The 287,251-nt window shown below is 45.7% G+C and overlaps 2 protein-coding genes across 4 annotated transcripts; one reads left to right on the top strand and one right to left on the bottom strand.

Moving 5' to 3' along the window:
• Positions 1-53,014: 53,014 nt before the first annotated feature.
• Positions 53,015-59,072, bottom strand: FZD4 (frizzled class receptor 4). Its single transcript, XM_068145839.1, has 2 exons — positions 58,738-59,072; positions 53,015-57,562 (listed from the first exon to the last, which is right to left on the bottom strand). The coding sequence occupies exons 1-2, from the start codon at positions 58,999-59,001 to the stop codon at positions 56,234-56,236; spliced, it is 1,593 nt and encodes a 530-aa protein (XP_068001940.1). The 5' UTR covers positions 59,002-59,072; the 3' UTR covers positions 53,015-56,233.
• A 19,738-nt stretch (positions 59,073-78,810) lies between these two features.
• On the top strand, positions 78,811-269,474 carry TMEM135 (transmembrane protein 135). Of its 3 annotated transcripts, none has more exons than XM_068145853.1 (15): positions 78,811-79,055; positions 95,315-95,442; positions 99,318-99,410; positions 117,401-117,434; positions 159,092-159,157; positions 197,968-198,014; positions 244,700-244,741; positions 247,265-247,411; positions 249,634-249,703; positions 256,332-256,499; positions 260,934-260,997; positions 261,677-261,753; positions 263,726-263,824; positions 265,392-265,459; positions 267,056-269,474. In XM_068145853.1, exons 1-15 carry the CDS (start codon positions 78,915-78,917, stop codon positions 267,186-267,188), a joined length of 1,377 nt encoding a protein of 458 aa, XP_068001954.1. In that variant the 5' UTR covers positions 78,811-78,914; the 3' UTR covers positions 267,189-269,474. The 3 variants fall into 3 exon arrangements, with proteins under 3 accessions (XP_068001954.1, XP_068001976.1, XP_068001965.1); XM_068145875.1 differs by lacking the exon at positions 78,811-79,055 and adding an exon at positions 79,438-80,312; XM_068145864.1 differs by lacking the exon at positions 78,811-79,055 and adding an exon at positions 91,566-91,633.
• Positions 269,475-287,251: the final 17,777 nt, after the last annotated feature.

Here is a 287,251-nt window from a genome sequence, read left to right as displayed (position 1 = left end):
ATTTCCATGGTGCATGGGAACATCTGAGCTCCCGTCTGGCAGCTTGCTTGTGAGGAAACAACAAGAAACATGCCCTGCTGCAGCACAACTAATTGGCCTAATTTTAGCTGTCTAACGTGAGATGAATCTCAACACTTTGCCCGCAGAAAGTCTAAAGGAAGCCAGAGAGTGACCAGCTTGGAAAGAGAAGCCTGGCTTTGGTCACAGGAATCCCACACATGATGGCTTTCATCTTTGGAAAAAGGAAAACATAAAGCAGCAACTGACCCCAGTTCTGTGGAAGTGTCCTTATGGGCGGCATGGGAATTAAATACTTATTGATTTACTACAAAATGAGATAAAGCAGTGCATACAAGCAGAGATCACTGTAAAACCTCAACCACCAGGGGCTGGAAATCAATTGGCAGCAATTCTGTCCCTGAGTGATAAGATGCTGTCCTCTGACCTTGATTTAGTTTAGTGAATTGAGTTGGTCTATCCTTGGCACCAATCTTTATTCTAGAGTAGAGCCAGGAGGATGATCAGAGGGCTGGAGCACCTCTGCTGTGAGGACAGACTGAAGGAGTTGGGGCTGTTCAGTCTGCAGAAGAGAAGGCTCCCAGGTGACCTCATTGTGGCCCTCCATATCTGAAGGGGGCTACAGGAAGGCTGGGGAGGGACTGCTCAGGATCTCAGGTAGTGATAGGACCAGGGGGAATGGAATGAAGCTGGAGGTGGGGAGATTCAGGCTGGACATAAGGAGGAAGTTCTTCCCCATGAGAGTGGTGAAGCCCTGGAATGGGTTGTCCAGGGAGGTGGTTGGGGCACCGTCCCTGGAGGTGTTTAAGGCCAGGCTGGCTGAGGCTCTGGCCAGGCTGATCTAGTGTGGGGTGTCCCTGCCCATGGCAGGGGGCTTGGAACTAGCTGATCCTTGTGGTCCCTTCCAACCCTGACTGATACTATGATACTTGCTAAATGCCAGCAAAATCTTCCAGCACTGTGAGCACCCAAGGTCTGTCAGATTCAATTGCTGCCAGGTGGTATAATTTAGCTGCTTTTTCTTCTTGATGATCAGTATTCATTCTCCCCCCGCAAAAATTCTGCTCAAAATCAGTGCAATTGTTCAGCAGCACAGACTACACCACTCTTGTTCACTGCATTGTCCTTCAATACCTAAATCAGTTCCAGGTACCCCGTGCTGCAGGGCTCAGTCCCTTGCCATGGTCTGCTGTTATGAGTGTGATAAGCATATTAAGCACATATGTGCTTACTGTAAAGTCCTGTGCCTGGGTTAAGAAAACAGACAGATTGCCTTAAAACCTATGCCTGAGCCTACTTTCTGTTTACCTTCCCAGTTCCTGGCTTATCAACATTCCTCTGTAACTCACCCCTACTTTATAAAGAAATTGCCCATTTGGCATTAATTTTTGCCTTGCAGAAAGAGCTCAGGCTCGAGGCAGCACTTTCAACCCTGTGCAGTAGCACATTTGAATTTTGCACAGAAGCCCATATTCTCTCAGCAGACAAAAGATGATTTGGCAAGAATAGTATAGGCCAGGCTGGAAGAGACCTTCAAGATCATCACGTCCAACCCATCAACCAATTCCAATCCACCTAAACAACTAACCATGCAACCAAGCACCCCATCAAGTCTCCTCCTGAACATCTCCAGTGATGGTGACTCCACCACCTCCCCAGGCAGCCCATTCCAATGGGCAATCACTCTCTCTGTATAGAACTTCTTCCTAATATCCAACCTGAACCTCCCCTGGCACAGCCTGAGACTGTGTCCTCTTGTTCTGGTGCTGGGTGCCTGGGAGAAGAGACCAACCTCTGCCAGTCTACAACCTCCCTTAAGGTAGTTGTAGAGAGCAATAAGGTCTCCCCTGAGCCTCCTCCTCTCCAGGCTAAGCAATCCCAGCTCCCTCAGCCTCTCCTCACAGGGCTGTGCTCCAAACCCCTCCTCAGCTTTGTTGCCCTTCTCTCGACACCTTCCAGCAAGTCAACCTCCTTCCTAAGCTGAGGGGCCCAGAACTGGACACAGTACTTGAGGTGCAGCCTAACCAGTGCAGTGTACAGGGGCAGAATGACCTCCCTGCTCCTGCTGGCCACACTGTTCCTGATGCAGGCCAGGATGCCATTGGCCTTCTTGGCTGAATCCTGCTCTCAAAGCAAGTGCAGAAACAAGACACGCACTCCATTTTTTCTGGCCACTTTTAATCATGAGCTTCTTTGGCACAGATGACATATATATAATTTATATATCTATATATTACTCTGCATACCTATGTATCTGTGCTGACTCTGTTAGCAAAACCACCACCAAGCTGTTATATTTTCCATGTGGAATTTCATCCAAGTTCAAAGTACAGCACACTGTTTTCTAAAGGAGTTATCCTTCGGTACATTTCCCAGGGGAATCTATCAAAATGAGGAAACAGGAGCTTTAAATAGGATTTCCCCTTGAAAGCTGCACTAAGCATCACCATTTTAACCAAGAGCTTTTCTTTACCAGGGGCCAGGTTCTTCCTTTGTTCATCTTGTGAGTGGAAGGGTGATTCTGATCAGCACTTTCAGAGTTCTGAAGCGTGCTGTGGCTTCATTGGTGCTTCTTATCTAAGATTTCTTTCTCCAGTGCTCAGGCTACTTCAGATGTGAGGTCTTGAAGCAGAGCCACTACTCCTACTGTGCTGATATCCCACTGATTTCAAGTCATACTAATTAAAAGCTCACCTCTGTTACGACACCAGACAAAACACACCCCAGCAGAGGCAGGCTGTGAGCATGCCAGCCTTGTTTCCTGCTACATGTGATATGTTATACCTAGCTACACTGATGATGACAAAGTAACAGGGAAGTTCTTTTCACCTATTTTAGTATTCCTTGCCCTTTGCCTTGTATATGGACCAGAACCTCTGTCATACAAGGCCCTTTAAATGGATGTTCAGTGCCTCAAAGTGAGGAAAGTTGGTCTGTGAGTGGGGCTGCTCCTGGCTCCTGCAATACAAACAAGCAATAGCCTGAACACCAAGGTCAGCCCTCAGATTCAGCTAACTGAGAAAGCAAAGTCGATGCGAATCGTGAAGCACTGCCACAGAGTTCAGATGGCAACACAAGGGTGAGTGGCATCTGTGGGTGCCATGAAGAGGTCTTCATTTCCCTTTGTACCATTTTTCAGCTGTTCCAAGTAAGAGTTCATCTTTCACCTAACCCATCTCTTTGCCTCTGCACCTCAGCAACTGTAGAGACGCATGCATGGCACCCCCTCTGAGAAAGGCAACGCGACCGCTCTGGGATGTGTGTGCCTGAGCTGCTGCTGGTACAAAACTCCTCTCTTCCAGTGAATAAACAATGTGCTAATAGCATGCAAACCCCCCTGGACAGATGCAAGAGGTGGCCAGGGCAAGTCTCTCTGCAGAGGGAGAACACAGAGGGCTGTTCAGGCTTGTCCTTTCCCTGCAGTATTGACTTCCCCTATTCGGTTACACTGCCTCCAGCTTTAACAGCAGAGAGGTCGCCAGCTTTGGTACCTGCAGTGCTGGCTCTGCTGCTCCTTGTCAGTAACTGGACTCACAAAGGAAGAGAAAAAGGTGAGTCTCACAATCAGGGATGGGGAACAAGCCCATCCAGAAGACAGAGAAGGGTTGATATCTTTGTACCTCAGCCTTCACATCAAGCTCCAGCTACGTGTCCTTACAGCCAAAGACCCTCACAGCTCTGCCCTGTCTGGCCAGCTTTTGTCCCTTGTCAGGCTGCTTCAAATACAGCCAGCTTTATTCTGTATTTGTTTGTTTCCCACAATCCTATTTACACTTCATATCTCACTCAGCCTTAAATGTTCAATATGCCTCAGTGTGAAATTCCTCTTGAAGGCCTGATGATCTCCTGTGTAAGAAAGCAGCCACCATTGCCTAGACAGAGAGGAATGCAGTCCTGCTTTGTTTGCAGGACTGGGCAACCTGGGACAGGGTCTCACTACCCTCAGCATAAAACATTTCCTTCTCTGTAGCCTAAATCTCCCTCTTTTAGTTTAAACCCCATCAAAATAGGCCCTGATAAAAAGTCTGTCCTCAGCTTTCCTTTAAGTCCTGAAGGGCCACAAGGAGGTCTCCCCAGAGCCTTCTCTTCTCCATGCTGAACAACCCCAGTTCTCTCAGCCTGTCCTTACAGCAGAGGGGTTCCAGCCCTTGGATCATGTTCATGAAAATAACACCGGTGGAAACATTTGGTTGCTTATAGTGCACAGGAAAGTCTCCCAGACAGTGGCAATTAACTCTTTGAATCTTGGGGGGCGGGGGAAATGATTCACCTGCTAGTCCAGATGTGTTGGCTTTGTGAAGGCTCAAGTCCAGAAGAGATCATTCTCAGGAAGAAAAAGCTCTGCTGAGGTTCTCCTGCCCAAACAAGTCACAGGGACACATGCACAGAAGGCAGGCTGCAAGGTTTTTTCCTTGGAGAGCTTCCTGACTGGATAAATTCAACCACTGAGCTGTTTAAAAGCCATTTATCCCAGAGCCAGGGGCAAGACCCTCACCAGCCAAGATACCACCCAGAGGAGCTCAGCCCCAGTGAGGAGCCCCAGCCAGCACCCATGGAGGATATTGGAGTAGTCATCAATCCTGGCCCTAACAACCGGGGGGCCACCAGGCCCCCCGGCCTTTGTTGTCACCACCACCATCACCCAGTGTGCACCAGGGGCACTGACCTGAGATGAGAGGAGGATCCTCAGCCCAGATGGGCTCAGCTTGGGGCATCTGCCTCTCCTGGGAGCAATTAAATAGGGGAGTGGGTGGGGAGGGCCAAGTGGCCACAGCTGGGGTGGGAGGAGACTCCAACAGAACCCAGGTGCTCTGGGTTTGAGGGGAAAAGGGGGAAAATAGGGTGGGTGAGGGACCCTTAGGGTGTTAGGTAATGAGAGGACTAGGGGGAATGGAAAAAAATTCGAAATGGGTAGATTCAGATTGATATTAGGAAGAAGTTCTTCCCCATGAGGGTGGTGACAGCCTGGCACAGGTTGCCCAGGGAGGTGGTGGAAGCCTCATCCCTGGAGGTGTTTGCAGCCAGGCTGGATGTGGCTGTGAGCAACCTGCTGTAGTGTGAGGTGTCCCTTGCCATGACAGGGGGTTGGAACTGGATGACCCTTGGGGTTCCTTCCAACCCCAACAATTCTATGATTCTAAAACAATTTTGCAGTTTAGGCTGGATGTGAGGGAGAAGTTCTTCACACAGAGAGGAATTGGCCATTAGAATGTGCTGCCCAGGGAGGTGGTGGAGTCACCATCCCTGAAGGTGTTCAAAAAAGGATTGGATGTGGCACTTGAAGCCATGGTTTAGTTAGTCCTGAGATGCTGGGTGATAGGTTGGACTTGATGATCTCTGAGGTCTTTTCCAACATTTTTGATTCTATGATTCCTTCTGTCACAAAACTACATGCCAAGAACATCTCACTAGATAAGCAATCAGCAGTAAAGTCTCCAGGTGTTCTCAGAAACTTCTGTCTGGAGTTTTCTGCAGTCCTGCCTGTTCATCAAACCCTGCACAGCAGCACACAATGGCTTCTTGACACGTGGAGATGACTGTCCTCAGCCATTAATGATTTCACAGTGCCTGAGATCTGAAAGAATGTACTACAGATGTAAACCACAGTCATTTCTAGCAGATGACCAAAAACTTCTTCATCCCACACCACTAGCAGAGGAAGGCTCTCTGTGTCTCTCTGCTGGAAGGTAACAGTTCTGCAAACATAGAGGTAGAAAAGTTAGAGGCTTCTGTCTCAGATATGAAACAGCTGGATCTGGGAAAATGCACACTGCTGGCTGGAAAGCAGGAGGTATCATCTAGTGAGACTGGAAACAAAGAAGGGGAACAAAAGTCTGGAGATAATTGAGGAAGATGTATCAAGAACTGTTTCTGGAAGAGAGATGTGTGCTCAGGCCCCATGTGCCATCATGCTGGTGATGGCAACAACATGAAAAGACCAAGAGTTTTAGCTGTGCTATGCCACAGTGAGTGATTTGTGTCTAAGCACATTACTGCAGGAGTAGGATGTGGGTTCAGACCGTGAATTAACACTGAAATGCAGATGTAGATGCCTCACTCTGCCCTGTCTACAAATCTTCAGCCTTTTACTCAAGAGATTAAAGTGTAAGCTTCCACAAAACTCATTAAAACCTCTTTCTCTTAGTGCTTGTGTTGTGTTAGAAGATCTATGAAGCATTTTTATGTTGGAGCCTGTTGGTTTGAAGAGACTTCAAGAGCTGTTCAAGAAGTAACAAAACAAAACTAGAAGCTCTTCCTTGCATGTATCTGAAGTGGTATTTAACTGCAACTCCAAATGAGCTGCTGCAGCTTTATAGCCATGAAAAGCTCTATTGCATTTTAATGGCTGGTAGGCAAACAGCAGAGGTGCCAGGACAAACACTGGGCAGCAACAGGGATTTTCCTGCCCTTTCTCTGCAGCCATTGATCCCACAAGAGCTCTCATTTCCATGGAGCTAGTCCAGGGTATCCAGAATCCCAGAAATGCATCTTAATAATTTGTTTTTCCAATCTGAACCAAGGATAATGTGAAACTTGCAGGAAGTGGCTGTGCCTCTGAATAAACCTCCATGAATTTCCTGTCATGAGGGATGACCTTCAGCTAATGAAGAAAATGACTTGATGTATCTTCAAAGCACCACTAACTTCCATGAAGTATCCCTTTAAACTCCACACTACCAGCTGGAGGAATGAATATGCTTTAAAATAACAACAACAACAAAAATCTCTTTCCAAAGGAGACCTGGACACCAAAGAAACTAACTGCCCACATACATCACATTCACTTAAGATGCTAGTCTAAGAAATCAAAAGGGAACATGAGATTCTGTAAATTCAAGGAGGATTCAGTGTATGGGGTGATATGTGAGGTTGTTGGAGCAGAGCAGTTGTCTCTGAAGACTGTGATTTAACTATGTTTTGCTTTGTTTTGGCTTCACCTTCAGGTACAAGGCCAAATGTTACTTGCAATAGGATGACTTCTACACTGAAAATGGCTGCAGCTGTAAAACAATCATTTGGAGACATAAATACCAGGATGATTTGCCAGCTCCAAAAGGCCAAGCAGCAGCAGAAGAGCCTGCCTTCTGCAAGCCCATTCAAGGGCCTGTGGATAAAGAGAAACTTGTGGGCAGAGAAAGTCAGGGCCAGAATTCCAGCATGCATGACTCCACAATTCAACTAACAGTACTAAAAAGAAAAAGAGGAATCTGTATGTGAGCCAACAAGAGCAGAACTTCATCCTGAAGTAAGAGTGAAAGAGAATACAGAATACAGGATTAACCAGGTTGGAAAAGACCTTGGAGATCATCGACCCCAACCTATCACCCAACACCATCTCATCAACTAAACCATGGCACCAGGTGCCTCAGCCAGGCTCTTTTCAAACACTTCCGGTGATGGTGACTCCACCACCTCCCAGGGCAGCACATTCCAATGGCCAATCTCTCCTTCTGGGAAGAATTTCTTCCTAACACCCAGCCTGAACCTCCCCTGGCACAGCTTGAGACTGTGTCCTCTTGTTCTGTTGGTGTATGCCTGGGAGAAGAGACCAACCCCCAGCAGGCTACAACCTCCCTTCAGGTAGTTGTAGAGAGCAATGAAGTCTCCCCTGTGCCTCCTCTTCTCCAGGCTAAGCAACCCCAGCTCCCTCAGCCTCTGTCATCTTTTAAATACCTGTTTCTCCTCAGACATTCTTGTTTTAAATTGGAGTGCACTGCATTGTGAATTTCACACTGATTGATCTTCTCATTCTCCATAAGGACTTGCTTCTGTCTTCCTTTTGGCTCTGCTAAGCTAGGATCCAAAGCAGAATCAAAACGATCAGAAAATTGTGCTCTGAATCTCATTTATTTGTCCCACAAACGCACAGACAGTGGAATGTGTTGTCTAATGTTGCCTGATTAGTGTCAATGAAAATGATTGACTTCCCTCATAAAGCTTTATGAGATCTCCACTAGGTGGATGGATTTTACTGGCTGGGCTTAAAAACTACCAAAGCAAGTTTAGCTCTTTACATTTCCTCGAGTTTAGTCGTCCAAGCTATTAAAGAGCACAGAGAGAAACCCTAGTTTTGAATGATAGTGTTTATCTTGGGGATGTCAGGGGTGATTGCAGGGTTTTCTGGAAGTTTACTGTGCTTTCTTTTGCTGCTGCTGAAGCTTTGTAGTCCAGCAGAATGGAAAGGATTTGACAAAAAATGAATGTCATGGAACTTCAATGGTCCAAATAGCACAATAATTTCCCTTGATTTGTCATCTCCTTCATTATCCCTTCTTGTAAGGCAAGTAGCAATTCTCATTCCTCCAAGTCACTGGCAAAGAATTCATCCTGAATTATGGCAAAACACAATGGTTGGAGGATTTTGAGTGATCAGGACACTTCACTTACCAGTGGTCAAAATGCCAAGAGCAGCCTTGATTCCAAGTGCACCAAGCCACAGCTCTTCCTGCACTTACTTGAGCCAGCAGAGTGCCCAGGTGGCCAAGAAGGCCAATGGCATCCTGGCCTGCATTAGGAACAGTGTGGCCAGCAGGAGCAGGGAAGTCATTGTGCCCCTGTACACTGCACTGGTTAGGTCATCGGCTCCTCAGTTTAGGAAAGATGTTGAGATGCTGGAAGGTGTCCAGAGAAGGGCAACAAGGCTGGGGAGAGGTCTGGAGCACAGCCCTATGAGGAGAGGCTGAGGGAACTGGGGTTGCTTAGCCTGGAGAAGAGGAGGCTCTGGGGCGACCTTCTTGCTCTCTACAACTGCCTGAAGCAAGGCTGTAGCCAGGTGGGGGTTGGTCTCTTCTCCCAGGCAACCAGCACCAGAACAAGAGGACACAGTCTCAAGCTGTGCCAGGGGAGGTTTAGGCTGGAGGTTAGGAAGAAGTTCTTTACAGAAAGAGAGATTGGCCATTGGAATGTGCTGCCCAGGGAGGTGGTGGAGTCACCATCACTGGAGGTGTTTGAAAAGAGCCTGGCTGAGGCACTTGGTGCCATGGTTTAGTTGATGATATGGTGCTGAGTGATAGGTTGGACTCGATGATCTCTTGGTTAATTCTGTATTCTGTACTTGGACAGCTCTTACAAAAGTTCTAGGAGCTTGCAGCTAACAGTCCTCCAGAAGACAGGAAAGAGGCTCTTGCTCCTTTTATTGCGTATCTAACAAAATAAAAGGTTTAGCTGGTAATCACAGCCTTTAGCTCTTTACCCAGGTTATAGTTATAGTCCTGGTAACTATGCTACCAAAACTTGCAAGTCACATTTCCTGGCTGCTTTGCTGAGCAGGCCTGTGGGGCTGTTCTGCATGGTCCTGTTGACCATTCTGGATGAGGCTCTGGCCAGCCTGATCTAGTGTGGGGTGTCCCTGCCCATGGCAGGGGAGGCTGGAACTAGATGATCCTTGTGGTCCCTTCCAACCCTGACTAACTCTATGATTCTCTAACCTCATTTTCACAGCCCAGTTGTAAGTTGATGTTCATTCTGCCTCTGAGAAAGGGCTTGGAAATGCAGAGTGAGAGTTAAACAAAGGTGCAGAAACCAGGAGGCAAATACAAAGCTGTAACAGTTTATTTTTTCAAAGCAGGCTCTCATGAGCCTTCTAAGCCTTTGCCTGAGCACTGCAAGTGTGAGGCAGATGATGTGGCAGCCTTGTCCTGCAGCTCACAGCATGGGCCTCTGCACCAGTTCCTCCTGTAGCACATACATTAGAACCACGCTGCAGCCCCACGGAGCAAGCGGCACAACTGTGTCATGCTGAGGGCAATCCCTGTGGAGAGCCTTGAAAACCTGCTGAAGTAAGAGCTGCAGCAGCAGCTTCCATCTCCTGCCACTACAGAGGTGGCACCTGCTGGGAAAGGCGTTTGGAGCTGAGAAGGGGTGGGGGGTGGAAATGGTGCGCTGTAGATGTGGGAGTTTAATAGGTCTGAAAGAGGTCCAGAGGTAGATGAAGTAGCCCTGCTCTAGGTACCAAGAGTGCCATCTGCATGCAAAATACACTTGGGAAAGTCTTCACAAGTTCTGTGGAACTGCTTTTCCACTCATTCCATCTACAGAATGACTCAGGGGACATTTTTCCTGCTTATTATCCCCTCTGCCCTGTTACCTGAAAAAAAAAATGCTCTGTTTTCTGTGAGTCAATATCAAAACAGAGAGGTTTAAGCACTGATAAAGCTTTTCTGCTATTTTTTTTTCATTTCCTTTCAAATGTAAAACTCTGCAGAGCCTATCCACTCCATTTCAATGAAAACTCTGCTTCTGTTTCATCTTTAATACAGTTATGAAGGAAATAAATGCCATTGGAAAGGAAAGAGAATGGCTTCATGCTGGAAGACTCAGGCAAATGGAGTCTGGGAAGGGTTACAGGTTGATCTGCACTGAATAGAATAGAATAGAATAGACCAGACCAGACCAGACCAGACCAGACCAGGTTGGAAGAGACCTTCAAGATCATCGTGTCCAACCTATCATTCAACACCATCTAATCAACTAACCCATGGCACCAAGCACCCCATCAAGTCTCCTCCTGAACACCTCCAGTGATGGTGACTCCACCACCTCCCCAGGCAGCCCATTCCAAAGGGCAATCACTCTCTCTGGGAAGAACTTCTTCCTAACCTCCAGCCTAAACCTCCCCTGGTGCAGCCTGAGACTGTGTCCTCTTGTTCTGGTGTTGGTTGCCTGGGAGAAGAGACCAACCTCTGCCTGTCTACAACCTCCCTTCAGGTAGTTGTAGAGAGCAATAAGGTCACCCTTGAGTCTCCTCTTCTCCAGGCTGAGCAACCCCAGCTCCCTCACCCTCTCCTCATAGGGCTTGTGTCCCAAACCCCTCCCCAACTTTGTTGCCCTTTTCTGGACATGTTCCAGCAAGTCAACATCTTTCTTAAGACTTAAGATGACAGACTATAGACCAACTGTGTGTTTGGCTGGTTAGAATTGCATGGATGGGTTTTTATGGCTGCTTTGTTGCAGTACTGGCTTAGTGAGCAGTCCCAGTTGCACGCTGCTCAGGTGGGTGCCAAGTGAGCAACACAAAGGCATCAAAGAGCTAGCAGGAATTCAGAGCAAACCAGCAATTAATTCCATGTTGGGGACACAACAACTATGACATCAGAAAAACTGTTTTCAAAATCCAGCCAAGTGTAACATGAGCTAATGGCAGTGGGAAGGGACAGAGGGGAGCTGTGTGTGTTACACACCAGCATATGTCATTTCAAATTTCAGAGGGGCCATGAGGTCAGACTATGACTAATAGGATGAAGTTATGTAAAGGAAACTTTAGGATGAATTACAGGAAAAAATAATTAGCTGCACTGAGGTAGTTTGAACTCATAGGTTCCCAAAGGAAGCAGGAAAATCCCAATATATTTGTCACCAAACCCCAATGTATTCTATATTGCAGCCAGTGGATGTTTGGAGGCCAGTCCCTTACTGGCTCCTGTGGATTACAATGGATATCTAACAGCACATTTTAATCAAGTCAGCTTTCAATGAGGCTGTCTCTCTAAAGGCTCAAAGACTTTCTATTGTATCTGCATGCCTAAAGAAACGTGGATTGGCTGGTTTGCCTGATGGGGGCTTAAAAAGCACCTTAAAAGAAAGATCACAGCTCCTACCTGCCTCCTCAAGCCTATAAATCTCTTTAGGCTATGATCCATAGTGCAAAGATGAAGAGTGTATGTGAGTGTCATGAAGCCAAAGTTCCAATTAATAACATTATGTTGGGGGAAAAAAACCATTAGGGAAATGATAAGCAAGACAGAATACTTCAAAGACAACGTTGGACTTTGTGGTAATGTGCTACATGGTACAGCACTGCTGTCACACACAATAGCAAACAGAACATTTCCAACTGAAAAGGCTGTTTTCTGGTTTTTCTTCTCAGCTAGGGAAGCTTCAGAAGTGGCCAATTATTGTGTGGAGGTATTTCTGGGGATGGTTTTCTTTGTGGTCTGTGAATGATGGAACAGACAACATTGTCCCCTGAGCAGGATGAGGAAAGCTGCTCTCTGTCAGAAACCAGAAAGGTTTGGGTTGGTTTTGTTTGTTTGTTTGTTTTCAGAATCAATAGAAAAAAAACTTCAATCCTGAAATGGTCATCGAAAAGCACACCTCCAGCCACTGAGAGTCTTATTTCCATAGAGGGAGTCTTATTTCCTTCCCTAGGCTGTCTGCAGAAACCATCTCCAAATTACAGCACTGTCATGAATGGCCTGAGAGAAATGAACTATCGAGACAGCCCTTCCTTTCCCACTCCAGTGCCAGGCAAAGTTGCAAGAACAGCTCCCAGTTCTTTGCAGCCCTCATTCCATGCCCCCATCTCAATGCAATCCTTTCTTCTTCCTTCTGCTTCCTCAGCAGCTGACTTCCATCATCAGGGGTATACAAACAAATTCTTCTCAGTCTCATTCATTTCTGCAGCTGTCCCTTCACCTTTGGCATGAAGCAGAAATATTTTTCTGCTGGGAAATCAGACTGCAGAGCACACCTGCAGCAGGCTTTGCAAATGGTGATGGCATTTGCATCACAAATGCCCAACTGACTTCAAAATCACAGCCTCGGAAGCATACCCATAGGAGTCAGTATATGGTCACACAGGCTTAACTAGTCATAGAAGCACAGGGTGGTTTGAGTTGGAAGGCACCACAGAGATCATGTAGTTGCAATCCCCCTGCCATGGGCAGGCACACCTTCAACTAGACCAAGTTGTTCAAACCCACATCCAACCTGCCCTTGAGCATTTTCAGGGAGGGGGCATCCACAACTTCTCTGGGCAGCCTATTCCAGTGCCTCACCACCCTCACAGTGAAGAACTTCCTTACATCTCATCTAAACCTACCTCCTTTCAGTTTAAAGGTGTTTAGCACTGTATGTCCTTGCAAAAAAGTCACTCCACAGCTTCCTTCTTTATTCTTCCTCTGGTGGTTTAAGTCACAGTGTTCAAGTGACTGGTCAAGTGCCTGGGCACTTTCTGGGCACAGCTCAGACATGGTAGATCACTGAGCAGCAGAAGCTCTTCTAGTTTCTGTCTGGTTTAGGCTCCTAGGTACTCAACCACTTTTGAGACTCTAGTTTGGAAAGTGAAGCTACTCAGTGGCTTTGAAAACTTTCCCTTGTCTCTCTGGATTTCATGGAGAGCTCAAGCTGCTCTCAAGCACTTCTGAAACTACTCTTGACATTCTAAAACTGCTGTTGAAATTCTTTGCAGGTCACATGAGCTTACAACACAGGTAAGGTTCATTAGCAAACTTCAAAGGGTTTGCATTTGGTTGAGAGACTTCTAACCATTTTAAAGTTATTTCCACCTATTTAATTACATTTTCCAAGAGCCACAGAGGATCACTAACATGTTGATCCCATCAAGCTTACTCCAGGCTGAATGCTGTCTTATTTGGATTGGGAGCCACATAGGCTGTTAATAATTGATTTTAATCCCCAAATGACAGAGAACAAAAATTACAAACAGACTCTCAAGAGCAAGTCCTCCTCCCATGCAGCTGTGCACAGCTACGCACCAGAGTTCATGTTAGGATGTCAGACTTGTGGTAGTTCTTTCTACCAACAATGGAAAGAATGGCACAGCTCCTGAAGGAGTGCTGCAGCAGTGCTGAGCACTGTTTATGTTCTGATCTCATTTCTAACTAGGAAAACAAATTGACTGTAGGTGTAGGTATGATTATACTTAGCTGGTATAAATCAACATCATTGCACTGAGTCCAGTGGAATTACATCACTTTACATCAGCTATCTGCCCCATGATTGCAGGGTGATTGAAAGCTTATGGAAATTACAATTTTATGTGTGTAAGCCCTCCCTGTGGCACCTGCCAGAAAGGTTAACAGATAGATGCACTGTGCAAGCCCCAGTGCTTGCTTTTCCTGGCATACAGAAAACATCTGGTGCAGTATGTCACTCCTGGCACCTGCCACCCATGTTTACTAAATCCCAAACAAAGATACACTTTTCCCAATAATCTCTTTTCTAAATATTTCCTTTCAGACACTTCTTCTCAACAATTCTTTCAAGGTTCAGCTCCAGACAGAAACTGGCCAAGCAGAATTAAAGCTGTGCCATGTCTAGAACAACCCCAGAAGCACCCATGCCACTGAAGGATGAACAAACCCAAAAGAAGTAGCTGGTCCCCTGGCTCCTCCAGGGAGTCTGTGGGAGTGAAATGTCTGAACAGCACCATCCTCAGAGTGTGCACTTCTAGAAACATCTGCTCTGTTGCTCATGCTGTTTTCAATGTGAGTATGGCTCTCCAGTGTCTGGAGTTTGTACAAGCCTAGGTGTCTATCTCACCCCTTCACATATGGACAGAGGGGCTCTTAGAAGGGTTGCTATGGCAGGGGCAACTATAGACCTCACAGCATGGGAAATGCTTGGAACAAAGCTCACATTCATGGATGCACAAAAAGCCAAACAGGAGATAAAAGGTCACAGGAAACCAGGCACCATCACTTCTGCTGCTTGTGGAACTACTTGTTTATATCTAGTTTCTGGATGAGGAAGTACTGAAATATCTCACAACTCTGTAGTTTTAAAAGTTCTTCCTTTGTCTTTTTAAAGTAGAAGTGGAAAAATAAGTAGCTGGAGTCCTCTGTCCTGATTGCACAGATGCCATAGCCAAAATAAGGAATAAAATGGGGAAAGATAGGGGCACCATGGAGCACAGTGCAGAGGTTCTGTGGGGACTCTATACCCTTAAGCATGCTCACATAACCTGGGACCTGTCTGCATTGCCATGCTTTTAGTTTGAGATCTGGATTTCAGCCTGCTCCAGTGCAGGGAAATCGCCTCCTTCGTTCAGGCTGAGTACAGCTAGACCCCTTCTTGTACATGTTCTTGTATGTCGTGTATGCAGCTCAGCAGACAGCTAGAGAGGAACAGCCTCAGGCACCAGTACATGCTGGGAGATGGCCAGCTGTAAAGAGCTTGGTAGAAAGGGACTGCAGGGTCCAGGGGGATACAAAGCTGAACGTGAGCAAGCAATGTGCCCTTGCTGTAAAGAAGGCAGCCAGTGCTACCCTGGACTGCATCAAGAGAAGTGTTGCCGGAAGGTTGAGCAAGGTGAGGCCTCTCTACTCGGCACTGATGAGGCCACACCTGGAGGTCTGGGTCTGGTGCTGGTCCCTCCAGTACAAGAGAGACATGGACATACCAAAGGGCCACAAGGAGGATTAAAGTTCTGGAGCATCTCTCTTGTGAGGAAAAGCTGAGAGACCTGGGACTTCAGCCTGGAGAAAAGAAGGCTCAGAGGGATTTCATCAATTTATACTAATACCTGCAGGGAGGGTTCAGAGCAAACGGAACCAGGCTCTTTCCACATGTGCTCAGTGTCAGGACCAGAGGCCATGGGCAGAAACTGAAACAGGCAGTGCCATCTGACCACCAAGAAACGTTTTCTACTGCAAGCATGACCTACTGCTGGCACAGGTTGCTGTAGGTGCTGTGAACACTACATCTTCAAAGATATTCACAAGCTGTCTGGACATGGCCCTGGGCAGTCAGCTATAGATGGCCCTGCTTGAGCAGGGAGGATGGGTGAGACGACCTCCAGCAGTCCCTTTCAAGCCCAACCAGTCTGTGATTCTGTGTCCCCAAGCTGGTTTGTACAGGAGGCAGGCAGATCCCTGAGCCTCAGATCCTGGCAAGTAGGTATTTATGAGAGAGTAGTGTGTGCCTGCAAGATTCTCACATGCAGAGCTGTGCCTCATCCGATGATTCTGGTGGAGCAGAGATTCCCAGTGGTTACATTATAAAGGCTATGAATACACAGTAAAGCAGGCTGAGGATGAGCAGAGGCTTTGCAGTTATCTCAAGTTAATCTGTGTCAATTCAGTTGTTGTAAATGTGCTTGTTCAGCTGGAGTCTCTGATGTTGTCTCATATCTATCATGCCAGGTTTCTTCCCAGCCAAGTGTGTCATCTGCTAGTATTTGACTTCCTTTATGAACTCAGCTTGGCTTGGTTTGTTTGGTTGGGTTGTTTTGTTTGGGTTGTTGTTTGGGGGTGTGTGTGTGTGTGTGTGTTTTGTGTTGGTTTTCACTTGGTTTTGTTTTTGTTCTTGGCTTTACCTAGCCCAGTATGCAGTTTGTTTGATGTTGTTTATCCAAACCCAGGTTTCTCCTACCTCCCCCATGAATGAAATGAAGATCAGATGCCTATGGCTGAGCCTGAAGTGTTGCTTTTCTTAAGAGGTCTGAGGAGCACAACAAGCACTGCACATTACTGACCTGCTTTGTGGAATGTTTAGATGGTTTCTTCTTTAACAAATGTTTCATAGGGTTTTTTTTAACTCTTGAATTTACTGCTGGCTCTACAGTAGTCATCAAAATAAACATCTCTGGGATGAAACTAAGATATCCTGGTGGAATTATTTTTCATAGTAAGTGGTATCCTAGAAGATGTCCTTCGAAAGCAGAGAAAAACCAGGGATGGAGCTACAAGCCAAGCGGCGTGGCTGCCCAAGTGTCTTGTGCTTCAGCCCAGATCCTGGTGCTCTTTTATTTATGCATCTTTTGCATCCTAAATACTCCACACAAACTTCTAGTATGACCCCAGACTGGAGAAATGGAGATACCAAGATTCTGACTCCTTGCAAGGAGTGCTGTGGGGTACAAATCACAGGTAAAAAGCTGTGACAACTGAGACGGTCTTTGCATAGGAATAGATGTCTGCCCTCTTAGCTTACTTATCTAAGAGAGAGCTCAGCTTATCAGCACTGCTTTGCATGAGTCAGATCAAGTAAGTATTGATTCAAGGTACTGCATAAAGTGCCTTGGAAACCTTAACATATATATAGTTAAAAGGCAATGAGAGATTCTTGTCTCTGAGATGCACTTCAGCAGATAGCTGCTGGATGTGAGAACCTCTGCCTTTCTGTGAGAGGTCTGCACACAGCCATGACGTGTAAGGAAAAAGCATCCTGGCTTGTATCAGAACTGCTGTGGCCAGCAGGACTAGGGAAGTGATTGCCCACCTTGTACTAAGCACTGCTGAGGTTGCACATCAAACACTGCGGTTGTTTAGTCTGGAGCAAAGGAGGCTGAGAGAAGACCTTATCGATCTCTACACCTATCTTAAAGGAGGCTGCAGTGAGGTAGAAGTTGGTCTCTCCCAAGTAGCTAGTGATAGGACAAAAGGAAAAGGCCTCGGGTTGCACTCAGGGAGATTTAGGTTGGGTATGAGGGAAAGTTTCTCCACAGAAAGTGTTGTCCAGAACTGGAACAGGCTGTCCAGAGAAATGGTGGAGTCACCACCCCTGACAGTGTTTGAAAGACATATAGATGTGGTGCTGAGGCACGTGGTTTAGTGGTGGACTTAGCAGGGCTGGGCTGGATGGTCTTAAGGGTCTAAGGCCTAAAGGATTCTGTGATTCTAAACCTCCTTTGCTTCTTTTTCTTTTTTCTTTTTCTTTATTTTTTCCTCACACAGCACTATCTGCATCCAGAATAAACTGACGAGTTCATTACACACACACACACATATATTACATAATACATGAATACATAAAGTCATTTCTATGAGTCAGTGGAGTAAACAGAAGTAAGAAGGTTTTAGATTAAAAAAACCTCTGGTTAAGAGGTTGAGCACATCAAACCTCTGTGTGTTGTGAGGGCAGTAGAGAGAAGCACTGTCCTCGTGGAGGGCAGCCTTGGCCCAGGCAGCTAAGGTCTTTCTGGAATGGCATAGTGCCATCATGGCTCAGGGCTTCCCTGGGTAGTGCAGAAATACCACTGCTTATGCTCTGTATTTCCAACTGCATCCACACCTCTGGGAAGAGTCATCCAGTTAATAAACTGGAGTACAGTCCTGCCTCCAGGGAAATCACTGAATGTGTCACCATAGGTTTAGGAAAGTATGAGAGACCAGCATGATCCAGTCCTCTCTGCTGCTGTCTTCTACATTACAGTGTCACAGTATCACAGTATCACATATCACAGTATCACCAAGGTTGGAAGAGACCTCAAAGATCACCAAGTCCAACCTGTCACCACAGACCTTATGACTAGATCATGGCACCAAGAAGCATGTCCCATCCCCTCTTGAACACCTCCAGGGATGGTGACTCCACCACCTCCCTGGGCAGCACATTCCAATGATGAATGACTCTCTCCGTGAAGAACTTTCTCCTCACCTCCAGCCTAAACCTCCCCTGGCGCAGCTTGAGACTGTGTCCTCTTGTTCTGGTGCTGGTTGCCTGGGAGAAGAGACCAACCCCTTCCTGGCTACAACCTCTTTTCAGGTAGTTGTAGAGGGCAATGAGGTCACCCCCTGAACCTCCTCTTCTCCACGCTGAGCAATCCCAGCTCCTTCAGCCTCTCCTCACAGGGCTGTGCTCAAGGCCTCTCCCCAGCCTTGTTGCCCTTCTCTGGACATGTTCAAGTGTTTCGATGTCCTTCCTAAACTGAGGGGCCCAGGACTGGACACTGGACTCAAGGTGTGGCCTAACCAGTGCAGTGTACAGGGCCACAATGACCTCCCTGCTCCTGCTGGCCACACTCTTCCTAATGCAGGCCAGGATGCCATTGGCCTTCTTGGTCACCTGGGCACACTGCTGGCTCATGTTTAGGTGGCTGTCAAACAGCAACATCCTGAACTCTAACCCTTTGCCAAATGATTGCCTATGACAGAGTAGTTTATAACAAAGTGTGTTCCTGGGATTTTTTTTGTCTTGAGCAGAAAAAGCCTTTAACCTGCTGCCAAATGAACACGTAATAACTGGGACTCCAGCTGCCTGCATGAGTGGGGCCTGGACAGCCTCCAGCTCACATTAGTTCAGAGAAGATTTATTTCAGTGAGGTAGTTTGTTTCTGTGAGTAGCACTGAACAGTGGTGCTTGCATGAATAGATGCTCTACATTTCAGCTCTCTATGATATGATACAGAGAGCACCTTGATGGTAGGCATGAGTCCCTATGGAAGCGCTCCTGGTGCACCAACAACCCTTCTGCACCTTTCCCTTGGCCAGTTCAATGATGCAAGCAGTTCACAGAGCATTAAGAAAGGACATGTGTCACTGACTGCCAGGGGGTCCCAAGGATTTGTCTCCATTAGCCACTCTCCAGAAGCACTTTCCAAAGCCTTTTACATAGAATCATAGAATGCACCAGGTTGGAAGGGACCCTCACAGCCCTTCTTGTCCAACACTCCTGCAGTGATCAGGGACATCTTTAACTAGATCAGTTTGCTCAGAACCCCATCAAGTTTGATCTTGAATGTCTCCAGCAATGGAACCTCCACCACATCCCTGGCAACCTGTTTCGGTATTTCGCTAGTCTCATTGTGAAGAACTTCTTCCTAAAGCCAGCTGATTTCTTCCTGCCCAGAGCATGACACCCTGACCAGCCTATTGATATGAAAAACACAGAGCACTTTGTTACAAGGAGCAGCAGAGAGAGTGGTAAAGGGCTAGGCTGGCCGTCCCTTCCACTAGATTTATTGGATGAATTGTGTGGCGCTGTTACCATACCCAGTGGATTTATGAGAGGTTGTAAGGTATCCTTACAGGCTGATAACTCTAGGGAATGTGCTACTGATGTCTGTATGTTGCTTACAGATCTGTTAATGACACATTTATCTTCCAGGTGACCAGCTGAAAAAACAAGTCCATAGACACACACGAGATTGGACTTTAAAGCATGAGAGATCTCCATGGCAATGTGTTTCGTGGGAATGTGTTTCTTGTGGTGTTTTCTATTCTGTTTCTCCTGTATTCCAGTATGTCACTAATGGTGGTGGGCTTCTCCTTTCCTGTGCTGTAACCCCAGGTATTTCATTCAGTAGAAACGCCTCTGATGCTCAGCCACAGCTTAAGAGGTAGCAGAAAGCACCAAGTGGGTTGTTCTCTTTTCTTGTAGTTCTCTCCTATCAGCATTAAGCCTTTTGGCAGGTTACTGAGCTTTCCTTGTAAGAGATGGGGTTTATATATCTTTGTGCTCTTTTCCAACTGGACTGGCAGCTGTAATGTCTTGTACACAGTTGGGTAGAAGTTTCAGTTTCAGGCCTCTGAAATCTTAGTCCTGTGCTAGGACTAGGGGCAGTGGAATGAAGCTGGAGGTGGGGAGATTCAGGCTAGATGTGAGGAGGAGGTTCTTCACCATGAGAGTGGTGAAACCCTGGAATGGGTTGTCCAGGGAGGTGGTCAAGGCCCCGTCCCTGAAGGTGTTTAAGCCCAGGCTGGATGAGGCTCTGGCCAGCCTGATCTAGTGTGGGGTGTCCCTGCCCATGGCAGGGGGGTTGGAACTAGATGATCCTTGTGATCCCTTCCAACCCTGAATGAAACTATGAAACTATGAAACAAGTATGTATATGGCTCTCATCTTTCTATATGCTTTCTAAATCAGAAGCAAGAATGTCTCCAGCACCCACAGCTGTAGTTCACAATCATCATGCTCTCCTTCCTGCATTTTCTAAGCTATTCATATGTATATATGTATATATGTGTGTGTGTGTGTGTGTGTGTGTGTATACACATGTATATGCAACCTAAAGCTAGTTTGGCTGTGCTCATACATCCTGTATTCATCATCCTGTTTCCATAGATGAAGAAGCCATAGGAGCTACAGGAGAGAGATCTAAAACTAAACTAGCACAGAGGCCTGTTTGGAAGATCTTGGCATTCTGAGATATGTGGTTGTGGCTCTGGGGCCACAGATGGAGAATCCTGTGGAGATCTGTGACGTTGCTCTCCTATCCTTGTGGTAGAACATGCAGAGCTGGGGCGGGGAATGCATGGTTATAGCAATGCTTTTGTCTTTTGGGAATGGCTTACAGGGACAGGCGAGGGGATGAGAATGGAGTTCATGTTTAATCTGTTTGTGCCAACTTCTCTGTATTTTCTTGCATGCAGAGAATTTCCTTCTCCACTTATAAAGGCTTAAATGGCAGCAATGGAAGGGATGGTTGCTAGAGGTGTCCTGCATCTCTGTGATGGTCTGTTAGAGCACTAATACCTCCTCCAAGGCAGGATGTGTGGATCACATCTCATGCAGAGAGCAGAGAGTCCCAAGGCCTAACACCTGCTGTGATGCTATTAAGGTGCTGGGTTTAGCCCAGGACATCGCTGGACACTGGCTTGGGGTGTTGGGGTGATTTGGAGGCCAGAGCAGCTTTACTCCATGTTGCCAGCTTCTTTTCTTGCAGCTTTTCTCCAGCAATTGCCCACACCATGGGGAATGAGGGAACAGCGAGGGAAGAGCGAGGGAAACAGGGGCTACCTGAGAGCACTGCTCTTACACTTGATGCTTTAGCTCACTGTTCAGGCACATGGTTTAGGTATGTCAGGCCCGGCCAGTAGAAAGAAATTTCATGTGAAGCACCCAGCCCCTGCCAAAGGACACACGAGCATTTCCAAACAAAACATGCAAATCCCAACCCATTTATCCCATCCAAGTTCCTCTTTCAAGCTACTCCTCCAGGAAAGGCTTCGTGTTTTACAAAACACAACAGAGACAAAGAGGAGAACCACCCCGAGCCCCCCCTCCGGTAATCGTTTTGTCCAACACTAATTTTCAGTCTCCTTTTCCCGCTGAGAACTCCCCCAGCCCCCGGCCCTTGCCTGCCCCGGCAGCGGCTCCTCTGCCCAGTGTGGCCGGTCCGAGGGGGTCCGGAGCTTGTTCCCCGCGGCCCGGGGGTGAGGCCCTGCCTCCCCTTTCCCCCTACCCCTACCTCGATCGCAGGTGGGACGTGGTCCCAGTATTCCCCCCGCACTCACCGGCCGGCGCATGGCCGGGCAGCGCCAGCAGCAGCAGCAGCAGCAGCAGTGAGGGCGGCACGGCCCCGGTCCGCCCCGCCGGCATGGCCAGCTCCGGTGCGGAGGGTGCCCGGAGGGGGAGAGGGGCCGGCGGCGGCGGGGAGAGCGGCGCGGAGCGCGGCTGAGTCCCCCTCGGGGAAGGCAAGAACGGAGGGGGCGCCGCGCCCGGGAGCGGCGGCTGACTGCGAGGGGGCGGGGGGCTGTGCGCCGTGTCCTCCCAGACACCTCACCGGCACCGGCTTGGGGGCTGTTACCTCATGTGCCCCTCAGGTGTGGGGCGTGTTGTGACTCCTGCTGCCACAGAGGGAGTGGCAGGATTGCTCCCATCCCCTGCCTCCCAGGAAGGGCGTGATGGGTGGGATGTCATCACCGGCTGCGTCCAGAGTGAGAGAGGCAGGTCCTCACCCCCACAACAGAATCATAGACTCAGGGAGTACCAGGTTGGAAGGGACCTGAAGAAGGAGCAACCAGATCTGAGCTCTGACGTTCATCACCAGGTGATAAACAAAGAGAGAGAACTGTCCACATGTGAGTTTAACAGAGTACATCTGCGGGGGTCTTAATGCCTCCTGTGCTGCAGACCTTTCATTTCCTCTTTCATCCTCTCCCTTTTAATAGCATGTACTGCACTGGGATGTCATGAATTCCTGACATGTCTTTGTGGTCACATCCTGAGAAGTTCTCCACTGTTTTGCTCGTGTATATGTTCCTCTTTCAAACAAAAGCATTGTGAGCAGTAACAAGGCACTGTTAGACAAAGTGGAGGAAAAAGAAGTCTGAGACACCGTAAGAAAGCAGCCTGCCATTTCCTAAGAATTTTGCAGCTCTCTCAATACAAGCCAAGAAGTCACTGGGGCTTGAGCCTCATGAGTCTCCTTGCACTTGGATCAAGTATTAATGCTCAAAAGCTGACCGACACTTTCCCCCCAAGAAGGGAGGGGAAAGTATGGCCCAGCCCCATCAAAAGGTATCTCTAAACCCCTTCCGCTCTTCACGTAGGGTCCAGGGCTGTGTGTTTTTTGTGGAAGAGGCTGGAGAAGAGTTTGCTTCATGCAGAGATTCGTTCCCTCCCCAGGGCCGCTCTGGATCCGCTCGGACGCGCGGGGCGCCGCGGCGCTGGCCAGGGTGCTGAACAACGTACTGCCGGGATGGGCCGGGCCGGGCCGGGGGAGACTGGGCTGGCTTGGGCTAACCTGGGCTGGGCTGAACCGAGCTGCACTGGGGCTGAGCCGAGCCGGAATGGGCTGAGCCAAGCTGGGCTGGGCTGAGCCGAGCTGGGGAACTTGGCGGGTCCTCTTGGCCCTCCACTATGCTACTGGTTATTCACAAACAAGAATGAGTTCATCTGGAATGGAGCTGGGCAATGAGTGCACTGAGAGCAGCCCTGTGGAGAAGGACGTGCAGGTGCTGGCTAACGAGAAGCTCAACATGACCTGGTAATTACAGAATCACAGAATGTTAGGAGTTGGAAGAGACCTCCAGAGATTGAGACCAACCTCTGTGCCAAAGTAGGATTGCCTGGATCAGGCTGCACAGGAACACATCCAGGTGGGTTTTGAAAGTCTCCAGAGGAGACTTCACAATCTCTCTGGGTAGCCTGTTCCAGTGCTTCATCACACACAGAATAAAGAAATACTTTCTAGTATTGAGATGGAACCTCCTGGGTTCTAGCTTGTAGCTGTGGTTCCTTGTCCTGTCACTGAGTGCCACTAAAAGAGACTGGAACCTTCATCTTGACAGCCACCCCTCAGATATTTATAGACATTGATAAGATCCCTTCTCAGCCTTCTCATCCCAAGACTAAACAGCCCCAGGTGTCTCAGTCTCTCTTCACATCAGAGATGTTCAAGTACCATGATCATCCTCACAGCTCTCTGTACATCTCCAGACCAGAAAGCTATCCATACCTTGGGCTGCATAGCAGCAGTAGAGGGATGTGATTCTGTCCCTCTACTTTGCTCTGGTGAGATCTCACCTTGAATATTGTGTTCAGGCCTAAGATCCTTTAGCATAAGACATGCACCTGCTTGAGCAGGACCATAGAAGGCCCACACATTGATTAGAGGGCTGGAGCAGCTCTCCTGTGAGAGCAGGGTAAGAGTTGGGGTTGTTGAGCCTGGAGAAGGGAAGGCTCCAGGAAGATCTTATAGCAGCATTCTAGTACATAAAGGGCTACCACAGGAAAGATGAGGATGGATTCCTTATCAGGGAGTGTAGAGATAGGATGATGAATAGTGACTTTACACTGGCCCTGAGAAGGAAGAAGTAATTTCTGTATTGCAGGCTGGGCACTGACTAGCTGAGGAAGAGCCTTGCTGGTACGTTCTGGTATGCAATAACCTGAACCAACAGTGTCTCATCAACAATGGAAATTAACAAGGTATTGTGCTGTACTAACAGGAGTGTAGTCAGGTATTAGAGGGAAGTCATTATTCCACTCTAGCCCTTGTTAGACTACATGTACAATAGTGTGATGTGCCCAGTTTGGGGGCCCTTAACAACATGGAAATAGTGGAGGGTCACAAAAATCATCAGGGACATGGAGCATGTGATGGGGAGCAGAGGAAAATGGGGCTTGATCTGCCAGAAGACAGGATTTGCACCTTGGAGTAGCCTCCTCTTCTCCATGGCAAGGTCATCAGAAAGACAGTGCAAAAATCTTCATAGTGGTTCAGGATAGGAGGGCAAGAGACATTGGAAATCAGCTGGAACAAGAGAGGGATGCTTCTAAGATAGCCAAAATATGTGGAGCTCACATATTTTGAGAGAAGGCTCTAAGGAGACCTTATTGTGGCCTTCCAGCACCTGAAGGGGGCTCCAAGAAAGCTGGGGAGGGACTTTTTAAGGTGTTAGGTAATGACAGGACTGGAGGGATTGTAAAAAATATAGAAATGAGTAGATTCAGATTGGATGTTAGGAAGAAGTTCTTCCCCATGAGGGTGGTGAGAGCCTGGCACAGGTTGCCCAGGGAGGTGGTGGAAGCCTCATCCCTGGAGGTGTTTGCAGCCAGGCTGGATGTGGCTCTGAGCAACCTGCTGTAGTGTGAGGTGTCCCTGCCCATGGCAGGGGGTTGGGACTGGCTGAGCCTTGAGGTCCCTTCCAAGCCTAACAATTCTATGATTCTACAAATTGCCTTGTCTACTGTAAGAGGATCATTTTTAGAGTTCTGGTTTTCTAGGCTGCAGACACACAATATTAACTTCACCACACAGCTTGCAACATGCATTGGATTTAATCTGGTGATTGGATTCTGCTCAGCATTCAAATGAGTTTTCCAGAAGTGCAGAAATAAGCTCTCCAGACACAGTTGGAATTTCTGGTGAGTTGCTACAGATATTTTTGTTTGTTGTACAAAGACACTTGAGATGTGACTGTGCAAAGCACTCAGCATCCTGGCCCTAGCCTGGCAAAGCGTGCAAGTATGTGTTTAGCTTCAGCCTCACAGCTCAGTGCTTTGTTGGATCAGAGCCAGAGAGGGTACTGTGATGAAAATCCATCCTGAAGGCATGCTTGCTGTGTAGCTAATCAGAAACCCCCCCAGCCTTCCCAGTGGCTCTGCTTGCCTCCACTTTCAACTGCATTTTAAAAGACATAAATGAATGCCTGGTTAAATTAATGAATAGATAAAGTTGCCCATGCCTTTGCAGCTCTATGGCAAGTAAAATCTTCAAGTGAACTGTTTTTACACCCCTGAATGAGCTTAGTTCGTTAAGTACATCAGCACATCAAAAAGCAAGAGAGCAGTAGATTTCCTCCTCCATATAGATATATAACCATATAAATGATAACTCTGCCTCTAGCCTGCCTACATCCATACTTCATTTTTGTGTGGTGCAGATATACAGCTCTGAGTTTCAAAGAGCAGGAATATGAATGCTTCCTGAAGGCAGAGAGCACTTGGCCACAACCACATTGCCCTGGGAGCCAGCACTGCCAGCACAATAATGCACAGGCTCCTGTTTACTGTTATCATTTACAGCTAAACACCACTAGATGTCCTCTGCTGCCAGCCCTGCTCTTACATGTGCCACTGAAGCGCTGCTCCCATGTATTCTCTCCTCACAGTTACACCTCCTGCATTGAAAAGCATGTGGCTACTGCCAGGTTATTACTGCCTGGAGAAGAGAAGGATCCAGGGACAACTTATTGTGGCCGTTCAACATGAAAGAGGACTTAAGAGATGAGGACCTGTGGCAACAGGACAAGGCAAAATGATGTTAAAGTAAAAAAGGGGAGACATAGGCTAAATATAAGGCAGAAATATTTAAGATCTGGTTGGACAGGGCTCTGACCAACCTGATCTAGTTGAAGATGTTCACTGCAGGGGCCTTGGACTGGATGACCTTTGAAGAACCTTTCCAAATCAAACTAAGAGGACACAGTCTCAAGCTGCACCAGGGGAGGTTTAGGCTGGATATTAGGAAGAAATTCTTCCCAGAAAGAAAGACTGGCCATTGGGATGTGCTGCCCAGGGAGGTGGTGGAATCACCATCACTGGAGGTGTTTAAGAAGAGACTGGATGGGGTGCTTGGCATCATGGGTTAGTTGATTAGATGGTGTTGGGTGATGGGTTGGACTCGACAATCTCAAAGGTCTCTTCCAACCTGGTTAATTCTATTCTATTCTATTCTATTCTATTCTATTCTATTCTATTCTATTCTATTCTATTCTTGCTTTGTTGACAAATGCCCTATGACAAGTGTAGGACAAGGTGTGCAGTGTGTCCTGGGCACCTGTATGGAGGAATTGGATGTTTTCAGCTTTCTTTACACTCTTCTACTTCACCTTCCTGTTTACTTTGTCACCATCCCTTTTTCAGGGACATGAGAAAGCAACAGATGAACGGCCTGAGATTTGGCTTTACAGCAGCAAAGGAGTGGGCAAGCTCTGGTCAAAGGAGAGCTCTTTTTCCCTGAGCTAGGTCTTTCCATACTGATTGTCATGTCTTGTCCTTGTACCCCCAGAACTGTCTGGCCTCTTTTGCAAGCTGGAACTTGGACTGGAGAGCCAAACCATGCCTGGTAATAGGATTAACATGGCCTTGTTGTTGCCTGAGCTCACAGGCCTTCTAATAATGGAATTCATGTGAGTTTAGAACAACCTGTAATGGCAGATGGGGAGGGGAGAGACACATACTGTGAAAGGATTCTCACCAGAGAGGATGAGAAAATTGTATGTGTGCAGTGAGAGTGTGTTTGTACAATGACTCACAAATGGAAGTCAATTTTTGTTCTCAACAGATGAGCAGGTTTATTATCTACAGAGCTGTCTTCCTTTCTCTAGGAATGCACATTGTGGGAGTTAGCTTGAGGAAGGCTTGTGCCTCATACCGCTTGCTGGGGGCATTGATTGCGGCTTGTACTGGAAAATGGAGCTTGGGTTTAATGATTGTTTTAACTGCTGACATCCTGGGCTCAGGGAACCCTTGAAGAAGATTTTCTCTGTATTGTCACTTATAAACCTGCTATTTCAGGGGGGAGAAGGGAAAAGATCTTCACCCTGTGAAACATCTCTTGCTAGATCATTCAGACAGTGAATTGTTTTTACATGAACTGAAGAAAGAAATTTCATTCCTTTATGGAAAGAGTTTATAACACACAATTAACTAACCCCTTGTGCTTTCAGCTTGGCAAGAGCAGCCTCATTTTGCTTGAATAAGAAGGTGATGTCCTGTTGTACAAAACCTTTCTCCTGCCCACACATTTTTATTCTCTTAGCAAAAGGTTTTGAAAATGGGAGGTCTTAGTTTATCCTGCCTGATGTCTCGAATGCTTATTTATCCTCACATTACACTTATTATTTGCACTCTGCTTGTGCCCCAATAACCTTAATCTACTGTGCTAGATACTGAAAAATAACTAATTAAAAAGTACAGTTTCTGGCCTGAATAATTGGCCTCCTGGCCAGGAATTCAGAGGCAGTCAGAGAGTGGCAGTAAAACTGTCCCAGTTCCAGCCACCTTAAAATACTTTGTACTAGCCAAAATCAAGGCAGCTTTGCCCCAGCACGACAAATTTACTACCAGAAAATCAAGGAGCCGTTTTCTCATGTTTTGTCACCATTCTTTAAGTGTCTCCTTAGCTGCATATTAAATGTATGCTTTAAGCTTCAACACAGCAAGTAAGTAAAGCAAAGAGAGGAGTTTGGCTTAACCAAGCAGCTGCTATGGGTGGAGAGGACAATATGAATTCTTATAATGGTATTGCATTATCACCTGGCTTGGTAGGAGGTGTGAATAAGCTGCAATGATGCACAGAACTGCAGAAAAAAAGGCTGAATTTTCCTCACCCCCCTTTCTCCCTAGTAGCTGAGGCTGGTAGATTCCCCTCAGATCATACTGGTTTTCCTCTTATTCCACTATTGGCTATACCATTCTGATGCTGGCAATGACTTCCCTGCTTTTGCCTCATTTTATAACCTGTTGTATCATAGTATCATAGAATCAGTCAGGGTTGGAAGGGACCACAAGGATCATCTAGTTCCACCCCCCCTGCCATGGGCAGGGACACCCCACACTAGATCAGCCTGGCCACAGCCTCATCCAGCCTGGCCTTAAACACCTCCAGGGACAGGGCCCCAACCACCTCCCTGGACAACCCATTCCAGGGCTTCACCACTCTCATGGGGAAGAACCTCCTCCTCACCTCCAGCCTGAATCTCCCCACCTCCAGCTTCATTCCATTCCCCCTAGTCCTATCACTGCCTGAGATCCTGAGCAGTCCCTCCCCAGCCTTCCTGTAGCCCCCTTCAGATCCTGGAAGGCCACAATGAGGTCACCTGGGAGCCTTCTCTTCTCCAGACTGAACAGTTCCAACTCCTTTACATCTAGCTTTTCAAGTCAGCCTTTTCATCTTCAGGAACTCCTATAATCTCACTAAAGTCAGTGATCTCCTCTTATCTGTAGTTCAATAGCCTTTGCTGTCCCCAGTTAAAGCAGCAGCAAAGCCTGGTTCATTATGTGCATGTTTCTCTGGAGACAGAATGGATCCACAAACAAACTGCAGTGGCTAGTTATGCATTCAGGCACCTGGTCATAGCAACCACACATTTAGCACTTTCCTCCACGAAGCTCCTTAACCTTTCAGACACAGTCCACATTGGAAGCTTGCATGCCCATTAGCAGCTAATAAACTCAGCTGTACCAGCTGATCTATTTTCAGTAGGTCAGAGAGTGACTGAAGGAAAAGGAGCATCTACAGCAGCATAAGATAAATGTTCCCTAGAACAGTGATCTCTGGTTTGCCTTCTTGAACAATCTCAGGATGGAAAAGTCTGCCATGACACTGTGATCCTCTTGAGAAGTGTATGCCCTGAGTGGCTACCACATGGAGGCTGGGGCTGAGGGTTTCTGTCTTACTGTTCCTCATCATTTAGACTAAATCTTGTTCTGTACATCCCTGACTTAAGAAATACCTAGCTAATGGTAAGGATTCACGGAAATCTTTTCTTGTTGATTTTGATTGAATGTCTTAAGAGGAAAGGAGGCACTGAGGGGTGCTTTAGGGACATGTATAGATGTGCAATCAGCTACATCACCATTAGCATGTCTACTGTGGAGCAGAATTTCCATTCAATCCTTCAAAAGAAAGCAAATATGTCCTGGCAGCATCAATCCTTTCAGAAGCTTCTTGCAAGGCTACTAAGAGACCAATTGCTGTCTTCAACTCCCTGAAGGGAGGTTGTAGCCAGGTGGAGGTTGGTCTCTTCTCCCAGGCAACCAGCACCAGAACAAGAGGACACAGTCTCAAGCTGTGCCAGGGGAGGTTTAGGCTGGATGTTAGGAAGAAGTTCTTCCCAGCAAGAGAGATTGGCCATTGGAATGTGCTGCCCAGGGAGGTGGTGGAGTCACTGTCCCTGGAGGTGTTCAAGAGGGGATTGGATGTGGCACTTGGAGCCATGGTTTAGTTAGTCCTGAGGTGTTGGGTGACAGGTTGGACTTGATGATCTCTGAGGTATTTTCCAACCTTATTAATTCTATGATTTTGTGAAATCACAAATGTTAAGCAGCAGCTGCTCTGAGGGCAGTAGTCTGAATTACACACAAAACACAATTGTTATACTCTTGCCATACACCTCCCAGCCTCAGAAAAACACATTAGGAGAACCAGTTTCCATAGGGTTTGCCTAAGCTGCCACTTCGGTCACAGCTTCTCCAATGAGCAACCGACTATTAAATAAAGTTTGTCACTCTGCCAACCCACTTAGAAAGGTCTTGGGCAAGAAATACAGCCAGTGGGAGACAGAAGTTGATGAGAGTTCCCAGCATTTTTCCACCTCACAGCAAACTACAGCCACCACAAAGGGGTTCTTGCCGTTTTCACTCCAAAACAGCAGTCAGTAGTCAAGCACTCAGCTCGTGACTCAGGCATGAAAAATGTAAACCATCTGGCTCAAACCGATGCCATCAACATGCTATGGAGAGATTCATGACCTTAACCTGAGGGCTCATGGGATTGGCTGTTAAAGGTGATGAGTTTTCCTTGAGAAACAACCATGCAGAATGGTTTTGAGGCATTGTAGTTGGTGGGTCTGGAGCAGTGACATTTCACTTGATCGACAGCCAATGGAGGCATAATGGAACACAGAACTACTCTGCACCAGGTGAGAATAGGTTCTGGTTTTCTCTTCCATCACATCAGGGTTATTTATTTTTTTAATAAATGCTGACAGTGTAGCAGAAATAACAACTGCATAGAACCTTGTCCTGGTTTGAGGCCAGGCAGATCCTCTCCTGCCCTTGAGAGGGGCAAAAGAATGACACTCATCACACAAATGGATTGCAAAGTGAGGGAAAGTTTAAATGGAGCAGTGTTTCACAGAAGCTACAAAGCACAGTGACAAAAGAATCCCAAAGCATACAGAATCCCCTGCAGCACACCCAAAGCCTCCCAACACTTCCCTTTTCCCCACCTGAGGGGATACCCAGGAGTCCCCAGCACCCAGGTGGGGGTTAGTCTCTTCTCCCAGGCAACCACCAACAGAACAAGAGGACACAGTCTCAAGCTGTGCCAGGAGAAGTTTAGAAAGAAAGAGAGATTGGCCGTTGGGCTGTGCTGCCCAGGGAGGTGGTGGAGTCACCATCCCTGGAGGTGTTTAGGAAGAGCCTGGATGAGGCCCTTGGTGCCATGGTTGAGTTGATCAGATGGTGTCGGGTGATAGGTTGGGGTCGATGGTCTTGAAGGTCTTTTCCAACCTGGTTAATTCTGTACTCTGTATTTCAGGCACAGCCATGCAGTGAGCCTTCCTTTATGTGGCATGTCTTTCTTTTGAATTCCACAGTCTTTAGTGTATGTCATCAAGCAATTTTCTTTCCCCTGTTCTTGCCTCCCAATAAAACCCTTTTCACAGAGGAGCTTCTCAATGGCTTTCCCAGACCTAGTGATATTATTGACTTTCTTACACTGGGCCCCTCAGCTCAAGAAGGACTGGGAACTGCTTGAAAGGGTCCAGAGCAGAGTCACAGAGATTATTAAGGGGGTGAAACATCTTCCTTCTGAAGAAAGGCTGAGAGATCTCTTTAGCTTGGAGAAGAGGAGACTGAGGGGTGACCTCATTAGTGTTTACAAACACATGAAGGGTGAGTGTCAGGAGGATGGAGACAGACTCTTCTCAGTGATGTCCAATTACAAGGGGCAATGGGTCCAAGCTGGAGTATAGGAGGTTCCACATAAACACATGGAAAAACTTTCTCATTGTGGGAGTGACAGAACACTGGAGCAGGCTGCCCAGAGAGGTTGTGGAGACTCCTCTGGAGACATTCAAAACTCACTTGGATGTGTTCCTGTGTGATCTACTCCAGGTGATCCTGCTCTGGCAGGGGGAGTGGACTAGATGATCTTTCCAGGGTCTTTCCAGCCCCTAAAATATTCTGTGATTCTGTCATTAGCTACCCTTAATTTCCTTCACATCTCAGAGCAGATCTGGAAGCTGGGGTAGGGGGGAGAATGCTCACTCAGCACCTGGCCCCGCACTGGCTAGAGGACAGTGTTCAATGCAAACATGATGGTAAATAAGACAGGCTCAGGAAGTGGGGTTTAATGTGCATATTGTTCAAGATGAAAACATTCCCATGGGAACCAGTGCACTGGCTGCTTCCAGCCTGACAGGGAAATGCAATTTGGATGGGAACAGGTGGAATTCTTCCCAGTGTGTGAGTCATTTTTTCTCTGGCTCCCCTTCCAGGCTTTGGTACAGATCCTAACGCAACACACAGCATTCTTTTTAGTTCTTTGTTTTGTTCTCAGCTCAATCAAATGAGCAACACACAGGATGACTAAGCTGATGGACAGGGCTGTAGTTTTAAAGGTTGTTGATTTTGGCTGAAAATGGATTATCTTGGGTTTGTCTCTCTGCTCAAATAAAATACAGATGCACAGCTTGGGCTGCAGATAACCTTTTTCCCTCCAGGATAAAGGAAAAAAGATGAGAGATTATTTCGTACCTCTCTGCATCAGGAGTGCTGCTCCTACAGACTGGGAGAAGGACCAAGGAAAGAGAAAGGCAAAATAGTGCTATTCAATATGTTTTGAGCAGTCAAATTGAATAGTCAAGTAATAAACACTTGAAAAATCACACTAGGGTCTGAATTCAATACATATGAGGAGTGTCTGGATGTGATTTTCATTTCAGGTGCATCCATGTATTCATAAAGCTAAAGTGAATATGTAACCACAGTTTAAAGGCATAGCCTAAAACCACCACAATGGCTTACACTCCTTTGTGGTCTCCATCACTAATCCCTTAACACCATTTCTGCCAAGGCCTCATCCTTGCTGGGCTGAAGCTGGGAATAGTAGAGATGCTATAGACGAAAAATATTGAACACCCCCAGCTAGCCTGCCTGCTGGAGCCAGCAGTCACTTTGCTGTTGACAAGCTTGAGTTTAGCCCTGTAAGAAGCTTGTTTCTTGATTGATTTTTCATACATGGGTTATTCTCCCAGGCAAGAGAAGCCAGGAACACCAAAACTTCACTTGCTTCTGAGGTAAACATAAGGAAAAGAGATGCAACGTGAAGCTCCTTATGCTTGGGGCTTCTGACTCTTGCTGCTGCTGCTGCCTGCTTCCCTCAGGATACCTGAAACAGGATAGACCAAGAATTCTGAGCCTTCCTATGGAAGGAATTTTCTTTAGGAAGGTTCTCAAGGGGACCTCAAGCATATGAATGATTTTTCTGTGCAAAACATCAGTCAAAGGAGGCTCCTCAGGAGTAGTGAACCAGCTCTTGGAGCAGCTCAGAGTGCTTCTAACGCGAAGCACCCTTGTTCTTTCCTGATGTGGAGGAGCAGGAAGCATTGCTAACTAGCTCTTCTCTTTCTGAATCCTCCAAGAGCTGAGCCACTGCTCTTAAGGAGTCTCCTTTGACTGATGTTCTTCACAGAAATTATCTTCCCGTGAGGAAGGAGTTCTCATCTGTGGTTTGTGTCATCTGCAGCACAGTTCTTTGAGGCTGTTCTTCCAGTCAAAGGTGTTCCTTTTGCCTGAATGAGAGACTGGAAACACTTGTGAACCAGGAGTATTTTCACACAGAGCAGAACAAACATTTCCTGGACAGCCCTACATATAGCCCACAGTTAGAGGTGACCTCTGACTCAAAAATCCTCTACTCTGCAAACATGAAAAATGGAGAGAAGAAGCTCTTTTGTCCCAGTTTCACAGTGACAGACAGGTGCAGGTTCTGATAAACGCTCCTGAGCTGGTGAGCCTAAGCAGCAGCTGCCAAGCACTTTTGAAAGCTGCCACAGATTGGCATGCAGAGCAGCTAGGGCATGCTGCAGCCTATGTATCTGAGGGGTTATGTACCAGTAGTGCTATGTCAGTCACTCATCCATGTGGGCAGCAGATGGGGAAACTGCTGGGTGCTTACAGCTGGGTGCTTACCTGCCCATGAAGTGTAGCATGGAGAAGAGGAGACTCAGGGGTGACCTTATCACTCTCTACAACTACCTGAAGGGAGGTTGTAGACAGGCAGAGGTTGGTCTCTTCTCCCAGGCACCCAGTACCAGAACAAGAGGACACAGTCTCAGGCTGTGCCAGGGGAGGTTCAGGTTGGATGTTAGGAAGAAGTTCTATACAGAAAGAGTGATTGCGCTATGGAATGGGCTGCCTGGGGAGGTGGTGGAGTCGCTGTCATTGAAGATGTTCAGGAGGAGACTTGATGGGGTGCTTGGTGTCATGGGTTAGCTGTTTGGGTGGGTTGGATTGGTTGATGGGCTGGACACGATGATCTTGAAGGTCTCTTCCAACCTGGTTTGGTTTATTCTAATAAAGGTTTATTCCTGTGACAGTCAGAATTCAAACTTAAATCTCACTCCAATGCCTCCCCAAGCAAACAGCCTTCACATTCCTGTGGACAGCATGAGCTGGTGCATGGAGCAAGAGCTATACAGGAGTTTTCTTCAGCTTTCAAGGAAGGTCACAATTTCACCAATGAAACTAACACTTTGAAAGTTATAATATAAATAAAGGTAGCTGCCATAGAAAGCCTTGAACCCTCTTGAGCCTTTCACTGTGTATGTGGTAAATCTTTCTTCTTTAGTTCAAAAACACATGGGGAAAATATGCACTTGCTTGTGTACATTTATATCCATATGAACAAAAGTCTAGTGAAACTCCCCTGAAAGTTCATCTGAGATTAAATTTTGTTCCAGGATCTTCCATGTTAAAAACTTTCTTCCAACACTGTTGGCTTCTGCCAAAGGCTGAAAGACAGCAATCTTGCTGTAGTGAGTGCTGCATGTGATTCTATGCTGCAATTAGAGGGAAAAATATACCTTGAACTGGGTTTGATGGCACTTGCATCTATTGTGTGACTTCCTCAGAAGCAGCCTACAGTATCTGAAGGGGGCTACAAGAAGGCTGGGGAGGGACTGCTCAGGATGTCAGGTAGTGACAGGACTAGGGGGAATGGAATGAAGCTGGAGGTGGGGAGATTCAGGCTGGATGTGAGGGGGAAGATCTTCCCCATGAGAGTGGTGAAGCCCTGGAATGGGTTGTCCAGGGAGGTGGTTGGGGCCCTGTCCCTTGAGGTGTTTAAGCCCAGGCTGGCTGAGGCTGTGGCCAGGCTGATCTAGTGTGGAGTGTCCCTGCCCATGGCAGGGGGGTTGGAACTAGCTGATCCTTGTGGTCCCTTCCAACCCTGACTGATACTGTGATGCTATGATAAACAGGAAATTAAATGAATAAAACCATCATTGCAATGGGAGGGAGCTACAACTGCTCACAAAGACTCTGCTCTTACATTTCTACTACAGCCAGGTGTGTTGCACCACCAACTGACCTTCCTGGAAGGCTGGGTTCTGTCCAGTCTTCTCCATGGCCATGGTTGCCACAGGGCAACCAAGACATTTAGGTAAAAGAATGATGGTGCATAAGTGTTGCAGGTAGTGTAGAATCTCTGTGGTTGCCTGCCTTCTTTCTCACCTGAGTCTGTCCTTCCAACTCTGACCTTGGCTATTTTCCTAAACAGGCCTTCTCCTCTGAGAAGTTCCCAAGAAGCACATCCATCTCAAGCCTTGAAACCTTGTTCCCTTGGCAAGGCTTGTCCCATCCCAGCAGTCTTACTGAAGCATCTTAAGCATGATCCACCAGGCAGTGGATCTCACAAGCAGCAGGTGCTCAAATACTAATTCTGTCATGCCTGGAGAAGAGGAGGCTCAGGGGAGACCTCATTGCGCTCTACAACTCCCTGAAGGGAGGTCATAGCCAGGAAGGGGTTGGTTTCTTCTCCCATGCAACCAGCACCAGAACAAGAGGACACAGTCTCAAGCTGTGCCAGGAGAGGTTTAGACTCAAGTGAGGAGAAAGTTCTTCCCAGAAAGAGAGATTTGCCATTGGAATGTGCTGCCCAGGGAGGTGGTGGAGTCCCCATCCCTGGAGGTGTCCAAAAAAGGACTGGATGTGGCACTTGGTGCCATGGTTTGGTTAGTCCTGAGGTGTTGGGTGATAGGTTGGACTTGATGATCTCTGAGGTCTTTTCCAACCTTGCTGATTCTATGATTCTACATAGGGTGAGGTCAATCCATGTTGCACTGGGCTGTGAGGGACACTCTCCAGATGTTTGCACCTTGTCTCCAGAGGTCCTAGCCAAACATTACACAGTTTCAGCTTTGAGAAAATATCTTGGACCTCCTTTTGTGGACAAGTTTGCTTTTCATACACTCTGGTGATCATTTATTTGGGCTGCATTGTTATGTTTCTGGGTTTAAGATTGTGGGTGGGTGTGGGTTATGACAATTTGTGTCTGGTATTTTGGCATGCCAGTGTGTTTGCTTCTATGGTGCACTGATGGGAACTAGTTGCATTTTGCAGAGCTATTTGTTGTAAAATCAGAGGGTATAAATAGGATTGAGGGAAATGCTGTGCCAGTCCTGTGCTTAAATCACCACATTGTACCACAGTGCCATGAAGGTTTCAGCATCCCTGATATGATAGCTAATGTGTAGCTGTGATGGATTGGATTGGTTCTTCAGAGTTATCTTTGAAGCTTTTTTTTTCCCCTTAAAAGCAAGTTCAGTGCTCCCAGGTGACCTAATTGTGGCCTTCCAGGATCTGAAGGAGGCTACAGGAGGGCTGGGGAGGGACTGCTCAGGATGTCAGGTAGTGATAGGACTAGGGGGAATGGAATGAAGCTGGAGGTGGGGAGATTCAGGCTGGAGGTGAGGAGGAAGTTCTTCCCCATGAGAGTGGTGAAGCCCTGGAATGGGTTGTCCAGGGAGGTGGTTGAGGCACCATCCCTGGAGGTGTTTAAGCCCAGGCTGGCTGAGGCTCTGGCCAGGCTGATCTAGTGTGGGGTGTCCCTGCCCATGGCAGGGGGGCTGGAACTAGCTGATCCTTGTGGTCCCTTCCAACCCTGACTGATACTATGATATGGTACTATGCTACCTGTTTAATTCCAATGGTATGATCTTTCCATCTCTTAGTTGATGAAACACTGACAAGGATTGGCAGATGTCTGCTGTGAGCAGGAAGCAGTATTGTGGTTGGTTTGCAGTGTGAATGGGAGCTGCCAAGCTGTGAAAGTTGCCTTTGTAGGATGTGTTTCCAGAAAACATATTTTGTTGAAAATATTTCACCATTTGAATTCAGCAGTAAAAGAATTCAGAGTCAGCATCTCAACTCAGTCCCCATCTGATGAATTCTGATGGACTGAAATGTTTTGTGATCTGTATCAGGGGTGAAAAGTCAACATTTTCTGGAGTTTGCTAGGAAAAACATGAGCTAGACCACCAGAATAATCAAGTGTTGGGGCAGGGGCACTTTCCTCAGAGTGGAAGGAGTGATCCAAATTCAAGTTCTTGGTCTGACTTTGGCAGAGTTGGAACTTCCACCATACTTTTGGTGTCCTGGAACAATGGTATGATCAATCTGATGTTCTGGGTCAAATGTCAGGAAGCTTTGACCAGTAACCCCATGCTGAAGTAGAGAAGGTCATCAAAAATGTTGAGAGGTTTTCTGAAGAGTTGGTTTGAGGAGAGGAGAGGAGAGGAGAGGAGAGGAGAGGAGAGGAGAGGAGAGGAGAGGAGAGGAGAGGAGAGGAGAGGAGAGGAGAGGAGAGGAGAGGAGAGGAGAGGAGAGGAGAGGAGAGGAGAGGAGAGGAGAGGAGAGGAGAGGAGAGGAGAGGAGAGGAGAGGAGAGGAGAGGAGAGGAGAGGAGAGGAGAGGAGAGGAGAGGAGAGGAGAGGAGAGGAGAGGAGAGGAGAGGAGAGGAGAGGAGAGGAGAGGAGAGGAGAGGAGAGGAGAGGAGAGGAGAGGAGAGGAGAGGAGAGGAGAGGAGAGGAGAGGAGAGGAGAGGAGAGGAGAGGAGAGGAGAGGAGAGGAGAGGAGAGGAGAGGAGAGGAGAGGAGAGGAGAGGAGAGGAGAGGAGAGGAGAGGAGAGGAGAGGAGAGGAGAGGTTCGGAGAGGAGAGGTTCGGAGAGGAGAGGAGAGGAGAGGAGAGGAGAGGAGAGGAGAGGAGAGGAGAGGAGAGGAGAGGAGAGGAGAGGAGAGGAGAGGAGAGGAGAGGAGAGGAGAGGAGAGGAGAGGTTCGGAGAGGAGAGGAGAGGAGAGGAGAGGTTCGGAGAGGAGAGGTTCGGAGAGGAGAGGTTCGGAGAGGAGAGGTTCGGAGAGGAGAGGAGAGGAGAGGAGAGGAGAGGAGAGGAGAATGAAAATAAAACTCTCTGTTTGCTTAGTGACAGGACCAGCTGCCTCCTGAATGTCACAACTCGTTTCTGAGGATGTAAGGCTGTTCTGTTTAAGTTACATTGTCATAAGCATGAAGTGCAGTACACATGCAGAACTCATTCCTTCCCAAAGATATTACTGGGTTTCCGTGTAGGCAGGTATGCTTAGCATCAGCAGCAGGTATGCTTAGCATCAGCAGCAGGTATGCTTAGCATCAGCAGCAGGCACACTGCTGCTTTTCACATCTTCTCATAAAGCTTCATCTCACACAGGCCAGTAAAATGGACTACTCTGACTAGGAAAAAACCAAACACAAGTACATTTACATAGCAAAGTTCAACAGACCCCAATTTCAACTGTCAAGCACTCTACATAGAAAGCAATCCTGTTCCAGAAGTCTTCCTGTCTGCAAGATTTAATTGCAGCCTCTTGGAACTGTATTCCCTAAGAGGAGTACAGCAAGTTCTCTTCACTTCTCATATTCCTTTCATGCTGGCTTGTTTGCATTTCCCAAGTGAAGCCACCCAAACTCTCTTGATTTCACACAAGGATACTGCTCTGAGATCCTGGCACCTACATGAGACAAGCATCCACCATCATTTCTGAGTCAGAGGAGCTCTCTGCACTCTCTGTCAGGTCGCTGACACACTTGGTGGCCCCAGCTGAGACTGTTCCAATGTACCAGGCACTGCACAGACAAAAAGGAAAAGAGACTATCAGACAAACACATAGTGGAAAGGAGAAGTGATTCTCAGAGGTGCAGAGAGATTCGATCCCTGGTTACCCCTGAGCAGAAGCATGAATCACAGTCAAACCTGTGCTGGGCTCTGTGATAAAGGCACCAGAGCTTCTGTCACTGGCTAGCAAAGCCCTTGACAAAATGCCACTGATGGCAGCACAAATTACTGCTGCACCAAGAAATTATCACCTCCTGTCTTGTTTTGTTCCACAGTTCCTGGTCTTGTATGCCAAGCCATGATGAAGCATAGCAGTGAGTCCCTTTTGTGACTCTGGGAGTGAAAAATTGTGTTTCATGTAATGAAATTGTCATTAGGAATGATGTGTGTAATTAACAGAGAGAAAAGCTGTTAGGATGCCCAAATGCTTTTGCTGTGGGGCACCCCACTGCACGCTCCCTGCGCTGACTTCAGTTTTCTGAACATGTCTGGCAAGTGAATGGGCTCAGGAACTCCTTCTGAAACGATGGGGAGATGGGGATGAGCGATATTCAGGCATGTCAAGCTCTGCCTGTGTAATGCTCAGCTGCTACTGTCATCACTATTTCTCTGGTGCCAAGTCTGTCTGATGTTAGACAATAGAGGCTAAACTCACCCATGACGCAATTCTGTTGAAGGCCAACAGAGTTCCATCACAGAAGGGATTAGTCCCTTCTAAATCTTTTTCAGAGTGTTGGATGTGCTGCAGCTGATGTGTTAACAACTCCTGATGTGCTGCAGGACTGTCTTTGCAGAGCTGCTCAGAGGGAATCTGCTCAATTCATATTCATTTGCACTCCTGGGAGGGGCTGTGCATTTCCCACATGTCATCTTGAAGACAGACTCCTCACAGAAACGCTGTAATAATGAAACAGATCACAATGGGAAGTGACTGATCCACACAGCCTCCCTGTGAGGGTAATCCCAGTCCCAGTGGTGAAAAAGCAAACAGAGGGGCTGGCTGGATGCAGGCATGTGGCTGATGCTAACAGAGGATGAGATCTGCAGGGTTCTTGGTAGCAAGGAACAAGATACTTCAGAGGTAGAGTAAATGTTTGAGCTGCCTCCTTTCTTGCAGGCACAATCTAGTTGCCTAGAAGTTCCAGCATAAGCCTGGCTCATGGTTTGGTGACAAACACAGTATAAAAACCCAGGATTTGATAAACCACATAGAGGAATGTTTTAGAGGAGTAGGAAGAAAGCAGGCAATTTTCTCTGAATGACTGACTGGAGGATCTGCCACTCTGCCTTTTGTGGAGAACCAGAGCTTGAAATGAACTGTGAAAACTCATCCTGGGAAAATAGACCTCAGAAAGGGAGAGGGGATGAGAACTGCCAACACCAGGGTAGGACGCCCATGCAACCTAATCTGAAGTACTGAGTACAAGGCCAATTAGCCATCTTAAAGGAGTATTAAATTATCCTGAAGCTTGTGCACAAAGACACATGGGGAATGGACCCTGTTTCATGAGACCTTTTTGTCTTATGAATAAGCTTTTGGAAGCCAATCTGAGCAACCATTTCTGCACCTCCAGTTTCCTGCCCTCAGCGTGCTGCACTGCAGACAGACTCTGGTGACACCTTGGGAACTCCTCCACCTCTAGTGCCGCACCGCGGAGGCAGGGCAGTGCAGGACACAGGCTCTGCCTCCTCCGCGCTGTTAAATCAGGACCCTGGTTCCCGGCAGCCGCCAAGGGGCAGGGACCCTCCCGCTGCTCCCAGCCTCGGGGCCACGGCGGCTTCGGCGGGACGGTTGTGCCCCCTAGTGGTCACACACGCCAGCTCGCCGCCAGCCGCTCCCGCGGCCCGGGCTGACCACCCGGAACAGCAAAAGGACACCAGGTTTCTGCAAGAGCACCTGTGGGAACATCGGAACACACGTTTGAAAGGAATTCCACATATCTGAGGAAGATTTTGCTCTGCTCAGATACCCCGCGGGTCTTGTGAGCTGTCTCCTTTCCCGATGTCACTTCCTGTGGGTCTGACTCCAACACCTGCTGTTGAGTGGGCATGTGGCAAGGATGCAGAAACTCAACCACCCACCCTGGAACGAGTTTAGACGATGCTCGTTGCTAGGTTTTGGGTATGAAATTCACCTTTGCCTCCGTGCAATAGCTTGTGGCCTTTGCCTCATTTAGAAGTGGGGTCAAAAACTTGTGCTCAGACTCGTTCTGAGCAGCAGGTTTGTTTGTGCATGTCCTGCCCAGCTCCTGTGCCCACGAGCCCTCAAGTGTCTGCAGCCTACCTGCAGCTTTTCTGGGCAATAATTGCTGTGAGAGTACATCTGACCTGTGACTTCATCCAAGGTGCAGCAGATGTGGCCAATAAAGGCCTCAGCTCTTACTGGCATGTTTGCTTTTTCCACCAGGCAAACAATTAATTTCTCACAGTAGATGATTTACTTTCCAGAGGCTTATCTCTAATATTGTACTAATCTTTCCAGCAGTGAGATGGGCTGATTAGCCTCCTAAAATACAAACCTTAAGATTCCAAATTCCACCAGAGAGTGCAGGAACAGGCATTCCTGTTGGCCACCTCATCCAAGCATTCAAATACAGGCTGGGGGCAAACCTTAAAGGATTTAGATGAAGTGGTGTGAAGTGGTGCTGAGAAGTGAGACTTTAAACTTCTAGTTTGATGGCCTCTAGTCTGGGGTCTAAACCTCTGCTCTAGGTGCAAATGCTGTGGCAATCCTGCCAGTGCTGGATGAGGCATGCATAGACAGGGCATTCTCTCTGGGGCTAGGGGTGTTTCTTACCATGGGGTCTGTTTCTAACATTGTTTTGTTTAGAATTACTTTATGTGAATGCATCTAAGATTTATATTTAAATGTTAATATTTAACATTTAATTTTATATTTATTGAATTCCCTTTTAAGACTGTCCTCTTGTTCAGGCAACCAGCACCAGAACAAGAGGACACAGTCTCAAGCTGTGCCAGGGGAGGTTCAGGCTGGATGTTAGGAAGAAGTTCTTCCCAGAAAGAGAGATTGGCCATTGGAATGTGCTGCCAGGGAGGTGGTGGAGTCACCATCACTGGAGGTGTTTAAGAAGAGACTGGCTGAGGCACTTGGTGCCATGGTTTAGTTGATTAGATGGTGCTGGGTGATAGGTTGGACTCGGTGATCTTGGAGGTCTTTTCCAACCTGGTTAATTCTATTCTATTCTATTCTATTCTATTCTATTCTATTCTATTCTATTCTATTCTATTCTATTCTATTCTATTCTATTCTATTCTATTCTATTCTATTCTATTCTATTCCATTCCATTCCATTCCATTCCATTCCATTCCATTCCACTCTACTCTACTCTACTCTATCCTATTCTATCCTATTCTACTCTATTATAAAGAATGTTCTGCTAAACTCACATGGGAGATGCAGCTGGGTGTCCCCAAATTACTGACACTTAATTCTGTATGCAAAATACATTCAGGTACTAGTAGTGCATGCAAACATTGTGACCATACACAGACACACAAACATGTGTGTGCACACTCCCAGAACTCCATGTCAGTAATCTACGCTCTTGCATCCACATGAGTTACTGCCCACTTTGCAGTTATATGCACCACAGTCCTTGTCCAGAGCCTTTTTAATGCAGCCAATTACCTGCTGTACAGAAGACGAGCTTGTAATGAGGGGCAAGGAGAACGAGAATCCTGAAAATCTGGGAAGTCTAAATCAGAGCAGGAGTCTGAGTGAGCTGTGCATGCCTCGAGGGATGCAGCTGGCACTCTGCAAGTGCTGGGTAAATCATTTACAGGCAATGGCAGGCTGATGAAGGTGTTGTGGGGGGAAAGAGACAAATGAGACCGTGGGGAATGATTGACTACTCTTAAAGGTCACAAACTTTTGTAAATACACAGTAGAAACTAAGTTAAGGTAGTGAAATATTTACAAGACCTGAGCAGACACAGGAAAAAGGCTGGGGGTGGCAAATTATGGACCAGCAGACAAGCTGACAGTTGTGTGCTGGCAAGAGATGATCCTCAGTAGAAAAGAGCAAGACCTAAGCCTCCAGTTCCAGAAGCAATTGACAACTTTGGAAGCCATAGTTGGGATGGTCTGTGGAAGTCTTCATGTCAGATTGTCACAGGCTTGAATAACCTTTAAAGGATCTTCTTTTGGCTTTCTGTTAGGACAGCCCTGTTAAGGAGGTGCATCAGAAATTCCTCCCAGAAATCCCCCCCCAGAAACTGCATAAAGTTGCATAAAAAGCATGAGGGAAAGAGGCTGGAAGAGGAACTTCCCTGTGGGAATGCTATGAAATGACAGGACTGGCTGAAGTGTATTTCACCCAGCTGAGAGCAAAATGCAATGGAAATGAGTTGTTTGTGAGCCTGGCAGCTTGCTGAAGCACACCACGTGTGGCTGACATGACAGATCCCCTATCAAAGCTGGTTTATCTGCCCAGACCCAAGGCAGACGCTGCTGCTGCAGCAGAACTGGTAGGTTCAGCTCACTCACCAGTGGGTCCCAGTTAAGTCAACAGAGTGGATGCAAGTTTTAGAGTCAAGCACACTTCTGCCTTTGATTGACCAGTAACCAGGCCAGCTTCTCTGTGTCTTGGGCAGAGTATTAGCAGCAGAAATCTACAAAGCATTCAGCCTCTGGACTTAAACCTGGACAAAGCAGTTCCGGATCAGCTCTGAATCAAGAGGCGCCAGAGGTCCTTACTCTTCAAGAACCATTTTGCCCTTAGCTCTGTCAGGAGGAATAAAAAAAGTCCTCTTGAAAACCTCTGTGATAATTGTTAAGACTTGAAAGTGACCTTTGTATGCCAGGACTTACATCCAAGTATTTTTTTCACTTCTACATCGTGTAAGCTGTATTTGTCATTTCAGAAGTGTCAAGCAAACCAGGACCCAAAGGGTAGCTGGAACAGAATAACCTGGAGCTGGGAACACAGAAAGCAAACAGGATGGCGTCTCTGCACAGCCTCTCCCTGCTGGTAGACTCCACTTGCATACCCTGAAGCCAGGTGAAATTCCAGGCATCCTTGCTCCATTTTGACAAATGCTTTCTTCCTTCAGAGCAGTCTGGCCTGTGCCTTGGGAGGAGGCTGTCCTCTCGCTCCTGAGGGTCAGCCTCTTCAGTTGCTTCAGCAGAAAAGCATTCTACACAATCTGTCAAACTGAACATGTGCAGCTTTGAATAAATGTTTGAGCACCTCAGGGCTGGGAGAATCGCACCTCTTGGTTCCCTCTGTAGCGGGGACATGGCAAGGTTGCCACGTGCCTGCCGGTGGGACAGCACTGCTTACCCTTAGATAAACTGACAGCAGATTTTGCTCATTGTTCCTCATTCCTGGACTAAAGTAAGGACAAAAAGATGATGAAGGATGCTAAGTGGAACACAGATTTGTAACTTTCTTTTTTGTTTGGCAGAGCCCCACAAAGTTTCAAGACACGGTGCAGGCTGCTGCTGTCAGCAGGGTTGCTTTCCTAGACACACTTTTACAGGCACAATGGAGGCTACACATGGGAGCCAACCAGTCTATGGCCACCAAAGGAGAGAGGCTGAGAAGTTCCTCCTCTTGAATTTGCAGCTATTGCACTTTGATTTGGTGAGCATGCTCCCTATCAGCAGGGTGACAAGAATAACTTGGGGATAGAAGGAAGGCCTTGTGTTCACCACTGGGAAATTGAGGTTTCAGGGTGTGAAGAGATCTCTCCCACTGTCAGAGCTGCAGGCTTGCCTTTGGTAGGGGTCACTGACTCACTGAATGGTTGAGGTTGCAAGAGACCTCCAGAGGTCATCTCATCCAAGCATCCTGGTCAAGGAGAGACATCTAGAGCTCGTTGCCCAGGACCATGTCCAGCTGGGTTTTGAATATCTCCAAGGATGAAGAGTCCACAGAACCCAAGGCCAACCTATCCCATTATTGGGTCACTCTTGCAGCAACTAGAAGGGGAAAAAAAGAAAGGCATTTTCTGGTGCTCAGATGGCACCTCTTGTGATTCACTTTCTGCCCATGGCCTCTGCTCCTGGCAATGGGCACCACTGAAAAGAGCCTGGCTCCATCCTCCTCACTCCCTCCCTTCAGGTATTTGTATGTATTGATGAGATTTCCCTGGACCCTGCTCTTTGCCAGGCTGAGCTGTCCCAGCTCTCTCAGTCTTTTCTCATAGATGCTCCACTTCCCTGCATCATCTTCATGGCCCTTTGCTGGACTCTCTCCCAGTACAAATGGGACATACTAGAGAGAGTACAGGGGTGGTTGGTGGCATTGGGCTGCCCTGGCTCCACTGCTGAGCAGTGACTGCAGACTGGGAGGGGAGGTATTCTCCAGGTTGTTATTCCCAGGAAGGAAAACTGCCTCCCCTTGCCTTCTCACTGCAGCTGCCTGGATGAGCGGGCCATGGCAGGTTATGGGCAGTGTGGTCTGTCAAGTCCACATGCTGGCTTCTCACATCTCAGTCAGTTATTTTCACCTCTCTGCCAAGGAAAAAGAACATGTTTCTAAGGGACTTTGAGTCTGCTGATGTGGGAAGAGCCACCTGCTAAAAAACCCTGGGGAAGGTTTCCTGTTAATTAATCTATCTGTGTGAGGAAAGGTGCCCTGGAGATCATGGAACCAACCTCCTGCTAAGGGGCTTAACATGTGGCAAAAGTTACAGGAGCAGTCAGGAAAATGTGGTGTTTATTAATGAGTGCTTGTGGCAGATCACTGGGGGCTCTGCTGAGGTCAGAGATGCTTTTCACCTCTCATTTGAAGTAAGTGACATTGTCTGTGTCAGAGAAATAAAACTTTCCCTTGTCTCTGAGATGGCTTTGGTGGAAAGGTCCAACCTCAGACAGGGCAGACTGGTATTATTTGGCCATGTAGAGTACATCAGTTGGGCAACCCAGACTGGAAAACTTTTCTTTGGGCTTTTGCTGCCTTGGGACACCCTTCTTCATCCGTGGGTAAGTGGCCAAGCAGGCAGACATCTTGGATGATGCACCCTTGTGTGGATGTGCCCTCCAGGAGCAAGTGGGAGTGTGGGTAGAGAGAGAGCCACCACAGCACAAATGTCCACTGTGTGGGACTGAGCAGCCCAGGCACATCATGCACCAGGAGAGTCTAACCCACAGCCTTCTCCAAGCAGTGAACAGTGTCAAAGTCCAGCTCCCCAAAGGAGGTCAGAGCCTCCTAATTAATTTAGTGGCAGAAGCAAGATTACCCTGCTTGTTCTCAAGTGAAGCAATGAAGAATGGGAAAGTGGCTGATCTCCAGGTAAGGCATCTAGACTATCCCAAATCTCATCCTAAGTCTGAAAGCACTTGGCTGACCCTCAAGATCTGCAAACAAGTGTTCAGGGCTCACTGTTAGAAAAGACTTTCTATTTAGAAAGAGGCAGCAATTAAGAGCACAGCTCTGAAGTTGGTTGGACATCTGTGGGGTTTCAGGTCTTAGCCTTTGTGGTGGTGATATGACATCCCCACAGGCTGGAAGATGGAGAGAGAGAGAGAGAGAGAGAGATACACACAGACACACAGACATATATGTACATACTACTCAGCACTGGTTAGGCCACAACCTGCAGCTTGAGACTGTGTCCTCTTGTTCTGGTGCTGGGTGCCTGGGAGAAGAGACCAACCCCCACCTGTCTACAACCTCCCTTCAGGGAGTTGTAGAGAGCAAGAAGGTCTCCCCTGAGCCTCCTCTTCTCCAGGCTAAGCAACCCCAGCTCCCTCAGCCTCTCCTCACAGGGCTGTGCTCCAGACCCCTCCCCAGCTTTGCTGCCCTTCTCTGGACACCTTCCAGCAACTGAGAAGAACCTTATGAGCTTGCAGAAGAGAAGCCCAGCTCATCCTGTAGCAAACTAAGGGCTGGCTTTGCTGACACTGATAGGATTGTGTTGCAGGATGAGACCTGCTTTGGTTTTCAAACCATCCTCCAGGGAAGCAGGGATGGCTCCTCACTTCTTTTGGCTCTGCTCAGGCCACAGCTGTAGAAACATGAATGTTTTGTGAGTGGAATGGTGTTGTTGTTTGTCATAACTTCCATACTCTGGGGCCCCTCTAGATGATTTCTTCCAGCATTTTATGTATGATATATTCCCTCCTCCTCTGAGGACACTTTTCCCCATTTCCAGGCCTCTACTGCAGTCTCTGCTTTTCAAAAAGATGTGACGTTTTTATTGTGGTTCTCTTGCAGATGACTTTGCAAATGCTTTGTGCTTTCTGCCTGGAGCCTGTCAGCTTCTCCCCACTGCTGCCAGCAGCAGGAAGAGGAGAGGCTGTCATCTCTGGCTGGAGGCTTTCCTTTCTGCTGTGCTAACTCAGTACTTCTTCTTTTAAACATAACTAATGTGAGGTCAAGGAAGAGATAGTGTTAAGTTTTTCAAACAACCTTTCTGGAGTACATGTGCTGCTGGCTTCTGCTTCTGGCAGCTTCCCTTACCACAGCAGGGGGCAGATGTCCCTCGGCTCTTTTGCCACACAGTGATGTTATCAGGTCTGTTTTTTTTCCTCTGTTGGCAATGTTAGCAACCTGCTAACACTACACCACACCGGCCCTGAGCCCGGGGCTGAGCAAGAATGAGAGATTAATATTAAACAGAGGGAGAGCTTGTGATTTCCTTAGCTGATGCACTTGATATAAAACGTCATGCATGGCTCAAAGCTGGCAGACAGGCTGCTGGGCAAAGCCTTTACCACCAGCAGGTGAGGTACATGCCTCGTTTTGCCCTCACCCTTCCAGATGCTGGTTTGGAGCCTTGATGGAGGGAGAGAGTGGATGGTCCTCCTGCTGCTGCACGCCATTGCCTCTGAACACTCATGTAATAGGCTCAGTTTTAGAAGCCAGGAAGAAAGCCAGGGTGGGGAAATACTGAAACAGGTTGTCGAGAGAGGTGCTAGAATTCCCAGCCCTGGAAGCATTCAAGATCAGTCTGGACAAGGTTTTGAGCAACCTGATCTAGCTGAAGATCTCATGGCAGGGTGGTTGGACTACAGGACCTTTAAAGGTCCCTTTCAACACAAACCATGCTAGGACTCTATGAAAGCCTACAGTGACTGAGGTCTTACCAAAGAGGGATCAACCCTGCTGGGTGTTGTGCAACACAGGTCAGGGTGCAGCCTGGCACGGTTAGGGAGTGGGCAGAAGTGAGGAGCCCTGGTGCAGCAGCAGCTCCTCGCATCGTATTGAAGCCCCACAGCACCAGGAAGATCAAATCTGTCCCAAGCAATCCCCGGGAACAGCCTGGACGTGGCCGGAATGCCAGCAGGGCTGGCGAGCGGCGGCGAGGGGCTGGGGCCAGGGCGCAGCTGCCGCTAGATGTCAGCCACCCCTTGTGCAAAGCGAAAGACCCGATACCGCAAGCAAAAGCCCTGAAGAGATTCAATTCCTGCCTTTCCGTGCCGCTCTGCTTATCACCCCTTACCAAGTCCCTCGGTCAGCATGACCGAGCTGCTTCAGAAGAAAATATTTCTCTTCATCCATTAAAACATTCAATGTCAGGCTGCTTCTCTGCCTAGTAACATTGGAAAGCTGAACAGTGGAGGAGCAGACTGTCAAAAGATTTGTATCTGTTTTGCAGGAAGGATGTTTTTCCCTTCCTCAGAGTAAGCTCAGGAAATGATAGAACCAGGCAGGAAACTGTCTGAATGATGATGGAAATGTAAAAGCAAGGGATTTTCCTCAGCGGTGTTCGGGCAAGCCATCAGTAATTGGGTTTTGTTTGTTTGTTTGTTTGTTTGCTTTATTGGTGGCTTTGGGGTTAATTTTGGTGATGTTTTGTGGGTTTGGTTGGTTGGTTGATTTTTGTTTGTTTGTTTGTTTTATTGGTGGCTTTGGGGTTAATTTTGGTGATGTTTTGTGGGTTTGGTTGGTTGGTTGATTTTTGGTTGGTTGGTTGGTTGATTTTTGTTTGTTTAGTTGGTTGGTTGATTTTTGGTTGGTTGGTTGGTTGGTTGATTTTTGTTTGGTTGGTTGGTTGGTTGATTTTTGTTTGTTTGGTTGGTTGGTTGATTTTTGGTTGGTTGGTTGGTTGATTTTTTTTGTTTGGTTGGTTGGTTGATTTTTGTTTGTTTAGTTGGTTGGTTGATTTTTGTTTGTTTAGTTGGTTGGTTGATTTTTGTTTGTTTAGTTGGTTGGTTGATTTTTGTTTGTTTAGTTGGTTGGTTGATTTTTGTTTGGTTGGTTGGTTGGTTGATTTTTGTTTGGTTGGTTTTGTTGGTTGATTTTTGTTTGTTTGGTTTGGTTGGTTGATTTTTGTTTGTTTGTTTGGTTGGTTGATTTTTGTTTGGTTGGTTTTGTTGGTTGATTTTTGTTTGTTTGTTTGGTTGGTTGATTTTTGTTTGTTGATTTGTTTTCAATTTTTTTTTAAACCATTGGTTTACAAATGAAGACAATTAAGCCTTCCTTCTTGGAACCCTCTGAAGTGGATCTAATTAATCATCACTTTTTGAAGCAAGCACAGCAATAAAAGCTATAAATGACAGTGAATTTCTTTGCACAATAATATTTGCATTTGGAGTTTAACCTTCTTCCCCTGGACTGTACCTAATACCTGGCACACAGGAGGCTCCTGCTGCCCCCCAAAATTAGGAAAAGAGAATGACAGTTTCTCAGAGGTACCTCAGAATGAGTTCTCACTTGCTGCTGCTCCCCTCTAAGCCACCTTTGTGCTCTTCCAGCCCCACGGTGACTGTTTGGTAGGCCTTTCCCAGAGCATAAAACAAAACATCTGGTTGTTAACAAGACAAAGCTGTTATAACAGCTGGAGCCTGCCAGGATGCACAGATTCTCTGGCCAGAAATCATTTCCCAGCTGCAGGAAACAGTGATATGGGATCTACTATACCAGCTCAGCATCAGCTGGGAGCTGCCTTATCTGCACCCATCCTCTCATCCATTCTTCTTGGAGAGCTTCAGCGGGAGAATGGCACAAAGCAGCTCCAGCCTGGACTGTGCTCTGCCTAATCACTGGTGCAGACAGTGTTGGCTTTGTAAGTGTGAAAAGCTGCTCCAGTTTGTATTCAAACTACATTAATATTTGACAAGCTGGTTGAAGCACCTTTGGCTGAAGATGAAGGCTGCAAACTCCTGGCATATATTAAGAGCAAGTAAGCCCTTGGGAGTACCAAAAAGGCCACTATGAAGCACCAGTGACACAGCTGCTATGGGGCTGTGCAATGGGCTGTCACCTACAGGTGAGCAGTTCAAAGCTGGACTCATTCATTCCAGGGAAAGCATCAAATCTAGGGAGTTACCAACACCATTGCTGAAGGATTTGTTATTTCAGCTGAGGCTGGGAAAGCTGGAAGGGGTCAGGTAGGTGCCACTTGTCTCTTGCCCATTCCTGCATCCCTGCAGGTAGACACTGCTCTGGCCTCATGAGGGTGGTGGTGCAAGAGGGCTTGGAGAGCAGCTTCACAGGATGCTGCTTTAGGGAGCCAAGGCAACATAAGTCAGACCCCTGTCACCCAGCAGCTCACCCCACCTTGTTTTTCCAGCAGAGCTCTTGGTGGGGCTGCTGCATAAAGCAAATCACTGACACGATCCAAGTTAAAAATAAGCCTCCAGAATAAAACAGAGCAAAAGCTCTGACAGTTATTTTTAACCTAGATCTTTCTGCTGATCTGCTTTGCAGCACAGCGCTGCAAATAGTTCTGCTGGCAAAAGGGAGGAAGGAGGAGCTGAAATGTTGCACAGCGATGGGAATGAGTGGCTGAGGACAGAGGAGGGTGTGGTGGAAACTCCACTGCTGAAGCCAAGGTCTTACAGTAGCATTTGCACATTATTGGAGCTTAGGATGCTTTTGCCTTCTGGCAGAAGGACTCTGGTTGCCTTTGCTACAAACTTCTTAAGATTGGCTCTGCTTAACAGCAGCTTTTAAAAACCCAAGGCAAAACCAACCAAAGAAAACCCCCAAGAAAACTCCTGAATTTTTCTGTGGTGAGTGGTGTATAGACACATCACGGGTCGAGTCGATGTGTTGGGCTGATGTGTTACATTCGCTTTCATCTGCATGGGTGGAGAGGGGCTTGTGAGCAGGCTGTGTTCACCCAGGACAACACATAATCCCCTTCATAGGCAAACTGTGGCTGATTCCTCATGCCAGTGGCTTGGGAAGGCTGTCCTCCATTCAAAGCCACTCCAGCAATCACAGTATCATAGTATCAGTCAGGGTTGGAAGGGACCAGAAGGATCAACTAGTTCCAACCCCCCTGCCATGGGCAGTGACACCCCACACCAGATCAGCCTGGCCAGAGCCTCATCCAGCCTGGGCTTAAACACCTCCAGGGACGGGGCCTTGACCACCTCCCTGGACAACCCATTCCAGGGCTTCACCACTCTCATGGGGAAGAACTTCCTCCTCACCTCCAGCCTGAATATAATCCACTGTCACTTTACAAGTGATGCTCTGGAACACCTGTGTGGGAGATGCGTGTAAGGGCAAATGGCCATCAGAGAGACCTGGAGCAGCCAACACCATCTTGGATGCTATGCCTGAAGATCTCTCTGTTAGTGTGATCAACCTCACTGGGTAAGAAGGAGATTCCACTCTTCCCCCAGAAGCTTTCTTTTGTGTTTGTTACACTTAACTGTAGCTATATGAAAGACTCCTAACTTTAAGTTTCAGAGATCTCATTAATCAGCAACCTGAGAACACTACAGTGATGAGGTGCCAAAGGCAGGAGCAAATCACTCTAATTACCAGTTTTAGATGCTGCTCTTCAGAACTTGATTAGCTACAGACACACAGGTGATCATTCCTAATGTCTTCTTTATAGCACATCCTCATCATTATCCACTCCAGTCTGATTTAAGTTCTTATGAGAATAACATTATGCTAATTAAGTAATCCTGCACACAGAATGCTTCATGATGATGATTAAGTGGCTTTAGATGATTACTAATATTGTAATATTGATGTCAGAACTGGTGAGGGATGTACACAAAAAGAAGGGATTCCTCACTGCCACCATACAGAACAAGAGGACACAGTCTCAGGCTGTGCCAGGGAAGGTTCAGGTTAGATGTTAGGAAGAAGCTCTATACAGAGAGAGTGATTGCCCATTGGAATGTGCTGCCTGGGGAGGTGGTGGAGTCACCATCACTGGAGGTGCTCAGGAGGAGACTTGATGGGGTGCTTGGTGCCATGGGTTAGTTGTTTAGGTGGGTTGGATTGGTTGATGGGTTGGACATGATGATCTTGAAGGTCTCTGGTTTGGTTTATTCTAAATAAAGTTTATACTAAATACATCCTAACTGTGAACAAAAATGACAAAAAAAGGAATGAAAAATAAGTGAGGCATTAATTAATTAAAAAAAAAGGCAAGGAAATGCAGACAATCAGTCAGCTCTGTTCCCTGATGAGCTGGAATCACCCCTAGGGTTGAGCTCATTTCAAGTGTGTTACCAAGAGCAGAATTTGCCCCTTCCAAAAGACACAAACAGTTCTCATGTACTCAACAGGCAGGTGGTGCTGCTGCCCTCGTCCACCATATGCCCTGGATCGGAATGCTCAGTGCAGCTCCAAATTCACGTACTCCACAATATGTGAAACAGAAAGGAGCCTTGCAGGAGGCTCCACTTGTCACAGTATCAGTCTCAGTGTCTCACAGTATTGCTAAGGTTGGGAGAGACCTCGAGGATCATCGAGTCCAACCTGGCACCACAGACCTCATGACCAGACCATGGCACCAAGTGCCACGTCCAGTCTCCTCTTGAACACCTCCAGTGATGGTGACTCCACCACCTCCCTGGGCAGCACATTCCAATGGCCAATGACTCTCTCTGTGAAGAACTTTCTCCTCACCTTGAGCCTAAACTTCCCCTGGTGCAGCTTGAGACTGTGTCCCCTTGTTCTGGTGCTGGTTGCCTGGGAGAAGAGACCAACCCCTTCCTGGCTACAACCTCCCTTCAGGTAGTTGTAGAGAGCAAGAAGGTCACCCCTGAGCCTCCTCTTCTCCAGGCTAAGCAATCCCAGCTCCCTCAGCCTCTCCCCATAAGGCTTGCGCTCAAGGCCTCTCCCCAGCCTTGTTGCCCTTCTCTGGACACGTTCAAGTGTCCCATCACAGCAGTGCTACAGCAGCAGATGGTTGTGTTTCCATCTTTGCACACCCGTTCAGTTTTGGGGGTGCACTCAGACAAGTTCAAAGCTCCAGCTGCACCCCCAGCCAGCCCCCAGGACTTCTGCCTTGTCTTTGAAAGGCTTTCTGTCCACCCAGTGTGCAAGACCTGAAGCACATACAGACTTTCACAGCTGCCCACTGATACATGGTTCTGTTATTTCTTGCAACCCATCTTTGGATCCATCCCATGCTGGATTAACCCACTTGGAGCATCCCTTCCCTGCAGCACAAGCATTTCAGACCTTCTTCCTTCAGAGTCAAAAAAGCACTCCCAGCCACGATGAAGCCCACTGAAGAAACAAACTCACCACAAATGTGAAGGCTGCCAGGAACTCCTGTTATCCACAGAGGTTAAAACTTTATTTTGATATAAAAATTTAAATAGCAAAGTTGCTTTGGTTTTTTTTGCTGCTATTTGTTTTTTTTTACAGTGATAAATTAGAAATTTACAGTACATACATTGAAGTAGATATATCTTCTGTACACCCCAAAATAATCAGTGTTTATTTCCTCACAATGCAGAAGAAGGAGCTAACTTTTCTCTTCAACGTGAGAGCTAAGGCTTGTACCTCTCTGGCAGATGATTCCAACAGCTGCAGTGGGAAGAGCGTGTGCTGAGGTGGGGAGAGGTGAGCAGGGCCTGCACCAGGAAGGTAACTGCTGCAAAGATTCTAGTTGTATAAGCACAGCAACTGCACTTCCGAGACAGGATTAGTCACACATTTTTTGGCCTTCAATTCATAACAATGTGGAAATGAGAGAGCATACACGTTGCAGACACCCACCCTTTGCAGTCGCTGTGTTTAAGGCATTCTGCTGTGACTTCCCACCCAAACATCCCTGAAGCAGCAAGTGCTCATGGATGAGCACATATATGGAATGATTTCATTGCTGCAGCAGCTAATTTCACTTGGGGTTGATACAGTGTCCCCTAGACTGCTTGGGAAAGATGTTCCTTTGGGAGCAGCAGCTGGTTTCTCTCCCCAGCCCCTCTCCTCCCTATAGTATTAATCCCTGACACTTCAATGGAATATTCCCCCAGGTCTCTCATAGGGCTACACATTGCTATCCTCATCCAACTCACTTCCAATGTCTCAAATGACCAGTGACATCCACCTGTCACAGTCCACAGGGTCAGAAGCAGAGATGCAGGGATCTGATAACAAGGCACTACTTAACATTTACTTCTGTGTACATAACATGGTTAAAAATGGTGTTTATTGAATCAGTCAGGTCAAACATGGGTCATATCAGCCAGGAGAGTATCCAAACCATTTCAGAGTGAAGGAGACTTAAGTGAATGTGACACCTTAGCACAACCCACTAGGTCACAAGAAAAGGTTCCTACTGTGCCCTTGCCCCTTGAAAAATCACCACAGAGCTGCTGACCTTACATCCCCCGCTGAGCCAGGAGACGGATCGCACAACGCAGAAGCATGGCCATCAGAAGATCTCTACTTGCCCAACTCTTTGTCCACAGAGGAATAATCAGATCCAAACACAACACCAACAGTGAGACTTGATGGAGAGGACGAAAAGCCTTGGCTGGTATGCAGCATTGGCCAGGACAAGGCTTGTGCATCTTGAGCAGAACGCGTCAAGTTGTCACTTGTCCTGCCGGAGATGGAGCCCAACCGCAGACTGCAATTAGGCCTTGTTGGGGTTTGGGCTTTGTGTTGCTCTCAGTTTTTCCTTTTCTCTTTTTCTTTTTTTAAGTGCTTTAGCACATGTTTCAACACTGACATTGAAACAATACACGCTTCTGGGACAGATTAGCACTCAGGGCCAGAGCTGGAATGAATTGTGGTTAGGGAAGCACATGGGGCACCTGTGTGAAAAGCAAAGGCTGTAATAAAGCAGTGCCTGTTCTCCGCTGCCCCCGAAGGTCAGGCGAGTTGGGGCACTGGGGGATGCTCTGCAGCTGACCAGGTGCCAGAAAAATAAAGTTTAAGTTCAGGGCATACAGATAAAACCAAAGGTCCTTCAAAGGGGTAAAAAGTGTTCTCAAGTGCTTCGGGGCTATTTCTATTTGCATCACCTTTCTTATTAGCCAAACGAGGTCCTGCCACAAGGTTCAAGCTCCCCATGAGCACAAGCCAATGTCTCCCCAAATACAAGGATAAGAAAACTCAACAGTTGCTATGAAACAACATCATTCACCAAGAAGTTGGATCTCTTTCCTTGAGATCCCTTCACAAAAGCTGGAGATGTCTCTTGCCATTCCTGAGGACTGAATGTCTGCTCACATTCTGCATGTAAATATGGATTTAAACCAAGAATCTCCATAGCTGTCAGCAAGCAATCGGAGCATCGTTGTGAGGGCAGTCAGCTGTCCTGTGATGTCATGGGCTGAGAATGTTCTTTTAATTGTAACTGACACACATAATTATACAACTGATCTGTGTGAACATGAGGTTGCCAAGGGACTTAACATTTCACTTCTCCCCAGACTGGCGTCTGCACAGATACCATCGCACTGAATGAAATAGATTAAGACTTAATTGCTTCTTGCAATTGGTCTCCAGAGAGAGCCAGATAAGTTTTCTTGGAGAAAACCAGCATTGTCTGAAGAGACCCTCAACTCAGTTTTCTTTTTTCCTGGAGGAAGGGACACTATAATTTAAGACTTCATTTAAAGCTATTAAATGCAGCAGAATAAAATAGTCCACTGGAAATAGGAGGACCACCTGAAGGGAGAGGAGCAGAGGCAGATGGACAACAATAACTGAGGCAGGTGACTCTACAGAACTTCCCAGCTCCCACTCGCTCCTCTGCTTCTGACAATGGCTTTGAATAAAGCTTTTTTAAAATTAGAAACATTGATTGGACCAGAGAATAATTCAGGTGGGAAGGGACCTAGGGAGGTCCAAATTCCTGCTCATCGAATCATACTCACTAATACCTCACAAAATCCTACTCATCACGGGTAACTCTCAGACCTGAAAAGCCACTTGGTGTGTGTTGGAGGACCTGGTCCTTGGCCAACTTGTGCAGCGTACGGGAGCAGCAGGATTGCCTGGGTCACAAAGACACAATACTTGTTAGACACCCTCCCCCTTGATGCTGAGCTTGGAAAGAAGACATCTAACTGAGGTCCTGGGTTATTATCTTCTGATAAGTCTTCAGACTCTAAATCAGCCTAGGATTTTTCTCTGGACTGCCTTTCCTTCATCAGGTACAAAATGATGGAAAGGAAACAGTATCTCACAGCTGTAGAGTAGAGTCTTTCAGCTTGTAAAGACTTCAGTATATTGCATCCTGCTTTCTGCTTTTAAAAGGAAGATAATGCATTTGGGTATTTCACAGCTTCTGAAGCCTCCCTGGGCTTTCCTATTTTGGGCAGCATGGTTTATGGCTATTGTATCTGCAGCATGATCTTTTTGCTGTTTATTCTTTAAGGCATTTTTTACCATTCCCCAGAGACAGGTTATGTAACAATCACCTTATTCTACACCCAACATTACATGGCAGTGCTTACACACAATCAGTCCTTCACTGAACAGAGGCCAGGCCATCGGGGTGTCATCCTTTCCTCATACCACGGTCTCGTTCCCTTTCCCAGGTTTCACCCAGCCATCTGCTCTCTTCTCCCGTTTCACTTTCCCTGAGTTCACTAGTCTGTTTGAGCACTTCTGCCACGTGTGCAGAGTTTTGGCTGACCAGATCCACATACCTGATGTAATACCCACCAGGAGGGACATGAAGATTTTGAGCATCTCCACTGCCATGTTGGAATCATCTGCAGAATAGCGGAAAATGGCCCAGTTGGAGATCTCATAGAAGTAACAGGCAATGACACATGTTGCTGGGACAGTGTACAGCACTGAAAAGACACCGATTTTGACCATCAGCCTTTCCAGCTTGTCTGTTTTAGTTCCATCTTTCTGGAGATTAGACCTGATTTTAAATAAGGCCACCAGTCCTGCTGCAATGAATAAAGTCCCAATGACCAGGTAGGTAAAAAGCGGAGCGACGACAAAGCCCGTCAGTGCATCTAGGTTCTGGTTCCCGACGTAGCACAGACCAGTGAGTTCATCTGAGTCTACCAGTCTCATAATCAAAATGACAATGGTCTTCACTGCAGGGATAGCCCAGGCTGCAATGTGGAAATAAGAGCTGTGCATTTCTATCGCCTCATGGCCCCACTTGAGTCCTGCAGCCAGAAACCACGTCAGTGTGAGAATAACCCACCAGATGGAGCTAGCCATCCCGAAAAAATACATCAGCAAGAAAATTATAGCACATCCTGTGTTCTTAAGACCTTCTTGGATAAGAACAGGTTCTGCTGCCTCTTCAAAATCACAGGATATCCTTTCCCGGCCCACAGTTAGCCTCACAATATAAGCAATGCTATAAATATTGTAGCACATGCTCAAAAATATGATTGGGCGCTCCGGGTAGGAAAATCTGGATGAATCAATCAGGAAGGTCAGGACTGTGAAGGCAGTTGAGATGAAGCAAAGGCTGGCCCACACAGCCATCCAGATATCTGTGAATTCCTTAGCTGACCTGCTGTAGAGACCAGCATCATAGCCACACTTGAGGACACAGTTCAAGCTTCTCTTCACCCAGATGTACTGCTCTGAGTTAGATCCCATGCTGTGGCACTCTTCTCCAGGCTGCAAGGAGGTCTTGCTATGAAGGGGAACCTCTTCATCTCCTGGGCCCTCCATGCACATGTGGTTGTGATCATTCTGGGGTGGGAATTTGCTGCAGTTCAGGCTGTCTGGCCAGGCAAATCCAAATTCTTTCAGGACGGGTTCGCATCTTCTTTTGACAGAGAGGCACATGCCACCACATGGACCGATGGGGATGTTAATCTTCTCCGTGCACATCGGGACGTAGACTGAACAAAGGAAGAACTGAAAGAGAGAGACAGAAATCACAAGTGTGTTAAGGACAAATGAAACAGGCCAAAAGGTAACAAGGTGAAGTGGGGTGGGGTTTTTGGTTTTGCCTTTTTTTAGCAGTAATATTTTGGTCCTTTGCCTTAAAAAACAGGAAGTAGCACAAAACAAATAAACGAAGAACAATAAAAGCAAAGGAGACAAACCCCCCCAAACCTAACAATGCTGTCTTCTTTCAGTTCAAATGTGGTCTGCAGCCAACGCCTGAACATTTTCCTCCCTAGATTAGCTCCATGTAAATTTAGCCCATCAGTTTCAATAAAGCGAGCGGGATTCAGCCAGATTCAAACCTCAAGGGTGCAATTTAGGAAAGCAAAAATACAAATTGAAGTGGTTTTAAAAAAATACATATATTTGTTCTAGGCACTGCCTGGATATTGCAGCTAGCAAAGGAACAGAAGAATAAAAGCATTTATTGAATGACTTTGGTTCACAAGGCTCGCAGAATGGTTTTCTTTTTGTTTTGTTTTACCAGAAGGTCACGCTGCCCATTTGCAGCAGCACCGAAACCTCCCCGTTTTCTCGCTTTTGGAATAACCGCGACTCCGCGACACGACAGGGTACGCGGGATTGCGTGCTAATTCGGGAACGCTGCCCCAAGAAACAAGCTGGGTTTTGTTTGATGAAATCCATGCCCGTGGGGAAGACAAGGATCCTGCCATTCGCCTGGGAAAGAAACTCTTGCGGTGGAGCTCTCGGAGGAGGTCCCGAGCAGGCAGCAGCTCCTAGGAGCCAGCTCCCTTGGCTTCCAATTTAGGACGGGCGCAGCACCTCGGGTGTAAGAGAAAGGGAAGGCAGGGAGCGGGCGAAGCCCCGGGAGCTCCAGTTTTCCCAGGCAGGAGGGAGGGAAGGACCGCTCCCGCCGGGACAACCCGCCGCCTTCCCAGAGCTGCGCTGCTCTGCCCGCACCTCCGCCCGGGACAAGCCCTGCTCTTCCCAGCCAGCCAGCCAGGAGCGGCACTGCAAGGCGGCAGGACTTTTAGGGTTTGCCTTTTTCTTGTCTTTCTTTTTCTTTCTTTTTTTTTTTAAGCTGAGGGGGAGGGGATGGGAAAGGGGGATGGCACCCGGTCAGGGCAGCGCATAGCCGTTCCGGCCACGCACAGAAGGGATCCCCGGGGTCCCGAACCCACCTGGAGCTGGCTGGAGCAGCCGTACTGGATGAGGGGCGTGAAGGTGGTGAGCTGCAGCTCCGCGTCCGCCTGCAGCTCATGTCCCACCAGGTTGGGCATCTTGGTGACATTGTAGCCCAGGTTCTGGCACATGGCGATGCGGATGGCGTCGCAACGCCGCTCCTCCTCGTCACCGAAAGCCCGCGCCCCGCCGAGCAGCCCTGCCAGCAGCACGGCCAACAGCCGGGCCCGGCCGGCCGCCCCCCAGCCGCCGCCCGCCGCCATGGCCCGAGCGACTCCCCACCTGCCCCGGCCCGGCTCCGGCCCCGGCCCCGGCCGCGCCGTGCCGCACGGGCCGGCTCCAACGGGGAGGGGCTGGGGGCGGCTCCGCTATTAAACAGCCCCGCCGAGAAACGGCCCAGGGGAGGGACGGCCCCGCCCCGCGCCCTCCCAGCGCCCCCGCCCCCGGGAGCCCGGCTCGACCGGCGCGGCGTCCGACCGGCGCGGCGTCCTACCTGCGCCCCCGAGCCCGGCTCCAAGGAATTAACCCCTGTCCCTGCTACGCCTTATGGGGAGTCCCGAATCCCACCCCCGCCCCCGGCAAGCGCTCTTCCTCCTGGTTGCATCCCACGGCTTCTTGTAAGGGCCGATCCCTCTTCTCCTTCCCAAGGACCTTCCAACTGCACTCTCCATCCTTGTCCCTCAGAAACACCCTGGGGAACACTGCCCATGCCATACTGTCTTCTGTCCCTTGCTTATGCTTGGCATTCCTGGGAGACACACCGTCACCAGTGTCCCCGCCGTTCCCTGTGTCCCCACTATGCTATACGAGCACTGGTCCCAGGGGCTCCCCGTGGCACCCAAGTTCATCTGCCCAGGGACAGAGTGGGCTGAGACACCCACACACGTATTGGGGCCCATGGTGCTCCAGCTCTGCTCTCACTGCTGGCCTGTCTTTCTTCAGGCAAGGGTGCTCAGCTTCCTCATTACTGGGTGGAAAATGTGCAGGGTGGCTTTCTGAGCTGCTGCCTTTTCTTGCTAACAACTTGAGCTGCACCTCTGGGTTACATCTGGGTTTTAGTGTTGTTTGTTTTTTCAGTGGGGCCAAGAGACCTGGAGGGTACTGCTAGGTACCTCCTGGCATTTGTATAAATCTCTGTAAAATAAATAAGTGTGGATGAAGCATTCATGGATTTGGAGAGGAGAGGTCTGGCTGATTAAGCAGACCTTTACTGCATCAGTGGGAGGAGGGATTAAGAGTAGAGAAATGAGGCTCCCACTTAAATTCTCTCAGTATTATTTACACCTGTAATAAACTCTGGTTAAGCTGGTTGTGCCTTTAGCAAAAAATATGTCATCCATTAATGAATTGTTTGTAAAGCACTTTGAAAATGTTTGTAAAGCCCCAGTTAAGTGATCCCTCACTGTGTCTGTGGTGTGTGTGGCATGTATGTGTGCTCCTGACCATGCTCCTCACAAGGAGTTGTGCCTCCATATGCACCTCGGGGCCTTTGCTTCTCCCTAAGGACTCTTGGCTGCACAACTGGGCTGAGACTAAGACTAGGAGGCTGAGGCAGCACTGAACAATGGCTCTGTTCTGGGCAAGGAGACTGCAAAGGACAGCCAACCTCACGCTATGAAGTGCCCTGTGCTCAGGCACTGAGGGTTTTCCCTCTGTGGCTCCATTGCCATCAGGGTTTTTTTAACCTTGGAGATGCAGGAAATGTGTGTTTGAGCTGCACGGTGATGTTGTAGGGACTGGTGGGCTTCAAGTGTGCTTTCCTCTACTAAGATGGATAGTATTTGAACTGAGATTTCGTGAGCATAGATATTTACACAGCTCTCATCACCATAATACTTTACAGCTATCTCAAATAAACAGTGCCTCTAACCTCCCCAAATCCTTGTGAGGCAGACATGTAATATTATCTTAACTTTTGAAACACGCAGGCAGACAGTGCTGCAGTTCCAAGGTCAGGCAAGGAGTCTATGATGGAGTCAGTAATTCAACCATATCTTGCAAGGCCCATATTTGCTCCCAGGCACTGTAACCAGCAGTGCTCAGCGGCTAATCGGGGTGGATGATAATGCTGTGAATGCACACAGTGTGCTACACGCGTCTGCTGAGCTGCTCCCAGCCCTGTTGAGTTTACCACCTACATCAGACAAGCACGAGCAAGTGATGTTGCATGCTCTCCATACAGTCAAACATCCAAAAGAAGAAGGCATAGAAGTTTCAGAAGGGTTTTTGGTCCAAATTATGTAGGAAAGAAGACTAGAGGGAGGACCACGGTGACCTTAAAAACTATGCATCTTTGTCTTACTGTATGAAAACCCTTTTCATTTGCAGTCTCCTGCTGCAGTTAGGCCCTGAAGCAGAGTTTGCTGCTGTCAAAGCATGGGACCCTTGCCTAATTTTCTCATGAAAAACTCACTACTGCATATTCAGAAATGAGGCAGCAAACCCTCCTGCCTCTGGACCTGGTCCTTGGACCCAGTAAAAGCGCAGGGTACATCTTAAAGCTACAGTTGACACAAATACCTTTTGAGAAGAACTTCCCCCCACCCCTCCAAGCCCTCCTACTGTTATTGCCTTTTCTTTGAGAACACAAAATAAATATTAGAAAGTGCTACACTGCTGTGTTTGCTTTGGAAAGTCTTTTAGATAACTGGAATTAGTTTTCAAAACAAGAGCGCTGGGAGAGGTGGTGGCAAATCATATGAGAGGCTGGAACTGGAAAAAACGGCCATTACCCTGCTTTGAACCTTATGCATACATTAACAGTGGTTAAATGTCTCCATGGTAAGCATGTACAGAAGAGTTTCTTTAAACAGATCAAAGTAAGAAACCTCTGGGAGATGGCTTCATAGATTGCTGGGTTACTGGGCAGTGTGAGAGACTGGCCTGAATCTGGCACAGCGCAAGCCGTGTTCCTTCCTCCCTTATTGCCTGGCTTACTTACTGCATATTTTTTCAATAAATCTGATGTTGAGGTTGTTTTTATTAAAGGATCAGCAGCCACCTTGATAATTAGCATTTATTGTGACCACCAACAATTACAGTTGGTTTCTACTCCGAGTTATCTTCATCTTCCAGTCACTGACTTTTGTTCTCTCTTTGCCGACCAGGTCGAGAAGTCATTACTGAGATTGTCCCTGCAGGTAATGTCAGGCTGTGATTAAGTCACCCTTTGACCTTTTTGCAGTAAGCAAAATAGGTTGAACTTCCTGAGTTTCTCACTGTAAAGCATCTTTTCCAATTCTTTAATGTTCCTTTTGATTTTTAGAGGAGCAAGATTTGACCCTGCTGTTTGAAAAGCACTTTCAGCCCAAACAATGCTTTACAGTCTAAATGGATATGTCTGAATTAGCAGCCTAATCACCCTTGCTCCCTTTAGAGTCAGCCAGAATAGGCAAACACTTGTAAAAGACAACTCATAAGAAGAATGACATAGATACAAAGAAGCTATTCATGTTTTATTGTTATTTATTATTCCCCCCTTATGCTTCTTTGTGGGTTTAGTTTTTTGTTTGGGGGTTTTTGTTTGGTTGGTTGGTTGTTTTGTTTATGTGGGTTGGTTGTTTTCCTGTTTATTAAAGCAATGGGTATATTTTTACATTACAGAAAGAAATAATGCTTACCAGCATCTATCAGGAGTCTGCCATTGTCTTGCAGGGTATCTGAGAAGGTTCATAACTCTTCTCCGAACGTTTTCAATGCATCAATGTTTGCTTGAACTGTAGTGTTAGAACATGGCTCATCATTCTTGTAGGAGTGAAGCTGATATCCAATGTACAGGTAAAATACCCTCTCCATTCCTACACAAAATCACCCTGCTTAGGCCTCAAGGACATAATCTACCCCGCAGCATCACACTGAGAAGCAGAGCTGATGGCTCGTGGGCACACCTAAGAAACCTTGGGCACCCTGCTTGATTGTTTTTTGAAGAGTGGATACCACGTTAGGGTGTGATTATTCTAACCAAATACAGATGTCAACCTCTGGTCAGAAGAGTTCTATTCTAAAAATGCCTCTACCTCTCAACTGACTGTAAAGGGAATCTGGGATGACTAGCTGAGAGGTGACAACTCCCAAAGAGCTGTCTATAACTGGATAAGAGCAATTCTCACCCTCCTGCCAGCCTCCTGAAACCTAGTGACAGAGGGCATTGACATGTCCATCCTAGAATATCTTTCACATGTTATCTAAACATGCAGAGTGTTTAAAATGTGTAACATCTAGAGGTGTTTTGGGACATGGAAACTATAAGACCTCATTGATCACTATCAGTTATCTCACTCATACAATTAATTTCATACATGTTTCTGAATATACACCAAAGACCTGTGTTGGATGCTTCTGTCCCCTGCTTTGTTGACTGACAACTCCACAGCTTCCAGCAAGCAGCCCAGCAGCACCACTGATGATTTCTCTTGGTCTCAGTTTATACAAAACACTACTGTCTTTGACCACCTGCCCTTTAGTTTCCCAGTTTTGCTTATTTCATCAAATTCTGGTAAATCTTGTCTGGATTTGTACTCACTCAAACCATGATCTGCTTTCTACTGTTTACCACTGATGCTTTTCTGAAACTTTATTAATTTAATATGTTTTTTTTTTTTTTTTTTAATTTGCTGAAGATTTTTTTCTTTATTTTTTTTTCCCCCTGTCCCTAAAGTTAGCTGAATCTTTAAATCAAGACAGATCACTGTCTTTCAGTGATGGCTTTTCAGGCATCTAGTAATGTCTTTAAAATTGATTGTTAATTACTACTGACATGCTTAATATACATTCTCTCCCCTGCTTACTTTGGTACTTGGTGAGGCTGATGCTTTTAAAGCAGGAAGTACATCTTCTGTTCCCTGGTCTGTATCCACACTGCTGCATTTATCCCTTAGAATCACCTTTTCAATTGTCCAGTAACAGTCACAAAAGAAACTGTTTGTCATGAGACTTCAAGTGACTATGGCTCTACTCGACCTCAGGAAACAAGATGGTGCAGCGAGCTGCATACATAGCACACATACATAGCATACATACAGAGAATAAACCAGGTTGGAAGAGACCTTCAAGATCATCGCATCCAACCCATCGACCAATCCAACCCACCTACACAACTAACCCATGGCACCAAGCACCCCATCAAGCCTCCTCCTGAACACCTCCAATGATGGTGACTCCACCACCTCCCCAGGCAGCCCATTCCAATGGGCAATCACTCTCTCTGTGTAGAACTTCTTCCTGACATCCAGCCTAAACCTCCCCTGGCGCAGCCTGAGACTGCATATGTATCTATGCATATATGCATACACAGAAGCAAATACATGCGTAGCTCTGTCTGGGGTTTTTTGTATGTGAAATAGTCATACATAATAGCAGTGCACAGGGTAGTGCACAGAGTGCCACTCTGCTTCAGTGACCTTGAACCAAGCAACATTGATCTCAGTGAGACAGAATGTGTCCCAGACCTTAAAAAACCAGAATATAGTATGCACAAATTTATCTGCTCGTGTGCATTGCAGCATCCTTCTGGGCCTGATTCAATGGGATTTGGCTCATAATGCTCTCAGGATGTTCTGCTTAAGTTTTTAGCTTTGGTATCTCCATGTGAGCCAGCTCACTCTGCCAAGGGAAACTCAGGCAGTACCAGCAATGGAGTCTAGAGGGCAGGTCTCCTAACACTGTTAATCTCTGCTTTCATGCAGACATGCCTGTAATTTAATGTACTTTGGTGCAGCTAAGCTGTGACACATTGATCCCATATCTAGATTCACGTGTGTAATTCCTCACATGCCAACATGGGTCAATAGTTGCTCCATGACCCCTGAAAGTCAATAGTTTGCTTTGCATAGAGACCTCAGGATTTGGTTTTGCAGCACTGTAAACAGGAAATTTCAGTGCTCCTTAATGTGCACTACTCTGAGAAATCCTTTGCATTTAGATAGCATCAAAACGTTTCACAAAGCAAAAGGATTGTTCAGATTATGTGTAGTTAGATTTGATGACACACAGAGAAAAAACTCACAACCAACTGAACAAAAAACCCCAACCCACACAAAAATACCAACCAAACAAAAAAACCCACCAAATATTTGCAGAAGCATAGAATGATAGAATCAACCAGGTTGGAAAAGACCTCAGAGATCAGCAAGTCCAACCTATCACCCAACACCTCAGGACTGACTAAACCATGGCTCCAAGTGCCATATCCCATCTCTTTTTGGACACCTCCAGGGATGGTGACTCCACCACCTCCCTGGGCAGCACGTCCCAATGGCCAATTACTCTTTCTGGGAAGAACTTTCTCCTCACCTCCAGCCTAAACTTCCCCTGGCACAGCTTGAGACTGTGTCCTCTTGTTCTGCTGCTGGTTGCCTGGGAGAAGAGACCAGCCCCTTCCTGGCTACAACCTCCCTTCAGGTAGCTGTAGAGAGCAATAAGGTCTCCTCTGAGCCTCCTCTTCTTCAGGCTGATCAACCCCATCTCCCTCAGCCTCTCCTCACAGGGCTGTGCTCCAGACCTCTCCCCAGCATCGTTGCCCTTCTCTGGACACGTTCAAGTGTCTCAATGTCCTTCTTAAACTGAGGGCCCCAGAACTGGACACAGAATGATTTTTGCAGAGTGTAGCTATATTTACAAAATGTACTAAAATATGAACCCATGTAGACCAGCCAGCCCTCCTCCCTTCCCTGCTTTTACCAGACCTCTCAGGGAAGCTCTGCTGCAGAGGTTCAGCATGCCCAGTTCCATTAACATCACATTGTTTGGGGAAAATACAGCAGACTGTTTTGAAGATCAGACCCACAGTGGAGGCAAAAGTCAGCCTGAACTTTGGAGTCAGTTCTTCTACCTCCCAAAAGGACTTTTTGGGTTGAACTGCGACTCGTCATCACTTCTGTAACCCTCAGAGATTCACATTTTGGCTTGACATTTCCCACACGTGACCTTAACCCGAGGGACTTTTTCATTATGTTTTTGTTGCCTCTGGAAAATGCTGAACAGTTTTCTTCTCAGAATGCTGCTCAGAGGTTCCCTTTATTTTTTTACTTTATTTGATTTTTTTTTCCCAAGCTCAGATAAGTCCAAAACAACTTGGTTTTATAACTGCAGATTTGGCATGTGCAGAGCACAGTCCTGAGGAGGAATGCACTTCGGTGTCTCACTTGAAGAACTTCAATTTCGCAACAGCAAAGTAGCCTGAAAGTTTTGGAAACACTAGGCCAAGGGCTCAGAAGGGCCTGGTTTGAGCATGGTCGAGAATGACAGGCTGAGTTCTCTGCTCTGAGAGGTCACGAGCCTTGCTTTAGAAATGCAGCTTAGCTTCCTTTTTGCAGAGTCATCTTTCCCACTAAATCTTTCTGTGTCCTGTTTTGTTTTAACTCGATGGCAGCGTCAGAGCTTATTTCCTGTGTATTTGCTCTCCGTAAGGAACGTTGTGCTTGGCTCTGGGTGGCATTGTGCAAGTTCTGTGAAGAAAATTTCACTGCACGTGATTTAGGAAGGACTCTTTCTGCCTTGCACGGCATGCTGAGTTAAATTACTGCTCCTTGCTCACTCACATTGCATCTAGTCCTGGTGCTCACATCCAGTTGTCACTCACAGCACACAAGCCTGCTGATGAGCTCGGGGCACATATATTTTCAAAGCATGCTATAGTGCTTTCTCCTCAAATAGTTTCATAGTTTCATAGTTTCATAGTTTCATTCAGGGTTGGAAGGGACCATAAGGATCATCTAGTTCCAACCCCCTTCCCGCGGGCAGGGACACCCCACACTAGATCAGGCTGGACAGAGCCTCAGCCAGCCTGCTCTTACACACCTCCAGGGATGGGGCCTCGACCACCTCCCTGGACAACACATTCCAGGGTTTCACCACTCTCATGGTGAAGAACCTCCTCCTCACATCCAGCCTGAATCTCCCCACCTCCAGCTTCATTCCATTCCCCCTAGTCCTATCACTACCTGAGATCTTGAGAAGTCCTTCCCCAGCCTCCTTCAGATACTGGAAGGCCACAATTAGGTCACCTCGGAGCCTTCTCTTCTGCATTACCTAAGAAGCAAATACTAAGTTTGGAAACATCCAAATTCATCAACTTATTACCCAAGATGGAAATACCAAGCTTGTAAACCTGAAAATTAATTTGATGAATTCATTTATTTTAAACACCCCAACCAACCACCCAAACTTTGGAACTTAAGTTAAGCTGAGATCCAAGTCCCTCCAAATCAGAGCTGAGAAGGTGGACAGCAGATATGCTTCGGCTGGCGTGCACAGCGATACTGTGACAAGCTGGTTTAATCAATCAGTTATTGCAGGCTTAAGGTTGTTCTGTGTCACTGGAGCAGCACAGAGCTGTCAAGCACGCTGATGAATCTGGCCACAAATCTTGAAATGCACTATTTTTCCCATTAAAAGGCCCGTGTGAGCTGATACGCTGTGTTTAATTACATAACAGTGAGTATTGACTTGCAGGGCACGGCTGGAAAAAAACCTCCTTTGTATTGTGGTAGGCAGGCGGTGGGGTCGCTCCCCTGGGAAAGAAATTTGACATCTGCCAGGAGATGAAGTTTGCTGCATTCACACTGCTTTTCTGAGCACACAAGCGGGACTGGCCGCAGCAGTGAAACCTGCCCCCTTGCTGATAAGGTCCATTGGCACGACTCGCCCAAGGAGCTGCTTCATGTGGCAGTAAAGTGGCTTCAAGTTATACACACAACTGCCTTCAGGTCCTCATGGAATCACAGAGGAGTTCAAACACGCCGCAGTTCTTGGCTCTTCCAGCTGTAGCTGGAGTGAGCAGTTTGCAGTGGCACTGCTCTTCACTTCGTGGGGCACTTAAAATATGGGGATGATTATTTACAAATCATAGAATCATGGAATCAATAAGGTTGGAAAAGACCTCAGAGACCATCAAGTCCAACCTATCACCCAACACCTCCTCACTGACTAAACCATGGCACCAAGTGCCACATCCAATCCTCTGTTGAACACCTCCAGGGATGGTGACTCCACCACCTCCCTGGGCAGCACATTCCAATGGCGAATGACTCTCTTGGTGAAGCACTTTCTCCTCACTTCCAGCCTAAACTTCCCCTGGCACAGCTTGAGACTGTGTCCTCTTGTTCTGGTGCTGGTTGCCTGGGAGAAGAGACCAGCCCCTTCCTGGCTATAACCTCCCTTCATGTAGTTGTAGAGAGCAAGAAGGTCTCCCCTGAGCCTCTTCTTCTCCAGGCTAAGCAACCCCAGCTCCCTCAGCCTCTCCTCACAGGGCTGTGCTGTGCTTGAGACCTCTCCCCAGCCTCACTGCCCTTCTCTGGACATGTTCAGGTGTCTCAATTTCACGTTCCTCTGCAATTCCTATAATCTTTGTCATTTGTTAGTGGTTGTTTCCTCTTTAAATGATCACAGTATGTACCTAGTTTGGTAGCTGACACAATTATTTCATTTCAGGAGATGAGTTTTTGCTAATGTATTCATACCCAAATCGTGGATGTGATTGCAAAAGATATCTGCTTTATTCTGCTACCTCTTTTAGGGCAGTTCATTTCCCTTTCTCACACAGACACAGCTGCCCTTCCACAAACCATCTGCATACGAGAGTCACAGTTTCCCTTTTTGCTTTATCTATTTCTATACAGTTAAAGCAGTGCCACATTCATATGGGGACAAAAACATGAGCTTCAGACCAGGCAGTAAGAAAGACTGCTTGGGCGAGTCTTTGGCAAACAGGTTTCCCAATTTCTGTCCAAACTGGCAAATTAATCATATGGATTCCTGTTACACAGACTAAAGGGCTTTCAAAACTTATCTGAGCAAAAATAATGCCATCCACTCCTATCCAGAAGGCTTTGCTGTCATTTCACACTTACCTTATGTCCCTTGCATGCATACAGGTGATTACACGAAGTGCATCCCACTGGCTCTAACTGCATACACGCTCCTCCTCTGACTCCCTGGCAGGGTAGATCCAAGTACTTACAGTGACAAAACTAACAAAGTAAAATCAATAGTGCTGTGCTGAGAACGCGGGGTCAGAAAGCAGAGCAGCTTAGATTGGCTTCAAGTGTCAGGGAACCACACCCTTGTTCTTTTGTATTGTGCCAATCAGGAGGGTATTTTAGCACTATACTGAGGTTTTGTTATCAATGGAACCAATACAGAACTTTCTTTTTATTATTGCTGGATCAAGCATCTGAGTATCTACAAATCTTTCCTATCTGCGTAGTGTAATTTTTATCTGGAGACAGACAATTCCTCTAGCTCCCCATAGACATAGAGATGAATTCAGAAAAGAACAAGAGTTTATGTGAATTCCACTTTTCTCAGGCAGTCTTATTCCTCAGAGAGGCTTCCATGGGGCCGAATTACCATGCAAACTAAATTACCATGAAAATTCAGTTCCTTATGGCAAAAGCTTATGTCATTCATTATTGTTGACACTATACATGCCTCCTTGGGGAACTATGAAAAATACATAAAGAAAACTCCTAAAAATGTGGACCAAAACCATAAGAAAGCTGCCACCTAACCCAAACACTTCCTGAACAGAACAAAACCCAGTTATTTCCCAAACAGGTAAATTTCAGGCCGTAGCTGGGCACAGTGCTGTCTGGAGAGGTAACATTATGACACCAAATCACCCCAGATACACGAAGAAATCAGTTGCTCTGAATGCAAGGTGCAAAGCAGTGAAGAGCCAGGCTCCCAAGTTAGACAAAAGCCACTGTATCTGCTCTTCCAGTGCAGCCAGTTGCTGAGGCTAAGTCCTGGACTGACCCCTCATTTTAGTCTTGCAGGAAAGGTCCTCAAAGGAGAACTTTGCCACCAGACCAAGATGACTGCAATGGAGGACAACCACTAAAAAGGCCAGTGATGCTCTCTGCACTGCCCCAAATCCTGCCTCTCCTTCCTACACATCTAATGTAGGGCTTGTGTAGCCAAGAGTGTTTTTAGATAGGCTTTGCCACTGCTGTGTTACTCTGCCAATGAATCCTTTGTAGTCAAAGCAGACAGAGAAGGTACAGAATCACAGAATGGTAGGGGTTGGAAGGGACCTCTAGATCATCCAGTCCAAGCCCACTGCTAGAGCAGGATGCCCAGAACTGTTCAGGTGTAGCCTCATAAGGGCAGAATAAAGGGGGGAGGAGAACCTCCCTTGGCCAGACCTAATGTGGCTGTACTGAAGACGCTCTACTATTCCTTGACTGTCAAAGGAGCTTAGGATGTCTATTATTCCTTAGCTGCTCTAAGTAGTTGCATAAAGTGAAGAAGAACTATGATAAGCTCATGTGTAATAAGAGGGTGGGGATCCAGGAGGAATTTATGAAATAACCTTTGGGCAACAATGCATGACTGCAGGATAAATATTCTCAATTTCAGCCTGAGTAGGGGATCATTTGAAGACCTTTATTGTAGGACTTGCACATACCATGCCATTCCAGACTTGAATTATGAAAGGATGAACTGCTTCCAAGAACATGACTTCTGTAAGCAGACAGCCAGCCATTCCAGGTTGTTAAGTAGACACATGGGTAAAGAGGATTTTTGCAAAAGCCCTCCTAGGAAGTGGTACTGGTAAAAGATGGCCTTTCAGGTGAAACAAATTGAGATGCTGGATGTCAGATGTCATTTGTTTTGAGACAATGAACTCCTGGTAAGCTGTACTGTAGACCTGGTGTAGCTCTTTTTTTGGATCATCAATAATTACAGCTCTTCCATACAGTGGTAAAGGCTGTATATTCTTTCAACCTTTGCTTTGGCATCCATCTGAAAATATGCTTGTCTGCACTATTTTTACATCAAATCTTCCTAAACAGATGGATGCAGTCCAGTGAGTGTTGGGAGGAGGTATAATTTCTTGCATACACTGTGATTTCCCAAAGTTTACTAAAATTCTGCTATGAGGGAACTTATTTGAAATGTATCATTTGGGGCAATGCTGCTTTGTGGCATTGAGACATAAAATGCACATGGGCAGCAGGTCATTAACCACCCCTAGTGCTTCATTGAAGGGGCAGGATACTATCCCGGCCAGGGCAGTATCAGTGCCCCCTGGGGTTTTGACCAAAGAAACATTATCATTATATGTCTTCTCCAAAAAACTCAAGCAAAATGATTTTGTTTTCTCTAGATAGGCTGCAGAAGGAAGGTGCTTTCCTGATGTGGGAGCAGAATGTAAAATGATGTCATATCTGAGCTCATCTCCATGCAGAGGCACATGCACACGCGTATCGAGCTCGAGCCAACACAGTAAGTTTTCTCCTCCCTGTCTTCAATATCTTCCAATGCTAAATCCCTATATAAATGTCAAGAGACATACATCAGGCTGCAAAATGACCTCTCCTAGGGAGTGGTGAAAGCCCTATCATGTCTGTTATAAACAATAGTAATTCTTAACATGATGTGCACCAAGCTGGAAAAACACTAAACTACCTGCAAAAGATGTCATTGAGATGTTACTGTTACACAGGGGCAAGGATGGGGATTTAGGCTTACAGCCCAAAGAGCAAACCTATTTCTAATAAAGAATTTACACTCAAGTTCATCTCTTCTAGCAGGGTACTTGTATACCAAGATAACCCTATGGCATGCACTTGCAACTAGATAAAACATGGGAAATGACTCTCTGGAAGACAAGAGTGGGAGGACCAAAGATCTGATGACTTTAAGGAGGGGATTTCTTTTGTTTTAGGTGTCCAACCTGAAAACCAACAGGACCCAAGCATCTAATTCCCATGGGGTTCTCTGAAAATACTGACCTTAAGATGTCAGATTTTTCTCTCAGCCACAGCAGCATTAGTATGAGGGATGCCTCTGCAGGAGACGTCTGAAAATGAGATCAGAACCTGACCATAAGCCACTGACAGAATCATCTGGAGCACACAGAGCTGTGCCCAGAGATGAGGATACCATGCCACTATTTTTGTGTTTATTACATTTTCCCCCCCAATGTGTTGGCTTTGGTTATCTGCTGGTTTTGTTTTGGTTTGTATTTGAGTGTGATTTACTTTCATTTGCTCGTTCTCAGCCTATTTGCAGAGAACAAAAGAATGTGCTATGCAGAACAGTAGAACAACAGTGTTTATTTTCACAAGTTTGGACCGATCAAATAACTCACAAGTCCCGAAGTGGAACCATGCCTGAGGTGGGTTAGGTCATCTTGAGTGTGGGGAAACAAACAGCAATATCCCATTCTTCACTCTTGTTTATTATATTTCTGCCACTTGGGAGTTTTAACAATACCACATATATAAAACATTTGTTCTTGCTTTCTGCACTAGGCAGAGTTTTCTCAAGGCTCTTTGCTGCTTTTATTTTTCACTTTTCCCCCCCCCTTCCCTAGGGACACTGCAATGTTGCCATGCTTTGCTGACTTTCTCAACTGATCTAGCAGAAATGTAAGAAATGGCCCCTAGGAATGAGCCAGGGGCTCTGAAAAGGAAGTTTTGTTCTCCGAGTGCTTCTGTTTAAAAATAGTTCTTTTGAGAGTTTTAACTCGTTTGCCTCATCTTCTGACTCTTTTTCATGTAGATTCAAAGCTCAGCCCAGCAGAGAGAAACCCAACAGCAGAGTCTGTTGTTACTATCAGTACTTTTTCAGTCCCATCAAATCCACAAGTGATTTTTATGCTCCCTTGAGTTTTGTCAGGAGGTCCAGAGGTGGATGTCTACAGACACATCTGCTCACCTAAACCCAGTATTTCAAAAGCTAGTAGTAGTCATGGGGCTTTTCTTTTCAAGTTGAAATGCTTTCAATACATTTTGCAGTGAAGGGTGGCTGCTCAGCCACCCTGCTGAAAATAAAGGCAAAAAGGGGCAGTGCTCTTCAATGAGCTTCTTCCAAGCCATTCACCCTGCTCACAGCTTTGGATGCTCATGGTCCTGCTGAAGGATCCAGAAGTGCAGGATAACCTAAAATCACTGCCAGTCTGCTTGAAAAGATGAACCTGCAAAACAGTGATTTTGCAGCTGCTACTTAAGCCTATTGAATTCTGCTGCTGTGATGTCCAAGAGCTGGCAGCAGGAATGATGAGAGTCCTGAGGCTATTTCAGTGACAGCATTTGAAAATTAAGTCACTGAAATTTACTGTTCAATTATTCCTTTAGAAAAAAATCAGGCTTAGATTGAAAGCCTTGTCTAAAGTGCTAAGTTCCTAGAGATTATCACTACCATTCAAAGGAGCCGTTGGGTGCTTGGTTGCTTTCAAATAACTCTTCTACTGGTGGCCTTAACAGTTCAACTTAATGGACTGATGGCTTTAGTACAGAAACTTAAAGTACAGTAGGAATTTCAGAGGAAAAATGGTTTCTTCTGAGTCTTTTCTTTAATTCAGTGCTAGGACAAGGCAGTAACAGTTTTAAACTGAAAAAGAGGGCAGATTTGGATTAGACATAAAGAAGAAGGGTGCTGAGGCATTGGAACACCTTGTCCAGAGAATTTGTGGATGCCCCAACCTTGAAAGTGTTAAATGCCATGTTGGATGGAACTTTGAGCAACCTGGTCTAGTGGAAGGTGTCCCTGCCCATAGCCTAGGGGGGTAGGAGCTTCCAACCCCAAACATTCTGTGATCCTATATGATTCATGAAGCTCTTTGTGACTTTGAAAAAAATGCTTCCATTTGAAGCAGAAGTAATTTCTCCCTAAAGACCAATTCAAAGTAAGATGGAAATGGGTGGAGAGGACAGGAAAAGTTTTGGAAGTGGAGACCCATCTAATGCTGCCCTCAGGGTTCCATGTGTGACGCAGTATGCAGACCCAGCTTGCTGGCATCCTTCCTGCTCCTAGTCACAGAATGGTGAACATCACCTGCACGTTTGAAGGCTGCTGCCCCCACCTGGTATGCAGAACTGAAGGATGTGGAAGCTATGTGAGACAGGCCTTTCCTGACTGCTGAGTTTGATAAACATTGAGAGGGGAGGCTGGCAGTGTCAGGACAGGAGTTCCAGAGTGTGAGCAGACATACATTTTTTGGTAGAGCACAATTTTTCCAGCAGAAAAGATCTTATTCCATCTGGGTGGTGTAAAAGTGTGTTAGAGAGGCTTCAGTCAAATTAAAGTAGGGCAAGGGAGTTTCAAGCATGAGGATAGGCTGAGGTACCCAGATGATGCAAGAATTGATTTTGCATTATTTCTAGAACTGTGGAAAGTACTTTCCTGGAAAGCAGGGAAGCAGCAGAGAAGCAGCAGGGTCACAGACGCTGTTCTGGGCTGCTCTTGGGATGTTGTCCACATTCACTACCTCTTACTTCTTTTCTAGTGAACCCAGTGGCTTAATTTAGCCTTCAACAACCAATTCTGCCACCTGATTTAGAAAGAAGAAATCACTGTCTCCAGGAATAGCAGCACCATAAGCTAAATACAGCTGAAGTACAATTCTACTGACGCCAGTCGCATGAATATGGCTCAGTGTGTCATCTCCTGGTTTGGCCTGCAGCATCAGTGTGGTGAACATAATGATTCTGTTTTCTTGATGCAATCCTTGGTAGCTCTGTGAGGAAGACAGCGACATTTATGTTTGGAAAAAGTCCAGATTTGTATGAACTGGAGGATATTATTGTGTGCATTAAAATGTTCACAGGGTATTATCCCACAGCCCATCCCGTATTTGTTTTGGAAGTGATTACATCTGGAAAATGGGAAGACTTCCAGTTAATTCCTTTACCTTGAACTATCAGCAAACACAAGGATATTTTGAGATTACTCCCTGCTACAAAATGAACAAGCAGCATTCACAGCTGCAAGCCAGAAAAGAATGACACAAATGACACAAAATGGGTTAAGTTTGAAGTGTAAGTGGTTTCAGAGACAAGGGTGAATAGCAGTTCCTAAAGAGCCCTCCTTTCCTTGGAGGAAAGTAAAACCAGTACAATTAACAGCCATTCACTCCCATTCCATCCAGCCATTGCATGCATTACTGATGTTACAAGCTTGTGGCTTATTTCTACAGAAGCAATTAAACACTGCACCCACCACTCGTCCTGGCTTTTGCAAAGAAACAGATATATATCCCTAGATACATCACTGGTGGCATGAAACTCCAGACCTTTTTTTTTCTCCACAAAGGCCTTCAGCTCTCTTCTGAAATTCACTCTTCTTTTCACAAATGTCCATATTCTGACATGTCCCTTGAGGAGAGCCAGCACAGCAGCACCTCCGAGGTCCCATGCAGTTTACTGAAGGAAGTAGACGTCTGCAGGTACTCACTGCCTCCACTGACCTGAGCAGAAGGATGAACTGGGTCTCTAGCTTTTTCAGCAGTACAGTATTTATCAGTCTGGATTTCATTAACTGTATGATGGAGGTGGGAGACAATTGCAGGTGGCAGGAGAAGAAAAATAATGAGTGCGGAAGAATTGGAAAAGAAGGAAAATAAGCAAAAAAACCCTTCTCCTGGAAACAGCAATTCCTGTCAGTTAAGAGAAGCTACTTCCAGAAGCAAAGTGCAGGCTCTAGGAACTGCAGGAATAGCAGGGAAAAGCTGGATCACCTGTCCCAAGGGAGAAAACAAAAGACATGGCAAAAAATCAGCACAAGTTGGAAAGCAGCAGGAGGAGAGGGCAAAACATCACATTTCTTCCAAGTTAACATGTTTCCAGAGTGTTCTGATAGTTAAAAATGTTTGGAAGAATGATTTCCCACATCCCTTGCAATGTGAAGCTCCCCGTTTGGATTCTGACCTCAGGTTTTTTCTTTGGTGTTTTGGTTTAGCTTTTTTTCTCCTGTCTGATTTTGCTTCGATTAGTTAAATCCTGCACCTTGAATTGCCAGCTAAACTACATCATAACACAGATACCTGCTCTTTGGAGTGCAGGACTGATTCTTCACACTTCCAGCCACTCTCATGGGCTGAAATGAGACAGTAACTTACTTGGAGACACCTGAGTTGTCAGATGCTGAAGGTATTAGTAGAGAATGTTCTTAGACTGAGACCCACTGAAACCTGGAAAGACAGGCACTACTGTTCTTCATTGAGCAACTGCAAACCAAGACAGCTGACTCCCTAATAGAATCCATGTCATCACCAGTATAAGTAACCTGGAGGATAGCAGGGCTGTCCAGTAGTTGAGGTCTTTTGCTAAATCCTGAGTCTGGCCCTGGACTTGTGCTGAAAGCTGTGTTATGCTTACCTAGCTGCAAACAGGTACACAGGCAACCAGAGGAGAGTCTAAAGGCAGTGAGATGCTGCCACGTTGCTCCTTTCTGTGGCACAGAGATCAGACTATCACAGAATGGCTTGAGCTGGAAGGGATCTTAAAGATCATCTAGCTCCAACCCCCTGTACCATGGGCAGAAACACCTTCCACTAGACCAGGTTTCTCAAAGTCCCATCCAACCTGGCCTTGAACATGTCCAGGAATGGGACATTCACAGGTTTGCTGGGCAACATGTTCCAGTGCCTCACCACCCTCACAGCAAAGAACTTCCTCCTAATACCCAATCTAAATCGACCTTCTTTCAGTGTAAACTCCTCATTCTTGTACAATCACTACGCTCCCCGATGAAGAGCCTCTCCCTATCTTTCTGGAGGTCCTTGTAAGTCCTGGAAGATGACCTATCATAGATGTCCCAGCCTACAGATGCTCATGTGCATATCTAACATTCTTAGCAGCCTACATTTTTACTCAGACACATTGGTATACCTGATACTGTCACATTAATGAGGACTAGGGATTAAGCTCAGCACTTTCAACTCTCACACCATTCATGCTGCTTAGCAGTTAGCTCACTCCCTGGCTTTGTTTTTGGGATTACTCTGAGTAACTCCCTCCAAGACACTTGGATATTACTAGGCAAGTCCAGAACAGTGTGTGCTACGTCACCTGGCTTTATGCCACAGGATTCATCACTGATGTTTAAGTAACACTGTAGAGACAGCTATTCCCAATATACAACCTGCTCATGCAACAAGGAATGCTCCTGAAACCCCCAGGTACTTACAGGGCCAAAGGTAAAGGTCTTCAATGTTTGGTTGTTTTGGTGTTGTTGGTGGTGTTTTTTTAATTCATTTGACTATAGTCAGATAGTCCAAAACTATTTTGGCCCACTTACAATCAAGGGTAAATTTCTCCCAGGACAGAGTAGTCTGGGCTGGCATCTGATACCAACTGGGCTATTAGCAGTATTCACATGCTGCTTTCCCCCCAGGGCTTTTACCCAGAATAGAGCATTGCTACTCCATGGAAAAAAGCCTGGAGCAAGGTCAGGGCTGTGCTGCCTTCTTTATTGATGCATCAAGAGAGTCTTCCTTGGCTGATGCAACAGGAGAAATGCAAAAGCCTCCAGTTCTGAGCAGGAAGCTAGTCAATAAGATCAGAGTTGGGGCACAAATGAACAGGGTATCTTCTTTCCCACTTTTCCTTGACAGCAAAAGTCCTTAAAAATTTAGGTTGGAAGGGAAAAAAAATATGTGTGTCAGATGTGAAATTACCTGCTTGTATAATTATTAGTATTGTGCATGCCATGGGTCCCTGCCTGCAGCAAGCAAGCCTTAAGCCCAGAGTGGTATCAAAGTCAAACCATGTAAACAAGAAAGTCAGAATCCATATCTTAGGCAATAATTGCTTTTTCTGCCACAAGCAGTTCTTTAACAGAGCCATACAAAAACAGCAAGGAAGGCACTAAGTCCAAGCCAAAGTCCAAACAACGTGGCAGCAACGCTATCTTGCCAACACTGCTTCCCTATGATGGCCAGTGGACAAAGATATTTGCTCCCTCAGTTAGCTGTGTGGGAGCTGCACCTCAGCCTAAAGCTAGATTTAAGGTTCTGGGGTCTTCTACTGAATCATAAATACAGACTGTCATGGAGTTCTGCCTAACAGAGGGTTGGTTGGACAAGCACACTGGACTGAAACAGCATAGTTTAACTGCTCAGGCCAAAAATCTCCTAGTGCAGATTTGCTAGGAGTCTGCAAATTGTCTCAGTGGCTCCAGGTTGTGTGAACTGTCCAGCCCATCTGTGGGCTGCTAAATTTGGAATCCAAGCATGCTCTTGCATGCATAGCAGGCTTCTTGGAGGGAAGTTCTTGCTAAGGGGTTTTGCAAAATTAATGACAAATTTGGACTATCTTGTTGGGAGTGGTAGACTGGTCTTAAGTCTAATCAATGAGGGGAAATATGCTGGCTTTGCAGGAAGACTTTGAGGCAGGATGTAAGAGGGAGGAATTTTCTTGCTGTGGATCTGTTCCAAGTCTGTATTTGCCTGCAGGTTAGTTTGCTGATCTACCTATTTGTCTCGGCTCTATCTCCCACGAGGTCTTGAAATAACTTCTGACTTCACCACTGCACAAAAGGTAGAGCCTGTATTTGAGTGTTCACAGACTGTTATTTAACAAAGACCTAAGTAAAACCCCCTGGTCCTGACACTCCCGGCTCATTTGGACCCAACACAATCAACGTTTGAAGCTGGAACGGGATGCCAGTTTCTGTAACTGAACTATAACCGTGTCATCAGGCACTGCCTTCATCACATCCCACCCGTGCTTCTTTCCAAATCACAATCAACCTCTTTTAAGCTTCTCCTCATAGCGCAGTTTCTCTCATTTCCTCAATGCCTTTAGCTGCCTTTCTCCAGCGCAGCTCCACCAGGAGCTGCGGAGCTCAAACCGCACTGGGAATGTGTGCATCAAAGCTCCGAGCACCGACATGACGCTGCTCATGTCACGTCTCCCTGCTGCTGTCCAAGGCTATCCCACCAGCTCCGTGCTTGGCAGCCGCTCAGCCTGACGGAGGGCGTTCCAGGAGGTTCCTCTCGCTGGACAAGGACACCGGCCCCGGCCCAGAGGCGGGAGACAGGTGGCGGCCGGCTCCAAGGAAGGCCAAGAGACGCGGCTGGGAGCGCAGCGCTGCCCGAGCAGCGGGGTGTCAGGGGAGGACACGGGGTACGACATGGGCGGGATGCGGGGGGAACACGGAGGGGACGCGGGGGACACCCGCGGAGAGCCGGGAAGCGCCGCTCCAACCAAAACCCCACGTGCGGCGCGCGTCCAGCTCGCGCCATCCCGCCCCCGATGCTCCCCGCCCCCCGGCGGCCGCGGATTGGCTGCGGGCCTCACGCGAGCCGCGCGGAGGGAGGAGGTGGGGGGGAAGAGGAGCGGTTGCCCGCGAGTAACCCCGCCGCCGCCAGTGCCCCGCGCGACCTTTCTCCTGCATCGGCGGTGACGCGGCGGCCGCGCGCGCCCGGGCTCCGCGCGCGGCAAAGATGGCGGCGCTGAGCAAGTCCATCCCCCACGGCTGCTATGAGATCGGGCACACCTGGCACCCCCGCTGCTCCATGGCCGTCCTGCACATCACGCAGGGGGCGCTCTCCGAGTCCCTCCGCATCTACGGCACCCTCTACCTGGTGGGTGAGCGGGGGCTGGAGGGGATCCCGGCCTAAGCGGGGGCAGAAGGGTAGTGTTTGGCCTGGGGAGGGGTCAAGGGATGACAGCAGTGTCAGGCCTGGGGGGGGGGCGTGGGTGGGAAAGGGCACGAGGGGAGCGTGTGGTCTGGGGCGGGAGGCAAGGGCAGGAGGGTAGTGTTTGGCCTGGGGATGACAGCAGTGTCAGGCCTGAGGGGGGGCGTGGGTGGGAAAGGGCAGAGGGGGGCGTGTGGTCTGGGGCAGGAGGCAAGGGCAGGAGGGTAGTGTTTGGCCTGGGGAAGGGGCAAGGGCATGAGGAGAGTGACTGCCTGGGGAGGGACAAGGGCGTGAGGGGTATGGGGACATGGGGAGGGGCTGGCCTCCACGGTGAAGGGCATGAGGGACTGGGGATCTGACCTTTGGTAGGGCAGGAGAGGAAGAGCTGAGTTGGAGTGGGCAAGGGCTTGAGGGGTATGGGGAGAGCGGGATGGCTTAGGGAAGGGACCCAAGGGCTGTCAGAGATGGGGGAGTCTGGTTTCATATTCAGATGGAAGGCCTTGAGGGATATTAGGGTGGGGGGAGCCTGACCTAGGGTGTAAGAGTGACTGTATAAGCGACATGGAAGGGAAGCCTGGCCTGGACTGAGGAGGAGAGGCATGAGGAAAGTTTAGAAGGGATATCAGAGTGTGGGGAATCTGGCCTGTGGTGGGGAGGAAGGATATGAGGGATATTTTGGGAGGACATAAGGGATACCATAGCAGAATGAGTCTGATCTACTGTGGGGGAGAGGGCATGAGGCATATCAAGGGAGGGAGGCTGGCTCTGGTGTGGAGGAAAAGGGTAGGTTGGGAGAGGAGAGGCAGGGGAGGTGTCAAGGGGCAGCCTGACCCTGGGTGAGGGGCCAGAAGAGCAAAAAGGATGTTTAGAGGGGGAGTCTGGTGTTGGGGAGGAGAGAGGTGGTGATGGGAGCAGTTGGACTTGAGGGCAGGTGGATATGCAGTGAACAGTCTGGTGCTTGGGGTAGGAGGCTGGGCCTAGGAAGGGAGAGGAAGGGTGATGGGGTCTGGTGGCATAACGTGCTGTGAGAGGGGTGAAGCTGTTGGGTTGCAAGGGCATGGGTGCAACCTGAACATTGTATTTTTGTCATTTCCCAGTACCTGTGATACCTGAATAAAAAACTTACTGTTTGCCTGTGAGACTAGCATTGTGTCTTTGGCAAGGGTGCTGCACCTGTGCGTTGCTGCTGGTGGAGACACCTTGGTAAGCAGTGCCTTAGGACCAAGGAGGTTCTGTGCTATGATTATGCAAGGCTCAGGAAATCCATTAAGGCTAAAGGAGTCTTAAATATTCAGAGAGTATCCTACACGTGAGGTGTCTTGGTTTGAGCATGCAGTCAGGCTTGGTCATAGCCCCTCAGCACCTGGCTTGTTTCCAGCAGATTACAGTGCAGGTAGAGATGCTGGGATCTGCTTCCATCTGTCTGTGTGAACATATCATGAAAGCTGACCTGAGCTGGAATTGCTGCAGGTGAGCCCTTCCTTCTGTCCTCACCTCTGTGTTCCTCCTGTGGTGGTGCTTGGAGGATTGCTGGCTGTAAGCTAAGAAAGAAAACAAGTCACTGAGTCTGTGCCTCCAGCCCTGTACCACTGCTGGTACGGCAGAATGGTCAGGCAGGGAAGGAGCAGGGCTGCAGCAGTCCTGGCATGATTGGTTTAAGCTCCTACTGAAGTGTTCCTTGAGTGCAAATTGTGATGACATCTAATTACATGATTAAAAAAAGTTAATAACTGGTAGCAAGGTGGACCTGAGGAGTTGCCCTGTCTGACAGGGACTATTTTCACTCTGAGCTGACACAAACAGAAGTGGCAGCTGTTTGTTTGGGCATGGAGTGAGCTGAAACTGGAAACTCACAGAGCATTCCCTCCCCTGCCCCTTCCCCCTCCCTGGTAACTCCTTATTTAGATCTGTTTTCTGATACAGTTTGCTGTGTGGGAGCATGAATGCTTCTAGCAACAGAGAATGGGCTGAGAGTGAGCCATGAGAGGTGTAGTGGTGATCTGTTAGGTCTGCCTAAAGATAAAGCAGCTTAAACAGCTCTGTAATTACAGTTTGCCAGCAGCCAGGCTTGGTAAGGAGATTGCTGCTGCTAGCTCTGCCAGGGTTCAGTCCCTTGTGCAGTCGTGTATTGAGGGGAAGCTGCTTTGAGAAGTCTGCAGAAGAGAAGGCTCCCAGGTGACCTCATTGTGGCCTTCCAGTATCTGAAGGGGGCTACAGGAAGGCTGGGGAGGACTGCTCAGGATCTCAGGGAGTGATAGGACTAGGGGGAATGGAATGAAGCTGGAGGTGGGGAGATTCAGGCTGGAGGTGAGGAGGAGGTTCTTCACCATGAGAGTGGTGAAGCCCTGGAATGGGTTGTCCAGGGAGGTGGTCGAGGCCCCATCCCTGGGGGTGTTTAAGCCCAGGCTGGCTGAGGCTGTGGCCAGGCTGACCTAGTGTGGGGTGTCCCTGCCCATGGCAGGGGGGTTGGAACTAGATGATCCTTGTGGTCCCTTCCAACCCTGACTGATGCTGTGATGCTATGCTATGCTATGAAAATCAGACCCCAAAATCCAAGGTGCTTTCACAATCCCATTGTGGCCCTGTGAGCAGTCATACCTTGTCACAGATCCAAGGCAGGGTGGGAACCTTCTCAACCAACATCATTGCTGTACTGCAAAACTTCTGTGTCAGTTTTACATGACCTTCTTTACAGTCTTTAATTTTCTTAGCTTTTGACAGTGTTGGCTTGTCAGAGTAATCCAAAGCTGAGCTTGCTCCCAGACACATAACTACTGCTGGGTTTGTGTGGTTTTGGACCTTATCTCTCCTTGAGCAGATTATATTCATTCACTGACTCAGAAGAGGTTACTATCCTGCTTTTAACTAGGGTTGTTTGTAGCTGCCTTAATGAACTGAATTGATCTGTGACAAGCACCAGAGGCAGCAAAAGTGAAGAGCGAAAGGCTGCTGTGGGGACTGCAGGGGAGAAAGCAGAAGCTTTGCACTTCAAGTAGCTTGGCAGGGGAAGAACAGTCCTGGGTTAAGAGAGTTATCACCAATGTCATCCTTTGCTGGATTTAAAGCTGTCCTTATAAGTCTTGCATTTATAAATGAAATATCACAGCTGGACCATATAAATATTCAGCCCTTTTCTGTATTCTGAAATCCACCCAGGAGGACAAACTGAAGCTGCTTCATCTTTCTACTTATGTCAGTGCAGCTTCACAGTGGTTTTGGTACTACTTAGTACCAGTCCTTTCTGCAGCTCAGCAACAAGAAATTGCACTTTGTTTTGCCATGTCAAACCCATAAAATAGTTTCTTCTTGCTTGTTCCTTCTGTTGCTACTAGCTAATAACTGAGACAAGTGAAAGAGTTTCCTTTAACAAGAGCTTGTATGGAAATCAATGAGAATGAATAGATGTCTGGAGCACAGCCTGTGAGGAGAGGCTGAGGGAGCTGGGGTTGCTTAGCCTGGAGAAGAGGAGGCTCAGGGGAGACCTTCTTGCTCTCTACAACTGCCTGAAGAGAGGTTGTAGCCAGGTGGGGGTTGGTCTCTTCTCCCAGGCAACCAGCACCCGAACAAGAAGACACAGTCTCAAGCTGTGCCAGGGGAGGTTTAGGCTGGATGTTAGGAAGAAGTTCTTCCCTGAGAGATTGGCCATTGGGATGTGCTGCCCAGGGAGGTGGTGGAGTCCCCATCACTGGAGGTGTTTAGGAAGAGACTGGATGAGGCACTTGGTGCCAAGGTTTAGTTGATTAGCTGGTGTTGGGTGATAGGTTGGACTTGATGATCTCAAAGGTCTTTTCCAACCTGGTTAATTCCATTCCGTTCCGTTCCATTCCATTCCATTCCATTCCATTCCATTCCATTCCATTCCATTCCATTCCATTCCATTCCAGAATTGCTAGAGGTCTTTCTGGAGGGAGGATGTCTAGAGACAGTTATAATCCAGAGTCCAAGCTCCTAATACCTGCAGCCACATCCCTTACAAGTTTTGTTGCTCTTGTGTAAGTGAGAGGCTGATGGAGTAGAACGAAGTGGTGCTGGTAGTGGATGAGTAAAATACTGGCTTTCACTAAATGGTTGCAAGGAGTATTTGCTTTAACTTAGTGTTCTACTGCTCTTTTTTTCCTTCTAGTTGTAAACAATACAATTTCAGAAGCCATACTTGCAGTCTCTTTATTTTTGCTGCAACGCAAACTGATTGCTTTAGCAGAAGTAAATTTTGTGTCCAGATTGAATTGTCCCTGCTCATATGAAGTGGCTGGCAGGAATGCCTCTCTTGTACCTAGGATGACTTGATTTTCACAACCCAAGTGTCCTCATGTGTAAGTCTTCAGAGGCTCTCTTTCTTGAAAAGCCACCCCCCCCCCCCCAGTTTAAAACCTGCCTGAAATGCCCCCAAACATCCCTTATAAATACACCTTATCAAAGCTGCCTGCCTTGCCATCTTAAGAAAGCTTTTCTGCAGAGGTCCTTCATCAGAGTTTGTTGGACTTTGTTCTGTCTGTACCTCTGCTGTAGATTAGTTGAGGCTAAGGGAATTGTGCAGGTGTTCTTTTGTACTTCCAAAACTGAAGAATTTGGAGTTCTAGAAGTTCACAGCAGTGGGGAGAAGAGAATGATTTCCCAGGGAAATTGTGTAGAGGTGAAGAAGGGGATCTGAGAAGCTGGAATATGTGATTTCAATTGTCTCAACTTCTGTTTCCTGGGATTTCTGGTGGTGTCACCTGGGAAGTCTGCCATTCATCACATGCAAAGTCCTCTGCTTCCTGAGGGCTGGTAGGGTTTAGGCACTTGTTTGGTGGTGCATGTTTTGCAGTAGATGAATATGCTCAGTCATTAGTATGAAGTTTTTGCAGTCTCTTGAGGTAATGTGATCTGGTGGGGGTAACATTTCCTTACAATCTAAATAGGTGACAAGGATGTTATCTAATGTTTTGCCAGTGGGATGAAGAGAGTCATCTGTGTCCTTCCCCTTTTCTCTCTTCTACTCTAATCATCTCTTTTCTTTACTTCAATTAAGCCAGGCTTTCTCCCTGCCTCTCTAGCCTGGCTTCTGTCCTCTTCTTCCCCTGCTCCTCGCCACCAGCATCTCTCCACCCCAGCGCTGTCTCCTTCCCACCTTACATCTGCTGCCCTTCACTCAGTGTGCCTGGGAACAGTTTGAGCACTGACCCCCTCAAGGTTCATACTGCTTGCTGTCAGGAGCCTGTAGCTGGACCTGCTTTGATGGTGGTGTGTGATTGCCTTGTATTGGGCTCTGTGTGGTGTCCTGTGTCTCTGTGCTGTGTTGTAAATGACATGCAGGTCAGTGTGTGCTTGCCTTTAGATTGTAGGGGAAGCTGGGGTAAGTATGACTAAAGTTAGCTTAAACATTACTCAAGTAAGAAGCTGGCTGTGGCATCTGCCTTCCAGGCTGCTAGCATTCTGCTTTGCTCTTGTGGCTTTTGCAGCAGACCAGGAAATGCTGAGAGGGATGCTGAGAGGTTTGAAAGAGTCAGTTCATGCATTCAGGTGGACTGAAGAATTTATGCTCAAGGATACAAGAAGTAAGCTGCAGCCTGCATCACGGTACTGGTGGAAGTGAGGGAAAGCCTCAGCCTTGCCTAACTAAGCAAAGATTTTTGGTGTAGAATCATAGAATCAATAAGGTTGGAAAAGCCCTCAAAGATCAAGTCCAACCTGTCACCCAAGTCCTCATGACCACTAGACCATGTCACTAAATGCCACATCCAATCCCCTCCTGCACACCTCCAGGGATGGTGACTCCACCACCTCCCTGGGCAGCACATTCCAGTGGCTAACAACTCTCTCTGTGAAGAGCTTTCTCCTCACCTCAAGCCTATACTTCCCCTGGTGCAGCTTGATACTGTGTCCCCTTGTTCTGGTGCTGGATGCCTGGGAGAAGAGACCAACTCTCTCCTGGCTACAACCACCCTGGGAACCAGCAAAAATCACTCAAGGGATGGCTTCTCAAGCAGGCATCAATCTGCTGTCTTGAGCTGGTACAGCTGTATAGTACAGTGCAGGAATTGTAGGCTGGAAGGAGAATCACTGACAATTTTCCTCAGTCAGATGTTTTGAGAGGAATAAAACATGGCCTTCCACTGGTTTAAGTGCAAGCAGAGCAAGTGGTGAAGATAAGTAATGGTGGAATGAGAGAGATGGCAGGGCTGAGGGCAGTGTGGGTGTCACCCAGCGTACGTGAGGGCTCTCACTGCTTTTTTTAGCTAGCTGGGTGATAGGGGACATTTTTAAACAGCCAAGCCAAAACAACCCAACCCCCTGATGGTTGTCCTCATATAACATCTCTCTAGGGAGAGAGGAAGTCAAAGGCAGGAGGCACATGCTTCTCCTCAGACTACTGCAGGAACTGACTTAGGAAATGAAAAAAACCTAGAAGCAGCTTTTGTAATCCTGAAATCAGGGAGGGACCAGCTGACTGAGAGCACCAGGTCTGAGTGTTTGAGAGGCTGACTGAGAGCACCAGGTCTGAGTGTTTGAGAGGCTGACTGAGGGCACCAGGTCTGAGTGTTTGAGAGGCTGACTGAGAGCACCAGGTCTGAGTGTGTGAGAGGCTGACTGAGAGCACCAGGTCTGAGTGTTTGAGAGGCTGACTGGAGAGCACCAGGTCTGAGTGTTTGAGAGGCTGACTGAGAGCACCAGGTCTGAGTGTTTGAGAGGCTGACTGGAGAGCACCAGGTCTGAGTGTTTGAGAGGCTGACTGAGAGCACCAGGTCTGAGTGTTTGAGAGGCTGACTGAGAGCACCAGGTCTGAGTGTTTGAGAGGCTGACTGAGAGCACCAGGTCTGAGTGTTTGAGAGGCTGACTGGAGAGCACCAGGTCTGAGTGTTTGAGAGGCTGACTGAGAGCATCAGGTCTGAGTGTTTGAGAGGCTGACTGAGAGCACCAGGTCTGGGTGTTTGAGAGGCTGACTGAGAGCACCAGGTCTGAGTGTTTGAGAGGCTGAGTGAGAGCACCAGGTCTGAGTGTTTGAGAGGCTGACTGAGAGCACCAGGTCTGAGTGTTTGAGAGGCTGAGTGGAGAGCACCAGGTCTGAGTGTTTGAGAGGCTGAGTGGAGAGCACCAGGTCTGAGTGTTTGAGAGGCTGACTGAGAGCACCAGGTCTGAGTGTTTGAGAGGCTGACTGAGAGCACCAGGTCTGAGTGTTTGAGAGGCTCATGGAGAGCACCAGGTCTGAGTGTTTGAGAGGCTGACTGAGAGCACCAGGTCTGAGTGTTTGAGAGGCTGACTGAGAGCACCAGGTCTGAGTGTTTGAGAGGCTGACTGAGAGCACCAGGTCTGAGTGTTTGAGAGGCTGACTGAGAGCACCAGGTCTGAGTGTTTGAGAGGCTGAGTGAGAGCACCAGGTCTGAGTGTTTGAGAGGCTGAGTGAGAGCACCAGGTCTGAGTGTTTGAGAGGCTGACTGAGAGCACCAGGTCTGAGTGTTTGAGAGGCTGAGTGGAGAGCACCAGGTCTGAGTGTTTGAGAGGCTGACTGAGAGCACCAGGTCTGAGTGGTTGAGAGGCTAACTGAGAGCACCAGGTCTGAGTGTTTGAGAGGCTGACTGAGAGCACCAGGTCTGAGTGGTTGAGAGGCTGAGTGGAGAGCACCAGGTCTGAGTGTTTGAGAGGCTGACTGAGAGCACCAGGTCTGAGTGGTTGAGAGGCTGACTGAGGGCACCAGGTCTGAGTGTTTGAGAGGCTGAGTGGAGAGCACCAGGTCTGAGTGTTTGAGAGGCTGACTGGAGAGCACCAGGTCTGAGTGTCTGAGAGGCTGACTGAGAGCACCAGGTCTGAGTGTTTGAGAGGCTGACTGGAGAGCACCAGGTCTGAGTGTTTGAGAGGCTGAGTGGAGAGCACCAGGTCTGAGTGTTTGAGAGGCTGACTGAGAGCACCAGGTCTGAGTGTTTGAGAGGCTGAGTGGAGAGCACCAGGTCTGAGTGTTTGAGAGGCTGAGTGGAGAGCACCAGGTCTGAGTGTTTGAGAGGCTGACTGAGGGCACCAGGTCTGAGTGTTTGAGAGGCTGACTGGAGAGCACCAGGTCTGGGTGTTTGAGAGGCTGACTGGAGAGCACCAGGTCTGAGTGTGTGAGAGGCTGACTGAGAGCACCAGGTCTGAGTGTTTGAGAGGCTGACTGAGGGCACCAGGTCTGAGTGTTTGAGAGGCTGACTGAGAGCACCAGGTCTGAGTGTTTGAGAGGCTGACTGAGAGCACCAGGTCTGAGTGTTTGAGAGGCTGAGTGGAGAGCACCAGGTCTGAGTGTCTGAGAGGCTGACTGAGAGCACCAGGTCTGAGTGTCTGAGAGGCTGACTGAGAGCACCAGGTCTGAGAGGCTGAGTGAGAGCACCAGGTCTGAGTGTTTGAGAGGCTGACTGAGAGCACCAGGTCTGAGTGTTTGAGAGGCTGAGTGAGAGCACCAGGTCTGAGTGTTTGAGAGGCTGACTGAGAGCACCAGGTCTGAGTGTTTGAGAGGCTGAGTGAGAGCACCAGGTCTGGGTGTTTGAGAGGGTGACTGAGGGCACCAGGTCTGAGTGTTTGAGAGGCTGACTGAGAGCACCAGGTCTGGGTGTTTGAGAGGCTGACTGAGAGCACCAGGTCTGAGTGTTTGAGAGGCTGACTGAGAGCACCAGGTCTGAGTGTTTGAGAGGCTGACTGAGAGCACCAGGTCTGAGTGTTTGAGAGGCTGACTGGAGAGCACCAGGTCTGAGTGTTTGAGAGGCTGACTGAGAGCACCAGGTCTGAGTGTTTGAGAGGCTGACTGAGAGCACCAGGTCTGAGTGTTTGAGAGGCTGACTGAGAGCACCAGGTCTGAGTGTTTGAGAGGCTGAGTGAGAGCACCAGGTCTGAGTGTTTGAGAGGCTGACTGGAGAGCACCAGGTCTGAGTGTTTGAGAGGCTGACTGGAGAGCACCAGGTCTGAGTGTTTGAGAGGCTGACTGAGAGCACCAGGTCTGAGTGTTTGAGAGGCTGACTGAGAGCACCAGGTCTGAGTGTTTGAGAGGCTGACTGAGAGCACCAGGTCTGAGTGTTTGAGAGGCTGACTGGAGAGCACCAGGTCTGAGTGTTTGAGAGGCTGACTGAGAGCACCAGGTCTGAGTGTTTGAGAGGCTGAGTGAGAGCACCAGGTCTGAGTGTTTGAAAGGCTGACTGAGAGCACCAGGTCTGAGTGTTTGAGAGGCTGACTGGAGAGCACCAGGTCTGAGTTTTTGAGAGGCTGAGTGAGAGCACCAGGTCTGAGTGTTTGAGAGGCTGACTGAGAGCACCAGGTCTGAGTGTTTGAGAGGCTGACTGAGAGCACCAGGTCTGAGTGTTTGAGAGGCTGACTGAGGGCACCAGGTCTGAGTGTTTGAGAGGCTGACTGAGAGCACCAGGTCTGAGTGTTTGAGAGGCTGACTGAGAGCACCAGGTCTGAGTGTTTGAGAGGCTGACTGAGAGCACCAGGTCTGAGTGTTTGAGAGGCTGAGTGGAGAGCACCAGGTCTGAGTGTCTGAGAGGCTGACTGAGAGCACCAGGTCTGAGTGTCTGAGAGGCTGAGTGAGAGCACCAGGTCTGAGTGGTTGAGAGGCTGAGTGAGAGCACCAGGTCTGAGTGGTTGAGAGGCTGACTGAGAGCACCAGGTCTGAGTGTTTGAGAGGCTAACTGAGAGCACCAGGTCTGAGTGTTTGAGAGGCTGACTGGAGAGCACCAGGTCTGAGTGTTTGAGAGGCTGACTGAGAGCACCAGGTCTGAGTGTTTGAGAGGCTGAGTGAGAGCACCAGGTCTGGGTGTTTGAGAGGCTGACTGGAGAGCACCAGGTCTGAGTGTGTGAGAGGCTGACTGAGAGCACCAGGTCTGAGTGTTTGAGAGGCTGACTGAGAGCACCGGGTCTGAGTGTTTGAGAGGCTGACTGAGAGCACCAGGTCTGAGTGTTTGAGAGGCTGACTGAGAGCACCAGGTCTGAGTGTTTGAGAGGCTGAGTGAGAGCACCAGGTCTGAGTGTTTGAGAGGCTGACTGAGAGCACCAGGTCTGAGTGTTTGAGAGGCTGACTGGAGAGCACCAGGTCTGAGTGTTTGAGAGGCTGACTGAGAGCACCTGGTCTGAGTGTTTGAGAGGCTGAGTGAGAGCACCAGGTCTGAGTGTTTGAGAGGCTGACTGAGAGCACCAGGTCTGAGTGTTTGAGAGGCTGACTGGAGAGCACCAGGTCTGAGTTTTTGAGAGGCTGAGTGAGAGCACCAGGTCTGAGTGTTTGAGAGGCTGACTGAGAGCACCAGGTCTGAGTGTTTGAGAGGCTGACTGGAGAGCACCAGGTCTGAGTGTTTGAGAGGCTGACTGAGAGCACCAGGTCTCAGTCTTTGAGAGGCTGAGTGGAGAGCACCAGGTCTGAGTGTTTGAGAGGCTGACTGAGAGCACCAGGTCTGAGTGTTTGAGAGGCTGACTGAGAGCACCAGGTCTGAGTGTTTGAGAGGCTGACTGGAGAGCACCAGGTCTGAGTGTTTGAGAGGCTGACTGGAGAGCACCAGGTCTGAGTGTCTGAGAGGCTGAGTGAGAGCACCAGGTCTGAGTGTGTGAGAGGCTGACTGAGAGCACCAGGTCTGAGTGTTTGAGAGGCTGACTGAGAGCACCAGGTCTGAGTGTCTGAGAGGCTGAGTGAGAGCACCAGGTCTGGGTGTTTGAGAGGGTGACTGAGGGCACCAGGTCTGAGTGTTTGAGAGGCTGAGTGAGAGCACCAGGTCTGAGTGTTTGAGAGGCTGACTGAGAGCACCAGGTCTGAGTGTTTGAGAGGCTGAGTGAGAGCACCAGGTCTGAGTGTTTGAGAGGCTGACTGAGAGCACCAGGTCTGAGTGTTTGAGAGGCTGACTGGAGAGCACCAGGTCTGAGTGTTTGAGAGGCTGACTGAGAGCACCAGGTCTGAGTGTTTGAGAGGCTGACTGGAGAGCACCAGGTCTGAGTGTCTGAGAGGCTGACTGAGAGCACCAGGTCTGAGTGTTTGAGAGGCTGACTGAGAGCACCAGGTCTGAGTGTTTGAGAGGCTAACTGAGAGCACCAGGTCTGAGTGTTTGAGAGGCTGAGTGAGAGCACCAGGTCTGAGTGTTTGAGAGGCTGACTGGAGAGCACCAGGTCTGAGTGTTTGAGAGGCTGACTGAGAGCACCAGGTCTGAGTGTTTGAGAGGCTGACTGGAGAGCACCAGGTCTGAGTGTTTGAGAGGCTGACTGGAGAGCACCAGGTCTGAGTGTTTGAGAGGCTGAGTGAGAGCACCAGGTCTGAGTGTTTGAGAGGCTGACTGAGGGCACCAGGTCTGAGTGTGTGAGAGGCTGACTGAGAGCACCAGGTCTGAGTGTTTGAGAGGCTGACTGAGAGCACCAGGTCTGAGTGTTTGAGAGGCTGACTGAGGGCACCAGGTCTGAGTGTGTGAGAGGCTGACTGAGAGCACCAGGTCTGAGTGTTTGAGAGGCTGACTGAGAGCACCAGGTCTGAGTGTTTGAGAGGCTGACTGAGAGCACCAGGTCTGAGTGTTTGAGAGGCTAACTGAGAGCACCAGGTCTGAGTGTTTGAGAGGCTGACTGGAGAGCACCAGGTCTGAGTGTTTGAGAGGCTGAGTGGAGAGCACCAGGTCTGAGTGTTTGAGAGGCTGACTGGAGAGCACCAGGTCTGAGTGTTTGAGAGGCTGACTGAGAGCACCAGGTCTGAGTGTTTGAGAGGCTGAGTGGAGAGCACCAGGTCTGAGTGTTTGAGAGGCTGACTGAGAGCACCAGGTCTGAGTGTTTGAGAGGCTGACTGGAGAGCACCAGGTCTGAGTGTTTGAGAGGCTGACTGGAGAGCACCAGGTCTGAGTGTTTGAGAGGCTGAGTGGAGAGCACCAGGTCTGAGTGTTTGAGAGGCTGACTGAGAGCACCAGGTCTGAGTGTTTGAGAGGCTGAGTGAGAGCACCAGGTCTGAGTGTTTGAGAGGCTGAGTGGAGAGCACCAGGTCTGAGTGTTTGAGAGGCTGACTGGAGAGCACCAGGTCTGAGTGTTTGAGAGGCTGACTGAGAGCACCAGGTCTGAGTGTTTGAGAGGCTGACTGAGGGCACCAGGTCTGAGTGTTTGAGAGGCTGACTGGAGAGCACCAGGTCTGAGTGTTTGAGAGGCTGACTGGAGAGCACCAGGTCTGAGTGTTTGAGAGGCTGACTGAGGGCACCAGGTCTGAGTGTTTGAGAGGCTGAGTGGAGAGCACCAGGTCTGAGTGTGTGAGAGGCTGACTGAGAGCACCAGGTCTGAGTGTTTGAGAGGCTGACTGAGAGCACCAGGTCTGAGTGTTTGAGAGGCTGACTGAGAGCATCAGGTCTGAGTGTTTGAGAGGCTGACTGAGAGCACCAGGTCTGAGTGTTTGAGAGGCTGACTGAGAGCACCAGGTCTGAATGACACAACTCCATGATTTGAACAAATGTCTTGTCAAACCCAAGTGTGTCCTGAGAACATTGTGATTCCTGCTCTAGGTCTGATTGAACTCTGCCTTCCTGTCGATATGGCAAGATGTCTGAGCAGTTGTGTTGGTTTTTTCCCCTTTCTCTGTTGTAAGTAAAATTAGTTGTGGTGTGCTTGATTTCGGTGGCATGTTGTGTAGGAAGGAGAGAGGGGGCAGAGCTATTTTTCAGTTTCCATCAGTCAGTGCTGTTTATGTTGGCCAGTTTCACTAAAACCTGATGAAGGGGCAGTGCTCTTCAAGATGTACAGCTTGTGCAGAGTTAGCAAAAGGTGGTTGGTGGAGGAGCAGGGAAAGTGCTGTACACATGACAGCAGAGTTGGTGCAAGCCTGTGGTTTCTTAGCCTGCTCTCTGACCTGCCAGGCTGTTTACATTGGTCAGCCAATTAGCACGTTCATTAAATCATACCACCCTTTGTGAGGGAGGCCTCCTGTGGAAGCTGTAGTTCAGGGACACAGGTGGGGTCTGGGGAAGCTGGAGGTGAGGCTGGGGTTATTGAGGTTGGGTGATGACTCCTGGCAGGCGTTGCATGACACATTGTTAACATAAGCAAGCCTGACTGGTGCCGCTGATCGTGGGAAAGATTGTTTGGGAGGGAGTCTCATGTTCCTTTTCTGCAGGAGCACACTGATGTCCTAGAAAGGCTTGCTGTTACTCTTAGCTACTAGACTGTGCAGCTGTGCTTTGAGGATGGTGTTGGGAATGAAAGTGTTCTTAACGTGGTGAAGGGAAATGAATTCTGATTTCCTAGTTCTGTAGCCCTTACCATTTGATTATGAAGACAGAAGCAAGGAAAAAAGAAAGGCCCTCAGTTATGCTCTTCCATAACCTGATGGCATCCTGGACCTGGTGGGCTGATGCAGTGTTGCATTTTCAGAGTGCAGTTGTGCCAATTAATGCCAGCAAATACTTTTCCTCTCTATTCTTCCTTTTTACTGAGTAGGCTTTTTTGTTATATACTCCAAACATAAGATGCACTTGGCCTTAGAGATCAAATCACTAACAGTGTTCATTCTTAGAGTGGCTAGTGCATTACTGACTGTGTTTGCATTTGATTTGAGGGGTGGTCTTTCATCTTCCATATAAAAGTCTAAAGCTCACATTTCTACCTTCTCCCCTCATTTTTCTTCACATGAAAACAGTGTTAGGAATGTAGCAGCCTGTCTTTAACGGGTTTTCCAGCTGTGTTAAACACAATTTCATAGCAGTCTTTTTAAGATGGGGTGCAGTTGGTCACATATATTTGTATTTTCTATCTGTTTCAAGGTGGTAGTGGCCAAAGTGTTTTCATGAGAATTAAATCACAGCTTGTTTTAAGCTGTAGGGAAAAGGAGCAATTACCATTGAAGAATACATCTTTGGTCAGATTACACTGAACTGGTAAACAGGAGGAGAAATTTTTCAGCCTGGACCAGGTGCATAAAAGATAATCAACTCTTTAGGCAATTGATCTGGTGCTTGTATGGCCAAGGATTTTGGAGGACAGGTTTGTGGTCATGACTTTTGCTGTGTTGTCTGTCATTTATTAATCCAGCTTGTTGTTCCCTTTGTTCATAAGTAATGAGGCTCTGGGGTGGCCTACAAAAGCCTTCAACACTGCCAGGTCTGCATTAAAGCATCATTGAATTTGAGGTTTCATGTATGGAATGGAATGGAATGGAATGGAATGGAATGGAATGGAATGGAATGGAATGGAATAGACCAGGTTGGAAAAGGCCTTTGAGATCATCAAGTCCAACCTATCACCCAACACCAGCTAATCAACTAAACCATGGCACCAAACACCCCATCCAGTCTCTTCCTAAACACCTCCAGTGATGGTGACTCCACCACCTCCCTGGGCAGCACATTCCAATGGCCAATAACTCTTTCTATGAAGAGCTTCTTCCTAACATCCAGCCTAAACCTCCCCTGGCACAGCTTGAGACTGTGTCCTCTTGTTCTGGTGCTGGTTGCCTGGGAGAAGAGCCCAGCCCCCTCCTGGCTACAACCTCCCTTCAGGGAGTTCTGGGCAGAAGTGAGTGAAGGGGTTGGTATTAAAAAAACAACCCAAACCCACAGCCCCACCAAGGCAGTGTCTTTTTGTTTTCAGTTTTCCCACAGGTGGTAATGGGATCCTTGGCTGTGCTGGATCCATCTTCAGGTGTGGGAAGGGAATCATCTTTCCCTCATGCTTGACTTACCTTATTCAAGAGGCTTTGCCTGACTGCATTTTTGAGGCAAGAAATATTTGCCCTGGAAGTCAGGCTGGCAGGCATTAAATTCCTTCCCTTCCTCCTGTGTGTGCCTCAGGCACAAATGTCACACAAGGACAATCAGGGTGTAGTTCATCAAATTCATTTCTCACTTGGAGGTGTTATTAAGCAGTAATGTATTTGTCTTGTCTGACTGTAGCATCCAAAAGTTTGCTCCTTTGAGGACTGCAGTGTTGTGATCTATCCAGATTGCATCCAGCTGCACATGTAGCTTACCCTTACAATGATAATACCCAGTGATACACAGACTGTTGTTTAATGCTCTCTCCTGGGTTGTATGTAGGAGAGGCTTGACATTTGTCTTATGGGTTTGCAAATCACTGAAGAGGTACTAATAGGCATTTAAAATATTGAAACATCCTTTAATGCCTCTGTTAAGGTATTTGAGTGCTTGAAATGATTCTGACTACAATAAGGTAGATTCTGACAGCAATAAGGTCTGCCCTGAGCCTCCTCTTCTCCAGGCTAAACAACCCCAGCTCCCTCAGCCTCTCCTCGTGGGGCCATAAGAGCAAACAGCTTGGAGGGACCTCAGGAGGGTGGGTTGTAAGAGCAAACAGGTTGGAGGGACTTGAGGAGAATGTTTGGTCCCAGCCTCCTGCTCAAGCAGGGCCAGTTGGATGAGATTGCTTGGGGCCTTTTCTTGTTGAGTCTTGAGTATCCCCAGTGATGGAGAGTCCACACCTGCTTTGGGCAGCCTGCTCCAACATTCAGCCACCCTCAAGTGAAATACTTTCTTCTTTGGGTCTAAGCTGAGTTTCTCATATTTGAACTTTTCAGTTGCCTCTTGTCTTACCTCTGAGGAGTGCCTGCTTCTCTGTACCTTCCCGTTCTGCCCACAGAATCTCTGGGGGCAATAAGGTTTGAGGACCTGCAGTGTCTGAGTCGTTGGATAACTGTTCTTTTGAAACCATGGGAGGTGCATTAAAGTGAGCAAGAGGAGCATCTGTGTTTCAGAGCCAGCCTGCTCTCTGCCACAGGCATTTTTTAAAGCTAAGATACCATTTCTAGAATTTGTCAGGAGCATGTTGTTCTTCCAGCAGACAGTTGGCATTTTTGTAAGCCTTGCAGTTGGTTAACTGGAGAGTAAAAGCTGTAGAAATACATTAGCTCTTCATAGAGCACAGGTTCAGCCCTGAGTTACTTCAGTGATGTTCTGACCTGAATTACAGGGCAGTGCAATTGACAGCACTCAGTGTAAATGTCTCACACTTGAAAGTTCTGGTGCCTGGCAGATCACATTTCTGACTATTCTGGCCAACAGTAACAAGGTAATAAAATTCTTCCTATACTTCCCATTTAGGATTGCTTGATGTATTTCCTGGTGTAAATATTGTAACAGCTGGAACAAGCTCAAAGGAAATCTTTGTGTATTGTCCATAAACCCAGCAGACTGAGGAGGCTTTGATTTACTGCTGAAGGGGGCATAGCTTGTTTTCCTTTTTTAACTTTTTCTTTACAATGTGCAAAAAAGATCTTTTGTTTTGTTTTGTTTCTTTCTTTCCTCCTCCTTCAGATTGCAGCAATTCTCAGGAAAAGAAAACTTGACTATTATTTGCACAAAATGCTACCTGAGATCTTGCAATCAACTTCCTTTCTGACAGCAAATGGGACCTTGTATATTGCTTGCTTTTGCATTCTAAGGTTGGTATACTGTGCTAAAAATGCAATGTAACAGGAAAGTTGTTTTTGTGCATCCTCTCCATGTATGTAATCATGAATCTGCTTTAATAATAGGCCATTTGCAGCAATGTCTGTGGGTTAAAACCACTCTTCTGTCACAGTTGGATAGAAGTAATGCACTGGGAGGGAAAATCAGCAGTCCTGTCCTTACACTGGGGTGGGCTTTAAACTGGCTACTATTAATCAGGAAGATGTAAGTTGTCCTGGACAGGTTCTTTGTATAAATCAGTTCAGTACTTGAGTGTGCTCAAGGAGCCAAGTAAGTGTTACTGGGCAAGAAAAGGAGAGCAAGCCAGAAAGCTGTGTAAATGCATGACATCTTCACAAGCACTACATGCCATTCTTCTGTCTTGTTTTAAGAGCTTCTCCTAAGATCATAATCTTGGCAAGTCCTTCACTTGGAATGTACTTAATATCAACCTTGTCTTGCAGCCTGAGATGGATAAGCTTGCTTCTGCATCCACTCCTGGGTGGGTGTGGGAGGATGGAAATCTGAGACTTCAGCCTTTTTTTGTGTATAATTTCTCTCAGGGTTTTGTATTTGTGCTTTTTAAATGTTTTGTTTGAACCTGTATGATTCCTTGAATGTATTGCTGTGTGAAACTTTCCTCCTTTCAGCAGCCCTTGGGAACACAAGTAACTGTGTGTAATTTCCCAGCACAGGATGGGGCTTCTCACTCTTTGTGTTTATCTGCCAAAGAAATATCAGTACCTGCTGTCCTGCATAGCTGTGCCCTCAGTACTTCTGCCCTTCATTAGCAACCATGCAAAGAGCTTGTTTGAGACTGGACACCTAGGTGCTCTAGATCTCATCCTAGAGAATGGTGAGGGATTGGCTATGGTAGATTTGCACGATGGGATGCATGCTGCAGTGCTTGTGTCTTTTTGGGTTGGAAGGAATGTAACAGTGAGAGCAGCAGGAACTCAGAGGCAAAACTGTCCAGCCAGCCCCATGCAGCTGATTAATCTTACTGTCCTGGAGTTCTAGACCAAACCAACTGATTAAAGCATTGTAGCTGGATGGGTTAACTCATATTTACCTGCACAGCTCCTGTTTGCAAGGAGTTGCCTGCTTTCTTTAATGGCAGCCCCAAGGAGGGGATGTGTTGGCAGGCAGATAGAATGTCCTGGAAAAAGTGACCACTTGGTCTGATTTTCCCTTTACCAAAGTTGCAGTGAGTCTTCAGCCACTGTGTACTAAAAACACATCTTAATCATCCATTAACAAGTAAAAGACCTGAATATTTTCATAGTTGTCAGTGAGAAGTCTGACTTGTGCTAATAGTAGGCCTTTTGGATGCTCTTGTAATGCTAGCTTCCTTTCAGCAAGGGCAAACCACTACACTTGAAATGCTGCAAATACTTTCAGGGATGTCAAAATGCAGGCAAGAAAGAGCAATTAAAATAATCCCAGGCATTGTTTCATATGCTCAGCATGTTGTAGGTGGGCCAGATTTCAAAGCCATGTAAATCCAATGGCAGCAGTGACTGAGGCTGTGGATAGATCTTCTCATTCTACAGGGAAGGAAGTACCAAGCTATTTTTTTTTTTCACTAGATAAAAGGGGGGAAAAAAAAAGTGAAGTAGGGACTGTGTACAGAGTGCTCTGTTGTCAGAGCTGTGAGGGTGATGATCTCTTACAGATATGTGACAGACCAGCTGTGGGCTGCAATCTTTGGTGAGATTCAGCAGACTACATCTGTCTGAGCTTCAGATGGAAGTGCCAGACCCAGTGCTGACTCTGTTGAATGAAAGCTGTGGGTTTTAGGGTTTCAGGTCTTTTAAGCACCAAACATCATGAAGACATGGTTCTTTTAGTCCAGCAATTAGAGTAATAAAGTTTATCCATGCACAGCTTTCTATGAGCTTGTTGAATTAGATTCAGCCTTTGAGTTTTGAGCACTGAGGAATTAGATGCATAACCTGAAAGCACTGCTATTTCTCATTCCAGTTTCTAACCATAGGCCATGTGAAAACAGCCACACAAATAATAACAGAAGCTTAGAAAACATAGAATACACCAGGTTGGAAGAGACCTTCAAGATCATCATGTCCAACCCATCAACCAATCCAACCCACCTAAACAACTAACCCATGGCAACCAAGCACCCCATCAAGCCTCCTCCTGAACACCTCCAGTGATGGTGACTCCACCACCTCCCCAGGCAGCCCATTCCAATGGGCAATCACTCTCTCTGTGTAGAACTTCTTCCTAACCTCCAACCTAAACCTCCCCTGGCACAGCCTGAGACTGTGTCCTCTTGTTTTCATTTACTTTCCCAGAAGTATGAATGTTTCACTGACTGGTTGGAGATATTAATTTCCACTAGGATTTATTATGTGGAAGATGTTCCTGTCATGTCCCCAGTCTTATCTGCCCAAGCTTGTAAGCATTCATGGTGAGACTCTGCACTGTGCCAAAAGCAGATTCCCATTTCTTTCCCACAGAGGAGACATTTGTTCTGTTCCTCACCAGGTGTGTCTGGTAGGATGCCTTCAGACCTATTAAGATGTTTCAAACAGCTCCTCTGACCCTTCCTGCAGTAATTGTTTTCCAGGAGAGTCCTAATGCTGAACTTTCACTCCTGCAGCCCTTGGCATTGTCATCCTGAGAACTGATGCCCTTGCAGCCGTGGGAATGAGCAGCGTGTGTAATTGCCATTACCTCACTGGCTGCCGCTGCGCTGGCTCTCTGCTCGCTTCTGAGCATCAGCTGGCATTGCTCACTGCTTGTGAGCTATTTCTGCAGGAGGAGGGTGGAATTAGGCTGACCATGCCTTTAATAGCAAGAATGAAAGCGGGCTAAGCAGGTGGTATTGATGAGTTTGTTCTCTCTTCTGTATCTAAGAATATTTCTCTTTCTCCCAAGTGTATGCATGGGGCATTTTGTTTGCTGTGTTTTGTCCACTGTGGTTTCTGGAAGGGTGGATTCCATTGTTAACAGTTTTGCTACACTGGTGGTGCTTATCACCTGAGCAGCCTTGGTGTAACTGAAGTATGTTTATTATCATGCCACCAAGTTCCAATTGCTTCTGTGATCAGCCTCGATCGGTTTGAAGGTGTGATGCTGAAGACACCAAATGTGATGGGTGGCTCTGTGTCTGAGGTGCATTTTGTTTTCCCTCCTTTAACAGCAAACAATTTATAGAAGTATTTTCTCAGATGTTGTCAGTTTTGTAGCTAACCTTTTTAACTCTCACTGTTGGAGGGATGGTGATGCTTGAAAATGTCTGGATTCTTTGAGTCAAATCCAGGCCTTGCAAAGCATGGGAGCTTTCCCACCTTGGCAGAACTGGAATGTCACTATGGCTTCCAGTTGTAATGCAGAGATTGATTCCTTGGCTTGCTGTAAGTTAGGGCTGTACTGCTCTAGCATGAGGGGACTGTCTCTGGAATGTAGTGTATATTATAGTACTTTGATTGAATTCCTGACTGACCTGATTATGTCCCTACATTCCACAAGGCACAGCCTCCTGAAGATCTATGTGGCCGAGTAGCAGAGAGAGGAGCAGAGAGAAGAGATTTCTGTAGTTGGTATCTGCACTTTCTCAGAAACCACTCTGAAAAGCACTGCTTTCTCTGAAGCAAAGTAGTTATTGAAATGAGATCAGTATGTTATTAATGAGGTATTTCAGGTGTTTAATGTTTATGAGGGAGCTCAGAGGGAACCCCTTTGGGAGCTATCCAATGATTAGTATTTGTTTGTAAGTATTGACTAATGTAGAGGGCCACAATTAATGAAGCATGTATAGTTTTATGATACAGGTAAGACTTGGTGTTGTGCATGAATGTTTCAGTTGCTCTAGATGTAATATGTGTACAAATTCCATTTTCAGGAAGATACTTGGAAAATTCTACTTTTGGACCCCTGGCTTTGGTGCTGCCTTACCTGCCTCCTACATGGCTATTCTAATTGAAAGGAAAAGCAGGTAGGCTTGGTGTTGATGGATTGTCAATTTTACATCATAATACTATTTCTTGTTTGGGTCATTTGGTGCTTGACATCTGACAACTCAATGGGTTTGTTTCAGGATGTTGCAAATGTAGGTCACCTTGAGTAGTGTCTTTTGCAACCATAGATTTAAATCTGGAAAGCTAGAGTTTCTTGCTTGTGGTTTGCTTTGGGTTTCCTAATGAGCAGGAGCGTGCTAATTGAAGTTGCTGATGACTTAGGTTAATGTGACAACAGTTAAGACAGAGGAGTGAAAGGATGTTGTGTGACAGACTGGAAGAGCTGAAGGAATCCAGACTGGGTGAAGTGTAATGACAGGGAAAGCAAAGCCTCTCACTTAAGGAAAAGTGCTGAAGTTCAGCTAGCAATGGAAGGTTTGTTATAAGAGCATAAGAGTGGTGAAGAAAGCCCTGGGTCCTCCAAGGATAGTTGAAAGATGCTGTTTGTAGGAGTCATGAAAGGTGTCAACTCCAAGGCTCTAAGAGCATCATTTTTTGAAATCCAGTTTGTATTGGTAGCTTCTCTCCACAGTGACAGTTGCAGTGCTTTCAGAGGCAATGAGGGCCTTCAGTCACCTAGGTAGCAGCTTTTACTCAAAGTGCTGTTGGTCTCTTCTCCCTAGTGACAAGTGATAGAACGAGAGGAAGTGGCCTCAAGTTGAGCTGGGGGAGGTTTAGATAAGATATTGGAAGAAACTTCTCACTTGAAAAGGTTCTCAAACACTGGAATGGACTCCTGAGGAGAAAGGTGTCACAGTATCACTGAGGTTGGAAGAGACCTCGAGGATCATCAAGTCCAACCTGTCACCACAGACCTCATGGCTAGACCATGGCACCAAGTGCCACATCCAATCCCCTCTTGAACACCTCCAGGGATGGGGACTCCACCACCTCCCTGGGCAGCACATTCCAATGGCTAACAACTCTCTCAGTGAAGAACTTTCTCCTCACCTCCAGCCTAAACTTCCCCTGGTGCAGCTTGAGACTGTGTCCTCTTGTTCTGGTGCTGGCTGCCTGGGAGAAGAGACCAAGCCCTTCCTGGCTACAACCACCTTTCAGGTAGTTGTAGAGGGCAATGAGGTCACCTCTGAGCCTTCTCTTCTCCAGGCTAAGCAACCCCAGCTCCCTCAGCCTCTCCTCACAGGGCTGTGCTCAAGGCCTCTCCCCAGCCTTGTTGCCCTTCTCTGGACACCTTCAAGTGTTTTGATGTCCTTCCTAAACTGAGGGGCCCAGAACTGGACAAATCCCCATCCCTTGGGGGTGTTTAGAAGATGCATGGGTGTGGTACTAAGGGACGTGGTTTAGCAGCAGATGTGGTGGTTGCTCTTTTCCAGCCTCCGTGGTTGTGTGGATCTGTGATCAGTTGTGAAAAGATGCTGTAAGATGCAGCTGAAAGAGGTGGGCATTGTTACTGCCCAAATGACATTATTTAATGACATCAGAGGGTAGAAAGTCTAGCTTGGTTTTTCAAATGTGGAGCTGTTTGGTATGTCACCAGATGTGAGCTCTCTGTTCTGTGTGAAGTGCTTCTGACTGACAGACAGTGCAGTATGGTTTTCTGGCTTCACATCTGTTTGTTTGTTAGCTTCTCCTACAGACAAAATTGAGTGTTAATAGATTTGTAATCTCTCAGAGTACTGTGTGGTGTGGAGATGCAGTGACATTTGCAGTCTCTGGACTGGCTCTGGAGTAGCATAACAAATTGTGCTGAAAAAATGAAGGAGGTGGGAAAAAGCCCTGATGTGAGTTCATAAATATATCTCTAGCCCTTGAAATTACTACTAGCAGCTGGCAGCAACATCAGACTTAATCACTTAATCTCTTCCCAAGTGGACACCCTATTTTAAGTACCTCACTGGCATTTGCTTGCACAGCATCCCTGTCAGTCCTGAACTTGGGAGCAGCAGGCTTGTAGATGAGATTTTCTTCCAAGTGTTGATACTGATGTGTGGCAGCCTTGCACATTTCATAATTCTTATGGAAGAGTGGGAAAAAGAGATGGATGGCTTGTCTAGGTGTGTTATAAACCTGGGGAGGAGAGCATTAGGACATGTGTTACAGAGCTAGTGTCTGTGCAATGCAGATTTGCATGGCACAGGAGGGAAGGTGACATTTCACAGGCAGGCAAGCGCTGTTCTCTGAAGTTATGGCACTGGCAGAGATGTTGAAAAGTGAGCAATGAAACAAAAAGTACTGTAGGGGTTTGTGATGGGTTAAAGCAAACCAACAAGTTAACCTCTCTGTTTCTCCCAACACAGAAGTGAGGAAAAAACAATACACAAAACCCCCTCCAGGCTGAGACAGAAAGGGTGAGCTGAGAGTTTAGCAAGGAAATCAGGTAATCATAACAAGAATGCACAGGTACCTGAAGCCTTTTTGCAGGAAAAGCACAGCAGAAGCAGTCAAGCTAAAAAGCCAAGGCAAGGAGCTACTCCCCCATCCCTCTCTGGCCTGCTGCCCTCGCAGTGGAAGAGAGCCAACCCCAAAGCCGGAACAGGAAGCCTCTCAGGTTCCAATCTGAACGTCAAGCACCAGCGTACTTTGCTCCAGCAGCACTTCCATGTTGGAAGCTGGCAGGAGGCAGGACGGTTTTGACTAGCAGCAGCAGATTAAAACTCAACTGATGACACTGTTCCTGGTGGGTTACCTGTTTTCACATGCAAAGGAAATGTTCTTGTGAACAAGGAAAGCACTTTGTCTGCAGAAATTAGAATGCACATCTTCCCATTCCTGTTGAGTTTGGCTGTGACAAAGGTGTGGTTAGGCCACACCTCCAGTCCTGTGTCCAGTTCTGAGCCCCTCAGTTTAGGAAAGATGTTGAGTGGCTGGAAGGTGTCCAGAGAAGGGCAACAAAGCTGGGGAGGGGTTCGGAGCACAGCCCTGTGAGGAGAGGCTGAGGGAGCTGGGGTTGCTTAGCCTGGAGAAGAGGAGGCTCAGGGGAGACCTTCTTGCTCTCTGCAAGTACCTGAAGGGAGGTTATAGCCAGGTGGGGGTTGGTCTCTTCTCCCAGGCAGCCAGCACCAGAACAAGAGGACACAGTCTCAAGCTGTGCCAGGGGCTGGAGGTGAGGAGAAGGTTCTTCCCAGCAAAAGTAATTGGCCACTGGGATGTGCTGTCCAGGGAGGTGGTGGAGTCCCCATCCCTGGAGGTGTTCAAGAGGGGACTGGGTGTGGCACTTGAAGCCATGGTTTAGTTAGTCCTGAGGTGTTGGGTGACAGGTTGGACTTGATGATCTCTGAGGTCTTTTCCAACCTTTCTGATTCTCTGATCAGTGTTTGAATTATTTTCTGTGTCTGGTCCTAGTACCTATGGCAGTAAGTAAGGTCCTAAGGAGCACTTGCAGAAGTGTGTTTAAAAGAATATCAATTTCTTTACAGTGTCACTTTTTGTTTGATATTAAAGCCAAAGGTGTGATTCTTTTGTCACAGATTTTAGTCTTGTAGTGGTAGACATAAAAAGTTGGGTTAGCAGATCTTCCAAAGTGAAGCTATGACTTGTTTACATTCATTTCATGAAGACCTTCACATGCATTTCTTACCTTTGTGTGGAGCTGTTTTAGCAGTGTACTCCTTATGGATTCATTGTTTCAAACTGTTGATCAGAAGCAATTTGACTTGGAATTTAGAAGAAGAAAAAAAAAGACTCTTGTGTTTTTGTATGTGGCTTTTGTTTGCCATTCAGTCTCATGCCAGGTTTTCAGCATGATTAAATGCTACCCACAAGAATGGAGCACATAGGAGAGGAGCAGGTACCTGTCTGAGACTGAAAGGCATGCTACTACCTTGTTCTTAGAAGCACTGAAATTGTTAGAAGGCAAGTAAGTAACTGAAGATACTTGCTAAATTGCTGTGAGTGAAGCTGTTGAAATGTTGTGTGAGGCTTGGCTGAAGCCAGCCTGTTGCTGGAAGTCTGCTGAGGTCAGGTGGCCCTTGCTGATTCCTAAGAAACAGAAGTCCCATAGCTCAGTGCAGAGCCTGTATTTCACAGCTCTCCCAAGGATCTTCTCCTGAGAGATTTGTAAGTGTGCTGATGCTTCAAAGCTGTGTGAGTTGTGTTTGTTCTGTTAGCTAAGTGGCACACTTCAGTTTGTTAGGTTCTTCAGAAAGAACGTACTAGTGAGTGTCAAGACCCACAACTAAATCTGTAAGGAGAGACACAGTTCCAGCCTCAATTGTCTCACTGCCTAACTTTATTTATTTCTCTGTTTGTTTAAAACAAAAAATCCTTTGCCCTTTGTAAGTAATTAAACCAAAGGAAGTTTAACTGCAGCCAGCTAGAAGTTCTGTGGCAGTTATGAAGAGACCCCTCTGGGGCTGCCCCTTGCTCCCCCTCGGGCTGCACTCATGTACTGGCTGTTAACGTTACAGCGGCGCCTGTCTCCTTGCCACAGCTCAGACTGTCTCACTGATGGCCTTATAAAAGTGGAGATTTAGGACTCTTATAATTTGGTTGTAAAATTCTGCTCTGGGTAACCACTGACAATGTGTTTTGAGTTGAAAAACTTGGGGTGTTTTTCATAAAAACATTAAACTGGAGTCTCAGGAAAATATCTGAAGCCTTTAAGCCTTTAAGAGGTGACAGAGTACAACATTTGCACACTACAGGGAACATCTATATGTGCATATATGTAGTGTCCTTGGAAACAGAAGTATCACTATGTATTGCCTAGAAAAGTGGCAGAAACATTTGTGCAGCAGCAGTGTGGAAGTTTAGGAAAGATGTTGAGTGGCTGGAACATGTCCAGAGAAGGGCAACAAAGCTGGGGAGGGGTTTGGAGCACAGCCCTGTGAGGAGAGGCTGAGGGAGCTGGGGGTGATTAGCCTGGAGAACAGGAGGCTCGGGGAGACCTTATTGCTCTCTCCAACTCCCTGAAGGGAGGTTGGAGCCAGGTGGTGCTTGGTCTCTTCTCCCAGGCAACCAGTGTCAGAACAAGAGGACACAGTCTCAAGCTGTGCCAGGGGAAGTTTAGGCTGGAGATGAGGAGAAAGTTCTTCCCAGAAAGAGAGATTGGCCCTTGGGATGTCCTGCCCAGGGAGGTGGTGGTGTCACCATCACTGGAGGTGTTTAAAACCAGACTGGCTGAGGCACTTGGTGCCATGGTTTAGTTGATTAGATGGTGTTGGGTGATAGGTTGAACTTGATAATCTCTGAGGTCTTTTCCATCCTGGTTAATTCTGTCTTCTGTATATTTGCAATCTTGATGAGACCTTTGGTTGCTGTTGGGGTAATTTGCTTGTTGTAAGTGCAGTTGGTCTGCAGGTATCATAAAGGAGCAATAGGGCAGCACAGTGATGGTAAAAAGGATATGTTGAAGATGAAGACAGCATTTGTATAAGTTTGTCTATTGAAAGTGACAATTGCCTTTCTCAAACATTCGGTGATTATTCAGGTTGATGTTATATTTTAGGGAAACCTCTAAATCACCAGCATGGGAGTGTGTGTGAGATCTGTGATCAAAACAAGTGAACAGACTTCTAACACAGCAAGGGTGTTTGCAAGCTTTAGTCTTACTGGCTCTAAGCAAGAAGCTGAGAGAGCAAGCTACAGGCAGGGTGGATTTTTTCCATGGGTTTTGTGTTGTAGTGGAACAAACCCCTCAAGTTTGGATCACTCACGTGAGTGCTTTGTGGTGTAGTCTGGTAAGGAGAGCTAGCAGGCCAAAAATGATTGTGGAGTTTTACTCTAGAGTGATCATTAGTGTGAAATACAGAGCCAAGCTGTGCAAGTGGAGGGGAATGCTTTTTGTTTCTGAAGCCCAGGATGTGTAAATCCATTGCCCTCCAACAACTGCCTTGGTGTGAGCCAGCGTTTGAGATCTGTGTTTTTGTAGTAACAGCATGTAAACACCTGAACATGTTTTGCTGCGTGCTTTGAGGGCTGCTACTGCTGCACTTACAGACTTACATCACAGAATGGGCTTGGTCTGAAGGCATAACCTTAAAGGCCAGCGAGTTCCAACCCCTCTGCCACTGGCAGGGGCACCTTCAGCTAAATGAGGTTGCTCTTAAAATGACCATAGGGAGGGAAAACACGGATAGTTAAAGGTTGCCTGGGAGTGCAAGAGTTGATCTGGATGATTGCTGTGATTGTGGGCACACAGTGACTGACAGCTAGCTCAGGACAGGCAGCTCTCCTGAGGGTTTTTCATTGGAAAGTAGCATCTCCTGCTGACCTTGGACCTTAAGGGAAACTCCAGGAGCTGGGAGCTGTTGCCATGCATAGGGATAAAGTAGTTCTAATGAATGCCATGCAGTAGGTTGTCTTTTCATGAAATGGCATCACCTGTCTTACTCTCTGTTTGTCCTGACACATTCAGTCTCTAGTCTGGAAAAAAGCCAACAGCATCCTGGTGTTTTACAGTGGGGAGATGCTGATCTCTGTAGGCTGTGTCCCTGACAGTAACACACTTTGATGGTATTTTCAAAGAGATTTCTGTTTTTCACTTACAGCATTGCTTGTTGATGCTACAGATACCTGAAGTTGATTTAGCTGTGTTCAGTTAAATCAGTATTAATGAGTTTTGAAGGAGAGGAGCAGTCATTGGCAGTGTGTCTGAAGTCAAGCAGGTGGGGCAGGAGAGCAGCAGGGCTGAACAGGGAACTCATCATGGAGCTCAAGAAGAAAAATGAATTGTATGATCTCTGGAAGTGAGGCCAGGCTCTGCAGGAAGATTACAGAGCTGTGCTTCATATCTGCAGACAAGAAAGGCCAAAAGTTCAGTTAGAGTTGAAATTGGTCAGTGGTGTACCTGACAGCAGGAAGGGCTTTTTTAAGCATGTCAATAACCAGAGGAGGTCTAAGGAAAATATGTGACCACGTTATCCCATTTGCTGGGGTTGCAGAGGCAGCCAGAGCAAGGATACTGGAAGATCCCATGTGAAATACAGACCAGTGGTTCTGGAGACACCTGGGTGGGTTTGTATAGACTGGCTTTGTTTTCTCTCATTGTTACAGTCAGGGCTGAGCTGGATCATGCAGGACTGTTTTGGTTGCATTTGCTCTGTGATCTCTGGTTCCATGAGTTCCAGGAGGATTTCCCACCTTAGGCACACCAGCACCAGGGAGGGTAGTTCAGGAATAGTAACATAAAATCATCACAGGCAGCACTCATTGAGATCTGGGCTACCTCTCTCAGTTCACTTTGGGGCAGCCTGGATGGGGAAAGGGCAGTGCTAAGGTCAAGCTCCAGTCTGTGATAGACCCCAGGTGGCTCTGTGTAGCTTGCTCTCCCTGCACTGCTCCAGGAGTGTCTGGCATTTGCTCATAGTCATATTCTTTTGTTTAATTGTTATTCTACCTTCTGCTTGTGGCAAATCTGGTTTTGAAAGGTTCACTTTGTAGGCTGAAAACTAAGTGAAAGGGGTTTAGTTGTTAGTATAATTTAGTGTTGGTTTTCCTCATTCACTCCAGAAACATCCCTAAGCCCCCTAACAACTTACAGCACTGTTGAAGTGTTCACACTCAGGCCGGTGCTGAACACTGAACTGCTCTGCAAGCCTGACTTGGATTCAAATGGCACAAAGAGTGGATTGATGACTCTGTTCTCTCTGCCTGGCACTGGCATCCAGGATACACTCATTTGGGCTTCCTTGGCTTAAGCAAACACTTCATACATCTTCTGTGTCTGAGTACTTGTGTGGACCACGCAGCTCCTGGAGGCGGAAAAATCAATGTTTTGCTGGTATAGAATAAACCTCAGCTGCTGGCTCAGCAAGCTGGCTGGAACACTGCCCAGTGTGGCAGTGAGAAACGTGACATATGCCTGCTGAGGTAACAGCTGTGCCCATCATACCTCTGGTACAACTGCTGCAAGTCTGTGAGGGAACTGTTCCGTGACACCTTCCTCAGTCTGCTCATAAGATACTGTCTTTCAGAGAGCAGGGACTCAAACCTTTGTTTCTGTATGAGCCACACCTATAAACCCTCTGTAAGTGATGTGACTTTCCTGTAACCTCACTGGTCTCAAGGAATTGGCATTGTTGTTAGCTCCTGCAGTAGGACAGATGTGGAGGTGGGAACCAGGAATGGCAATGATTTGCTATATTTAACCACACGAGGATGTTCTGTGGTGAAGATTGCGACACTATGCTGTGGTTAGACATCTTGCTTCCCCTTCCTGCCCTTCTCCCCTCCACATCCCAGCACAGAAAATGACCTTTTCATTTCCTTTATTAATCCTAGGGATTGCATAGTGCTGCTTCTAATCAGATGCCCTCTACTCAGACTGAAGCAGTTTGATGAAGTGCTGTTAAAGCTTTCCCCTAAAGACAGTCTGTCTTGAAAAGCAGCACCAGTGGAGTTCACGGCATCAAGGGCAAGGATAAAGCAAGACTGGTGAATTTGGGCCAATATTTCATCATGATCCAGGCTGCTTCAGATTTAGTGAAAGGCTGAAACAGTATGGGCTGTCTGGTAGTGCAGCATTGTTTTGTCTGCTTGAAGAAATCCGTATGTGCTCCATCTAGCTTCATCAGGGATGTTTTTCCTTTCAAGCTCTTCTGCAGTGGCTGTTGCTCATTCATCATGAGCAGAAGTGTTCTAATGTCAAACCACTGGCATTTTTGATCTTTGAGCTTAAAGGTAGAAAATGGTATGTTCAGACTGGACTTGGCAGTGGCTTTTTCTGTCTTTGCTAGGTGAAATGTCACAGTAACATCTGGATGAAGTATCTGGCACGGTTCATGATCCAGTAGTGGTATCCTGCCAGAAAATGACTTCTCAGTCAGTAAGGATGTGTTGAAGTAATTCTCAGTGAAACTTGCATGCTTTGCCTACCTTTCTGGAGAAGGTTTACACTGGCTTCTGGCAGGGCTGTTCCTTAGGACCCCTTGTGTTCCAGGCCCTTAAGGGTCTAGGCACACTCAGTGTTAGTCTGTCTTCTGCACCACTAACTTAGAGCTCTTAACTGGATTGGAAACCTGTTTCTAATGTGACTTAATGTGCTGTCATTTGGATTCTGAAGGGGAAAAAATGCAAATGGCATTGTCTGTTGGCAAGTCTACCTCCATACCCTACTCCTGTTGGAAGAGGTGGACTGCTGCTGCTGCTGAGGGTATATGAGCACTCAGAAGTGGGCTGCACCACCAAGAAAACGTCAGTAGCCTTTCTGAGTTGGGCTGCTTTGGCACGTTAGCTTTTTCCTCCTCCATATTGCTTCAGGTATTTTGTAAACAGTGTAATCTGATCACAAATCATGAAAACATTGACTCTAAGGAGAAAATTAGCTCTAAGCATGCAAACAAAACAATAGCTACTGGTTTGACTGAATAGAAAAAGCCATGAGGCTGCCTAAGGCTTTTGAAGTAGGTTAACAAGAGCCTGATGCTTTACATGGCTTCTCAAAACACTTGTGTGGTGGAGTGGCCCATTTCAAACTCAGCAAAGGGTCTGACCTGGGGAGGAAATGGCAGCTGTTTCAGGGGGCTTCTTGAGACCTGCAGCTGAAGCAGCTTCCCACTGAGCTGCTGTGGGCTGGGTTTGAGATGTGCAAATAGGGTATGGGTGAATGGCAGAGAGTAGAGGTGGAGGAGAACAGGTCAAATACTGGATGAATTTCCACTGGTGTTGGGACAACCTCAAGCTTTCTACCAGAGCAGTAGCCTTATATATGAGGCTTTTTTCCCCTTGCTGTCCTCCCTACTAAAATGTATATGTCCAAAGCTGGGGAATATTGTACACCTCTGTAACTCTGAAATATCTGTGCCCCTTCTTGCTCTTGGTTCTGTTTTGTCTTGTATTTGCTATGAAACAGTAGTGATCACCAGCAAAATGTGTAGAAGCAATGACTTGCTGCTGCTGAGGATCTCCAAGGTGCCCTACACACCTACCTTCCAGAGTGGCCAAGCAGCTCCTGTTGTGTCCTGACTGAGAGGGTGCCCAGGAAAGAACGGAGTGTTTTCTCTTTGCCTGGCTGAGCTGATTAAAGGCAATTCTGTGTTGCTGTCAGCCATCCAACGAAATGGTTATGGGGCACCTTCCTCCACACTAGGCAGGCTTTCTATATGAAGAATGTTAATGGTTTCAAAATTGCTGGAAATCTTTCATTTCTTTTCCTGAGGCTTGATGAATTTGTTATTCTTCTGTTATCTGCCGCTCAGTCCTTTTAGGAAGCTAATCAGCTTTTTGGAATCTGATTTTTATCTCTTCATGGAATCTTGTGAGGTTAAATCACACTTTAATTAAGAGGTTCCCCCCTGTAGGTCAGCCTTTGTTTTGACTTTGTTGGCTCTGCTCTGTAGACACCATGGAGAAACTGGGAGAGAAGGAAGAGGGAAGGAATGTTGAAAGAAAATCTGCAAATGGTATAAATCAGTGAAACGAATTAAACTCTAGATGTTATCTTGTGTTGCACTAGCTGAAAACTCTCAAAGAATTATTGGGACTCATTTCACTGGAATGTATTGCTGTAGATATATTTTCTTCTTGGCTTCTGTCCCCTTCCAGTTTTCTCATAGCCTTTCTTTGGCATGTGTTCAAATCATAGAACATGTGGAGTTTATTTTCTTCCCTTTTAGGAGCAACAAAATCTAGGTGTTTGCAAGAAAACATTCTGCTTGCCATGTGCTCAGAGCAAATATTACTCATTCCCAGTTTGGAGCACCTTCAGTTTCCCCAACCTGTGGAGTGTGCATTTCCAGCCCAGCACTGAATTGTGGAATAGGAAACCCCTTTCAGTTCCTTCCATGGCTCCTGGCTGCTTAAGCTGTATGGTTTTGACATGAGGTTGCATGCCTGAGCTTGGTGTGAAAGGCTTGCTTCTGGGGTTACTGAGCTCAACAAGTGGTCATTTTCTGTTGCAAAACCTGAGGCCTTCAGTGTGTTTTCATAATTTTCAGCATTATTTTGAGAGCTTATCTGCTCCTGCTGATTGGAAGTGAACTTTTGCACCGCCATTTCGCTGCTGGCCTCCAGCTGTCGGTAGGAAATTGGTGGGTGTGAGAGATTAATGATACCCTAAACATAATCTGTAGTACTTGTGTTATTACAGGGATGCAATCACAGCCCCAGATCTAGAGTTGGTTAGCTTGTGGTGTCAAGCTGCTGTAGAGCAGAAAAAGCCCTCCCTCGTCATTCTGACCTTTTTCTTTGCAGGGGAAACCTATGATTTGTGTGTTTGATTTAATTCTGCAGGTTCTAAAGTGGTGTGGTTTACAGTGTGGGTGGGGGGGGAGGCAGCAGGGGGGGAGGAATTCTTCCTGTTTTTGCAGGTCACAAATCCTGTCTGGGGAGCAATTACAAACTATTAAGCTAGCTTCTTAGTTTATGTTCAGAAAATAAAGTCAGAGGTGGTTTTGGTGGTTTTTTCCTCCTTCTTTTAAGAGATGGACAGATAGTCTCAGGTTTCACTATAACAGGTCAATACCTTATTTGTTTCACATTCCACCCCATATATGCCTTTGAATCCACCAGTGCCTTTGGATGTACTTTTATTTGTGTTTGCTTAGACTTGCAGAGAAGCCCAAATCAGTTAGAATGAGGTGACAGCTGTCAGAGTATGCAGAGCCTCCCTGAGCAGTGGTATTTGTATCCCACTCAAACTTGGGTTTTTCAAACAGGTTTACTGTGTTAAAGCCATTTGTAGTTCAGGTCTTGCTGTATAGCTCACAAGACTTGTTTCCTTCTGTTAGCAGCTCCGGCATGTTGGCTTGACAATACTAAGAGAGTTTCTGGGAAACTGACTAGTTGTAATATGATGTTTTGGACTGGGAAGGAAGCAGGAAAGCTTCATAGCAAAGTTTAAACTATTATTAGCAGCTTTATTTTGTGGGATTTTGCTCCCACCAACTGTTTCAGTTTACTGTGTATGTGGAGAAGCATAAGCCATCAGTGAGGCTGTTTAATCAGAGAACATGCTCTCTTGATTGCATGCATAGATGGAGAGCATGCTGCTTTATCCATCCTCAGGGTCTTTCTACCCATCTTTGCTGCTCACTGCTGCTCTGCACTGCAGTAGGAGGGCGGTAAGCAGGGTATGGGGGCTGGATGTACTTGCCCTAGTGTGTACCTCCCCCTGTGGTGTCTGGCTGTTTAAAGCTCTCACCTAGAGCTGCTCTCGGTGCGAGAGGTGCCTGTTCAGTCAGGGGATGGGAATTGTTGGAGATGGTGGTAATCCTCTTGCTGTAGTTACTTCCTGTTGTTTCTGGCTCAATCATTTCCCCTTCAGCTTTGAGGAAGAAAAACAAGGTGACCATAAAGAAACAGAAGACTGGTAAAAAATGCAATTATAGTAGTTCAAATCTATTTAATTAAGGGTAAGGAGCATTGAGGTTTTAGGATGTGTGCTCAGGAAGGTGTGTAGTTTAATGGCAACAAGGCAAGGGAGAAAACAATGCCATAAACTTTGATCTGCCTGAAAAAAGTTGGTGCTGAGAGAACAGCAGGGACTGGAGTGCTGCAATTTGGGCATAAGATGGACAGGGCAGAGAAAAATGAGAAAGAAATCAAGACTGAAAAGCATGAATGAATATTGAGAGAGAAATAGACCTGCTCTCTTCTGGGGCTGTTCAGTGTTTGCTTTCCTCTGAACATTCTGAGTGCCGCTATGCACTCAGAGTGGTTGAGAGCAGCCAGGCAGAAAGGGACCTGGGGGTACTGCTTGACAACTGGCTGAACATGAGCCAGCAGTGTGCCCAGGTGGCCAAGAAGGCCAATGGCATCCTGGCCTGCATCAGGAACAGTGTGGCCAGCAGGAGCAGGGAAGTCATTCTGTCCCTGTGCTCAGCACTGGTTAGGCCACACCTCGAGTCCTGTGTCCAGTTCTGGGCCCCTCAATTCAAGAGAGATTTTTGACTTGCTGGAAGGTGTCCAGAGAAGGGCAACAAGGCTGGGGAGGGGTCTGGAGCACAGCCCTGTGAGGAGAGGCTGAGGTTGCTTAGCCTGGAGAAGAGGAGGCTCAGGGGAGACCTCATTGCTCTCTACAACTACCTGAAGGGAGGTTGTAGCCAGGTGGGGGTTGGTTTCTTCTCCCAGGCAACCAGCACCAGAACAAGAGGACACAGTCTCAGGCTGTGCCAGGGGAGGTTTAGGCTGGAGGAGAGGAGAAAGTTCTTCCCAGAAAGAGAGATTGGCCATTGGAATGTGCTGCCCAGGGAGGTGGTGGAGTCCCTATCCCTGGAGGTGTTCAAGAGGGGATTGGATGTGGCACTTGGAGCCATGGTTTAGTAGTCCTGAGGTGTTGGGTGGCAGGTTGGACTTGATGATCTCTGAGGTCTTTTCCAACCTTATTGATTCCATGATTCTAGTCTATGAAATACCTTGTTCACAGCAGATGCATTCAAGTTCAGAGAGCAGCACTTGGTGATTGGTTTGCCTTTAAAGTGCTGTTGGTTTAGCACAGAATAGGAAAGGCTTAGTCTGGTGTTTTTAATTCTGTTTTTATTTGAGTTCTGAAAAACTGGGAGAGATTCAGTAAAGATCCCTAAGTACTCTTAAAATCTTAGGGAATGTTGGGGCAAAACAGGATGGGCTCAGTTTTTGTTTAAGAAGTGGAATGTGGATGGCCTGGTTGCACTCTGTGCAGTGGAGGCAAAAACGTGTCTGGTTTCAGTGACTGCAAAGAGTTGCAAGTTGTATTCTGCCAGTTGTGAACATTGGTAGAATAATTTGTCAGTGGCTGCTGTGAGCTAAAGACAAGTTTGATGTGGGCTTTTTTAATGGGGTGGCTAATTCATGGAAGAAACTGTTGTGGTTTCTGTTAGTTAGGAGGCCCAATTATCACTGCAGTGTCTTCTGATTACGTAATTGTGGAAGAAAATACCTGTGGTATTTTGCAATTGCATTCTACCTCCCCCCAGACTGACTGAATTGTTGAGATGAGCCTTGGGAAGTCAATTAGTGCAGCTTCCTGCTCAGAGCAGGACCAGCACTGAGCTCGTACCAGCTTGCTTATGGTCAGCGTTGCAAACCTCTGAGGACGCAGCTCCAGCAGCCTCTGAGTCTGTTCCACTCCTTGACTGTCGTGATGGAGAAGGTCAAGTCAAAGTCTCTCTGGCTGTACTCATGGTCCTCCCCACTGGCTGATCAATGCCTGTTTTCTACTGGGGACCAAAACTGGGTCCAATGTTCTTGTTACAGTGAGTTCCAAGTAAAGGCTATTAATCTTTTCCCTTGACCTTCTACCTCCACTCCTGGTAGCACAGCCCAATGCTAGGCTTCCTGGCTATTTTTATCCTACAGCTTTTTGCTGTTTTAACAGTTATTTTAGACTCCTTCCTCTGGGCACTGCAGTCACAAAAATATGTGGTTCTCTGTTGAGGTTTATAGGCCATAGTTTAAGAGCTATTGCTGTTAGACTTTGGTCTGAACAAGTTGTCCCAACAGCAAATTTTATCAAGTGCAACTTTTCTTTGAGGAAGATTAAGTTGAACAAGAGAATTACCTTCTCCAGCCTTGTGGTCTGTTGTGGTTGTAGCCTTCAAAGCAGAATCCACAAGGAATTGTTCAGTTGCAGACAACATGACCTATGCTGAATAATTGAACTCCTGAGACACTGCCTGCTTGCTTCTCTAGCAGGCATACAGGAAAATCCATGAGGAAGTGTGAACTGGGCGGGGGGGCAGGGAAAGAGGAAACAGAATGAAAAGTGCTGCAGACTAATGGCTTTTGGCACCTGAAGAAAAGAGTAATGAAAAATGTGATGACCTTTGTACAGGCCTCCTTTTCTGATTCAAAAATGCCAGTCTTGTGAAGAGACAGAACAGTTTTGATTTGATCACAGTCTCACAGTGTCACTAAGGTTGGAGGAGACCTCAAAGATCATCGAGTCCAACCTGTCACCACAGACCTCATGACCAGACCATGGCACCAACTGCCACATCCAATCCCCTCTTGAACACCTCCAGGGATGGGGACTCCACCACCTCCCTGGGCAGCACATCCCAATGACCAATGACTCTCTCTATTAAGAACTTTCTCCTCACCTCCAGCCTAAACTTTTCCTGGCACAGCTTGAGACTGTGTCCTCTTGTTCTGGTGCTGGTTGGCTGAGAGAAGAGACGAACCCCTTCCTGGCTACAACCACCTTTCAGGTAGTTGTAGAGAGCAATGATGGTTTGGTTTAACACAACAGACTGTCAGGATCAACCAGGATGTGCCATCTCATCTCTTGTCCTACAAATGCAGCTCTCTTGGATGCTGACTTACATCCTTGTGCTAGCTGAGTCTTGGTCTGCTGCCTAGGAATTTTTCCCTAGCTTGTGTTTTTCCTTCCCATATTTAAGATTGCATATGTGATTGGAATCAGAGCAGGGGATGGGAGATGCTGTCAGTTAAAGAGGTGAGAAGGAGGCAGTGGGAAGCCAAAATGAAGCTCGTGATGAGAGCAGTCTCTGATGGCATCAGTCAATGGAAGAGGAAGGAGTAGTAAGGATTCTTGTGCATCTGCTTGGGCTTTCTTGTAGTGACCCTTGCTGGCCCACTGGTAGTGTTGGTGCTCCTGAGATGAATGTTCAGTGCTGGTTCACTTTAAGGGGTGAAATACTGGCTGCTTCTTAGTATCTTTAAACCTCCCCAAAGCAGGTGATAAAACGTGGCTGACTAATTATTTTTCTTGTTTAATTATTTCCTGCTCCTGTAATGCTGTTTCCCAATTATATTCCTCTCTTATTCACCAGCTGCAGTTTTAGTACAATCCTTAGGTTATAGCAGTGACCCTTTTGCTTGGCCTGCCTCCATCTTTCTGTCCTGCTTTCCATCAGCTGTCATTGCTACAAAACAGGGCAGGTCCACCCGCTCCCTAACAGCCGAGTTCAGGGTTGGGTTAGAGTTGCTGGGTCACCTTTGTACCGGGCCAGGAAGAGACTTTTGTGCCTTTCTTTTTTTCCCTTTTTTTTAAAATTTATTTTCTTTTTTCCTTTTTTTTTTTTTTTTTAAATTTTCTTTTTTCCTTTTTTTTTCCTCTTTTTTCCTTTTTTTCAGTTTCCTTTTTTCCCTTTCCATTTTTTCCTTTCAAATTTTTCCTTTCCTTTTTTTTTCTTTCCTTTTTCCCTTTTCCTTTTTCCCCCCTGTCCTTGTTTCTTTCCTTTTTCCCCCTTTTTCTTTCCCTTTTTCTTTCCCTTTTTCCCCCTTTCCCTTTTTCCCCCTTTCCCTTTTTCCCCCCTTTCCCTTTTCCCCTCTTCCCCTTTTTCCCCCTTTCCCTTTTCCCCTCTTCCCCTTTTTCCCCCCCTTCCCCTTTTTCCCCCCTTCCCCTTTTTCCCCCCTTCCCCTTTTTCCCCCCTTCCCCTTTTTCCCCCCTTCCCCTTTTTCCCCCCCTTCCCCTTTTTCCCCCCTTCCCCTTTTTCCCCCCTTTCCCTTTTTTTCCCTTCCATTCCCGCTCCCTCCCCGCTCCTGGTCAGAAATCTGGGGCTATTTCTTTCTAAAGCAGCCACTGAATGAATTGGAGGAGGCAAAGGTTGTGCCTGGAGGTACCCCGGGGCTCCTGCTTCGCCGCGGGCGCTTGCAGCCGAGGTAACCTGGCAGCGTTGTGTGGGTCCAGCTGCGGAAGCTCCTTCCATCTGTGCCTTTGGTGGCTGCACGTTTCCCCTCCTCCTGACCAACAACTTCTGCATCGGTCTCGCTGCAGCTGCACTGCATCTTCTAAGTTCTTTCCTTCCTCTTCCCTCACCCCTTTTCCTTTCTTTGTCTCTGTGGTCGGCAGGTTGCATTTTGCCGTCAGCCAAGAGAGGTCACAGCAGAAGCCAAAACTTACTTAGGTCAAATTCTTACTTTTTTAGTATTTAATAAATGTCATTGGGAGGCTCAGAGACTCTGCCTGTGTGCCATGGGCATGCTATACACAATCCCATTTGAAAGCACACACTGTACTCTTAAACCTGTGTCTTACTCAGTAGTTGGTGGCAGCTTCTCACAAGTGAGTGTGTTACTGCAGGACTTTGCTGCAGAGTTGTCAGCCATTGGGATGTGCTGCCCAGGGAGGTGGTGGAGTCACTGTCCCTGGAGGTGTTCAAGATGTGGCACTTGGAGCCATGGTTTAGTTAGTCCTGAGGTGTTGGGTGATAGGTTGGACTTCATGGTCTTTGAGGTCTTTTCCAAGCTTATTGATTCTGTGATTCTATGAAGTTCTCAGTGTATTGGTGTTCCAGGTTAGCTCCTATGGGTAAATTTCATGTTGTGTTTTCAAACAGCTGAGTGTTTGGGTGTTTATCCTAAACTTTTAATAGTAATGGGGTAAAAAAAATAATAAAAAAGTCCCCCAAATGTGCCATATTCAGGGTTTTGCCTCTTGAGAGCAAACTGAAATAACATTTACAGTGCACAGAGCTGCAGTGGCTGCCAGTTTGGTAATTGGAAGGATCAGGACACCTGTAGTATTACCCTATCTAAATAGCAGTGTGACCTGGGGGCTGAGTCACAGGGACAGATCCAAGAACAGGGGAGAGAGAGAGAGAAAGAAAAAAGCAAACAAAACCCATAAAGGTTAGAAGAGAAAATGGTGGCTGCTGTACCAGGCCACTGTTGGTGCTGTGACTCAGCTAGAAGAGGCAGGGTATACTAGTGTGACCCCAGATCTCTGCTTTAGTCTGAGTAGAAAACATTTGTAATGATGATATAAGCAGAAGGGCTAAGGCACCTTGAGTTGCATAGCAGTGGCCACAAAACAGAAGCCTGCACCCAGTTATTTCTCTGTAAATTCACAATTGAACAGAGGCTTTGACTGTGGTTTGTGTGCTTAGGTCACCAGCTTGTGTAGAGAGTTTTATATCATGATATGTGCCTTGCCCCTTCAGGAAAACTTCAGGACATGTGCAGTAGCAATATAAATACAGCTTAGTTCATGTAATTCCCCACTGCTTTGGCTGCCCTGCCAGCAAAGGCCTAGTTTTGGTTTCATACTTATTTTTCTATAGCATGGTAGTGATTCCTCCTTCATCAATAATCTGCTGTTTAAAATAGTCTCAATGGTTAAAAGTATTTGTCTTCAGTATGGCAAAGATTATCATTAGTTCACTAATTTTATCATTTCTGTTTATAGGAGAGGTCTCCTCACAATTTACATGGCCAATCAAGTAAGTCATCCTTTATTTCAAGATTAAAAGTACATAAGATCCACTGGAAATGTGTCTTGCTTGGAGCTGACTGATGCTGAGATGAGCTGCCTCTCATTGTTGCAGGAGTTTTCTTTTTACTGAAGAATGATGTGTTAGTAGGCAACTACAATTTCCTCAAGATCCAGTTATTGCTACAGCTCTTTCAGAAGCAGCTGTCAAGTAGAGGCTGAGATGTAGTTCATTGTGCTCTACTGGAAGTCCACTGTATTGTAGCCACAAGAAGCTGGGCAGTGTTGTCTTCTCCACATCTGGCACTTCAGTGGTAATCGTTTGACTGAGGAGGAAGCCAGCACCATAGACTGAAGCTGCATAAGGAATTGGTTTTCAAACTGCTGTCAGCTCAGTTGTGTGGGCAAACATTTTTACCATGTGTTGGATCAGTTTAAATGTTGTGTCATGTTCCTTGTAGTGACATTCCAATGAAAAGCAGTAGTGAATTCATATCAGTGATGTTTTGGCTAGGGGGACAAAATGGGTAACTTCTCTTCCATCCTCCTAAAGTCCTTGTAAAGACTACTGTACTGCTGAAGGCTTGGTGCGAGAGGGAGCTTTTGGAAGGTGAAGTCAGATGTTTGCTGCCAGGTAAATATCCAGGAGACTCCCTATAGGCATTTGTCAAACTTGTTACAGAGCTCTCTCTCAAATTCTGCTGTTTAACAATTTCTTTAATGCAGACATTTTCTTGTGTTAATCTGTATTCATAGACTGCAGGTCATTACTCTGCCCTCCTCAGACCACCTCTGGAGTATTGCAGCCAGTTCTGCCCCCTCCCACTTCAAGAGGCATAAGGATATACCAGAGACAGTCCAGTGGAGGGCTACAAGGATGACTAAGGGACTGGAACATCTGTCTCGTGAGGAAGGGCTGAAAGACCTGGGGCTGTTTAGTCTGGAACAGAGAAGACTGAGAGGAGATCTTAGTAATGTTTATAAATATCTGAAGGGTGGAAGTCGAGATGGGGACAGGCTCTTCTGGTGGAGCCCTGTGGTGAGAGGAGGAGCAGCAGACACAAACTGGAGCACAGGAAGTTCCATCTCAACAGCAGGAAATCTTCTGTACTGTCAGGTTGATGGAGTGCTAGAGCAGGCTGCCCAGAGAGATTACAGATTCTCCTTCTCTGGAGATTTTCAAGACCCATCTAGATGTGTTTCTCTGTGAGCTGCCCTTTGACAGGAGGCTTGGACAAGATGATCTTCAGAGGTCCCTGTAAACCTTGACCATTCTGTGCAGCGTACAGACTTCAGAAGAGAAGAAATGAATGTTTACCAGTTATTGTGAAGTACCATTCTGACTTCCACAGCTGCTTATACCCTCTACTCTAGGATTCTTTTTTCTTTGGAAGGTTTCTTTTTTAACCCAACTTGAAAAGCTGACAAATCCTTCTCTTGACATGGAATTAATTAGAGGTTGTCAGGCACTCGGTGCCGCACGGTAGCAAGAATTGAGTCCTGTGAGGTTTGACTTTCTCCTTGAATTCAGAAGAGCTTGGGATGTACTTTCCAAGAGAGGATGGAAGGTGTGATTAGCTAGCAACACTCTGAGTACCCCAGTTCTGAGAGAGCTGTGGCTGTGTCCTTTCGCTGCGGTGCCATGCCGTCCGCGGGACGTGGGAGGGTGTCACAAGGGACAGAGCAGCCCAGGCAGCTGCACGCGATGGGCGTTGTTTGACACAACAAATCATCAGCATAAGGATTCAGGGATCTCAGGGCTACCAGGGTTTGTTTTGTAAACTGCCCTTGGCCATGACATACTTACCTCCTGAGCAAGTTGTGCAATCAGGGTAAATGTTTTCCTGTTTAGGTTCCTTGTGTTTGGCTCAGAGCTTTCTGTGCTTTGAGAAGATTCACTTACAAATGCACCGAGCTTTCAAACAGTTACTTTGGTCCTCTTTGGATTGCAGCATGCCCCGTTTCGAAAGCTGGCCAAGGTTAATCATTAGTGATGGCAGCTAGATTGTGGAGTTACACTCCTCCTTATGCTCTGTAAAGCTCACATCAGGCCCTATGAAGAGATTCACCGAGCTCAATGATTCCCTTAGTTCAGTCTCAGGTTTTGCTGCGCTGTGGCTTTGAGCCTGAGCAGCAGTAATTGAGGCTTTTTGAGTGATTCTTCACGTGTGCCTTTGCCCAGGTAGACAGACAGAAGGCAACTGTCACTACCTTTATTGTTTATTATAACCACTTACCGTGAATAGTGCTGCAGGGAATTTTTATGGCCACATTAGGGCTTTTAAATCAGAAACTGTTATTGCTGCTGTCCTCTTGGCAGTATGTGACAATTCGTCCTCAGAGGTGAATTTGCTTAATGCCAGGGGGAAATCTGTGATAAAGCCTTTGTGCTCAGCTGCTGTTCCTCAGTTCAGTGAGTGGAATGGAGCAGAAGATGAAAGGCGCTGGGCCTGAGGACTTTTGTTCTAAGGATGACATTTCTATTGGTTTTGAAACTGGGACTAATGGAAACATGCAAATAAGTGTCCTGGCTGATTGTAAAGAAGTGGACAAGGCTCTGGCCAGCCTGATCTAGTGTGGGGTGTCCCTGCCCATGGCAGGGGGGTTGGAACTAGATGATCCTGGTGGTCCCTTCCAACCCTGATTGATACTATGATACTATGACCCCTGGCATACAGCTCTGATACTGTGATACTATGATTTATGTGAACCTGAACACCTCAGTTGCATTTCCCTGCTGCTTACACAATAAAAGGAGATTAAAAAGAAGCTATGTAGACTATCTGTACACTGTGCAAAAGTTGAATAAAAATGCTTGCTTAGACTTATCTGTCTGTTAAACTGAAAACTGAAGCCACACAACAGAGCTGACAACGCCAAGCTGTGTGGTGCAGCAGACAGGCTGGAGGGAAGGGAGGCCATCCAGAGGGACCTTGACAGGCTGGAGAGGTGGGCACAAGCCAACCTCATGAAGTTCAATAAGAGCAAGTGCAGGGTCCTGCATCTGGGTCGAGGCAATCCCAGGCACAAATACAGGCTGGGCAGTGACTGGCTGGAGGGTAGCCCTGAGGAGAGAGACTTGGGGGTGCTGGTGGACAAAAAGCTCAACATGAGCTCTCAGTGTGCACTTGCAGCTCGCAAAGCCAATCAGATCCTGGGCTGCAGCAGGAGAAGTGTGGCCAGCAGGGCAAGGGAGGTGATCCTCCCCCTCTGCTCAGCTCTGATGAGATCCCACCTGGAGTACTGTGTCCAGTTCTGGAGCCCATATTACAAGAGGGATATGGACATGCTGGAAGGTGTCCAGAGAAGGGCCACAAGGATGATCAGAGGGCTGGAGCACCTCTCCTATGAGGACAGACTGAAGGAGTTGGGGCAGTTCAGTCTAGAGAAGAGAAGGCTCCCAGGTGACCTCATTGTGGCCTTCCAGTATCTGAAGGGGGCTACAGGAAGGCTGGGGAGGGACTGCTCAGGATCTCAGGTAGTGCTAGGACTAGGAGGAATGGAATGAAGCTGGAGGTGGGGAGATTCAGGCTGGAGGTGAGGAGGAAGTTCTTCCCCATGAGAGTGGTGAAGCCCTGGAATGGGTTGTCCAGGAAGGTGGTTGAGGCCCCGTCCCTGGAGGTGTTTGAGCCCAGGCTGGCTGAGGCTCTGGCCAGGCTTATCTAGTGTGGGGTGTCCCTGCCCATGGCAGGGGGGTTGGAACTAGCTGATCCTTGTGGTCCCTTCCAACCCTGACTGATACTGTGATGCTATGATACTCTGGTACTTCAGGGCTAGGATTTGTTTTTGTCTTTAAATATTATTTCTTATGACCTAGAAATGAGTACAGGAATGAAAGATTCGGAGTTTCAACTGTGATACACAGAGTTTAAAATGAGCTTCTGAGCTTCTCACTGCACCTCAGTTAAAGTGTCTGTCTGAGCCTAACATTGTTGAAGATGTGGGAAATTCTCAACTGCTTAGGGGCTGTGACCTGACATGTCTGTAATGCTCGGGAGCAGAGCAGCAGTAGTCACTGCTGTGAACCACACAGGCATGGAGCTTTGCAAGTTCTGTTTTGGATTGCATGTGTTAAAGTCAAGAATTTCTGGGATCTTGAGATATATTTGGAGTGAATATGTAAAACAGTCCTTCACAGATAATTTGAAATCAAAAAGAACCCCAAAGCCCTGTGAGGAGAGGCTGAGGGAGCTGGGGCTGCTTAGCCTGGAGAAGAGGAGGCTCAGGGGAGACCTCATTGCTCTCTACAACTACCTGAAGGGAGGTTGTATCCTGGTGGGGGTTGGTCTCTTCTCCCAGGCAACCAGCACCAGAACAAGAGGACAGAGTCTCAAGCTGCACCAGGGGAGGTTTAGGCTGGAGGTGAGGAAGGAATTCTTCCCAGCAAGAGAGATTTGCCATTGGAATGTGCTGCCCAGGGAGGTGGTGGAGTCACCATCCCTGGAGGTATTCAAAAAAGGATTGGATGTGGCACTTGGAGCCATGGTTTAGTTAGTCCTGAGGTGTTGGGTGATAGGTTGGACTTGATGATCTCTGAGGTTGTTTCCAACCTTGTTGATTCTAATGACCTGTGTCTCTTATGTTTCAAAGCAGTTATTGCATACTTCATTGTGAGCAGTTCAACAGCTGAGCTGTTTCTTTTAAGCTAAAGAAACATTTTGTTTGGATTAGGAACTTTATTCTTGTGTATTGTAGACAAAACAAATAGACTGCCTTCAATATGCCAGATAGGAAGAAGCCAACCTTGACAAGGGCAAATTTGATAAAGCTCCTGAGAAACAGAACTTGAGGCAAACTGATCTGGTGTCACTGAGACTCAGCAGCAGAGAGGCAGTCAGCCTGGCCCATGCTGCATGGCAAAACGACTTGTTTTGGTTTATTAATAAAAAAGAGAAGGAAGAGGCTGTTTCTTTGTGTCTTGTGTTTGAAATTCAAGTTGTGCATCACTAGGTGACTCTCTTCACTTGGTACCATGGCTTCTCATGCCTGCTGCTGTACTTACAAAATGGGAAATGCTGATGCCAACGATTGTTTCTTGAGCTCAAGCATGAGACAAAGCATCTGGATGCAAAAGGCAGAGTGGTGCTGTTGAAGACAGGTTCTTGAGTGTGATGTGAGGAAGATGGAATCTGGCCCAGCCCTAGGGAGAACTTGAGGGAGTAGAAAAGTGTAAATTGGAAAAATAAGAAAGATAGGAGTAAAAGGAGCCAGAGAATTAAAGATGGGAAATGAGGCTTTATTGTGGCAAGAGACAGGAAGGGACTGGAGCTGGGCTGATAGAATGGGAGTTGGTTTGTTGCAGTGTTACAGGTGTAATGAGGGGAAGGAAGGTGAGAAAGAGTGGATGGAGTCTGTTCTGGTTACAAGAGGGAATGGATGATAAAGGTAGGGATGGGTTTGTGGGGAAAGGATGAATTCTGTTGCAATTAATGTGAGGAGAAATTTAGCAAGAGCCCAGAAAGTGAGACAGAGGGTATTATAGAGATCCTGGACACATGAGTTGGGGAAATTGTTGCCAGCAGTTGCATCTGGATATAATTTACAAATGAATCTGAACATTCTGTGTGTGAGCTCCTCAGTGCCTCTGCCACTGATGTACATAGGCCCTCATACAGAGAGGAGGAGACACTGTTTTAAAGTAAGATGTATGGAGAGCAGGCACGTCATCAGTAGTTTCAAAGCAAAGTGGGGGAGGAGGATGCAGTGCAACACAGTGATCATTCATTAGACTGGTGACAGTGAGAAGAAATGCTGAGAGGAGAGCCCAGGGTGTGAGCAGAGTGAAGCAAGGCAAGGCCTTCAAACTTTCGTACATCCAATCTTGTGATGTTTTTTGCAACCCCTCTGGGAGCTGCTGTGACCCTGTGCACTGCAACAGCCTGCTAACGAAGCTGTAAGCCTGCTTACCTGCTTGATGTTCCTTTCAGACACAGCAGCTCCCTCCCTTCCCTGTGTCTGCTAGTTCAGAAACACTTCTCTTTTTCCATTGGTCTTTCACATCCAGCTAAGAAATGAAGCTGCTCGGAAGTACTGTTCCCAATGAACGCTGACCCAAACGAGTTGATCAAAGGCATTCCAGTGGGTGATGCTCTGCTTCTGTATGTGACAGAGAGCAAATAATACAGCTGAGCACAACATTTCTTGCAGTTCTGAAGTAGTCCAAGCACTTTCACAGTTGAATTGTGTTTCAGTTGCATAAATAGAATAAACCTGGGTTAATTTTGGCTGTTTCTTTGTTTATTTCAATCAGTGTGAAGGCTGCTTGTAAGTTATGCTTGAAATATTTGGTCATGCAAAAAAGCTGAAGCCTGGACTCAAGAAGAAGTCCCTGAGGATCACGTGGAGAAATGAGTATCCAGTACTTTGCAGGCAGCTTCAGCTCGAGATATTTCACAGTATCACAAAGGTTGGAAGAGACCGCAAAGATCATCGAGTCCAACCTGTCACCTTGTATAGTTTCTAACAGGATGGCAGTTGTAGTGATTCAAAATACCACTTTCTGATATTTAAGAACAGAAATCAGAGCTAGTTGGCTCAGTTAAGATCCATGGCACACACAGGCAGCGAAGCAGACACCAAGCTTGCCAGAGATAGGGTGCAACAGAAAGCATGCTCACTTGATAGGTGGTGCCATGGGTTAGTTGATTAGGTGGTGTTGGATGATAGGTTGGACATGATGATCTTGAAGGTCTCTTCCAACCTGGGCAATGCAATGCTATGCTATTCTATTCTATTCTATTCTATTCTATTCTATTCTATTCTATTCTATTCTATTCTATTCTGGAAGCCAAGGGCCCTGCAGGGTCGATTTCCATATATGCCAGTTTTGCACCTCTAGTTTTGTGCTCTGTGGAGGCGGTATGCAGAGGAGAGAAGGAAGAAGAGTAAGACTTGCTATGGCAAGAGGATAAAACCAAACAACAGAAGTCTACTTTTAAGCTGGGCTTTTGCTGATCTTGTAGTTTTAAGTTAATGCTGAGGCCAGCTGGTAATACTGTGGAGGAGAAGGTATTTGAAAGCAAGAAATGCTCTGACGCTGAGCATTCCTGAACGATTTTTCTCACCACCTTCTCAGATACTCTCTGTACAAAATTGCCAATGTCTCTGAGTTGTTATGGTTGTTTCAAGAAGTGCTTTGTGCCAGCTGCACTTCAGTGTGGGGGGATGAGCTGAATAACACCAGTTGAAGGGGGTTGCTCAGTTGCAAGGGGCTTTTTTGTCTGTCTGTTTGGTTGGTTTGGTTTGGTTTTGGTTTAGCACTGTGCTGTTTGGCTGTAAGATCATGTCTGTCATTCCCATAGCTTAGCAACTGTGTGAAATTGTCACCCATATGATGTAAACCATGGTACACCAGTTTGGAAGTAGCCTTTAGACTAAAGGAAGTTCATGACCACCACTTCTTCTCTGATAGTTGTCTGAAGCAGTAGGTATTTACCATGCCCCGTTCCTTGGGGCAAACAGGGAATATTCAGCTGCAGTTCATTTATTGTAAACCAAAGTTTTCTGTTTAAACTTGCTAAAGTGGCATTTTATAGACAAAGCAGGGGCTGGCTCCTTTTCTTCTCCATTGTGAGCAATTCTGTGTTAGTCAAAGCAGAAGAGCATCTGAGGGAGCTGGGGTTGTTCGGTCTGGGGAAAAGAGGCTGAGGGGAGACCTCATTGCTCTCTACAGCTACCTGAAGGGAAGAGGGAGCAGGGAGGTGGATAGCCTCTTCTCCCTGGTGGCACCTGATGGGACTAGAGGAAATGGTTTCAAGCTGCTCTAGAGGAGGTTTAGGCTGGATATTAGGAAGTACTCCTTCACTGGAAGGGCTCTCCAAGGTTGGAATGGTCTGCCCAGGGAAGTGGTGGAGTCCCTGTCCCCAGAGGTGTTTAAAGGGTTCATGGACCTGGTGCTTAGGGACATGATTTAGTGTTGACCGTGCTGAGCTGGGTCAAAAGTTGGACTGGATGATCTTGAAGGTCTCTGCCAACCAAAGGTATTCTGTGGTTCTGTGAAAAGATGGAGGCAAACCAAAATGAAGAACAGTGGATGGATTTACTTTTACCCAATGCATAGTTAAGAGTTTTAGAAGCACTGGGTTCTAGTGAGATGCATTTGACCACTTCTCCCTTGTGAGCTAATTAACATGTGGTTGGGCACTTGGGCACTAGTGGCACTCTGGTTATTTTGCAAAGTCAAGTCCCAAATGATGAAGTTGCCTTTCAGGAGTGTCTCAGAGAAAGAAAAACTCCCAGTGAGACATGAAGGCTTACAGAGTGAAGTATCTGCATGACTCGAATTTACTCATTACTCATTCTGATCTGTTTGGCTTGTGCTCTTGACAGGTAGGATCAATAATTGAGAGAGAGCTCTTGCTCATGTTGAGCTCTCTCAATGCTTCTTATTTGCTGCAGTACTGAGGTGTACAAAACTGAAAGTAACTACAGCCAGTTGTGTGTAAGAATCTGGAAAAGAAAGCTTGTTTGCTCTTCTCAGAAGACTTGGAGCTGTTGTCAACCTCAGACTTCTGCTCTTGTCTCGTTCTCTCAGCATCACAGAACGGTAGGGGTTGGAAGGTGCCTCTGGAGATCAAGTCCAACCCCCTTGCCAGGTACAGGACAGTTGGCAGAGATGCTGTGAATGCCATGTGCCAGTTGTGTGTTGAAGTGGTCACGGAAGTGTCAGTGCAGTAGCAGAAAAAGGCAAAAGGGTTTCAGTTCAGATGACAATAAAGTTCACAGTATCACAGTATCAGTCAGGGTTGGAAGGGACCACAAGGATCAGCTAGTTCCAACCCTCCTGCCATGGGCAGGGACACCCCACACTAGATCAGGCTGGCCAGAGCCTCATCCAGCCTGGGCTTAAACACCTCCAGGGATGGGACCCCAACCACCTCCCTGGACAACCCATTCCAGGGCTTCACCACTCTCATGGGGAAGAACTTCCTCCTCACCTCCAGCCTGAATCTCCCCACCTCCAGCTTCATTCCATTAAGTTAACAAAGACCACTTGAAAAGGAGCACAGTGTTCTGAGTAGTTTGGAGGAATACAGAAGTTGTTGAAAAGTAAGTAGTGCCTGACAGTAATGCTCAGCTCTATTCCACAAGCACCTAAGCAGCAGCAGAATAATTTCACCCTTTCATGAGATCATTGTGGTGACTCTGCAGGGAGGTGCTTTGTGTGATCAGCTTTTCCAGGCTCCTTGCTTAGAAATTAAATGCAGATGTTGCCAAATAATCAAAGACTTGGACCTGCTTTATTGTAGTCAACAAATGCTGAAGACCCTTTCCAAAAGCTTCCCTGTGGAATTCAGCAGGAGATGCCATGACTGGCTGAACTATAGGCTGGACAGGGATCCTGCGGGGCAGGCAGCTTGGCAAGGGAGACAGCAATGCTGAGGTACATTGCTACTTTGAGATCTAAACATTGTATAAAGCTCCTGCGAGGAGGGAAGTCAGCTGAAGGCTTGCTTGCATTCGACTGGAGCTTCGTGCAGCCTGATTTGATCAACAGAATACTGTGCATAATCAAACGATGGCCAACTCATGGCACTCTCTGATGAGTTTAAAGCGCTGAAACTTAGGGCCGTTGTCACTGCCCCCACCCTGAAACTGTAAGAGGCGGGTTTTCAGATCAGGAGTCATGGGCAGTGAAACATTGCTGATGTCTTCACTTGCAAGTGATACAGTAATGAAGTTAGATCCTGGCAGCTGGTGCTCTTGTGGGTTGACACGGCTAATTGGCTCCGGCATCGCCGCCTGGGGAAGGCTCACCCATCGCTTCGGAGCGGGACGTGTGGCCAGAGTCGGGGACAGCAGTTCATCTTTGGTCTCTTGAGTCGGGGACAGCAGTTCATCTTTGGTCTCTTGCTTTCCATGCTGAGCTGCTTTGCAGTTTTGAACTCTCCACTGTCTCTGGTTAGAAGCTCAGAGCAGTGCTCATCTTTATGCTCCTTCAGCAGGATCTTTTATAGTGAACTGCTACTTATTTCACTTCCTAGAGTTAGCAGAAGTATCAGTATCTCAAATCAGTTTTGAGACTTACCTCTTCCTGGCTAAAGCTTATAGCTGATGCAGCATTTTGTACCAGAAATGCAGGAAGAGCTATGGAAAGCTAGTTGACTTTTACAGTTCACTCCTGGCTGTTAGTAATTGAGGTGGAAGTAATGTGTAGTTTCAGGCTCTGAAATGCTCCCAGAGGCCGCTCTCTAGAGCATGTAACACAAGTGTCAAAATGCTGGATCAAAAAGATGGGTCAGGAGAGAAGTCAAGGCTTCCCAGCAGCTGAGTGCCAGTAGTGTGTCAAGGAAACTGAGGATTTTCCTGGTGGAAGGAAAGAGTTTCAGAGGTCTTCTGGGGGAAGCTTGTGAGAGCAAGCCTCTTCCTACTTCACAGCAATCTTGGCAGTCGTCTTTCCTCCTTCCAGATCTTTACATAGCTGGGGAGTCATTTTTCTTCTCAACCCTTCAGAAGCACAGGTATTGTCCTCCTTTCCAAGCAGAAGTCCCAACAGTTACCTGCTGCCCTCTCATGCTTCCATGGGGAAGAAGGGTAAAATGCTCTGCTGTAGGAGAAGTGGGGGGAGAACACAGTCTTAGGGCTGAAGAAATGCAGGTGAGACTTTACCCAGAAGTAATGCTTTCCCTTTCTGTTTATGCCAATGCAGATGTAGAAGTGGAAGCTGCTCTGGAAGGGAGAGGTTTTTAACGTGTCCAGCAGTATTTTCTATTTGCATCTTCACCTCTGCTTCAGAACAGTGTTCAGAGTCGAGGTGCTGCTGGCAGGAGGGAAATGCCCCCTGCTCTTCAGTAAAGTGGGTACAAAACTGTTGCAGGCTGGTCACTCTCTATCTCTTCCCAAACCCTGAAGTTCTTCGCTGGAGCTTGAAAATCAGAGTTGGTGTCCTGGGGAGAGGTGCAGTGTTTGAAGCAGTGGGCTACTAACACCTCTAGCAAACTCCTGGCCAAGCTGTCAGCCCCTGGCTTGGACAGCAGCTCTCTGAGCTGGGTTAGGAACTGGCTGAAGGCTGAGCCCAGAGAGTGGTGGTGAATGGTGCCACAGCCAGCTGGCAGCCAGGCACCAGTGGTGTGCCCCAGGGATCAGTGCTGGGCCCCATCCTGTTCAATATCTTTATTGATAGAATAAAATAGACCAGGTTGGAAGAGACCTTCAAGATCATTGTGTCCAACCCATCAACCAATCCAGCACCACCTAAACAACTAACCCATGGCACCAAGCACCCCATCAAGTCTCCTCCTGAACACCTCCAGTGATGGTGACTCCACCACCTCCCCAGGCAGCCCATTCCAATGGGCAATCACTCTCTCTGTGTAGAACTTCTTCCTAACATCCAACCTAAACCTCCCCTGGCACAGCCTGAGACTGTGTCCTCTTGTTCTGGTGCTGGCTGCCTGGGAGAAGAGACCAACCTCTGCCTGTCTGCAGCTTCCCTTCAGGTAGTTGTAGAGAGCAATAAGGTCACCTCTGAGTCTCCTCCTCTGCAGGCTAAGCAACCCCAGCTCCCTCAGCCTCTCCTCACAGGGCTGTGTTCCAAACCCCTCACCAACTTTGTTGCCCTTCTCTGGACTCGTTCCAGCAAGTCAATGATGGTCTGGCTGAGGAGATAGAGTCCACTATTAGTAAGTTTGCAGATGACACCAAGTTTGGAGCAGGCACGAAGGCTCTGCAGAGGGACCTTGCCAGGCTGGACAGATGGGCAGAGTCCAACAGGATGGCATTTAACAAGTCCAAGTGCTGGGTGCTGCACTTTGGGCACACCAACCCCATGCAGAGCTACAGGCTGGGGTCCTGATTTTTGTCTGGTAAACGTTTCAGTGCTGTGTTCAAAGTAACACGGGATGGAAGCAGTCCTGAGAAGAATGCAGCGTGCAGAGGCTGAGCTCAGCCTGCTGGCTTGTGACTGGATTATTTTTTCCTATTATTTTGTAATTTAATTTTTTTAAGACAGTGTTAACTCTTCCCATGGAGCTGGCCTGTGCACTGAGCATGCATTGTTTCCACTTCATTATATGCTACATTTAATTATGTCCTGTGCTCCAAGTGCTTCAGTTGAAATGGAATCCCTCATGCTTTTAATTCCCTGTGTCCCCTCCCAGTGTCTCAGTGCCAGATACAGTCTGATGTTGCTCCTGATGTCATTTACAGTGTAATGATAATGAAACAGAGCGACAATTTTAGCCCAGAAATAATTTTGCTTCCTTAAAAACCTCTAAGCTGTCAAAATAAAAGTCAGTCATGTGTTGGAGCGCTTAAATACTGCTCCCACAGAAAGCTTGGGAGCAGAAAAACTGTGGTGTGAAAGCACTAAGCAGCTCCTTCTGTACAGAGTAGAATAGAATAGACCAGGTTGGAAGAGACCTTCAAGATCCTTGAGTCCAACCTATCATCCAACACCACCTAATCAACTCACCCATGGCACCAAGCACCCCAGCAAGTCTCCTCCTGAACACCTCCAGTGATGGTGACTCCACCACCTCCCCGGGCAGCCCATCCCAATGGGCAAGCACTCTCCCTGTGTAGAAGTTCTGTGTCAAAGTCCTACACAGAGTGATTGCCCACTGGGATGGGCTGCCCAGAAGTGAGTTGCTTTGGCAAACACTGCAGTTAGCTTCCCCTTTGCCACAGCTGCTGCACAAAAACTCTGCACAGAGTCTGAAGTAAGAACTGGCTGTGTATTGTCATGTCTCCATCGCGGAGGGGTGTTCCCCGTGTCTGAAACATGTGTCCTGTGGCTGTCTATAGAAATGATGGAAAAGCCTTGCTGTAAAGAGGTACTTTGCCTTATGCTTGTGACCAGACCTAATGGAATTGCTGGTGTGTGGATATGACCTTGGGTGAGGTGAACCTTGTGAGGCAGACCTGCTCACGTGGCTGCTTCAGTTCCTTGCACGCTGCCCTCCCAGGATCTGTGGATTTGTAAACTGTGCTGAGACGAAGTTTTTTTAATGATGTAAACAGTCACTGGTTTGGCATTCAGGGGGAGGAGGTTCATTTGCAATCTTGTCTCTGTGATATGCTCCTTATGCCTCTAATGAGGCTGGAAAAGCGGAGGAGGACAGCTTCTAGCACAGCCTGTAAATGTCAGTCTGGATGGGAGGCAGGTCAGCTTGGAAACAAAACTGGTGTTGGAAAAGTGAAAGGAGAAAAAGCCTTCTTGAGTCTGAGCTCTGAGGAGGAAACACTGCTGAAGAAAATGTAGAGTTCTGATAAATTTTGGTCAGGCAGAAGGAAGTAATTCTGAAGTATCAAGCTACATCTAGTAAATGGGGAGGGAGCTGAAGACAGAGTAACTCTTTTCAGCTCTGTCAAAGCTGCCTGGTTTTCCTAAGGCAATTGTTCTAATGCCAATTTAAGCCCTGTTCCCATGTGCAACTTTACAGTTAGTCCTGTCCTTAAGACTGCTCTGTCTTCAGGAGGGAAACTGACTTGAAGAGCATTTTTACATGAAAATCCAGAGACCTTGAGTCCTGTGTCCAGTTCTGGGCCCCTCAGTTTAGGGAAGATGTTGAGTTGCTGGAAGGTGTCCAGAGAAGGGCAACAAAGCTGGGGAGGGGTTTGGAGCACAGCCCTGTGAGGAGAGGCTGAGGGAGCTGGGGTTGCTTAGCCTGGAGAAGAGGAGGCTCAGGGGAGACCTTCTTGATCTCTCCAGCTACCTGAAGGGAGGTTGTAGACAGGCAGATGTTGGTCTCTTCTCCCAGGCAGCCAGTACCAGAACAAGAGGACACAGTCTCAAGCTGCACCAGGGGAGGTTTAGGTCACCATCACTGGAGGTGTTTAGGAAGAGACAGGATGGGGTGCTTGGTGCCATGGTTTAGTTGATTAGATGGTGTTGGGTGCTAGGTTGGACTTGATGCCATCTCTCAGGTCTTTTCCAACCTGGTTAATACTGGATTCTGTATTTCTTGTCTGTCTTCTCTGCTCTTTCCACATGATAGAATTTGTTTAACTCTCCTTCAAAATGTAATTGAAGAAAGTTTTAACGAAGATCATAGAATCAGTAGGGTTGGAAAAGACCTCAGGGATCATCAAGTCCAACCTGTCACCCAAAACATCATGCCTAACTAAACCATGGCTTCAAGTGCCACGTCCAATCCCTTTTTGAACACCTCCAGGGATGGTTACTCCACCACCTCCCTGGGCAGCACATTACAGTGGCAAATTACTCTCTCAATGAAGAACTTTCTCCTCACCTTGCACCTAAACTTCCCTTGGTGCGGCTTCAGCCTGTGTCTTCTTGTTCTGCTGCTGGTTGCCTGTGAGAAGAGACCAAGCCCCACCTGGCTACAACCTCCTTTCAGGTAGTTGTAGAGAGCACTAAGGTCTCTCCTGAGCCTCCTCTTCTAGAGACAAAAAAAACTTTTTCGAGCTGTGCTGCTGCTTCTGGCTCCCTGGCTCCTGATCTCCTTGTACTGCAGGGCGATGTCCTGGATGAAGAAGTGCCAGGCTGTCCAGGTAAGCACCAGGATGATCCCCAGGCTCCAGCACTGGGTGATGTAGAAGGGAAGAGTAAGTGTCAGAGTGTAGGGGTCGTACTTCACCATGATCAAGAGCTCTTTTTCAGTTGCACGTATCTTCATCTTACCAACTTTCATTTATATGACATCATTTGTGTCAGTAACTGCGGGTAAAGCAGATGGTGGCTCCAGTCTCTTCCATCCAGGTTTAGTGGTGCAGTTCCTCAGGCACAATGCTGTTTTCAGCATTTCATTTACATGAGCTTATGTGGTGTTTTGCAGGTCTGGTTGCTGATTAAAAAGTCTTTAGATATAGAATAGAATAGAATAGACCAGACCAGGTTGGAAGAAACCTTCAAGATCATTGTGTCCAAGCCATCAACCAATCCAACCCACCTAAACAACTAACCCATGGCACCAAGCACTCCATTAAGTCTCCTCCTGAACACCTCCAGTGATGGTGACTCCACCACCTCCTTGGGCAGCCCATTCCAATGGGCAATCACTCTCTCTGTGTAGAACTTCTTCCTAACATCCAGCCTAAACCTCCCCTGGTGCAGCCTGAGACTGTGTCCTCTTGTTCTGGTGCTGGCTGCCTGGGAGAAGAGACCAACCTCTGCCTGTCTGCAGCCTCCCTTCAGGCAGTTGTAGAGAGCAATAAGGTCAGTTGCATTGCAGCAATTTTCAGAGGATGCTTGTGCAGCTGGACTGGAAATACACACTGTGTGCATGTGTGAACCTCACTGGCTGCTGACTCATTCTGTATAAAATTGTGTGTGCTTTGAGTATCTGAAAAGTTCACTAGGTTAGATATTTCTACACATTCTTTGTTGTTTAAGAATCCCCTTTCCTCCTTCCCAACACACACACACATGAGCCTGTGTGCACATGCTGTCATTCTTTCCACTGTTCTCCTTTTCTCCTTTGTTTTTTCCCCTCTTTCTATCCTTCCTCCCCCTGCTTTAGGGATGTTTTTATTAACCAGAAGGAGCTTTACAGCTTATGGTCACTCTCCCATATAAGAACATGCAGTTGTCTTTGGTGACAACAGTTCTTTTGACACACTGAAATTCTCTGCTGTCCAAGAAATGACCTTTCTGCTTTACATTTAAACCTTGATGTTCACCATGTCTCTGGTTCTTAGCCTAATTAAGACTGCTGGGAAATGAAGCAGGTTCCTGAGCATGTTAAGCCGTTCAAACTGGCCCCTTGAGTCCTGAGCTCTGACTCCGGCGTACAATATCAACCATTCTGTGTCGAAATGGATACGCTGCACTTCAATATAGGCATTGTTTGCTAATGCTTGCAAATCACAGTAACTTAGTGGCCTTGGGCAAAGCAGAAAGTAATGGGAATTCAGTGATGTAAAGAGCCCTTCTGGGGAGCTTGGCCGTGGTCATAAATAACAAAGCTCTGGGACACCTCCCCCCTCCTCACGTCAGAAAGCCTCTGTAGGATTTTTACTGCATTGCAGGACTGCCTGCTTCCACTCCCTTCATGAACCAGGATATACCAGGGGCTGAAGACACTTCTGGTTTGAGAAATTGTGCAGTGAGACCTCTCACTGATTTGTTCAGAAACTCTTACTAATTGGCAATGGTGTCTGTTCTTTCTCTCCCTGAATCCCAGCCTGTCTGTAATGTAGGCTGTATATTGTGCATGTGGCAACTCAAAGAGTGTGTGTCCAACTAGAAAGATTATCTGTGGAACCTTACTGAATGGAATTCCTGCAATGTGTAGCTTGAGCAGCAAATTACAACAAATTCAAAGTGATTTGTGTTACCCAATAGCCTTTCACGTGGAAGGAGGGCTGAAAGGAGGCTGCAAGCGCAGGTCCGGAGTGTGGAAATCCTTCAACCTGTGCACTAAAACGTTCCCAAACAGCTGTCAGCTGGAAAGAAAAGGGTGCTGGGAGTGGTGTTAGGAAAACACAGCTACAAGCATTTTACCACTGTGTTAAGAAGAAAGGCCAGCAGAGCAGGCTGGCTGTGAGCATCATGACCTTTAGCAAAAGCAGATAATAACTGATTTGAGGTTTACTGAAATCATTACATCAAAGCAACTTAGGAACTGAAATGAAGAGAATGAGTCAGTGTTTTGCAACACCCTAAGAAACAAAACCTGTAGTTTATCTTCATTTTTGTTTCTTACCATTTTTTTATTTTAGTGTGTGGGTCATCCTGCACACAAAGCCATCAGCAGGCTGTGAACTTGGGTCCTGCAGTAGGGGCACATCTAAATTAAACAGAAGCACAGAATCACCAAGGTTGGAAGAGACCTCAGAGACTATCAAGTCCAACCTGTCAGCCAACACCTCAGGACTACTAAACCATGGCACCAAGTGCCACATCCAATCCCCTCTTGAACACGTCCAGGGACAGTGAATCCACCACCTCCATGGACAGCACATTCCAACAGCTAACAACTCTCTCAGTGAAGAACTTTCTCCTCACCTCAAGCCTAAACTTCCCCTGGCACAGCATGAGACTGTGTCCTCTAGTTTTGGTGCTGGGTGCTTGAGAGAAGAGACCAACCCCTTCCTGGCTACAACCTCCCTTCAGGTAGTTGTAGAGAGCAATGAGGTCTCCCCTGAGCCTCCTCTTCTCCAGGCTAAACAACCCCAGCTCCCTCAGCCTCTCCTCACAGGGCTGTGCTCCAGACCCCTCCCCACCTTTGTTGCCCTTCTCTGGACACCTTCAAGTGTCTCAATGTCCTTCTTAAACTGAGGGGCCCAGAACTGGACACAGGACTCAAGGTGTGGCCTAACCAGTGCTGAGTCCAGGGGCACAATAACTTCCCTGCTCCTGCTGGCCACACTATTCCTGATGCAGGCCAGGATGCCGTTGGCCTTCTTGGCCACCTGGGCACACTGCTGGCTCATGCTTAGGTGGCTGTCAATCAGCACCCCGAGGTCCCTTTCTGTTTGACAGCTCTCAGCCACTCTGACCCCAGCCTGTAGAAGGACCATGTAGCTCTCTTTCTTTTTTTGGACTGGAGTATGGCCATGGTTCTTTTCACTCCCTTCACCCTGGCTTCAGTGCACTGCAGTTAATATTTGCAAGCACAATAATTCTGCATTGACTTGTCATTAGCCTTGTTTTGTACTCAGTTTCATGCCTTTTAACTTTCACTTTAAATTGTGACCTATAGTTTGAAGTGCAGGTAATTCATTATTCTGTTACTTCACTGATACTTAGCTGTTCATTAGCAAAGCAAGAGTTTGGTTGAACAGGAAGTCCCTGTGAGTGGAGATCTTTTCTTTGGTTAAGGGAAACAAGTTTGTAATGGGCTAACAGGATGATTAGCAAGAAAAGTGTTTCTTTGTATGGCTTGCTTTTTAAGGAAAATGGGTGTCACAGATTGAGCCAGAGTGTGTGACTCAGAGAAAATGCTTCACAGATTTGGTAGTAGTGTTAATACTGAATTCTGAGGACAAAAAACCCCCACAAAAAAAAAAAAAACAAGAAACACCAAACAAAAAATCCCAACCCATAAGGAGCTCCTGGAATAGTTTAAATGCTCACTTAAATCTATTAGCTTGATAAAATGAATAATGAGAGGAAATTGCTCTCATTAAAACACAGTAACTCTCACAGCCTCTATGCTGTTTTTCTTTGTGCATCCCAAAATGCTTTTAGGCTGACTATTAAGATTCTATTGATGAATGTTTGGGTAAGCACTTACAATGATCCTTGAGGTCCATGTCCAAGTCTAGGATTGTGAAAATGGGAGCTGGTCCTGGAGTAGAATAGAATAGAATTAAGCAGGTTGTAAAAGACCTTTGAGATCATCAAGTCCAACCTATCACCCAACACCATCTCATCAACTAAACCATAGCACCAAGGGCCTCATCCAGTCTCTTCCTAAACACCTCCAGGGATGGTGACTCCACCACCCTGCTGGGCAGCACATCCCAGTGGCCAATCTCTCTTTCTGGGAAGAATTTCTTCCTAACGTCCAGCCTGAACCTCCCCTGGTGCAGCTTGAGACTGTGTCCTCTTGTTCTGGTGCTGGTTGACTGGGAGAAGAGACCAACCCCCTCCTGTCTACAACCTCCCTTCAGGTAGTTGTAGAGAGCAAGAAGGTCTCCTCTGAGCCTCCTCTTCTCCAGGCTGAGCAACCCCAGCTCCCTCAGCCTCTCCTCACAGGGCTGTGCTCCAGACCCCTCCCCAGCTTTGTTGCCCTTCTCTGGACACCTTCCAGCAACTCAACATCTCTCCTAGACTGAGGGAGACTGGAGACTTGCTCATGATAGTGTTGTGCTGGTGAGATGGCATTAGTGTAGTGGAGATAGGGAGAAAAAAATCCTTTATTTTTCTCTACACATTGTTGGAATATGAATCATTACTCAGAAGGACAGGAAGCTGGAATTATGAGGAAAATGTCAGTTCAACACTTGTAGCCATTAAACACCTCCCATTCCCCTCAATTTAATATAAGAGTGATTGGGAGAGGAATAGAAGATAAACCAGGAAAATCATTAGCATGCCACTCCATAAATCATGGATGTGCTGACAGGTTTACCACTGTCTGTAGTTCTGGTCCTCTTTGAAGTGTAAGAGAAGTATAAAAATTACTTTGTGGGAAAATAAAGAAGCAAATATGTTGAAGAACACATGTAAGTGGAGGAGCTAAGCTAATTAAACTTTGCCTGAGGGAGGATGACCAAGGAGGAGCAGGAGACAAGTATGTGAAATTGTATTTGTGTGGGGAGGGGGAATAGCCATGAACTGTTTACTTGTAATACAAGAATGAAGGAAAATTGTTAGCTGTTCAAAACACAGTGCTGCACATACAAACCTCATTGACTCAGGATGTTGTGAAGGCTGAAAGCTTTCTTGTGGGCAACAGGAGGAATTGGGGGGAAAAGATTCTGTTGGGGCAATCTCATGTGGGGATCCTGTATCTTCTTCTGGCAGTTTTGCCCTGTAGCTTGCTGGAATGTATGACAGGAGTGGTATTTTCAGGCATTTTTCACTACTGCTTGTTCAAGACAAGGAATTGAGCTAGGTAGGCCATGGGCACCTGCTGGTATGGCCATTTTCAATAGGCAAACTTACAGAATACAGAATTAACCAGGTTGGAAAAGACCTCAGAGATCACCGAGTCCAACCTATCACCCAACACCATCTAATCAACTAAATGTTGGTGCTTTTGGGTTCAATACAGGTGTTTCTCCTTCTGCTTTTGGAGTGTGAGTTTAAAGATTTCATACATCTACATCTGGGGAAGTCATGTATCTTGGGCCAGTTCAACTGCAGCAGCAGGAAGGCATTTTGCAGTGTCTTAAGTTGAGACACCATTCCTGAAGTTCATCAGTTGACCAGCTGGACCCCACGCAGTCTGGCGCAGAGCTTGCTGAAGCACATGGCTCTGCTTCTCACTGCAGCTCGGTGTGTATCCTCTTACCTCTTATCCTGGCTGTCCATACACTAATTAATTGAACTATATATAAGCAGGATTTTCTCTGTGTTAATTCTTTTTACCTTAGGTAAAACGACCAGGCAGCTTGTGGCAAGCAGTAAAAGAAAATGAAGGGAAGCCACGTGGCATTTGGTCCAGAAGTCCTCAAAACATTGGTACTGCAGCATGCAGCTAGCTTCTCTATTGCATGTTAGCATCATCCCTCCACAGCAACGCAAAGAGGCTGGAGGTGAGGAGAAGTTCTTCACTGAGAGAGTCATTGGCCATTGGAATGTGCTGCCCAGGGAGGTGGTGGAGTCACTATCCCTGGAGGTGTTCAAGAGGGGATTGGACGTGGCACTTGGTGCCGTGGTTTAGTCATGAGGTCTGTGGTAACAGGTTGAACTCGATGATCTTTGAGGTCTCTTCCAACCCTGGTGATTCTGTGATTCTGTGATTTAGGAGTGCATTTGGTGGCATCTCTGGACACACACTGTGTGCTGTTAGCACCCAGTCACTCAAAGGTGGTGCATGTCTAGGAAGGGTATAGCTTACTTTACTGAATCCTTTGTTCATGAGTACAGATGGTGGGAAGTACTCTCTTCAGCTGAGGATGCCTGTCTCTGACAGACACAGAAATCTCTGTTCCAGTGGATGGAGATGGAGAAGCTCTTTGGTAATGTGATTAGTAAGACCTTTGAAACACAGACCCTGTCATTTCACTTTGGCTTGTTGTCAGACAAAGCAGATCTCTTACCCTTCTTTCCTCCCTAGTTTAAAAGCAGTTGGCCTGGTCACAGAAGATACAAGCCAAAATGCATGTTCTTTTATAGTGATTTTAAAATACATACTGAGTAATTTCAAGGAATCCTAAGTGCCATGAGCAGTCCAGCCTGGAACTCTTCTCTAGCGAGAAACAAATCTTATAGTTTCATAGTTTCATAGTTTCATTCAGGGTTGGAAGGGACCACAAGGATCATCTAGTTCCAACCCCCCTGCCATGGGCAGGGACACCCCACACTAGATCAGCCTGGCCAGAGCCTCATCCAACCTGCTCTTAAACACCCCCAGGGACGGGGCCTCGACCACCTCCCTGGACAACACATTCCAGGGTCTCACCACTCTCATGGTGAAGAACCTCCTCCTCACCTCCAGCCTGAATCTCCCCACCTCCAGCTTCATTCCATTCCCCCTAGTCCTATCACTGCCTGAGATCCTGAGCAGTCCCTCCCCAGCCTTCCTGTAGCCCCCTTCAGATACTGGAAGGCCACAATGAGGTCACCTGGGAGCCTTCTCTTCTGCAGACTGAACAGCCCCAACTCCTTCAGTCTGCCCTCACAGGAGAGGTGCTCCAGCCCTCTGATCATCCTCCTGGCCCTTCTCTGGACACGTTCCAGCACCTCCAGATCCCTCTTGTAATAGGGGCTCCAGAACTGGACACAGTACTCCAGGTGGGGTCTCACCAGGGCTGAGCAGAGGGGGAGGATCACCTCCCTTGCCCTGCTGGCCACACTTCTCCTGATGCAGCCCAGGATCTGATTGGCTTTGCGGGCTGCAAGTGCACACTGAGAGCTCATGTTGAGCTTTTTGTCCACCAGCACCCCCAAGTCTCTCTCCTCAGGGCTGCTTTCCAGCCAGTCACTGCCCAGCCTGTATTTGTGCCTGGGATTGCCTCGACCCAGATGCAGGACCCTGCACTTGCTCTTGTTGAACCTCCTGAGGTTGGCTTGTGCCCACCTCTCCAGCCTGTCAAGGTCCCTCTGGATGGCCTCCCTTCCCTCCAGCGTGTCTGCTGCACCACACAGCTTGGTGTCATCAGCAAACTTGCTGAGGGTGCACTCAATGCCACTGTCCATGGCACCCACAAAGATGTTGAACAAGACAAGTCCCAGGACTGATCCCTGAGGATCAGCTGAAATCTTCAGCTGAAGAATCTCTTTTCTCATACTGAAGAATGGAAATGGTGATGGCTTTGTGACCAAGAAGAGGAGGAGCTTCTTTTCACAGGGCTTTTGAGTCTCAGCAAGTTCCTCAGCATACTTTTAGGTGGGAAGACAAGTATGCTGTGTAGGGAATCCTCACTGTAAATAGCTGAAAGTGTAGAACTGCTTCATCATAATAACCTGTGCTTTCTAAATAATGGTGAATGGAACAGTTTGGGCAGTTGCAACTGTTACATCAAACCCTACATTCAAAGGGTTAAATGAGGCTGAGGGAGCTGGGGTTGCTTACCCTGGTGAAGAGGAGACTCAGAGGAGACCTTCTTGCTCTCTACTACTACCTGAAGGGAGGTTGTAGCCAGGAGGGGGTTGGTCTCCTCTCCCAGGCAACCAGCACCAGAACAAGAGGTCACAGTCTCAAGCTGTGCCAGGGAAGGTTTAGGCTGGAGGTGAGGAGAAAGTTCTTCCCAGAGGGAGTTGTTAGCCTTGGAATGTGCTGCCCAGGGAGGTGGTGGAGTCACCATCCCTGGAGGTGTTCAAGAGGGGACTGGCACTTGAAGCCATGTTTTAGTTAGTCATGAGGTGTTGGGTGACAGGTTGGACTTGATGATCTCTCAGGTCTTTTCCAACCTTATTGATTCTATGATTCTATGATTCCATGGTATTTTTGCTAAAGACTTTTAATTAGAAGAGATGATGGTGACATTTCCATGTAGTAGGTATGTTTTCTGATGGCATACCTAATTCCCTTGTTAATAGCAATAACAAAAGTCCCAGTTCAAAATGAGAATGGTCAGACTGTTAGTCTTCATAAACTTCACTGTATGAGAAGTTAGAAATGAGGGAGTTCTTTTGATTTTTATGGGTTTGAGCATCTTTTCCATATGGATCCAATCCACATTTTAATCAGAATGTGGAAGTCATTACTCTGCCATCTGAAACTGAGGTAGCAATAAAAAAAATTATCACAAACAAGACAGCAGACACAAATTATTTTGTGTTTATTACTGGGTGGCCTTTTGAAACTTTCCCAAAGTTAATTGGTTCCAGATACTTGAGAACCGAAATTGTGTTATGACAAATATATTTCTGGTCACATTTAACATGAGTCTCCTCGCTAAGGCTAGCTTAAACAAACAGAAAAGTTGTCAACCCACTCATGTCTGTCTCCAGTTTTTGTTGTAGTAGCTTTAATCCTAGCGATTTGGTCTAATAAAGACCACTGAGAAAACAAACACTGGTAGTGGCTGCACCGCCCTTCAGAATTCTTTATCATATCGCTAAGGTTTTACTGTGGCCTAAGTGCTGCTGGGTTAGCTTAAATTGTTCACAAAGATGTCACATTGGATTAAATGCCTGTGTGGAGTTTATACTTGCCTGTGAGCAACGCTTCCTGCTGCTGTCTGCAGTGGGAATGGTTGTGTGTGTGTGTGTGTGAGAGTCTGCGGACTCGCAGACCTGTCTCTGCAGCCGTGGTGAGTGAGCGACCGGAGCAGGCTAAAACACAACCCTGGAGCTTCACTTGCAACAGCTACTTGCAACAGAACAAACAGCTCCTTCCACAGGGTGGTCTGGCTGAGTATTCAGTGAGATATTCGATGTGGGTTAGTGTGGGGAGCCCAGGGGCTGTGTATGAGGCAAGTGAGCCCAGGGCCTGTGTATGAGGCAAGTGAGCCCAGGGCAGGGTGCAGAGCACCTGAGCACCTGGGGCTCTTCCCAACTGGCAAGGTGGATTCTCTGCAGGAACTACAGCAGACTGCAAAATGTGTGCAAATCAGAGAGGAGCATGGCTAAACAGTACAGGAAATGCATGTCACATGCTGCTGTCATGTGCATGCTGTGTATGTGTCTCTGTATTGTTCTGTAGTCTGCTGCTGGATTTATTGCATCTTTATTCAGTGTGTTCACTGAATGTTCATACGCCTCTATGGTATCACAGGAGCTTCATTTTCCCCTTCTGAAACTAAACTTAGGCATGAAAAATACTATAAAACTAAAGCTATCTTCATCTTTACCGTGGCTGTCTATCAATATGTAGGTCAAACCTTTTTTGTTCCTGTAAGAAACAAGCCCCCTTTTATCACAGGTCTTCAACTTTATTAGGGGTGTCAAGTTTTACTCTCTCTTAAAAGACTTCAACATCTACAGTTAGAAATAGTTAGAGCTGTTTCCAACAAGTAAATTAAGTAATGAAAGTCTTGCAGCAGTGGTAAAGTCAAAATTGCTTGGGATTAATTGTCTCTTAATGAAAGGATGCAATTTGTAGCTCAGTATGCCAAGTCCTTGGAAGACAGTTTTGTTGGTTGGTTTTTTTTCTTCCCCTGTCAAAGTCTGTATATTATTAGCTGTGACACACTGGCAATGAGGCACACACACAAAAAGCCCCCACATTTGTATGTGTGTATAAACTTTAAGTACACACTGGGTGAGAGGGAAGAGAGTGCCTCAGTCTGTCTCCCATGTTTTGCAGAATTAGCAGTGAGTGAGTCAAAAAAGTTGAAGGAAATGTTAGATTTGTGCAGCCCTGGCTTTGATTAATACAGGGCTGTGCTCTGGGAGCCTCGTGTTTGTGAAGTTTATGAAAGGGCGCTACACTGCATCAGAGTAATTTATGGGCCAAATAAACGTCAGTTGCTAAGGTAAACCAGCCTAGGAAACACTGTAACTAGGATGAAAAACTGAAGAACTGGAGTAAATTGTAAGTGTTGTATGAACACTGATTCAATTGTTTCTTTATATCAGCCCAAGCAAGTGTAAGTTCATTTACAATGCATTTATTAACAGTCTCGGGCTCATAAAACAACACTTAAGGAGCAATTTGGGACACTTTCCAGCTCTCTGTGTTTTGTGTAGCTGCAAGTTAGGCCAGTCTTTTCTTTCTTTTTTTTTTCATTCTTTCTTTAATAATAATAGTAAACCCACCCCTAATCTGTATTCCTGGCTGCCTTGTGAGGTTGTTAAAGTTGCCATTTGGCGTTTCAGAGCAGTGTTTTGCGCTGTGCTCAATTAGTGCAGGCCAAGCAAGGGAAGCACCGGTTTCAGAAATGCACCTAATTACTACAAACCACTGAGGGATCCATTCATTCTGTGCCTGTGGCTCCGGGGGTGCCAGCCACAGAGACTCCAGCGAGCTCTGAAGCCTAATCCCGATTCACGTCTGCAGGTTTCTGTGGTGCTCGCGCTTTGGAAGCAGTAATGGGCTCTGGCTGTTTACCATCCTGCCTCGCTGCCATGCCTCGCCTCTGCAGTGCCTTGAGCCTAGGAAGGAACTGAGAGAGACCCTCTGTGGCCTAACAGTAAACCCTAATACGCCACCTCCTTCTTTCTGGGGGTGGAGGAGAGGTTGAAGGGTTTTACTATCAGTGCTCTGGATCAGTTTTGGGTGAGGATTTCCTTGCAGCTCTTGCTGTTACATACGCGCACTGCTGTAGTCTAGTGGCTAGTTTGGTAACGGACCTCTCCCAGCTTGGTGAAAGACCTTTCCCTTCAGCTCTTTGTTTTGTTGGAGACTCCTAGTTGATCACTTATTTTCTAAACAACTGCTTGGCCTTTAAATCAAGACTTAATGCAGATGAGCATCTGCTGCTTGAATAGAATAGAATAGAATAGAATAGAATAGAATAGAATAGAATAGAATAGAATAGAGTAGAGTAGAGTAGAATAGACCAGACCAGGTTGGAAGAGATCTTCAAGATCATCGCGTCCAACCTATCAACCAATCCAACCCACCTAAACAACTAACCCATGGCACCAAGCACCCCCTCAAGTCTCCTCCTGAACACCTCCAATGACTGTGACTCCACTTGGATAACACCAGTGCTGGAAACAAGAACATGCCTCACTGCTTAGTTGAAACCATCTTATCTGAAGGCTTTTGTAAAATGGTAATGCATCCTTCCCTCCATCTGCTGAGTGGAGGAGCTGCCTGCTGTCAGAAAGTGTTCCCATGCAGATACTTGTGTTAGGGTAGAGCCTGTAACAGGGCTACATCTGGGAAGCATATCAGCGTTGACAATTCATGCTGACAATTTTTCTGACGTCTCGATGGTGCAGCTCCCTTAAATGCCAATGAAGCCCATCAGTCTCAGCTGCTTCAGCACCAGGCTTTGCTTTTTCTGCACATTGTCAGTGAAGAGGTGAGATTTTTAACATCTGATAGAGGAGAGGGTAAAGCTTGTGGTTAAGACCTGGCCTGATACGTGATGGTTTAAGCTGTAGTTAGCTACTCTTAATGTTTGCAAAAGAGCCATCTTTTGAGAGCTGCCTAGAGTGTGAGCCTGGGTGAGACATTGAAGAGTTTGAGTTATGAGCCCATTTGATGTTTCTGCACTTACCAGGATCAATTTGCTCTTTTGATAGGGAATGCAGCATGTTTTAGACTCAGTTGATTGTCTGCCATGGTCTCTGAGTTGTTTTTACTATTGCCACATTCCTTATACTCTTCATTCTTTTGTGTGATTTATGTACTTTTCCCCCAAGAGGTATGAGCTAGTATTTGGCTTTGCTAGCATACAGGCTGTTCAAGTGAACATGCTTATCCAGTGCAGTTTATAGAACAGACCTACTGCATGCTCTTGGTACCTTCAAACCTTGCCAGCAATAATTGTACTTTTTGTTCCTGGTCAAAAATCCTTTCTTGTTATTTAGTACTTAGTTGGAGTGTTTGTTGGGAATCTTAAAGTCTGTGTAGTCTTTATAGCTCACTTACATGTTGAACATAAAGAGAATGGGTAAACAAAGGGTGGATAAAGTGGTCTGGAGAAAGGATTCTGTGGTTTGCCTGCCCCTGAGGTGTGGGGAGCAAGAAACTGAGCTTGAATGTGAACTTCAAGCAGTCTCCACATGGCATTCCCTACTCTGTGAATGGGATACAGCTCTACATCACTTGGAGCAGCCTGGGACCATGCTGCAGTTTCTGCATTTGGTGAATCTAGCAGGTGATTTACTGCAATCGTAGAATGGATTGGGTTGGAAGGGACCTCTAAAGGGCTAGTCCAAGTCGCCTGCAGTGAGCAGGGACACCCTCCACTAGATCAGGTTGCTCAGAGCCTTGTCCAGCCAGACCTTGAATATCTCCAGGGATGGGGCCTCAACTACCTCCCTGGGCAACTTGTTCTAGTGTTCCACCATCCTTATGGTGAAGAACTTGTTCCTAACATCCAATCTAAATCTACTCTGCTCTAATTTCAAACCATTGCCCCTAGTCCTATCACTCCAGGCCTTTGTAAACAGTCCCTCTGCTTTCTAGTAGGCCCCCATCAGGTACTGGAAAGCCACTACTAGGTCTTCCTGGAGCCTTCTGCAGGCTGAACAACCCCAGCTTCCTCAGCCCCCTGATCCTTTTTGTGGCCCTCCTCTGGAGCTTCTTCATCAGGTCCATGTCCTTGCTGTGTTGAGGGCTCCAGACCTGAATGCAGTACTCCAGGTGAGGTCTTGCCAGAGTAAAGTGGCAGAATCACCTCTCTTGACCTGCTGGCCACACTTCTTTTGATGCAGCCCAGGATGCAATTGCCCTTCTGGGCTGCAAGTGCACACCATTGGCTTGTGTCCAGCTTCTCATCCACCAGCACCTCCAAGTCCTTTTCTACAGGGCTGCTCTCAGTGTCATCACCCCTCAGCCTGTGTTGATATCTAGGATTATCTGAATGGAATGGAATGGAATGGAATGGAATGGCATGGCATGGCATGGCATGGAATGGCATGGCATGGCATGACATGGAATAGAATAGAATATAATAGAATAGACCAGACCAGGTTGGAAGAGACCTTCAAGATCATCACATCCAACCCATCAACCAATCCAACAAACACCACCTAATCAACTAAACCATGGCACCAAGCACCCCATCAAGTCTCCTCCTGAACACCTCCAGTGATGGTGACTCCACCACCTCCCCAGGCAGCCCATTCCAATGGGCAATCACTCTCTCTCTCTAGAACTTCTTCTAACCTCCAGCCTAAACCTCCCCTGGTGCAGCTTGAGACTGTGTCCTCTTGTTCTGCTACTGGCTGCCTGGGAGAAGAGACCAACCTCTGCCTGTCTACAACCTCCCTTCAGGTAGTTGTAGAGAGCAATAAGGTCTCCCCTGAGTCTCCTCTCCAGGCTAAGCAACCCCAGCTCCCTCAGCCTCTCCTCACAGGGCTGTGCTCCAAACCCCTCCCCAGCTTTGTTGCTCTTCTCTGGACACGCTCCAGCAAGTCAACATCCCTAAGTCCAGGATCTTACACTTTGCCTTATTGATCCTCATGAGATTCTCTTCAGCCCACCCCTCCAGCCTGTCCAGGTCCCTCTGGATGGTCTCCCAGGAAAAGTGCAGATTCAGCTGCAGGCTTAAACAACCCCTGTTGTTTCACCTTTACTGTGTGTGAATGCCATACCCCATGCACTGGGACATGCAAGTTGGCAATGGTCATAAGTAATACTTTTTATGAAGAGAGCAGGCTATTGGGACAGACCATGCAAACCTGTGCCTAATGTACCAGCAGGCATTCATCTGCTAACTCTGGTTACAATTCAAATACTTGAATATTGTTATTTTCTCCAGATTTCTAAAACTAGCTTCAAAAATAATTATTCTCATGTATTTAATGTTTTTGTGACTAACATGATGCCTCAGCCTTAAGGCTGTATATCTTTCAGTACAATATGAATTGAGAGTAGCACACTTCTGGCTAGCAATGCTGAATAATAAAGTTCTTCATGTCATCATGAGAGAATTCAGTTTGTCAGCTTATTCTTTGTAGTCTGTCAGAATTTTCCTTGGTCTGTAGGTTCCTCAGATGATGGATGGAGGTAATTAGTTCTGTACTCTTCCTGACTTTGGAAAGGAAGTGAGAAGTATTTAGAATAGAATAGGATAGAATAGGATAGGGTAGGATAGGATAGGGTAGAGTAGAATAGAATAGGATAGGATAGGATAGGATAGGATAGGATAGGATAGGATAGGATAGGATAGGATAGGATAGGATAGGATAGGATAGGGTAGAGTAGGATAGGATAGGATAGGATAGGATAGGATAGGATAGGATAGGATAGGATAGGATAGGATAGGATAGAATAGAATGGAATAGAATAGAATGGAATAGAATAGAATAAACCAGGTTGGAAAAGACCTTTGAGATCGAGTCCAACCCATCACCCAACACCATCTAATCAACTAAACCATGGCACCAAGTGCCTCATCCAGGCTGTTCTTAAACACCTCCAGTGATGGTGACTCCACCATCTCCCTGGGCAGCACATTCCCATGGCCAATCTCTCTGTCTGTGAAGAATTTCCTCCTAACATCCAGCCTAAATTATTTCATTGTTTCTCTTTTGGAGGAAGAATTGCCTTGGCAGATAGTACCATCAGGAGGAGATTCTTAGGGTCTTTTGATTTCCCCCCCATGGTGAGAGAAGATCAGAGTGTGCCTGTTCACAGGAAGACAGTCTGTGTTTCAGTGTTCTTGCCTGACATTGGCTGTGAGGCACAGAGGGCAGACTCCAGCTCTTCTGCCTGAGCTTTACTGGGTTTACAATAATTTCATTGTGGTTCTTCCTGCTTTGCTCATCATTTGCCAGATTGTAGAGAAAGTGAAGCAGGGGCTTTACACAGCTGGCACTGATCTGCACTTAGCTTTCTTGCCTTTTTTTTTACTGTTGTTGATAGCAACCATCCAGATTTTCATGGAAACATGTCAGTTCCAGCACTGGCTAATCTCCTGTGAGACCACTGATATGTCATGGCAAAAATCAGGTCTCATGTTGGGTTTTTTGCATTAGAATAGGCTGAATTTTTCTCTACATAAATCATGCCCTGTTACTTGTTAAGATTACAGAGCTAGTTGGCAATAAAACCCAGGTTGATACACACCAGGTGGGATTTTTCCATGGTGTTGAAGTCAGTTCACAAGAGTAATTTTGGCAATTTCAACGTTGCTGAGTTTTAGGACCTGGAGGTTGTAGCCAGCTTCATCTCAGGGGGGGCTGGAGCCTGAGTCTGGCTGATGGCTTGGTTTTTAAGGGCATTTACTAATTTAGCTTACTGGAGGTATTTTCTTCTGCTTTGACACTTGGTATTTATCCCCCAGTCCTGCTGCTGGGCTGGCTACAGTGCTTCATCAGCTGGGAAAGTCAGTCCAGGCCACTTCCCTTCATAGAAAACATTCAAGAGCATGAAGGAGGAGTATTGAGATCCTGGCCTGACAGAAGTGAAGCTTTTCACACTTGCTTAATATATATGGGGAAATTCTGCATGTTTTGATGTCCAGAATTCTTTAGCCACAGCATTAGGGGTGGTGAGCTCTCATAGTTTTTGTTAGAGCAGACCTGACAGACTGTAGGTGTGCTTGTGGGTAGGGGTTACGTCAAAGGCTCCGTTATTGAAGAGGGGAGCTTCTGCAGTACAATTGCCCCACGGCTTCTGTCAACAGTCTCAGTGCTCAGAATAGATGTGGCCCTCCTGATAGTGTTTGTAAAGGAGAAGTGTGGCTTCCTTCTTAGATTGGTCTCATGATAAAAGTTTCCTGCCTTTCTTGAAAAGAGAAAACAGTATGGAAGTGTGCTGTGCTGCGCTCCCTGCGCTGCACCGCTTGTTCCCAGCCCCTGGAGGTACTGCTCTGATTTTGAAGAAAGGTGCTTGGGAAGGAGAAATCTTCCTTGGTCAGTTTATCTGAAATGGCTTCACCTGCAAACTGCTTTGAGGGTTAGGCAGCCTGTACATGAAGCTTTCTCTTAGTTACTCTTGGGCAAAATAAGAACAGCTTTCTGAAGAACAGGAAGAGGTTGACCAGCGCTTCAGCCAGCTCCCAAAATACTAAGCCCTGCTCTAAGCCCTGAAATTGTTAGCTCTCCATAAAAGACAGAGAAGTTGGTGTGTGAAAAAGTAATTCAGAGCTCTTTGTTCTGTTGGTAGATAATTACAGTTCCCCATACAGCATCTGACTTCCTGAAATGCTGATTGTTTTGTAGTAAATGGGTTTGATCGCTTACAGCCAGCATTTTGTTTTGCTTTATTTCTGCAGACAAGAGCATGTGATAAATGACATCACAGCACTCCATGGTCATCTCCAGGATATCCATGCCCTTCATTAAAAGCAGTGCAGCTGTTGGCCAGCAGCAGTGGAACTTTCCTAGACAAAGGAGGGGAGGCATTTTTATGAACTACACCCAAAAAATGGTGTTAGCCTCTGCATCCTGTTTCTGATTGGTTCGGGAAGATGCGAGACGTGCCCGTTTAACCAGCAGGGCTGGGAGGGGAGCTGAGTGTCCCATCCAAAGTAGCTGGAGTCTGTCACACTTGGTGTTTAGATTAGGTTTGTGTTAGTTTAACTCATAACTCCGTGGGTAAATTACAATGCGTGGAAACAAACCAGCAGAGACAAAGAGGTTTCTGTTCCTTTTGCAGATACTGAGAGTTACTACTGAAAAATGCTACCGGTGGGAAACGTAAAAGATGAGGTAATCCCCTGAAGCAAAAGGACCATGGTTGTGAAACACATTAAGCATAAATCTTGTAAAGCTTGTAGGGAGTGCACTGAATTGAACCTGTGCAGAGTTCATGCTAACACCAAATTCTGGTCAGTAAAAGCAGGTGAAGGAATTGTAAGTGGCTGCACTTCAGTGAGGCTGGGATTCCAGAGCACGTGCTTGGGTAGCGTGGAATGAGGCTAAATAAATATGCAGCTCATGAACTTAGTGGTCATGGTGAGACTTAAACATGTCTGTGGTACAAGACCCAAGGCTGCTGGAAGGCCTTGCGGTGCCACTGACTGTTTAAACCTCTGCTGCTTTCCACAGGGTAGAGAACAAGGATCAGCATCTTTGTATTTTGCTTTCAGTGGTACTAATAACTCATTGAGGAGCGGTGGGTGGACCAAGGAAGCTCACCTCAGTCTGCTTTGCTTATTTATGGAAGCTTGGGAATGAATTTTTCCAGGGACATCCTGGTGTGCATTGCCATGTCACACACCCTGCCCTTCCCATCTGGCTTGCTTTCATGCTAACATTCATCAGCGCTCTTCAGACCAGCAGGGCCAGGTGCTAGAAAGTCACAGCGAAGAGGCAGAATGGATGGATAGGCAGAGATGTAGCTTTAAGTGTAGGATGATCAACAAGGCCAAGTGCAAGGTCCTGCACCTGGTTTGGGGCAACCCCCAGTAGACTGAGGCATGAAGGGATTGAGAGCAGCCCAGTGGAAAAGGGCTGAGGAGGGTACTGATGGATGAAAAGACAGATGTGAGCCAACAATGTGCGCTCACAGCCCAGAAAGCCAACCATACCCTGGGCTGCATCAAAAGAAGTCTGGCCAGCAGGTCAAGGGAGGTGATTCTGCCCATCTACTCTGCTCTCCTGAGACCTCAGCTGGAGCACTGTGCCCAGCTCTAAGTACAAGAATGTGTCCAGAGGAGGCCCATGAAAATGGTTCAAGAGCTGGAGCACCTCTCCTATGAGGACAGACTGAGAGAGTTGAGGTTGTTCAGCCTGGAAAAGAGAAGGCTCTGGGGAGACCTTGCTGCAGCCTTTCAGTACTTGAAGGGGGCTTATAAAATAGATTGGGCAAGACTTCTTTTGCAGAGTCTGTGCTGAGGGAAGAAGGGCCAATGGTTGTAAAGTGAAAGAGAGTATGTTTAGATTGGACATAAGGAAGAAATCTGCTGTGATGAGAGGCGGTGAGTCACTGGAACAGGTTGACCAGAGAATTTGTGGATGCCCCATCATTGCAAGTAGTTGAGGTCAGGTCAGATGGGGCTTTGAGCAGCCTAATCCAGTGAAAGCTGTCCCTGCTCACTGCAGGGTTATTGGACTAGATCTTTAAAGGCCCTTCTCACCCAGAACATTCTCTCATTCTGTGTAGTGCTGGAGTGCTGTGCAGCTGAAGGCTCAGAGCAGCGTCGCTCTGTTATCCTGACACTTGGTGGCTGCAGCAGACCTGCTGTTTATGTTCTGTTGTTCCAGCGGCTCCTGGCCAGGCAGCAGAAACACCCCCCATGGACTGGTTCCAAATGGGATGGAGAGAAGTGGGAAGTCTTCCTGCTGCAGGGGTGGTGCAGGATGGATGGATGGGTGCATGTGCTCCTTCTCAGCCTTCTGGAGCTGGAATCTGGAGAGTTTGCTGCCCCTGAATCCTGGGGGAGCACCGGCTACGTGCAAGTGTGCTCGTATATTCCTAGCCTGGCCAGAGTGGTCTTTCAGCTTTTATCTTTTATTCTAGCTGACAGCATTACTAATCAAAACCATTTTGACAGTTGTCATGTGCTTTCTGCAGGCTGGCTCGCAGCTGCTCTCTGCCCTTCTGTTGTGTGATTGGAAAGGAGGAAGGTTTTAGCTGGCTTCAGTGGATTGTTTCTCAGACGCAGAAGCTTTGGTGCTGGTGGTGAGGCAGCCTCTCTTAGACTTCTTTCCTCTGGCATTTCTGTCAAGGCAGAGATTAAATGGCCTATTTCTCCAATTTCCCATGCTGGCTGCTGGCCTGGTTTGTGGGTAATGCAGTTCATGAGCATTATACTGCTGGAGTTTTGCTTTTTCCCCCCCCCCCCGGCTTCCTGATATTCAGTTAATTGCAACTTTGAGCTGTTCAATCCTTTGTGCAGAGAAAACTAGAAAAGTCAGCTACAGGCTGGGACCAGGAATCCCAATGAAATGCCAAGCATATTTTTTGGGAAGGGGGCATGGGAAGAAGGAAAGGGAGAACAGGTAAAAAAGAACTCAGGGGAAAAAAAACCCAACAACAAACCATCATCTTGGAAAAAGTTACAGAGACCACAACTGCAGGCTGCTGGGTTCAGATTGAGATAAATAAACACTAATGCTTTTATTTTATCCTCCTGGCAGCCCACAGTACTTGATTATTTCTGTGCTTGGATCATTTGTTGAGTACACGTTCTACAGCTGTAAGCTTTAAAGCTCTTTTAAGGAGAGGCTAAGGTTCCTGAGCAGCTCTGCAGCAAGGCAGGTTGCTTGCAGTGGGAATACAGCGAAGGCTGAAGGCAAAGATGGTCAGCATGATGCAGATTATCTTTTGGGCATTAAGAACAACAGGGTAATTTAGTTAGGGTAGAGGTAAATTAGTTTGTGAGGCAGTTCATTAACCCTGAGAGTGCAGATTTGGTTCGGTGAGCAAATGGAATTTGTTAGTTCAATAGAGTATCTGTCTGCAAATTTGAACCTGTGTTGACACAACAAACCTGCAAGTATTCCAAGGAGCTGCATGGTGTAACTCAAAAAGATCTACCCTGTGCTAGTAATCTTCTTACTTATGGTACTGATTTATTTCTGTTATTTTCATACTATCACAGTATCAGTCAGGGTTGGAAGGGACCACAAGGATCAGCTAGTTCCAACCCCCCTGCCATGGGCAGGGACACCCCACACTAGATCAGGCTGGCCAGAGCCTCATCCAGCCTGGGCTTAAACACCTCCAGGGATGGGGCCCCAACCACCTCCCTGGACAACCCATTCCAGGGCTTCACCACTCTCACGGGGAAGAAACTCCTCCTCCTTTTAGTGATGAGTTCCACAAATGGCCAAGTGTCGAGTTAGGGAAACAGCGCAGGTTTATTGTTTGAGAAAGGAGAACTGTTTCCAGGGAGGCTTCTGCTGTGCAGGTTACATAGCCAGGTGTGTGCTTTGTTTCCTTTCAGCCATCTAATCTTCAAGCTACTCTTCCATCCTGCCCCATAAATTGCAGCAGATTTGACCCATCTCCTGTGCATCCAGAGCTTCCAAGAGGTAGTCCTGCAAGCTGAGAATTGCTGGGGCTTGTGACTATTGAGGACAGGTACTCTTCTGTTCCTGAAGTGCATCTTCTTTTTCATTTGGGGCAGGCAGCAGACAGTGATTTATATAAAAGAATTGAATTATCCTATCAGATGATGGAGTGTGCTGCCCAGGGAGGGGCTTGAGTCACCATCCCTGGATGTGTTTAAAGGCTGTTTAGAGGTGGTTCTGGTTCTTAGGAATATGGTTTGGGAGTGGACTTGCAGAGTAGGGTTAGTGGTTGGACCTGATGATCATAGAGGTCTTTTCCAACCTGAGTGATGTTATGATTCTACTAAAGATGCACCAATGCTGTGTAAGTAACTAGGGAAAAGAGAGGCTGAATATTATGGAATGCAGAGGTGGGTGTTTGGTGCAATATTTGGGTGCTGACATTCTTCAGGCACAAAAATTGGATAAAAGAGAAGTTCAGAAAATGGGTGCAAGGCTATCATCAGCTCTGCTTGGTCATGGGGCTTAAAGTGTTCCGAGTTCACAGTCAGGTTGATTCTATGGAAGGTAAAGGTAAGTGATTTGATCTGCTGATAGGTGAATGGAAAGAGCTTGCATCTCACAGATGGTCAACTATAGACTGATCTACTTCTTATACAAATAGAGTTCAAATGGTTTGGTATTAAAGGCAGAGAAGTCCAGGCAGAGAGGTAGATGGAATTGACACCTGAAAGATGATTTTCCAGAGAAGTAAGAGTTTAAATATGTCTGTTTAAAAGCATCTATGCAGCTGCAGTGTTGTGGCTTACACACAATTTAAAGTCATAAAACATCTAAAGTGACAGCAAAATCTGTGTTTCTGTTGTAGTGATTTCATCAAAAGCTGTAACACAGAGTCAGAGAATGCTTTGGGTTGGGAAGGACCTTAAAGATCATCTGGTTCCAACCCCTCTGGCACGGGCCAGGAAGTCTTCCGCTAGAGCAGGTTGTTCAAGGCCGCATCCAACCTGGCCTTGAACACCTCCAGGGAGGGGGCATCCACAACTTCCCTGGGCAGCCTGTTCCAGTGTCTCTCCACCCCCATTGTAAAGAATGTCTTTGTAATATCCAGACTAAATTTCCCCTTCCCAAGCCTAAGGCTCTTCCCTCTTTCCTGTCACTGCAAGCCACTGTTAAAAGTCCTTTCCCAGCTTCTTGTAGGCACCTTTCAGCTACCGGAATGATGCTATAAGGTCTCCCCCCAGAGCTGCCTTTTCTCCAGGCTGAACAGCCCCAGCTCTTGCAGCCTGTCCTCATAGGGAAGGTGCTCTAGAACTCTGATCACCTCCCTGACCCTCCTCTGGACCTGCTCCAGCATTTTGATTTCCCTCTTATTCTGGGGGCACCAGAACTGGACTCAGTACTCCAGGTGGGGGTCTCATGAGAGCGGAGTAGAGGGGGAGAGTCACCTCCCTCATCCTGCTGTCACATTTCTCTGGCTGCAATAAATAAGCTCACCAGTGAAGTTGAATGTCATCTGCAGTGAGCTTTAGATGGCAAGGGTTGCCTTACATGTGAAGTTTTGTGGATAGAAATTAGGAAAGAAAGATAATTTGGCTTCAGAAACTTCTTATCCATTTTTGCTTTTAAATCTCACTAAACCTCTTTCTTCTTCTTCCTTTGTAGCACTTGTTCTTCTTTGCAAAAGCTCTGTGATTGTTTGTAAGGCCTACAACAATAGTTCATCTGCAGTACGTAATCAAGTTGAAAAATGTCAGTGATGATTTCAGATGGACTGTCAAGAACCTTTTTTTTTACTGCAATTTGCTTTTCATGAAGCACAGATTTTACAACCAGTGCTGTCAGCCAGCTATTGGAGCCAAGATCAGCAAACCTCATAGGAGTGACAAAAAGTCTTTTGTGCTATCTTGCCCTTTTTTATTCTTACAATAAATTGCCCCATTCTCATTTTAATTGAATCTGTAAATTGCTGTGAATGACTTCCAAAAGCCTCTGCCTTCCAGGACATAGCTTTGAATAGCTATTTCTTGTTTTTAAACTCTGTTTAGAAGCAGATGCCCAAATTTGTCAGGTGATTGCAAAGCATGCATTTCTCAATCAATTAATTTGCATTAGCAATCCTGTCCGTTGCTTGTGTTTGCAGTTCTAACCTTGGTGAAACTGGAGGGAAGGGATCCATCCAGAGGAACCTTGACAGGCTGGAGAGGTGGGCCCAAGGCAGCCTCAGGAAATTCAGCAAGGCCAAGTGCAAGGTCCTGCAGCTGGGTCAGGGCAATCCCAAGCACCAATACAGGCTGGGCAGGGACTGGCTTGAGGGCAGCCCTGAAGAAAAAGATTTATTGTGGCCTTCCAGTATCTGAAGTGGGGTACAAGAAAGCTGGGGAGGGACTTTTTAGGGTGTCAGGGAGTGATAGGACTAGGGGGGAATGGAACAGAACTAGAAATGGGTAGATGCAGATTGGATGTTAGGAAGTTCTTCCCCATGAGGGTGGTGAGACACTGGCACAGGTTGCCCAGGGAGGTGGTGGAAGCCTCATCCCTGGAGGTGTTTGCAGCCAGGCTGGATGTGGCTGTGAGCAACCTGCTGTAGTGTGAGGTGTCCCTGCCCATGGCAGGGGGTTTGGAAGTAGATGATCCTTGAGTTCCCTTCCAACCCTGACAATTCTATGATACATTATAAAACCATTTTGTTTTTGTGAATACCTAGAAAACTCAAAACATCTGGAAGACAAAGCACTGTTTTTCTTGCTGCCTTCCCCCCCTCCCCCCCAGTCAATTTCCATCAGTAATGCACAGTTATTTTTCCCTTTTGTTCTGGTTCATAGCAGTGGTTTCTTCTTTAACAGAGCCTGCACTGTACGAGAGAGTGGCAAGCTCCACCAGGCAGCCATTTCACCTCACGTATCCAGTGACACAGTATACATTCCTTACCATGAAGAACAGACTGCTGGAGTCAGTAACTATCAGCTTGGCAACACATTTATTTCACACTGAGATCACTAAAACCATCTGTTGATAATTTGCATTCTTAAAGACCTCTGACTCCCATCTCTGAATAGAAGTACCTAAAGTCATTGCCCAAGCCTGTAATGATTCTTCTTTAAGGCTTACTCACAGTTATTTGAGTGCAAATAAATCTTACATTTTTTACAGCTTCATAAAAGTCCCTGATTGTAATGAAACATTTAATGCTAACATTTAACTGCAAAAGCAGTTAAAAATGATCTAGAGTCCTAGTCAGCAGTTTCTTTGGGATATGCCTATTGTTTTTTAAATGGATGGTTTTGCCTTTTTAATCACTTTTCCTGAGATGATGATAACTATTCCAAATAAGATATTTTCTTCCATGATCACAGTTGCACATCCTAACATAAAATGCAAGGGTATTGTCATAGTTTCAGCATTTCAAAGTGGATGGAGTTTTAAACTGAGAAGCAGTAAATATATAGTTTCATAGTTTCATAGTTTCATTCAGGGTTGGAAGGGACCACAAGGATCATCTAGTTCCAACCCCCCTGCCACTCAGTGGACAAGTGTCTACTGCAAGCTCATATGCAAGGATTTTAGAAGATGCTTTAAGGATGGCAAAGGGCTGACATTGCAACCAGGTAATTCAGCTTATTCCAGATGGCATGTAAATTGTGGGTGTCCTTGCTGAGAATGGTGAACAAGAAGAACCATGACTCATAGAATCAGTCAGGGTTGGAAGGGACCACAAGGATCAGCTAGTTCCAACCCCCCTGCCATGGGCAGGGACACCCCACACTAGATCAGCCTGGCCAGAGCCTCAGCCAGCCTGCTCTTAAACACCTCCAGGGACAGGGCCCCAACCACCTCCCTGGACAACCCATTCCAGAGCTTCACCACTCTCATGGTGAAGAACCTCCTCCTCACCTCCAGCCTGAATCTCCCCACCTCCAGCTTCATTCCATTCCCCCTAGTCCTATCACTGCCTGAGATCCTGAGCAGTCCCTCCCCAGCCTTCTTGGAGGCCCCCTTCAGATACTGGAAGGCCACAATGAGGTCACCTGGGAGCCTTCTCTTCTCCAGACTGAACAGCCCCAACTCCTTCAGTCTGTCCTTGTAGGAGAGGTGCTCCAGCCTTCTGCTCATCCTCCTGGCCCTGCTCTGGACACGTTCCAGCACCTCCAGATCCCTCTTGTAATAGGGGCTCCAGAACTGGAGGCAGTACTCCAGGTGGGGTCTCCCCAGCGCTGAGCAGAGAGGGAGAATCACCTCCCTTGCCCTGCTGGCCACACTTCTCCTGCTGCAGCCCAGGATCTGGTTGGCTTTGTGGGCTGCAAGTGCACACTGAGAGCTCCTGGTGAGCTCTCTGTGGCAAAATGGCAGTTTTTGACCTGATGCACAAATGTTTGCTAAACTTTTCCAGTAGACATTTATAGCTAAAGAAGTCAAAGAAACTACTTTACTAGTTGGCCTGTGTTGAAAGATAGATTACTTTGTGTCAGGGCAGTCGTCTGTGTGATCAGATGGATGGTGGGACCTCTATCCTTAGCAGTGCTGGAAATGTGCCTGAACAAGCCCGGGACAACCTGCTTCAAGGGTTCAAAGACTCGGGCAGCCTGCTTCAAAGACCCCGCTGGTCTTTGCCGAATGATTCTGTGGGGCAGAAAGGAAAAAGGTGGAAATTGAAGACAGTGAAGGAGTTTGTTCAAAGCAGAAGCATTGCAGCTAATTCAGATTTTTAAAGCGGCTGCATTTTCCTAGCCCTGATCTCTCTTTGTGTGATGTTAGTTGTGTGACGGCGGTAGGTTCCATCTTCTTGTTCTTCCATGTAAGGCGCTGCCTCATTTGAATCACAGCACGTTCCCTCTCAGTTCTCTTTGTAGAAAGGATACAAACTTGAAATCTTTTCTGTTAATGCCCTCCTCCTTCATCACAACAACAATAAGCTTGGCTCTGGTCACTCTTTTCCAAGATGAAGTTCCTTAAGCATCTTCTTTGATTTTTGCATACCTAAAAGCCCCAAAGCTCTTCCTCCAGCTTTGTCCTTGTCAGTGTGTGGTTGGCTCTGGATGGCCTCGTCTCCCTCAAGCTCTTTGGGTAGGTAGCTGTGATTGTGGGGCTAATCTTCTTAGCACTGCTCGGCACATGAGAAGTGGTGCCCACAGGAGGACGTCTGTGCTGCTGGATTTGCTGTTGCTGTGATTTCTTTCTTTGTGAATGACAACTGGCATTAACTCTGCGAGCACAAGTGTGTTCAGAAGGATCTTTTAAGAGTCCAGATGAAAAGAAAGTCACACACACCAGTGGTTTTCCAAAGGAACAAAAGCGGCTTAGCTGTGTTGACAGAATGCTCAATTCAGTTGAAACATCCTTAAAAACGTTGGTGAAAGAAACCAATTTGGGGAAATACAAAAGGTTTGTATGAGGGTCTCTCAAAGAAGAAGAGTTTGAGAAGAATTACACTTGGGCATTGCCCTGCATTGGTCGTGGTTCTGGGGCTCACGCATTCATTTACAGATGGGAGAGGGAAAGCATAAGGTTTCTGCAGGCAATTCTGTAGAGAAGGGAAACCCCACTATCTGTAGCTATGAAGACTGAGGAATTCATCTCAAGAGTTGTCTTTGATATTAGAGCTGTTGAGATACAGCTGTCTCAAGGTGGTGCAGCATGAATGCAGCAAGTCCTACATCCATGCAAAGCCCTGAGCAGCTTACTTTGCAAATCACTATGAGAAAGATAATCAGCTACTGCAAACTGCTTTTGTTTATAAACTTTCTAAACCTTTTTGTCCCCCCAAACAACCTGATAATTACTTTTAAACATAGATCTGTAAATGTTGGAATCTTTTTCTTTATGAGAACCAGATATTAAAACCGTGTTTCATTACAGATGAAATTGAAACCAGATTTACTACTTGCTATGGAAACAAGTCTTTACAACAAATCAGTTCTTGTGTGCGCTGATGTGCCAACCCAGGGCTTTATGTAACCAGCGATTTTTCATGCCTTTTTGCAAACGGCCTGGAGGAAGAGATGTGTGGCAGAGCCTGTGGGGCTTTCTGTGTGTGCTAGAGACTGCATTAGAAGGCATTCATCTGCGTTTGTGTCAGGAGTATGTGCTAATTGTCCCTCTTGATTAAAGAACGATGGGACAACACAAAGTATGCAGCCTAACTGAAGATTACCCTAAGTAAAGACTTCTTCGAAGCTGTGCTCCCTGTCATTTGCACATGACAGTGTTGTATGTTGTAGTGCTGCTGCTGTTAACAGGGACTCGGGTGCTCTTAGGAAAATAGCTGTGTCACGCTCTCGGGTTTTGATACTTACGTGGTAATTTAAGTCTATAATATTAAACAGCAGTGACATTAATTACTTTCCTGAGTTGTGAAATTCCACAGGGCTATTTCTTCCCTTAGTATCCCACTTTTACATGACAACCCATGGAAGATCGTCCTAAGGGACTGAGCCTCTCTGAGCAGAGTTCTGTGTAATTGCTGCAGTGTCAGCGGAGGGACATGCACTGTTTAGGTGGTCACTTAGGCTGAGGAAAAAATACTCCATAGATAGAATAGAATAGAATAGAATAGAATAGAATAGAATAGAATAGACCAGACCGGGTTGGAAGAGACCTCCAAGATCATCGTGTCCAACCCATCAACCAATCCAACCCACCTAAACAACTAACCCATGGCACCAAGCACCCCATCAAGTCTCCTCCTGAACACCTCCAGTGATGGTGACTCCACCACCTCCCCAGGCAGCCCATTCCAATGGGCAATCACTCTCTCTGTGTAGAACTTATTCCTAACATCCAGCCTGAACCTCCCCTGGTGCAGCCTGAGACTGTGTCCTCTTGTTCTGGTGCTGGCTGCCTGGGAGAAGAGGCCAACATCCACCTGTCTACAACCTCCCTTCAGGTAGTTGTAGAGAGCAATAAGGTCACCCCTGAGTCTCCTCCTCTGCAGGCTAAGCAACCCCAGCTCCCTCAGCCTCTCCTCATAGGGCTTGTGTTCTCTCACCTTGCAGTAAACCTTCGCTTAACCTGTGCAAACTGCTCTAAATAACTTCGCTGAAGGGATTGAGTTGTGAAACAGGTGCAAGAGGTAACCAACACGTGAAAAGATGTTGTAAAAGTGAAAACAAATCTTGATGAGCTGGGTTCACTGTGTATTAAATAACCAATCTGTGTGTGTGTGTGTTTGTTTGATGCAGGCCACAGAAACGTTGTTCCGAATGGCAGTATCAAGAGGAGTTATTACACCTGTAAGACATGGAGAAGTAAGGCTAAATATTTCTCTCTGTTTATCTATTTCTTCTGTTTTTACTTGTAGTGTCATGTTTTGTTCATACCATGCTTTATAACTCTTTGGAGACATAACCACCTTCAGGTAGGTGAAGAGGCCTGGCCTGTGTATAACCTGCATACATACACTGCACAATTTTTAGAGCAGAACAGGAATTTAAATGGTGCCCAGAGGGATTTCAAGTAGTCTTCCAGACCCACACTGTTTATCTCTTTGCTTGAATCATATTTTTTCCTTGTAACAGAGATGCCTCAGAAGACATTTTAGCCAGGTAATTTTTCACTGTATTTTGTTGTTGTTGTTTTGCTTTTTTTCCCTATTAGAAATTATGTAATCTGGAGAGGTTCACATGAGGTCAGCCTTTGTTGTTGCATACCTGCAGAGGAGTTCTTCCTTTGCGCTTTCAAGAAACAGCAGCCTTGGGAAGCAGATGAAGTATTAGCACATGTAATTGTTCTAAAGAGACTGAATGCATTTGAAAATGATATTGCTCATATATGCATCTCTTGAAGGTGAACATTTGCTTCCCTTTTGGCTTTTATATCAGGCAAACATGGTGCTGAGCATTGCTGATGAAATGTTTCTAATATTAGGTGGTGCAGTTTCTGCTTAGGTTGGATTTCATCAGAAAATACACTATTGCAGTCTGCAGGAGAGGAGAGCTGATCTGGGCACGGCCACAGCTGGCTGCTGCAGTGTGGCATACAGTTCTAAGCGTAGAAACCTGAGTATTTTTCCATGGTAATCTGATTCTGATCAAATTGTTTGGTAACTTAGTGAAAAGTTCATATAGAGTAGGCACACCATTCAACCTGGAATCTCAACCTAGGTTTACCCTGGAATCCCAGCTGTGCTGTGAAATGTTCTCTATGCTGATGCAGTTGCCTTAACTTCTCTTTGGAAACAGAGCAATGCATGTTTTCATCCGTGGCTCATCAGCCATTGCCTGTCCTGCCATTGTCCACAGTTTTAGCTCTTCTGAATCTATGGATCCTTTCTGCTTTTTGTGCACTGCTCCCCATTCTTTTCTGCAGCAGAGTGCAATGCAGTATCCAGAAGTGCTAGTTTTGTAGTCTGTGAGCTATGGACAACTCAAACTTACTTTCTGTTAGAGTGTAAATCATCGTATCATGCAATGCAAAAGGCTGGGGTGATTACAGGCACAATGATCTCCATTGTGAACGATACCAGTAGTGTCTGTAGCTAATACTGCTTATTTTTGAGACAGTTCAGCTCACTGATCTGGTAGAAAAAAGGGGTTTATTTTTTTTTTTTCAGATATTCTCTCTGATCTTTTATCAGACAAACTGCCCCAAGGGCTGGAGAGAGCTGGATGAGAAGCAGGGAGATAAGTGTTGAGAGGATGTAGCCATGGCTAGCAAGAAAGGAACTGGGTGAAAGTGCATCTATTTGATGACTGTGAGTTTTATGTTGGTGTACTGTGTCCTGTGACAGTTTCTGAGGAGTTCCTTGGGCTTCAGTGGAAATGCAGTTAATGCTAAGCTTGGTAGTGTACAGATAAAGCACCTAGGAATGGTCCAGGGTTGGCTTTTTGTGTAAAAAGGCCATGGGAGAAACAAAAAAGACCTTTTTTATTCTCTTGTACACCTGGCTGTATATCAGGGTAAAAAATGTTTTCACTCAAGGAAGATCTTTGCATGAAATTGCATTGTGCAGTTAAAGCTGATTGACTCTGAAAATGAGGAATGACTTTAAGCAAATGAAACTAGTTTTTGCAGAAGAAACATGTAATTGCCAGGAGTCACACTAATGCTTTTTAGCTCTTCCAAGAACTTGCTGAATGTTTGCCACAGTGTGGAAGTAGAAAGGGAGCCAGAAAAAAAGTTGAATATGAACTGGAGTTGACTGTATTCTGTTTGAGAAGTGTGAACTTGGCAGTGATAATCAAAGCACAGCAACTTGTTTATTGCAGATTCCAAGCTACAGAGGCAGCAGTCCAAATGTGCAAAAGAGCCATTCAGCTTTCATAGCAGTGCTTACAAAGGGAACCCCGTTTAACGTTTGAGAGGGGGCAAAACTGTTTAATGTTAGCAGGCAGACATCATGCCTGTTTGTTTGAAATTGATAGAGTTTTCAAGTGACAGCATTGTCTGCACTGATGAGCAGATCAGTGCACAAACATTTGTTCTATACAGGCAAAACAGTGCATGAACAGCTATCCACTACAATGCAGTTGTCATCACCAGGTGGATTTATCATTTATAATACTGAATGACTGTGGGAAATCCCTTTCCTCTTTCCAACATTTCCTCATTTATTGGGACTCCTCAAGCTTTTGTACATACAGAATTCTTGGAAGAAGGCAGGTCTTTGCTGTTGTTTAAAGCTGTGTTTAATGAATCTCAGAATTAAATTGGCATTCTGTGTGCTTTCTGTAAGGTGTAAATAAAGTGAAATGCAAAGCTTTATGAATTTAGCCCAGGTATTACAGAATCACAGAATGTCAGGGGCTGGAAGGGACCTTGGAACATCATCCAGTCCAACCCCCCTGCCACAGCAGGAGCACCTGTCCCAGGGCACATAGGAATGCATCCAGGTAGGTTTTGAATGTCTCCAGAGAGGGAGACTCCACAACCCCCCTGGGCAGCCTCTTCCAGGGCTCTGTCACCCTCACAGGGAAATTTTTTTTCCTCCTGTTTCCATGGCACTTCCTCTGCCTCAGCTTCCACCACTGCCCCTTGTGCTGGCATTGGGCATCCCCCAGCAGAGCCTGGCTCCAGCCTCTGGGCACTCACCCTTGACATATTTATAAACATTAATGAGGTCAGCTTAGTCTCCTCCTTTCCAAGCTACAGAGCCCTCAGCTCCCTCAGTCTGTCCTCATAAGGGTTCCACTCCCTTCATCATTTTTGTGGCTCTGTGCTGGACTCTTTCAAGCAGTTCCCTGAGGTCCTTCTTGAACTGAGGGGCCCAGAACTAGATACAATATTCCAGATGTGGCCTCAACAGGGCACAGCAGAGGAGGAGGAGGAGAACCTCTCTCAACCTACTAACCACAGCTCTTCTAATGCTTATCACAGAAATTGCCTAATTCTGCAGTTGCTTTTTAAATGGTGGGGGTTTTCTGCTTGTATTTTTGCCCAGCCTCATTTGTGATACATGAAACACAGGAAGACTTCCTGAACAGTAACACTGGAGGTTCTGAAGAAGTACCAGGAATCACCTGAGATTCATTTCACTGAAATAAAACTGCACTGGGCACAGAGTTTCCTGTGATGCAGCTCCTGGGCACACTGGCTCTAATGGCTTGCAGGCACTGAAGAAACCGACTGGCAGTGGCTTAGTGGACATCTGATCCTCTCGCCCTCGTGCCTTCCTGTTACAAAGATGTCTTTATTATCTGAGGTTCAAAAGTTCTGCTTTCACAGACTACCCCAGCATCTCTGGTTTCCATGCTTTTGTCTTGAATACTTTGTTACTGCCATGTTCATATGTGAGGAAAGATGTTTTCTCATGCTTACATAAATCTTATAGCAGCAGAGATGCTTTAGTGATGGTCCTGAAGGCTCTCAACTTTCTCTTGCTGTCTTTACCCAAGGACACAGGAGAAAGCAGCACTGTTGGTCAAAATGAGCCTGGTTTGTTCTCACTGAGGTGACAGTGCTTCCTAGCAAACTGTGTTTGACGTTACAAAAGAGAGAGGTTGTGCTACAATGAACCTTGGATTCTGTTTTTGCAATTTTAGATCATTTGAGCAATGTCACAGCTTTCCTGGGCTTTTGCTGCCTTCCGAGGAGGACTGTCACTCTCTTGGATCTTCTCTTGTGACTTTTCCCCTCCCTTCTTGTGTAAGAGTTGCAAGTACCCAGAAAAAGTGTGTATTTTTACATTTAATGTGTTGTAAAGCAACCTGAATTGAATGTAGCAAACCCCTACTTTCTGAATGCCTGGTGTGCAAGCCAGCGTGTTAGTAGGTTCAGAATGAATCCTCTTATCCCCTTGTTGAAAGATACACTGCTATGAGGAATTGCTGTCAGGCAGATCTGAGTCCCTTTTCCTCCAAAGGGAAATCTCTTTTCCCTCTGTCCCCAAGAAAATCTGCACTTTGATTTTGATAAGTGTTTTGAAGTGAAAAAAACCCCAGGCATCTTGCATTAGTGTTGTGAAAGCACAGCTGAGGCACACGGAGCTACAGCGCTGCCTTTAATGAAGTCTTCTTGGGAAGTAGCATTTAGCCTGTGTTTTATAACTTCTTGTAAAGGAGCAGCAAATGGATAAAACATATCCACAAGACTAGAGCAGTTTTACAGTCTGTCTGCTTAAGGTTTTGGTTTGGGGATATATGTCAGAAGTATTTAAAAAGAGTCCTGGTATCTGGGAAATTCTTCTGGCAGGTCACAATGGGTAGCAGCTCAAAGGTAGTTTAATTGCTTAAGACTGGCATACCTTATCTGTATTATCTGGAAGTAAGTCAGTTCTTCTGATTAAATGCAGTGAAAATAAAGCTTGTTTGGAGGGGGGAAGGAGAACAATGCCACTGAACCCAGAGGAGGAAAACCAGCAGATTGCATTAGGGGTGTTCCAGTGCACAATGTTCAAGTGGTGTTTTTGCCATGCATTCAGTTGTATGAAGGTGTCATTTATCTAGCTTGCCCTGACTTACCCATTTCATGCAGTTTATATCTTGTTGGTTTTTAATCACAAAGAGAGGAAGTAAATTTGCCTCAAAACCTTAGTTGCATATGGAGAGCTTTTGTGCTCTTTTGAGGAGAAAGTTCTTCCCAGCAAGAGTAATTGGCCATTGGAATGTGGTGCCCAGGGAGGTGGTGGAGTCGCCATCCCTGAGGTGTTGAAGAGGGGATTGCACATGGCACTTGGAGCCATGGTTTAGTTAGTCCTGAGGTGTTGGGTGATTGGCTGGACTTGATGATCTCTGAGGTCTTTTCCAGCCTTATTGATTCTATGATCCTGTGATTCTATGAATATGAACATGCCAGAGAAAATACTCTGTTCCTTACTGAAAGTGATCATGATTGCTGACCTGCTGCACATTATTTTAAATGGAATGGGAAAAATGAATGTGCTGTAGGAATTGTGCCCGGTGTGAAGGTGTGCTGGAAAGACAGGAAAACAGGACAATGGCTGTGTGTTGCACAGTATGGAGAGTTACCTCTGTGAGAAGGTAATGTGTGAGTTTGGAACCTTGGAGATCTTAGGATTTTCACTTCTGTTCAGAAAGTTATGTGAATGATTCATGTCCTGTGTTTCTCTTTAAAATAGATGGATGGTGCAGTTAGAAATAGCAAGTGTGTCTGTTTGGTGGAGCAGAGCGGTGGGGTGTAGCACTGCAGTGTTTCACATGTGCTTTACATTACTTTTATGATGAAGTGGATTTCTCTCCTAATGCATGCTGATAGTATGTATTTATTTTACGATAATTGTAACTTCCCCTTTGTGAAGTGAAACACAGGGCTGAAAACGAAACTGAATTGTGCTCAGAAGTATCTGCCAGGGATCTTCCAGCGAGTGCTTTTGACAAGGAATAAAGTAAGGAGTAAGAGGCAGAAGTCATTCTGCCCTGTACTCAGCACTGCTGAGGCCACACCTAGAGAACTGTGTCCAGCTCTGGGCTCCTCAACTTCAGAAGGACATTGAGACACTTGAATGTATCCAGAGAAGGGCAACAAGGCTGGGGAGAGGTCTGGAGCACAGCCCTGTGAGGAGAGGCTGAGGGAGCTGGGGTTGCTTAGCCTGGAGAAGAGGAGGCTCAGGGGAGACCTTCTTGCTCTCTACAACTACCTGAAGGGAGGTTGTAGCCAGGAGGGGGTTGGTCTCTTCTCCCAGGCAGCCAGCACCAGAACAAGAGGACACAGTCTCAAGCTGTGCCAGGGGAGGTTTAGGCTGGAGGTGAGGAGAAAGTTCTTCCCAGAAGGAGTAATTTGCCATTGGAATGTGCTGCCCAGGGAGGTGGTGGAGTCACCATCCCTGGAGGTGTTCAAGAGGGGATTGGATGTGGCACTTGAAGCCATGGTTTAGTTAGTCCTGAGGTGTTGGATAATAGGTTGGACTTGATGATCTCTGAGGTCTTTTCCAAACTTATTGATTCTATGATTCAGTTTATACTTAAAAAAATTTGAACTTCTTCCTTCTTTTAAAGAGCTTTTAAGAGCTTGTTTTGAGAGGCCAACCCTGTACCTACATAACAGCATGCTTAGGAGAACAGTCCCGCCTCAGATGTTTTAAGTAGCTCTACACACATAATGCAGGACTCTTATGGAAAGGATCAAATGCCCTTGCTCAGTGCTCAAGTGGGAGCACTGTAGGTACTTGGAGCATCAGAACTGGGTGTTGATTTGGCTTCAGATTGTTGAAGTTCTCTAGTGACTTCCTGCATTGGCTTAGTGCAATAATTCATTGTAATACTTTTAGACTGTGAAATCACTATCTTGTGAGAAAGAGTGGTGGTGTTTTCCTTGACAGAATGAAGGAGTTGGGGCTGTTCAGTCTGGAGAAGAGAAGGCTCCGAGGTGACCTCATTGTGGCCTTCCAGTATCTGAAGGGGGCTACAAGAAGGCTGGGGAGGGACTGCTCAGGATCTCAGGTAGTGATAGGACTAGGGGGAATGGAATGAAGCTGGAGGTGGGGAGATTCAGGCTGGAGGTGAGGAGGAAGTTCTTCCCCATGAGAGTGGTGAAGCCCTGGAATGGGTTGTCCAGGGAGGTGGTTGGGGCCCCGTCCCTGGAGGTGTTTAAGGCCAGGCTGGCTGAGGCTCTGGCCAGGCTGATGTAGTGTGGGGTGTCCCTGGCCATGGCAGGGGGGCTGGAACTAGCTGATCCTTGTGGTCCCTTCCAACCCTGACTGATTCTATGATACTATGACTAGTGTCTTAGCAAAAGATGGTTGAAGTAGGTGAAGCTGTTGTCTGCCAGAAACAGGAGTGTTAGTGTGCATGAACTCTTGGAACAACTCTCCCTCTCTGAACCATGAAACCAATCTGTTCCTGTCGGTTACAATTTTAGGGAAACTAATTCTTTGTTGATGGAATCAGGTGAAAAATATGTGGTTCTGATTAGCAAACAGTGTGCAGAGTTTCTTAAGGTCACAGAGAACATTCCTCTGGACATGTGCTTGTGTTCAGCTGTGTGTGTAGGACTGTGCACATAGGTGTGTGATAAATGCATCTCCCTGCATCCAAAATGGTGCACACTTGAGTGCTTTGTCTGTTTACACACACTGGTTTCTAAGCAGTAGTGCTATAGAATAAACATACATATTTCTTGTTTGTTTCTAAGTTTCAGAATCTTGTGTTTTGAAACTCAACAGCCCTCAAGATACTGCTTTGTATAATCATGCAGCAGGAACTCAAATAATGAGCTTTTCCTGAAGCAGCACATTTATTTTCCATGGGAAATAGGTGTTACACAAGTGGCTACCTAGAGAAAATAATGGCCTCTCGTTTTTAAGTGTCCTGCAGAGCTGCAAAAAAGAAGCTGGTATCTGCAGTCTGCCTCATGGACTGCTCACCACATCACCACGTGCAATTAAGCATAAGTGATTTTTCTGCTCAAGACAGGCTCAAGACTGATTTAGCAATGAAACTTAATTACTCCTAGCCCTTAGAGAAAATGACCCAACAAGGCTGAAGCTGTTGGCAGGGCAATGTGGGAAAGCTGTTGCTGAAATTCACTCTCCCATTTCTGATTTTCTATTAGCAATACTGAACACTCTTAGCCTTCAATTAAGCAAATATTCCCCCAGATTATGCATGGTTCTTTCTTTCTCTGTTACAAGCTAAAGAGGAAGATAGTGAAACTTTGTGACTTCTTAAAATCAGGCATGATGAAATCCTGCATGGGTGAAGCCCTGTGCTAATGGAAATTAAAAATGAGCTCCCAAATGCCTGCATAATGGTGAGGTCACCCCTTGGGCCACAGAAGTCTCAGGCTGACAGCTCAGGCTGAGTGCAGATGTGCTTCTTGACAATTTGATGTCACAGGTAAAGTGTTTCTTTGTTTTGTAACCAGGTTATAGGAAAAAATTGTGAAGCGTCTGAACATTACCCAAAAACCCCAACTGAAATCTTATTAACAAACTACTTTCTGCTTGGAATTCGAGTTTGAGTTATTAGGAATGTGTTTTTTGAAGGAAACAGGAACTTCAATTCTGTGACTCCAAGGAATACATCTGGAATAACAATTCACAGGGACATATGGCATCCATTGGCTTATGTTTTCCTATATGGAGGTTCTGATTGCAGAGAAAGGGAAACCTGCTCATTAATTATGTGAATTAAAAATACAAATACTGTGCTGTAGTCAATTTATGTAACCTATTGGAGGACAGCAAGTTCTGAAGAGCATGGGTGGAAGTTAAGCAAAGAAAATGTCCTTTTGTGTTTGTCAGCTGTGGCAATAATTTGCTTTGCTGTTGTAATGTATTTTTCCCCTTAAAGGTTTTGCCTCCCTTGCTCTTAACTCATCATATAGATAAATCTCCCATTCACCTCTCTGAGATCCATGCTGCAGTTGTAATTTGTTCAATATAACTGCCTGCTCAGCAGTGCTAAGAGTCTTGTTCCTGCTGACTGCTATGGACATGTTTATCAATGGAAATACTCGTGGTAACAAAACTGACCGTGTGCCTGAGTGTTTGCAAGAGTGTTGCAGCACCAGACACTAATTCCCAAAGGCATGTTTAGCACATGCTCTAATGCTTTACCCAGCAGGGAATGAATTTAAGTATGTGTGGATGTCCCCTTAATTTCAACAGGATTTAACCAAATAAGTGACTTAACCTTTTTGCTGGACAGGAAATAATGTTTTAATGATTCATCTGCTTGAATGCAATATTTATTGATTTTTAACAAAAGCATTGACAGACTCATGGGAAGGAGCACTGTCCTAGGCTTATGTGTGTAGTCTCTGGAACATTTACCAGTCTTGGCTTATATTTACCATCCTTGGAGTATCTGAGGGAACTGTTCATTATCATAGTATCAGTCAGGGTTGGAAGGGACCACAAGGATCATCTAGTTCCAAGCCCCCTGCCATGGGCAGGGACACCCCACACTAGATCAGCCTGGCCAGAGCCTCATCCAGCCTGGGCTTAAACACCTCCAGTGACAGGGCCTCAACTACCTCCCTGGACAACCCATTCCAGGGCTTCACCACTCTCTTATGATGAAGAGGAGCAGGTGGTTTGGGGTAAAAAGCACAGCCATTAAAATTTATGCTGTGATTCCTTCTTAACCACAAACCTTCTGCTTTTTGTAGATGGCCTTGTAGCGCCATCAATCAGGAGAACTTACCAGTCTGTCCCTTTCTATGCCTGTTTCCAATTCCAGGTTTTTACTTTGAACTGCTGAGGTTGAAATTTCCTAAAGCAAATGAGGATGGTGCCCCTCATATAAATATTCTCTGTGCAATCTTGATTGGCCTTCTTTCCTGAAGGAGGCTGAGGCCTCTTGCAAAACCCACCACATGATGAAGTAACAAGAGATGCGTGCACTCGAGACCTGAACTACAGGCACCACCACCATGTGTGAAGAGCCACATGAACTTCAGGGGTGATTGCTGCTCTGAATGGCTAACTACAGAGATAAACTTGGGAAAAGGCTGGAAGCACACTACTCTGCCTGCTTCTTGAGTTTCACTCAAGTTTGGAAGCTGAGCTGCACTGTGTAGGAGAAAAGGCTGTTCAGTATTACTGGGATAACATTAGCAGCGCGGCTGCCTCCTCTGCTCTTACTCAAGTGTTTGTGATATAGATGGGGATGAACTGTGTTCTTTGCAAAGTTTCTCTCTGGTTTTATAATTTTCTAAAACAAGGACTTTGAGTCCCATGCATGTATTGGATTTTGAATCTCTGATTTGTTTGTAGGCGTTCAACGATCATTTTTACTTCTGAGTCTTCTTTGCTCTGAGCTGTGTCATTTTATGGTCTGCACAGAGTGGAACTGAGCAGAGGCAGAGGCGGAAATCCTTCTTTTCACTGGTAGTGTTTTGTGCACAATGTACTCCATTCCTGTGTCATTCATTGCAGCTCATTGGACTTTGTGTAATTTCAGGGAGAAAAAGGGGCCAGTAAAGTTTCCATATGTCCTGCATGCCCTTGAACCCAGTCTTACTTTGCAAGGACTGTGTTCAAGTGACCACGAGTGGGTACAATTTTCTAGTCATGAGTAAAGTACCTGAAATTGCAGCCATTTGGGACTGTGCACGTGAGTTTAATAAAACTGTGTTGTTCTTTTTTAAGAGAGAACTCTTTTAAGTTGCTGAAACTCAGAGCTGTTATGTAATAAATTGCTCTGACCCTGGATCTGTTTATCAGACTTAAAGCTAGTGTCGTTCATTTACATTTTATTGGCATGGGGGTGATGATGTGTAAAGGAAGGACTGACTGACACCTGCTTGCATGCTCTTGATAACCACTGGAGATATCTAAGAGCCATTGAGGCAGCAGCTGGGAAAAAGAAAAATGGCCTGGCACTGATTATCAAGAAATAATTCCAGTGTGAGCCATTAAATGCCTGTTTTACAAAGCGTGTCCTTCTAACAGTTAATTCCACTTGTGAATTGGTGGGCTTTTTCATACCTTGATCTCCCAAGGTAAATTATATCAGTTCACATGTGTGGAGTTTCCAGAAATAGTATTTTGCATTGAGCTCCAGGAAATATTTTAATGTTACAGGAATAAGGAAAACATAAATACTGGGGCTGTGTACACAAAGGACAGAAATGCAGCATTATCATGAGCTGTGTTTGTCAGCGTGGTGGAACTCTGCCAGACGTGCCCATGGGGTGCAAGGTGTCCTGACTAGGTGTGACCATGCAGCAGGCAGCGCAGCCTCTGCAGTCCTCCTTGCTGCCCTCTCCCAAGGGTCATCATCTCCTGGCGCTGGAGCATATGTTCAGTCACACTACTGGGGCAGGGAGGATCCTGCAACTAGCCCTGTGCATGCTACAGAACACTTGGTGTAATCTCTGCTTTGGAATAGTTTTAACAACTGAATACAGAATTAACCAGGTTGGAAAAGATCTTTCAGGTCATCAAGGCCAACCTATCACCCAACACCATCTAATCAACTAAACCACGGCACCAAGTGCCTCATCCAGGCTCTTCCTAAACACCTCCAGTGATGGTGACTCCACCACCTCCTGGGCAGCACATTCCAATAGCCAATAACTCTTTCTGGGAAGAACTTCTTCCTAACATCCAGCCTAAACCTCCCCTGGCACAGCTTGAGACTGTGTCCTCTTGTTCTGTCACAGGTATCTTCTTAGCCCACGTGCTCATTCTGCTTATGCCATACCATCACTTGTCACTTCAGAGATGTCCTTTCACTATGGGCCATGTAGGGACCACAAAATAAAGCATTTCTAAGTTTTGACATTGGGCTGCTTTTTGTTCTTCCATGTGGTTGTGCAAAAATCTGCTTGTCCAGAGAAGGGCAACAAGGCTGGGGAGAGGCCTTGAGCACAGCCCTGTGAGGAGAGGCTGAAGGAGCTGGGATTGCTTAGCCTGGAGAAGAGGAGGCTCAGGGGTGACCTCATTGCCCTCTGCAACTACCTGAAAGGAGGTTGTAGCCTGGTGGGGGTTGGTCTCTTCTCTCAAGCAAGCAGCACCAGAACAAGAGGACACAGTCTCAAGCTGTGCCAGGGGAAGTTTAGGCTGGAGGTGAGGAGAAAGTTTTTCACAGAGAGAGTCATTTGCCATTGGAATGTGCTGCCCAGGGAGGTGGTGGAATCACCATCCCTGCAGGTGTTCAAGAGGGGATTGGATGTGGCACTTGGTGCCATGGTCTAGTCATGAGGTCTGTGGTGCCAGGTTGGACTTGATGATCTTTGAGGTCTCTTCCAACCTTAGTCATACTGTGATACTGTGATACTCCTGAATGTGTAGGTCCTGCTATGCTTCTGTTAAGTGGCCAGGCAGAGACTTGTAACCATTCAGTTCCTCAGTGCACATTGACCCAGGGACCTGGATGTCTTTGCATACTTTCCTCTCCCCATTTCCATTTTATCCAATATTTCAGTCACTCCAGTTTTGGTCTTTTTAAGGTTACAATGAGAAAAATATTTTCTTACAATGAGGAGAAACAGCCCTCCCAGTTTGTGCTTCTAGAGCTTTCTCCCCAGAGTGAGAGCTGTGTGCAGAGAGGTGCCGTTAGACACTTGTAGTTGTGCTGGGAAGACTGGGCCAGCCTGCTGAAGGGAGCCTTTTTGGAGTAATCCAACCATCTGATCAGGAGAGGATTCCTCTTAGGGAAGTAAGTTACAACGTAATTTCTCTGCTCTCTGCCATTAAGGTGTCTGCAGTCCCACAGCGCTGAAGGTGGAAGTTTCTCTGAGTAGAGATTTCAGGGGAGCTGCTCTGACTTCTGGGATGCCTAACTCAGTCATTTGCTCAGTCTGCTAATGCCCTCAGTATACCTTAAGGAATTTTATTCAAGATCCCTTACAAAAGAAATTGTGTTTCTATTTCTGATGTCTTTATCTGACCTCTGGAGGTAAACTAATGACCCAGGGTTGCTTGAATTTTTCTTTGGCATGTTCCTGTGTTGTAGGCAGATTATAGTATCAAAATCCTCTAATAAATCACTTCATAATTAAATTCTTTGTTGCTGTCTCAGGGGGTTGAAATTCCTTTGGGTTTTCCCACCACCACCTTTGAAGATAAGACCTGATTTGTCATTTGTTTTTCACAGTTCTGAAGTAGTTTCTGCTCAGGTGACCTAATAAGCAGATAAAAATACTGCTGTATTTAGGGGAGAGAAAATATTTGAGAGTTGTTTTCTGTATCCGTTTATCTTTTCTTTTCTTTTTCCTAGAATTAGCAGTTACAGCCATTCACAAGATCCAAGAATTTCTATCCAATTATGTAAGGCTGTCTTTTTGTGGATCAAAACTTTTCTAATGCAAGCCTCTCTTTAGTTCTTTCTGTAAACTGGAAGGAAAAGAAAAATCATAGCTAATAATTCAATATGTGTGATAGGTAGGATCTGAGGAGGCACCTGATTTTCATATCCAAGCTTTCCAACAGAAGATGTGCTTTCAAAACAAACCAGAAGATAACAGAATTAAATTTGGACATCTTTCTTAGTTGCTTAATTTTGGCTGTTGTGTGTCTTGGATTTATTTCTTAAAAGCATAGGGAGCTCAGGTCAGTATCACAGTATCACTAAGGTTGGAAGAGACCTCAAAGATCATCAAGCCCAACCTGTCACCACAGACCTCATGGCTAAACCATGGCACCAAGTGCAACGTCCAGTCCCCTCTTGAACACCTCCAGGGATGGTGACTCCACCACCTCCCTGGGCAGCACATTCCAATGGCTAACAACTCTCTCTGTGAAGAACTTTCTCCTCACCTCCAGCCTAAACCTCCCCTGGCACAGCTTGAGACTGTGTCCTCTTGTTCTGGCGCTGGTTGCCTGGGAGAGGAGACCAACCCCCTCCTGGCTACACCCTCCCTTCAGGGAGTTGTAGATTCATGTAAGCCTCTTCCATTAGATGTAGTAGCTATTAAGCTCTCATTCTGTTTTATTGTGCTAGGTCTGTGTTGTGTATTTGGGTTTGTTTTAAGGAGCCAAATGGTAATAACGGTCTGTCTTTCCCCCTCTCCCCCCATATCAATATTACTGTATGTGCTCCTGCCTTGGTAATATGCCACAGTATTGCTCAGTGTTTGAAGAAGCCTTTTATTGCCCCAGTAGTCAAATAGGTGTTCTTCAAATAGTATGAAACGCTGCCAGAAGTTCTGGAAGTAATCTGAAAAATCTCTTTGATGTTGGACTGTGTCTACATGGATCGCGAGTTTAAGGAACTGGTTGAAGGCTCACTTCAGCTTCTCAGTTTTGCAATTCAAACTAAAGCTCTTCAGCACAAAAGGGAGCAACAGAAAACCCCTAACATCTTTTTTTCCCCCCTCCTTTTCTTTTTAAACAAAGGCAGGTAGCTTATAATTAGGGTTTAAAAGGCCTTTTAATGGTGTACTAATTTATTCCTCTTCCTTGTTCTGACAGGTTTAATTATTGTTAAGTATCAGTGAGTCGACTGATGACTAGCCCTGAACTGACCAGCTCCACTGCTGATGGGACAGTGGTTAAACTGTTCTTGCTATTTTGGGTCTTTTTTTTGTGTGTGTGTGTCTTTTTTTCCCCCCTCCATAAACGTTTCTAGTGAATTATTTTTCCTCAGATGATAACCTGTGTTTTACTGCCCTGTAAATAAGTCATGCAGACATTGTCTTTGGCTCGAACAAGTCCTTTTTTTCCAGTTCCTCTGTGATCACCCTGGCTGCCGTTTGGAGTGCTTAAATCAGTTACTGGGTGCAGCATTTCCCCTTAAAGTTGTAATCTCTCTGTGATGCATCTGAAACAAAAGATAAACAGCAGTTGCCTCCCTCCCTCTTGTCATATTTTTTTCTTTCCTAGGTTCTTGGTAATTTTCCTTAACATCTTGAACTTTTCCATATTGTCTCTGTAAACATCTTCCTTTTCCTTCAGGAAAGGCATCTTTTGTGTCAGCCTCAGGCTGGGAAGCACACAGTTTCATGCACAGACCAAACCCTACCAAAACGACCCTCTGGTATAATTGTGAGAAGAATTTAAGTCCTTTTCTGCCTTCCTGTCAACCTTTTGCTGTTGCCTCCTTCAGTGCTTTCTATATTACAAGGGCTATGCTGCTATTAGCCTGTCTCTATTTGATCCATCTCATCTGATCACTAGTTTCTGGATGTGCTCAGGTTATTTCTGAAGAAATGTGGAAAGATGCTGATTATCAGTTTCACTTTTTCACAGGGGTTGAATAGCATAATTTTGCAGTAGCATTTGGTTTATGGCAAGTGATAAGCAGGGCACAGAAAAGCGAGGAGGTGATATTCCGGTCTAAACTCCAAAAGTCCTACGTGAGTATATAGAGAAAAAAGCCTTTCATGATGGGGGAGTAAAATGGATTACTCTGTGAATTGGAATAGCTGATATATTTTAATGAGTCTTTCTGCACTTATCTCGTGGTGAACAGACTTTTGCCCAAGTTGTGTTGTCACTGTAACAGAAACAACCAAATTAGGAAGAAAACCACATCAGAGTGCTGCAAGCACAGTGAGTTGTACAAAGGGATGACCTCAAGCGTATTCTGCGCTCACCTGGTGCTCCAGACTCGGTGAAACAGGCTGTCTCCCACTTGAAAGCCTTGTTGCTATTACAGTTGAAACAGAAAATTACAGTGGCTGGTCTGAGGAGATCAGTTTGCTCAAGGAAGCGATGTTCTGATGTGCAGGAAAAAGCCCTAGCAACCTCATCGAGCACGTGGGTGCAAATCAGTTAGGAAAGGAGGAGACACCTCAAAGACACGAGCTAATGAGCTGGAGGAATGGCATACTATTTGCCCACTGGTTTGCATTTAAAATATCTTTGTAACAGTACAGAGCAGACACTCTTTTTTTGAACACTCAAGCCCTAGTCCCCATAGGGATGGGACACACTCCTAGTAAAGTTGAGCAATTCTGACTGCTGGGAAGGAAGTTGTTTACTAACCCCCCACTGAAAGCTGATGGCTGGTGCTTTTACTTTACTTGATGCCTCCTCTTGGCATGAATCCTGTGTGGATCTGCTGACAGTGTCTTTTCACCAGAAAGAATATATCCAAGTCTTATGTGCTCCTCCTAACAATCTACTGAGTTTCTGTCAGTATTTCTTTTGCTCTGAAAGGGGGTTGTAGCTGATTCCAAGTAAGCAAAGTGTTAAAAACATTAATGCTGCTAACACAAAAATACTTTTAGCTGTTACTGCACAGAAAGATAACTTTGATTGTACGAATAGTTTCTTAAAGTATCATTTGCAAGATGTTAGTTAAAAAGAGACTCACATGAGCACAAAAGTTCATTTTCGCTTACCAAAGCCATTGTGCTCCCTTTCCAACTTTAAGCCAAATATCTGTAACATGACTAATCTATTAAAGTATTGCCCAGATTAAAGCTTTGTGTATAATGACATTGTATTTCTGCAAGGCTTTTTTCTGTAACTTGATAGCTGAAACTGGGGGCCTGTGTTTGACACTGGCATGTACTTGCCTTGAGTATGTGTAATTTAATCAGTTCATCTGAATTTTAGCTGCACTGGGGCATGTGCTGCCTGCTTTGCTCGGTTCTGCTTTTGTCTCCCTGGTTTTCACTTTTGTAATGATTCCCTGTGGCCCATGAACATTAAGGTCCATGTGAGGTCAACCATACCTTGCAGATAGTGACAATAGTGCAAGTAATGACAGACATGGGGGTGGGGGGATGGGTGTCACGCAGTGTTTCCTGTTTCCTGTACTTAATTGAGAGGCTGGTGGTTTGTGAGCAGCCTGCGTGGATGCTGCATATAGTGTGGTTTGTCTTGAGGTTCAAACCTGAGTCCCGAAATATTCTCCTCCTCCTCCTGACCTCCTTTTGTTTTCTGTTGTTTAAACACCTCCTGGAAAAGGCCTGTGTTTGGAGATCTTCTGTCTCAGATTGTGTCTTACTCGTGTTTTGCATGTGTATTTTATTGCACTGCTTTTAATGGGTCTGGGTTAACAAAGCTGTTTCTGTTTAACCGCCACCTGAACCTCGGTAATGTGAAAAGGAAATTGGTCCAGCTAAGGAATCATTGCAGTCAGTAATGACTCTGAGAGCCCAAATGTTTTCTTCTGGGTTCCCAGAAGAAGGGCTGACTCCAGGCTGAAAATACCTTTTGCAAAGTAGCTTCCATGTGTAGATGGGGGTGATTGCAAGCTTAGAGGATTTCTGTATCCACCAGCTGATTCTGAGAGGTAATTTAGTTAATACTTGTCTCAGTGCTAGAAGGTAGTAAAGCCAATAAACCATTCTGAAAAGAAAATAGAAATGACAGCAACAAGAAACTCTTTTTTCCCCCCATCCTTTTAGTAAGTCCAGTCTAAATCGTAAGGTTATAGGCTTTGCCTTATACTCTGATGAACAGCTCTAGTTGGCTGGTAGAAATTAAGGAGCTCTTGGCCTCACAGTGAAGGCCCTTTGCCTTTGTAAATGTGAGTGCAAGTGGTTATGGTGCTGGGTGGTGCTGAGTTGTGGTTGCTGTTAAGGAAACAAAAGTAAAGGTAACATTATGGGCTGCCTGAGGAGGTGGTAGAGTTGCCATCACTGGAGGTGTTCAGGAGGAGACTTGATGGGGTGCTTGGTGCCATGGGTTAGTTGATTAGGTGGTGTTGGATGATAGGTTGGACACGATCTTGAAGGTCTCTTCCAAGCTGGTCTGGTCTGGTCTATTCTATTCTATTCTATTCTATTCTATTCTATTCTATTCTATTCTATTCTATTCTATTCTATTCTATTCTATTCTTTTGCTGCACTCTTGAATTTGAGGGAAACGACTGAAATCCCTGGCAACTGTGATGTAGCATGTTACAGATTGTGGGAGTCTTTGTGAAAGCATTCTCTGAAATAACTGAATATTAGGAAGAAGTTCCTTACAGTGAGGGTGGTGAGACACAGGAACAGGTTGCCCAGGGAGTTTGTGGATGTCCCCTCCCTGGAGGTGTTCTAAGTCTTGAGCAGCATGGTCTAGTGGGAAATGTCCTGGCCCATGGCAGGGGGGGTGGAACTACATGATCTTTAAGGTCCCTTCCAACCTAAACCATTCTAATTATGTATGCATCTGTGAAATATGGAATGGTGACATCTGGCAAGGTAACCTATAATGCTGTCTTTATCTCAGGGGTCTTTCTTACTAAGTTAGTAGAAAGAGACTTTTTGTTGTTCTTAAAAGTTACTTTCAATGAGATTCGTTGAGATCTTTCTTCTTTTTTTTTTGGTTGACTGATTTATTTGTGCATTCCCTACTGGAAAAGGAAAAATCCTGTCTTCTGGAGATGATGGATACCCTGATTTTATGTATTCTGGCATTTTACAGAGTGGGATGTGCAGTCAAGCTGTTTTGCAGGAATGTCTTTTGAGACTGTTGAGGAAGCAGGCCAGAAGTACAATTATGCCAAAACTACTGACTTTTGAACAAGAGTTGCCAGTGGTAATAGGATTTTAAACTAAAAGCAGTTTAATTTTGGTTGTGTTGCTGCAATTTGCAGGAAAGAACTTGTACCTTTCATTTCATTTTTTTCTGGGCTAGAATTTGTTAACCCATTGATGGAATAGCATACTGAGCTGTGACATGTTGGTTACCACCTGTTTTCAATGTTAATCACATAGAAGTGCTACATTTGTGGTTGGATTCTATCACTGTTGTGTTGCAGTTAGGCCACACCCTGAGTCCTGTGTCCAGTTCTGGGCCCCTCAGTTTAGGAAAGATGTTGAGTTGCTGGAAGGTGTCCAGAGAAGGGCAACAAAGCTGGGGAGGGGTCTGGAGCACAGCCCTGTGAGGAGAGGGTGAGGGAGCTGGGGTTGCTTAATCTGGAGAAGAGGAGGCTCAGGGGAGACCTTCTTGCTCTCTACAGCTACCTGAAGGGAGGTTGTAGCCAGGTGGGGGTTGGTCTCTTCTCCCAGGCAACCAGCACAAGAGGGCACAGTCTTGAGCTGTGCCAAGGGAGGTTTAGGCTGGATGTTAGGAAAAAGTTCTTCCCAGCAAGAGAGATTGGCCATTGGAATGTGCTGCCCAAGGAGGTGGTGGAGTCCCCATCACTGGAGGTGTTTAGGAAGAGACTGGATGAGGCACTTGGTGCCATGGTTTAGTTGATTAGATGGTGTTGGGTGATGATCTCAAAGGTCTTTTCCAACCTGGTTAATTCTATTCTATTCTATTCTATTCTATTCTATTCTATTCTATTCTATTCTATTCTATTCTATTCTATTCTATTCTATTCTATTCTATTCTATTCTATTCTATCCTCACTGATGCTGTTGAGTACAACTAACATCAGAAGAACACTCTTTGGTGGAGTATGGGACTGCCCCCACAATTTCTTCCTAGTACCATTTCTGCAGAGACCTTCTAGGAGTAGCTGAGAGGTGGAAAGGTGGTTTCAACTTGAATTGCCTGTACCCAGGGATGCTTGGCTGGTTTCACTTATAATCATCTGTTGTCTTTGAAGTTTAAATAGAATTTTCTCAGTATAATCCCATTTTGGATGCTGTTTGACTTCACAAGGGTGCAGTTCATCTGCTTGCACAGCTCACTTTGGGAAGTGGAGAATTTCTCAGCTGCAATTTGGAGCACTTCTTGAAGGAGGAAATAATTAATGACTAGCATTTCACCTTTTGCTGTACTGCTTTCAAAGTGCCTATCCTGTAATCAAAACAGCCTTTAACTGCTGGGACATAACCAAATCATTTGCTCTTCTGCACCATTTGTGTGCTGTAGATGCAGAAGATACAGACTCAAATGATGTTTTTTGAAAGAGCCATGTGTGGAGCCCTGTAATCTTCACTAGGTAAAGCTTGGTGTCTTTGTGCTCCAGAGCAATGCTTAATGAGAAGGTTCAAAAGGACAGCAGATGTGCTCTGAAAGCATAAAGAAATTGGTTGAGCTCTTTGGTGTTGTACTGATGCCCAGCACTTAATGACTGTGGTGTAGGCTGGAAAAGCTGTGAGTATGAGAAGTGCTGCTGCAAAAAAAGAGCAGGCTTCTCACCCAGCTTTAGATTCCTGAAGATTTCCTGGACTGGACTGCCTTATGATTTCAGGGAGATGCTTGCCTGAGTCTTTCAAAAGAGCCTAAATGAAAGAGTGCTTGACAGGAATGTTTGAACTCCTTGGATAGCCTTAGATGAGGTGCATTCCCCTCCCTGCAGTATGTTACAGTGTTTGCATAGCATGATGAAACAGAATTGCTGGTTCTTTGCACTGATACTCACATTCCACTCATGATGATCATTTTCATTATTTAGCAAGGGGAGGGAGGACAAGGCCAGCTCTGTATGTAGCAGGTAGTTCAGGCATGATGCATTTGAAGGGGTCCAGTTTTATGTTTCACCAGTAGCCAGTGCCTCTGCAGAAGTGCCTTCTGTGGCTGAGATTTTTCAGGTGAAAACTGTCAGTTGTGAGTTTAATCTCTGATTCCCTAGGTGTGTAAAATGGTTGTCTAATTACAGCTCTTGGTTGCATCTTATAGTTGATCAGAGAGTTCAACAACCCATTTGGCACAAGATTTGCTCCACTCCGGTGCCTGACTGCCAGGAGCTGCACTGTCTTGGTTTTCATGTGTTATTTTTAGATGATCTTAAGAGATACTGGCTGACCTAAAGGATGCAGGCCCAGTCTTCTGCCTTAGCTTTCTCAACAGTGCAAAGCTCTTCTAAATTCAGCCAAATGTCTTTTAATGTAAGCCCTGATACTGTTCCATCTGCCACTGCACAGTCTTTGGAAAAGACCTTCTGCTTCATAGAAGCCAGCTCAGTGACCTGTTAGGAACTCAACTCTCAGATCCCTTATTTATCCTCCGCCTTTCCAGATGCAAAGTGGTCATTAGGCTGAATGTACCACCACTGCATAGTACTGTGTCTAGTTCTGGGCCCCTCAGTTTAAGAAGGACATTGAGACACTTGAATATGTCCGGAGAAGGGCAACAAGGCTGGGGAGAGGCCTTGAGCACAGCCCTGTGAGGAGAGGCTGAGGGAGCTGGGGTTGCTTAGCCTGGAGAAGAGGAGGCTCAGGGGTGACCTCATTGCTCTCTACAACTACCTGAAAGGTGGTTGTAGCCAGGAAGGGGTTGGTCTCTTCTCCCAGGCAACCAGCACCAGAACAAGAGGACACAGTCTCAAGCTGTGCCAGGGGAAGTTTAGGCTGGAGGTGAGGAGAAAGTTCTTCATCGAGAGAGTCATTAGCCATTGGAATGTGCTGCCCAGGGAGGTGGTGGAGTCCCCATCCCTGGAGGTGTTCAAGAGGGGACAGGATGTGGCACTTGGTGCCATGGTCTAGTCATGAGGTGTGCGGTGACAGGCTGGACTCGATGATCCTCGAGGTCTCTTCCAGCCTTAGCGACACTGTGATACTGTGATTGCAGACCTGGTGAAAAGGGTCCAGAAGTAGTGTGCATTTGGTAGTTAGAGCCAAAGTGAAGAGGTCATCATCCCAAAGAGTTTAACAGCTTCAGTATGGATATGTAAGTGTGCAGGCAAGGAGATCAAGGGGTATAATCCCAGCTGGTTAAAGGAGGGGTAATTTTACCCAGCTCATGAAGGGTTTGTCTCCATCAGGAAGCAGCCCTTACTGCAGATGGATTGCGACCCTCCAATCTTATCTGTTTGCTGTGGTGCCGTGAACGTTATTGATGATGTTTCCTGAGCTTGTATATCCTGTCCATTAAAGGCAATGTCAAGAGGTCTGCCCTCTCCAAGTTGTTGACTTCTTAAATTCTTTCAGCTTATTCTGGTGAGAGCCTTTTTTAGACATTCTGCACTGTCTCATAAACCAGAAATGCTGGTGTGCTAAGAATCAAATCCTAGCCCCTCATAATGACAAGCTAAGGAAAGGATGTCAGGTATCTTTTTAATGGCTCTGTACATTTTCTTGTAAAGGATAGAAGGATGTCTGCCTTCTGAGATTTTCCTTTCTTTGAAAGGTAGCTGTAGCTCTCCAGGAGACAAGTTTTGGAGTGGGACACTCATGTGCTTCCTGACTGATACATTACTTAAAATGCAGAAGAGATCATAAAGAGAAGAGGTTCGAGAGCAGTTATTGCTTTCCAACACAAATATTTACTGTGCTGATGCATGGCTAGGTTTTATCCAGTTACAGTGGACTTCACTGATAAAATTAAGATCCATACCAAAAAATAATAAGAACAGAGCAATCTTATTTTCTTTGGAAGAGCTTGGGAACTGTCTGTGAGGCAGTGCTAGATGAATATTGAAATGTTGGGATGTTTCCTTGAAATGTGTCCAGAAATGTGAAACTACTGTTTCCTGACAGTTGAAACACCGCAGTGATGTCAAGGGCTCAATAAATTTAGCTGCATCATTGATCATCTGGGCAGTTTTAAATGCAGCTCGTCTCCCCACAACAGCTTTTTACTGTTCCCAGTAGGTAGTTGTTGGGAGGCAGCAGCACGCTCTTGGACATGGGTGCTACCTACAGCTCTGTCAGTGGGTTGCACAGCTGCTCTTTGAAGGTAGGCTGCTCATTAATTTCCACAGTGGTGTTTAGTTTTCCTGAATGCAAATAATCTTTGCAAATGAATTGTTTCAGATCTTTGTAAGCAGCTCATAGCTATGTGCTTTTAAAGAGCTGTAGTGAGTGGTGTTTAACAAGGTTGCAATTCCTTTTTGATTTGTTTTAGGTACAGTTGTAAATGTTGTTATTTGCATCTGTCTTCATTTAGATCTTAAAAATAGTGGGGAAAAAAACCAATCATGGTGCCATGAAGTATCACCATGCTTTTAAAGTTCTCCAGAAACTGACTGGAGAGATTTGAGAGACCAGGTAGACTACAACCTTTACTTTCTCCCCTCTCCTGCCTCCCCTCCCTACCTTTTCCCCCCCATCTGCTCTCGCTGTATGGATGCAATTTGCCACTGGGGACTACCCACCATGGCAGATGTCATTTGTGGGAGTGGGACAGCTCCTGTGACAGCCTTACCCTCCTCAGCTCCCAGCTAGGAGGTGTTGGGTGTAGGCAGCCATCCAGACTCCCTGGACAAGGGCAATAGAGGAACCAAAAAGGAGCAGAGCAGAATAGTGGTGGACAAAAAGCTCAACATGAGCTCTCAGTGTGCACTTGCAGCCCGCAAAGCCAATCAGATCCTGGGCTGCATCAGGAGAAGTGTGGCCAGCAGGTCGAGGGAGGTGATCCTCCCCCTCTACTCAGCCCTGGTGAGACCCCACCTGGAGTACTGTGTCCAGTTCTGGAGCCCCTATTACAAGAGGGATGTGGAGGTGCTGGAACGTGTCCAGAGCAGGGCCAGGAGGATGATCAGAGGGCTGGAGCACCTCTCCTGTGAGGGCAGACTGAAGGAGTTGGGGCTGTACAGTCTGCAGAAGAGAAGGCTCCGAGGTGACCTAATTGTCGCCTTCCAGTATCTGAAGGGGGCCTACAGGAAGGCTGGGGAAGGACTTCTCAGGATCTCAGGTAGTGATAGGACTAGGGGGAATGGAATGAAGCTGGAGGTGGGGAGATTCAGGCTGGATGTGAGGAGGAGGTTCTTCACCATGAGAGTGGTGAAACCCTGGAATGGGTTGTCCAGGGAGGTGGTCGAGGCCCCGTCCCTGGGGGTGTTTAAGAGCAGGCTGGATGAGGCTCTGGCCAGGCTGATCTAGTGTGGGGTGTCCCTGCCCATGGCAGGGGGGTTGGAACTAGATGATCCTTGTGGTTCCTTCCAACCCTGAATGAAACTATGAAACTAAGAATAGGGCAGTGGTGGAACCTTAAGGAAATTGTGTTGATTGTAGCTGTTTTGCTGCATACCACTTCTGAACTGTTGTATTCTGTGCTGGGATATTGCTGTGGTACCAGCAACAAAGTGATGCCTCTAGGCACGAACAAACATCTGTACCGGCTTTTAAATATTTAAGAGAATAGTTATAGGATAGCCAAGAGACATAATCTTGTATTAACCTTGTTTCACATTACTTCTGTTGTTCTAAACTGCCAGGAGAAGTAGCAGCATGTAAACATTTCTCCCAGGGAAGTTCTACTGAAGTTCTGCAATAGAGGAAAAGTGCATGTGCTCTGGTGCTTGAGCTTCTGCTCTGTTGTCTTTTATGAAGTATGTCGCTGTGTGTTGCAGCAAAACACCATTATTCTCCCTGCCATTGCCATGGCAGTTTTGAGTTTCACTTCTGGTTTTAGTTCAAAGAATCTTAAAGCTTAATAAAAAAGATTAGGGAAAGACAGTGGGAATCCAGCTAGAATGGTTAGTATAGGCCTTCTCTTAGCTTCTGGTTAACATCTCCTCTTTCCACTCACTCTCCACATAGAGGCACCAAATAAGAGGCTTTTTGAAGCAAAATGTGTTGCTCTGTGTTGCTCAGCTGTCACCACCAGCATGAATTCTTTACCTGGCTCACACAGAGGAGCAGATGCTGAGTGCCTGCAGAAGCTGCTGTGCAAAACCAAAGAAAAGGTGAACCTCTGACAGTGGGGTGGATAGACATCTAAGTCCTACGTTGCAAAGTCCTTCCTTTCCCATGCCAGAAGTAGCTGTACCATCTCAGGAAGCTTCTCTGTAAAGTAGTTGTATTGCAGCATGAACTCTTATGTTCATCTGATAACAATCTCTGCTTTCACCCCTTCCAAACAATTCTGATTGTGTCTTTCCTAGCATTCTCACATAAAATCTTACTTGTTAAGCTCCCTCTGCCCTGAGGAGTTAACCGTGTCTTACGATGACAACTGCTGTCAGCTGTACCTTGTGGAGGCTCCTGTCCTGGGAAATGTGAGAGGCATTTTAGTCTACCATGTTACTTCCCCCTCCTCACGTTCTCAAGGGGCTCTTACTTGCAAGGAAGTGTGTGTAGTTCACAGTGTAAGTGAAAAGTCTGCTGAAGGAGTGGAGAGCTACAGGAGTACTGGTGGTAAATGACATGATAAGCAAGGTGGAAGGATTTATGCATAAGCATAACCAACTATAATCCATTGGAAAGATCTTTTCTTTACTTAGTAAATGCTAAAATACCATTATCTGTACAAATATACATGTATAAACCCCCACATTTGTAGTAGGTGTCTGCTACTTTTAACTTCTAAGAAGAGAAATCCATGCTTCCTGAGCTCATTCTTTAATGTGTTGTTCCTCCTGGTTGCAGTATTGGCTTCCTCAGCTCCTTCCCCCCCTGCAGTTTCACCAGCAGAACACAAGGCAGCTACAGGCTTGGGCATATGGGTCAGAACATTTTTGAGGCTGAGAAAGAACAATTTTTCTGTTGCAACTCAAGTGTAGTTAACACTGAACATGCTAAAAGCTCTAAAAAAGTGTTACATTTGTCTAACTTTGATTATCAAACACACTGCTCAAGGTAATACTTCGGTGGGGGCAATGGTGGGAAAACCCTGCTGTTGTTTCTGAATGATCCTTTCAAACTGTCTCTTTATCAGTTTTTAGTGCTTATCAGAATGCCATTGTGTTGTGATCCTGTTTGTGATGTTCACAAGTCTGAATAATTACTGGAGGCTGTGGCTTTCACGATGCTGCCTTGTACAGAACATGGTGCTTGGAATGTTAATACATGTGCTTTTCAGCAACCAAATTATTTCAGCACCTGTAAAGTTCTGAAGACAAATGTCTCTTGCAGTTCCTTTTTTGGATACTAAGGTAATCTCAAACCTTGTAATTCTTCAGTGATTATAAGCTTTGGAAGGAAAAGAGGCAAGCAGCAGTCCTCCTGGTGGAAATGAAATCTTGGACGATATCCGTAACATGAGCTAAGGAGTTAGGTTCAGACCTCTAACAGGAGACATCTGCACAGACTACTAACAAAATTTATTGTTGTTTTAGCATTTACTACATGTGTAATGCTCTTGGAGGATCAGTAACCAGCCTTGAAGTGCAGCTTACATATGGATTTAATATTTAGAAATGTTACTACTATTTCTCTAGTTCTCATTTGCAGTGTTTTAGTTCAGGTACATTTCTGATTCTGCATTTTCAGTGTGTCTTAATCTAAACAATTCACAATGACTTCATCTTTAATCATCAAATCCATAAAGATGAGAAGTTGAAACCTTGCTGGTTCAACTGACTGGCTCCTTGTGAGCCTGCAGCATGTAACATGCTACAGTTTAATCTTGGATTGGCTTAAGCTGGTTTAGGCAGATGTCTCAGCTGTTTGCCCCTGCCTACACTCAGTCCTTGGGAGGGGAAAATAGAATCATAGAATCAACAAGGTTTGCAAAGACCTCAGAGATCATCAAGTCCAACCTATCACCCAACACCTCAGGACTAACTAAACCATAGCTTCAAGTGCCACATCCAATCCCCTCTTCAACACCTTCAGGCATGGTGACTCCACCACCTCCCTGGGCAGCACATTCCAATGGCCAATTACTCTTGCTGGGAAGAACTTTCTCCTCACCTCTAGCCTAAACCTCCCCTGGCACAGCTTGAGACTGTGTCCTCTTGTTCTGGTGCTGGTTGCCTGGGACAAGAGACCTAGCCCCACCTGGCTACATCTTCCTTTCAAGTAGTAGCAAGCAGCAATAAGGTCTCCCCTGAGCCTCCTCTTCTGCAGGCTAAGCATCCCCAACTCCCTCAGCCTTTCCTCACTGGGGAGGGCTGTGCTCCAGACCTCTCCCCAGCCTCGTTGCACTTCTCTGGACACCTTCAAGTGTCTCACTCTCCTTCTTATACTGAGAAGCCCAGGACTGGACACAGGACTCAAGGTGTGGCCAAACCAGTGCTGAGTACAGGGGCACAACAACTTCCCTGCTCCTGCTGGCCACACTATTCCTGATGCAGGCCAGGATGCCATTGGCCTTGTTGACCACCTGGGCACACTGCTGGCTCACGTTCAGCCATCTGTCAATCAGTTCAGGTCTGTGTTTTTTCTGTTCTTCTCTGTGGCAGCAGAAGACCCATGGCTGTAATTAGAGAAAGAAGCAAAACTCAGCAGTGACTATGTAAACTGATGTTGGCTGAAAGTTGTTCTTGAAGATTCAGCTGGAACTGAGAGCGTGACCCAGCGACAAGCAAAGCTGCATGGCCAAGTGTGTGTAGGTGTCATGGAAACTTGAGCTGTAATTTGAAGTGTAGTGTTTTAAGTTTGGTTCAATACAGACCACTGGTATGACATAAAATAAATACATTCTTGCATGTGAAGCCCTGGCATGGGTTGTCCAGGGAGGTGGTGGAGGCCCCATCCCTGGAGGGGTTTAAGGCCAGGCTGGATGAGGCTCTGGGCAACCTGATCTAGTGTGAGGTGTCCTTGCCCATGGCAGGGGGTGTTGGAACTAGATGATCCTTGTGGTCCCTTCCAACCTTGACTGATTCTATGATTCTCTGTGTTGCCACTGAACATCCTGGACCCTGTAGCATGGATCAGTTTTATATAATTTAAAAAACTCCAAGTGACAGTAATTTTGCAGGTGGTTTGTAGCCCTGAAGTGAATGACTATTTAAAGCCTCTAGAACAAAGCCCCGTAGAGCATTCTGTGGGCTGAAATGCAATTAACCTGGCCTGTGTTAGGTGCTTGAGAGCTGTTTTACTCATGGTGGCTTTGAAGAGATGTGGAAAAGTTTGCTCTGTGTAAACAACTTCTTTCTTTTCTTCATGTGAAACAATTTGAAGTGCTTGAGGGAACACAATAGAAGCCCACCCTAACTGCAGTTGGATTAGGAATGCCTTTGTAGAACTCGAAGGTGATGAAAACACCAACAGAGAGAAGCTGCACTTGTCCAGAACTGGGCAGTTTAAGTACGTGAAATTTCTAGCTGAAATGGCACTGATAAGAGAACCAGGAAAGCTGAAGGAGAGGAGAAACCAGGCAAGGCACCAAAATAAGATATGATAAAAGCAGGCAGTAAAAGTAGCATTGATGTTTAACAGTTGGATTTGGGAGTTGAACAAAGATTAGGTAAGTTCAGTAAGTTCAGAGTGGAGAAGACCTCTGAGATCATCAAGTCTGACTATCTAGCCTAACCCATCACCAGTCCTCTTTGTCTTCCCAAAGCAGCTCCTGCTCCCTCTACACCATCCTCCACCCTGCCTAAACACCTCCTGATCCAACACCACCATTTTTGTACCCCTCCCAGAGCCAGGGGCAAGACCCTCACCAGCCAAGACACCACCCAGAGGAGCTCAGCCCCAGTGAGGAGCCCCAGCCAGCACCCATGGAGGATATTGGAGGAGTCATCAATCCTGGCCCTAACAACCGGGGGGCCACCAGGCCCCCCGGCCTTTGTAGTCACCACCACCATCACCCAGTGTGCTCCAGGGGCACTGACCTGAGATCAGAGGAGGATCTTCAGCCCAGACGGGCTCAGCTTGGGGCTGCTGCCTCCTCTGTGGGGATTAAATAGGGGAGTGGGTGGGGAGGGCCAAGTGGCCACAGCTGGGGTGGGAGGAGACTCCAACAGAGCCCAGGTGCTCTGGGTTTGAGGGGAAAAAGGAGGAAAATGGGGCAGGTGGAGGGACCTTTAGGGTGTTGCCCAGAGAGGTGGTAGAAGCCTCCTCACTGTGAATTTTTAAGGCCATCCTGGATGTGGCTCTGGGTAACCTGTTCAAGTGTAAGGTGTCCCTGCCTATGGCAGGGGGGTTGGAACTGGATGGTCCTTGAGGTCCTCTCCAACCCCAACAATTCTGTGATTCTAAAACAATTTTGCAGTTTAGGGTAGATGATAGGAATAAATTCTTCCCAGAAAGAGAGATTGGCCATTGGAATGGGCTGCCCAGGGAGGTGGTGGAGTCACCATCCATGGAAGTGTTTAAAATAAGAGTGGATGAGGCACTTGGTGCCATGGTTTAGTTGATTAGATGGTGTTGGGTGATAGGTTGGACTTGATGATCTTGAAAGTCTTTTCCAACCTGGTTAATTCTGTGATCCTGCATTATTGCATAAGGGCATAATGTCTATTTAGATTTGTTAGAGTATGTGACATTCATGGTCCCAAGCAATTGGGCCTTTTTCTGTCTCATTTGTGTTAATTGATGGATTTAGGAAAACCAGAGGGCATTTAGGTCATTTTAACAATCATGGGGGAAACGCTTCTCTTCATGATGCAGTCAGTACAATGTAGTTCAATATCAAGTCTATGTGCAAATGCAGTCTGCTAGGCTATTCTATGATCTAATACTTCACCAGCTCACAGAAGGGTTGAGGGTGGAAGGCAGCTCAGGTACTCAGCTAGTGAAACCTCGCTTCTCAATCTGGAGAAGTCTGCTTGGCACTTTTCTGTGGGAGTGTTGAGGATTGCCAAAGACAGAGCAAGCTTGACTGGGTAACCCATTGCTGTGCTTGACCACTCTCTCAATCAAAAGGTTCTTTTTTAGATTTAAATAGAATTTCAGGTGCTTGTGCCCACTGCCTCCTCCCCTATTACTAGGTGCCACTGAAGAGTCCAGTTCAGTCATCTCAATTCCCCCTACCAGCAGGACTTTCTCTGCCATGTCCTTGTGTGTGTGCATACATACATACATGCATGCATAAATATAAAATACATATATATGACAATTTTCAGTCTCATGAGGCCTGTTCTCAAGCATTTTGCCTATTGAAACATTAACTATGACAATTTTCTTTGTACACAGCCTTGTTGGTAAGGTCCTGGTGAAGAACGTGACTCCCATCATTTTTGCCTGACTCCATAGTCTCAGAACAGCCTCTGTTAGGAAGGAGTTCTGTTCTCTTAGATCACTGCAGACTTTGATTCAATGCCATATGTTCCTCCAGCAGTCTTGACCACAATTCTGGTATGAGTTAGAGAGTGTTTTTATCTGAAAGGCAGAGAAACTTGAACTGTTTCAGTCTCTGAGTGGCTGGGCGCTGTGAAGGATGAGCTGTGACTGTGTGACTCCACCTCATGTCTAATCACTCTCACAACAGGAAGGTACTGAGTTGTTCTTGAGTCTTTCCTTAACTGCACGTCTGTCTTACTCCTGGTTCTTGGACAGAGACAACCTGGCTATTTAATGGGACCTGAATGTCTGCTTTTATGACTACTAAGTGTTTTGGTTTGTTTTATCTACATTCCCTGCCTTGAAAATCTCTATGCAAGAAGGCTTTCGAGCTCACAAGCCATGGGAAGCCTTTACAATGGGGATCTCTTGGATCTACTTGTTTGTCATATGAAAAGTTTTCATTGGTCAGATTCTTGACTTCTAAAAATGTGTGGAGAAATTTTCTTTGTGACAGCATCCCTTGTCACTGCTGGCAAACCTCAATAAACATAACTGCAACTGTTCTGTGGTAATTAGAAATCAACTATAAGCCCTGCCAAATGGCTGTTAGTTATCCTTTGGAAACACAGTAATGAGAATCAAGGTTTCAAAAGTCATCCAAGCTCATATCCACCCAGGCAGGGCTAATGCAGAGAGACTTGTCCTGCTGATTTTCTCAAGAGGCCTCAAAAAACAAAGCAGGTCTAGAAAACCAAAGGCCCTGAACCTCCAGCTGTCTCAGTATTAAAGTCATACTTGGGGGGCTTAAAGCTGAACTCCAGCAGGAAGTGGGAAATGAGCTGGAAATGCAGCAGTGTCACCTTCAATAGGTTTCTTGTGGTGTGTAAACTGCAAATGGCTACAATCTTCTCTTTGGCAACTCATCACCAAAGCCATTTGGTTTTCCATTACTGGTCAGAATCTCAGTGTAACCTCCCAGCAGTTTGTAGTGCAGAATCCCTGTGCCTGATCCCAATGAACAGCACAATGTCTCTTGCTTTTATGCTGTCTTCGAGTTTTCCCACTCTGGTAAAGGAAAAATAAGGAAACAAAGCTGCTAAAGGTATACCTAAGGGTTATCCTCAGAACATAAATATGATGCTTACACCCTTGGTTTCAGGACACACCTTGAGTCCTGTGTCCAGTTCTGGGCTCCTCAGTTTAGGAAAGATGTTGAGTTGCTGGAAGGTGTCCAGAGAAGGGCAAGAAAGCTGGGGAGGGGTCTGGAGCACAGCCCTATGAGGAGAGGCTGAGGGAGCTGGGGTTGCTTAGCCTGGAGGAGAGAAGGCTCAGGGCAGATCTTATTGCTGTCTACAACTCCCTGAAGGGAGGTTGTAGCCAGGTGAGGGTTGGTCTCTACTCCCAGGCAACCAGCACCAGAACAAGAGGACACAGTCTCAAGCTGTGTCAGGGGAAGTTTAGGCTGGATGCTGGGAAGAAATTCTTCCCAGAGAGATTGGCCATTGGAATGTACTGCCCAGGGAGGTGGTGGAGTCACCATCACTGGAAGTGTTTAAAAAGAGCCTAGCTGAGGCACTTGGTGCCATGGTTTAGTTGATTAGATGCTGTTGGGTGATAGGTTAGACTCGATGATCTCAAAGGGTCTCTTCCAACCTCATTAGTTCTGTATTCTGTATCTTGGTGGTTACAGGAGAAATATGTGCTCATAAACTCAGTTAATTTGGGGGCATTTAGTTTTAGTCCTACTGCTGGGTGATAATTACATTAAAATGAGCTGTCTTTAAGGAAGCTTCATGTTCTTCAATTCTGTTTATCCCATTTAAATTGTAGGTTGCACAAGTGATACTTCCTGTGTCTGTAGGGAGCAGTCGAGTCCATCGTCTTATCCAACCAGATACACGGAGGGGGGAAAAACAGTATCATAGAATCAGTCAGGGTTGGAAGGGACCACAAGGATCAGCTAGTTCCAACCCCCCTGCCATGGGCAGGGACACCCCACACTAGATCAGCCTGGCCAGAGCCTCATCCAGCGTGGGCTTAAACACCTCCAGAGATGGTGCCCCAGCCACCTCCCTGGACAACCCATTCCAGGGCTTCACCACTCTCATGGTGCAGAACTTCCTCCTCACCTCCAGCCTGAATCTCCCCACCTCCAGCTTCATTCCATTCCCCCTAGTCCTATCACTGCCTGAGATCCTGAGCAGTCCCTCTCCAGCCTTCTTGTAGCCCCCTTCAGATCCTGGAAGGCCACAATGAGGTCACCTGGGAGCCTTCTCTTCTGCAGACTGAACAGCCCCAGAAATACTAAAAGACTTGATGTTAAAGAAGAAGTCCTTTGCTTTAGAATGTTTGTTGTGATTCATTCTGAGTATTTTACCTCAGGAAAGTAGTTTCTTGTGATTTGAGTTTCCTGCGCTTCTCTTCCTCTTGCTGTTACTGCTAAGCCAGTTCAATATTTTATTCAATTGAAGAAAGAGCAATCCTCCCAAGCAGTTTGATGTCACTGCAGCCCTAAGGTATTGTACCTAATATCTGTTGCTGTGTATTGTTGTGTGTGCTAATTTTCCCTAGTTAGGTACTGTTTGAAGTGGGAATGCAGATGTGTTGTGCCTCACAGTGATGTTTTACCACTGATAATTGAGTGTCTATGTTTTACAGACTGGGATATGGCTTAGAGACCTGGGAGTACTAGAAGGTACAGAATAGGACTGGAGGTGTGTTCTCATTGCTTCATGTCAGAGCTGCCTGCAAGGTGTGTGTCAAAGGCTTTCAGAAACAAGCCTGGAGCAGCTCTTCCAATATGATCTGCTGTTAAATAGCTGCTCTTCGCACTTGTAGGAAGGCATAACGATAAGGTACTGACAGTTACTTGTATGTACTTCAGTCTCTCAAGCTCTGTAAGTCTTTGAAAGCAGTGAACTCTCCTCAGTAGCTTTGAGAGAGGCTGTTTCACATCTCCATTATGGTGGTGTATAGATTTTTCTGTGGTTAAGGTAATGCAAAAAACAAGAGAAGAGACTCTGGAAGTGGTTTTTTGACACAACAAATGAAAGGTGCTTAACTATTCCATGTCTATATGGAATTTCTGAGCTGGAAAATCAAGGGTTGAATTTTCTCTCTTTTTCTGTTATGCTCTTCTGAGACTGGCAGCTGCTTCCTGTCTTGGCTCAATTACCTTCCACATTTGTCAATTGTAATCATTTAATCATGATCATACAACAGTGATTTAACATGAATCTACATAAGCTCTTGTTTAATAACACAAGCTAGTGTTTCTTTTGATCTTATCTATCGAGAGATTGCTGGAGGCTTGCTGGCAGGAAAAAAATCAGGAGCCTTTAACAGCTTAAGTGGTGTAGGTGTAGCTAAATTGGCCAAGTGCCCAATAACGAACTGACAGAGTGTGTTCAACATTTTCATAAAGCCTGTCAATTCTGAAGCAGCAGCAGCAGCAGCAACACTGCATTGCTTTGGATGTTACCTAATTTCAACTAGAAAAATAGTCATTATGCAGGTGACCAAGATTCTGATGAGGCAGTGTGTCTGCTAGCTCATGAAATTCTCCCCAAACACAGTGGATTTTGAGGACAGAAGGACACTGGGTGTTACAGAGATTTGGATTTAACAGGAGTTAATAGAGAAAAACAATAGAAGTGTCCAGAGAGAGGTGGTTCCAGCTGGGGACTTTCAGTTGGCATATGTCTCCTGAGATCACTAGAAATGTGAGCTTGGTGAAAGACAGACCACCATGACCCATGAGTTGTTAGGCTGTTGTACAAACCCAAGTTACCTGTTTCCAACATAAAGTAACCTTTCTGTCTTTTCTTTACCAACTTTAGTAATGACATTTCTGTGCAGAATCTGTGTGATTGCTTTAGTAAGCAATGGCAACCCTTAGAATTGAATAGCTCATTTTTGCTACTTACTACAGGGCATAGAATAGAATAGAATAGAATAGAATAGAATAGAATAGAATAGACCAGACCAGTTTGAAAAAGACCTTCGAGATCAAGTCCAACCTATCACCCAGCACCATCTGATCAACTAAACCATGGCACTAAGTGCCCCATCCAGTCTCCTCCTAAACACCTCCAGTGATGGTGACTCCACCACCTCCCTGGGCAGCACATTCCAAAGGCCAATCTCTCTTTCTGTGAAGAACTTCTTCCTAACATCCAGCCTAAACCTCCCTTGGTGCAGCTTGAGCCTGTGTCCTCTTCTTCTGGTGCTTGCCTGGGAGAAGAGAAGTGAAGGGTGCTGTTCCCAGAGAAATAAGGGATATTAGAAAAACTTACCATTTAAAAGGCAATTAAAAAAAAGGAGGCCAGTAAGTAGATGACAAATTTTCAGTCAGTTGAAAGGGAGGTTGTATGTGACTTCAGAGTAACCAGACAATTCCAAGCCTTGTACATAGTTGTACCTGGCAGATGCTGAGAGTGCTATCTCCTTGTGGTATATGTGTTCTGTTAAATCTGGGTCAGATCTTGGGCTCGGAGTGTTGGTTGTTCCAGCCGTGCATGTGCTTGAGAAGTCTCAGAGTGCTATGCAGTCCCTGTTGGCTCCTTCTATGTCCCCAGGCAACTGAAATCTAAGAATGTGGCTAACTACACAGCATAGTCTTTCAGAACAGTCTGGCCCTGTCTAATGGAATTGTTTGGTCCTCTCAGGTGCTGTCTGTGAGACAGATCTGGGATTGGAGAGAGTAACAAGGGATGCTGAGAAAGCTGAAAGGTTGCAGCAGTACAGATATGGGAAGGTATTTTCCCTTCAGCCATTACTTTTTTTGTACTCTTAATGAGTAATTTGACAGGTTCCCTCATGCATATTTTATTAAACACCAAAATTTACTCAACAGCAGTGGATTTAGAAGCCTTTGCTAAGGTGTGTACGAATGTGTGTTTGGTATGGGCAGTGCACATGAGGTGCAGATGCATCAGTAATACTGCTTTCCTGAATGCTGCTGCTGCAGGAGACCATGGGATTATCCAGCTGGATACTGGTTAACACTGGCCAGTGTGTCTCACCACATTGTTCATCTAGTGTACCCCAATCATTCTGATCATAGTTCCTCAATTAATCTTGCTAACTGGAGAAAAAGTTGCCACGTTGCTAGTCCGAGTTTGACAGACTTCAGGTTCTAGCCATTGTATGTTGATGTATTTTTTTCTTACCAAATGAAAGAATGGTCTTTGCTCATCCAGGCTCCAGTAGTCATGCTCCAGCCACTCTCCATTGGCTCTTGGATAAGCCAAAAGAATTAAGATACTGGTATCTTTAGTTTTATTGTAAGTCATGTCTTCTGAGCATTGAATTGCTTCTGGCTTTGTTTGTCTGCTGGTGTTTTTCTTAGCTCTCTAACTGCTGATAATAAAGTAATACTGGCATTGCTCTCAGGAGAATCCACTCTTCTAACCCCAAAAAACTAACAGTCTAGGAGATGGAGAAAAAGTGAAGCAATAATGAAATGATCCCTAAGTGAGGGCACAGGCCCCCTTCCCAAATCCCCACTCGGGACAGTAAATAGAGAACTGAGATAGAGAGCAGAAGAGCAGGTAGAAACTAGCTCTGTGCTCAGGGAAACCACTTGCCAAACCCATTGCTGATGCTAATCTAGTAGTAAGCGGCTGCTACAGCTTCCTCTGCCCCAGGTCAGAGTGTAAGTGCTGTTTATAGTGGAGGACTCTGGCAGGATAGCTGATACTATTAGCAGCTCAGGAGTTGAGGGTGAAGCCCTGCCCCGTAGTCCCATAAAGCCGAAGGTGTAGCTGTCCTTTGCAAGAACTTTTGTGTCAGCTAATGGTGAGTAAATCTGTCAGATATCTATTTACATTGCTAATTTCTTGCCTGGGGCATTCAGTAATAACAGAAAATAATTGCTTACATTAGTAAGAGTGATCATCAGATCAGATCAGATTTCAAGGGGTTGAACATACCAAAACATGGCACCTATTTTAACATAACTTCTGTTAATACAATATCTGATGTCCTGGGGCTACTGGTTGACAGTAGGCTGAACATGAGCCTAACACCATCTAATCAACTAAACCATGGCACCAGGCACCCCATCCAGCCTCTTCCTAAACACCTCCAGTGATGGCGACTCCACCACCTCCCTGGGCAGCACATTCCAATGGCCAATCTCTCTTGCTGGGAAGAATTTCTTCCTAACATCCAGCCTAAACCTCCCCTGGTGCAGCTCGAGACTGTGTCCTCTTGTTCTGGTGCTGGTTGCCTGGGAGAAGAGACCAACCTCTGCCTGGCTACAACCTCCCTTCAGGTAGTTGTAGAGAGCAAGAAGGTCTCCCCTGAGCCTCCTCTTCTCCAGGCTAAGCAAACCCAGCTCCCTCAGCCTCTCCTGAGGCTGCTATCTGACTGTCAGGATATCTGACTGGAGTGAAAATGATTGAAGAAAACACATGTAACCTTAGGATTAGGTATTAGCAATGAAAGGTCTGAATGCACCAGACTGAAGAGTGATTTCAGTGGTTTTGTCAGTGCTATTCTACCTTTCTGTGGATCAAGATATGTGTGTGGCTGTGAGGGCAAACCATTTGTGAGCCGGCAGTGCCCAGGGCCTGCCGGTGGTGCTGGGGCTTGCTGGTACCCGATTTCAGACATAGCTTTTAGTTTAGTGTTCAGAACTGGGAACTGCTGAGTGTTGCTTCATGATGCTGTTTATATAAGGACTCAGCTTTCTCAGAAAAAATAATAATAAAAATTGTTTTGTCAGCCAACAGAGCTCTAGAAAAATGTACTTCCTAAGTTTTGCCAGCAGCTTTCCTCTTTGTGATGGTTCAGTGTAGTGCAGTGACTTTATAACACAGTAAATTACAGTGCTCACCTTACACACTGAATACTCTAATGCATCCTGGAGCCTGGGGATTGTCCCTTGTAACCCATGTGAGTCTCTTTGAACATGTTAAGATATTTAGGGCATATCTTTCTCATTAGAAACAAGGTTGTCTCCTTGGTGTATCTGTTTCTGCAACTGGAAAGTTTCAAGGTCTTTGTGTTGCCAAGCACAGTGTGTTGACCATGCCTCATAAATCAGACAGTGACAGAGTCTGCAAAAACAAAGCCCCAGTGAGACTTCCTGCTTACTGGATTATGAGGCTTAAATTCACTCAATATTTAGATGTCATTTTTTGGTAGGCCCTAGTGTTTGTCTCTCTCTTTTATTTTTTAGTTTAATTGTTTTAGAATCTGAAAGAGAAGGTTGCAGATTGTGCTGAGAATGCTACCAAAGGGGAAACAAAAAAGTAAACTGATAAAATGTCTACAGAATGGAGAAAAACTGGAAAACACACCTGGAAAGTAGCTTAATTTTGGAGCCTGGTGACAGTTTGCTTTCTGTTTCTTGGTGCTGCAGTAAGGCAGGCACCAGTCTTTCCACACTGGCTTAGGCACTTTGTGTAAAGCAGTCTGGTTAAGCTACATAAGGTCTTGCTGTCATTGACTTTAAATATTGGAAGAGACAGTGCCATACGTGCCCAGAGCTTTTCCAGGAGGTGTTTGTCTCTGCTGATGTGGAAGGCCTCTGAGAAAGGAAATTCATCCTGCGATCCTGTTGTTTGAATGATCGGAGATGGCTTGAACTTTGGGGGGTTAGGACAGATCTTTTTAAGCAGAACTCAGGTTTAATTGTAAGCTTGCTTTTTCTGCTAGCTTGAGCAGAGATATATTATTGTCCTCACTTTCCTCTAACAACTTAATCTAAGATTATTTCAAATGCTCACGTTTTTAATGCAGTGTAATAAACTACTGTAGTACTGGTGGAGGAAAAGAGGAGAAAGAAAAAGGCTAGCTTAGACAGTAAGCATTATAATGTCTTGTGTGACCTAATTTTAAGTCACTCACCAGAGGATTTAGAAAAGGGAAATGCTCTCATTGTAAGAGTTTTAACTTTTTTCCCCTCTGTGGCAGCCATTGTAAACTTTTCCTATTCACATTCTTATCACACTTTCCAATCTGTATCAGCCTGCAGCAGCCTGCTCTTTCTTCTTTGTGTTTATAGGCTTCAAATATGTACTGCCTTTCACTTAAACTGTCTTATCCTAGCGTGATCAAAACTCCTTCAACCCTTGAAAATAAGTGTGTTTCCTACAACACTTGCAGCTTTGCTGTATGTTTTGTGCCTCTTGAATGACTGCATGAATGTGAGGCCGTGTAGCTAGAGCAGCACAGTAGTTTTTCACTCTTGAGCTGGTTAAGGTGGTTTATTAATTAAAAGCAGGATACAGTTGTTCCTGAAACAGCTGTATGTGCAAGCATACATGTGCAAGGGAGTTATCAGTGTTTATTGGTTCGGTTTGGTCTTTGTTAGTGGGGCTTTTTCTGTTTGTTTCTGTTTGTTTGTTTTCCTTTCTTGGGTTTGGTTTCTTCAGCCTTTGTGAGTCACTGTGCAGGTGGTAAGGGGAAGAGAAATAGGGGCACTGAGCTCTGGGAGGAAGAAGCAGGATGTTCCACTTGTTGCTGGAGAGTGCTAAATCTGCTCACTTACTTTTATGTGATCACATTGGTATTCTTGTTTGGGAATAATTCATTCAGAAATAGAAATATCTCTAATGTTAAAAATGTTACCACAAAAAAACCCAAACCCTAACTCAAAACCAACCAAACAAAAAGACCTAATTTTTTCTGGACTATGAAATGTGATATTTTAATCTTACAAGACTGAGGCAGTTCCTTTATAGCTGTTAGTTAGTCCATAATCCACTCTTTCAGTATGATTACCTTCCCTGGAGGTGTTCACGAGGGCATTGGACATGGCACTTGGTGCCATGGTCTAGTAGTCATGAGGTCTTGGGTGACAGGTTGGACCTGATGATCTTTGAGGTCTTTTCCAACCTTACTGATTCTATGATTCTATTCTATGATTCTGAGGATTGGATAGAACTGGAAAGCTTAACTGGAAGTGCTGTTCATAAACTGCATGCTACAGTGGAAAGCACATGAAATGCACAAGATTCATAACCTGAGTTTAACACAGACTAGTGTAACTTCATGGTTCTTAAAGGCACCCAGCCTCAAACCATGACACAGAGCAAGATAGGATTGTTCCAAGTGAATTAAACATTGAGGTAAACTACTAGAAAGGATCAAAGGATACTCTCATGTGGGAATAGATGTATCTACTCTCAAACCTGCCAGAAAGCAAGTGAGTGGAAGCAGTTGTCAGTACAGACATCTTAAATACCCTGCCTTTAAATTGAAACTAGCAATGTGATATTTGAATAAATCACAACAGCAAAGACAGACGAAATAGAATGTTTACATTTCCATTCTGTTGCTATTTCCATTCTTTTGTTTCCATTCTACTGTTTTATTGTCCTTGTTTGTTGTTTTATTCCAGGCTATTTAGCTGGTACCATTTGCTGTGCCTGTTGCCCCACTACCCTGCTTTGGGTTTCATATTTTGTTTAACTTCTACAGGAACGGTTCAAAGCCCACTAGAAACAAGGAAATCCTCCTTGGTGGATTCAGACAAACTTTCCAGTGACTCCATAAATAAAGTGTAACAGTTGTAAAATCTTTGTGGTCCAGAACATGCCAGTAGTATTGTGATGCTTTGTCTAAACAACGCTCTCTCTCCTTCTTGTAGGTCCTTTTGTTCTGCATCACAGCTGCGCTGTTCATGTTCTTTTTCAGGTATGTTGCTGCTGTATCTAATTATGTTTGTAAAGCTTCTATTAAATGACATTGCTACAAGCTCACTTGATGGGTGTTCATACTATTCACCTGAAAATGTGTATCTTCTTGGCTCAGGCTTTCTGAGTTGCAAAGAGTGCTTCCCTGGCATTGAAACCCCAGCGCTGTGAACGCACTTGGGCTGAAAAGAGAAATGCTGAGTTAAATGCTTTAAGTCTTCTGGGGATTACACTGATTACTTAAGGAGCCCCCTCTCATTTCATAATTAAGACCCTGGAGATCTAAGATGAGAACAGCTGCAATACTGCTTTTTATGTATGTTTTGAATAGCTTAGGGCAGAGAAGATCACATTTTTTCTTCTGGTCAAAATAGAGGAGAGCAGAAAAAAGAAAAAAGATTTACAGTCTTAAAGAAAATCTGAAATCCTTGTCATGAATAGAGGTGCAACCACCTTCTTGTCATTTTGGTGTAAACTTCTCTGCCAAGTTGTCCTGTTATTGGTTGTATTCCTTTTTTGTGAAACACACAACAGTGATGTCGGAGGAGACACTCAAGTGATCGCTTTGTTCTGTCTTCATTTGCAAGGTATAGGTAATAACTGATTTACTTTGTCATTGGTTCCCTTTTAAATACCAGACCTCTCAAGTTTTCTGTAGTATATTTCCAGCTGGAAAGTTGCTTGGTAAAGTAACCTCTGACTCCAGCCCTTTGACTTAGAATTTCGTATGGCAGGTAGCCATCTCTGGTTCATCAAGCCCTGTGGTCCCATGGTAATTGCAAAACTCTGGAAGCTGCAGCTTAGTTTTTTGTAATTCTATGACTAACAAATAGTTTATGAGTGTTGGCCAAGAGCAGTCTGTGGGCAGAGGAGAGCTGTAGATTGAAAGGATTCAAAGAACCATTCCTCCATCTACCACCCATTAAGACCCTGTCACCAGCAGTCTTCTGCTTTATTTTCTTACACTTCCTGGCGTCATGGTATAACAGCCTCACACTCGTGAGGCTGAAGTTAGATATCTGAATACTGATCAAACCAGCACAAAATGCTAAAATGCTGGTGAAAGCTTCACACATTGTCTGATGTTTGGAGGAAGCCAGTTGTTTCCTGTCTGTGTCCTTAGTAATGGAGCAGTGTTGTAGAGACAACCTGAAAGTTGAAGAGAACTGAGCAGAGCCCGGAGGGACTGGGTGAATTCCTCCCTGACCTGACATAGCAACACTGACAATTGAGTGGATTCCAACCCACTTTCTCTTTTCAGATTAGTCTCTCTGTGCCAAGGTTGATGGCTATCTCACGGAGCAATCAGCAGCAACATGTAATTCCTTTGTCCCTCATATTGTAACAGAGCAGTTAAAATATAGAATGTAGAGGTTATAGGTCCACTAGTTACAGTGCCAGGTGAAAAATAATAGTTGTTTCTAACACAAACAGTACATGAAAGTGGATGAATCAGAAAATGGTTAGCACAGACAACTTTTGAAAGTTATTTCCCTGAGTGTAACTTCTGTTGTGATTAGAACTTCTTCACAGTGCTTCATGTGGGACTTTCAGAAAGAAATTAAATCTTAGCCAAAGTCAGATCAGCTTTGCTTGGAGAGATCTTCCCACTGTCTGTGAAACACTGTTTCCTGCTAACAAGCATTTATCAACCTAAAATTTACTTTATTCCAAACCAGCTCTGTTCCCAGGGTGGCTTTTTGTTCTACCCCACAGAAAATCAAAAAGATGTGTATCAGTAAAGGTAAAATCTGAATACCTGAATGGTGTCATCTGAAGAGCTGAACATTGCTAAGAAGGATCTACCTGTATGCTACCAAAATGTGACTGATTCCTGGGGGTAACATGTCACAGCAATATAAATGGTTTAGTTGTTTAGGTGGGTTGGATTGGTTGATGAATTGGATGCGATGATCTTGAAGGTCTCTTCCAACCTGGTCTATTCTATTCTATTCTATTCTATTCTATTCTATTCTATTCTATTCTATTCTATTCTATATTGCCTTATCTGAGGCTATCAGGTTTTCTGAGCTTTAAAGTGGTTCTTGTCCTGTCCTGGTAGCTCTGGTTGGTGCTATCATTCCTGGTAGCTTAGGGTTAACTAAGTTGAGCCACTATTTTTACTCAGTGTAGTTTTGAGCTGGATCAATTTCCTTGCTCAACTCATGCTGTGATGTACTGGCATCAGCCCCATGAGCTGGCAGTGGTAAGTGATAGGGAGAAACATGGAAGGAGGGATGATTTTCATCATTCCTGTGGACTTTTGTCATTTTAAAGTGGCTGAATATTAGCGTGGCTTAAGATGATCTTTGCTGAATCTAGGAGATGAAGTTACTTGAGTTGCAAAGCTTAGGACTGCTTGCTTTGTGGAGGAGTTAAGATGTATTCTGTTCATCACACAGTTTTCAGGGTATCTTTCAGGTTGCCATGTTGGTAACAGCCTGTTAAGTTGGGCTTGCTTAGTGTTGCTTCTGGAAAGTAAGCTCTCAGGTTGATAGTGACCCACTAACAGAACAAAATGAGTATGGCACAGAATTGGAACATGATCACACTTCTGTGGTGTGAATGTTTTCCTATGCGCACCATTAGGAAATGCTGATACAAGAAGTGTATGAATCTTGGGCTGTGAAAGTGCAGGCACATTCTTCTGCGTGTATTGGAGTATTTCCTTTACTAATATAATGAAATGTGTCATTATAATGCCTGTCTTGAATTATTTTTACAAGACAAATTCCTTGACCGAGGACTTGTGATTTGCTGATGCTTCTTTCTGCCCACTGTTACGTATCCAACTTCTGCCTCCAAGTGACAGAAGGGCTCAAAAGGCTGTGCAGTGGGTCACAAAGCTTATTGTTAATAAACATGAACTATTCAGATCATGTTCATATTATTTGGTATAGAAAAGATTTTGCCATTTGTAAAATTGCTGCTCTCTGTTGGAAAGCTTTGTCCTTGTATCATGTCGCCTTGCTACCCTTCATCCTCCCAGCTCGTCCCTATGCCGGATAGAATAACAGAATAATACAATAGAATAATAGACCAGACCAGGTTGGAAGAGACCTTCAGGATCATCATGTCCAACCCATGAACCAATCCAACCCACCTAAACAACTAAACCATGGCACCAAGCAATGTTTGGCACCAAGATGTTTCACAGTAGCTGAAAACTTCACCAAGCAGCCTTGATGTGTGTCCCTGGAGTTTCCCCCAAATTCTGTTGGACTGTTCAAATGTTATTGCCTCTACTACAAAACAAGAAGAAAAAGAAGGTGCTGAATCTCAAGAGTTAAGTAGTGAGGTTACAGAATTGAAATGGCAGAAGACAACTTACTCCAGAACAGATAAAGTGTGAAGGGAGTCAGAGAGGAAGGTAAGTTCAGAAGAGCAACATAGAAAGGGGGACAGTAGGAAGAGGGAAAGGGAGAGGAACTGAAGAGGGAAAAATAAGATGGTGTGAACAGACAGGACAAAAAATAGCAGAAAAGACTAGGAAAAGAGCAGCTGCAATGCAGATGATAGGGTTAGAAGCAGCAGTGTTCTATTTACAGACAGCGGAAGGATATTTTAATGTCTTCTATTTTCCCTTCCATCCTCTTTTTCTGGGACTTTACTGCTAAACTATGCTCTGGTTTGTCTCAAAAATGCTTCTGCTCACCTCTACTGAAAGTGATGAAATTGCACATCACTCACTTGTGGGTAATTGCAGTACGCAGTAACTTGAATGGTACTGTCTCCCACAGCATGTATTTAGTGCACTCATACAGGCAACCAGAGTTGAAACAGGAGTCCTCCCACTTCTGCCTTTCCTTTTATGTCTCTCAAATATTTGCATCCAGAAGTGTGTCTGGAAAGAACATTCCCCTGTCTTTAGGAATTAATTTTCAGGGCACATTAAGGTCCACTGGGATCTTAATACTCACTGCATACTCGAAAATAAATGACATTTATGATGTCATGGACGATTTATTAAACAAACAATGCACTAATTTGTAGAGGCTCTTGGAACAAAAGCACACTTCTCCTTAATGCTTTTATTTGGATGTTGGTCTCTTGTCCCAGGCAGCCAGTACCAGAACAAGAGGACACAGTCTCAGGCAGTGCCAGGGGAGGTTTAGGCTGGATGTTAGGAAGAAGTTCTACACAGAGAGAGTGATTGCCCATTGGAATGGGCTGCCCGGGGAGGTGGTGGAGTCACCATCACTGGAGGTGTTCAGGAGGAGACTTGATGGGGTGCTTGGTGCCGTGGGTTAGTTGTTTAGGTGGGTTGGATTGGTTGATGAGTTGGATGTGATGATCTTGAAGGTCTCTTTCAACCTGGTTTATTATTCTATTATAGAGTTTGTGTGGAATTAAGGTTATGTGAGGGAAGGTTTTGGTTTCACATCATCTTACTTCAAATAATTCATGGTGCTTTTGGGCCAGAAGAGTGTTTTAAAGTGACTGAAGTATAAATCAAAACAAGCAGGCAAGATCTCATAATGCACAGGATAAATGTGTGTAAAATGCAATTGAAGGAATGTTGTCTTGGTAGGAGTTCTCTTTAGAACATTACACTGGGGTTTTGGGGAGGGTGATACAATAGCTCTGCTTTTATACCTATTTGAAGAAATCCAGATAATGGAGAGCTTGCAATCTCTGCACAATAAATGAACTCTTCCACATAAATCCTCTCCACATAAACTTGGAAAATCCAGCAATTTGGGTGAATATGTGTTGGCAGACTATAGCTCTGGTTGCTATAGTAGTTAATCCTTAGACTATATACTACCAGTTTCTAATAGGCAAATGTTAATTCATCTGCTCTGAACTCTAGAAAGGAAAGCAAGTTGAAACCAGCTATTATGGGAATTTGGATGTTTCTGATGATTGACTGATCATAACCTGAGGGTGAATTCTGCCTTCTGTAGAGATAAATGTTAGAAGGCTGTTTTCTGAAACAGTTTTGGACAACCAGAAGTTGTTGCTGTGACTTCACAAAGCAGAACATGGAGTTTGTCATCACTCATTTGCATAGTTCGCAGCAGAAAGCTCCTGGTGTCTTAATGTCCCTTACCTGTTGATTGACAACAGAAAACACGGTGAAAAGAGCATCTCAAATGCAGATGCATTGTCATATACTGCCATTAGGATGGACTACTGAAACTTGTGTGAAGTCACTGTAAACCTTTAAGAAAGGTCCTTTTGTTTGCAGAGCCCTTTATTCTGGCTCATTAATGAAACTCTAGCCTCCCAAATTACAGCTATTTACTCTTCTTTCCCCATGAAACACATAACCTGTAATCTATTCTGTGTTTTCAACATGATCTTTTCTTTTCAAAGTGTGTGGTACCAGTGCCATACCAGTCTCTCATTTAATCACCTAAGCTCAGGTTTGCACAGAAGCAGCCACTTGCAAGTTATTTTTGCCTTTCAATGCTACTCTCTTTTACAGTAGGATAAGCAAGCTTAGCAGTCAGAGTTGCTGTTGCAGGGATTTTATACCAAATAAGCATCTCCTTTCTTATAAAGATTACTTTGAAGCCTTTTACATTTGCTGCAGCATTACAGGAGTACATTAAAAGTCCTCCACTGTTGACTTAGTAGGTAATAAATCAGAAGAAAAAAGCAGTTGAGAATTTTTCCCTTGTTCCTATTTTTTTTTTACTGTCCTTTTATAAACATCTCAAAGTTAGTGGTTCAAAGCATTGTTTTGGTAACTGTCATGAAACTTGATTTCTGAGGTATTCTGGATGACCTGGTGAGGAGATGAAAACATTCAGTCTCCTAAGAAAGCTATAAATATCAGTTAGTTTTATTTAGTAAGAGCAAAAGTAAAACATGCAATCAGAGGAAGGGGGTTGCAGATGAGAAGATAACCTTGTAGGTTAGCTGTGACATTTCTCTGGCAGAGCACTGCATTTAGGGCTGGGTTTGCTCAGGCCAGATGCAGATATGGGCAGAAAGAGGAGATCATCTATCTTCTGGTTCTGTACCAATAACATAAAAGGTGAAAAAGTATTTTTGCTTCTGTATTTTCATGCAGCAGTTGTTTTTTCCTCCTCTCTCTCTCATACTCTTTCCCCAGGCTTCCACTGCATTTCACTTTGTCTTTTTCATCCCTTACAATTTGCAATGCCATCAAGCATTGTTTGTTTTAGTTTGAAGGGGAGTAGCTGCTGAGGCTCCCTGCCTTAGCTCAGGGCAAGAGTGTTCTTGCCCTGTCTCAGGGTGGGGGAGGCTGGTATCCCCAGGCTTGTGTTGTGTACCTACTTCTGTCTCAAAACTAGTGTAGTAGAGGTAAAGATATGTCTTAAACATCTAAGTTTAATGTTTAATGTAATGCCTTTGTACAGGCAAGAATAATTGCTAGACTTAAAGGTATTGCAATGTCCCCTTGGGTCCCGTGATGCCCCTTGGGTCCCGTGATGTCCCCTTGGGTCCCGTGATGCCCCTTGGGTCCCATGATGTCCCCTTGGATCCTGTGATGCCCCCTTGGGTCCTGTGATGCCCCTTGGGTCCCGTGATGTCCCCTTGGATCCTGTGATGTCCCCTTGGGTCCTGTGATGCCCCTTGGGTCCCGTGATGTCCCCTTGGGTCCCGTGATGCCCCCTTGGGTCCTGTGACGTCCCCTTGAGTCCTGTGATGTCCCTTTGGTTTCCACAGTATCTCAGGGCAACCCCCTGTCCACAGGCTGCCCAAGAAAATATACATTAGGGCAAAAACAATGGCAGTGTCCAGTGGGAAAGAGGGCTTGGGAGATTCTCCTGACAATGTTGTTTTCCCCTCATGCAGTGATCAGCAGGGGCTGCTGTAGGACATCTATGAGCAAATGACAGTTATTCTATTCCTGTGTTAGATTTGCAGGCAGAAATCACTGTCTCTCACCTGTCCATTTGGGTAGTGCAGGAGAAATGGGACAATGATAGTGTTATGAAATGAAATCAGTTCTGATTGCTAATGTAGCACTGAAAAGAACCTTTCAACAATTAGATCTTTAGGATGTCTGGGAGCCCTCTTCTCAGGACTCATCTTCAGCTTTAGGCACTTGAGATATTGAAGTTAGGAGATATGAGGAAAGGTTGGACAAATGAAGAGGGCAATTCCCATTTTGTGGGGGCTTAATTAGTGTTGCAGAGCTGCCTCTGTCTGACTGATGATACAGGTGACTGCACCCCAAACTTACTTGAACAATTGTAGCTGGAATAAATGTAGACTAATGACTTCCCCTTGGAGTTACCTGGAAACCATATTAAAATAATTCTGAGAGATGGCAAGTTGTAGGTTGAATGAAATGCTGAGAGGTTATGAAAGATCATTATTTTGTTAGCCTATTCTGCATGCATGGCTTGAATGATCCCTCTATTTCTTGGACCCACTTTTTGCTTTAATATGAAAAAAAAAAACCCAGCTTTTATTCTGTTAATAAGAGGAAGGAGGAAGGGGAGACATATATTAAATGATATATCTAAGGATTGATTTTTTTCCTGGGTTCTTACCAAAGCTTTTGGATGGAAGTTACAGGAAGGCTGGGGAAGGACTTCTCAGGATCTCAGGTAGTGATAGGACTAGGGGGAATGGAATGAAGCTGGAGGTGGGGAGATTCAGGCTAGATGTGAGGAGGAAGTCCTTCACCATGAGAGTGGTGAAGCCCTGGAATGGGTTGTCCAGGGAGGTGGTTGGGGCCCCGTCCCTGGAGGTGTTTAAGCCCAGGCTGGCTGAGGCTCTGGCCAGGCTGATCTAGTGTGGGGTGTCCCTGCCCATGGCAGGGGGGTTGGAACTAGATGATCCTTGTGGTCCCTTCCAACCCTGACTGATACTATGATACAAAAAGACATCACAGAACAATATGCTCTCTTGTGTGGGAAAATTAAATGCAATATTTGAAAACCTGCCTCTAAATTCTAAATGTAATTAATTTATACAGTGTCATAAAGCACAAAAGTACAGCAAACTCTGTGACCTCTTTAGACCCTTGTCAAGAGGAAAAAGGGAAATCCTTTATGCTTTCTGATGCGTTCTAGAGGTGCATCTTATGAACTGGAAAGGCAATTTACATTTCATAGAATCAATGAGGTTGGGAAAGACCTCAGGGATCAGATTTGCTGTTGTTTATTTCCCTCCTTCAAAACATGAATGACTGTGTTGTCAGTGACCTGTTACTGCATTTCACATGTGCTTTTGGTAGTACTCCCCAGATCTTTTGGCCAGTTTGGGAATAGCATTTAAAGTATTCCTTCAAATTAGCCATCTGTCAAATCATGTTCAGCTTACTAAGGTTTTTTTCCCCTGGTTCTCTATAAATTTTCTTGAGAGAGCATGTGATAACAATCTAGGGATTAGAATGCAGCATTTCATGTCCATGTTTGCCTTCTGACTGCATGCGTTAGTGATACCGAAATGCTGCTAGAGCAGACTTACCTTAAGCTTAAGATACCAGGGGTTAGGGGACTGCATTCCTGAAAGTATCCTGAGAGAAAACTGTTGACATTTTGATGATCATTGTTAATTACCTGGTGAGTGTAGTATTTAGAGTTTCTTCTTCTGAGATACGTGCCACACCAGGCTTTATTCCTTGAGCTCCTTGTTTTGCTGTCATGCCAAGCCAAACAGGGCTGAGAAGTCCATGCCTGTCTTCAGAGGTTACAGAGTACCTCTCTGTGTACATCATAAGGAGCAAAAGCAAACCCCAGAATCTGATTGGTAAAATGTAGGTATTCAAAGGGATAACTATAAATATCTCTACAAAATCTCAAACCAACCTTCTGACAGTGAGTTTTAAAAGGAGAGAAGTCTCTCTTAAAAATCAGAGTAGCTGTTACCTGGGGTCGCCATGGTGCAGAGCTGTGCCACTGCCCTGTGCTGGTCTTTGCCTTCTCTCTCAGCTGGCAGCTCTGTGACCTCTCTTGGAAATGGGGCAAGAGGGCAGGAAAGGTGAGATGGAGTCTGTGACAGCAGCAGTCTTACTGTCAGCACGGGCAGATGATTTGTGGCGCTTTCCCTGTCGTCATTTGTTGCCCATTGGAGCTGCAGGGAGTGAAGGGACTTGGATGAGGCTCTGGCTGGGCACTGGGTGCAGTGGGAAAAGGATGCTCCTCTCAAATGCCTTTCAAAATGTTTTCTTCTTTGAATCTGGCTCCTTTGACGCTGGATACGCATGAGTGACTGCCAATACTGGCTGCTTCCCCTTTACCTGCTCTTGTTATCAGATGCACTGCTTGACGAGAGAAGAAAGGAGAAATATGAGGTGGGCAGACAGGACTGTGTCTTCAGTGAAGGAACATGAGGTCATGCAGGACAGGAGTTCCATTAGCCATGAACCAGGTGTAACTAAAGGAGTGAGAGGAAATGAGTGGTTGCTTTATTGGAGCTGTGGTGCAGCTTTGTGTCTTGGCTTTTACTAAAGCTCTTCAGAGGGAGCACTGATGAACTAACCTATTGGATCATCCTCATGTACAAGGTCATTTTTAACTTTTCTTGCTTTTGTTCTTGTTTCCAAGATGGATACTGGCTTGAATCCCATGAGCCACCTTTCTTGTTACAGGAGGTTAACCACTCCCACTTCATACTACTTTTCACTTTATCTCTCAAGTTGAAAAGGTGATAGTGGATTGAAATGAGTAGGCAAGTATTTAATTGCTGTTATATTTGTGTCCTCAAACTACCATTGAAGGTTCTTGAAAGTATACTGTATGGTTAGATCAGGTTCAAATGAGGAATATTAACTCTGTGTGCTGAAGTCAGACTCATTTTGTCATTTTCACATGGTTAAATCATGTTAGTCCTGAACCTCTGGTATGCTGAGAGGCTGCAGGGTAGCTTTCTCCCTTATCAGTAGGCTGAATATGAGCCAGCAGTGTGCCCAGGTGGCCAAGAGGGCCAATGGCATCCTGGCCTGCATCAGGAATAGTGTGGCCAGCAGGAGCAGGGAAGCCATTCTGCATTGTACTCAGCACTGGTCAGGCCACACCTTGAGTCCTGTGTCCAGTTCTGGGCTCCTCAGTCTAGGAAAGATATTGACTTGCTGGAAGGTGTCCAGAGAAGGGCAACAAGGCTGGGGAGGGGTCTGGAGCACAGCCCTGTGAGGAGAGGCTGAGGGAGCTGGGGTTGCTTAGCCTGGAGAAGAGGAGGCTCAGGGGAGACCTTATTACTGTCTGCAACTACCTGAAGGGAGGTTGTAGCCAGGTGGGAGTTGATCTCTTCTCCCAGGCAACCAGCACCAGAACAAGAGGACATAGTCTCAAGCTGTGCCAGGGGAAGTTTAGGCTGGAGGTGAGGAGAAAGTTCTTCCCAGAAAGAGAGATTGCCCATTGGAATGTACTGCCCAGGGAGGTGGTGGAGTCACCATCCCTGGAAGTGTTTAAGAAGGGACTGGATGGGGCGCTTGTTGCCATGGTTTAGTTGATCAGATGGTGCTGGGTGATAGGTTGGACCTCTCTCAGGTCTTTTCCAGCCTGGTTAACTCTGTATTCTATTCAGTATTCTGTATTCAGTGAGTGAAGAAAATTCACATTCTTCTTTTTTGTGTGGGGGGGTGGAGGGCATTACACTGATCCATCTGTTTCTTAGTAGTACACAGGTCAAAAGGCTGGAAAACACTCTTAGAGTAGCTGACTTTTGTTGGGCTTCTCTGCTTTTGAAAAGAAACCAACCCACTTTTATGCTCTGGCTCTCTGGGAAGAAAGGAATGCATTTCACCAAAGTATTGTATGTTTTGCCTTGCCACTTTGTTTGCATGCTGTAAAACTACTGCCATAGGCATTTCAGTACTGTGCATGCACTGTTACACATGGAGCTAAACAGCCTGTAGAAATGTTTAGTTTCTGCAGGAGACAAAATAGGACCTTAGTTACTGCACATAGTCCACTGCATTTGCCAAATCAGCACGTTTGCTCTCTCATAGAAAATACTGACTTTTGAATATGATGTGAGGAGATTAAATTTAATGTCCCACATTGGATCACTTTTGGGCATATGGTACATAGGCTGCTGGGATTTATTTAAACCTGTTCTCTCCAACAGTAAATCTTGTCCTGGCTTTAACAGATTGCTTTACATGTAGTTGGATCCAGTTGGACAGGCTCATCAAGAGAGGAAATGCGCTGCCTACAGACAAGCACTGCAAGAATTATGGCTGTACAATAGGGACTATTTTTCCACCATTATCAATTTTCAGTGGAGATTCTTTTTCAGATACGTAACAGTGACTCAATGAACCAGGAAGGTGTTTACCTGCAAGGTGATCTGCTGGTAATGGGAGAAGCTTTTGAGGGCTACAGTTTCAGGCGTCTCTGTCCAGAGCCATCCCCAAAGGATGAAAAAGAGGGTCTCCTCCCCTTCTTCAGGTTTCCTCTGTCAATCACAAAGGGCTTTTGTCCTGTTAGCATGTTGATGTGTCTGGGCTTTGGCTGTTTATCATCTTCCTGTCATCCTTAAATGCGAAATAAAAGAGGGGAAATAGCTTCTGGTTCTCAGCCTTTGAGAATAAACTGCTTGTGGCTGCGGAGGACCTCAGTGTCCCAGCTGCCCTGGAATGCCTTCTGCAGGAAAGGAATCGCTGGCAGTACTGCCCATGAGCCGTGTGGCTCCCAGCTCCTGAGGCACTGGTCAGAACAAGGCTGACATTACAAGTCAGATGATGAGAAAGCAATTGAGCTTCACAGATTCAATTTCTCTCTTTGATCCTGGCATTGAAGTGTCAGAGTCTGCGAGTGGAAGCACAGTGCAGGCAAGATTTCCGGCTGCTTTAATCCCGGGGCTAAAAAGATCTATTCACAGGGCGTAGGGACTGGGGTTTAGTTTTGCAGGATTTCAAAGCTTAGGCATATTTTGCTTATGTTTTATTGCCAAACATTATAGAAAGGTTGGTCTGTTGTTTGTGTGGGGATTTTGTTTGTTTGGTTTGATTTCCTTATTTACAATCATTTTTCTGTTAAGGTTTTCCTTACATGTGTGCTTACAGAGTAAAGATTTGACAGATAATAGATTTTCCCTTTCGCTTACATTTGAGGCTCTTCACATGTTACAGATGGAATACTAAGGGAGAAGATTTGAATAACCTACAGAAGGTCAGGTACAAAATATGTGGTAGTGATGCCTTTGAGCCAGGGTTGCAGTCTAGCTCTTAAATCACAAGGCTATCTGTCCTGTGTCCCTCTCCTACTATGTAACTTAAAAAGTGAGCTATGGTACAGGCTTGCTGTCAGAGAATGAAGATAGTATGTAAGCAGCTGTATAGCAGGATAGAGTGTTCAGCCAGATAAATACTACCTCAATAGATGTATTTGTCACTTCTTTACCAGCTGAGTCAAACGCTTCTATTATATGTAGGCTTTCTGAGTAGGAACCTGAATTTCAGTTTCCTAATCTCTTTATAACCAAAATTCAAAGTAGAATGAGCTGAAAATCAGACTGTGCCACTGCAAACGTTTCCTTTTTTTTAACTTTTTGTTGTTACCTTGTAGAATGCTTTCATGGGGAACTTACATGTCAGTTAGGATTTGAGAGCAGTAATATAGTGAAGTTGATTGAATGCTTTTGTACTCTTATTCCTCTCTACTTTTTTCCCCAGCTGTTTCCTGTAAGCTCTCAATGGGCTTTCTGCTGTTGCATTAAAAATAGTTATTTAGTTTTGCTAAACTGAGGGAGGTGGTGGAGTCACCATCCCTGGAGGTGTTTAGGAAGAGACTTGATGGAGTGATTGGTGCCATGGTTTAGTTGATTAGATGGTGTTGGATGATGGGTTGGACTCGATGATCTCAAAGGTCTCTTCCAACTTGGTCAATTCAATTCAATTCAATTCAATTCAATTCAATTCAATTCTAATTCTACTCTATTTCTTCTCTATTCTAATTCTATTCTATTCTATTCTATTCTATTCTATTCTATTCTATTCTATTCTATTCTATTCTATTCTATTCTATTCTATTCTATTCTATTCTATTCTATTCTATTCTATTCATCTGTGTAGCTGCTTATTTAATTGAGGGAAACAAATTCCTCCTGACAGAAAGAAAGAAGAAACGCTGTGGAGCAGCAGTTATGAAACTTTTCAGAACAAGCTGTTTATTTACAGGATGCAGCTAAGAAAGGAAAGCCACACTCAGAAACCATAATTCTTAAGAGGATGGATTAGCTGTCAGAAATCTCTGCTTGTCTTTTGAATGTTACCTGTGTTTATTTGACTGCTTTGTGGAGAGACTGAGCTGTAGTTCTTGCGGACGCTATTGTGGTCGTGACATGGAAGTCTCAAACTGGTAGGATAGGATAGGATAGTATAGGATAGGGTAGGATAGGGTAGAATAGAATAGAATAGAATAGAATAGAATAGAATAGAATAGAATAGAATAGAATAGAATAGAATAGAATAGAATAGAATAGAATAGACCATGTTGGAAGAGACCTTCAAGATCTTCGAGCCCAACCTATCACCCAACACCATCTAATCAACTAAACCATGGCACCAAGCACCCCATCCAGTCTCCTCTTAAACACCTGCAGTGATGGTGACTCCACCACCTCCCCGGGCAGCACATTCCAATGGCCAATCACTAAATCGCACTCATCACATGGTTCTTATTTGACAGCAGTCAGGGCAGAAAATATCCCTTTCATTGAAAGCAGAAGGCAATTACATTAGAATCCACATGTTTTGGCATGTATTTTAAAAACAGTCTTGATGTGAGAGTTGTACACAATTAAAATATTTCACAACATGAATATATATTTATCCTCCAAAGCCTGCAGCCCCAAACCCAGCTCTTAACATATGACATTTCTATTTCGCTTTAGAAACAGGCATATTTTTAACTGCAGCCATTGGAAATGCTTGAGATTCTGTTCCTGTGAGCTAATTGCTGACTAGAATAGGAAACTAAGAGCTACTTTGTGGTTAGATGCTTGTGGTCTTTCTTTTGGCTTTTGGCCCTAAGATAAAATGTCAGGGAAAACACAGCGGGTAATGGTATCAATCAGTGTATCCTGGGCATAATTTGAAGCCTGTCAAAAGTCTTCTACTTCATACACATTGAATTATATCATTCTTCATTCTACCTTCTGCTTGTACATTATTTGGTTAGACTGTAAATTGTGTCACAGATGATTTTCACAGACATGCTTCAGCTCATGAAGTCTCAGTTTCACAGAAAAAGGAACTGCTGCGAAGAAGCAGCTTCTCATGTGAAACAGAAACTTTATGGGGCATCTGAAATACTCTGAAGAATGAGACATTCTTTATTATCTTTCATACACTTGATATATTGACTAGAAACCCTGCTGAGGAAAGAGTTTTTGCCTTGTTCCTTTAGCCTAAGTAATACTTGCCGCAGACTAGCTAGATCTGATTAATGGAAATGCAAACTGCAATTCACAGTCTCACTTATGTCAAGATTAAACCAGCAGTCTAATCATCAGGTGAAACTATGGCTCAGGAATTCGAGGGCAAGTTCTCAGGGAATTTTTAAGAAACTTCACTTTCACTTATGGCATGAATCTGGAGCACAGCCCTGTGAGGAGAGGCTGAGGGAGCTGGGGTTGCTTAGCCTGGAGAAGAGGAGGCTCAGGGGAGACCTTATTGCTCTCTACAACACCCTGAAGGGAGGTTGTAGCCAGGTGGGGGTTGGTCTCTTCTCCCAGGCAATCAGCACCAGAACAAGAGGACACAGTCTCAAGCTGTGCCAGGGGAAGTTTAGGCTGGAGGTGAGGAGAAAGTTCTTCCTAGAAAGAGTAATTTGCCACTGGAATGTGCTGCCTGGGGAGGTGCTGGAGTCACCATCCCTGGAGGTGCTCAAGCAGGGATTGGATGTGGCACTTGGTGCCATGGTTTAGTTGGTCATGAGGTGTTGGGTGATAGGTTGGACTTGATGATCTCTGAGGTCTTTTCCAACCTTGTTGATTCCATGATTCCATGATTCTATGAATAAGAAAATGGAATAAGTAAGTAGTGAGAAAAAAACTTGAAGAAACATTGAGTTAAAGCAGTCACAGCTGAGATTTTTGTAAAATCATAGTGCCAATAAGGTTGGAAAAGACCTCAGAGATCATCATGTCCAACCTATCACCCAACACCTCAGGACTAACTAAACCATGGCTCCAAGTACCACATCCAATCCTTTTTTGAACACTTCCAATGATGATGACTCCACCACCTCCCCGGGCAGCACATTCCAATGGCCAATCTCTCTTTCTGGGAAGAACTTTCTCCTCACCTAAAAATTTCTCCTAGAGCCTAGAGAACTTTCTCCTTGAGCCTAAAAAGTGTTGCTCTAACAAGTAAAAGTGAATCCATTTTAGGTTAAAATTCATGTTTTTTTAAAGTAAAAAGAATTCTTTACCTAGTGATTTTTCTGCTCTGTGAGGATACTCTGAGATTTTTTTGTTCTCTCTAAATGTGAATGCAAGTATATTTAATTTGTTTTTCAATGAAACCTTAAGGTAATGCTTACCCCAGGATCATGCAAATGTCAGAAATTCTGGGGTGATTGCCCTTCACTCTTTGAAGGCACTTAGAAGAAACAAGGAGTTGAATATCAGTATGCATGGTTGTTGGTCAAGAAGGAGTTGTGTCGAATCAATCCGGCTCCCTTCTGGGAAGATAAGAGGCTTCCTTCATTCAGAAGTAATAGAAAAGATCATATATCTTCAGCAAGTCTTTAGGACAGGCTCTCATGTGACCTCCTCATAAGCAGAGCCTCAAAGTGCACTGTAGAAAAAAATTCCTACTTCAAACTGCCTGCAAAGCTTGAGTCCCGAGTTTGCCGTCGGAGCGGAAGTGTTGCCCGGGGATAATCCTTTCCATTCACAGATTTATCAGCCCTAAGTCATTATCCTGGTCTTTAACAAAGTCGTTGAACGATGAGACCCAGCCAGGCTTCCAAGATGTCTTATCCACAGGTTTAATGCTTACCTAATTCTAAACAGTGTGGTGAACTGGGGCAATATTCTTGTGGTGGTTTTAGGCTGTGCCTTTAAAATTCCACCCACCACAATTCTCTTTTGATGAAAGGCTCTGCAGTTTTGCAGGAAGAATTAACTACACAAATGGAGGCTTTGGAACCTCCTCCTAGGCCACAGCTCTTCCTGACAGGTGCAACCTGATTTTGATACAAGCTGAACATGAGTCCAAGTGTCAGAATGTGGAAAAAGGCAATTTGGTCTACAAACAAGAGTTCAGCATACAAAGCACATGAAGTTATCATTGGCCTCTTCTTAGTGATGATAATGTCATCTGGAGTAACTAAATTCAGCCTTTACATGGAGAAATTGTGCAGAGCCCCCAGCAGAATGAGGCTAATATTTATAGACTGTATTCTTTGAGGAACTTAAAAGTATTTGAAATGGTTTTAGTCTAGAAAAAGTCTATCCTGGGCTTGTGATAGTCTGCAGTACTTCTCTAATGAGGAAAAGAATAATGAATTCTCTTGGGTGAAAAGAAATAACAGACTAAAATTGAAGCAAGGCAGGTGGAGGTTGGGAAAATTCTGTTGGAGAAATTTTCTGATTATCAGGACTGGCCAAACAGTGGCATGGAGTGTTCACAGAGTGAGAGAATAGAACAGAATAGAATTAACCAGGTTGGAAAAGACCTTCGAGGTCATCAAGGCCAACCTATCACCCAACACCATCGTACCAACTAAACCATGGCATCAGTGTCCTCTTCAACACCTCCAGAGAGTGCATCATTCCATTGTCCATCATGGAAGACCGGGTTGGAAATGCATGGCTGGGCTGCAGTCCTTGCTTTTGACAGGGAATGGACTACAGGAGCTTTCCTCTGTTCCTACCTCTTGTAATTTATGTGATTATTCTAAATTCCTTGTGATGGGAGGGGAAGTGTAATTTTGTTTCTCTTTTTGAGACTCTTGGTTTTGAGCTACTCAAGTGGCTGAGCATTTGTAAGTGGAGGCTGATTAGGTGGTATTAAACTAAAATAGAATCATAGAATTGTTTTGGTTGGAAAAGACCTCTAAGATGGAATGCAGCCATTGACCTAACACCCCAGTGCTCACGAAACCGTGGCCTGAAGAGCCATGTCAAAAGAATCACAGAATGTTAGGGGCTGGAAGAGACCTTGAGAAATCATCCAGTCCAACACCTCACCTGTTTCTGTAACACCTCCAGGGATAGTGACTCCACCCTCTCCCTGGGTGACCTCCTGCAATGTCTAGCTTACACATTTGGGGATTTCTATTAGATTTTAAAGACTAAACAAATTTCTGTGGCCTACAGGAATTGCTCCTGCCTAATTAGTGAACTATCACCCCTTAAACTGAATCCATTAGAAGAAATACTACATTTTTCATGTCACCTAGGTGCCAGAGAAGAGGAAATTGTATTCAGTAGGAGAAATTGAGGAAGGACTACCAGGAAAATAAATATGTCACTGTGGTGGTTTTAGGCTATGCCTTCAAATTTGTTCACAGATCTTGGACAGAAAGTAGTAAAATGTAAATAAGTCACTCTTGGGTGTGAAAGGGAAAATGATGATAGTTCTAAACAATCCCAGTGGAGTTATCTACCATGCAATTGCTCTCTCTTCTTGTTGCCTTGGGTTGGGAGATACTAACTTTGTGCTTCTGCTTGACCTTGGCTGCATTGTTTTGGCTAAAGTCTCTCTGCTCTTTCACTTGTCCCCTTGTGTAGAGGGGGGTTAGGGGGAGGCAGGGAGAGAGAAGCTATTAGCAGCTCCTTGTGCTGTTCATTAATGGTAAATACCTGTAAATATTGTAACTACTGTGTATTTTGTACATAGTCATTGCAATTCATTGTAGATTGTGGTTTTGCCTGTAAATGCAGCTTTCATTTCCTTCCAACTGAGCTGGTTTGGCAAATTTAGTGTTGGGGAGGAATTTCCAACCCACCACAGTCCCTGAAGTGACAAAGATTGATTATAAGAGAGAGGTGACGTGCTAAGGAGGAACTGGAACACCTATGTGATTTAATGCAACATGAATACACATGGTAGTCTTTGTAAAATAGAATAGAATAGAATAGAATAGAATAGAATAGAATAGAATAGAATAGAATAGAATAGAATAGAATAGAATTAACCAGGTTGGAAAAGACCTTCAAGATCATCGAGTCCAACCTACCATCCAACACCACCTAATCAACTAACCCATGCAACCAAGCACCCTATCAAGTCTCCTCCTGAACACCTCCAGGGATGATGACTCCACCACCTCCTCAGGCAGCCCATTCCAATGGGCAATCACTCTCTCTGTGTAAAACTTCCTCCTAACTTCCAGCCTAAACCTCCCCTGGCACAGCCTGAGACTGTGTCCTCTTGTTCTGGTGCTGGTTGCCTGGGAGAAGAGACCAACCTCTGCCTGTCTACAACCTCATAGTTTCATAGTTTCATAGTTTCATTCAGGGTTGGAAGGGACCACAAGGATCATCTAGTTCCAACCCCCCTGCCATGGGCAGGGACACCCCACACTAGATCAGGCTGGACAGAGCCTCATCCAGCCTGGGCTTAAACACCCCCAGGGACCGGACCTCGACCACCTCCCTGGACAACACATTCCAGGGTCTCACCACTGTCATGGTGAAGAACCTCCTCCTCACATCCAGCCTGAATCTCCCCACCTCCAGCTTCATTCCATTCCCCCTAGTCCTATCACTACCTGATATCCTGAGAAGTCCTTCCCCAGCCTTCCTGTAGGCCCCCTTCAGATACTGGAAGGCCACAATGAGGTCACCTCGGAGCCTTCTCTTCTGCAGACTGTACAGCCCCAACTCCTTCAGTCTGTCCTCACAGGAGAGGTGCTCCAGCCCTCTGATCATCCTCGTGGCCCTTCTCTGGACACCTTCCAGCACCTCCACATCCCTCTTGTAATAGGGGCTCCAGAGCTGGACACAGTACTCCAGGTGGGGTCTCACCAGGGCTGAGTAGAGGGGGAGGATCACCTCCCTTGCCCTGCTGGCCACACTTCTCCTGATGCAGCCCAGTTGTAGAGAGTGGTAAGGTCACCCCTGAGTCTCCTCTTCTCCAGGCTGAGCAGCCCCAGCTCCCTCAGCCTCTCCTCACAGGGCTGTGTTCCAAACCCCTCACCAACTTCGTTGCCCTTCTCTGGACTCGTTCCAGCAAGTCAACCTCCTTCCTAAACTGAGGGGCCCAGAATTGGACACAGGACTCAAGGTGTGGCCTAACCAGTGCAGTGTACAGGGGCAGAATGACCTCCCTGCTCCTGCTGGCCACACTGTTCCTGATGCAGGCCAGGATGCCATTGGCCCTCTTGGCTGCCTGGGCACACTGCAGGCTCATGTTCATCCTACCACCAACCAGCACCCCCAGGTCCCTCTCTGCCTGGCTGCTCTCCAACCACTCTGACCCCAGCCTGTAGCTCTGCATGGGGTCTTTATATATACTGGGTCTTTACTACATGCTTATATGCATTTATTGTAGGAGTGCAAGGCCTCCTATAGAAATAAAATATAACCCATGGTTGTAGCCCAGACCTTTATTTAGGAGCTGCTGTGGAAGACTGCTGGAAATCTTGTCAGTCTTGAGATCTCATCAGTTGGACGATGGAAGCAGCAAGTAGCTTAAGGCTTTTCCAATTACTCATTTCCTGCTTTAGAATTTCTTCTGACTCTCTCTTGCTTCATGAGGAACTCAAGAAATAGATAACTGCCAAAAGCATTTGAGGGAAAACTTAAGTTGATCAAATGTTTGAAACCAGAAAGTGGAAATAAATGGACAAACTTCTTTCTGGAATGCTGCTTCCAGTTTTATTATTTCAATGTTGTGAAGAATTGCTGATAAAATAAAGCCAAAAAAAACCCAAAAAAGTGATTTGATTTGTTCCAGACCTTTTGAAAAGTTACATTTTAGACTTAGCTAAAAGGAATCACCATTGGCTTGTCTATATTTGTCACCTTCCAAAGCTGCCTCAGTGAATCTGGAATTTAGCTCATCCCCTGTTGTCACTCTGTCATACAGACTGACAGGTTACTGATAACTTCTTGCCCACGCAGCTCTTCTCACGGGTGCAAACAAAGGGTAAACCTTATGTTGAAAGCTAAACTTTCAAGCCTTTAAAGACTTTTGGAGCATTATTTGTGGCTTCAGATTAAGTGTGAAAGTTTTCCCTCTACTGGGTGTGCTGTGAGTTGGTGACAAGGTGGTGTCAGCTTGAGTTAAATCACCATAACCCCCCAAGCAGCACTAACCTCGTGAGTAATAGTATTGGAAATCATTTTGGCTAACATCCTGCTGTAAATTCACTGACCTCTCCAGAGAGTCTATACAGAATGTAAAGGGCAAGTGCAGGAACGTTCACATTTGTTACACAGTATCTGTGCTTTTCTCTGTGGTGTCATTTGCTTACATTACATGCTTGCTAATCTGAGGTTGAAGGTGTGATCATTTGCAGTGGGTTTGCTGGCTGTGTCTCTGCTATCTGTTGTCTTTGGGAAGCGTATGGTAAAATACCCAGGAGTTATTGTTTAGACTTGCCATAGCAGTCAGGTGGGGTTTTTTTTTGCTGCATTTCAATTCTCAGTCTCTCAGCACAATCACAGAATCACAATCACAGAATTTCAGGGGCTGGAAGGGACCTTGTAAGATCATCCAGCATATCCTTCTTTCAGATACATTTGATTCATAGACAGCTAATACTACAGAATCACAGAAACCTTCAGGACCCTCAGGATCAACAAGTCCAACCCTACTCTACAAGGTTCACCCCTGAACCACCTCAAGCACCACATCCAAATGAACTTTAAACACATCCAGGGTTGGTGACTCAGTCACCTCCCTGGGCAGCACATTCCAATCCCTGACCACTTGTGCTGGGAAAATTTTTTTCCTGATGTCCAGTCTAAACCTCCCCAATCACAGCTTGAGGCCATTCCCTCATGTTCCATCTCTAACTGCCTGTGAGAGGAGACCAGCACCAGCCTCTCCACAATGTCTTTTCTGGTAGTTGTAGACAGTGATGTGGTCCCCTCAGCCTCCTCTTTTCCAAACTAAACAGCCCCAGCTCCTTCAGCTGCATTTCATAGTATCACAGTATCAGTCAGGGTTGGAAGGGACCACAAGGATCATCTAGTTCCAGCCCCCCTGCCATGGGCAGGGACACCCCACACTAGCTCAGGCTGGCCAGAGCCTGGTCTTAAACACATAAGATCCCTAAGATTTGTTCTCCAGGCCCTTCTCCAGCTTAGTATCAAACCACAAAACAGTGATTTAAAGTATCACATGAAGCTCATACACCTTGCATGATTCCCTTCATTGCTCTCTTCTCAAAACACCCTTGCAATCAACTAGCAGAGCAGCGATTAGTCCAAGCATGTTGAACACGCCACCTGGCTCTCAGAGTTACAGATAACCCCGTGACTGATATGCACATTTGCACACACATGCCCCTGTTGAAAAGCAGTTATCTGAGCTTCCCTGAAAGGCACTGCAGAAAAATGCAGCGTTTCTCAGGCAGGAGGAGATGAATACAAAGTTCCTTTTCTTTTGAGTATCCTGAAGTGCAGTCTCATTAAATCATGTACTCAAAGTTGCAAATGGCTGATCTGGGAGATTCCTTCCAGTTCAGGTTTTGGAGAAGTAATGTGTTACTGGATCTGCAAATGAATTGTAAGGAAGTGATTTATAATGTGTTGATTCAGTGTAAAGTTAACAAGATTTTAGAAAGCATCCATAGCTATGTTGGAATCTTTTGGGTTCTAAGAACTATTTGTTTGTGTAGCTTCTCCTTAATTACATGGAAAATGTGGATGTCAGGTATCTACTTCTATTTCTAGCTCTTTTCCTCCTCCTGAAGAAGCTCCAAGTATTTTTTGTGTTTGAGTGACAGTAATTTCTATGTCAGTGCTGTATTGTATGTATATTATATTGCATATATAAGCCCTCTATTACTTGAAATAATGTTCCATAATATAAAAGTTACAGTGCTTGAAGTTTTCATACCACCAAGATGAGATCTGCAAATGTGTAAGTTCAAGGTCTTAGTTCTGTTCCAGTCTTTTCCCCTCTGTTATACATTGCTCTTAAAGAAGTCACCAATTTAGAGAGGCTTTTCTCATCAAGGAGACCTCATTTCAGCCCAGATTATCCTGGCATTCCCTTTGGATCAGCCTTGAAGGTTTCCTTTCCACAAATGAGATGGCCTGCTAGATTTGTGCTTTTTCAGTCATTTAATTTTACTTGCAAGAGCAAGAGACTAAGGAAGGCTCCCTCCCCTCCAGCATTTCAAGAGCTCCCTGATAACACACAGATAAAACTGATTCAGGTTTAAAGCTCTCTAAGCTGTACACAATGGAGGGTAATTTTTCTCTTGTGCAAATACTCCTTGTCATACTTTGTGCTATTAGACTGACAGTAAACATCAGCATGGTCTTTGGACATATCTCTTGCTGTACCACCAGGTGGAGTGGAATGACTCCTCAGGTAGCCATCTGCTTGATCATTTTTTCCCCCCTTTCTTTTCTTACCTAACTGGAAATGCTTGGCATACTTGGCATTCATCTCAGGAGCTCAATGCCTTGGCTATTCTACTTGGCCTCCCTTCTCCTGTCTTGTTTCACTTTATGTCAGATCTGATTTGGCACAGACTTTTTGTTTTGCTGCTTACCACAGCAGGTAGAAGCTGGTTGAAGCTGATTTGCATTTTGATAGTGACAAAAATTGTCCAGAAATCTCCTCTTCACCTGAGTGTTGTCAAGTACTGTTATTTTAAGAGACACACTCAAGTGTCATTTTAAAGCATGTTTGGGTTTTGTGTTTTATTTCACACTGTGTAAGGATTGCAGCTTAAAAGGTGGAGATTAAAGAAGTGAAAATGTAATTGCTATGGTACTTCAGAAGGCATTGCTGCTTAAGGTTCCTTTAAGTTGAGATTTAACAGTAAATTCCTTTTTTTTAATACCCAGTGTTGTAGTTCTGCAGTGATATTTCCTGGCTCTCTAAGAACTTTTTGCTTCTGATATTACAGAAGTCCTGCAGCTGGGTCGAGGCAATCCCAGGCACAAATCCAGGCTGGGCAGGGACTGGCTGGAAAGCAGCCCTGAGGAGAGGGACTTGGGGGTGCTGGTGGAGGAGAAGCTCACCAGGAGCTCTCAGTGTGCACTTGCAGCCCACAAAGCCAATCAGATCCTGGGCTGCATCAGGAGAAGTGTGGCCAGCAGGGCAAGGGAGGTGATTCTCCCCCTCTGCTCAGCTCTGGGGAGACCCCACCTGGAGTACTGCCTCCAGTTCTGGAGCCCCTATTACAGGAGGGATCTGGAGGTGCTGGAATGTGTCCAGAGAAGGGTCACAAGGATGAGCAGAGGGCTGGAGCACCTCTCCTGTGAGGGCAGACTGAAGGAGTTGGGGCTGTTCAGTCTGCAGAAGAGAAGGCTCCCAGGTGACCTCATTGTGGCCTTCCAGTATCTGAAGGGGGCTACAGGAAGGCTGGGGAGGGACTGCTCAGGATCTCAGGTAGTGATAGGACTAGGGGGAATGGAATGAAGCTGGAGGTGGGGAGATTCAGGCTGGAGGTGAGGAGGAAGTTCTTCCCCATGAGAGTGGTGAAGCCCTGGAATGGGTTGTCCAGGGAGGTGGTTGGGGCCCCGTCCCTGGAGGTGTTTAAGCCCAGGCTGGCTGAGGCTCTGGCCAGGCTGATGTAGTGTGGGGTGTCCCTGCCCATGGCAGGGGGGTTGGAACTAGATGATCCTTGTGGTCCCTTCCAACCCTGACTGATACTGTGATAGTATGATACTATGATATTGTGATATTAGAATAGAATAGAATAGAATAGAATAGAATAGAATAGAATAGAATAGAATAGAATAGAATAGAATTAACCAGGTTTATTATTATAGTAACAATAAAAAGAGGGCAAGGGAGGAAAAATAAGGACTATTTTAAGTAGACTATCACCTGGATTAATTTACTTATTATATGAAAAGTGACACTTGGGACCTGGGGCTTTAATCTAGTGCAGTTTGAAATGTTTTCTGATATGTACATCTAACAAAGATACAGAAATTGCTTAGCTTTCACTCTGAAGTGAGCTGATAGTTGATGTTGAACGTGTTGGTGTTCCCCTGCTTGAGCAAGGTAATGACAAATATTAGTTGCTTCCTTTACACAATTATATAATTAATATTTCTTAAATACCTTTATAAAACCACAGGCATTGTCAGATGCATGCAGAAAAAAATGTTTGCATTGTTTAAAGTGTTCTTTGTAACCAGATTGTTGTCTCCTCTTCATACTAATGGCCAGAGTGGCTCAGAGTGGAATGCTGGGTGTGAAGTGGAACTCTAAGGAGCAAAATGAGACTGAAATTTAATTTGAGGAAAAGCAAGGGGAAGGCAGGGCTGTAAACTCATTCTGTAGCTGTTGAGATGGCAGGTGGGAAGCACAACTACTCTGATCCTCAATCTTGGAGCACTCACCTGTGAAGATGAGGTCAGGGACATGCTGAGGGCTGGCTGGAGCCTGCAGCTCAAGGGGCTCTGAAGGCACTGCAGAAAACCGTCTGTAAACCTCATTAAGGAGATACTCTCTTAGTCCTGAGCCTGCAGAATGCTGTCTGCCTCTTACATACATGAAGGACCTGGGATGGGGATCTCTCTCTTGTGCAGAGCAGCAGGAAATTTCTTTTAGCTCATTATAATTTTTAGTTTATTTTTGTCCTTTGCCTTACAAAGCCATGTCAGTGAGCTCCTCTCTGCGACATGGTGGAGGTACTCCATCTCCCCAAGCAAACTCACTGCCATTTACTTCCATTTGTAGGTGAGCTCTTTTTCTGGTTGCATCTGACATCTGGGTTGAGGCAGAGCTCTGAACAAAAGGGCTGGCCATCCCTCTTGCTACATTTCTTGTATTCAGCAAGCAACAAAAGCTTTGTTGAGGTTCAGGATTTTTAGGAGCAGCGTTGTGTGAGACACATCATTTATCAACTTACCTCACAACAGAATTAAAGTAAGACCTAGGAGACAATCTTTTCACTCTTATTTTTCCTTTTCTTTCCCACAATTAATTTCATTGTAAACCTGCAAACACCAATCTGCAGCACTAATGGAGCTGCACTACTTGAATCAAATTCAGCATTTAATGACTGAAAACGATCCCGCTGAGCAGTGTGCAAAACTGAACGTGGGTTCAAATTCTATATGGATTCTTCCAAGGTTATGAACATACATAGAAATTACTGTACTGGAACAGATCAATGATTCATCAAGTCCTGCTGAGAAGCACTGGTGAGGCATGCCAAAACCTAAATCAAGGACTTGATCAGGAGATCAAGTCTGTCACGCCGTGCTTAACCCAGCTGGAGGCCTGGCAACAGAGTACAAATCATGGGTGACTAACCTCCCCTCACCTCCATCTTCCTCCCCCACAGGAGGTCTTGCTCCTTCATTGACTTGAAAAGTCTCACTGCTAGAAGATAGTTTCAGAACAATGTGTAATGGAGCGGTGGTCTCCTGGGTGTGCTCACCACCCCTGTGGGCACTTGCTCCATGCTTGCAAAACAGGGTTGTGCAGCCAGGAGAGCCTGTTAAAGCACTGCAGATCTTCTGTACCTGCCCTGCCCTCCCCAGAAACAGAGGAGGTAGTTCTTTGTTCTCATACCTGTGTAAAGTCCTGGAAGAGCAGGAATCTGATCTAAGATTCACAGATTGCATTTGAATGGCGGTGAGCCTCAAAGATCATCTTGTCCAACCTGCCTGTAGTGAGCGGGGACACCTCCAGCTAGATCGGGCTGCCCAGGGCCACATCGACCCTAATTTTGTGTGTCTCCAGGGATGGGGCTTCAACCACATCCCTGGGCAACTTGTTCCAGTATTCTACCACACTCACTGTAAAGAACTTCCTTCTTATATCCAACCTAAAGCTGCCCTACTTCAGGCAGAGAGGGAGGGAGAGAGCTTTTGTCCTGTCGCTGCAAGCCCTTCTAAACAGTCCTTCCCTACTTCTGCTAGTAACAAACAGTTGCCTCTTCTCTTGGGAGAAGGTGCATAAGTAGAGCCATCAGAACAGCCAAGAACTGCAGTGTGCAGCATGTTTCATGAAGCTGCAAACCAAACAGCATAGATCTACAGCAGCTGTGAGAAATAAGAACAGTCTTCAGGTGTAGCCAGCACTGCCTGTCATGATGCAGTGAGGCCCCATAATGTGTAAACAAGTCTGTGTTGGGTTAGTCATGAATATGAGAGCTGTGTAAGTGACCCTCTGCTATTGAAAAACTGATGAAGGTATTTTCATGCCTATTTTAAAGCATGATAGGAAGCAGGTTGTTGAGTACTCTGTGGTGTGGGTTGTCAATCCTCTATTGGATAATGGAAGCGAAGGAATTTCCCTTTTCTTCTTGGAAGCAATTAGGAGTCTAGCTATTGTAGTCTGAGGAAATATTGAGGAAGCCATGTGGAAGTTGTCCTGCTAGGGGTCTGCTGGGCTACTCTGGCTCTCTCAGAACTGGGAAATTCTTCATTGCTGAAGAAATGAGTGTTGCCAGTGGGTGATGATCAGAGTTCAGGCCATGGTGTGCAGAGAGAGTAATCCGTTAGGCTCAACTGGAGTCTTGTTCGCAACAGCAGATTTCCTGCACTGGTCTCTGGCAGTGGCATGTTCTGGTGGATATCCAGCAGTACTGCTGCTGGAGGTATGTTGTTAAAGATCAGGCATGCTAGCAAGTGATGTTCCAATTCATAGGAGTTGAAGTGTCCAGAGAAGGGCAACGAAGTTGGTGAGGGGCTTGGAACACAGCCCTGTGAGGAGAGGCTGAGGGAGCTGGGGCTGCTTAGCCTGGAGAGGAGGAGACTCAGGGGTGACCTTATTGCTCTCTACAACTACCTGAAGGGAAGTTGTAGACAGGTAGATGTTGGTCTCTTCTCCCAGGCAGCCAGCACCAGAACAAGAGGACACAGTCTCAGGCTGCGCCAGGGGAGGTTTAGGTTGGATGTTAGGAAGAAGTTCTACACAGAGAGAGTGATTCCCCATTGGAATGGGCTGCCTGGGGAGGTGGTGGAGTCACCATCACTGGAGGTGTTCAGGAGGAGACTTGATGGGGTGCTTGGTTGCATAGTTTAGTTGTTTAGGTGGATTGGATAGGTTGATAGGTTGGACATGATGATCTTGAAGGTCTCTTCCAACCTGGTTTTTCATTATTAGTATTAGTATTATTAGTATTAGTGTTAGTGTTAGTATTATTAAGTTGTTGGGTGTTAAAGCTGCTTGGAAACTTTTGTGTGAGATAATCTGTTGATGAGTGTTTGATGGCAGTAAGGTGCAGCACAAGGAATTGCAGGCATTGATGCCAGGCTTGCAGAAGAAGCCAGGGTTTTTTTTGCAAAAGGGGACAGAATTTATTAGTTGAGGAAAAGAAATCAGAGAAATATCATTTTGAAGATCAGCCAGTTCATATAATTCTGGACATGACACAGACCACCCAGATCTGGACTTGTGGTTTATGTCTTTCAAATCTAAATAGTTATATATTTTTCTTAAATACATTAGTATGGATGCTTACTACACATGCAAAGCTGGCTGTGCTGGGCTGAAGTTTCCCCCCAACAATAACTTTGCTAGACCAACTCAGAAGCAAATGGAGCTGTATTTACAAGCAGAATCTACTCTCTGCAATGGAATGCAAGGAATAGGTACAAAATATCCAGGAGTTACAATATGATACAGATATTTACAATTAATAAACAGCACAAGGACCCCCTGGCCAAGGACCAGGGGAAGCTACCAGCTTCTCCTTCCCTGCCTTACCCCCCTGTACAAAAGGGACAAGAGATAGGAGCAGAGAAGTTGGACTTATCCAGGGCCAGCCAAAGCATGCAGATTATCTCTCCTGAGTGAAGCAAAACAGCGAGAGGAGAGGAGAGGAGAGGAGAGGAGAGGAGAGGAGAGGAGAGGAGAGGAGAGGAGAGGAGAGGAGAGGAGAGGAGAGGAGAGGAGAGGAGAGGAGAGGAGAGGTTCGGAGAGGAGAGGTTCGGAGAGGAGAGGAGAGGAGAGGAGAGGTTCGGAGAGGAGAGGAGAGGAGAGGAGAGGAGAGGTTCGGAGAGGAGAGGAGAGGAGAGGAGAGGAGAGGAGAGGTTCGGAGAGGAGAGGAGAGGTTCGGAGAGGAGAGGAGAGGAGAGGAGAGGAGAGGAGAGGAGAGGTTCGGAGAGGAGAGGAGAGGAGAGGAGAGGTTCGGAGAGGAGAGGAGAGGTTCGGAGAGGAGAGGTTCGGAGAGGAGAGGTTCGGAGAGGAGAGGTTCGGAGAGGAGAGGAGAGGAGAGGAGAGGAGAGGAGAGGAGAGGAGAGGAGAGGAGAGGAGAGGAGAGGAGAGGAGAGGAGAGGAGAGGAGAAGGAAGAATTGTTATGGTACAGCTCCTCTTATTCCAGATATTTACCCAATGAATTTGTGTGGCATAATCTTTTGTTTTCCTTTTTACCCCCAGCAGTGATTTATGTATATTTTCTTACTTTTCTGCTCAAAATCTGTAATTGAATTTTAAAGGCACAGCCTGAACCCACCACAGTGGCATACTCTGAGTTTTGATATTGGCAAAGTCAATACTGTATTTAGCACATGCACTTAGGAAATCACATCAGTAAGAGAGGAAAATCAAATATTCTCTTAATACTCACCAGGACTTAAGTATTTCCTGTGTAACCATTAGGTATAATTGGGAACTAGGGAATAGAAACTAAAAATTCAAACTAATCAGTGTATTTATGAGGACCATAATAAAAGGGTCTTGTAGGGCATGCCAAGATTGGACCCATTTGAGTGTTGATTTTATGCTACAGTTAAGCATTCATGAAGGGTTGACTGATTTTGAGGTGGCAGATCTGATTTTGTCACAGGACAAATAGAGATGATGTTCGATTGGTGCATTGATTTCTTCAGCAGTTAGTGACAGGACTCAGTTTTACAGCTGTTTTCTGCCTCGATTGCTTCTGTCTTCAGCAGAGTTGTGAGTAAGAAACGTGACCTCCCCCTCCCATACAGCTAGCTGTACAAATGGATGATTAATGATTACATATTTTCGTTTTGTTAGGGCATGATGGAAATTAGGTTTTCCAGCTGCTTATAAAGCTTTATCTACCCAGTGCCCCTGCTTTTTATCCCTGCTTCTAGTGACCCCACGATTCTGAACAGAAGAGATGCGTGGATATCAGTGGATGTAGAGGAGCAGTATTAGCAGATCCTAGCCTGTGACCTTGCTGCAAAAGTGGATATAATTTATTAGTTGAGGGAAAGAAATCAGGAAAATATTATTTTGAAGATCAGCCAATTCATATATTTGTGGACATTACACAGACCACCCAGATCTGAACATGTGTTTTATGACTTTTAAATCTAAATAGATTTGACTGAGTCTTGAACTGCCTGCCTGAGTCCAACTGAATGCCACATGCTTGGAAAAGGGAAATCTACCTTTTAGTTTCCCTTTATTTTCTTCTCTTTCCTTAGTGAAAGGCTTCACAGCAAGCAAGCCTGAGTAAGTTTCTGGAATAAGGTCACAGCAGAAGGTTTGCTGATCACAGAATCACAGAATGTTAGGGGCTGGAAGGGTCCTCCCAAGATCATCTAGTCCAACCCCCCTGCCAGAGCAGGATCACATGTACCAGGTCACATAGCAATGCATCCAGGTGGGTTTTGAGTCTCTCCAGAGAGGGAGACTGCACAAGCCCCCTGGGCAGCCTGCTCCAGGGCTCTCTCACCCTCGCAGAGAAACTTTTTTCCATATTTTTCCATGGAACTTCCTGTGCCTCAACTTCCACCCATTGCCCCTTGTCCTGTCATAAAGCATACTATCATATAGCATACTTTTTTCCCCCCTCTTAAACTGTTAATAGAAAAAAGAAGACAAAATCCTTAGATGAATTAAGGCAAATTAGATAAATAGCAACAAAATGCTACCTGTATACAGTTACTCAAAGTCCAGGTTGTACAGGACATGGAAACATAGAGCTGATTCCAGATGCCAAATGAATTACAAAATTGACTCACCTTAAAATAGAATAGAATAGAATAGAGTAGAGTAGAGTAGAGTAGAATAGAATAGAATAGAATAGAATAGAATAGAATAGAATAGAATAGAATAGAATAGACCAAACCAGGTTGGAAGAGACCTTCAAGATCCTTGTGTCCAACCTATCATCCAACACCACCTAATCAACTAAACCATGCAACCAAGCACCCTGTCAAGTCTCCTCCTGAACACTTCCCAGTGATGGTGACTCCACAACCTCCTCCCCAGGCAGCCCATTCCAATGAGCAATCACTCTCTCTGTGTAAAACTTCCTCCTAACCTCCAGCCTGAACTTCCCCTGGCGCAGCCTGAGACTGTGTCCTCTTGTTCTGGTGCTGGCTGCCTGGGAGAAGAGACCAACCTCTGCCTGTCTACAACCCCCCTTCAGGTAGTTGTAGATAGCAATAAGGTCACCCCTGAGTCTCCTCTTCTCCAGGCTAAGCATCCCCAGCTCCCTCAGCATGAAAAACATACAGAAAATGCTATGCCATCACCAAATCAAGATGCAGAGGAGGGTTGTCTTGGGCCTCTGTGGCTTAACCACAGAAACATTCTGATATTTCAAGTCACGGATGGCTTTGGCAAGTGTCTGCCAACAAGACTAAGGAGTCTCCTAGACATCAGCATTGCTCGCCTGCGTGAAGAAGCCTCTTAACTCTGGAGTATTTGAACTGAGAAATGAATTACCTGATGTTTTGGAGGATTGCCTTCCAGAGAAGGCACCTTATAAAGATGTAATAGACCACTCTAGGATTTTTTTCTGGAAGAGCTCAGAAAGCACTGAAGCTATTCATAATGCAGATTGCTTGGAACGAGCCTCTCTCTGCTCCTTAAGTGCTAAACTTCCTTGTACATATTTTTATCCAAGACCCTGGGGATGGAGCATGAATCTCAAAATCAGGAAAAATTAATGAAATACTCTGGTAGGTCTTGGCATGAGTAAGACAGATGTTGGCAATTTTGTCTTTTCAGAGTGTCGGTTTAAATACTTCTGTCTGTGCTGCCAGACACGGTGCTCGAAAAGGGAAGCTTGAAGGCTACCTCATCATTAGTAGCAGGATTAGAGATACAGCAAAAACTTACTCCCTAATGAAGTCCAGAGCTCTGATACTCTGGACTGGAGGTGGGACTTTTTCACCCCTAACTTGACTGGATTCCAGGAGTCACGAAACACATTCATCACCGATTCCCACGTAATGTTGTTTGGCAAGATAAAAATAGACAGCTTTGTGTGTTTTGAATGATCTCGGTGAAATAAAGATTCTGAAGCAAGCAAATGAATACAAAACTCCATCCCAAATCCTCAGATCCACCCTTCACTCCATCACAGAGAAATCAGCAGTGCAAAATTGTTGTTTTTCTGTAGAACAAAAGTTTTGCAGCTGTATTTAAAAGCATGTTGATGAAAAGTGATTCATAAGGTGAAGTAATCATTTTACACAGTGCCCTTGGCAGGTTACAGCCAAATTACACCATAAAAGAAATATTGTACTTGACAGCAAACTGTTAGGGATGTGAAATTTGAGAAGAAAAGCTGACTATCCAGAGAGTTATGATTTAGCTGCTGTCTGATGATACCCTGTTTTTCATACCCACTTGTGATCATTATGCTTTTTCCCGTCATTGTTGTGGATTTAAGCTTTAGATAAGTTCCTAATATCCTTCAATTGCAAAACAATTCACATGTGTTTGGTTTGGGCATAACTGGAGATTAGTTTGTCTGCTACAGTTTGTACACTGCAAAGAATTCTTACCAGCTAAATATAAAAGTAATTAAACTCCCAAAGTTTGGAGCTGCCTTAAAGGCTTTTAAATTGCCTCCATTTTGCCTGCTGTGTTTCGTCTGACAAGCCCCTGTGTGATTTGCCAAATCACTGTGTATATAATGCTGGATGACTTAAAACTCTAACCAATAATTACAAGGATTTAATGGAATGGGCTAAACCTCTTTACCCCCCTTTGCATGAGTGACTTGGGAGCCAAAGGTTGTGACCTGCAGGGTCAGGAATACTGTGTGGAGTGTTCGAGAGTAGTAGATTTATCAGACAATCCTATTCAGTCCATGCCTTGCTATTGAAGCTGTCCTGGTGCTCTGCAATTAGTAGACACCAGTTACCAAGGATGTTAATGTTCCTCCTAGGCTTTGTTTGTTTAGTTGCTTGTGTGGTGTCCTGGTTAGGGCTTTGAGTGTGGAATTCACTCACAAGTGATTTATTTAATATTTAGAGGATGAGTTCCAGCTGTTTGAGGATTTTATGTGTTGGTTGGGCTTTTTGTGGGTGTCTGGGGGTTTTTGTTTGTTTTGTTGTTGTTGTTGTTTGGTTGGTTTTTCTTTTCCTGGGAATAGCAGGATAGCAACTGATGACAGTTGGAGAAGTTACAGCCAGTTCTCAATAAATATTTATTCATAGAATGAAAGAAGTTTATTTTCTACCTGTCATGAACTTTATCCCCTCTTCAAAAATAAATGCCAAATCTTTTGCTGTTTTAAGCACTAAATAAAACACTGGGACCAGATTCATAAGAACCTATGGGGTAAAGTTAGAACTGAGGACGTTACCAAGCGTGTGTATTCTAGGAAGCCCGTGGGATGCTGTGCAAAAGAATGTGCCCTTGCTTAAGCTTCTCATTCAGAAATTAAACCCCTATTGATACATGGAAACAGACTCCTATTCATATGTTCCATATGATTTGTAGCATCCTAATCCTTGCCATGAATCCTTTCCTTATTCTCAGTGTTGCAGGCTGAAACACATCATTTCAAAACATGGCTTCTTCACATTTTTGGGGGGAAACGTCAGCTCCTGCTTGATTCCAGCCCTAATCATCTCTTTTGCACAAGTGTCATGGATTTCCTAAAGCCTTTCAGACAGCAATTCACTTTTAGTTAGTTGAAGACTCTTCTGTATGTGTTTAACATTTCCAATGTCCATATCATTACCTAATTTCATAACCTTAAATTTAGTTCACTCTGACCAATACTTCATTGCTTTTTACCTTCAGCTGCTCGTATCTTTTGGGTGAAACATGTACAATACTGCTCTTCTTGGCTATCATTGTATGCCTGTAGTCAGCAGAAAACATGAACAGTGAAACTTGAGGAAGGTAGATTTGCACTACATATTAGGAAGAAAGTTCTTTACAGTGAGGGTGGTGAGACACTGGAAGAGGTTGCCCAGGGAGGCTGTGGATGCCCTCTCCCTGGAGGCATTCCAGGCCGGGTTGGATGAGGCCTTGAGCAACCCAGTCTAGTGGAAGGTGTCCCTGCCCATGGCAGGGGAATTGGAAATAGATGATCTTTAAGTTCCCTTCCACCTCAAACCATTTTGTGAATCCATGAACTGGTAGGCTGAATGACTGTGCAGCTGGTACTTACTGCCTTGTTCACATACTTATTAATAACTTGCCCAGCTTAAGCATAATGTTGTTGACTTGTGGTTGTTCTACTAATGTAAAGCTATTACTGTAGTTACTTGCTACAAATGAAACTCTGAAACCATAATAATTTTTTCCACTCTTAGCTTCTGGATGAAGTGCATCTTATAACTTCTTTTATAAACACTGGAAATGGTGTAGGGCCAAGAATTACCATCTGCTATATGAAGTTTGTCGAGTTGTTTACATAACACTGATGAGTATTTCAAAGTGGTAAGAAAGAAATGCCAAGAGCATGCCACTAGATCTTGGATTCATCTCCACCTAATTACTGCCAATTAAAAATTAAGCAGCCTTGTCTAATCTGCTGTCATGGCTTTGCAGCATCCAGAGCACTTTGTGAGTCAGCATCAGGTGCAGTTAGAAAACAGACATGTTCTGGCTTGGGCAGAGATAGATGGGGAAATGCAATCCCCTGAAGAAAACACTCCAAATGTCCTGCAAACTGAACTTTTTCACTGGAAAGCTGTCAGAATTCAAGAAATATTTCATGGAGCAAATCTTTTGTCAGCTGATTTTTCTCCTTTGCTGTTAAAATGTGTAACATTAGCAGGTCAAGGGGACCCAAAGCTACCTTTACATGCTACACTCTTTCTTTGGTTTGCTACATCTCGGTGTTTCTGATGGAATTAAAGGAGCATGTGACTGGAAATCCCTATTTATTTGTTTCTCCTTACTAAAGCTTTGTAAAGTGAACTCATCAGAAGCAAGATTGAGATGTAACATGTTTCCTGAGGCATTCCATACAATAAAGCTCACAGCAAAAGGAAGGAAAGGATGGGCTGCTTAACCTGGATGTGTGCAAGCACATCCATCTTCCCGGTCAGAATCCTTGGTCCGTCAGTCACAGCTGACATAGTTTCTTACCAAATGTTGACTTTGGAAAAAGTACCTGGCACAAGCAAGTGGAACAGTTAATTCCTGCTGGCTGCTCACTTGTGTGGAAGACAGAAGTAGTGGCAGATGTGCTTTCTGGCCCTTCTAGGATGACCCTTGGTTGTATTTCACAGCTAAGTTGTGTCGCTTTTCCATGTGTGTATTGTGGCCATGTGGATTTATTTACCTGGTTGCACCTCTTTTGGGGACCCATAACTGAGCTAACAATTAGGGGTACTTCTTCTTCAGGTTCTCATAGCTGAATTTAAAGTCCAAATTTGGCCTTTACTTCTGGATAGCAAACATAATCCAACAGCTTCCCTTCCCAGACCTGCTGGGATTGCAGCCACATGAAGATTTGTTTGCCACGCCATTTGATTGACTTCATATTTTCAGGGACAACAAAGTGTGTTGAGCTTTCTATCTGAGTTTGAAATGAGGACAACACACATTTTATTGTAGAAGGACATTTGGTTACATTTGTGACTTTAACATTAGAGGAGAAAGAAAGCTCTAACAGCAAATGGGTTCATTCAGAGCTGAAACCTTATTTGCTTGCCTTTATTTGGTATTTCTTTGAGGCTTTTCTCAGCTGAAGGGCTGACCTGGGTAGAGCATTGCCTTCAGAGTGAGTGTCCCTTCTGGATCTTCATTCACTGCAGTAATACTTCTCTGTTACTAGGACAAAGAAATCTTCAGCTCTCAAGGCCATCTACTTCTCCTTCCCCTGTGTATCTTAATATAGAATAAAAAGACTCACAGAAATCATGAGAGACTGCTTGATTTTACCTGTGCCTTAAGGAATCATCAGTTTGACACTCCATGTCAAACGTCTGGTTAACTTTTGGGTTTTTTTTTCTCCTTAAATCTCCAGTAGTGGAGAATCCAGGACGTATAAACATGCTGTTCCTATTTTTACCACAACATTTTCTGAGTGTATTAATGTATCTTGATGCAACTTTAGCCCATGAGTGTTTTTTCCCCACACAAACATTGAAGAAAGCAGATTATTCACTTTGTGTTACACTTTATTGTGAACACCACTTGCCACCTCTTCCCAGCTTCCTCTTTCCATGTCTCCTCTAAGCTTCTCCCCTCTTCTTTAGGCTGATCAACTGCAGTGATTTGAAACTTTCCATATGAATAATTCTCATTGCCCTATTCTGGTTTCCCTCAAATGAGTGTGATGCATAAGACAATTAATTTTAGCTGATAGAGGAGGGGAATTACTCAGTGACAGCTTTTCTTCACCTTCCACAGTTCTCAGCCTAGATTTGTGTAGTGGATTGTTTCACATACATGTGATGCGCATGCTACTGATGGATAGCATCCTGTTTTTTCTGAGCTTATCTCTTTCTCTTGTAGCCCTTTTCTCCTTGTATTATCTGCAAATGTTATATGCATACACTTTTTCCCCCCGTGTTACCTCTCTCAGTACTGAAATTACTGAGTAGTGTACACCCAGGAGTGGAGTGGAGTGCACTTAGTAGCTCTTTCCAGCTTGTCAGGAAGTCGTTGATAGCTGCTCTCTTACTGCTCTTGTCTAACCAGTGCTGTGTTCTTTCTAGTGATCTGCCATTAGGTTATGCTTCTCTGATTTTTTTAAAAGAAAATACCATGGGCTTCAGGGTCCAAAGCCTGAATCAAGTGAAGAGGGTGTGACACACACTGCTTATCATCTGGAGTCACAAAATGCTACCTCCTTGATTCTCAGACATGCCCTCATGTCTGTTTACCTGTGAGGGCTTCTCACAGTAGGCACCTTCCTCCTTAGGAAGCCAGCTGAATTGCAGTTTTGTCTAGTTCCCTCTTTCCCAGACAGGATGAGGGGGTTTGTTTAACTTGAAAAGTAACTTGTCTAAAGCATCCTGAAGTTACTTTAGCTTTTTCACTACTGCAGTAGCATTGGTGGCTTACAATCACTCTGCAACTGGCCTTCTCTAGGAATGAGATGACATGTGAGGGGTCAATGGGAAAAAGTTACTCAACTCCAAAACTAAGTAAAGTTTCCCCTTACAAATCTTGCATTTGTGATTTTTGGGGGGAACTTGTCTTTGTTATTTGTTCCCTCTTACTGGAGCAGTGACAACCATCAAGTGATGGATGTGCTTGATAGACTGCAGAGGTTTTCTAACTAAAAATGAGTGAAGTCATTGAGGAATTTCTGACACTTTTTTCTTAGTGATTTTCTTTGGGATATATTTCAGTTCAAACTGATAGACCTAAACCAAACTTTGACTCTCCCTCAGGGGTTCTGTTATGTCTTCATTCAGATAACATTAGCCAGTATTCTGGATGGCCTCGCTCTGGTTTGTCAGTGACACTTACTTACCTGATAACTCTTTCTGTGTAGCAGTTGTAAGTGCCCCTGGTATATTTACAGAGCAAATACAATTGTGGGAGGTTTCACTGATCTCATAAACAGCAATTAACTTACCAAGAATAATTTTTGGGATGGTATTTTCATAAATGCTGTGTCCTTTTCACTCTGTCAAATCAGTTAAGAATCCCATGCTATATAATTAGTATTATTTTCCACCTTTCTGGGGAGACTCTGTGTTTTATCTGGGTGATTGCACACAACGTGGTAGGGAGCTGTGGGGTTTTTTATTACAGTTGTTTGTTGTAAAAGAAAAACAATATTTGAAGCATTACAGATGTTCAGAAGCCAAATTTATGTATTTGTTAGACTAAAAAGAAGATCAGAAGTACATCACGGAGGTGACAGTTCTCCCTCTGATTGTGACCTTAAAGGCTTGGCCTTACTGCACTTCAAGTTTCATCACCAGTCTCTCAATTAACTTTCTTTCTGATGATGCAACTTCTGTTTCAAAGGTGACACCTGGATGTGCAGCACTAAGATATGATCTGTTTGAACAGCACTGTAATAATTGAACTAATACCATGTTAGAATAAAATCTGGTCCCTTGCTACAGTGTAAGCCAGCAGGGGAGCTACTCAAGGGGATTTCTGTGGTAGCACTGAGGTTTGATTCTCAAAATAGTGCTTTCTGTGGCTGTGTGCAAGTACTTTGTTCACTCTTTGGTTTGTCAAGCAGAGTTTGGGGATTTTAATGCATTTTCAAGACTTCCTATCCTACTTAAGAGCCTCAGAAGCATGTTTACACAGAGCAGAGGTCTGTGTGTGAAGTCCAGGTAAGCAGGTAAAGCTTCGTGGGGCAGACATCGCAAATGAGCATTATATAGCCAGAGATGAAAGGTGAAGTTTCAGCAAACTTTGCCATGTGGTTATTTAGCTTGGGTGTAGAAACAGACTGATGTTGTCCTAATGCTTATGGCTCAGTACCTAGTTGTTGCAGTCTGGGTGGTTTCAGTAATGTTCTACAGTTTAGACAATTAAGAATGTTTTTGAGCAACAGAGTGAAAATCTTACTTCAAGTACTTCTTACTTTAGGTGGGGGTTGGTCTCTTCTCCCAGGCAACCAGCACCAGAACAAGAGGACACAGTCTCAAGCTGTGCCAGGCGAGGTTTAGGCTGGATGTTAGGAAGAAATTCTTCCCAGAAAGAGAGATTGGCCATTGGAATGTGCTGCCCAGGGAGGTGGTGGAGTCACCATCACTGGAGGTGTTTAGGAAGAGCCTGGATGAGGCACTGGGTGCCATGGTTTAGTTGATCAGATGCTGCTGGGTGATAGGTTGGACTCGATGATCTCCAAGGTCTTTTCCAACCTGGTTCATTCTATTCTATTCTAAGTCATTACAAATAGCTAGTTAATCTTCATCGTTGTCTTTGCTCTCTAACCTAACCTAGCAGTGGTCTGGACATATTCAGAATAATTCTTAATTTCTTTTCAATCTTTTCACAGCTTTACATTTTATTACAAAGTTATTCTGATCACATAAGTCATTTCTATTAAATGTCAGAGATAGAGGTAATTTAATGCAAACATATAAATGGATCATGTCCTGATAATCACATTTTCCCCATATTGAAGCAAAGCAAACAGCCACACATTTCCTTCAAATCCAATTACGGGATCGTTTGCAGAAGGAAAATCTTGTATCCATGTCTCTTGGAGACTTGAATTAATCAGTCTTAGAATAGAATAGAATAGAATAGAATAGAATAGAATAGAATAGAATAGAATAGAATAGAATTGAATAGAATAGAGTAGAATAGACCAGACCAGACCAGGTTGGAAGAGACCTTCAAGATCATCACATCCAAACCATCAACCAATCCAACACCACCTAAACAACTAACCCATGGCACCAAGCACCCCATCAAAGTCTCCTTCTGAACACCTCCAGTGATTGTGACTCCACCACCTCCCCGGGCAGCCCATTCCAATGGGCAATCACTCTTTCTGTATAGAACTTCATCCTAACATCCAGCCTAAACCTCTGCTGGCACAGCCTGAGACTGTGTCCTCTTGTTCTGGTGCTGGCTGCCTGGGCGAAGAGACCAACCTCTGCCTGTTTACAACCTCCCTTCAGGTAGTTGTAGAGAGCAGTAAGGTCACCCCTGAGTCTCCTCTTCTCCAGGCTAAGCAACCCCAGCTCCCTCAGCCTCTCCTCATAGGGATTGTGTTCCAAACCCCTCACCAACTTTGTTGCCCTTCTCTGGACTCATTCCAGCAAGACAACCTCCTTCCTAAACTGAGGGGCCCAGAACTGGACACAGGACTCGAGGTGTGGCCTAACCAGTGCAGTGTACAGGGGCACAATGACCTCCCTGCTCCTGCTGGCCACACTGTTCCTAATGCAGGCCAGGATGCCATTGGCCCTCTTGGCTGCCTGGGCACACTGCAGGCTCATGTTCAGCCTACCATCAACCACTACCCCCAGGTCCCTCTCTGCCTGGCTGCTCTCAGCCACTTTGACCCCAGCCTGTAGCACTGCATGGGGTTGGTGTGGCCAGTGTGCAGAACCCGGCACTTGGACGTGTTAAGTCCATCCACAGAGGAGAGGTTTAGCTCACTGAAATACTGAATCACCTGCAAATATCATTAGTCCTGCTTGCAAAAATGCAGTTCCATCAGCTTTAGCCTCTCTTTTTCTGTTCTCATTTTTGCCTTTTGTATTTTGGTTGTCTCTCCAGTTGCAGAGAGCCAACAGAAAAAGCCAGAGGACAATTTGACAGTAGGTAAATTTAGCCCAGGTCTCCGGGTAAGACGGAATGGCCGCAGGCATCGCCGTTGTTTAACCTGAGCCAAATCCAGCGTGAATCCAAGATCATTTGCTTTTTAATCTCCTAACAGCCTGTCCCTTTGGTGGCTGACTGACTGCTCTCATTGTTCTAACAACAATGGAACAGCACCGGGGCAGCCTCTGCCGCGGAGGTGGACGTGGGTTTGTGCGCACGTCTAGCTACCTTTCTGTGTCTCCCCATCCCTAGAGGCAGTTTCACTTCCCATCTTCATGCTGCAGAGATTTCTCTTTACCATTTCCTATTGTTGTTCTTTGCCTGATTTGTTTTTATGGTTTTGGTGGTGTTGGGTTTTTTTCTTAATAAAACCTTGTAAGAAAAAGGCTAAAATTGGGTAGGGGCAAAATGACTTTGCCTTCTAAGATTCGACAAACCAATTGAGCTGAGCAGATGAATCCTTAACTTCCTGGCTCAATTAGCTCTTTTAATTGATGTTGGCTGCTTCTACTGGCTATGTGAGGTAGGGGCATTGAGAAGGGCACATGGCTGAGTGACTCAGTTGATGGGTCTGAGCCCACAGCATGGCATTGTTGCTATCCAAAACCAAGGAAGGCCTAAAATAGATAAAGATTTTGGTTTTCTTTGTTTTCAATATCTTTTAGGAGAAACTCTGTTTACACACAAATGCACATTACAAGAAACACTAATCTCTGAAGGAGTGAGAAGGTTGTAAGTAGCAGGATAATTAACATCACTGGAAACCTGATTTCATATTCAGTAATAACACGTGAAAGTTGGTTAGCAATCAGCTGTGAGATGTTGGCAGGTAACAGCTTTGCTTTGCAAGCCTGAATCCACTGTTGCCATTTAACTTCAGTCAAACCAGCTTGCTTTTCAATTGCAGTGTCACATTCTTGCCAGAATTGCAGATATTTTCCTTCAAAAATGTAATTCCCTGGATGTCCATGAAAGCCTGACAGGACAATTCCCTGTTGACTACACCATTTAGCATCTCTGCTCAACCTTTACAAGTTACAAGTATTGTAATTGATGCATTCAGTATAGCTTTAGAAAAGAAGAATGGAATGGAATGGAATGGAATGGAATGGAATGGAATGGAATGGGATGGGATGGGATGGGATAGGATAGGATAGGATAGGATAGGATAGGATAGGATAGGATAGGATAGGATAGGATAGGATAGGATAGGATAGGATAGGATAGGATAGGATAGGATAGAATTAGCCAGGTTGGAAGAGACTTTGGAGATCGAGTCCAACCTATCACCCAGCACCATCTAATCAACTAAACCATGGCACCAAGTGCCTCAGCCAGTCTCTTCCTAAACCCCTCCAGTGATGGTGACTCCACCACCTCCCTGGGCAGCACGTTCCAACGGCCAATCTCTCTTTCTATGAAGAACTTCTTCCTAACCTCCAGCCTAAACTTCCCCTGGCACAGCTTGAGACTGTGTCCTGTTGTTCTGGTGCTGGTTGCCTGGGAGAAGAGACCAACCCCCACTTGTCTACAACCTCGCTTCATGTAGTTGTAGACAGCAATAAGGTCTCCCCTGAGCTTCCTCCTATGTACCTCCTCTACTGTGCTTCTTTCACCCTTTTCCTTAAGTGTTGTCCCTGTGTGCTCTTTCTTTGTCCATTTGCTTCTTACTTTTTTTTAAGCACAGTTCTATATTTGCTGCATGTAATAGTTACAAAAACATAGCCTTTTTAGGCTGGAGGTGAGGAGAAAGTTCTTCCAAGAAAGAGAGATTGGCCCTTGGGATGTGCTGCCCAGGGAGGTGGTGGAGTCCCTGTCCCTGGAGGTGTTCAAGAGGGGATTGGATGTAACACTTGAAGCCATGGTTTAGTTAGTCCTGAGGTGTTGGGTGAGAGGTTGGACTTGCTGATCTCTGAGGTCGTTTCCAACCCTATTGATTCAATGATTCTGTGATCATTTTATACTTAGGGCACAGCTAGAAGAAATGCCATGGATACACCCTTGGACATTTTATCTAAACACACAAGAGTGAAGCTGTCAATCTAATTTGGAAACATAAGCAATGAGAGTCTTGATTGCACTTTGATCCCAGCTGCATTGCACGTTTAATAGTGTGAGGTATCATTTTTATAAGAGTTTCCCCTGCAACTCTGCTGAGACTTCACTTATTTTTAATCTTCCTTTTTCCCATCTTCTACAAGATGTGTGTTTTCTCTGGGATGCAAGGTGAGAGTTTTTTGGTTATAATCCCTTAATTTTTCTTTCATAGTCTTGGGTTGAGTAGGCAAGACCTGCAAGTAAAAGTAGAAAGAAGATAAATGTGTAATCTTGAGAAGGGGAAGTTCAGTTGAGAGAGAATCTGGGTACAAATCCCTTTTTTTGTCCATTCAATTTGCCTCTGGGTTTCCTCTGCAAGTCACAAGTTGTGCCTTGTGATTCCATTGAGTCTTGGAGCAAGCAGCTCCAAGTGTGGTGGTGTTATCTTAGAATCACAGAATGCATTAGGTTGGAAGAGACCTTTAAATGTCATCTAGTCCAGCTCCCTTCAGTAAGCAGGGGCATCCCCAACTACATCAGGTTGCTCAGAGCCCCATCAATCCTGACCTTGAATGCCTCCCGGAATGGGGCCTCCACCGCCTCCCTGGGCAACTTGTTCCAGTCTTCCACCACATAACGTCTGGCACTGGTTCTCCTGTGGTTCTGTGGTCCCACGTGGTTCGGTCTCCTTCCTGAGCCTTGGTTGAGAGGAGGGAAAGAAAAGGCTTGCTATCGATTTTTCCACCCTAATCCTGGCAAAGTGGAGGAAGAGAAGAAAGTGGATGTTTATTCCTGCTTCTGCACCACCTAGGAAAGATTGGGATGTGGAGGCATAGCACAAAGAAAGGGCTTAGATTTTATATCGGGGGAGATGTTAAAGCTCACAGCAGATGGTGCATGGAACTGATTGTTTTTGCTCTCTGAATTTCCAGGTGCCTTGATGTGATAATTGTTCAGTGTTTGTAAGAGGTGTGATTCAGTATGGGTGGCTGGGCAAAAACGTTTGCACATCTGGTAGGGGACCACAATTTAGTTTGAAGTATGGATACTCCTTTGGGTTGAGTTTTCTTTTTCAGTGTAATAATCTCTCTGAGGAGCTTAGAACAGAAAATGGATTCTCCTCTCGAGTTCAGCACAGCTCACAAAGGACTGTAGATTGCTTTTAGTTCCTGCAGCAAGAGATGTAGCTGGTGTGTTCAGAGGCAGTCACATTTCACCACTTTCTCTATAAAACAAGACACCTTGACTTGGAGAAGTGGTGTTCCCCTGACAGGTCTTTGTGGGCAGATGTGCTGCAGCAGTATGCCAACCCATGTCCTATACTTGTAGTGTTTCCTCTCCACGTGGCTATAATGAGACCTCTGCATATAGGAGTTTCTAACGTAATCTTACCCTGAAGGAGAACATAAGCCATATAGGGATGTTGTTAAACATGGCATATGCTCTTGCTGAGAGCTGCTTTCTCTTTACCAGTTCCATGGGGGAAAAGTGACCTGTTTCCTCAGATGACTTAACTGTGCAGGATGTATTGAATGGTCATGGACAATCTTTAGAAGAGTTATGAGAAGACATACTAATAAAAAACCCTCAAAATATGGTTGCTGGCATCCAGCCTTACAGTTCAGTGTGGGAACTTCTCCTTCCCACAGGATAAATGGAGAGTAGGGGAAACTCATATACAGTACCTCTTTCCATACAGAAATATAAATAGAGATAGTTTGTGTCCTGTTGGAAGTCTAGGGAGTATCAAGGCTTGGCTGCATTCCACTTTTGCTGTTTTCCTCATGAAAATAGTAAACATGTGTGACCATGGGTTCAGTTTGCTTTATAAATATGCACAATTAAAACGGACCCAATCTGCTCACATGCCAAAATTGTCCTAGCAGGGGAAGTTGGAGAACCCACATTTATTGGTGTTTATTCTTCTGGCTCCCACCGTGGCTCTGGTCAAAGCCAAGCTGGAGTGAAGCAGAGTATCTCTGCTGTGTGATCTGATATGGTGCCCGAGAGGCACAGCTCACTGAGTTGCTGCTGCCACTGGCTTTGTACCAGTGACAAATGTTTCTCTGATGGGAAACTGTAACCAGGTTATGGTGCCCTTTAAATCATTGGGGAAAAACCAGTGCCAGCCTCCTGCAGCTGAGGATCTAGTCCCTGGGACACTCAGGGTGGTGGGAATGGTAGAATGGTAGGGGTTGGTAAGACCCTCTAGAGATCAAGTCCACCCCCCCTGCCAAAACAGGATCACCTGAGGCAGGTGACACAGGCAAGCATCCAGACAGAAATGGAGCAGAGCTGAGCTGTGCTGAGTAGCTCTAATGGCATGCAGCTCACCTGTTGTCTCAGACTTTGTAGGATGAATAATACCCTGCAAACAAGCTTATAATACTCTACAGAGGTTTTGCCTGCCTCAGCAGTATCTGTGGTGCTAGGTGCACTTCAGGCATTTGGCTGCATTCATTTGCAGCTTGAGTGGCTGGCAGGGGTCAGCAGCAGAGTGCAGGCTTTTTCACCCCTTGAGCAATGAAGCATTGAGTAAAAGTTATTATTACCAATTAGTGGTGGCATTATTATTACCAATTAGTGGCTGTATGAAGCAAATCGTTAGTCTTAGTTCAGTCATTAGCAGCCAGGTGTTCATGAAACTGGCCATGTGCAGCTCTCATTGTGGCTCAGCAGTTACCCTCCAGGCCAGTCACTGAATTTGTGATGTCTGTGCACGGAGTTTTGTTGTCATGTTCTGTCCTGTCCCCCTCCTGCAAAAAAAACCCAAACCCAAACCATAACAAAGCCCAAAATGTTTGAAGTCAGTGTGAAGAGGGTTTTTTTGTTTGCTGGCATTGTTGTGTACCTGGTGAGTGAATAAATGAGACAACTTCAATCTCTAGGCCAGTGTTCTGAAACCTTTAATATACAGAATTTGTCATGCAAAGGCAAAAATTAGATCTCCAGGTTTGCTGCTTCGTTTGTAAGAGCAAAATTGTCACCTGGAGGGAGGGGAAATTACAGTGTGAGTTACTCTTCATCAACAGTAGTTTTCCTCTGGGGCTACTGGTTTGGACACCCTTAGCACTCAGTATTTCCATATACCTGTTGGTTTTCTATAAGCTTCATGTAGATTCTACACAAGACATTCTAGACAGCCAGCATCATGAACAAAGGTCTGTTTGAGAAGTTTAATTGCACTTGTGCACTGGTTTAAGTTTTTACTTAAAAAATAGGAAATTAAGAGGAAAAAATGGCATTTTATCTTTAGTGTTATTCCTTACTGAACTACACATTGAACTTGTCATTTTGCAAGAGGGTTCATAGCTGTAGCTCTATACAGAATAATAAACATCAGGAAAGTAAGACCAATAAAATATTGGTTAGCCTTGACTTCCATCATGCAATTAGAACTGGCAGTAAAAATCTTTCTTTACTTCTCTTGGAGTAATGAGGAGAGGGCTGGGGTGCTGCATTCTCTTTTGGTGATTCAAATGTCTTCTGATCTTCAGGGTTAGTGAAGAAAATGTTTGAATGACAAGTCCTTTGAGACTGGTTTAAAACAAATGAGTCGTCAGCTGGCATCGGTCAGGTCTGTTCCAGCACTAGTTGGGCAGGGACATCTGGTGGTGTAGTCAAGGAACTCTTGCAAGGGGAAGTGCAGTTGCATTGGAATGTTTAAGTCAAAAACATCATTATCCTCATACTGTAATTACTTTTCTGTTTCAGTATTATTCTAGGAACTCTTCTATGCCTGTTTGTGTATGGCTTCAATTTACTGGAACAGTAGAAATGAAGGCCTTGTCCTTGAGCTGGCAGCTTGCAGGTGTGTTGAGCACCCTTGACTCAAAGGGCACTTAACCTGTAGTCAGCTGTGGGTTTAAAATCAGATTTGTGGTACCAGATCATGGTTCTGAGGATAAGATGTGTCTAAACCCTCTGCATTTTGAGCTCTGTAGTTCTGCAAGGCATTGGCTGTGATCTCTGAGCAAAGCTGCTTTCGTTTGTTCATCGTTCAGCAGTTGTTTCAGTCTGTCTCTCAGTCCATCTCTCTGTAAAAGTGTTCTGATCATTTTCAGCTTCTGAATTCCATAGGTAAAGCAGTCAGAAGAAGTGAAATGTTTGCATATCTTTGGTTACAAAGTGCTATATTAAAGATACAGGGAGCAATTATATTTCTATGTGTTTACCTTATAGATCATGTATACATGACCAGTATTTTAGGTACAGTCGTTTCAAATGATTAGTCTCTGCAGGCAGATTTGTGTTCACTCATTCCCACTTCTGAAGCTGTCGTGACCACCCTCCTGCCTTCTCTTAGAGTAGCTGTGTTCTGAAATGCTAGTGTTGGTAAGGTATCAGTTTGTGCTCTCTGTATTGTGCCAGGAATGCATTTTTACCATCATTTATTTCTGTTTAAAAGAAGGGGAGAAACCCTCAAGAATCTGCTCTTTACTTTGCTACCAACACAGCACTAAGAAGTTTTTCCAAGAATGGCTGCGAGCTTCAGCTCCTTTTGTTGTATCCTAGGCAGAAGAAAGTCAATAACCTAAATCTTTCTCAGCCCATTCTGGGTGCAGTCATTGCTCACACAAGAAACCCTACAGTCTGTAAGGAAGGATCTATATCATAGTATCATAGTATCATAGTATCATTCAGGGTTGGAAGGGACCACAAGGATCATCTAGTTCCAACCCCCCTGCCATGGGCAGGGACACCCCACACTAGATCAGCCTGGCCAGAGCCTCATCCAGCCTGGTCTTAAACACCCCCAGGGACGGGCAAACTCAGCATCAGCACAACCACTATACAATTGAAAACCCAGGACTTTTGGATTGAGTCTTCTTCAGGTAGCAAGCTGCAGAGATCAGCACTGTGCAAAGGGCAACAATTAATCTCAAAGTCAGAATAACCATTCCTGCACAGGAGGGTGGGTGTTCAATCAGCCCTCCTTGCAGTAACATCTATTTCAGGACTTCTTTTCCATAGAGCAACAGTTCTTTGTCAAATGAAATCTTCCATTTTCACTCCAGTGGTCTGTCACCATGCTTTAAAGATTTCTCCACTCTTGTTTTGGGTAAAGGAGAGAAGCATTGGCACTGTGTATGCTGCACACTGTTTCAGAGATGTCTCAAGGTCGTGATGACAACTGTGAAGCTGGGAACAGCCGGGGAGTTGTTACAGATGTGTTGGTTGAGACTAATGAGAAGCTAATGTTCGTCCTGCTATGCAATGTTTGATGTGTAAAACTTTGTACTGAAAGCAGCCCATTGTAGACTGAAATCTTGGTTTTGTTTTTCAGGTGCAAAGATGGCTTGAAAGGATTTACATACTCTGCACTGAAGTAAGTGAATGTTCTGTGGGTATGTAGCATACAGTGAGGACTGTAAGGAATGGTGCACAGTGGTAGCTGTATTGTGTGGAAAGAAAAGTATTCCTTAGAAAAACGATGCTGTTGTAAAACTTGTCCAGCTTTTGGGGTTTCCAGAATATTTTGAGGAAGGCATAATGTGCTGGCAAGGGAGGAAAGTTTTTATATTGGGAGCTGTGATTAAATGAAATGCAGACATACAGCTGAGGGCTTTTGAAGGGGCAGGAATCTTTTCTCTTTCTAAAACTGGGATTTGTGATTCCTGATATTCTCCTGGAAGCAGAGCACTGCTGGGGTTTGGAGTTTATTTGCTGCATTTACACAACGTTTAATGAACACCAGGAGTTCTGTAACCAGTACCCAAATAGAGCAGGGATTTGTTGTGTGTTCATTTGAGATGTCCTCAAAATGCCACTAAGGCTTGTCTGCCATCGTGGTCCAGGCTCTCCTAGAATTTACTCTGCAATGGGACCCTCTAGTGCTACTCATTTATTTGTGGTAGTTATACCAAGTTCTTCTTCTGTGTCAGCAATACAAAGACAGGTTATTCTTACCTTTCCCTTACATACTCTGCTGCCTATCACTTGGGACAGCCTGGTGCATGGGTGATGTCAATTCAATTCAGTGTGCCCAGGCAGCCAAGAGGGCCAATGGCATCCTGGCCTGCATCAGGAACAGTGTGGCCAGCAGGAGCAGGGAAGTCATTCTGCCCCTGTACACTGCACTGGTTAGGCCACACCTTGAGTACTGTGTCCAGTTCTGGGCCCCTCAGTTTAGGAAGGAGGTTGACTTGCTGGAACGAGTCCAGAGAAGGGCAACAAAGTTGGTGAGGGGTTTGGAACACAGTCCTGTGAGGAGAGACTGAGGGAGCTGGGGCTGCTTAGCCTGGAGAAGAGGAGACTCAGGGGTGACCTTACTGCTCTCTACAACTACCTGAAGGGAGGTTGTAGACAGGCGGATGATGGTCTCTTCTCCCAGGCAGCCAGCACCAGAACAAGAGGACACAGTCTCAGGCTGCGCCAGGGGAGGTTCAGGTTGGATGTTAGGAAGAAGTTCTATACAGAGAGAGTGATTGCCCATTGGAATGGGCTGCCCAAGGAGGTGGTGGAGTCGCTGTCATTGGAGGTGTTCAGGAGGAGACTTGATGGGGTGCTTGGTGCCATGGGTTAGCTGTTTAGGTGGGTTGGATTGGTTGATGGGTTGGATGTGATGATCTTGAAGGTCTCTTCCAACCTGTTTGGTTTATTATGTGTATTATTATGTTATTATGTTTATTAAGAGAGACAGACTTGATGTCAGTAGTGTGAGAAATTTTATGGAGTTTGCAGCTATGACACAGCCATGGAATTTGATAGCAGTTGCAAATAGCTAAATAATGTAGTCTATAGTCCAGAAACACTCCTGCAGCAACGTGCAGAAATGGTGCGTTCTGAACTCAACAGTTCACAGTTGCATACTGGAAAGCAGCCTTTCTATACCTTCATCAAGGCTACCACAGTTCACTGTAACTTGGATTCTGGTGCCAAGAGTTAAGAGACATCTTGCCATTATGTCCTACATTGTACTTAATACACAATAACTCTCCATCTAAGATGAGCTGGTGTGTTGACAGTATCAACTTCTGGGTGAAGAAAGAGGGCTAAGGCTGAAGCCAAGCAAAACAAAGTTGATGCTCTTGGTGGGAGCAAAAACATTTAGAAGATTTTATAAGACAGATATTTTATAGAACTATTCTAGCAGTGATCAACCTTTATGAAACCTCTTTGTGCTGTGAAATAGCTGAGATAGCTTGTGTGCCTTTTGATTTTCTTATTTGGTGTTTTTCTTTTGTATGGGAGACAGACTGTCCCAGTAATGCTGTTGTTAAAAAACATCCCAGCAGCAGTTGTGACCATTACACAGAATATAGAACACAGAATTAAGCAGGCTGGAGAAGACCTTTGAGATCATTGAGTCCAACCTATCACCCAACACCATCTGATCAACTTAACCATGGCACCAAGTGCCTCATCCAGGCTCTTCTTAAACACCTCCAGGGATGGTGACTCCACCACCTCCCTGGGCAGCACATTCCAATGGCCAATCTCTCTTGCTGGGAAGAATTTCTTCTTAACATCCAGCCTAAACTTCCCCTGGTGCAGCTTGAGACTGTGTCCTCTTGTTCTGGTGCTGGTTGCCTGGGAGAAGAGACCAACCCCCACCTGGCTACAACCTCCCTTCATGTAGTTGTAGACAGCAATAAGGTCTCCCCTGAGCCTCCTCTTCTCCAGGCTAAGCAACCCCAGCTCCCTCAGCCTCTCCTCACAGGGCTTGTGCTGAAGTTTAAATGTATGTTGGTGGAGGGATCTTTTCAGGGAGATACAAGGTTTGGCAGCTGTATGCATTGTCTTTTGCAGACCTCAGTGTCACTGCAAGTTTGTCTTAGAGACTTGATGTTTGTCTTTGAGTTATTTATATAATTATTGTTTTGGTCCTGTTTTGTGATTGTTCTTTCAGGTTCATTGTTGGCAAAGAGGAAATCCCTACTCACTCATTTTCACCTGAAGCAGTGTTTTCAAAAGTAGACACCAAGATAAAGCATTGTGAAAAAGTGTCACGGTCCCTGAACATACTGACTCTAATAAAAAAGCTTATGGACAAAGTGTGAGTCAAAGAAAACCAACCCCAAATGCTTCATTCTTCAGTAGCTTATTCTGCTGTTTTGTTACCTTGTATTTGACAATGTTTTATAAGGGATTTCCTTTGGAGTTTAGTGGTTTGCATTTCATTTTCACAGCAGTGACTTGCAACACACAGTTGTCTAACAAGGGAGGATGAATTCAGCCAGGTCTAAGTGGCAGAGGGGGTGGTTGCTTTTTCTGCAGTTTCCACGGCGTGCTTCTGCTGCTGTGGGTGGTGAAGCTGAGGGGAAATTGCACAGCAGCACGCCTTACCTAGGTCACCATAAGTGACCACAGCATCATCTCCTTGGGGACCTACATCCCTGCATTGCATAACGGAGCAGTGCCTAAGAACAGGATTGGTAGCACCAGGCCTTCCTCCACTGTCAGGAGATTTGAAATAGTGAGTCTCAAACTGTTTTGCACAAGCTTAGATCTAGAGATTCGATCTCCTGTCCCACAGGATCCCGGTCACTGTCCGTTAGTATTGCTTTTAAGGTACGACATCAGAAGCTTTTCAGGCCAATATGTTCCAGTTGTGTACTTCTGCTGTGTGCCATTTGTCTGCTTTAGACACATTGGGTACCCCACGAGTCATTCATTTACAGGGAAGATGGAATGAACAGTGGACTAGGAGTCTGTAGATATCACAACTATGAATCTTCACTTTCATTGACCTCTCCAGGAGCAGTTTTGTGATGAGATCTTTACCTGCTGGCATGCAAGAGAGAAATAGGTCTTCTAAGTGTGTTGTGTTCTCAGAGAATTGCCTCATCTTACTTGCTCAAATAATGAACAAACATGGAGTGACCTACATCCCATGGAGACTTCCTATGATTTGTTGTGGGTTTTAATTGAAAAGTATGAAGGAAATCAGCAGTGGCTCTTCAGGCCTGGCTGTATGAGACAGCAAAAGACCTCCAAGCAAACCCAGCTCCAGCCATATGCAGATTCTTTTAGCTGAGTTGTTTATACCTGTTTTTTCTTAAATGCCCCTTACTCAGTTTGCTAGAGAGAGCTCCTAGCCCTTCCACTGTTCATTAAATACAAGGACCGAGGGACTGTGGGTGGAGAAGAGCATTTTTCCTTCAAGGTTTTGAAACTCTAGACTCAGCCACATAGAAAACTTTCAGTTTTCAGTCCTAATGCTCTCACAGGTTTCACTTCCATATGGTTCTTTTTAATCTAATTGAGTCTAAATGCCTGTAACCTGATCACATTCTCATTACAATTTCTGCTCCATAAACTGACCTCACAGATGATTTATGGCCATTAGACTTTATGGCACACAAGGCCAAACTCCGAAGGTATTTGGCGCAGTATATAAATTGCATGATTTATTTTGCATTAAAACTTAAATACTTGACTCTAGCAAAACAGGAGGCTCAGGCCTGCTGTGGCATTACTTTCCATTCTGTATAATGCAGGGCTAACTGTGCAATCCATGCAGCCAAGCCCAGGACAGTCTCTTTTAAATGCCTATAGTCAAATTCTCAGTCTGAAGTAAGAGCCACAGGAAAACCTACACAGCAGAAGAAATAGCTCAAGAGTGAAGGGCTTCTAATTGACAGAAGTCTCACAGGGCATCTCTGCGTTTTTGTATGTTCTGCATTGCCCTTCAGTGAACCTTACAATGATATCACAGGATCATAGGATGTTAGGGGTTGGAAGGGACCTTCAAAGATCATCAAGTCCAACCCCACTGCCAGAGCAGGACCATAAATCTAGCACAGGTCACACAGGAACACATCAAGTTGATGCTCAGTTTCAGGTCCCCCAAAGAAGCACTGGTCTTTGACTACAATCTTTTAACCTTGACTGACCCAGAAAGATGTAAGGACAGAGGTAATAGATTCTTGGTCAAGTATCCTTCCAGAACCAGGGCACAGAGCCAAACTGGGAGGGTCACATCACTTCTCTGTGTTGGCCACAGCAGAAAATTTGTTCTTTTACTTTGTGTTCAGTGTGTAGCATGGCAAGAGTTTGAATCCAAGTAAGTGAGCAGACACTTCTTGCTGTACAACTAAAGTATTGTTAGTTTTTATTGGCCTTTTATGGCATCATAAAAGTTCAGGGTGCCCTCCAATGGGTAATGTGGGGAATGAGTGGTGAGAAAATAGCACTTTATGTATTTTTAGGTGAGAAAAATGTATGATGCTGAAACCAGCTCTGAGTCAATATGTGTTTCGTTGTGCTTTTCTGCAGGTGCAAACATGGCCCAAGGCATCGATGCTGTAAACACTATGGAGATAATTGCATCTCATATTGTATTAAAGTAAGTGCAGAAGAAGGTAGATTGACAAATTCTGGCAAAGGCAGAGTAAGAGGAAAAATCCTGTACTCAGGAAGTGTGAAAGTAGCCTATGAGTCATTTTTCTTCTCTTGACAATGTGACAAGCCCCAAACCAGATTTTCTCAGTTTAGGATGGGGTGGTGGTGGTGGGACTGAAGTTCTCTGGTCTGTCAGATTAGTGAATGAGTAACACAAAATGCGTGGGAAAAACCAGGCTAGCAAGCAAGGGAGTTGGTTAACTATGTGATGAGCTTGAGGGCTGAGCCCACTTGTGACTCCCCCCGAAATCAAGCACCTGGAATGTGCTGCTTCGGCAGGGCACAGCCCCGGCACACGTGCAGCTGCGCGGCTCTGGCACGCTGGGCTCGCTCCTCCATTCATTTGCTTTATGGGCTCAGGGTAATGAGAGATTGGTCACAGTTGCTGCACCCAGGAAGAGCTGCTCCTGTCCACTGGCATGATTTATCCTCCATCATTCATGTGATCAGGGCATTTATTTTTTTCCAGAGGAGTACTGTGCAGAGCTTTGTTTTGGCTGGCATTGGACTGGCACAGGTGGCACCACCTGCTGTGCCTGTTTTAGGAAGACTCCACCAGATCTCAGTCACTTAATAATCTATATATATGGAGTAGCAGAAATGGATGATGGTATCTTGAGATGCTTCTGATAACACTTTCAAAAAGAACTCTTTTGCATTAAAATGTTATGTATGGTTAATGTTATCTCAGAAGAGCTAGGCTTAAATCCATCATCACAAGAGATCTAGCACAACATGTGTTCATGTGTGCTTATTGACACCATTCTGGCCTGTATTAACACTGCTTTTGCACTGCAGTGTGTTAGCCTACCACTGTGTCACATGGATGTGAGTTGCACTTGAGCTGGTAGGATTTGAGACGGTGCTGGAGCGTTCTGCTCAGTTTCAATGAGAATGTGCAGCAGAGCATTCACAAGCAGTTTGGGATAGTTATGTCACACTTCTGTGGTAGGTATGACATCTATTTCAGAGAACCCAGACTAAAATTACCATTTCAGAACCTCTCACCACACTCAGTCCACTTAATGTTTCATGCATGGGCTCTTTTCTTCAAGGCATAACTTCTTTGGGCGACATGGACTTTACATTTGTTCTGCACTTGTTCAGTGCCTTGCCATGGAATTTTGCTGTTCAGTGCCTCCTGCCTCACTTGGTCAGCAATCTCTTCAGTGCTCACTTTTGGTCAGAGTATTCTGTGTATGGAAGAAATGATTTCCTGTGAAGGTGATGACACTGGAGCAGGTTGCCCTGAAAGGTTGCAGATGCCTCCTCCCTGGAAGTATTCACGGTCAGGCTGGATGGGACTTTGAACAACCTGGTCTAGTGGAAGGTGTCCCTGCCCACCATGTCATGGGTTTTGGAACTAGATGGTCTGGTGCCATAGTTTAGTTGAGATTATCTCAAAGGTCTTTTCCAACCTGGTCTGGTCTGGTCTGGTCTGGTCTGGTCTGGTCTGGTCTATTCTATTCTATTCTATTCTATTCTATTCTATTCTATTCTATTCTTATTTCTATTCTATACTTATTTCTATTCTATACTTATTTCTATTCTATTCTGGTCTAGTCTATTCTCCCTTCCAAACCAAACAACAGAGATACCAGTGTCTGGCCTTCAAAATCAGTGTCCAAGACTGCAGTGAAGGCTAACTTCAAAACAAAGATAAAATGAAGCAGCAGTGATTTTATGTGTTGGTGTGCTGCATTTCCAGGCTCTGTTGATGGTATTGTCTCCTAGTGTGCATTTTTTCACTACATGGATGCCTTGCCAGTGTCAGATGCACTTTTACATCAAGTGCTGTCTTTCATTACCCAGGCATATTTTTCAGTAACTGGCTGTTAACCACTGTTAGTCTGGAATTGCTTCCCGACCTCATTTATTAATCTCACAGAAAGTCCTTACACATTCTGTGTGCATGCTCAGCAGTCAAATCTAGAAGCACCCTTGTAGCACTGTATTATTTTACAAGCGTGGTCAGAACCACAAGGAAAGGTTTCTCTTGAGTACTCATAATGGAACTGATGCCTCTTCTCCATGGAAAACCATCCTAATCTGCTGGAAGAACAAGTGTGAGACTTCATGGGTAAAGAGAGAGATGATCTGACCAGTAGGGAATATAATGAGCTTGAAGTGCATTTAAAATAGAAAGGTGACCAAGAAAATGTCAACCCAGTCTGGGCAACCTGGTCTAGTGGAGTCTGTCCCTGCCCATGGCAGGGGGGGTTGGAGCTAGATGATCCTTGGGGTGCCTTCCACCCCTGACAGTTCTGTGTTTCTGGGAAATGGGAATTAGTCTTGTTGAGTCACTCAAGTGAAGTGTCCCAAATCTGATTCCAGATTATGGGTTCTTCAGGTCACAGTTAACTGTCCTTACACAGCTCTCCCTGTCCTTTTTCAGAGGAGTAGGAAGATGTGTTAATGATGAAACCAACAGGAAATTCAAAATGCAGACATTCAGGAGTCCTGCTTAATGCTTTATTCAGCATTAGTTTGTTCAGATGTCATATACCCTTGAAACTGGATGAGGGAAGAAGAAAACACTGCTGATAGTGGAGCTGAATCAGGTCTTGACCTGACTAAAACTAACAACTAAATGAAATGCAAATTGATGAGGCTGTTCTCTCTTCAGAGGAAGCTGTTGTGCATTTCAGCTAGACTTCATACCAGCCCTGTGTGGCACTTTATTGTATTTTTGACTAGAGTAATATAATCATGAGAATATCACTGGAGTGGCAGCCAGCTCTTTGAATTTCCTGCCTTTTCTGTGACTTTTTGCTTCTGTACATTACAATGAGTGAAAGATTTTATTTTGATGTATTTGGATTTTTAAAGATCCAGCATTCCTAAAAAGTTCTCAGTTCTCTCTATGGTTGTTCCTGGAGTCAATCAGTAATAAACTCTCAGCTGACATGGTTTGAGCATGCCTTTGGAATTCCAGATCTGTAAGGGAGCTTTCAAATCTGCTTGTGATCTTATTGCCAAAACTTCCTGCTGTCCTGTATTTTCCCTTACCCTTGAGCATCTTGTCTCCTCATTATCATGTCTGTGCTTTAATTGTCATTGCATGCTTTCTCACTCCTGCTCCATGTTTAATTGCACATGAGCTGGTTAACATAATCTGGGATGGCTTTTATGTAACCTTTAGTAATCACTCCACCTGATTTCTTAGGCTGCCCTTCATATTTTAAATACTTCAAATGCTTTAGGTTTGTAAATGTGTGGGAAGAAGTACCAGAAGCAGTGAAATCTTTTCCCTCTGCTGGTTTCTGCTCTATTGCAACGAGGAGATGGTAGCCAGCAGCAGGAGTCCAGTTGTCCAGTTTTTCTGCTGATGCTGCAGATGCCAGCAGATAACCCTCATGACCTACCTAATGACTAGGATGATTGAAAGGAATCATCATTATAGTCTCTGATTCTCTCTCTTGAAGGAGCATGGACTACTGTACACCCCAAACAAATCTCAAATATCTTAAAGATATCTTAACTAGTTCCCAATGTATTGCAACACGTTGGCTGAGTTCGGCACGTTGCTGAGCTCTGCTTGTGTGCACACACTTAGAATCACAGAATCAATAAGGTTGGAAAAGACCTCAGAGATCATCAAAGTCCAACCTATCACCCAACACCTCAGGAATAACTAAACCATAGCTCCAAGTGCCACATCCAGTCCCCTCTTGAACACCTCCAGGGATGGTGATTCCACCACCTCCCTGGGCAGCACATTCCAATGGCCAATTACTCTTTCTTGGAAGAACTTTCTCCTCACCTCCAGCCTAAACTTCCCCTGGCACAGCTTGAGACTGTGTCCTCTTGTTCTGGTGCTGGTTGCCTGGAAGAAGAGACCAACCCCCACCTGGCTACAACCTCCCTTCAGGTAGTTAGTTGTAGAGAGCAATAAGGACTCCCCTGAGCCTCTTATTCTCCAGGCTAAGCAACCCCAGCTCCCTCAGCCTCTCCTCATAGGGCTGTGCTTGGGACCTCTCCCCAGCCTCTTTGCCCTTCTCTGGACACATTCAAGTATCTCAATGTCCTTCTTAAACTGGGGGCCCCAGAACTGGACACAGGACTCAAGGTGTGGCCTAAGCAGTGCTGAGCACAGAGCAGAATGACCTCCCTGCTGGCCACACTGTTCCTGATGCAGGCCAGGATGCCTTTGGCACTTGCTTTTCTGAATTTGAGTTACAGCTGGTATCTGGACTGTGTTATTAACTTTTTAAGAAACCTGTTTCTCCAAAGCAGGGGGGTGGTGTGTGGAAGGAGAAAAAGAATGTGCACTGAATGGCTTTTGCAGATCCATGCTTTCGCTGTGCTGCTGCTTCTGGCTGATCAGCATAGCAACTCAGAATCTCTGGAGAAATGGCACTTGGCAGAGCTTTCCTTGCTCGCTTGTGTTGTAGTATCCTCTGTGTACTGCAGTGTTTTCTATCCCTGGCATCGTTTGAGGCCTTCTTATGGAAGGTTAAAATTACAGTATTGTGCATTGATGTTAAGATGGGCAACTTTCTTTGGCTCTGAGAAAGCACCTACAGGCGTGATGTAGATTCACCTGTTGGTTTAATGAGCTAAATAGATAAATGTGGTGCATTTGGTGCAATTTTAAGACACCTTTAAGGTCTTTGAGTCTAAATGTAACCCAGCTACCATGACCACTAAAGTTTATCTCAAAGTGCCACATTTACACTCTTCTTGAGTACCTCCAGGGATGGTGACTCCACCACCTGCCTGAGCAGCGTGTTCCAATGCCTCACCACTCTGTCAGTAAAGAAATTGTTCCTAATATCCAACCTGAACTTCTCCTGACACAACTTCTGTGCATTTCCTTTCATCCTATTGCTAGTTACTTGGGAGAAGAGACCAACACCAACCTCACTACAGCCTCCTTTCAGGCAGCTGTAGGGAGCAGTGAGATCTTAGCCTTCTCCAGATTAAACAAACCCAGTTTCCTCAGCCACTGCTTATGTGACATGGCCTCCAAACCCTTCACCAGCCTCATTGCCCAATCAAGTATGTTTGAGGTGTTTCTAGCTGGAATTAAAGTTCCCTTAATGCACTGTTCCTTATCCCATCAGAGTTACTTTTCCTGCAGATGGGTGAAAAAATGCCAAACACACTGTACCATTGCTTGCTCTCATGCTTTTGGCTTTGTTCACAGCTGCTGGGTTCAGGGCTTGCTCTTCATATAATGACACCTGGTAATGTAATCCTTGTCATTTTAGGGGTGAATATACATTCATCTTAATTGTGACAGTTTAACTGCACAAAATCCACAGTGCATTTACATCCCTGCCTTCCTTGCACACCTTTGGCTGGGCATTTTCATGGTTCTGTCAGAAAACCCTGGCTCTCTAGCTCTCCAGTACTTATCATCTGCATAGCTTTAAGTGTAGCAGAGGAAGTAGTGGACATTTTTCATCCCTAGCTACTGGGTGATGCAATGTATTTTCTTCCACTTGGTTCTCATAAACCACTGCTTGAGCAGCAGGGAGAGTGATTGCTTCAGGAGGAGGTTACTGCTGGGTGTTTAACCACAATACAGTTTTATAAGCTTTATGATGCATTAAAAAGTTCTGTAGGAGGCAAAACGTTTTTGAGTTGCTGTGTTTGAAAGGTTGCTGAATCAAAGTCTCTGCTAGTTGTTGCTTTAACTGGAATGTTCTGGTGTCTCTGAGTATCCACTGAGCTGCTACAGTAACCAGGAGCAATTGGTGCCTGCCTCATTTGCCGATAGGGAGTGTGCAGGTAGTTTTCAGGTAAGGCATCTTCCAGCTGAAAAATGGATAGATTTTGTTTGGAATGATTAGAGGAGTTCAGCCATAGGGTAAGAATAATGAGAAGAGGCTGTGGAGGAATTTATAAGAAACTGGGGAGAAGAATTTGGAAAGAAAAATCTGTGTGGTTTTGTGATGTGCTGTACAAAAGCAGATTTGTATCCAAGGTGAAGCAGTAAGGAAAAAATCATAGGAAGCTGCGTTACCCTTACTGAGTAGCTCTGCACATAACCTCTCTTCCAGTTTCACTCTTTCTCTTGTTGCAGGCAGCGCTCAGCCTCCAGTTTGGTTGAGCCCATGCCAAACCATCCAGCTCTATTTCTAATTCTCACACACTCTGAAATGTATTTTTTGTGGAGTTCTCCTCCTTTGGTGCTTTCTCTTGACATTTGAGTGCAGAAGTGCTCTTTTTTTCCGCTGCATTGCTTTCCTCTTTGTACCCATTTGTGGTCAAAAGCTGGTCAGTAACCTGGAAACTAAGTCATCAGGGCTGTTTCAAAGCACAGAATTTCAGAGCAGGAGAGAAATGGAGTTGGTCCCTTGAGACCTTTCATGTGTTCATGGAACTAGAGAAGAGTCAGTTGTCTGATTTTATTGCCTTTCTTGCTTTACAGGGGAATTAGGGAAAAACCCCAGCACAACAGATCTTGATTTCGACAGACACCGATGCACGGGGATGCATTTTGCATTGTGTCTGCAGAGTGGCTTTTGATCTGCTCAGTGTCAAAACTAATTACTTCAGTGGATGTTTTCTCTTCTTCTGATTTCATGGTTTCTCACCACAAAACATTTCTTTCTCTTCTCTAGGGCTTCATTAGGATGTTTAGCATCGGTTACCTGATCCAGTGTTGCCTTCGGATTCCATCCGCCTTCTGGCATCTGTTTACAAAGCCATCCCAGATACTTCCCCTCTTCTACAGCAAGGAAAATTTCCAGCTTGGAGCTTTTCTGGGATCTTTTGTCAGTATATACAAAGTAAGCTCCTAAAATACAGAAATGAGGGATGTGTGGGGTTTATTCTGCTTTTCAGAACATGAAGAGCTGCAAAGTTCAGCTGCTTGCTGTTTGCTGCAGCACAGCAGGGACAAATTCTGTAGCATTGCAGTGATCAAACTGCACATAGGAAACCAAGCTTCCATTCTGTGTGGGTTTTTGATTGTTTCTGAATAAACCAAATGGATTTTGCAGCATGTTATCAAGATGTGGAGATAGGGAGTACTTCAGAGAACGTGAATTCAGATATCAAAGCAACGATGTTACACAAAACCATTTTAGCATAGACACCGGTGTAGAATCACAGAATCAATAAGGTTGGAAAAGACCTCAGAGATCATCAAGTCCAACCTGTCACCCAACACCTCAGGACTAAGTAAACCACGGCTTCAAGTGACACATCAAATCCTTTCTTGAACACCTCCAGGGATGGTGACTCCACCACCTCCCTGGGCAGCACATTTCAATGGCTAATTACTCTTTCTAGGAAGAACTTTCTCCTCACCTCCAGCCTAATCTTCCCCTGGCACAGCCTGAGACTGTGTCCTCTTGTTCTGGTGCTGGTTGCCTGGAAGAAGAGACCAACCCCCACCTGGCTACAACCTCCCTTCAGGTAGTTGTAGAGAGCAAGAAGGTCTCCCCTGGGCCTCCTCTTCTGCAGGCTAAGCAACCCCAGCTCCCTCAGCCTCTCCTCACAGGGCTGTGCTCCAGACCTCTCCCCAGCCTCACTGTCCTTCTCTGGACACTTTCAAGTGTCTGAATGTCCTTCTTAAATTGAGGGCCCCAGAACTGGACACAGTACTCAAGGTGTGGCCTAAGCAGTGCTGAGTACAGGGGCAGAATGACTTCCCTGCTGCTGCTGGCCACACTGTTTCTGGTGCAGGCCAGCAGTGGCTGCAGTAGCAGCACCAGCATTGCCAAAGGGAAGCCATTTGCAGATTTTTGGGGCTCAAATATCCAGAATTCTTACTTGGCACTAAGTAACTGGAGATTAGAGAGCATACATCATATGCATCTGAGGAGACACTGCCCTTGCCACCTGGATGTCTGTCCTTCTCCGACGTTGCAAGGTGCTAGGTTGCAGGGTGATATGCATTCACACAGCATTGCTGGAATGAATGAAGTTGTGTTTATTCATGCCAAAAGCAAGTGTGGCAAAGCACATACCCTGAGGGAGAATATATTGCCTAGTGCAGTGCTGAAGTGGCTTTTGCACATTGGTATTCTTAATCACACATGTCACTTTTAACTACCATTATACTTGCTCTGCAAAGTGAAGCTCATCCTGTGTTACTCAGCATAAACAGCACTTCACCGAGAATCAAAACAGCCCAAGTGATACTTGTAAGCTAGAAAGCTTTCACTTGATTAGCAGTCAGATTGAGGGACAAGATTTGTAAGGCTGCAGAGTTACAAATATTTGATGGCCAAGTGCAGCTGGACTGTTCAGAGTTTATCTGGCAATGCAGTTTTTGTTCAGTCTTGTAAGTAGGTACTTGGCTCTGGTGAGGTGGCACCTCCAGTACTGTGTTCAGTTTTGGGAGCCTCTCTACAAGACAGACATTGAGGTGCAGTGAAGCTGGTGGGGGTCTAGAGAGCAAGTCCTGTGCAGAGTGGCTGAGAGAACCGAGGATGTTTAGTCTGTAGAAAAGGAGGCTGAGGGGAGACCTCATTGCTCTCTGCTACTACCTGCAAGAAATTTGTAGTGAGGTAGGGATCCAGCTCTTCTCCCTAGTTAGAAGTGATGGGACCAGAGGAAATGGCCTCGAGTTGTGCCAGGGAAGGGTTAGATTGGCCATTGGAAAAATGTCTTCCCCAAAAAGGTTCTCATGCCCTGGAACAGGCTGCCCAGGGAAGTAGTGGAGTCACCATGCCTGAAAGTAGCTAAAAGTCATGTAGCTGTGGTGCTTAGTGACATGGCTTAGTGATGGATTTGGTAGCTTTAGGCTCATGGTTGGATTCAATGATCTTAAAAGGTCTTTTCCAACATTAATGTTTCTATGTTTCTGTGATTCTGCTTTCTGTTATTGTTTGTGCTCTATAACTGCCACAATTTGGGTGGCATCGTTTTTCTTCCAGTTAGAAATAAGCATGTAAGGCAGCAGGGGTTTGAGTCACTCCAAAAGATTAGACCACAGTCAGAAAGATTAAGTGTTGGATGCATTTTAAACCCAAAGACACTGAATTATGAGCTGCTTTTTAAAATGTCCATCTTGGCCCTCAAAGCAGCCTAAAATGCCATTGTAGGATTGGAGTAGCCATGCTCTTGATATTTTTTGTTCCTCTTACTGTTAGTTGGTGTCAGCAAACACAGGTTTGCAGAGATTAAGTTGGCTGTGGTAGCCTGGCTTCCGTTTTTCAGTTAGTTTACTAGTAGGTAAGTTTACTAGAATGGTCTCTTAACTGCAGAGTGGCAGTGGCTTTGCAAGGAATGTATTTTGAAAGGGAGATCCCATCTGTGATGCAGTGTCCATTGTGGGATGCAGATGTTGCTTCTTTTTGTTTCATTGTGTTTCCAAGAGTGGTGAGTTCACCTGAAGCCCACCAAGATGATTAGAGGACTGAATCATATGCTCTGTGAGAACAAAAAGGCTCAGGGGAGGTTCTATTGCTACTTACACCTCTTGGTTGTGTGCAGTGTCAGAATGAATGGCAATGGGTACAAGCTGAAATACAGGAGAGTCCTAAGAAATACAGGGAAATAGTTTTCCTGTGAGGGGGGCCAAAGACTGAGACAGGATGGCTGGTGAGGCTGTGTAATCTCCATTCTTGGAGATGCTCAGAACTCAACAAGTTCCTGAACTACCTGCCCTAATTCAACCTGCTTCAGGCTGGACCAGGTGGTCTCCAGTGGTCCCTTCCAACATCTTCATGTTCCAACATATCCATAGTCATATTCCAGTCTTTGGTTCTTTGAGAAGGGTACATGAGAAGTGTCGAGACTCGCACAGGTACCTCAAAGTGGACACCAGCAGTCTGTCACACTGAATTATACAATGGCCTCTCAGTGCCATCAGCACTGGGCTGGGTCTAACTAAGCAGAACTTGAACCATTTAGAAGCAAACAGAAATGTACAGAAATTGGAGAGAGAATATGGACTTCCAAAACATGCAGAGGGTGAGGCAGCTGTGGAACAATCTGGATCATTTGGCAACCTGCAGTCATCCAAATCAAAGATGTTCTAATGCAGCCTAAGCCACAGTTCCTTGCATATATTCTGGCCTCAACAGCTGTGTACTGTGGTCTGTGTCAGCAAACAGTCATTGTGTCTTTCACTGTGTCTTTTAGTCATATGCAGTTTAACTTTGTAGATTGATGTGTTTTCCTGGTTCCAGAATTTTTTGGATATATGGAAAAATCTCAATGTGTTTGGTGTGCACCTGAAAACAGACCTCACCATGGCAAAGTCTGGACAGCTACAGCAAATGGAGATGTTACGTGTCGAGGTTAAGGCTGGACTGGCTGCTGGATGAGTGACAGACCCCCTCTGCTAACCCCTCTCTCTTCCTAAAGAGGCAATAGGGAGAAGGACTTAGGGACTGGAAAAGAAACTGAAACAGCTTTAGTGAAAGAGTAACAATAAAGTGAAATATATACAGATCTATACAAACCCAGTATTGACCCCAGGCCCCTGGTGGCAGCTGCATCACCATCACCACTGATGCTATGGACCAGCACTGGGGAAGTTCCAGACTGGACTCAGCAGCAGGTGGGAATTGCATTCAGGAGCTGGATTCTGGAGATGGATTCAGGAATGCTCAAATTGGGACTGAAGGTGGAGTGGACAGAGTCCTCCTCGGACACCAGCTGTTGAAGCAGGGGCTTAGCCCTGGTGATCCCTCAGCTTTCTACCAAATACGACGTATGTAGGGTCACTTGTCCTGCCTGCTCCTCCGTGCAGCTGCAGCCTCTTGCTGCACGCTCAACACAGTGAAAAAGATACAGGAGTGACCTTAATCTGCACAGGAGCAGTACAAGCAAGAGCCTTTCTGCATACCAGTCCATGGTAGTAACTAAGCATCAAGCACTATCGCTCCTAGAAGCAGAGAGTGTCTGCAGAGCTGTGGTGTTCACTTCAGAAACTGCACCTGGAGACTGAGCTGAAAAATAAACAAACACCAAACAAAATTAGTTCTGTTATAACTGAAACCAGGACATTATCAATTCAAGATTGGTTTTGGAGTGAGATAGGTCTCCAAATTAGATCTGCTCTTTGATTTGGAATGAAATGGTCATGGTAAACTGTACATGAAAACATTGAAATGTCTCAGGTACTGTGGATTGTGGGTGTTATCACTCTGCACTCTTAATTCATGCTGCATGCTACATTCACTGGCTTGCAGAGGAGTATCTCCAGTCAATGTGTTGTGAAAGAGAAATACCTAGGGCTAACCCTGCTCTCTCTTCTCCTGCAGGGTACAAGTTGTTTCCTGCGGTGGGTGCGAAACCTAGATGATGAGCTTCATGCGCTTGTAGCTGGTGAGTCTGTGACAAGAAGTTTGCATTGCCTCTCTAGGGACTCTGCAAATGTTTTTCTTGTTTGTCCTTTCATTCCCTTTTCAGACTTCTGGGGTGAAAATAGGACTGTGTACATGGAGTCTGTGTCAAAGTGACACCCATGTTTCAGGTAGCTTCAAATACAAAGCTGCAACTAAAACTGTAAGGCAAATGTTGTCAAATGATGAGAGTTCAACCATCAGCCTTAGAGACAGCAATAATTGCTTGTACAAATGTGAACTTGTCCTTTGTTTTCCAACTCTGGAGATGCAAGGTTGAAATACTGAACCTTCCATATGTGGCAGAATACACACTTGTAAGGGTGGGCTCCACAGGTTCCAAAGGAGGACTCTTTTGCCATGACATTTGTCTGATGCTGCATGTACCCTGAATTGGAACTCAGAGCTCTCTCTTCCTTGTGGAGTGAGAGAGGAAGTTTGATGCTGTGCTCCTAAGCACTGGACTAGAGATTTACTTCAGTGTTTCAAAACTCCTTTTTGTAATGATATAAACCTTACTTTGATGGGCAGCAGAGGAAGATCCCTGAACTTTGTTGCAGCGACTGAAATCATAATCTTAGGCGGTGGCTCTTAGCTGACAGACTGCAACAGCAGCAATAAATCACAACCTTAACAATGCTCTCATTTTCTAATTGTTACAGGGTGTCTAGCAGGAATTTCTATGATGTTTTACAAAAGTACCAATATCTCTATGTACCTGGCATCCAAATTAGTAGAGGTAAGGTATTATCCTGATAACAGATCTCTTCATTTCATCTATGACTCAAAGCAAGAAAAGGAGCTTCAGAGGCCTTGTCAGACTGTTCCCACGCACTACCAAGTTGTGCAGTGGTGGTGTGTTTCAGCATGAGTGTGCCAAGAGGCAGTGCTGCTCTATGGTCTCTTTCCTTTCTTCTTTTCTTTTCTGTAACTCATTTGTCCTTCATCCACTGCTTTCCACATGCATTTCCATGAATTTTTTCAGTCTCCTGATAGCCCTTTGCTTTGTAGCTTTTGCAGTTGTTCAATCTGAGAGTTCCAAGAATGCCTATTTCGCCAGAAACATAAATCAAAACTAGGCCTTAATTGCAGATTTATTGCCAAAGGCTACAGCTTGACTTCCTGCCTTTGTTCCCTAATTTTGGCATTCATCAGTCTAAGATAACTGAGAATAGCTTAGGTTGTAGTCTGTAGCCGGAATTGTTTGTCAGCATGCTGCAGCTGATTGGATTCCCAGCTTTGCAGTGAACTTCATTCTAATTACTATTTTTCAGGCTTGAAATATTTCTATGAACTTGTTCAGATTAGGAGCTCAGGGGAAAAGGAAAACCAACTCTGTAGAATCTGGGTGTATTTATTTTACTTTGCTCACCAGCTTTTGATTTCTTACTGTGATTTTTCCATGAAGCTGGGACTTGGTCATGGCTATTTCCCTGCTGGATAAGTTGAGAGCATTCTCTTATTGTGCATCATCCCTGAATCACAGAGCAGGCCTCAAGGGCCTCCTGGCCTCCTTCCCTAGTGATATTTGTCTACCACCATTACCAGAGCAGCCCTTATTGCTCTCTACAGCTACCTGAAGGGAGGCTGTAGCCAGGTGGGGGTTGGTCTCTTCTTCCAGGCAACCTGTGACAGAATGAGAGGACACAGTCTCAAGCTGTGCCAGGGGAGGCTTAGGCTGGATGTTAGGAAGAAGCTCTTCACAGAAAGAGAGATTGGTCATTGGAATGTGCTGCCCAGGGAGGTGGTGGAGCCACCATCATTGGAAGTGTTTGAAAAGAGCCTGGGTGAGGCACTTGGTGCCATGGTTTAGTTGATTAGAAGGTGCTGGGTGATAGGCTGGACTCAATGATCTCAAAGGTCTTTTCCAGCCTGGTTAATTCTGTATTCTGTATTCTATTCAGCAGAATCCATTTGAAAGAATATAAAGAGAAGGAACTTTTTAAAGCATAAAATTAAACATAAGAAGGGAAGTTTTAGTCTGTTCTTGCTGCTTGTAATGCTAGATCAAGCTCTGAAGGTAGTTCACATATTGCTTGTGTAACATCCGAGTTACCCATCCTGGCTTAGAATACTAGTTGTAAAAAAATCAATACTGTCTTGCATTGCTGATGGTTTTTTTCTGGCCTTTGAGACATTGTGGCTGCAATGAAATAAGGAAAGTGCTGTGTGTTCTTTCTTTGTCTTTTCTATCCTTCTTTTCTGTTTTTTTCTCTCTTAACTGCTTTCCTCATCTTACTCAAGCCAAGGGTAACTGACCAAAGAGGCGTGTGCTGCTTTGGAAGGGCAAGCTGTGCTCAGGAAAATAAACTTTAGATGTTTTCTCAGAAAGGAAAGTATGTGATTTCAAGCTGTTTAAGCACAGTGAATATTCACTTTGTTGAAATAGTCATTGCATTGTTCGTTTGCTCCTTAAAATGAAGAATTTAACGTAGCAAACTTTCCCTTTCTTGTCCTTCGGCTCTGTCCTACCCTTTTTTAGCACTCAAGCTTTTGTCGTGTCCTGGTTTACACATTGATAGCCTCTTGCTCTATTCATCATGGATAGCTTCCATAAGCTCTCTCACAGTCACATATGTGGGCATACACCAGAGTATGTGAGCAAATGTTAGTAATGTTGCCATATTGCCTTGAAAAGGTAAGAGAAAGAAAAAATGACAAGCTGTGCTGTTTGTTTTGTTGTATTTATGGTTTCTTGTTTGTTTTTATAGACTATGTATTTCAAAGGCATCGAAGCAGGGAAGGTTCCCTATTTTCCTCATGCAGACAGCCTCATCTATGCCTTTTCTACAGCAATATGCTTTCAGGCAGTGAGTATATTCCCTTCTAACACAACACAACGTTCTCCGAGTCAAACGTTGAATGGAATCGAGGAGCACAGGGCTACAGTGTTACAGGGATTCCAGCAAGATGCTGTGAATCAGGGCTCCTGCAGCCTGCTTTTGAGTGTCACAGTGGGGAAGTCACTTTTGGGCTCAAATTCCTCCTATGCTTATAGCTGAATGTCTTACACAAAGCACTGAATCCTTTGGAAAAGATCTCAAAAGGCACTTCAGGAGAAAACTAACATGAGTGCGTCGGCTTTCCTAACAGCGTGTCCAGACTCTCAGTCAAGGAGACAAACAATATGTTGTAATATTTTAGGCTTTTTGAAATCAACTAATAGTTCTTACTTTCAGCTAGCTTGAATTCACATTGCCTGCTTGAATGTGTCTGCAAAAATGAGTAGCAAAATGTGAACTTTTATGTTTGAAACAAGCTGTAGTTATCATCTTTTGCACATTCCAAGTAATTACATGCCTTCACCCTCAGTCCCTTTATTGGCTGCAACAGTGAGAAAAGCTCTTCTTCAGTGGGACTCAAATTACTGTTCCACTGCATCTCTCCATGTATAGATCTTCTGCTGTAACATGCCACTAAATGGTTTCTGGATGTTCATAACTATATGTATTTTCTGTACCCCTCAATAAAGAGACTACAAAATGCCCTTAAAGCAGGCTTCTACTGCCTTGTGCTTAGCAGGACAGTTCAACTCCTCCTGCTCATGGCTGCCATACATTTGGAATCTCTCTCATTCTAGTATTAACATCAAAGTGAAACTGATATTTTAGAGCTTGGGATGTGCCTGAAGGTCTGCAGCATTGAAACCTCCCAATTACTATTGGCAAATCAGGCTATATATGTATCAGGCTAACAGAAATAAAGTTCATATGAGAAAAGAGGAAAGGTTTTTCATTACTCACTAATTGGAAAAGGAATCCAAGGCTAGAAATAAATTGCTGGGTTTAGCAGGGATGAAGGAAGGGGGAATTAGCAAAGGGGCCTATGCTGATATGGTTGTTACTCACTATATTCATAAGTGACCTGGAAAAGTAATAGAATAGGGAGGAGACAAAAAGTTTGGTTATATGAGGTTACTTAGGAGAGGTAAGATGAAATATGAGGATGACTGACTGCAAGAAATGGCAGATCCCAGAGTGCAGCGAGTGGAGGATAAAATAGCAGGTCAGTTTGGCAGCCACACATGCAAAATCATGTATGTAGAAATAATGAGGACTATTGTTGCTTTGTCTGAAGTGAGAGCTAAGTTAATTGCCACCACTTTTGAAAGAGAGTCTTCTGGGAGCATCCCTTTGTGCTGGTGGTGATCATACAGAGCATCAGCTTGAGCTGTGAGTGGTTTGTCTGCTGGCGGTGCTGGACCTTGGCTCACAGCTACTTTGGTTCATGAATCATGAGATCATTTTCTGTTTTAATTGAAATACCTCTGTGTTTATTTCTATAACTATCCTTTGAGTGCTTTTGGCAGCATGCTGTAGCAGATGAACCTTTTGCCTGACGCTGTCCCCTGGGTCTGACAGAATGCTTTCCTTGCAGGCTGTCATGGAAGTTCAGAACTTGAGGCCATCGTACTGGAAATTTCTTTTACGACTAACAAAGGGCAGGTATGTAACCAGTGCTGTCTCATGGCTTGTCAGTCACAGCATTGATCACATTCACCTTTCTAGCTCATTAGTTATCAACAGTAGCAGTATATAAGGACTAATTTCCTGAGTGTTTACGGCCAGCACCAGAACAAGAGGATGCAGTCTCAAGCTGCACCAGGGGAGGTTTAGGCTGGATGTTAGGAAGAAATTCTTCATAGAAAGAGAGATTGGCCATTGGGATGTGCTGCCCAGGGAGGTGGTGGAGTCACCATCAGTGGAGGTGTTTAGGAAGAGCCTGGATGAGGCACTTGGTGCCATGGTTTAGTCAATCAGATGGTGTTGGGTGATAGGTTGGACTTGATCTCAAAGGTCTTTTCCAACCTGGTTAATTCTATTCTATTCTATTCTATTCTATTCTATTCTATTCTATTCTATTCTATTCTATTCTTTCAAATGGTTTCCAATCCACTTGAAGTTTGCTGCTGAAGCGACACCAACCCGTTTAGCCTAGTGACAGAAGCAGAATCTTCACTAAGAGCGTTTAGCAGATGAATGTTTTACTTGAAAGCATTTTTACCTTTGGAGGGTGAAATGCTTTCAGTTTTCAGTGGAATATGAAGAATCTGGTGAACAACTGAACAGGTTGAAGACATCACTTGCTGTGTGCCTTGATCCACAGCATGCTGTTACTGCATGTTTAAAGGCATCACTAGAAATGTCAGAGTACTTCCTACAAATACCTTGAAGATGCAGTAGTTTTTGATCAGAGGTCTGTTTCAGCTGGGACAGGAATTATTTTTCATGGAAAGCTAGTGAAAGATTTTCACTGGTTATAATAACCATAAATGTACACTGCAGTATGATTTAGTGAAGGGTACACTGTTTTACTGATGTAGTATGTGGCAGAAACAAGGCATCCAAATCTTGATGTGGAATGGGATTATAAATGGTAAAGTTTGTCGTGACAGTGAGCTCCCCAGACTGTAAGAACAGAAGTGAAATCAGAGGGCAGTCCCTGGAGCATATTGAATCTGCCCTCCCCATGGCACAGTACACTCTTAGCTGGACACGAGGTGACTGAATAAATTGCTAGACATAGTGGGAAGCTTTCCTCGAGATGCCTGGAGGCAGTCTGCAGGCAACCTCTGAGGCTGTACAAACATGATATGGGGGATGATGTCACTCCAGATGTTCAATTTTGGCTGCATTTTGCCCTCTCGTGCTAATCCTAAGATGGCTTTAGTTGAAAGAGAGGAGAGGAAAGAAATCCTATTCTGCTCATTTATTTTATCTGAAGTAAATCTCTGCAATAGCAATGTTGACACTCTCTCAGTAGAGGCAGATTCTTGACATTTCATAGGTCTTTCACTCAACAATTTTCAAGTCTAAGGACATGGAAATAAATTGTAACACCGATACAACTGTGTTTCACACTTGGGTCTTCTAGCCTCAGTCCATCCCCTCTCGTCTTGTCACCGCAGGCCCTTGTACAAAGTCTCTCCCCAGCTTTCTCCTAGGCCTCTCTCAGGTACTGGAAGGCTGCTAGAAGGTCTGGGTTTTTATCCAGAAGTAAGTTAACAATCTGCTGACTCTCTCCTGACTCCTCTTTTTCAGGTTTGCTCTCATGAACAGGAAAGTTTTAGATGTATTTGGTACCGAAGCATCTAAGAACTTCAAGGATTTCACACCTAAGCTTGACCCAAGATACACTGTGGTACCGCCAGACCTACCGCTGGAGCAGTCCTGAGAGCAGCAGTACATCTTGTCCTTGAATGTGATCGGCATTTTGTCACACAAAGTTAACTAACAGTCTTACCTAAGGAGGGGGCTTTGGGCTCCACTTCAGTATTGTTTCAATGAGAAATGCTTTTTACCAATCAAAAAATACTGCAACTTCACAGGAGAGGGTGGCTAAGTGATTAAGCCCCTTCTGCACACCGAGAATATTTGTGGGTTTCTGTAGCTGGTTGACAGTGTGGTAGATTCCTGAATGAATTAAACAAATGAGTAAGGTATTTAGAGAAGAGAAGTGAAACATAAATGTGCATCATCATGTCCCAAAAAATTCTGTAGCCCCTGCCAACAGAATGTTTCTTGGTAAAACTAAAAGGAATTCTTAATTTTGCAAAGACAGACAAATGACATAGTACAGGTCCACAGTTTTACCTGATCTGTAAGCTGTTACAGTCAGGTGAAAGTGCCTCCTTGGCTCTCCAAATTGTCACTGATTAATCTCAAGACAGCCACTGCCCACTCACTGTGTCAACATCACAGTAGTTTCCTACAGCTGTGGCTGCACAATAAGGCATTCCTTAGGAAAAGAAAATGCATATTAATTGAGAAATCACATTCCAGGGCTGTAAATCCCACTGGCAATACAGATAACAGACTAGGAAAACAAGGCAGCGGTGCCAGTGCCAGCTGCGCCGTGAGGAGCCGCGGGGTGTGGTGGCCAATGTCTGCCAAGTGGAAAAGGACAAAACCAGCGGAGGAAGGAATGAAACGTTCCAGCCTCTGAGATGGTGCTGGAAACAGCAGACAGCTACAAAAACACAAAAAGAAAAGCCAAGAACAAAACAACGACTACCAGAAGAAACAAATGCCCCAAAATACACTGAGCTTAAATGTTTGTTTTTAAAGGGCTTGACATTGTCGCTTCAGATGGCATCGAGCCGGTCGTCAAGCTGCGACGCCAGCCAGCATTTCCAGCATGTCCTTTGACAGGGAACTGACCCTGAGGTTAGACTGTTACAAGAGAATGGGTTTGACTATCATATTAATAGGATTTTTTCCTTCTGCTCCATGAAGAGTGGTTTTTCCCTCAGCCCATCAGCTAGCCACAGCCGGGACAGTTACATCCAATGTGATCTGGCTCTTGATGCGAATAACTGCTACACGTATTCCATCTCATTTTTGCCCTGTGTATTTCTGCAGATGAAGAGTTGGTGACCTAAGTGAGACCCTGGCATGCTAACTGGTTGGCTTTTTGTTGTTGTTGTTGTTTTTTGTTTTGTTTTGTTTTGCTCTAAGGGGGCTTTTTTTATAGTAGAATCCATTCAGGTGATGGTGAATGGTGTTTGTTCCCCTACAACTTAATGAAAAGGTGAACTATATTCACAATCAGCTGAAAAGAGTCAGGGAATGGGAAGTGCAGTAGGTTGCATGTGTATCAAGAAGGAAAAGAGAAAAGAAATCAGTGTTTCATTGAAAGTCTTTGTCAGATAGAATGAATTGGATTAATTGCTAGAGTCTTTGTCTCATCACACTGTAATCCCACCCCAGCCTTAAGCACATTTTAATTCCTGTTAGTTTAATTCCTTATTGCTGGACATGCAGTCATTTTTATCAGACTTACAGGGAGGTCATCAAAGCTGTACCAATCTGTGCACAAGATCTGCTTCTTCAGCTACTGTAACAGGGATGCTTTTACCACTGTTACGACAGGTGCTTCGTTCTGTGAAAGAGCAGTCATCCAAGCTGGTGTGAAGAAAAGTCCTGCAAGCTACTTTGTATGCAATGTTTTATTGCTTAAAATACATTGAAATTCCTCTGAGGGAGGGAAATAAATGTTGATTCTGCAAGAACTTCAACAGGATCACAGTAGGTTTGTAGTCACTGGAACGTGCTCTAAAATACTTGATGTTGTAAAGTCTGAGAAGTTATATATTTTAAGTAATATGTTATTACTCACACACTATACTATGATCACTTTCTAGTGTAACTCTATGCCATTCTCAGCCTTCAGGGCATTTTATAGGTGGAATAATTTTCTTCACTGGAATGACAATTGTGATTGTTTCCCTGTATGAGTCTCCAAGAAAATCCAAGTGCTACATCTCAGCAGCTAAACACGAGGTCTTGTCGTATGTTTTCTTGCTTCCAAAATCCAGAGTCCCTGTTTGGAGTTGTTTTCATGTAGTATAAGAGGAATTTTAAAACTTTAAATTATTTTTATTAAGATCAAGTGTACCTAAGAGAACAAAAAGATAAAGCCCTAATGTCCTTCCCAATAATAAACAGTTGCTCCTGGAAAAAGTGACTTTTTGTCTGCGTCGTCGTTAATCAGGAGACATCAGTGAGGATCAGCGCTGGGCCCAGTCCTATTCCATATCTTCATTCATTGTCTGGATGAGGGGATTGAGTCCACCATTAGTAAGCTTGCAAGTTAGGAGCAGGTGTTGATCTGCTAGAGGGTAGAAGGGCTCTGCAGAGGGACCTTGCCAGGCTGACATGTCTCCAGACAAAGCTGCTTTCAGAAAGTACAAGTTTGTGTTGGTGTGTTCAGGAAGCTCCATGTTCCTCATAACTTTTCAATGACAATAACTTACAGAGTAGAGAATTCACCAGGTTGGAAAAGACCTTTGAGATCATCCAGTCCAACCTATCACCCAGCACCATCTGATCAACTAAACCATGGCACCAAGTGCCACATCCAGGTTCTTCTTAAACACTTCCAGGGATGGTGACTCCACCACCTTCCCAGGCAGCACAAAAATAATTTGGAGAAAACTTTTTAGGTTGGTCCCCTTCTCCTTTAAGAGTTTCCCTTCCTTCCCTTGCTTTGCCTTTGTTGAATAATGTGGGAAGGGGTTCTGGATGCTTGGTGACAGCTTAGGCAGAGGTTTGTGGTCTGAGCTCCCCCCTGTGCTTGGCAAGCTAAGAATTCAGGACAGCTGTTGTGAAAATGCCCTCTTCCAAATCCACCAGGGGAAAACATTTCTGGGCAAGTTGTCTTGGGGTGGATGTGCAGCGACAAGACATGAGAAGAAAGAGAGAAAAATCAGTGGTGCTGAAACGGAGCTTTTACTTTCTCTAGGGTTGTTTTCCATAATTACTCTTAAGAGAGTTTGGAGGCAGAGCCCAGGCTCTCTGCATCAGCATCAGAGTGATGAGTCCTTGTCAGGATGCAGAAGAAACAGGACCAGGAAGAGGGCACTCTGTAGGTAAATCTAGCTGGGGCCTGCTAAGTAATTTTGAGGCCACAGCTTTGTGCCTAAATACTTACCTGTGGTTTCCATTTCCAGATTCATGTTTCTAAGCAGTGAGTCCTTCATCACGCTGGCCAGCATTCTCACTTCACTCCTCACTCTGTACCCAGGTGATTCCAGCACTGGAGGGTACTTGCAGGTGACTCAGTTTGAGGGAGGATGTCTCATAAGTCATAGTATCATAGTATCATTCAGGGTTGAAAGGGACCACAAGGATCATCTAGTTCCAACCCCCCTGCCATGGACAGGGACACCCCACACTAGATCAGCCTGGCCAGAGCCTCGTCCAGCCTGGGCTTAAACACCTCCAGGGTCGGGGCCCAAACCACCTCCCTGGACAACCCATTCCAGGGCTTCACCACTCTCATGGGGAAGAACTTCCTCCTCACCTCCAGCCTGAATCTCCCCACCTCCAGCTTCATTCCATTAAGTCACCTCTTTCTGCAAAACAAAGGCTCGTTGGACTATTCAGTATTCCTAAGGTTGGAAGAGGCCTCAAAGATCATCGAGTCCAACCTGTTGCCACAGACCTCATAACTAGAGCAGGGAGGACACTATTGCCCACTGCAGGCTTGAACTCACAACCTTCCCATTAAGGGTCTGATGCACTACCAAGCTGAGCCACCCTGCTCACAACTGAGCCACCCTGCTCACCCTGTTCTCCCATTTCATTGAGGACTCAACAGGAGAATTCAACACTTTCCTCTGAGCTAGAGAGTTTCATGTACTGTTTTTAGCAGAAGATCCTGATGCAGATACATCTGCAGCAATACTTGAGGCAAGGGGATTTTGTTCCCCCCATAAGGAGCCTAAAATTGCCATCATGGATGTACTGGCAAAATCACTCAGTGCTTCCCCTTGCCTTTGGCCACGTTGACATGGGGTTGTTTCACTTGGGATGCAGCACAGCACGCACTCAGCTGATGGATTTTGTCCTTCCATCCCCATCAAACATGACATTTATTTTTCCAGTGGACTCCTTTGAACGTGGCAAGCAGAAATGTGAATTAGAGCCCACTTTGATCTTAAGGACTTTTTTTCCACCTGGCACAGGCCAGGGAGTTTTCCACTTGCTAATTAAAACAGAGAACAATCTCAAGAATTTTAACTATTAATGCCAAGGCTTTACCCATGGTGGAAAAAGCTGGTTGGAAATGCAGGAGGACGATTAATCTCACGCCGGTGAAATCCAATCGATGTTTTTCCCCCTCAGCTGCCACAACAGAGACATAGAAAGCATTGCCATGGCTGTGGGAGCAGGAGCTGATGGGAGTGTTCCCAGGGCTGCTTGAAGGTTACAGAAGACCTGATCCCACAGGGTTAGGGACAAGAGCAAGGCTTTTTTCTTTGTTTTTCCTCTTATTTTGCTTGCAAAGCTTGCAAGAAAGGGTAGAATGGGCTGGGGTGAGCAGCCCTGTTGTGAGAGAGTCCCACACTAGAGTACTGCTGCTTGCACTGTTTTGATGCAATCATAAAACAGCCCTGAACAGCCCAGAAGTGGTGTTTTGCTCTTTGCCTCTTGCACCTAGAAACAAGCCCTAAAACTGGGCATTCTCCAGCCCAGGTCACTTGTGATCATATTTACAAGAGGATTTATCATTTGAACCCAACTCAGATGCTCGTACATCTCTGTGTACACAAGAAAATGACATCCTGTAAACAGTTTGAAACTGAGGCATAAAGTGCCCCCCTGCTTCACCTGTCAGATCTTCTGAGTGGTGTCCACAGCCCAGGAGGAGAGGACAACTCTGGACTGACTGAGACGAGACCTGGCCTCCTCTACAGCAACGTGGGGCAGGCCCTCACCATCTCCTCTGCTGTAAGACTTGGCAGCACCAAATGAAGCTCAAGCTGAAGCTTGAGAAGATTTAACACAAAATCTTAAAACTCAGTCCCCCCCATGACATGTACCTCAACTGGGGAGCTCCTCCTCACTGACCATTCACAGGAGCTGAAGAAAGTGACCCAAAGATCACTTCTAACTGCCCCTGAAGGCTGAAAAAGAGCAGCTCGTGCAGTGCAGTTCTCACCCTGCTGCCCTCACTGCCATGTGGGCTCAGGACCATATTAGTAGTGCATCACTTTCACAGAGAGGAGCTTTGGCTACTGTGTAATAAGCAACAGGCACTTGGACAGAAGTTACCTCTCAGGGCAACCTGGCCATGGGCAGAGCTGCTAGGACACAATCAGCTCACCACAGCTCCTCAGGCACCAGAGACACCAGCCCTTGTCTCTGGGGGGTAGGGTCTGCAAGAAGTGTGTCCAGTTCTGGGCCCCTCAGTTGAGGAAAGATGTTGAGCTGCTGGAAGGTGTCCAGAGAAGGGCAACAAAGCTGGGGAGGGGTTTGGAGCACAGCCCTGTGAGGAGAGGCTGAGGGAGCTGGGGTTGTTTAGCCTGGAGAAGAGGAGGCTCAGGGGAGACCTTCTTGCTCTCTACAACTACCTGAAGGGAGGTTGTAGCCAGGTGGGGGTTGGTCCCTTCTCCCAGGCACCCAGCACCAGAACAAGAGGACACAGTCTCAAGCTGTGCCAGGGGAGGTTTAGGCTGATGTTAGGAAGAAATTCTTCCCAGAAAGAGAGATTGGCCATTGGGATGTGCTGCCCTGGGAGGTGGTGGAGTCACCATCACTGGAAGTGTTTAGGAAGAGCCTGGATGAGGCACTTGGTGCCATGGTTTAGTTGATTAGATGGTGTTGGGTGATAGGTTGGACTCTATGATCTCAAAGGTCTTTTCCAACCTGGTCTGGTCTATTCTATTCTATTCAATAAAATGCACTATTTCTCACCAGCTTGGTGAGGTGTGCAGCAGGTGGGTATGTTTCCCCACTCTTAGAAGGTGCCCAGGCTGACAGCCACAGTGCTCCTGGCTTACTGAGCCATGGTGCACTTCTACCAGCCTCACCTCCAGCAGTGCCTCCTGAAAAGGTGGTCCTGTCCCTGCACCTTTACTTGTTCCCTCCATACATACGTCTTTCCCAGTGCTTTGTGTCAGCCCCATCAAGCTGGGAATATTATTTCCCCAGGAGTAAAGGGAGGCATCCTGGCCAGTGGTCTCTTCTGGGAGTGCACTGATCCTGTGTGGTGCTCATCTACACCTCCTGGCTGCAGCCCCAAATTTATCACTACTGCAACTGCCCACAATTTTAGTCAAGGTGGATCTCTTGTCAGGGTGGCTTGGAATGGGACTTTGCTTGTTCACTTCTGGGAGGGAACTATGAAGCTCTGTCACAACTGCCAACCCAAATGCTCCTCTGCAACAGGTTAGCAAATTTTGCCTTGACTGAATCTTTGAAAGCCACTGGCCTTGATCTGCCAGCCAACATACCAGGGGGGAGTGGAAATGAAGTTGTCCTTTACAGCAAGCCAGCTGAATCCTCTGCAGGGCCACAGTGACGGCAAAGAGGTGTCCTGGAGATCACCTCTCTTTATTCAGGTGGGGCAGTCCTACAGCCACAGTGTTCAGTGAAGTGCAACTCTGCTGTTGGCCCCAAAAGCAAAGCAGTGTTGGTCATGCAGGGGAGACCAGGGAAATGAAAAATCTGGAATTTGAATTGATAATTCTACTTCACACTCCCAGGATTACAAGGAGCTAAAAACCAGCAGCTTTCATAGATGTTTGTCTTGGTGGGAGCAACAGCAGAGCACCTTCACCTGCCCACTCAGAGCCTGGTGAAATCAGGGCAGGAAACTGGCAGCCTGCAAGAGCTTCAGATGGTTATGTTCAAGGACACTCATCATCTCTTCAGGCTTCCTCAGATGCTTGGGAGACTTTCCCAGGGAGCCACTAGAGTCAACCAAGGACTGGGCTGATTATATCAGTCCTAGTGAACAGGTCTGAGCCACTGTCAGGACACTGCTGCTGTCTGAGACATGCCTGATGGCCTCCTGCAGTCTGCAACCTCTAGAAGAAAGCTGCACTGATGGAAAACCTCCTGCTTTGATAGTGCCCTTCACGTGTTGGCCTGTCTGGAAACTTGTCTCTCTGCAGTCCCCAATGGTCATCTGCTTTCTGAGCACAACCTCGAGCCTCACATTTGCTGCTTTGCAGCTCCTGTCCACAGACTGGAAAAGGGGAAACATTGCCCCCATCTTCAAAAAGGGCAAGAAGGAGGAACCAGGGAACTCCAGGCCAGTCAGTCTCACCTCTGTGCCTGGAAAGATCATGGAACAGATCCTCCTGGAGTCACTACTCGCTCAAAAGAATAGTGAAGAGGTGATTGGGAACAGTCAGCATGGCTTTGCCAAGGGCAAATCCTGCCTGACCAACCTGGTGGCCTTCTATGAGCAGGTGACAAAATTAATAGATGAGGGGCGAGCAACTGATGTCGTTTACCTGGACCTGAGCAAAGCCTTCGACACTGTCCCGCACCACATCCTGGTCTCCAAACTGGTGACACATGGGTTTGATGGGGGGACCACTAGATGGATAAGGAACTGGCTTGATGGCCGCACCCAAAGAGTGGCTGTCAATGGCTCCATGTCCCAGTGGAGGCCAGGGACAAGCGGAGTCCCTCAGGGATCAGTCCTGGGACCTGTCTTATTCAACATCTTTGTGGGGGACATGGACAGTGGCATTGAGTGCACCCTCAGCAAGTTTGCTGATGACACCAAGCTGTGTGGTGCAGCAGACACGCTGGGGGGAAGGGAGGCCATCCAGAGGGACCTTGACAGGCTGGAGAGGTGGGCACAGGCCAACCTCATGAAGTTCAATAAGAGCAAGTGCAGGGTCCTGCATCTGGCTCGAGGCAATCCCAGGCACAAATACAGGCTAGGCAGTGACTGGCTGGAGGATAGCCCTGAGGAGAGAGACTTGGGGGTGCTGGTGGACAAAAAGCTCAACAGGAGCTCTCAGTGTGCACTTGCAGCCCGCAAAGCCAATCAGATCCTGGGCTGCATCAGGAGAAGTGTGGCCAGCAGGTCGAGGGAGGTGATCCTCCCCCTCTACTCAGCCCTGGTGAGACCCCACCTGGAGTACTGTGTCCAGTTCTGGAGCCCCTATTACAAGAGGGATGTGGAGGTGCTGGAACGTGTCCAGAGAAGGGCCACAAGGATGATCAGAGGGCTGGAGCACCTCTCCTATGAGGACAGACTGAAGGAGTTGGGGCTGTACAGTCTGCAGAAGAGAAGGCTCCGAGGTGACCTAATTGTGGCCTTCCAGTATCTGAAGGGGGCTACAGGAAGGCTGGGGAAGGACTTCTCAGGATCTCAGGTAGTGATAGGACTAGGGGGAATGGAATGAAGCTGGAGGTGGGGAGATTCAGGCTGGATGTGAGGAGGAGGTTCTTCACCGTGAGAGTGGTGAAACCCTGGAATGGGTTGTCCAGGGAGGTGGTCGAGGCCCCGTCCCTGGGGGTGTTTAAGAGCAGGCTGGATGAGGCTCTGTCCAGCCTGATCTAGTGTGGGGTGTCCCTGCCCATGGCAGGGGGGTTGGAACTAGATGATCCTTGTGGTCCCTTCCAACCCTGAATGAAACTATGAAACTATGAAACTATGAAAACTGAGAGAGCCTGAAAAACAGCATCTGCAGTTATGTGGGAAGGCATATGCTGAGGTCTTCCTCACCCCACCTGGAGTTCCTGCTCACTTGTGGCTCTCCCTTCACCCACAGGGTTCTCATTCAAGCCCACAGTAACCTCCAGTTGCTGATTGTCTGTATCCCTGCTCCAGGGCATGTAAAATCCACAGATGATCCAGTGGGGTGGGCTCGACCTTTTAGCTCAGCTGGGAACAGCAGTGCTGGGGCTGCCTTTCTCAGCCAAGGATGTGTTTGGCCCTAATGCTGCCTTTGATCTGTATGTAGGCAGAGGTGCTGGATAGAAATTATGGCTTGCTCCAGCAATCATAATACCACTCAGCATGGGATTAATTTTTGATGCCATGAATTACTTTGAAATTATTTTGCTTTAATAAGTTGGGGTGGGAAGAGAATATTCTCACAGAGATGAGAATGAGTCCAAATAAAACAGCGAGGACAAGTAATTTTCCAGGGAACCTAGGGCCAGGCTGGGGCCAGATTTTCAGTCCTTAGCTCAGATCCTTCGACCAAGTCTTTCTCTGAGCTTTTGATCTTTAAAACTTTTCAGTGTTATTAAAGTGACCTTTTGCTTGCTGTGTTGGGAGGTGTTGCCCAACACCTTATGATTTAAGCACTTTATGCCATCACATAGAGGAAAGATGTCCCTCCACCCCTGTCCTCTTTCTCCTGCAGCAGGTGAGAGCACAGATTAGCCTCACAGAGGACTAGGGAGTCCCATTCTTGTTTTTGGTGCTTCAGCTTCAAGCCATGGTTCTCCATACCCACCCCAGCTGGCAGTTTAACTCACCATCCACGGGCTATTTTCAGATGTGAACATCTCTATGTACCTTCTGTGATGCTGCTTCCCCTGCATAGATGTCCTCAAGTGTGACAGTGCTAAGCAACCTCCTGTATCCCACATATCCCAGCATCTGCTGGCCATGTATTGCTTGGTCCCGGCCGATGCATGCCAAGGCACTTGCTAATGGCTTAGCACCGAGAGCCTGCCCATTCCACCCCCTGGCACACATCAATGCACGGGGACTGATGCAGCATGGATGCTTGGAGAGGACAGGGCTTCCCGCAGCCCCCAGCACCGCCACGGGGCTGCTGCTGTGCTGGCTGCAGAGCACAACGCGACAGGAGGCACTCAGCAGAGTCCCGATGGGACCTCTCAAGACAGGGCTTTGTCCCTTTGTTTTCACAGGAAGTCTCTGATTCCCAGCCGTCCCTTACTGCTCCTGCAAGGGAGGAAAGTGAGTCATGGAGTTTCCTATTGGCCTGAGGAGATAGGCAGAGAAATTGCTAGGGAAGGACTCTGCCCAGACAGCCGAGCGCCTGGCAGCGTGGCAGCAGTCGGGCAAAGAGCTCTCCGATTCATCAGCGTAGCTGCAAATTCATTGCCTGAACCAGTAAGGGACATGACCACGGTTCCCTTGGGGGCAATCATTCTGGGAGGGGGCAGTGCTGCTCTGTCAAGGGCTGGGATTAGGCAGGGTGACATGCCTTTTATAGCTTTAACTTCCATAACTCGCTGCTGGGATGAAGCAGGGGAGGAAACGGGATGCGTGCAGAGCAAAGGTGGATGTGGTGTTTCCTCTTGCTCGGCCCTCACCCTGCTCTCTGGAGGTCAAGCTGAATTTACTGGGAAGGTCACAGGCTGACATTTATTTTGCTGACAGAGCTGTACTAATTGTGGTCCCTGCTGCACACCGGCTGCAGCAGCCAGCGTGTCCCAGGCAGGCCAGCCACAGGGCCTCTGCAGTGGGTGTCCTGGGGAGGAGCTACCTCCCTGCCCTCCCTCCTTGGCCAGAGCAGACCTTCCCAGGGGTGATGCCAAGGGTAGAGGTGCCTCCTGCAGCACAGAAGGACCATTTTCAGTTTCCAGAGGGGTATCTTCAGCCTGATGTGAGGACATACTGCAATGGCCAACCACTTGGGTCTGGTGATGTTTTGGCTTGCAAGCAGCTCTCTCTGCTCTCATCAGCACCCCTTCAGTGCTGCTTCTTTAAACAAACATGCTTTTTTCTTGCCTTGAAGTTCAGGAAGTGAAGGATTAAAACAAGTCATTACCATGTGAGGGTAAAGAGGCCCTTCCAGCATATATGATGATGATAAGCTAAGTGGGCCCATGTTAAACTCCACGGGGAAGCCAGTACATTTTGTGCTAACAAAACCAGGAGGGAGTTAGAGATAAGGACTTGACTCTGACCTTTCTGATGTCTCTTTTGAACTGGCTGGGGTTCCTCTTTACACAAGTGGCAACTGCAGCAGAGGAAGTGTTGCTCTGCAGGTTTAATTTGTGTGTGCCACAGGATCTGAGATCAGCTGTGAAGAACTGGACAGCATTAAAGGGAAGAGAATGAGCATGGACCTGAGCATCTCTGCTCAAGCAGGAGAGATGGGGACATCAGCACATGGAAGTGGCATCATCTTTTGAGAAGGTCAGGGGATCTCTGCTCTTGCTTTCCTGCCATCCTTCTGTCTGAGAGATTGCCTCTTTCCAGGCAGATCACCCATTTCTCATCCAGACAGTTTGGGAGAAGCTCAACCTTCAAACCTGCCATATGGCTGTAAGGTGCCGTGGGGTTCGGACTCCACTCTCTTCTCCTTTTAGAGGTTTGCTCCTGTTGAAAGAACTGAAGAAAACCCTTTTATTTTTTAAATTACAAGCTCAGTTGCTCATACTTTCCAGCCACAGAGGCCACTGCCCAAGTGATTGTCAGGAAAACCCAGACCAGACCCTGCTTTCTGCTTGGACTTCACCTTGAGTACTGCGTCCAGTTCTGGGCCCCTCAGCTTAAGAAGGACATTGAGACACTTGAAGGTGTCCAGAGAAGGGCAACGAGGCTGGGGAGAGGCCTTGGACACAGCCCTGTGAGGAGAGGCTGAGGGAGCTGGGATTGCTTAGCCTGGAGAAGAGGAGGCTCAGGGGAGACCTCATTGCTCTCTACAACTACCTGAAAGGTGGTTGTAGCTGGGAAGGGGTTGGTCTCTTCCCCCAGGCAACCAGCACCAGAACAAGAGGACACAGTCTCAAGCTGCACCAGGGGAGGTTTAGACTTGAGGTGAGGAGAAAGTTCTTCACTGAGAGAGTTGTTTGCCATTGGAATGTGCTGCCCAGGGAGGTGTTCAAGAGGGGATTGGATGTTGCACTTGGTGCCATGGTCTGGTCATGAGGTCTGTGGTGACAGGTTGGACTCGATGATCTTTGAGGTCTCTTCCAACCTTAGTGATACTGTGATACTGTGATACTGTGACTTCCCTGTGGTAGGTGAAGCCTCTTAACTGCCCACAGTGCCCAGATGCCAATGCAATAATTGCTTCCCTATCAATAAACATGCTTCCAAAACTCCTCACCCAGGAATCCTTCACATCCCTGACTGCCCTGATGCCCTGAGGTGGCTTAGGCATACATGGAAATGCACCCAACAGCACAAACACCTACAGCTGATCGCTGTGTGGGTATCAGAGGTTTGGAACTTTGCTGACATTGTTTAATTTTGCTTCATATCACTGAGTGTGAAGCTGCAGTGAGAAGGGACAAACCTTTTCCAGGATCATTAAAGATTACACCTGTCCTGTAAAACTATCTGCACCCTCAAAGTCAGAGCATATGTACAGCTAAGGTGGGAGAAGTCATTGGAAGGAGTGTCTGGCAATCTGTGCTGCTCCTGCTGCTTCGTCATTAGATGATTGATCAGCAGAAGGTCTTTCAGAGAGCTGAATTTACACCAGGAAAAGAACCCAAACAAACCAAAAAAACCCCAAGCAAGGCTTCCATCCCCAAACCTCTGTGAGGTTTCATTCCTACAAAATACAAGTGTGACAGAGAAAAATCAGTGCTGATCCATCACATCCCAGAGATCAGTCTCTGAGGGCGTCTCAAGTCCAACAGCCAACCAACAAAATATCTCTGTCCATTACACACAACTGGAAATGCTTCCAAGATTCTTTATACTGTTGCAAAGGAGGAAGGAAAATAAGAAAGAAGTGGAAATAGCTGAAAGAAAGGAAACAGAAATAGAGCAATCCTTTGCTTGCTGAGTTGGGAGGGCAAGAGCAGACAGGACAGAAGTGAGCACGCTTGCTGGTGACAGAGAGGGGTGAAATGGGAGAGGGAAACTGTTTATGTACATGCCAATCAGTTTGGTCAAATGTTCAGCAGCCCTGACACTCAGACAAATCAAACCCTGCAGAAGAGCATTTTCTTTAAGTCACTGAATGGGCAGATTAGAAGCCAATATGGTCTGGAAATAATTGGAAAGATATTATTTCCTGGTTCCCGTGGGAATGTGAGCTGGGATACTCTGTGCCAGTTGCTGTCAGCAGCATCTATTCTAAGAAGATCCTGAGTACCAGGTTACAGCAAGCCAGGCTGGGAGTGTGTGGGCTCAGGGAGCAGCTGAGTCCACTTGTCCAGATTAGCTCCTTACAGGCATCCTCCCTCTCTTCATTAGGATGCAGGTGAAAAAAACAAAGGAGAAAGCAAAGTGACACTCTGCAGCACCTGGGAAATGCCAAGTCCTGCCAGAAAGCAGAGCATCTTGGTGTACCATTTTTTATCCCCCTGCATGAGCATGGCTGTTCCTGGTACTTGCTTTGTTTTGAAGGGTTTGATGCATTTGTCTCTACAAAGATTTGGGGGATAGATGTTCTTCCTCTGCAGCACATGCAGGGTGACGGAGGACAGTGGAGGAGAGCATCCCCCAGCCCACAAGGACAGTAGCCCTGCACAGTCACAGGGCCATGAGAGGCTGAGCAAGGCTCTCTGCCCTGTCTCCTGTTCCTCTTTGGAAGGGCTCCAGCTGTCTTGTCATTGTTTATGCTGAAACACTCATTATTATCTTTTTAAAGATACATTTTTTACACTTCCATTTTATTTGAGTTTTTTTCCAGCAGATGCTGAAAGTTTGTAAGAAAATGGAAACTTGGAAAGCTTTTGGTCAATGGCTTGTGTTTAAAAACTAAGGTTAAACAAGATATTTACTCTAGGCACCTGGCCAGGCTGCAAGACCAAACCTGTTCACATCAAGAAAGAAATGCAGCCCAAGTCAACAGCTCTCAGTGTTAGGTCTCTTCATTCTTCCTGTCCTCCTTGGCTCTTGCTGCACTCTGGAGCTTGGAGGGCTGCACCCTGGATGGTAGTGGGACCAGGGGAAAAGCTGCCAGGGAGAGTGGGAGGCAGGGACACCAGTGTATTGAAAAAGCTGTGAAGTAAGTCAGCTCAGATGAGCCACAAGGGTGAGAAAACTGGGCCAGCAGGTGCTCTTTTGCCCTGCTGGTGGCCTTCTCTCAGGCAATGCTTCTGCCAAGCTTTGCCCACCTTAGTGCGCTGCTTATCCTCCACACAGGGTCCTGGCATCCCCAAGGGGGAGACCATTCACAACATGGCAAGTGTCAAGTTTGTGTGGGCAAGTGCTGGGAGTGGGAGGGTTAGAGAGGTGGCTTCTGTGAGAAGCTTGGAGAGGCTTCCCCTGTGTTTGATAAAGCCAATGTCAGCTAGCTGCCAGATGGCCCTGCCACTGGCCAAGGCTGTGTCCATCAGCAATGATGGCAGTGTCCATGGGATAATACATTTAAGAAAAGGAAAAACGTTGCTGCATGACAGCAGTGGAGCTGGAGAGAGGAGTGAGAATGCAAGAAACAACTCTGCAGACACCAAGGTCAGGGAAGAAGGAAGGAGTTGCTCTGGGTGCCAGAACAGAGTCTCCCTCAGCCCATGATGAAGACCAGGCTGAGGCAGACTGTCCCCCTGCAGCCCAAGGAGGTTGATGATGGAGGTGATATCCAACTGCAGCTTGTGAAGGACCTCATGCCAGAGCAGGTGGCCATGCCCAGAGGAGGCTGGCACTCCTTGGGAAGCCCATACTGTAGAAGGCTCCTGGCAGGAGCTGAGACCTCATGGAGACAGCAATAGCATTACAGACTGTAACCCCATTTCTCCTGAGCATCCTGGGTTAAGGAAAGGGAAAACAATTCCTTGCCAGAGATCTTAAAATGAACAAACTCTGGGCCCCTCTCTCCCCTTATGGCATGGTGAGCAGTTGGGTGCATTTTCCCCCCAGACAAGCCCATCTGTCTGCAGCACATGGCCAGGTCTGGAGCCACCATTAGTCATGATGACACAGCTGCAGAGGAGGTGGGGGTTTTGGACCCGGCTGGAAAGTACCGTTAGGGAATAATTATCACAGGCAGAGTGCCACTTCTGGAAGTACCTTCCCTCCTCAGCAGTCATGTTCCTCATCTTCCTTGTCTTGGTGAGTAAAAACTCCCATTTCTTTCTTTATGCTGACTTGTGTATCATGTTTTATTTCCATTTCTGCTTTCAGCCTCATTTCTGACACTAGACAAAACTATTCAAGGTCTTTCTTTTGTTTCCTCTGTATTCAGTGTCCATCACATCCTGCCTGGCGCTCTTCATTCAGAAGGTTACTTCGTTTGAACGTCGGTTTGGGATCAAACAGAGAGAGCTGGTTTTGATTAAAGATAATCAGTCATCGTGCAGTTATACAACAGAAGGAGGTTCTGCTGTTAGGGAGTCACAGAGCAATGTAGTTTGGAAGGCACTGCAGGAGGTCATCTGGCCCAGCTCCCTGCCCAGATCTGGTCATTTCATGTCCATGAGATTTTGCCAGTGATAATAAATGTTCTGCTCTGTTTCTGGTTAGATTCTTTCCAAGCTTTACTCTCCTTTATGCAGCTGATAATTGCAGGTAGAAATAGCTGTTTCTGACCTCTGAGAGTGGGGGAAGAATCCTAGTGCAAGTAATGGAGTAGTCAAAGCCAAACACAGTCGATAGAAGTTGACCTGGTTTTAATATGGGCTATATGGCATTCATCTACTTCTCACTGCCTGGCCTGACAAAGATAAATCTTCCTGCTTTCTGTTCATTGCCAGCCCACTGCTGTCTGATCCATTGAAACTGCATAATCTAGGATGTTAGAAAACCAAGATGTGCCCAAAATGGAATATCTTCTAATGTTGGTAGAGGGTTACCAGAAATGGCTCAAAGGTTAGTACTGCATAATTACATCCACATGGGAAACAGCAGTACATTACCAGCCAGGAAAGAGCACCTAAGGGTATCATATTGCCCAGTTCCCTCCCCACTCACTGCCATTCCCATCCCATAAGAGCTGAATTTGCAGCTAAGACAACCAGTAAGAAAACAGCCTAAGGAACTTGAGGTTGCATTTGTCATCCCAGGACATTAATGCCTCCAAATCCAGCTTTCAGCAGGTACATATTGGGAGGGCCCTGCCTGCCCAGGTGTGCTACTTCAAGCCAGTTGAGGACTTGCTTCACTCAACTCTTAGTGTCTGAGCACAAGAGACAACCTGGTTATCTTCATGAGAAGGCTTCAAAATCTCTACCCTGATTTCCTTTCACTTTTCAGTAAATCAGGGCTACTGAGAGCAGTCAGATTCTCACCTCAGTTCAAGGCACTTCACCTCACCAGATGCTAACTTCAGCACCAAGGCCATAGCTGGTGCAAGAGCATGATTCAGCCTTGTGAGCCTGCATGAGTGAACTACTGCAGAGGCTGGAGGACAACTCTCCATTTTCAAAACAAGAAAACCCCAGTCTATGTTTTAGTAGTCATGAGGTCATGGGTGACTGGTTGGACTTGATGATCTTCGAGGTCTTTTCCATCCTTACTGATTCTAGGATGCTATAGAAATCAATAAATCCCCAGGAGAAAAAAAGAACAAGAGAAAGAAAAGCTGGCTTAAGACTAAATTGCTCTGAGGTCTAAGCTTGTCCTTGGCACTGCTGCTCTAAAGATGTGCTTTTTAAATCCTAAAAAATTAGATTAAAACCATAAAATTTCAAGTGGGTGTGTAGCAAACAGTCTGACTGTGAGGACAGATCATCCCTGTAGTCAGTAAGGAGGTATTCATAAGCTTGTGCTCACAACTACACATGCATTGTGAGAGTTGTACTTGGAATATTGTTTCACCATGAGTGAACTGGGAAAAGTGTTCATCTTCACAGAGCTGCATGAACAACATATTCAGTTCTGCAAGGTGTTTCATCTTCTGCTTAAACCCAGTTTGCTTCAGGCCTTGATTTCCATTAGTGCTCTTTCAAGTTAAGGGTAGGGCTAAACAGCTTTTCTAGCTCAATGCCCAGGATAGCAGGTGACAATTCCAGCTATCAACGGGACTTAAGTGAAAGGATTCCTTCATTTGTCTCCTGGTTTCAGCCTAGACCCGCTTTGCCCAGGGTCAGGTGTGCATTTCTTTAACAGACCACTGGGAAGTTGTTTCTGGCTTTGCAAGTCTCCAGTGCCTAAGTGTCCCTTCCCCAGTCAGCCCCTACCTGCTGTCATCACATCCCTGCCCCTGTCCTCAGGGCTTCTGCTGCCACACCAACCTTGCTTGCCTGCACAATGGTTCATCATCCTGGGCTCACAAATATTTAGTACAGAATAATTGTTGTTTATAATAAAAACTATGGTTTTACCAGATCGTTGTTACAAAGACAACAAATTAGGCAATAGCTGCAGTGGTCACCAGAAAAACTGCTGCAGTTCAACTGGAGAAAGCAAAACCTGAGGCAAGCCAAGACACGACTGAACAAAGCCTGACAAGTCCTGAGGACTTGCAGAGGCAGAATGGAGTCTGTGGCCTTTGCCTAGCAATGGCAATCCTGCATTTGGTTTTGCAGCCAATCACTGACTTACCTTGACAGGGCTCTTCTCCTCACACCCTTTCCCCTCCCCAGTATGGTTATGGACAACACCACCTGAGTCCCCGTGCCCTTGACTGCTGCCCCCAGAGCTCTATAACTTCTTGTGATAGTGTCTGGGTTTCCCTTGGCAGTATGGTTTGTGCCCACATAGAGGAACAATACTGAATAGAATAGAATAGAATAGAATAGAATAGAATAGAATAGAATAGAATAGAATAGAATAGAATAGACCAGACCAGGTTGGAAGAGACCTTCAAGACCATCGTGTCCAACCCATCGTCCAACACCACCTAATCAACTAAACCATGCAGTAGTAGTAGTCAGAGGGAGGTAGTCTCTCCACAACATCCTGGGTTCTGGCCTGTGGCAAGCATCAAGCCTCTCTAGGTGATTAGTCAGGTTCACCAGCAGGTACCTCTATGCCCACAACAGTGACTGACCCACTGCAAAGGCTTGCTGGTCCTTCCTGGTAGTCTTGCCTGTAGTCCCATCTGACCCCTTCTGTTTTAAATGGCAGTGAATCTGTTACGCATCTGTGAGCCCTTAGGTGGGGCAGGAGCCTTCACCCTGGTGCCAGGAGTCTCTAGCTTACTCTCCTCCCCTTCTCCAGAGGTTTTGCTTGCCCCTATTGGGGATAGACTCTGCTTGTTTCCCTACTGCAGAATAGAGGAGTTAGCAGAGCGAAAGAGGCACTTTGGGATTGTGATTCATCTGTCCTATCTTAGATGTCTGTTTTAGGGCCAGATGACATTGTCCTTAGAGGTTTTCTCCAGTGACCTCAGAGGTGTTCTAGCTAGAGAGGTGCCATACAAATCATGTTTCTTGGTGTGTGACATTGAAAGGTGCCTTATAAAACAGCTGCAAATTAAGAAGGGTAAGAATTAAATGTCTTCTATACCTTCACAGATACATCCTACAGGCACTCTGACAGACAGCATGGGGAAAATGGAGATAATGGATGGGCGCTGGACACAGGATCTTTGCTGCTGGTTTACAGTAGCTGAAAAGCACTTTGGTGGACACTGAGTCTTTCAGAACATTGAGGGATCTTTGGACCAGGAAAAGTTGATCAATATGACACTAGGTGGCATTGTATAAATACTTATCAAGCCTTGTGCTTTTATCTTTCTGTTTCAGAGGAATGATTGGATATGAAAATCTCCTTGAAATGTGTGGGGTTTGTTCACCTGTTTTTGATGTCTGCTCATTTTAGCCTGGGATTCAGCATCACTGGAACGCAGGGAGTAATCCGCCGATGAGCTGAATTTCATGGTTTCATCCACTGCTAAGGATCTGCAGCTCAGAGTCTTTCTATTTACATATGGTATTTCCTCTCAAACATCAGAAATGTCCAGAATATAAATGAGCATGGATTCAGCCATCATGGCTGCCTATCCTTTTATGAGTGGCTTAAAGTCTGACTGGTTCAGTCTCAAGGTGGCTCTGAGAAACATCACACCCTGTAGAGCATCCCTCTTCTGAAATAAATCTCACCTCCTGGCTTTTTAAGGACACTTGCCAGGAAGGGTCTGCCCCTGAAGAATCACATCAGGATGTGTGACGGTCCCAGTTCCTGAAAATGGGACTGAAATACTGATGAATCCACCAAGAGGGTGCTGATAGGTTGTGTGCATCACAGGAGGAAAACAGTGAGAGGTTTGGGGCTGTCTGAAATGTGGAATTGCTCAGGAGGATGATGTCCTCATTGGCAATGCAGGAGCATGCAGAAACATGCAATGCTTTAAAAGCACTAGAGGAAACTTTTCCTTGGAACCAGCAAAATTCCATAGGGCTGTTCTGAACACTGCAGTGGACAAGGCCTTACAAGAAGGAACAACACAGGAGAGCAAATCATTGCTCAGCCCTTCTAAGCAGGGGCAGGTCTTGCGTGCATCTTCCAGTGCACACCCTGTCATCACTCTGACTGCCTGGGGGAAATCATAGAATGGTAGGGGGTGGGAGGGAGGTCTAGAGATCACCTGGTCCAACCACTGTGCTAACACAGGTACACCTAGGTCAGGATGCACATGGGATGTGTCCAAATGGATTTTGAGAGTCTCCAGGGAAGGAGACTCTACAACCTTTCTGGGCAGCCTGTTCCAGTGTTCCATCACCTTCAAAGTAAGGTAATGGAACCCCTTATGTTCAAGTGAGACCTCCTGTGTTCTAGTTTGTACCTGTTGCCCCTTATCCTGTCACTGGGCACCACTGAAAAGAGTCCAGCCCTATTCTCATGGCTTCTACCTTTTAGATAGTTAACTGCATATATAAGATCCCTTCTCGGTCTTTTCCAGGCCAAACAGCCCAGGTCTCCCAGCCCCTACTCATCAGAGAGCTGCTCCAGTCCCCTAATCAAATGTGTAGCCCTCTGTTGGACTCTCTCCAGTAGCTCCCTGTGCCTCTTGAACTGTGGAGCCCGGAAGCAGACACAGTGCTCCAGATGTGGCCTCACCAGGGTAGGGCAGAGGGGAAGAGAAACCTCTTTTGACTTGCTGGCGACACTCTTCTTAATGAATGTCACAATACATGGTCTTCTTGGCCACAAGGGCACACTGCTAGCTCATGGTGAACTGGCTGTCCACCAGCACCCTCAGGTCCTTCTCCATAGAG

This window comes from Melanerpes formicivorus, unplaced genomic scaffold, assembly GCF_026170545.1.
Source record: "Melanerpes formicivorus ecotype bairdi unplaced genomic scaffold, bMelFor1.0.p_v2 SCAF_1, whole genome shotgun sequence".
NCBI lineage: Eukaryota > Metazoa > Chordata > Aves > Piciformes > Picidae > Melanerpes > Melanerpes formicivorus.
The sequence above is the reverse complement of the archived record's forward strand: the minus strand, read 5'-3'. Positions and strand labels throughout refer to the sequence as shown.

Coding starts and splice junctions, on each gene's coding strand:
- FZD4 (XM_068145839.1), bottom strand. CDS start 59,001: ATGGCGGCGGGCGGCGGCTGGGGGGCGGCCGGCCGGGCCCGGCTGTTG. Junction 57,563..58,737: donor GCTGCTCCAGCCAGCTCCAG/GTGGGTTCGGGA, acceptor TCTCTCTTTCAG/TTCTTCCTTTGTTCAGTCTA.
- TMEM135 (XM_068145853.1), top strand. CDS start 78,915: ATGGCGGCGCTGAGCAAGTCCATCCCCCACGGCTGCTATGAGATCGGG. Junction 79,056..95,314: donor TCTACGGCACCCTCTACCTG/GTGGGTGAGCGG, acceptor CTCCTCCTTCAG/ATTGCAGCAATTCTCAGGAA. Junction 244,742..247,264: donor TTTACATACTCTGCACTGAA/GTAAGTGAATGT, acceptor TTGTTCTTTCAG/GTTCATTGTTGGCAAAGAGG.